This window comes from Hyaena hyaena, unplaced genomic scaffold, assembly GCF_003009895.1.
Source record: "Hyaena hyaena isolate Hyena2069 unplaced genomic scaffold, ASM300989v1 scaffold_36, whole genome shotgun sequence".
NCBI classification, from domain to species: domain Eukaryota; kingdom Metazoa; phylum Chordata; class Mammalia; order Carnivora; family Hyaenidae; genus Hyaena; species Hyaena hyaena.
The window spans coordinates 5,216,399-5,500,538 of NW_024080668.1; the positions used below are offsets into that span (position 1 = coordinate 5,216,399).

Here is a 284,140-nt window from a genome sequence, read left to right on the forward strand (position 1 = left end):
CACCAGGGCCTGGAGGAAGCGGCCGCGGTGGCCCTGGGGCGCGCGCGGAGGCTGGGGCGCCCGGGTCAGGCGCGCACGGGCCCCGCGGGAGAGCGGACACCGCGAGGGGGCGGAGGGGCCCGCTAGCGGTTCAAGGCCTGCGAGCCACACGAAGTCAACTCCACTTTACCAGACTTTTAAAAAGCATCCTAAGGGGCGCCTGGGTGGCGTAGTTGGTTAAGCGTCCGACTTTCGCTCGGGTCATGATCTCGCGGTTCGTGGGTTCGAGCCCCGCGTCGGGCTCTGTGCTGACTGCCAGCTCAGAGCCTGGAGCCTGTTTCAGTCTGTGACTCCCTCTCTCTCTGACCCTCCCCTGCTCACGCTGTCTCTCTCTCCTAGAAATAAATAAAACATTAAAAAAAAAAAAAAAAAAGCATCCTTGGCGAAGACCTCCCAATGCACCCCCACCCCCGCCCGCAGCCAGTGCCTCTGCACCAGGACGGCCCCGCCCGGTCGCTGCCCGCCCTGTGCGCAGGTGGGCGCGCGCTCAACGTGGCACACAGCCTGTCCTGCACCCTGCGGGCCTCCGTCAACCCAGAGGAGAAATATTTTGCCTTTCGTAGGCGGAGCCAGCGTTTGGATTCCAAGGGTTGTTTATTTTGACTCACTGCTGGTTTTGCTGGAGAAGACTAAAGCAGAAAGTTCCTTTACTTTGGCGAAGACGAGGCGCGCACAGCCACACGGAGCCCAAGTTTCAGATGAGCAAATAGAAGTGAACCAACTCTGCATCTCCTTTTATCATCTCCAGGAAGGATAATGTCCAAGGGAAGGGGAGGCTTCCCTGCATTTCGGTGTAAGAGAAACGGACGCTAGGCTATAGTCTGTCTTCTATCGACAATACTTGACCTTAAAAATGAAAAGATGCCTAGGCTTCTCTGTTCCACTCCGGGCTCCTCCTTCTCGCTTCCAGATTCCAGCCCGTGGACACCTTGACACATTGGACACGCGTGCTCCAAGCTCTCTACTAAGTAGCTTTCCCTCAAAACTGCAAGGTGGCTTGGTGGCTGAATGAATTCCTAGCACACAGTAGGTACACAATACACACCTGCCAAACCAAAATGTTTGTGGCCAATCTTGTCTTGAATCTAATTTGAACACAGTTAAAATCAACCCAACACAGATATTTTTTTTCTAGATCCTTTTCTAAGACCTTCCGGTTCTCAACCGTCGAACATTTCCGGGAAATTTGTTTAAAATACCCAGGTTCCTGGGGCCCCTCGGTGGCTTAGCGGGTTAAGTGTTCGACTCTTGATTTCGGCTCGGGTCATGATCTCAAGGTTTGTGGGATCCAGCATGGAATCTGCTTAGGATTCTCTGTCGCTCCCTCTCCCCTGCACTTCCCCTGCTCACGCTCGCTCTCTCTCTCTCTCTCTCTCAAAAATAAATTAACAACAACAACAAAAAAATACAGGTTCCTGAGCCTCACACTCCTAGAAACAGTGATTGGGGAGCTTTCAGGTTGGAGATCAGAAACATGCATTTTCCACTGATGACTCAGGTGATTCTAGAATAGTTGGGGGGTGGGGAGGATGAGGCCTCCCCTCGCCCCCACCCCACAGTTTCTGGCTGGGCTCTTTACCCAGCCTGGGCTTCAGCCTGGCCCAGGGAGGTAGGTCAGGGTGATGACCCCCAGGGCCTGCCGGTGGGAGTGCTGTGAATTGCTCTCTCCCCGGGCAGGGAGGAGTCAGGATTCTTTTCTCCAGCTCCGCCTGGTCTGGTTCACTCCCCACCTCGCAGCTTCCATGTTTCCTTCTGTTCTGCTGCCCCTGTCTTGGCTCCTCTTACCAAGCCCAGCATCTGGGGCAGGGCGAACGTGGCAGGGTCCCGTTCCAGGAGGGGATGATTGCGAGGGGCCCTGGAATTGCACTTGGCGGCTGAACTTGGGGGCCCCTGAGCCTGTGGCTCTGGGTCTCAGCCTGGCCCTCCATGGAATGCAGGGATTTGGGGGAGCCGGAGGGGAGAGGGAGCTGAGGGCCTGGAGGTTAACCAGCAACCTGGTTCTCTTCTGTCCACGACCTGCACTTCCATCAGAACCCTCTTCTTAGCCGCTCGAGAGATGATTATGAGGAAATCTGCAGCCCATTCCCCTTTCTCACAAAGACACTGTCAAAAAGGCCACCACCATGCAGGGAGCCATCTCCATGAGTCCAACTAAGTTGTGGTGGTGGTGGGGAACTATGATAAAAAAAAAAAAAAAAACAGCTACAATTACTGAGCACCTACTACATACACTACAGACACAGACTAGGTACCTTATACATTGTATTAAAAATCATGCCAGTGATGAAATGTAGCCACACATACACATTCTCTCCATTTCACACATGAGATGAGGCTTAAACAATTTGCCCCGGACACAGCTACTAAGTGCCAGAGACAGGATTTCAACTCAGATCTGCCTGGCCAAAACTCCAAATTTCAACATCAAAAACTGAAGAAAGCATAAAGCCTCGTATATCCTGCCCAGGGCTGTTGTATATGGAGGCATTTGAGGCAAAGCATGTAGGGCCGGCAAAGTCTGCAAACACCAGGGGCGCCTGGGTGGCTCAGGTGGTTAAGTGTCTGACTTCAGCTCAGATCATGATCTTCTGGTTCTTGAGTTCAAGCCCCGCATCGGGTTCTGTGCTGACAGCTTGGAGCCTGGAGCCTGCTTTGGATTCTGTCTCCCTCTTTCTGTTCCTCCCCCATTTGCATTCTCTCTCTCTCTCAAAAATAAATAAAGAGTAAAAAGAAAATCTGATAAATAAAGATTAAAAAAAAAAAGTCTGCGAAAACCAGAGCACCAGAAAACATACGGACTCTAAAGTACAGAAAGGAAGTGCCAAAGTATAAATGCGTAGACACATTTACATGACAGCAAAAGTTTATGATGAGCAGTTAACCACAGCTCACATCTTTACTAGATCTTTATGCAAATGATGTATAATTTGCACAATCTGATAAACTGGGGGGATAGCTCCTGAAGGAGGAAGGCTTGTGGGCTACCATCCCCACCCCCCGACTGCTGCCCAAACCTTATCCCCACTACCCATCCATCGCCACTGTCCCCTGCCTAGGCGCCTATGACAGAATCTTGAAGGCTCAAATAAAACCATCTTTGGAAAAAGTGTCAAGTTCCACAGTCTCTCCAAAGAGCCGGGCTTGTAAAGGATGAGAACCTCTCAGAATAAAAGATACAGTCTCCAATCAAAACGAGGAACAGGGGCACCAGGGTGGCTCAGTTGGTTAAGCGTCTGGCTGTGGCTCAGGTCATGATCTTGTGGTTGGTGAGTTCGATCCCCAGGTCGGGCTCTGTGCTGACAGCTCAGAGCCTGGAGGCTGCTTCGGATTCCGTGTCTCCCTCTCTCTGCCCCTCTCCTGATGGCACTCTCTCACTCAAAAATAAATAAACATTAAAAGAATATTTAATGAGGAAAATATAAACCATTCTCTGTGTCTTGTGTTATTCTGTTGTCTCCCAGATCTCACGGGGTTTCAGATTCCCTAAGGAATATTACTAACTTACATAACGCATCGCCTTCTGTATCCAGCTCAGCCGCGCGGGATCCCTTTTCATCTTGTACAGCGGGTAGGAGTCGGCTCCTCACTTCCCTGGCACGGATGCAATTTAACTGAGACACAGACACGGAAAGTGACTTATTCCGGATTTCCTGCATAGTAAGAGCAGAAGTCTGGAAGACCAGTGTGGACACCAGCCCTCTTCATTAGCGCTTTGACCTTGGGCCTCTTTTGTAACTCTTTGAGCCTAAATTTTCGCATTTGCAAATGGGTATAAGAACCGTGTTTAAAAGGGACAGGTAGCAGTCATGCCTGGAAGGTTAAATGAGAAAAAGTATGAAAAATCACTCAGCACAGTTACTCCAGGGCGCCCAGGACTAACTGACTGACTGACTGACTGACCGATTTATTTACTGCTTAGTTGTTCTCACAGCATGCTTCTCTAAGCCTCTCCCAAACCAGCGCAGGCACACACGCATTAGCTTTCTTTCCAGGAATGAAGACCTCAGATCTGAGCTCCTTGGGGAGACCGGGCCAAAATGTCAGCCTGACTTTGGCTTGCTTCTCAAGATCGTGTGGAGACAGAAAAGTGAGACAACAGAGGAAGAAGGAAAACGGATAGATGAGAGCTTAGACAACAAACGGGAGAGAGGAGACCCAGGCAAAAGGCTAGGCTGTGCAGGGCCTGCATCTTAAAGCCACAGGTCCCTCACCCCGGCGGCTTCGGGAGCCTGATGCCAAAGGGCGAAGTCTGCAAATGGGCGCTGGGTGCACAGAGGGGCCGCAGGAGACTTGGGAACGTGATTTCATTTCATTACCAACAACTCGGATCTACACTAAACAGGTTTGTTCAAAGGTTGGAGTCACATCAGCCTGGCTATAAAGTTAGCACCACGCAGACTGAGTACTGAAGGCAACTGTCCCCACATGTACCCCGTTAGTGACAGAAGGGAGGGAGGGGGCCCTGGGAGCCCTCTGCCTGGCACTAACCTCCTAGATCTGGCTACCCCTCTGGCCGCCAGTGGTGGGCCGGTTCAGAGCGGCTTTGCTCCAATTCTTGAGCCATCCTGACCATGGGTGACCTTGGAATTAAACTTTGAAGGGTGCGTGATTCTGGTCCAGACGGACAGGGAAGGCTGCCTCAGACAGAAAGCACAGCCTGTCCAAAGCCATGGTGGCTTGACAAGTTCCCTAAGGCAGAACAGTGCCAACTTGTAAAGGTCTTAAAGGCCATGCCAAGGAGTTTAGGCCTTTTATTATTATTATTTAAAATTTTTTTTAATGTTTATTTATTTTTTTTTTTTGAGAAAGAAAGAGAGAGAGAGGACACAAGCAGGGGAGGGGCAGAGAGAGAGGGACACACAGAATCTGAAGCAGGCTCCAGGCCCCCGAGCTGTCAGCACAGAGCCCGATGCAGGGCTCAAACCCACAAACTGCAAAATAATGACCTGAGCCGAAGCCGGCACTTAACTGAGCCAGGTGCCCCCTTCTTCTTATTTTTTTTAATGTTTATTTATTTTTGAGAGAGAGAAGACACAACATGAGTAAGGGAGGGGCAGAAAAAGAGAGGGAAACACAAAATCTGAAGCAGGCTGTAGGCCTGTCAGCACAGAGCCGGAAGTGGGGCTTGAACCCACGAACCACAAGATCACGACCTGAGCTGAAGCTCGATGCTTCACTGACTGAGCCACCCAGGCATCCCTATTATTTTTTAAAAATATAGACCATGAGAAGAGCCACTAAAGGGTTTCCACTTAGAAGAGTGACAGAATCTGTCCTTTCGAAAAAATAATTCCAGTTGCCTTTTGGAGGAGGCCAAGAAGCGGAAGGAAGGAATGAAAGAAGGAAGGGAGAAAGGGAGGGAGGGAGGAAGCAAAGTGAGACAAATCCTCCCCCAGATACATCTACCCTCTAATTATTCCAACGATATTTCTAGACAAAGGAGTTATCGTATGACGTGATAGAAAAGAACAGAAAACGTGCAGAAGTTCCAACGAGCCGGGCCAGGACTCGGTGGGGCAGGCGTGGTACGTGGGGTGCAGAATGTTCGAGCTTCACTCAGAATTCTGCAGATGCCCCGAGGGCGAGGCCTCCTAGAGCTGCCTTCCTGCCTCAAGCCTGGGTGCTGGCGGTCGTTCGTGGTGTCTCCTAGACCACGCCGGGCTCATCTGTAGAATGTGTACCTGCACAGGCAGGAGCAGCAGCGGCGGGCGGACCTGGACCCAAGCCCCGACTCCTGATGACCTCAGTCAAGTCGTTTGCGTGTATAAAATGGCGACATGATGTGAAGGGACGACTCAAGTCCCAGGCGTGGTCACTCATCTGTCTTCTCCTTGCCTGGCACGCCCTTGGAGAGCGGGGCCCATCATGCTGCTGGAGGAAGTAAAAATAGCTGCAGAGCCATCCGCGTGGCTACCTCGCAGCCTGCGGAAGGACGCACACGCACTCCTCTCACTTCCTTGGCTGTGAATCATTTGGGGCTGAAACCCTCCTTCTCAGGAACGTGTTTGTTTCAAAAGTCTTCCTGGGGGGGGGGGAAAGCAGCAGAGTTCTCGTTTTGTTCTTTCAACTCTTTGACCAGATTATTTATTAGGAGCCCACAGAAGCAAGCATTGTTCTGGTACATTGGATACAACCACCTGAATGGAAGAGCCCAGGCCCTCTCTGCCCTCAGGAAGCTTATATTAGCAAGGGGAGCTCTGGGGAGGCTCCAGGGAGGGGAGCCAGGAAATAAACAAGCAGTCAGTGTAAACAAAGGAAACAATTTCCAGTGGTTACAAGTGCAATGAAAACAATAAAGCAGGGCAGAGGCCCTGAGAGCCTAAGAGGCAGCTCCAGATAATATCGTCACAGGGAGTATTTCTCTAGGGAAGTGGTTTTTGAGTAAAGCTATTAACAGGGAAACCAGTGCATTGTATGACAGGAGGAGAGGTTTGCATGGGGGATGGGGGTGGGAGAGAGGAGAGGGGCTAGACATCAGGTGCAAAGGCCCTGTGGTGGGAAGTAGCAACCTTTAGTTATGCTCTCTGCTTTGAGCTGCCTGTCTAGAGGCTGGGCATGATTTCTAAACAGGTGAGGAACAAATGTGTTTCTGGCCCTGATTCAAAGTAGCATATCTGTATCAGTATCTATATCTGATTTTCCATCCCCCTCTCTGTACCAAGGACACCTTATTTAGGTCACAGCTAAACACTCCCGTAACAACAGCTGCCCTGCCCCCACCCCTCTCCTTCCTCTATGACCTGGCCATGGCTTCACCGCTGATATTTCCTTTCCTTTCTAGAACCACCGAGAGCCATCACTGACAGAAGCACCCTACCATTTCCTGCCCAGGCCAAAGCCCAGCTTGCCGTCTCCCACTTTGCCTGTTGTGGAGGTAGGAGGCTCCCCAACACCTTCCTTCCCTCCTCATGGGAATCAAAGCTATGATAAAGAGGGAACTCTAACTTTAAACACATGCCCATTTATACCTTCTGTCCCTCAGAAGGTGCTGGCACCTAAATTCAGTGAATCCGACAAAGTTCACAGAACGTCATAGAATTTGATAACTAGAGGGGGCTTGGCGAGAAAACCACACTACTATTTTCATGCTATCCTCAAGCAAGTGGAGCCCCAAGGATGGAAAGTCACTTGCTCACGATCAGACAGTAAGTTAGGAAGAGGTCTTATGGCTCATCTCAAAGTACAGGGCAAGCACTTTAAAATGGTCAAGGTGTTTTCCATTTAAGATCCCCATTTTTACAGAAGAGAACACTGAAGCACAGAGAAGTTGAGTGACTCACACAGGGTGGCACAGGAAGTATTTGGCATCGAGGGCCTTGAATCCAAGCCTTCTGATTTCCACTGAATTCCAGTGTTCTTACAATTTTACCATGTTTTATCCAATCTGCCTAGCAAACAAACAAACAAAAATCAATACATAAACATTCCAGAACATTCCAAAGAGATGTGGAGGGAGAAAAAAATGACCGTCTTCCATGATTACTTTTTTTCCCCCTTGTTACTGAAGGCACTCAATAGGTAGTAAACTCAATAGAAGGAAAAGTCTCTTTCTGGGAAAATGGGATATTATTAAGTCTTTGCAAAGAGCTTCCACACAAATATTGGTGCAGTTTATTTGAGGTCTTTCCCTTGAAAGAATATCCCCTCAGATGACTGGGAGCTCGTGTATCTTGGGGCTTTAATAAACCAGAGAAATCCTTGTCTTGCAGTAGATTCTGTAGTCAATTTATAGTCTTTCCTGCTCTTCACCAAATTTCTCTTCCCGGTAGTATTTTTGGCATTTTAATTTTAGACCTGGGTGAGGGAGTGGGAGAGAACTTTGTTTTAAAACTTCAGTCTGACATACATATCACTGGAATCATATCTGCTTTAACCTATTTGCTCCTTTCACACAGAGTTGAAGAGATGGCTTTAAAAAGAAAAGGTTGGGCAAGTTACAGACCTCCCCTCCAGTCTGGACGACCGCCTTCCTCAGAGGGAATAGCCCTCTGCTTCTGTAAGCGTGGGGGATGGGGAGGGGGTGCCCCGAAGCGGGGCAGCGTGGGGAATCTGATAGGCCTACGTTTATGTCCCAGCTCTGCCCCTAACAAACTGTGGGGTCATGGCCAAGTTCATTATCTGCTTTGAGGTAACAGAGACCTCAAGGCTCAAGTTAAGAAATCTGCCAAATTTTATATTGTTACTAAATGACAGGCCTGGGTTTGACACCCACATTAGTCTGATTCCAAAGCCCAGATAGCAGGACATACTGCTTCTTTGTATGACTGTCACCATTACTAACCCCCAAAGGAACACGCTCGTGGACTGTGCCTGTAGGACTCATGACTATGAAGTACCAAGATCAATTTTAAACTACCGTGTGAGAATATGTATGTATGTGTGTGTGTGTGTGTGTGTGTATGTGTGTGTGTATGTGTGTACACATATGCTTGTAAGTATATTTATGTATACCCCCACACATATATAAAGAGATACAGATAGATAATATATCTCCAAATGTATACACATGCTTCCAACTGGCCACACGGGAAAGCTGATATACTTTTTACAACTCTATTGCTATCATTGCTAGGTTATGAGCCACAGGAGAATCTCAGCCTCGTAATCTCCAATCGCTCCAGTTTTGACCTCAAATTTTATTATCCAGCTTCCTCACCCTCTTGTGCTTGTTTTGAAAATCAAATCTTTCCTCTATGGGCAAGATATGCCACAGCTGAAGACTTCCCAAAGCTCCACGCTATGTGTGTGCTCTGCAGGTAGTTCCACAAGATTTCCGAGAAGACCTGGCCGACTTCAGTGACCCCCTCGGGATGGCTCCCAAAGGGCTCTGGTCCCAAGTCCTGGCTCGAAGTGGCCTATAGCTTTGGGAGCACCGTACTGCCTCTCTGTTCCGCCTCCCCTCTGGCCAAATGGGGAGATGAGACTAGATGATGCTGTAAGTCCCTTTCGGTTTGGAGTCTATCAGGCATTTTGAGGAAGGCGACCCTTTCCGGTTGTCGAGCTCCAGTGTGCTCATCGCAAAGTTAACTGCCTTGCCTTCCAGTCATGCCTCATGTACCTCAGGGGGCAGGCACCAGGGCCTGGGGGTCCTTGTATGGCAAGTAATGGAACAGATCTACCAGCCTATCCATTTTTCATATTAATCTACTGCTTCGAGTTTCCCCTTCTACCTAGAGGCCACGAGGTGTGAAAGACCTTGGGATGCCCCGTCTGCTTACAACCAGCACGTTCAGGGTCTTTCCCTCTTTCCAGGACCCGGGCTCACTTCTCACAATTCCTGACATGTTACAGCAGCACTGTGAATATCTTTCCCTAAACTCTGTCACTACAAAGAATGTCCCTCGCTAAAGATTTTCCCCACCATTTCCTCTACTGCTTCCCTAGCGGGTTACGCTGAAAACGTACTTTTTCCTCATTGCTTGTAGGGAACTGTGAAGAAACTCTGGCCACGGGGGAAAGCTTCCTCCCCACTCCCACTCTTGCCCGCTAGCCATTGGATCAAAGTTGGGGCGGTCCTCAGCGTTCAATCCCCAAGAAACAGAGCCCCCGACAGAGCCCAAACCCGAGGGCTTGGATATGAAAGTGTGCGTGTTGGCTGCCCCCCTTCTTAGCTGCGTGGCCAGAGGAAGGTTGCTTTATCTCTCTGCCTCAGTTTCTTTAGCTGTCGTAGGAATAAGGCAGCACCCCTTTCATGGACTTGTCTGGAGGGGGAAATGGCCAGTTCCCTTGAGTAATTCCTCTGTATGTGTTTGTAAGCAGTGAGCAGCATTTGGCACAGGGCATGGCAGAAATAAGTTGGAGGCATGACTTGAATTTTTTAAGCCTATCAAATCAATATCAAGATCAGAGGAAATGGGGAGGTCAGATTTGGGCTTCAGTGATTACTTTGTTATTTTTTATCCCAAGCAGGTTCGGGGGGCGGGGGGGGGGTCGAGGAGGGGACAGGGTGCCTATGAGCCCAAGTGCCTCCCCCTCCTTTTATTTTGGAAAACAAGGAAGCAAAAGTACAGCCCCCACGTGCTCACAACCTACACTTGAGGATTCATTCCAGTCTTGCTTGTTAGATGGTACCCTTCCAAGGGCCGAATTGTGTTTGCTTTGTCTGCATACTTCCCTCTGGGTGCTATGGATGGGAATCCTTGGATTTTTAACAAAGAAGCAACAGAAACACCCCAAGGCGAGGGCGGGGCGGGGGGTTTCCTTCCATCTCTTTCCTTCCCAGAGATTTCAGCGGACGGTCGCCAAGCTGTTGGGAAAATCCAAGCAAGCTGCCTGCACTCAGGGAATGCCATCTCTGCCGATTTCTGATTAGTCAACGAGGAAGCGCTTCCCTGAGGGAAAGAACTAGGGAATGGAAGACAGAGAGCCAGGGGAGGTCAGGATTGGGGATGGAGAGAGCTCGCTGAACACCCCGTCGCAGCCCTGCGGCCCTCTGGGACGCTTGGTACCCAGCACGATTATGATCCGCGTGAACCAGCTGGCAGCTAGGCAGCGGCCGCTGCCCCTGCAAGTTTCAACTGGATCACTTCGCCTCTGGCTCATACATGGCAAAGAGAAATAAATCGCCGCGGACAGATGACTTTTGAGTATCAAGGCACCCAGCTTCCTGCAACTTTTCCAGCTTTCCCAGAAACCCCCTTGCTATTCCCAGCCACACAGAACAGAGGACGCCCAACACTGTGCCCTTCCCCAGCGAGAGGGTCACTCACCCCAGGAAGCAGGTGGACGGGAGCCTCCTTGCAAGGCCAAGGTGAGCACGCGCGCGCGTGTGGACTGGGTGGAGGCGGGCCGGCGGGCGTCTGTGGTCATCGGCCTCGCCCTGGGCTTCTCCTCAGACCCCCTGGTCTTGTGAGCGTAATCCTAAAGGTTAATAATAATCACAACAGGCAGCCCATCATTGCCTCCCTGTCTGGCTGAGAGGTTTACAACTTAAACTCACGGCAGAGGGAGAAATTGGCTCAATCACTTGGAGTAATGGTACATGGAGAGCCAGTTGGGCATGACTGCTATTTAACTCAGGGAAAACCGGCTGCTGCGTTTAACGTGCGTACACACTAATAAACACGTCATGCTACGGGGTGAAGATCGACGCCGCCACCCTGTACACCCCGCCCTGCTCTCCATTTGCCTGTTGTGCCTCACCCCATCCGAAGAAACGGGACAAGCCTGGGAGACCGGGGATGCAGATGGAGGCACGCGGCTATGGTGATGTCAGTACTCACAGGGCACCGAGTGATTTAACGTTTATCTATCACACACTTTACTCCAGTTATAAGAAGGCATTTTGTAGGGGAAGGCCGGAAAGAGGCGTGACCTGACATCATCGTTAGGAAGAGGGAACATTTTCAGATCTTCCTTTCGTTGTGGGCCAGGCGCCCCTTCAGGCTCTTCCTAAGCTGCTCTGGTGAGTATCATCGTGGTCCCAGTTTGCGACTGCAAGTCAGGGAGTTTAAGTAACTGACCTGAGATCACCCGAGAGGTGGGAGGTGGTATTTGAACACAGACTAAGGAGAGTAAGTCAGAGCCCACATTCCCAGGCTCTGTGCTGCCCTGGGGATTCACAGGACGGAGGGGGAAGTGGTGGAGGAGATCATCGACCGGTGGTTCCGTGAGGTCCTGGGCAGGGCCATCCTAGGTTGCCTTCCTATCTGCTTTTCCCCAGCGGCCATGCCGCTTTCCCACCACAAACAGGAACTTGCTTTTACCAGGTGCCAAGGTACAGAAGCAAAACCCAACCACCATCCGCGTTCCCGCAGAGCTGGCAGAGCACGCTTAGCAGAAGAGGCAGTTAAAGGGGCGCCTGGGTAGCTTAGTCGGTTAAGCGTCCGACTTTCGCTTGGGTCATGATCTCACAGTTCGTGGGTTCGAGCCCCGCGTCGGGCTCTGTGCTGACTGCCAGCTCAGAGCCTGGAGCCTATTTCAGAGTCTGTGTCTCCCTCTCTCTCTGACCCTCCCCTGCTCACGCTGTCTCTCTCTCTCTCTCCTAGAAATAAATAAATAAATAAATAAAATGTTTTCTTTATTTCTGAGAGAGAGAGAGAGAGAGAGAGACAGCATGAGCAGGGGAGGGTCAGAGAGAGAGGGAGACACAGACTGAAACAGGCTTCAGGCTCTGAGCTAGCTTTCAGTACAGAGCCCGAAGTGGGGCTCAAACCCACAAACCGTGAGATCATGACCTCAGCCGAATTTGGACGCTTAACCGACTAAGCACCCAGGCGCCCTGTATAAATTTTTAAGATAAAATGAAAGGGCGCCATGGAGCTCTTCGCTGAGAAAAGCTCACTGCCTGTCTTAGGGCTGAGTTGGTGGGCACCCGCGGGGTGCCCGGGGGGCTGGGAGCCAGATGCTTTGACTCAGCCTTCCTTGCCGCAGATTCATGCATCTCTTTGCGAAGTCACTGTTGGCTCTTGATGCGATCTTTGCCACCCCACCCCCGAGTCCGAATTAATCTCTCCCTCCTCCCTAACTCCCTTAGCCCTGTTCGCACACTTATCATAGTACTTACCACCATCTCTGCCTGGTATCTGAGTTACATGCATTCTGACCACCCCGCTCCTCTGTGAGTTTCTGGAAGGCAGGGCCTCAGTCTCCTTCAACCTGGTGCTGCTACTCCCAACTCACAGAGTCCAGCTCGCTGTCAAACAGAACCGAACTCTGCTTGTTGAGTTTGGGTGAATGAACTAATTGAATGAACGCATACATGCATGCATGAATGAATGAATAAATGAATGAATGAATGGATATAGACACCAAGTGTGTTAGGAAATTAGGAGAGGAGGGAGCATCCTATATCCCAGGATTTAGGGCCGAATTCTTTGCAGCTATAGGTTTTTCACCAACCTTTGAAAAAAATCAATGGGATATAGATACGAGTTGAGGGTAGCTGGTGAATTTAATTCTATGCGGCTCCTTGAGGGCATACTGGGTTCTATTTCAATTTATGTCTCCTTCGGGGGCCTAGAATCAAGCGTTTCTCAATATCCTAAGAGCATTAATAAATATTTATTAATTGGCATTGGATTAAAATGAATTGATTTGAATCACACCCGCTCGTTACTCCCGCAGTGGCCTCTCACGCCCAGTCCGGAGAGCCGTTAGTTAGCCAGTCCGGGGCTGAGAGTCCTTCTCCGGACGCCAGTGGGGAGGGGGGGCTGCTTGTGTCAGCCAGCTGAGACACGCGGGCAGCTCAGGCACTCGCGGACGCATGCCAGCTCTCCTCCAGATTTCTTTCTGAGCACACATGGGCTTAACATTTTTCATCTCACCTCGCTGTTCGGTACAGGCCATGTGACCGAGTGTTGGGCAACCAATGGACTGTGAGCAGAAGGGCCACTTCCAGAACGGGCCCATCCAATCTCCCGCGTGGCGGCCCCCGCGCCCCGTCCCTTTCTGCAGCCTGACCCCATGAACACTGAGAGACCTTGGAAGCTGAGTAAGGAAAATGGCAGAGGGAAGCTGGAAGGCGCCTGGATCCTCGAATCACAATGAGGAGGGGAGGCTCCTGCCTCCTAGGAACACCCACTGTGAACTTATATAAGCAAGAAATAAACCTTTATTGTCTTCAGTAGGGATGCCGAATGAAATACACCCAGTTACATTTGAATTTCAGATCAATAATGAATAACTTTTTAGTGTATGTATATCCCAAATATCACACGGAACATAGTTACAGTAAGAAAAGCATCTGAAATTCAAAACCAGGATCTTTCTTTTCCTAACTGGCAACCCCATAGCCCTTCACTGGTTTGGAGTTGACTGCAGCATTACCTGAATTAATATGCCTTGTTATGTTTATCAGAACAGCCAGGTCACAGGGCCAGGGCTGAGATTCTGGCCTGGGAGGAGGGGCGGTCTCCAAGCCCTCTTGACAATTCTTGACACTAAGGCAGGTCCTTCTGGAGACTGGAGGGCTATTTAAAGTTAAGCAGCATAAGAAAATAGTCCATACTTCCCCTCTTCCGGGCCTCCCAGCAATGAAACACCAAAGTGTTACCAAAAAAAAAAAAAAAAGTCCCCGTTTGCGATCAGGACTTGGGGACTAATTTCCAGCATGGTACCCGGGGATTTAGCTGTAAGACTCCCCTTACAAGTAATGGCAGTCATGCTGCTTCAGTTCGCACACACTGTATGGACCGCACCCTTCGCCCTTGGACAGCTACAGAACTTTAGTTTGGAAATCGAGGCCCTTTTTCTCAGAGCAAAGCAGATTTCCAGAAACACCAAAATTACGCAGCACTGGCCCTAGGCCTGTGTGTTGGTGCTTATGCGTATTTGAGAGAGAGAGAAAATGCCTTTCTCCTAAATGCAGGAGCCCCTTTCAAAGAAGACAACGTTAAAACATTAAGCTGGCAGCAGTGGTGGCTACGTCTCGTCCCAGAGCTTTGTCATGACGCCCATAAAACGGGCACATGGTAGTGACGCCCAGTGAAACACTGTGCTTCTTCCGTAATGACCTGAACCCTGCTGCCTGTCATTAAGGGACCTCTCTTATTAAATATCTCTTTTTTAAATGGCTGCCATCATCTGATCCCAGTGTACATTAAATCCCATTATAATTATAGCCACACTTCCCCATAACACCCACTGCAGATTCCATCCACACTGCCTACCCCCTCAGGGCATCTTTGCACTAATAACAACTCAGATTTGCTGTCTGAGTTGACAACATTAGGTCTCAACACCATTTGCAATATGCTGGGGAGAGAGAGAGGGGAGAAAAAGCTTTCTCTTCCTCAGTCAGGAAGATCTTGGGGTCAAGTGACCCAAGGCCTTAGGAGCTAAAAGAAATAATCCTTCTTCTTCTCCCTTTGAAAATCATGCTCTGCCCAGCAGACGAGAGGAAGGCCATACTTAGCACCTGGAGGAGAAGCCCGACTTCGCAAACACCACCAGCCTGGCCTCTGTCAGGGAAAGAGATGAAAATTACTAATTAGAGAAGCTGTCTTCTTACTTGGTTTTCTGCTTTCAACTAACCAGAATCCACAGGTCACCTGATTACCTCCCCCTCTGATTTTTGGAGGGGACATCTAAAAACGTGACATGAGAGAATTTAAAAAACAAAACAAAACAAAACAAAACACGGCAAGGGGCACCTGGGTGGCTCAGTCGGTTAAGCATCCAGACGCCAGCTCAGGTCGCGATCTCATGGTTAGTGAGCTCGAGCCCTGCATCAGGCTCTGTGCTGACAGTGTGGAGCCTGTTTGGGATTCTCTCTCCCCATCACCCTGCTCGTGCGTGCTCTCTCTCAAAATAAATAAATAAACTTTGAAAAAAAAAAAAGATGCACCAAAGAAAACCATCAACATATGCACAGAAGATAAATTTGATTTTGTTTCGTTTTTGACGTCATTTGCATCTACTGCAATTTGCAGTTATGACCTTGAAGCATTATAAGGTCCTTTGTCTCCAGGAAAGGATGCAATAGATCTGCTGTATCTTTCCCCAAGAGTCCCCAGTGGGTCAAAGATCTAAGCGTCCATGTGACAGCTGGCGCATCTTCCATTGGTAACATGGAGTCCTCAATTGCTCAGGAGACTCTTTCCTTTCAGGGGCTTCACTGCAGGTATCCCTCGGCAAAGAGGCTCTCTTTCCGACTCATCTCGAGGTTTTAGTATGCAAAGTGGCTGCTTCTCGCCCAGAGGTAGGAGTCCTTGATTTATTCATCATGATAGGAAAGTCTATCTTTAAATTTTACAACTATTCTCCAGCTGAGGTGTTGAAACAGAATGAATTGCAACATTTCATTAACACGCAATCAGAATACAGAATACTCAAAACACACTATGAGCCTTCTTCAGGGGCAATCTGTTCCTTGATGCTTTATTGTAATTCAAAACTCCCTCCTCAACTTTTGCCTGCGATTTTGAGGAAGGAGGGGGAAGTGATCTAAGTCTGTTTAGAGGGAAAGTCTGTTTACCTGGTGGTCTGACTCAGTGGGGAATGGTGCAGTCTCAAAGTTAAGATCAGGAGCTTTGCAGTCGGAATGGTCTGAGTTGAAGCCTCAGCTCTGACGGTCACCAGCCCTACAGTCTTGGGTAAAGCGGTTCACCTCTTCCAGAGCCTCAGTTTTCTCATCTAAGAAATGGGGAGAATAATAGCACCTGCCTGAATAGAGTTCACACATTTACATCACACGGTATGGGTAATGTGTTAAGATTCACAGTCGGTGCTTACAGCGAGTGATTATTCCCACAGGCTTTTCCCTGTAAGATCCCTTAGACCTACTATATCCCCTTCTTGCACAAACTGAGCTCCGAAAGCCTGCTACCCATGGGAGGTATGAGAATAAAGGAGGAGAGGAGGGAATGACAAGATTTAACGTGGAATTCTATTCAAAGGTCAATTAATCAATTCCCGGGTCTCCAGCATGACCTCCCCACAAGACTGAGGTCTCTCTTATTTTTTAGGCCTGTCCCAACTGATGTCCCAGCTTTCCTTACCACACCAAGAAGTTAAAAAAAAAAAAAAATCGCAACCAATACATGGACATGAGAGAGAGAGGGAGAGAGAGAGAGAGCGCGAGTTTTCTCCTGTAATTTTCCATACTGCTTGTTTTTAAGGTGCCCCGCCATATGAGCTCTCTGAGCTGGGGATTGTATCAGCCTTCGGGGGACCCAAGGACACAGCTCTGGCTATAAATGGTGCTGGTTTTGGTGGAAGAGCTGCTGCTACTTTATCTGGGCCCAAGAAACCTTATCAAACTGCTGCGTTGCCAGCCTCTAGCGCTAAGTGGAACTGCTTGGAGCCCAGTGCTGGCTCTCAGCCCACAGCCTCGTCTGCCTTCCTTCTTTTTGTTACCTTCTCCACCTCTTAAATTCAGGCATTAATCTCTCTTTAACACTCACTAACAAGGGCTGGGCTTTTTAATGGGCAGAGTTTATGAAGCAAGGGAGATTTTCGCATAGAGAGAATGTGGCACGGAGTGGGTGGGGGGGAGGCCAGGGAACCACGCAGGGACGGCTCTCCCTCTCCCATTGTTTCCAGGGCTTCTCCCTTTCTGTGATTTGAGGATTAATAGGAGATTCGGATCAAGGGTTAATTGTGCGCTTCTGCTGCTGCTGCACTCAGGAGGGGCTGGAAGGTGGACGGGGACAGCGAGGCAGCAACCTTGAGCAGGCACCATCTGCGCAAGGGCTCAACAAGTTCGAGGACTTTCTCCTCTTTCCCTGGTGAGGTCTCTCTTCTTCCATCGCTCTCTCTCCGCATGCTCTCCCTGCAGACCAGTTCTTTAACTTTAAGTCTCTTTCCCCTTGCAGACAGTGCAGACGTTAGCTAGAAAAGCAGTCCGGAACAGGGATCATTGCTCTTTATCGTTAATCAGAACGAACACCCAGGGACCATGCTTTTCCAGGGTTGGGCTGGATGTTGCTCTAGTCACTGCTGTCAGAGGGTAATTGGCTGGGTCCCCTCACTTCCAAGTGTGCTTCTCGGCCCTCTCCTCTCCTGACCCCTGCAGGGCTGAGCGCTTTGGCTGCTGGGAGGAGGCAGGAGCACACTTGCTGGGATGGAATTGCCTCAGCCGCTCCGGTTAGCCCCGAGCTCTTCTAGTTCTGGCCTTCAGCTGCCCAGAAGCAGAGTTTTGCCTCTAGTTGGTGTCTGCCACTTTCCATGACCCTATAGTTCTTTGGGCCTGACTCTAGGTCTGGGGCAGTACCAGAGGCAAGCATCGGAGAGTGATTATATTCCAGCGCAAACCTCTGACGCACCAGCGTGTCAGGGGGCAAGTGTGGGGACTGGTCTCCCGAAGCCCCTCGTTCCTAAGACTGACCTCCGGGGCTGACTGTCTGGAGACCCAGGGAGGGCGCCCTCCACCAACACCTTCATTCCAGAGGTCCCAGACTTTACTTGGGCTCCATGGCCGGTGCCCAGAAGAGAGCTTCCCAACCTCTTGCCCCCTACCTTTGCCAAGTTCCTGGGAAATGAAGGGGCGGGGGGGGGGGGGGGGGGAGAAGGATGCTCCAGCGCCCGAGAAAGGGCAGATTTTTTTTCTGGTTGCTCTACCCCGAGATTAGTGATCTCAACGCCACCCTCTAAGTGGAGCGGCCAGCTGAGAGGAAGAGGCACTTTTGGGGGGCTCTAAGCTTTTTCAAGCTTTCACTCGCCCCCTGAAGACTTTGCGCTGAGCAGGGCGCAGCTCTCGGGAACTGTGTCCAATCAGGTTCCCAGGGGGACAAAGCCCAAGGAATGCTCAGGACCGGGAGGGGGAAAAGTTCCTCTCCTCCAGGGATCGTGACGGCTACAATGGGACAGGGGTCTCCCTTGGACGACCGAGCTCCGCGGATCCCCCCGGCACCAGGCTCACCAGGGCCTGGGAACGGCGCCTGGAGACTTCTCGCGATCCAGCTGCCCAACGCCTGGCGACACAGAAGGCCTGGGCTCGGGCTGAGAAAGGGCCCTTCTGCAACTGATGTCGGGGTACAGGGGATGCAGCCCCGAGCCCGCAGAGAAGTGGAAGGCGAGATGACACGCACTGAACCCGGGCGAACACTGGAGCCAGGGACGACACTCCGCGCCCCAGGAAGAACAAAACCCGCGTCCAGAGGAAATTAAAAACCTGGGGTCGAAGGCGGGGGCTGCTCCTCGCCCCTCACCTCCACTGCCCCCACCGAGGATTCCCAGTCGCTGGCACGGCTCTCCGCGCGCTCCTTCTTCCCTCTCGGCTGGGCCGGTGAGCCGCGGCCGCCGGCGCCCCAGCAGCAGCAGCTAGATGTCAGGCGAAGCCCGGAGCGCGGCGCGCCGAGCAGGGAGGGGAGGGGAGGCGGCGGAGCGGAGGGGAGGGGAGGGGAGGGGTGGGGCGGGGAGCGCGCGCGGGCTCGGCCAGTGCGGGGGGGCGGGGTGGGCGGGCTGAGCCCGGGGACGGCGCGGGAGGGGGGAGGGAAGGGGGGCAGCTGTGGGCAGCGAGCCGGGCTCGGCCGCCAGCACTAAAGATGGAGAGGCGCCGGGGCCTCGCAGGGGAGGGGGCTCGGCATTGACGTGGGACGCGGCGGAGGCGCCGCAGCCGGTGGTGATTTGCTAACCTCGCAGCAGAGAGGAGTTGAGGGCGATGAGAGCGGGTACTGCGAACTGCTGGGCGATGCCGCCGCTGCCGCCGTGATACCGAGAGCAACAGTTCCCAGCAACACCCCTCCCCGACACAGGCACACACCCCCAAGAGGCACGCACACCCACCCCGCAGCGCCCGGCTCGGCAGCGGTGAGTGAGGGGCCGGGGAGGGGCGCGCCGCCCAGCCGTAGGCGCGCGCCGGGGCGCCCCGGGGCTGGAGAGGTCCGAGGGGCGCGCTCCCTTCGGCCGCTCGGCCGCCGGGCTGGTCCTTATTTTATTCGGCTTGTTCCTTTCCTGCCGCGGCAGCCGTCGCCACCGCCGGTTGGGGGTCGGCTAGGAGGGGAGCCCCGGCTGTCAGCTTGGGCGCAGCTGCCTCCCCGACCCTTCCGCCCTAGGGCACGGTCGGGGCGAGCGGTGGGGGGCAGAGCGGTCTGCCGGGGCTTGAGGGCGCGAGCGGAGGGCTGGGGAACCGGAGGCATTGTAGCCCCAGCGGCCGGCGGAGGAGCCCGGAGCCGGTGGGTGCTCATATGTATGCGGACCGGTGCGCGGGCGCGATAGGCTTGTGGTTTATTTGTGTTTATTCGCCGGCCGGCTGGGAAGCTAGAATCGGAGGCTCCGAGGAGTGGATCTGGGGGCGTAGGGGAGCAGGACTCGGATTCCCTTGGGTCGTCTTTCTCTTTGAAAAACGTGGTGGGCTCTTTTTTTTCTGGATTGGACTGGACTCCCCACCCGATTTGGGGGGGGGAGGGGCGGCCGTGGCGGAGCCCCGGAGGGTCCCCGGGGCTCCGGGCCGTCCTCGGCTCTCGGCGGGACCGGCCGTGGCACCGGAGCCGGCCGTGCGCTCCCGGCCGCGCTGGGTGGGAGCCCCGGCTCTGCACCTGATGCACTCGGGATGCGTTGCCCAGCCTGGCGCGCCGGCGGCTCGCTCGCGCAGCCCCTCGGACGCTCCCGCGTGCTCTCCAAACGCGCGCCGTCTCGCCCGCCCGCGCACCCCCCGGAACGCACCGACGCGCGGGGCCGCGGCTCGCCCGCCCGCTCCCCGGGGCGCTCGCAGCCTGCCGCGGCCGGGGGTCACGGCCCTGGGGCGGAGGGGGCGGGCCGGCAGACCCCCTCTCGCCTTTCCTTCCACCACCACTCGCTGTCGGGCTTTTGTGCTTCCCCTTCGCGGCGGGGCGGGTCCGCCGCCTCGCGCTCTCGCCCCGGCGTCCAGCCCGCCCGTCGCCCCGGTCTCTTTCGCTTTTCCTCCTTCCTAAGCCGGCTGCTTTCCCCTCCCTCCCCCCCAACCCGCCGTCGGGCTCCCCGGGAAAAGTTGCTTCCCCAAGTTTGCTGAAGTCGCTTCCAAGTCTCCGGGGGGGGGGGGGGGGGGGGGGGGGGCTGGGACGGGGGGCGTGCGAGAGCAGGATCGATCCCCGGAGCTCCGGCGGGTTAGCGCCGGCGTTCCCCCGCGCCGCCGCCGCGCTGGGCGCTGCAGCCGGCGGGTGGGGGGCCGGCTGGCCGAGAGCACCCCGATTTCCCGCAGGCCCTAGGGCCCTTGCTTTGGGGAAGGAAGGAATTCGGGTAGCTCAGCTTCCATTCTTTGGATTGCCCGTCCTAGTTCCCCCAAGCCCCTAGGTCTGAAGGAAGGCGCGCGGTGGCAAGGCGCTCGTGAGTGGCGCTTCCACTCTTGACGGCCTAAGCCCCCACCCCAGGGTGGGCAGCAAAAGTGTCTTGACCAGCCGTCTTGTTAACCCTTTCTGCGTGAGATTTGCGGCTCCGGAGCCAATAGGGCTCCTTCTGGGGGCGGAGGCAAGCAGTGTTGGAAGAGGCAGCCAGAGCCTGTGCTGTGCTTGGCTTCTGGTTCATTTCACTGCAGCGTTGGCCTCGCAAGGCAGAGGCTGGGGGACGCCTGGGTCTGCGTGAGGCCTAACACTTGCAACCGGTTAGGGGGGCCCGGAGCCCTCTAACTGATCCCAAAGGATACTTTGGGAGAGGGCTTTGTCTCCCAGCCTGTACTCTCTTCATACTGGTTGTAACTCACATGGTTGACCCTGGTGCCAGAATCACTTCTGGTGCCTTCACGCAGCGGCCAGCATCGATTGCTGCTCCTGGCACAGGACCTGGGAGCCTGTGGGACTCGCTTGGGAGTTCACGTACTTAGCGCGTGCACTCCTGGCTATAATAGGGGTGCGTGTTTCCTACGATCTCTAGGTATCTTGTGACGCACTCTCCTACAACTTGTAGACCTTCCGTCCACTCGGCACCTGTGGTCAGGGGGTAGATGCAGCACCTCCTATAAGTATGTGCACTCGTGTTCCCTCACTCTCCCTGGCTGCTGTGTGCACACGTGCCCAGGCACACACACAGTCCAGATTTAGGATTGCGTCTCCAGTAGCTCTGAGGCACCTATGAGTGGAAGTCAGCCAGGCTAGCGTGGGCGTTGTGTGTGTGTGTGTTCCTGTCGTGGCCTAAGGAGGGATCAGGGTGGAGGGCGGTCCATCCCTTGCAGCCCTGAGAAGAGAGGAAGGGCAGAGGCCTAGGAGGCGTCGGCCGACCATGAGATGGGCCAGAGGAGAGCCCTGGCTTGCGGATTTGTCGGGGTTGGGCCTGCAGGCTGCCAGCTCCAGGTAGGCCTGTGCATGCTCCTCCCGCTGCCCCAGTGAGGCGGGATTTAGAAAAACTTTGTTTAGAAGATGAGGTTTCCCGCACGGGGTTGAGAGTGCGATGGATCACTTTAGTTGGCTAAAGGAAGGGGTTAACCTCGGACTCCTGTAGAGCGAGTGCCGGGCACTTCCTTGTGATGCACGTTGGCCATGTGCAGGAGCCCCTCACTCTCAGACGCAAAGAAGCGCAGGAGTCCTAGGATTTCACTTCAGTTCATCTAACAGACGTCACAGAGCAGCGAATGAACCAGATGCTGTGACAGAACCTGGTCTTCACCCTCTGTTCCCCGGGCCTTGTCAAGGCAGATGTGCAGAGTTCCAGGAAGCTTCTTCCTCCCCTTCTGTGTCGAGTTCTTGCTTTCAGGGACACTAACTAATCTGTCTGTTATTCTCTCCTCTCTTTCTCCGTGCCTCCCCCCCCACCCCACCCCAATCCCCTCTAGCCCTCTCGGTTGGCCCAGGAGACCCACCCGGCCCGTCACGCAGAGCCAGGAAGGAAAGAGAGCCTCATGCCTGAGCCGAGGGGAGCACCATGGATCTGACAAAGACGGGCATGATCCAGCTGCAGAACCCCAGCCACCCCACGGGGCTCCTGTGCAAGGCCAACCAGATGCGGCTGGCCGGGACGCTGTGCGATGTGGTCATCATGGTGGACAGCCAGGAGTTCCATGCCCACCGGACCGTGCTGGCCTGCACCAGCAAGATGTTTGAGATCCTCTTCCACCGCAACAGCCAGCACTATACTCTGGACTTCCTCTCGCCAAAGACCTTCCAGCAGATTCTGGAGTACGCGTACACGGCCACGCTGCAGGCCAAGGCGGAGGACCTCGACGACCTGCTGTACGCAGCCGAGATCTTAGAGATCGAGTACCTGGAGGAGCAGTGCCTGAAGATCCTGGAGACCATCCAGGCCTCCGACGACAACGACGCGGAGGCCACCATGGCAGACGGCGCGGCCGAGGAGGAGGAGGACCACAAAGCTCGGTACCTCAAGAACATCTTCGTCTCGAAGCATTCCGGCGAGGAGAGCGGGTACGCCAGCATGGCCGCTCGGAGCCTCCCTGGACCCATGGTGGACCAGAGCCCTTCCGTCTCCGCCCCGTTCGGCCTTTCGGCCATGAGTCCCACCAAGGCTGCGGTGGACAGTTTAATGACCATAGGACAGTCTCTCCTGCAGGGAGCTCTTCAGCCCCCCGCGGGGCCCGAGGAGCCGGCCCTGGCCGGGGGCGGGCGGCACGCCGGGGTGGCTGAGGTGAAGACGGAGATGATGCAGGTGGACGAGGTGCCCGGCCAGGACAGCCCCGGGGCCGCCGAGCCCAGCATGGCGGGCACCACGGGGGACAGGGTTGAGGAGCGGGGCAGAGAAGGGCCTGGGACCCCCACTCGCGGCAGCGTCATCACCAGCGCCCGGGAGCTGCACTATGGGCGCGAGGAGGGCGCCGAGCCGCTGCCGCCCCCGGCCGAGGCTGCCCAGGGCCCCCCGGGTCCCCCCGAGCCCCCTGCGCCCCCGGCTGAGAAGCCTCTGGGCATCTATTCTGTGTTGCCCAATCACAAGGCCGACGCCGTGCTGAGCGTGCCGTCTTCAGTGACTCCTGGCCTCCACGTGCAGCCCGCCCTGGCCGTGTCCATGGACTTCAGCACCTACGGGGGGCTGCTGCCCCAGGGCTTCATCCAGAGGGAGCTGTTCAGCAAGCTGGGCGAGCTGGCGGTGGGCATGAAGTCGGAGAGCCGGAGCATCGGGGAGCAGTGCGGCGTGTGTGGGGTGGAGCTTCCGGACAACGAGGCGGTGGAGCAGCACAGGTAGGGCCCTCGCAGCCCCGCGCCCCACAGCCCGGCCCCGGGCTGCTGGCTCCTGACACCCTGCCTCTGCGTCCAGCTACTCCCCGGGGCCCGGCTCCCCTGTCCTCCCTGCTCTTTGTGAACAGACCCTTTTTCTAAGTCCTGGGGCGGGGGTGGGGGGGGCGTGGGGGGGGCGTGGGGGGGAGACACATGTTTCAAATGTGCTGAGAGGGCCTCGGGTGTTTCCTAAGCGCTGGGGACCTCACCGGGCCTGCTTCTTATCACGCTCTTTCCTCTCCTTTTGCCTTCGGGCTTCCTTTTAATTTTTCTGCTGTTGGGTCCTGTCCCCTTTGCGGGAGTGACTGATAAACTGGAGGAAGAGGAGAAGCAGGATTGAGGAAGAAGGTCTCCTGTGGCCCGGATCTGGCCACGTGGCTGAGTTTCAGGCACATAGATCCCCAGGTCCCCAGACAGTGCTCCCCACAGCTCCGGAGCGCAGGGGGTGGGGGTGGGGGGTTGGGGGGGGGGCTGGATGCTGCCTAAACCATGTGAGCCGGTCCTGGTGAACCTTTCTCACCAGGCACGCTGCTCCCTTTCCCTGCTCATTCTCTGCCCTTTGCCAACACGGTTAGAGGGAGTTGATTTAAATTCTAGAGGGAAGGGTGGGTATGGGAGCCTGGGTCATCCCGTCTCTGCTCACGTTGAATGGAATGCGACTTCGGGCCAGCATTGGCTCCCCTCTGGCCCCTGTCTCTTTCTTTGTGAAATGACCATATATTGAGCTCTCAGGACGTGCCTGGTTCACTACTAAGTGCTTTACGCGGAGTCACATTTTTGTCACGGCGGTCCCCTGAGGTGGGGGTGCCCTTCTTTCACGTAGGAAGATGCTAAGCCCTTTTCCCAGGGTCACACAGAGTCAGAGACAGGGTTCAGGTGTGAGCCTCCTTGTACTTCGCTGGCCCTTGGAGACCCTCAGTGCTGAAGAGGGTCATGTCTACAGAACCAGAGGGTTTTGAGAATTGCTCCTAAGTAAATACGGACAGGATCAGAGTGGGTTTGCTTTTCCCTTGCATCTGCTGTGACGATACGCCCGTTCTTTTACCCTCTGGTCCCTGGGTCGGGTGAACGGTGTCAGGAAATCCAATTTTGTTGTCATCCACGGTAACATTTCCTGCACACCCTCTTGGCCACTGTTTTGCCGATCTGGGGTGGATTCTTCACTTGAGCGACCCTCTTTTTCTACCCGCTCCTGTTGCTCATTCAGGTACAAGAGGGGGCATGAGTGAGAGGGTGGGGGGGCAGGGCGGGCACCTAGGGGGTCAGCAGTTACCCCACGCCCAGCCGGAACCTGCTCCCACGCCGCCTGATCCGCTGCTTTGAGACCTACCTTGCGGAAAGTGCCGCTGAGCTAATTGTAGCCGAATTTTTCCGGTGGGTGCGAAAAATAACCGCCGCTGAGGTGTGCCTTCTCGACGCTTGCACCACCCAGAAATAGACTGAGGCTGTGTTTGTTTTTGCTCAAACTTTCCTAGAGAGGAAACCCCCCTCCCCAAACTTGACCAGATAGATTTCTCATCTTCTCCGGATGTGAATTATTTCAGATAGGTGCTATGGGAAATGGGGTCTGGTGGAAAGTACTTTTGCATCTGGCTCTCCTCTGGTCCTGATTGCGTCTTCACCTGGGAGGGCCACGGAAGATCCCACTCTCCCTTAGGGGTCCAGGCTCCCAGTCTGCGGGGCCCTTTGCCCTCCTGGGGAGAGGCGGAGGCCTGGCTGTGTTGCGCTCCGCAGAGCGTGGGCCGTGGACCTAGCCACATCTCACCAGGAGAGCGTGGTATAGTTATGTAACCTTTACGAGTTTTGTTTTACTCTTAAAAATGGAGATGGTCTGCAGAGCGTGGTGCTGCATCAATGAAGGAGCATCCAGAAATCCCTAGAGCAGTGGGCGACACTGTGTGCCGGTGACGGACTGACCCACCGGTCCCCATTTTTGTTCACGTCTCCACATTGCCCCCCTTGGCATCTAGATTTCTAGAGTGTAGTGTCCACAGAGCTGCCTTCCACTGGGGCTGTGCTAGCCATGAGGCGGTGCAGAGAATGTCCCTGTCCCTAGGAGCTTATGACGGCGAGGCGCTGGCCCAGGGATCCTTGGCTATGGGCTGCTGGCATGGGCAAAGCGCTTTTGACCGAGAGTGGAAAGTAAGCTGGTGCAGCCCAAGAAACTGGAGCCGAGGGCAGTGCCCCGCGTGGAAAGCTGTGCGGACTGAAGAAAGCCGGGAGGGGAGAAAATGTTCCTGGGGCTTCTCAGCCCTTGCTCGCCCTGGCCGCCCGTTGGCTCCTGATCAGATGCACTTCGTGGGAGGCTTTTCCTCTCTCCCTCAGAGCTCCTGGGTTAGGGTGCTACTTCCCTAATTCCTGTTTCTCACAACCACTAGTACAAACAAAAGGAGGAGACAAAACAATTAGAAGTCGGGACGCTGTGCAATTAAGTGGAAACATAGCAGTGATGAACGTGGCAAAGTAGCAAGCTACAGGTTTTATTTCGTTTTACTTTTAAGCCATAGACTGAAGTGTCCCTGGAGATTGAGTCCAGGGGAAATTAACTGTTGCCTGTATGGCGTGGGGAGCGGGAAGGCTGGGAAGTGGCGCAGGAGGGAGAGGGCCTGGTACGAATCCCGCGACTGGCATCCCTCGGTCCCAGGCTGCAAGAGCCTGTTGGCGCGACTCACAGACAGAACAGAACAGCGAAGTCGTGGTCTCTGCATTGCTCCTTGGCGAGGCTGTGTGGGCAGCATCCTCTGCAGTCACAGACTGATGGAGAGACCGGACAAAGATACTCCTTCCGTAAATTAGCTGGGGCTCACTTACCTGAAGGGTCCAGAAGGGCAGCAGACCTGAAAGACCAGCAGCATTCTCCAGGCAGATGCAGGAGCAAGGTCTGAATGCCACAACCTTCTCCAGCGTGCTCACATCACAGGGGACAGTATCTGAGGGAGGCAGGGTCACAGCAGGCTTCTGGAAGATTGGCCTCTCCACTGCGTTCATCTCTCGTCTTTCTCTCTGTCTCCAAAAGGCTGGAGCTGTTGTGCGCGTGGGCTTACCTGGATCTGCTCTAGGGACCTGCTCACCTGGGTCAGGTGCACCTTTTCTTTCTCGGAGTTCTGTACACGTGCTGTTAAGATTACAGGGGGCAGTGTTGCTGTCTTAGGTGTGAACAGTCTTCATTCGTAGCCCTCAGCCTCCCTAGGCTCCCACAGCCCGGCCTGAATAGGTTTCTGAGTCAAGTGCTGCAGAATCAGAGAGTGGGGTCAGGTCTGCCAGTTAGACCAGCCACAGGGCGTATCCGGCACACGCACAGTAGGAACTCCGGCCTGGGTCTCGAAGAGATGCTCGGGAAACACAAGGAATGATCTCAGCCAGCTCCCGGGACCCGTGTCTGCAGCCCTTCCCAGAGGCTTCCTGGGGCCAGCTCTAGGGTGCGCGGGCCACACAGTTGAGATGACAGATTCTGCCTGGCTCTTTGCCTTGGTCTGTCTCAGGTGACCAGCTGCTCTGTTTTCAGTGGTTGACCATGTAGAGGGCCAGCAGCTGTTGACCTTGGTTTCGGCCACTTTGGGGAGTTTAGCGGTTGCCCTTACTCTCGGTCGCCTTTCCTTCTTCTGCTGGCTTTAGGTGCCTCTGAGGTCAAACCAAGCTCTGCTCGTGATGCAGCCGTAATATAGCGCTTTTTATCAACTGTAGCACTTTCTTCTTGGCAAAGCACTTTTAATGACTTTCTCAGCCCGACAGCCCCCTCCCCCCCGCCAGTGGGTACAGGTCTGTCATTCCGCATCTGTGAATATAAAGTCTGAGAAGCTCTGAAAGCTGAAAGGTTTTGTGCAACTCATTTAGTGGCAGAACCTGATCTGAACTGATGTGAGGCTATATTTATCCCATCTACTTTGAATATTCATATGTTTTGCTGCAAAAATATTAATGTGTTTGATTACAGAGTGCTCCCCTAGAGTCCCTGGGACTGGCAAATACCATAAGACCCGTGGTACCTTTCTGAAGTCTGAGCAATTGAGATTTCTGGAGCACCTGCGGGTTTTGGATGATCCAGTGGGATCGTGGACCACTTTTAGCCCCAACCTGCAGACGAGGAAACTGAGCTTTGGAGCCAATAAATGACTTGGCCAAGGTCACAGAGCTATAAATGGATAGAGTCAGGAGCCCAACTGGCCTTCTGATTCCCCATCCCGAGCGCTCTGCGCCAGGCCATATAAGCACATGGGCATTGCCATTCTGGGTCAGGTCCATCTGACCTAGTCTCTGGGTGCCAACACCATCCCTAAGATACCACCGTCCGAGGCTGTAGCCATCTTCCTTGACGTCAATCCTAAAGGTCAGGCGGAGCCCGACTTCTCTGAGTAGCTATTTATGGCTGTTCTGTCATTCACAGATTTGCCCAAATCCTTTCTGAATCCATTTCTATTTCCAGGAAGTGGCCTTTTGGGGGGTGATGAATGACTTAACGTTTAAAACCTCCCGGACTCTGGAAGTCTTGCCTTTGGAGGGGTCGTTAGTTGTGAGGTTGGAAGGATGGCGGGAGGTTTCATGGTGGTGCGTGTGGCTGGGGAGTGGGCTGGGCCTCTGGCCTCAGCTCCCGGGATGTGGGGCGCGGGACCACTGTTAGTCTCTTTCTCACCTGGAGCCTCATTCCTTGGTTTGTAGAACTCGGTGGTTGGAGGAGCTCTTTCTGGATTGTTGAGTTCTTAAAGAAGTTCTGCCCCTTGCGTGTGTACTCACTCCCATTCTTATGAAGTCCTTTCAGCTAATTGCATTTTGCTCTGTTTTGGAATCTGGGTTGGCAGTCAGCCAGCAAACACAGGCCGGGCGGGGGGGTCTCTTTGATTTGATCCTGTCCACCCTTTGTTTTTTTAAGACTTTTACTCGCATAGGGTTACGGAGTCCTCTGGGATCTCGACGACACTCTGGGAAATTCTGAAGATGATTTCTTCTATATTTTATTTCCAGTGGAGGGAAGTGGCCAGGTCTTTCATCTCCGTATGAAAAGTCCCATTTACATTTGCTGTCACTGTCGGACGGAGCTGCTAATTGCTGGAAGCAGAGGAAGAATGTTCAGCTCAGCCACACGTTTTCCTCCTGCTTGTTCTAGAATCTTGGTTTATGAATCTTTAAAATCGTGATTATGGGGGCGCCTGGGTGGCTCAGTCAGTTAAGCATCCGATTTTGGCTCAGGTTGTGATTTCACGGTTCGTGGGTTCGAGCCCCGCATCGGGCTCTGTGCTGACAGCCAGCTCAGAGCCTGGAATCTGCTTCAGAGTCTGTGTCTCCCTCTCTCTCTGACTCTCCCCTGCTCTCTCTCTCTCTCAGAAATAAAAATATTTAAAAATAAAATAAAATAGCAATTATCCTAAACTGTTAAAATCAAACTCCATTCACAACTCTCCTTTCAGCTAATTCAGGAGACAAACCTTTCCAATCAGTTTTAATTTTTTTTTTTTAATTAATGACTTTAAAACCAGTCCAACTGACAGCCCGAGGATGAGAGCTCAGAATCTTAATAAATGAATACAGGTGTGTCTCGGCATGCCTGTTGGAGGATTCCAGAACATTCCTCGGTAACAGAAGGTTTTCAAGGTTCTGTTTCAGTGGCATTAGATGAAAGCCCTGACTCAATGGCAGTTATTTTGGTGGAAAGAAAAACTGACCATGGCAACCCCACCTTCCTACCTCCGATGTTTTACTCATAGCACATTAGCAAAGTGGACTTACCTGGGCCACAATCCTGATTTTTTTTTTTACTGCTTACCAAGCTGTGTGACCGTAGTGATGTTACCTAACCTCTCTGTGCTCCCTGATAAAACGGGAATAATGACCGTACGGTCCCACTGGGTTGTTACATGGATTAATCAGCAAATACAGGTCAAATGCAAGGAACGGTAACACGAAGTAAGTGTTCACGCGTGTTTGCTGTTGTGTTTCTATTGCTGTTGTTGTGAAACAGGGCACACTGGCAGAGCAGGGTAGGAAGTGTGTTCGTGTTGGGCCACGTCCTGCTTTCCCCGCAAGGTGTGAGTTCACCGTAAAAACCGTGGCCCAGGCACCATATGGGGCTGGGGCACCGTGAGCACCCGCGTTCCCCCCCCACCCCCCAGAAGCTGATCTCCTCATACCCTGGTGGCCAGGGTACTCTTTGTCCCATTGACCCGAGGCCTGATGAGTCATTCCAGTTCTCATTTAAATTTAGCCGGGCAGCACTCCCCTGGCCTCCGTTCCAGCTGCCAAGCAGGCTCACCCAGTCCTGAGAGCCCGTGCTTGTGGCTGGCCAGGCACATCGCTGTGGTCGAGGCAGAGGAGCACAGACCCCAGCTGACTGACGGCAGTCCGGGGTCGTGGCGGCCGGGCCTTCCAGAGCGCCTTCCGCTCCCCTCCCGCCCCCCCCACCAGTGCAAGATGCTTCTGATGGTGGGTTTGGCAAACAGCATTTTCAGTGCTTGGTACATACCAGGTTCTGTGCTGAGTGCATTCAGAGGCAGACTGACACGCCCTGGCTGCGCTGTAAGGGGGACATTAGTTGTGAATTCCCTGAAGGGCAGAGGGAAGCATGAGAGGTGAACTGACGCGTCCCACCATGGGGCCGGGGCTTGTGCTCAGGGCTTTGGGCTCCACTGTTTTTTCCATAATGCCCTGCTTGGGCCAGCGGCCCCCGATGGAATCAGAAGGGAAGGGGGCATCAGGAAGGACCGGCTCTGTGTTTCCCGCAGTCGGTGACCAGGACGCTCATCGCTCGGTCCCCTCTGGCCTCCCCGTCCCCTCGGGTGGCTCGCGAGGAGGAAGGTAGCACGGGGGCTGCTTACTTCAGGGGGTTCAGGGCTTCCAGAGTCGGGACCACATGAGTCCCAGGAGAACCGTATCTTATCATCTCATACGGACACAGGGAGACCAGCTTCGGGCGATGGGGCCCTTTTTTGCTGACTCAAAAACCAGAAAACGGGAGAGAAAAAGAAACTCACTTACAAAAATAAAAATTCCACACTGTTAATTTCATGCCAGCATAATCAGAAATTCCCCTTTCTACTGTTTCCCCTTAAAAGCCCCAGTGTCCTTATTATGCTGGCTCCGTCTGGAAACACTACGGTTGGGTTTTGCCTACGTGAGGGTTGTGTCTGCAGCTGCTGGCGGGGGACTCGGTACTTTATTGTCAGTATGGAAACTTCAGCTGAAAGCTCGCCGGGACCTGCTCAATTCTAAATGCCTAGCTCGCGGTCGACTCTGACCTCAAGACTTCATTTCCTTCGGCAGGAATGGATTGGACTCAGTTTGCAGCAGGAAGAACCCAAGTTAGCTAGGAGGAAGAACTTTCCCAAAAAGCAGGACATCGCTGGCTGAGTTATGAGAAGTCTCAGTCACAGAAATTTTGATGAAGAGGAGAAATTGTGGGCCAGTTAGAAGTGGTGTTTAGACTTCTCCCCTCTTTGGGGCCATATACTATTTTTAATAATTAAGAAAATGTGTATTAATGTTTATTTGTTTTTGAGAGAAAGAGAGACAGAGCACAAGTCAGGGAGGGGCAGAGAGCAGGAGACACAGAATCCGAAGCAGGCTCCAGTCTCCAAGCTGTCAGCACGGAGCCCAATGCGGGGCTCGAACCCACAAACTGTGATATCATGACCTGAGCCCATGTCAGCTGCTAAACCAACTAAGCCACCCAGGTGCCCCCTATTTTTAATAATTTAAGAAATTTTTGTAAATGTTTATCTGTTTTTGAGAGGGGAGGAGGGGGCAGAGAGAGAGGTAGAGAGAATCCCAAGCAGGCTCTGTGCTTTCAGCATACAGCCCGACGTGGGGCTCGAACTTATGAACACTGAGATCATGACCTGAGCTGAAATCCAGAGTTGGACTCTCTTTAACATTTTTAAAATTTAATTTATTTTTTACATTTACATCCAAGTTAGGTAGCATATAGTGCAGCAATGATTTCAGGAGTAGAATCCTTAAAGCCCCTTAACCATTTAGCCCCCCTCCTTCCCCCAACCCCTCCAGCAACCCTCCGTTTGTTCTCTAGATTTAAGAGTCGAGTCAGCTCCTTAACCGACTGAGCCACCTAGGCTCCCTCGGCCATTTATTAACTTTAAAATATTATTTGTCGGGGGCGCCTGGGTGGCTCAGTTGGCTAAGCGTCTGACTTCTGTTCAGGTCATGATCTCATGGTTCATGGGTTCGTGCCCTGCATTAGGCTCTGTGCTGACAGGTCAAAGCCTGGAGCCTGTTTCAGATTCGGTGTCTCCCTCTCTCTCTGACCCTCCCCTGCTCACGCTGTCTCTCTCTCTCAGAAATAAATTAAAAATAAAACATTAAAAAAATAAAAAATATTATTTATTTATTTATTTTAAGGCTGTTTATTTACTTAAGTAATCTCTACACCCAGCCTGGGACTCAAACTCATGACCCCAGGATCAAGAGTCATACGCTCGTTTTTCCTACTGAGCCATTCGGGCGCCCCTTCAGGGCCGTTTCCATCCCCCATCAGTCGTCAGTAAGGACTTGTACATGTGCACAGGCATGTCAGGAGTGAGAGAGATACACTGCCACTGACCATTGTCTTGGTGGCGGCAAGCTGTGACGTCAGAGAGCCGTGGGTGTGAATGTTGGCACTGCCTTGTGAGCTTGGACAAACGACTTCGCCTGTCAGCCTCTCCTCCTGTGAAGCGAGGTTAGCCCTTTACGTCTCAGTGTGGTTTTAAACATGTTAAACGAGGTACCAGGTGACATAAAGCACACAGCAGGGACTCGCATGTGAGGCCGCCTCCCTGCTTCCCACTTCTTTCGTGACCCCAGCCTGACGGGGGGGTGGGGGGCGGCTCTCTCGCCGAGCCCCCCGCCACCCTCACCCGGTGCGTCCGTCTCTAAGTGGATTAGCTGAGCGTTGTGATCTTAATGCCATTAAGCATGTTGGCACAACTCCCTTTGCCGTAGTGAGAAGCAGATGTGGCTGACCGTAATGGCCCTCGGTGATCCATCAAGGCCTGGAGTCGCCGGTGGGGGGACATTATTAGTGTTAATTCGGGGGAGTCTTTCATGGTAGTTGGGGGAAATGCGGAGGGGTTGTTTGAAATGTATTTACTTCAGCCCTTCCGCAGGTTGGATGCTGTTGGGGTCTACTGTGGCTCAATGCCGCCCCTCTCCCCCACCCTCTCTCGAAATAAGGCCCCCCCCCGCCCCGGCCCTGAAGCCCAGGCCTGATTACTTCCAGAGCCAGAGAGACAACCTCGCAGGCTCTTGTTTCTTGCCGATGCACCTTATTAGTAGCACCTGGCATCATAACCCGCTAATGGGAACCAGCGCTCTCCGCCTGCGTGGCCAGTGACAAGTAGCCCCGTCAGCCGTTGCTCGCCGTGCGAGGAAGTCCCTATTAGCTTTATGGTCCGGAGGACTTGCCCTGTTCAGGAAATGAATGTTGCCGCTAAAGGTCCGCGGCCCTGACCCTGGCTGCGTAACCTGTGCGGCCGGGGAGGCCCCGTCAGGATGCTTGGGATTTCAGCCCCTCTCTGGCTCTTGTCATATGTAAAGAGGGAATCACTGTGGTATGTTGCAGCCTTGAACTTTTGATTTATTCAGTGAGGGCGACTTAACCGTTTCCATGCCTGGAGGGCTGTGCAGGGGCCCCCCTGAGCTGAGCGTGTGCCTTGATGGGCGTGTGGAGCCTGGGGGTGGGCGGGGGAGGGACCGCCATGCGTGGCTGTCCCCCGAGAGTGGGTGTGGGGGGGATTTCAGGGGATGATGATTTGCTGGCTTTTCCACTGCTGTAGTGTCAGAAGTTTCTAGAAGTGTTGGCTGCAGACTGGTGGGCAGCTGGGAAGGAAGCGTTGGGTCTGCAGTTGAAGCTGGGCTTGAATTTATCCTCGGACTCTTAGAAGCTCTGGGGCCGAGATGCCTAACCACCTGCTTCCTCATCTCTGAGAGGAAGTTCTAACGTGGACTTCATCGAGCTGTCCTGATCTTACCCATGGATGGTGCATTTGGATCTACACAGCCCAGGGGCGGGCACGTGGCATGCTCTGTGGCTGTCACTGAAAGGTCTCTTTCTTCCTCGTTGTAATGTTATTTAAGAATTATTTTAATGTTTATTTTTGAGGGAGAGAGAGACAGAGCATGAGCAGGGGAGGGACGGAGAGAGGTAGACACAGAATCCAAAGCCGGCTCCAGGCTCCGAGCTGTCAGCACAGAGGCCGACGCGGGGCTCGAATCCACGAACTGTGAGATCATGACCTGAGCCGGAGTCGGACGCTGAACCGACTGAGCCACCCAGGCGCCCCTGTAACGTTATTTTTTAAAGACTGGAAAGGAAGGCCTAGTACTTTTTCCCGTCTAACCTATAAAGATGTTCCTCCTCATCACAGCCTTGGAACCAAAGAGAAGCTACCTAGTTTTTCCTCCTTTTGCGTGCGAGTCACGGTTGTAAATGTGACGTTTGCGGGCAAGAGCGCGGTTTGACCTGGTTCCCGCGGGAGGCTTTGGCCTCTTTTAGAGGAGATGTTTGTGAGCCGTCTGGCAAATGGATGTGTCACTTCTGCCTCGCCTCTGCTGCTGCTTTAGAGGACCCTGGTGACAGAGGAGCGGACTGCATTGGGGACCACAGCAGCCCGTTGGGTCCGGCCCCGGGAAGACGGGCCTGTGGCGGGGAAGCGGCCGGAGATGGTGCCTCCTTTCGGAACTTTAAAGCAGATCTGTCCCATCTGTCTCTGGCATCGTGGACAGTCACTCCAGGGAAAATCAGCTCTTCTCCAGTTGGTGGGCTGGGTGCAGAGAGAAGGGATGGGAGTGGTCAGTGAATCGAGGCAGCTGAGCAGGGGGGGCGGTTTGGAGATGGGGAGCTGGCCCGTCCCCCTCTGCGTGGAACACTGTGCTCGTCCCAAATAAATAGAGGCTCTCGCCCCTCCTGAGCAGGTGAAAGCTGCCTGGAAGGCGTTCTCGCCGAGTAGGGAGGGGAAGTGGTCCGTGCAGAAGTGAAATCGTGACAGTTGTCCCCTAAATGCTCTGCTAAATTCAGGATCTGCTCACATTTGCGAGTCTACCTCTCTGCAACCCCCCACCCCCACCCCCGTCCCCTTGGCAGAAGGCATAGAGACGGTACCTAAAAACAATGTGAAACGCTGCTAAATTGAGTGACTCTAAAAACATTTTCCTTCCCTTGAAGTTGCGTGTGGGAAACCGGGGCGGGACTCGTGAGCGTGGCAGGCGCGTGTAGGGCCCGCGTGCCTGGCCTCTTCCTCCGTCTCCAGCGCGGTGGTGTTCGCCACCCCTCCCCCCTTCCTCCGTTCACAACTATCCACGATTTTACTTTTTTTGTGTCCTGACAGGTACAAGAGTGGTTTTTGTTTTTGCGAGCTGGGTAGCTGCTCCATAGTCCCCAGCAGCCACATTCGATGGCAGGGGGGCGTGGGGGGTGGGCGGGGGTAGGAGGGGAGGGCGGGTAACGCGGACAGGCCAAACCTTGGCATCCCCTGTTGCAAAAGTGAAAAATATTTCTGTTTGCAGTTAATTGTGGTGGCAAGCAGATCATGTTAACTGGATGTAATTGCTTCCAGATATGGCCGAGGGTTTTGTGTGTTGAGATGAAGGGTCTGGTAAGTGCTCACTTCCTGTGTAAATTAGGCTGTTCCATTCGGTCTTTCATTGTGGCCAGCCCTGGACTCTGTCATTCCCTGGGTTCCCCCTCTCCAGCCTGCAGCCTGGTGTGAGACGCAGATTGCCCTGTCTCTCTCCGTGCAATTCTTTTGTGACTTGGAGCCACTCACCTCTGGGTCCTTGATGTGAGTTTGCCCTTAAAATAATGAGAAGGGTTTCAGAAGATGCCACCTGGACCTGCCTGCTGCCAGGCGGAGACGGGCCGGCAGAGCCCACGGGGAGGGAGTGTCTCCCGGTCGTGTGGATTGTGGCTCGGAGCCCAGAACTCCCGGTTCTCCGTGGAATTTTTTTCCACTCCCACCTTGGAGAATACCTTCTCTCTCTTTCTGAACAAAGCTCGTTGCAGTGGGTCTGAAATCCCGGAGTAATGAAGTGTCTGGTGCAGGAAGGAGAAGCCTATGGTCACAGAAAGGAGATCCTATTAGTTAGACATGAAGCCACTGCTCTTCTTTGCAGAGCGGGTTGGACGGACACACACAGACACACACACCGACACACAGACAGACAGACAGACACACACACACACACACACACACACACACAGCTGCCCCTCCCTACAAGAAAGAGACAGGAGAACCCATCCAGAGAAGCTTCTCCAGGTCCCTGCGATTTCCAGCTTCGGAACCGAGGAGAAGGCATGTTCTCCTAAAGTCTGATTTTTGTCCTGTGGCCAGTCTCCCATTCTTAGTGCTATTTGCATAAGAGGTTGCTGTTTATCTTCCTGTATCAACTGCACTGATAACCCCTGTGGTCTGTTTAACAATATATGAGGAGTAGATTACTCGATAAATGACAGTTTTCCCAATAGGCAAAGATAAACTGTCGGGGTCAGGGTGAGGGGGGTGTGTGTTAGGAAGGAGGGACCGGGTGGGGAGTGAGGACCCTCTTTCAGATCGGGATGGAGATGTGTGAAAACACCTGACGTGGGAAAGCAGGTATCTTATAAAATGCAGCTGCGTGCATCGCTCGGCTTATCAGCTTCCTGCCCTCCCCTACTTTCCTCCGCCTTCATGTGGACACAGAGAGTCTCTGAGAACATTCCAGTGAGTGGGTTGCCCATGCCCGTGTTAATTCAAGAGGGGACAGGATGTAGGTGATTTTTGTTCCTTTGGTTCCTATTTTTTCCTCCCTTAACCCTTTCTCACTTCGGCAGGTTCTCAGCCTGTGAGTCCATTTTCCTTGCCGATGGGGTAAATCTGAAATCTTGACTGGGTGCATTTTCCCCACCCTGCCCCGCAATTCCTTCTTCTAGCCCAGGGCTCCATTCTCGAAGAGCCTAGGTGGAAAGCAAACTTCTGACCCCATCACCTAGTCAATAAGCTGTCTGAGAGTCAAACAAAAGAGTTTGGACTGGCTGCGAAAGCCAGGAACCCAGCTGATAGCTTTGTTTTGATGTCCTTGTAATGTTTGCAGATCACGGAGGGGACTGCTTCGAGCAGGGGGTATCTGCTGGGACAGACATACCGGGAAGTTGAAAACAGCTAGCACAAAGTCCGTGAGGTGCTGAAGATAGTGAGAGAGAGCCCAGGAATTGGGGGGCACAGGGTGAAGTTTCCTTACTCAAGGGACACGGGGAGGGGGGTGTTTGCTAGGGACAGCGTGGAATGGTGAGGGGAGCAGAGTGCGGCAGCCTGGGTGAGAACCCAGGCTGCAGAATTCACCGGGTGCCTCGAACAGGTTACTTAGCCTTGCTGAGCCCCCATTTCCTTGTTCTGTATGAAGCGAGACCAACACCTTTTAGGTGGTTATGTGGATAAAATGTGTCCGGTGCATAGCACAGTGGAGGTGCTTTGTAAATGGGCCGTGTTGTGCTGTGGAACTAGGCCCTGAGACGCCAGCTGTTTGGGCCCGCAGGATGAACTGTGGAGGGAACCAGTGAAATCTTCTGTTTTGGGCACTGCCGAATTGCGGATTGTACTAGCCCCATGTCAGAGCCCGCAGCCCAGATAATAAGTGGATGATGTCGGTGTGTTATGTGTAAAGGTCTCCATTTGTGAGGTGCTGCTGCTGTTCTAAAGAAGCTTCCAGAACTAAGGTTTTTTGTTTTGTTTTTTGTCTGAGAGAGAGAGAGACAGCATGAGCAGGGGAGGGTCAGAGAGAGAGGGAGACACAGAATCTGAAACAGGCTCCAGGCCGTGAGCTAGCTGTCAGCACAGAGCCTGACGCGGGACTCGAACCCATGAACTATGAGATCATGACCCGAGCCGAAGCCAGTTGCTTAACTGACTGAGCCACCCAGGCACCCCAGAAGCTTCCAGATCTAACAAGTAATCACTTAAACCTGGGACGTGGCCACGCTCCAAATGCTCCAAATTCCTTCGGAATCCTTTCCAAGGTCTCTGCCACGTTCTTTTTGCCTTGCCCTTTGGGAGAGTGGATGTGACTTTTGGAAGTGGTCAAAATAATTCGATGACAGATCTGGTGAACGTCGTGAGTGATCCATTGGATGTCTGTGTCGGACTCTGAAGGAAGGTTCTGGAAAACAGTGTGCAGAGAGTGCTTGTGAGCTCAGCCCTGGGACGGATGTCGGTCTCGGTGGGTGAACAAGGCCCAGAGGCTAGTGATTTCCAGCGGCTGCCTCCATTTGCCAGGGCCTGGGGCAGAGTCTTTTTATTGCTGCAGTGTCTCTGCTTTTGTGGTTTGACCTCCTAGGTTTGGGGTCCCGAGAGGCACTTGTGTCAAGAAAATCTACCACCACCAGGAGATGTAGCTTGGGGTCAGGAAGCACACATTGGGTTTTGACTCTCTCAGGGAGTAGGCCTTGGAGGCTGAGGGCCTGCCTGTGTTTGCACGCGATCTCTGTTTCCTGGGAAGGCTCTAGAAGGTTCTAGGGGCTTGCACATTAAATCCCAGCATGGCACCTGGCCCATCCTCAGCACGTGTTAGTCCCCTTCCCTGACAGTCTTCGTGCCCTGAATACCTGGAGAGTGGAGGGAGGCGTTTGCGCCTCTTCCCCATGATGGCCACCCAGGGACTGTCTGTGGGACCTGGGTTTTCCGTGACCTGGCTGTGGAGGGGCCTGCTGTTCAGTCCCTCTGCCTCTCCCTCTCTCCCCCTCTCTCTCTGCATTATTTATAGTAAACCATATTAGAACAGAGTGTTAAAGAGGAAGGATGAGTCATCCCCATTGAAACCATTGACGACATAAATGAAAGCAAAATGCTTACTACGTGTTTTGCACAGTATTTAAGGCCAGGTTGTGCTAATTTGAACAGTCCCGAGCTGGATCTGTGAAAATATACATATGTGGGAAAAAAGTCAGGTTTCACTCGGAGTTATTTATTGACAATCCATTTCAGTGTCTGCTTTCTCCTTTTATTTACTTCAGGTCCATATGCAAATCATGGCCGTCATCCATCCTGATGAGGGAGACTGGCTGATTCACGGGCTAAGGTTTCTTATTGAGGGTTGAGGAGTAGCGCCGGGGGGAATCTACATGTCCCTTTTCATCCTTTTTGCCACCTGTTGAGGAAGGTACTGTCAGCGCTCTACCTGCCGTACAGGTCGTCAAGGTGACCAAGGATCATAGAACGTTAGAGCTGGAAGGGCTTATAAAATCATGTATTATCAACATGCTCATTTAGGGCAGAGTAAGCAGAGGTCCAGATAAGCTCTGTGATTTACCCAAGGCCACACAGCAAGCTAGTGGAAAACCAGGTCTGGAAGCCACGTCTTTCATTCCCGGCCTGCTTCAACTCTGCCTGCACAAATTTGCCTACCACTCGCCAGGTCTGCTCCCTGCTCCCGCCAGGGACGAGGTGAGAAGAGGGTCGAGCAGTTTCAGACCTTTGGGTGTGCGGGGTGCTGGGTGGATTGTGGCATCGTGACTTGTCTTTCACTCCTACCTCTTTGCTCTTCAGCCTGAGTAGATTACTGTACAAGATCATGTCCTTTAGATTTTAAGGGGATGCACTATGTTAGTGGTTTTAAGATGCAAAGATTAATACGACATGGGACTTGCCGTTGAGAAGCTTATAATTGGAGCAGAGGCATTAAAATACTTTACTTTTTTTATTTGTTAAAGTTTATTTATTTTGAGAGAGAGACAGAGCAAAGGAGCCAGGGAGGGACGGAAAGAGAAGGGGGAGAGGAGAGAGAGGGAGAGAGGGAGAGGGGGAGAGAGAATATCCCAAGCAGGCTCCACACCATCAGCACAGAGCCTGCTTGTGGAGTTCAAACCCACAAGCTGTGAGATCTTGACCTGAGCAGAAACCAAGAGTCGGACGCTTAACTGACTGAGCCACCCTGGCGCCCCTGAGGTGTTAAAATACTTTCAATGTGTATGTGTGTGTTGACAACTATGATAGAAAGTACGAAGTGGGAAGATTATATACGTCTATAGAAAACAGCACAAAGAAACTTAGAGATGCAATACCTTCTACCTGGAGGGATTCATTAAAAAAATTTTTTTTAGTTTTATTTATTTTGAGGTGGGGGAGGAGCAGAGAGAAGGGGAGGGAGAGAATCCCAAGCAGACTCCGGATGTGAGTCTTGAACTCAGAGCCGGATGCGGGTCTTGAACCCGCGAACTGTGAGATCATGACCTGAGCTGAAACCAAGAGTCAGACGTTTAACCAACTGACCCACCCAGGCTCCCTGGGACTCACTTTTAATTAAGAAAATTGGTTGAGCACTTCCTGTGTGCTGGACATCAGGCAGGGCCCTGGGAGTTCAGTGCTGAGCAAGATAGACAGGACCTCGGCCTTCGTGGGCTCTCCTGACGGCGGGAGGGGGGGGGGAGGGGGGGGCGGGGGAGAGATCTTCAGTCCTGCGAGAAGCTATGAAATTACAATGTCGTGAGAAGCGCTCAGATTCCCCATGAAGTAACTTCCTTTGGCTGGAACGAGAGCAGTGGTACCAGAAGGGGAGGCGGGGGTCAGAGCGGGTGCCCTCGACGCCAGGCCGTGGGGTGGGGGTGGGCGCGAAGGCAGCAACTGTGACCGGGGTGTTCTCCCTCCCCTCGAGCGGGGCTGTTTTGCGGGATGGCCTGAGGGTTGCAGATAATGCATTTAACATCCTGCGCAGTGCCTGGAACAAGGTAGTTGCTCAATGAACTTGCCTGCGGTTACTTTTTGGACTTCGTACTGGGGCAGTTGGGAGCCTTTGAAGGCGTTTGAGGAGGAGCATGACACGGTGAGAGCGCTTCTCATGGTACCGTCCGCGAAAACCGTATTCTGCTGCCCCTGCTCGCTTCCCGGCCTCCACTGTGCGCCCAGGAAAGGAGTTCAGGGAGTGATCCGTGTGCCCTGTGGCATCTCGCCCCTGGCACCCCCCCCCCCCCAGGACTTGACATGAAATGGACCCATTCCGCCTCTTCTCGGTGGTTGGAGGGCCTGGGAAAGGGAGGCGGACGGCGGGGGGCCTTCAGCTGTCACGGTCAGAGGAAGTGACAGTGTGAAGCTGGCCGGCCGGGCTGTTATCCGTCTCTCTGACCCTCTTTTAAAAGCAGCCCGAACGTGTGAAGTCAGGCTAACCGTCCCGGGCCCCTCCTGCCCCTCCGATAGCAAGCGCGGAGACGGCTATCTCCCGAGGGCCAGTCTCGGCTGTGGTTGTAAGCGCTACGCAATGTCTGCAAACCGACGGTGGCACCGGGAGATAAGGGCTGGCGTTGTGTAACGTGGGCCCGGTCTGTTTGCCCGAGCGGCCCCTGGCCCTGGGTAACTGCTAACCTCAACGGAGCGGCGGGCCCCGGCTTGGACGGGCCGTTCCAGGGCCCCTCGCTGCCTCCACTGATGCCTTTTTGTGGTTGGATAAAGGAAGCTCATGTAGGCCGCCCACAGCGCAGACACGGGCTGGGGCTACGGCTGTTGGGTTGTTTTGTTTTTCTCTTTGTCTTTCTTAAAAAAAAAAAAAGAAGAAGAAGAAGAGGAGCTGAAAGGGGGGCAGTCTAGCTTGGCGCCTGCCCCGTAACCCAAAACAACATAAAACACACAGTTCCTAAACCGAAGTTAAAATTCAGCAGGTGGTAGAGATGTTCTCCTTCCTTGCTCAACACCCACCCCCCCCGGCCCCCGGTCCCCCTTGAGGCCAGCTGTAAGGAATTGGGTCTTGGGGACTCTGGTCTTGCCTGGAAGCTCCTGTCCCGGAATCTTAGCGTCACGCCAGCTTTGCCGATGTCCCAGGTGGTGGCTGGGTGCAGGCAGCAGCGGAGGAGCGGGGCTCTGTTTGCCTTCTTCCTTCAACCTTCCCCAGATGCTCAGTCCCCTTTCAGGACGGATAGGAAAGCCAGCATGCATGCCCCCTGCCCTTAAGGGGTGGCGGAGACCAGGGCCCTGGCTCCGGGTGTTGCCCTGTCCCGGTGGGTGATGGGCCTGAAGGGATCTTTGAGGCCAGCCCCCATTCTGAGGCCGTCAGGTGCTCCGTGCCACCTCGCCTTCTCCCCAGACCCCCCAGGAGAGGGATGCCACTGTTGGCCGAGCAGCTGATTCCATTTCCAGAGCGTGCTTAGCATCCCTGGCTGGTCCTGTTCCCTAGAGTCACCGAGACTCAGAGCCACAGCCCTTGAGGTAGTTGCAAGGTAGCTATAGGCGTTCCCTGTTTACACACTGGCTTTCCCTACCGTGTGATGTCAGTGCGTCCTGACATTCTCACCGCCCTCATTCAGGTACTTCCAGCTTTGTAAGTTTTACATCACTGTTGGATCTTATGACATCGGGGTGATTATGTGCAGTGAACAAACCAGGTGGGTCTGACCAGTCTGGAGAAGAACCAGACTTTCACCTCCATTGTTTGAGATGTTATGCCTCTTTTGATATGTCTTCTGAGTGTCTCCCTTCTGTGTTTCCTTGGTGTGTTCCTGAAGTCGTTTCCCTTGTTCTTGGCTGGCTGATCCCAGAGATTGCAATGATTTGTGTGTGTGGGGTGGGGGAGGGAGGGAATAGGGGGTATCAGGAATCAGGAAGTGGATGGGGGATGATGTCTCTTTGAATATTAGCATGAACGAATGGTCATTTGCAGGCCTGCAGGTTGCTCCATGCCCAGCGCCGGGGTCTGGCTCAGGGGAGGGAAGGTGGTGATTTAAAAGATCCAAAGGTGGTGGCTTCTATTGATTTTAGCTTATCTGACCCATTAGCTAGAGGCCGCCCTTCCCTCCAAGTACCTAACTAACTTAAAGCAACAGGGAAACATGTAGCATTTCTTTCTTTGCATGAATCACGAGTGGCAAATCCATTATTTAGAGGAGGGAGGCTTTGGAACCCATATGGAGTTCTGTGGCCAGACTTCGTGATTCCCGGGTGGTGGGGGCAGGGCAGTTGCTGGTAGCTGAGTGATGCCAGGCTCAGGAAGGTGGCCGGGGAGCGTGCCCCCAGAGCCCTGTGCGGCCACGCCGGGTGCCCTTGTTCCAGAGGAGCCCGAGTTAGCAATTCTGGGAGCAGGCTTCATCAGCCTGGATCTTCTGGGAATGTTGCTTTCTGGGTTTCAAATACAGTGTTTAGATTAACCGCTGCTCCGTCATGTTGTCCGGTCAGTGAGGGGTTAAATCCTCCTTTCCCTTTAGTCCTAAAGCTGGTCACAGACCTGTCTAGGGCCAGCCTGCTCTGCCTTCCCGCCTTGGTAAGCAGAGCCCGGAGGACCTGCTGGAATGATCCATGAGTGAGGACGTTTGTCCAAATGCCACACCCCTACCCTGATGATTCTGTTCTGAAACTGTGCAGGTGGTGGAAGGTGACCCCACCCCCACCCCAGGAATTCTTCAGAAGTTCCGTTTTGGACAAAACCTCCGATAACTTGCCTTTTTATTTGCTGGTTGGTTCTAGAATGGAGGCTGTGGCCCAGGGCACGTACCTCAAACCAAAGGTTCAGTGAACCTTGGTTTTAGCTTTATGTTACGGACTCTGATACTTTCTTTTCTGTTCTATCTTTGTTTCATTTAAAAATGTGAATTAAGGGGCACCTGGGTGGCTTAGTCGATTGAACATCTGACTTCAGCTCAGGTCATGGTCTTGCGATTCTTGGGTTCGAGCCCCGTGTCAGGCTCTGTGCTGACAGCTAGCTCAGAGCCTGGAGTCTGTTTCAGATTCTGTCTCCCTCTCTCTCTGCCCCTCCCCTGCTCATGCTGTCTCTCTCTCTCTCTCTCTCTCTGTCTCTCAAAAATAAATGATCATTAAAACAAAAGGAAAAGAAAATGTTAATCAGGACCCACCACTGGTTTGTCATCTCTAGTTTGCAGAACACCCAGGTATGGTGAGGACTTAGCCATGGGTATTCAAATCGAAAGAACATTTAGTGAGCACCTACTGTGTGCTAGGTGGTTTGCTAAGTGCTGTTGTGGGTGGTACAGAGATACTAATAAATCCCTTTAAAAACTGACAGTGAAATATAAATGACAGGCTTATATGCATTTGGCTATGTGTGTGTGTGTGTGTGTGTGTATTGGTCCTTGTGCTCAATTATTATGTGAGTGATGTGCTGGGGGAGCACAGGAGAGGAATTGAATGATTCTGATGGAAGCTTCCGGAAGGCTTCACGGAGGAGGTAGCATTTGGCCAGTTGCTGGAGGATGGCTAGGCTTTGGACAAGCGGAGACAGGCACTTTCTCTTCTAGCTAGGAGGTGGCCCAGCCTGAGTGGGGACAGGGAGCCCACACCCGGGGTAGCGTGCCAGAGAGGGGGATGGGTGTGGGAAGGGCTGGGAGACCAGGCAAGAAAAGACCGTGGCATCAAAACCGGGTCATGGAGCACTTTGAATGCCACACTAGCAATTCTGGGCATTTGTAAAGCTTTTAAAAGTTGGTTGGAGGTTGGAAAACTGAGATTTTAGTAGAAGACAAACCAGGGGGTGGGAAGGCAGGGTTGGGGTGGGGGGGAGGTGAGGCCGTGCCGTTACTCAGAACACCAGGCTTCTCTGTTCTCAGCCAGCCTCTGAAAGTTGGGGGGTGGGGGAGAGGGTAGGGTGGTCAAGAGCTTTGCAGGCAGCTCGCACCAGGTCCTTGCTCTTTCTCTGAAGTTCTTTCCCGTGGAATCCTGCTCGCACCCCCACTTTGTGGGGAGGGAACCTCCTGCAGAGCCCACCGGCCGGCGGCGTTGAATGGCGACACGTTAGGCTTGGTGCCCACCTGTCTTCCACGTTCACGTTCTACCTACCAGTGCAAACCCTGAGGAGCCCGACGGGAAGTGCACGTGCTCGTTGGCTTTTGCTACAACCTTCACCCCCACTCCCAACCGGGGCTGTCCCTTCCTTTCTCCTGGTCTCCCTGTCCCTGCTTGCCTTCAAGACCTCCTCCAGGCAGACTCCTCCGGGAAGCGTGGCCTCGATCCGGGCACCCTGGCACCCGCCTCGTTTGTCCCCTGTGACCAGGGCTCTGCTGCCTCGTGACCGACCTGCTTGACCTTACGTTTCATCTCTCTAACTAAGCCAACAGCGCAGGTTCCCGGGACACGGTGATGGTGCGCCCACCTTCCCTCCTGCTGCCACGCTGAGCATGTACTAGGTGCTCAGGAAATCATAGCCAAGTGAGCCTTCGCTGCGTGCTGAGCACCCCGGTCGCATAGGCACGCTTCATCCTCACAGCCCCCCCACCGCCGGGAGTAAAAGGAGCACTCAGGGGCTTGCAAACCCCTCTCCCCAGCTTTGGGTTTCAGATTCATTCTTCCCAGGGAGCTCCTTACCCCGCCCATTGCAGTCCTGCGGGGTGACCGTGTTGACATTGCTCTTTCAAAGGTCTCATGTGACCACCTAGTTCTCAAAAGCACGGTACCCTCCTGGACCCGCGCATTGAGCCCCTTGCGCTCCCCTCCCCGGATCTCCTGAAGCTGTCTCCCCAGAGGCAGCGTGATCTGGTCCCGGGAGCCCCGCAGGGTCCGTGTTTGAATGCCGACGTCCACTCCTGCTGAGCGGTGAACGCTTCGGTCCCCACGGTCTGGTTCCTCGCCTGCAAAATGCTGGCAGTTTCTCTTCACCCCTGGATTGTCAGGGTGTTAGCTGATGCTGAACACGATCTTGTCCCGTAATGTAGGTGTTGGCTACGAAGTCGTCGTTGCCGTGCCTCCTCTCTCTCCAGCCTCTTCCTCGGCAGTCTCATGGTGTCCGGGCTCACCTCTCTCAGTGTGACTCCAGCCTTCCACCGCTGTGTTTTTGTTTTTTGTTTTCTGGTCTTTCTCATGTCCCGTGCCTTCCTTTCTAGCTGCCTGCTGTGGCTGTCCGTCCTGCCAGAAATTAGAACTCGGGTGCGCATCGAGCATAGTCCAGCACTGTCCCTCCCAAGCCTTCCTCTGTGTCCTCACGCGCGGCCAGACCACCTGCCCTCTGCTGCAGACCTGGGTGTCCTCTGTGGCTCCCGCCTTCCCTGGCCTCTCCAGCCCCGTCTCCTCACTCCCGCTCAACCAGGTGGCCGTCCTGTCCTAAGCAGCCTTCCTGTGGAACGCCCGTGATGTGGCCGCCATGCTCAGGGACCTTCAGTGGCTCTCTGGTACCTCTTCCAGAGAAGGAGCTGGAGAGTTCCTAGCTTGGCGTTCAGGGCCACCGCAGATCCTGGAATCCAGCCGCATCTCCGCTCCCCCGCCCTTCCGAGGATGGGCGCACCCTCAAGGACAGGGACCATCCCTTGTGTCTACAACTCTTCAGTCCCTTATCCGCACACGGCTCCATACATTTTGCTTCCTTCTTTCCTTCTCTTGCCCTTTCTCTCTCCACGCGTGGCCCCAGGGCCAGAGCTTTCACAGCTGCAGCGTGATGGGCTCTCCTCACGCTTTCTCGATCGGTTCCCCCAATGGGAAAGACCGCGTCGGCCCTCCGTGGGACGCCTGTGCCTGAAGAGGTGTAGACAACACTTGAGCTTCCATTAGTACTTCTTCTGCTGACTTCTTCCCCAAGACACGCTGAGGGTTTGTGGGTAGGACCCGGGTCCTGGGCAGGGACGTGACCATCCACCACGCACTCCTTCCTCCCTGGGGGCCAGCATGGTGCCCGGCACGTGCCAGCTGTGCCATACGTCCTGTTGGCTTCGCGAACCAGAGGTTGTGTGGGCTGCAGTTTCTGTGCAGCGTGGCTCTCGGGGGTTAGCCACCTGAGCAAAGCTGGTGGCAGGAGCGGGGGGTGGGGGGAGTGGGGGTGGGAGCAGGACACAGGCCCGGGCTCAGGTATCAAAGCAGAACTATCTTTGTTTTGTTTTTGTTTTTTTTTTTAATTTTTTTTTTTTTTTTTTTTTAATTTTTTTGAGAGAGAGAGAGAGACAGCAGGAAGTATAGCTTTTGGAGCCCAAGGAAGGTCAGTGTGGCTGGTGGGCAGCACACTGGAAGAAGGACTGGCTTGTTTTTTTTTTGTTTTTTTGGTTTTTTTTTAATTTTTTTTTTTTTTCTAGGAGAGAGAGACAGCATGAACAGGGGAGGGTCAGAGAGAGAGGGAGTCACAGACTGAAACAGGCTCCAGGCTCTGAGCCGGCAGTGAGCACAGAGCCCGACGCGGGGCTCGAACCCACGAACCGCGAGATCATGACCCAAGCGAAAGTCGGATGCTTAACCGACTAAGCCACCCAGGCGCCCCTGAACTATCTTTGTTTTGGAGCCTTTTCTTTTTCAGTCCTTTTTTTTTCTTTTCCTTTTTCTTTTTGATCAGTGGAAAATTTGTCCTAATTGGCATCTTTATGATGGCAGGAACGGGCCAGGCAGGCGTGAAGGGCTGGGGGTTTGGAGCACCGTGTGAAGGGAGGTGGCGGCGCACACAATGCCTGATTGTGCAGGCACGGGCATTAATGTCCCACGCCTGTGTTTACCCACCAGGTGACAACGAGCAGGCCAGCCGGGGCCAAGGACCATGAGCCCCGACACCTGGGTCTTCTTCCCCTTCCCTCGCCCTCCCGCGCTGCTGTCCAGGACCCACCCGATGGGGCCGCATCCCAGCAAGCAGCAGTCTCGGAGGAAGAGCCGTCATCGGGGAGAGCTGTGCTGGGCGGGAGGCACGGCTTGGGGTGGGCCCTTGCTCACTCCGCAGCGGGGCTCTCTGGTGGCTTCGGGGAAGCCGCGAGGACGAGACCTGAGGTCGGGGGGCCCAGCCAAGGCCTCCTCATTGGCCTCTGCGCGCTGGTTGGTGTGGTGATCACATCACTACATTTACTTCCACGCCATCCCTTCAGTAAGCCCTTTGAGGGCAGAGGCCGTGTCTCTTTCTTTTCTTCGTCTCAGTGCCCAACCTGGCAGGTGGCGCAGGCCATGGTCCGCGATGTCTTCGGTGGGTGGGACTGTAGACGGGCTTGTCGGGTACCCAAGACCCAAGGAGGGGGATCTGCCCTCTCCAGGCTCCTAGAAATAGTCGCCTCTCCAGCTTGGGCTTGGACGGGTGGGAGGGAAGAGGTAGGAATCTGCAGAGTGTGCTGGTGGGAGGCAGAGGGGATGGCCTGGAGAGCAGACCTGAGGTCCCGTGTCCTCTGCGGGACTTGTGAGGCCGGTGCAGATCAGAGCCGGGTCTGGAGGTGAGCGGGCAGGGCGGCTCCTCCTCTTTTCCCTCCTCTGCAGTCTGCAGGTGGATCGCGAGATGTTTGCAGTGTAAAGGTCCTGGGGCTTCACGGGCACCCGGATGGCAGGCGCAGGTCTGTAACTCCACTTGGGGCCTCCCTGGGGCCGCGAGCCCGCCTCAGGGTAGGAAGTGGCTGAATCTGGGTCATTGGCTGCTCTGGCTTGCTGCTGAGATTGCTCCTGTGATCAAGATCGTACATCTGGAAGGGACATTGGGAGGTGATCTAGTTCATCTTCCCCTTTTCCGGAAGGAAAGGTGGCAGTATTTTTCTCATGCCCATTTCAGGGACAAGTAACTGAGGCTCAGAGTGACAGGTGGCTCTTCCAAGTCCGTATGCTCTTGTCCTCTGTCTCTGGCGGGTCGTGTTATGGACGGCTGTGGGAGAGATACCGGCCTCTGTGGGGTGAGGCCATTGTCATCACTCGGTGCCCGAAGCCCAAGAGGGGCAGGAAGACTGACCTGCTTTATTCCGAGATGCCTCCTGCAGGGGCTGCTGGGAAGACAGGGTGGCCTCTTGAACTGGGTTTCTCCGAGTTGAGGCCTTGGCCCGGCAGGCTTTGGGCACCGTGGGGAGCAAAGTAGGGATGCCCGGCTTAGCCAGAGAGACTCTGGTCTCCCCTCCGCCAGCCCCACATCACAGAAATGCCTGGACTTTTCGGTGGGGGAGAAGCTAGTGCCTGTGTGGTCGAGACCTTGTCTGGGGCTCGTCCCAGATCTGGGTAAGAGCTTCCCAGTCCGTGGCTTACGGGTCCAGGCGTTTTGTCCCTCCATCCTGACAAACTCATTTTAAAACGTGAAAAGGGACTTTATTCTCTCAGAGGCCGGGTGGGCCGGCCCTGGGCAGCCACGGAGAGAGCGTCTGCTTTCCGGGCCGGTCCAGGCGCGCGCGCCCCGTGGCCACCCGCCCTTGCTCCTGCGCATTCTCAGGTCCTTTCCTGCAGCCCTTATCTCTGTGGGAGGGTCGGGAAAACCGTACGTGGCCTCTTTTGTTTGTGCTTACTCGTTTTCTTCCCCAGGTTCCAGATTTTGTCCTCTCCGACCCTGCCCTGCCCCGCGCGGTTGGTAGCAAGTCGCAGCGGATGTGAGTACATCCCCTCGCAGGCCGCAGAGGCTGAGGCAATGAACTTTTTTTTTTTTAATTTTGTTTTGTTTCTTTTTGAGAGAGTGCGGGCAGGGAACAGGTAGAGAGGGAGGGAGACACAGAATCCGAAGCAGGCTCCAGGCTCGGAGCTGTCAGCACAGAGCCCGACGCGGGGCTCGAACCCATGAACCGTGAGACGGTGACCTGAGCCGAAGTCAGATGCTCAACCAACTGAGCCATCCAGGTCCCCCTGAGGCAATGAACTTTTATAATAAAGAATCTTTCACTGTACTGTCACCATGTCCTCTGCCACCCCCTAAATGTATCCGTGCGCATCAGAGCCATGCGTGCCGGCTTCTGTGAATGCCGGTGCCGAGGGGCTGTGGTGGGTGGCTGAGCCGACCGGGTCTTGGCCTGTGTCCTCTGCAACTGTGAGCTTACTTGCTGCTTCTACCCTTCCTTGTGCGTTTGTTTTCTTTCTCTACATCGTCAGTTCTTTATTTTTTATTTTTTTATTTTTATTTATTTTGAGAGAGAGAGAGGCAGAGTGCGAGCGGGGGAGGAACAGAGAGAGGGAGACACAGAATCTGAACCAGCCTCCAGACTCTGAGCGGTCAGCACAGAGCCCGACGCGGGGGCTTGAACCCACGGACTGTGAGATCATGACCTGAGCCGAAGTCGGACGCTCAGCCGACCGAGCCACCCAAGCGCCCCTTTCTTTATTTTTTTAAAGTGCGTGGTCGCACCTAGTGCGGTACAGTTCTCGGTGCTTCTCTGCCCCCCGGGACAGTGTCCAAAGGCTGCGGTCGAGCGTGGACGCCAGCCTCTGGGCCTGCCCCCCCTTCCCGTTGCTTTCATCCAGCTGGCCGGACAAAGAGAACACCGCCACATGGCCTCCCCGCCCCCCCAGCCCAGCCAAGCGGTGGCATCTGAGAGGAGCTCCCTGTAGCCACTTCACCCAAGGGCTTGAGTGATCCAAAGTCATCAGGACTGGCCAGGCCCCTCCACCCGCTCCCCACCGGCACCCTAAACCAGCCGGGGCTGCCTCCTTTTGTCTCCCTGCCCTGGGGTGGCCGGTGGGCGCGCGCAGTGGCGCTGAGCGGAGCCCCTGGGGCTCTGTGGACCAGCAGCTCGCTCTAGTAGAGTCGGGGGAGGCCTGGGGGCCGGAGGGGCAGGTCAGACAGGCCTCTTTTATTTACAGTGCTCTCTTTCACGGCCCCAGTGAAACAGGAGCCCCGAGAGGCTGCCGTGAAAGGGGACTGTGTTTGTGCATTCAGGCCTTCCAGGGCCTGCTACAAAAGGTGGGGGCGCCCGGAGCACTGAAGGGGCTTTTTGTCATCGACAGTTTGGCTTGGGGTGGGAGAGGGGGCCGGAGAGTGGGGGCCGCGGCCAGGATTGCGAGCGTGTGCGGGTTTCGACGGCTCTCGGCTGCTCCTTAAAACGGAGTTTGTGTCTGGGGTCGGCGGCGGGCAGTTGGTCTTGACCCTCTTCTTTTGTGGGAGCGAACGATTCCTTTCTCCCGAATGTGTCTCCTGATGGCCCAGTGGTCCTCACGTGAGCTGTGTTTGGAGGTAGAGGGGACCCCATCTCCTCCCTCCCACTCCTCTCTCCAGGGAGCAGTTTCATGGACGGCTACCGGCTTCCTTTGATCTTTATAGCTGCCTCTTCCCGATTCCTCCTCTCCCTCTATAATCTCTCTGAGCCTTAGTTTGGCCATCTCTAAAATGGGGGCAGGGATAGCACCTACCCAGTGTATAGGCTTGTTGGAGGGATTAGGCCAGACAACACATGGGAATGGCTTGCACAGACTTCTTCCCTTGCAAACTGACCAGGTCATGGTCCCTTTATGAGTCTGAAGAGCCCAGCTGGGGACCTTACTTTGCGGTTCCTTCAGTCTTGTACCTTCCCCTGGCTCTTGGGAGTCTTTATACCTGTCACCTTCCCATCTGCACCACATGATAAAGAGAAGTTTTCCAGAAGAACATTCAAAGGATTAAGGTTTGTAGAATACTCATGAAAACATACACCTACCACACACCATACACAAAAACTTCCCTTTCAAAGCAGATCAGAGGGGCTCCTGGGGGGCTCAATCGGTTAAGCATCTGACTTCAGCTCAGGTCATGATCTTGCGGTTCGTGGGTTCGAGCCCTGCGTCGGGCTCTGTGCTGACAGCTCAGAGCCTGGGGCCTGCTTCAGATTCTGTGTCTCCCTCTCTCTCTGCGCCTCCATCGCGCACGCTCTCTCTCTCTCAAAAATAAAAATAAACAAAAAATAAATAAATAAAAGCAGGTCAGAAACCATCAGTGCTGGCCCCACCTTGGTAAATTCTGATTAGCCCGGCAGTGCGTTCTTTATAGATGCACTCTCAGGGCAGGTGGTTTTTGCCTCTGCCTTTTAATTATAGCTTTGAGATTTTCTTCTCAGAACCAAAACTGCGGGCCACAGATGGGCAGTAGCCCAGAGTGGTTAGGGTCCAGCCCACACTAGAGAGCCTTGGGCCCCTAGAAGCGCTGGGTGGCCTGCGCTGCGGAGAGGTGGACAACTCCTGGGCGGGGTTGCTGTCCTCAGCTCCAGAGGGGCCATCTTCCTTGCTGACTCTTGTCTCTGGCTCCCCTCTCTTCCTTCCTCACACTTGTCACTGCTGCTCCCACGGGGACACCCCTCTCTCCTTGTTCATGTTCCAGAGAGGCGGTTGATAAACAGCGGGACAAGTAGAAGGGAAAGGACACCTAGAAGGGGGGGAATGAAAGTCCTAAATAAGAATGGTGGAGCGGCGGTGACGGAGTGTTACGGGTCCGGCATTGATGTTGGGGCATTGATGGCCGAGTGTTGGTGGAGTATTGATGGGAGACCATGGGCTTAAAACGTAGAATTAGCTCCTCAGAAAAATCTCCTTACCACGTACTCAGGCCGTTTCTGTGTCCTGTTCCCACAGCTGGAAGCAGCCAGAGCCTATAAACAGATTGGAAGGACCCCGTAAAGGAAGTTTCCTCTTTAGCCATCACTCCTTTGTCTGCTGCTTGGTTTCTCTAAGGGGCTAATCTATACCAAAAAAAAGGAGGGATCTTATTTCTACCGCTTAACTCCTGTCCGTGTTCTAGATGGCTCATTGGAAAGGCATCACGCTAGCGCTTTGGAACAATACATCATCTGCAAGGATTGCTTGGTTCTGGGTGGTTCTTGTGTCGTCAAGGGACACTTTTCCTTTCTGTATTTGTTTGTTTGGAATAGTAATGACACCATTGGTTCAGATTTTGAGCCCCTCTCTGGTTAAACTCTTCAAGGTAGTACCTTAATGGTACTTTGTTTTTGGACTTTTCACTGGAAGGAAGCCAAACCGATCGGCCCACTAACAGTCTGAGATGTCGGTTCATTGACGCGTTGGGATGCTTCGTGGAAAGGGTTCCTCTTCCCATTAGTGAGAACGTGGCCTGCACCACAGATTGCGCTGTTGTGGCTGCTGGGAACCCAGGCCCGGGGGGTCGGTGGGAAACTTGGGCATGTGGACAATAGGAAGGAGGTGTGGCCTCTGGAGAGAGTCATTGCTGCTCCAGAAGTTTCTGTGTGGGCCCCAGCGTGGCTGCTAGGGGTCTACATGGTGCTTTTGTGTGGATTAGAAAAGGCAGGTCTGCCGTTCGGGCAGGGGGGTGCAGCTCCTACCAGGACCCATGCCTTGGTGAACTGGCTGGGGCCAGATTTCAAACCGTCTTCCCATCGGTCAGGTGCACCAGGTGCCTGGTGCTGGGCGGGGGGAGGGGGAGAAGGGAGGGGGCGGAGCTTCCATGGTTGAAGGGGTCCTAAAGCGCAGGCTGTCTGGATGGAGTGCTGTGAGCCATCACCTCACTGAGCGTCTGTGGGGGGAGAGCAAGAGTTGCCAAAGGCCAAGGCCTCCTGGGATCTGTTTCATTGATCCCTTGACCAGCCGGTGTGCCCCCCGGGCACTGCACCTATGGCACCAGGCTCAGTTCCACAGAAACGGGCGAGGGCGCCTATCTGCAAGTCCCGGCATCCCTAAAGCTGCTGGAAATGTCAGGTGGGGTTTCTGGTATCCTTCTAGCTTGACTATCTCTTGGGATCTGGGCCCAGGGAAACAGCACGAAAGGGTAGGAGCAGCAGAGAAGGTGGGCACACCTGCATGCCCTTGGCGCTGAGTGTCCCTGCGTTGCGAGCTTTAAGAATGAGAAAACACACCTCTCACCAGCCAGTTTCTTCCACCTAGAGGGAGAGTGGGGAGATCGACCAGTTAACAAGGCAGCATTCAGCTGTCTGCAAGAAGATCTGATTTTTACTCCCCCCATTCCTTGGAGCTCAGCTCCCCAAGGGTTATTTAAAAGCAACTGCTAGGCATAGGCCTTCGGGAGACAGTACGCCTGAGGTCACTTTAGCCCCAGCGCACTTGGGCACTCTGTGGACAGGGCTCTGAAGTGCGCACGGTAAGTAGACCAGGGCCTGAGAATAATTTCCATTTAACTAATTATTATTCTTACTGCAGTAGATTTGAAATCTCTTTAACTTTTCAGGGTCCCATAGCCTTTTAAATGTTTCGAGTGTATTCTCTCTGATAGTTACCTTTTCTCTCCCTGTAGGCTATAATTAGTGTCCTTTACACCAAATTGGCCGAGAATTGGATGTAGAGAAGATAAGAATCAAATTACCAGTATTTATCTTGTAAATTCCAAAAGATCTACTGAAGACAGTGTATTTAAAAAAAAAAAGGGGGGGGGGTAGTTTGAAAGAAAAGTTTATTCTATGAAAAAGTAAATTTCTCATGGTCTGAGCATCCCAGGGACATTTTAATATTAAAGCTGCAGACTTCTCTTTAAGGAACCTAAAATTGCCTTTTCCTGGTCTCAGTTTTTATTTCCAGGGAAGCTGCTGAAATATGTTGCAGGCTTTGGATGGGGGAGGGCTGATGTGGTGCTGGGTTTCCATTAAAATTTGGAGGGTTTTTGGATTATCTGTGATTTCTGATTTGTGGTAGGAAACCCCTAAATATGCCTGTCTGAAAGCTACACGTGCAATATTTTATCTTGGCATTTTAAGTTATTAAGCTTTGGGGGAGATGAGAGAACAGATCTCTGTGACTTCTGCATGTTTGCGTGTCTCAGAATATCAGCGTGCTTGTTTCCACGGGCTGTCTGGTCCACTAAGTGCCCGGCGGGTTTAAATAAGATTGGCTCAAAAATATGCCTGCGTTTTTAGCACTGTTGGCTCATAAAGGTGCCAGGCAGTAACGCCATGTTCAGATTGTTCATTAAGCTGTTTATCCGCATTGCCTGTACCTGCAAGTCCTTTTTTTTTTTTAAGTTTATTTTATTTATTTTGAGAGCAAGAGAGTAAGTGAGTGAGTGCAAGCCAGACAGAGAGAGAATCGCAAGCAGGCTCCACACTGTCGGCGCAGAGGGGGCCTTGATCCCATGAACTGTGAGATCGTGTCCTCAGTTGAAATCAAGAGTCGACACTCAACTGACTAACCCACTCAGGTGCCCCCCTCAAGTCCTTCTTTTCTAAGGCACACTTCTGGTCTGGAGTCTCGTCTGCATCAGGCGAAGAAGTGGGGGGATTTGGCTGCAGCCCTGGCTACAGGCGGGGTCGGGGTGGGTGGCACTTCGTGGGCACTTTGGTGACCATGTACATACTCTCCATGTGCCTTTTGGCTTCGGCAGTGCTGTTAACCAGTTTTCCACTTCCCATCGTCTCTTTTTTGTTGTTGTGGTTCTGATGAAGGTGTTGGATGCCAAAGCACAAATGATGGGTTTATTTCAAGAACAAAAATGTGTTTTGTGGGGCGCCTGCCTGGTTCTGTTGCAAGAACGTGTGACTCTTGATCTCAGGGTCGTGAGTTTGAGCCCCATGTTGGGTGTAGAGATTACTCAAAGCAAAACAAAACAAAGTAAAAAAAAAAAGTGAGCCATTCCCCTTCTTTTTACATTTTTATTAGCGTTTATTTTTGAGAGAGAGAGAGAGAGAGAGACCGAGACAGAGCATGAATGGAGGGGGGGGGGGAGGGGGCGGGACACAGAATCTGAGGCAGGCTCCAGGCTCTGAGCTGTCAGCATAGAGCCCGACACAGACCTCGAACCCACAAGCCATGAGATCATGACCTGAGTCAAAGTCGGATGCTTAACCAACTGAGCCACCCAGGCGTCCCCAGGCCATTTCCCTTCTGTGTATGTACCCAGGAGAATTGAAACCAGGGCTTAACCAGATAGCCTGTACACCCATGCTCATAGCCGCAGTCCTCACAGTGAAAGCTGGAAAGCAGCCCAGATGCCTATGGGTAGGTGAATGGGTTGATAAAAATGTGGCAGATACACAGAAGGGAGTATTACTCAGCCTTAAGAAGGAATGACGTTCTGACAGACTCATGCTATGTTATGGATGAAGCTTGAGGACATGGTGCTATGTGAAATCAGGTGCAGCTTGGGCTAATTAGCGGATACGTATTATCCTGCTTCTTCGAAGCTGGTTCATAGAGACATAGCAGGACAGAGGTAACCAGGAGCTGAGGAGGAGAGAAATGCAGAGGCTGAGTTTAAGGGGCACAGAGTTTCAGTTTGGGAGGAGGAAACTGTTCTGTGGATGGATGGACGCACAACGCTGTGAATGTGCTTAAAGCCACTGAACCACACACTTAAATAAGGGTTAAAATCGTGCATTTTGTGTTTCTATTTTAACACAGTAAGAGAACGTATTCGATGTTAACTGCCCTACCTGGCCCTGGAGACAAAATTTCTTGGAAAATACTTAGACCATTATACAATTAAAAATACTTTGCAGGGGCGCCTGGGTGGCTCATTGTGTTGAGCGTCTAACTCTTCGGCTCAGGTCACGGTCTCATGGTTTCATAGGTTCGAGCTCTGTGTTGACCGTGAGCCTGCTTGGGATTCTCTCTTCTGCTCTCTCTGCCCTTTCCCTGCTCACACCCTGTCTCTCTCAAAATAAAAAAAGAAACTTGAAGAAAAAAAATCCTTGCTTGAGTAAAAACAACCACACGTTACCTGTATGCGGTCCTGAATATCGGCTGTCAACCTAGCCTTGACCTTCAGTTGTCATCATGGTTATTCTCTGGATAAAGTTATTTTTATCCGATGCCTCCTGTCAGGTGATCGGATTACTGATCGGGGTCCTGTGTTTTTATTACTCCTGTGATTCTAAGCCTCCTCCTTTCTGGCTCCGGAACTTTCTCTAGTTGACTATTTGCCACAGGCGGTTCTGAGGAAAATCTTCCACTCTTGATTTTTTTTCCTACGTAAATAATTTTTAAAAAATGTCTGCTTTCCAACACAGGGAATTTCAGTGAGGAAGGAAATTCATTCCCAGTTTGCAGAATTCCTGAAACTCCCAGAAGAGGGGTTTTGCCTTTTCCAACTGGGTGCCCGTGAGTTTGCCCTCTGGGGCCCTGTGACAGGCTGCACGTGCAGCCAGGGAGTGTATGAGCTGAAGAGCAACTTTTCTGGCCCTTCCTTTCCTCTTAGTTTGATTTTAATTAATTAATTAAAACTTTTTTTAAAAACATTTGCTTCTTTTTGAGAGAGAGACAGAGTGCAAGCGAGGCGAGGGACAGAGAGGGAGACACCCAGGCTCTGAGCTGTCAGCACAGAGCCCGACAGGGGCCTCGAACTCATGAACCGTGAGATCATGCTCTGAGCCGAAGTCGGAGGCTCAACCAACCGAGCCACCCCGGGCACCCCAGTTTGGTTTTAATTTAAATGAACATTTAAATACTCCTAAGGAGATTCAGAGGGAAACTCGGTGCCCAGGTCTGTAGGAATCTCAAAAAGAGTGCAGAAGTTCTGGAAATGGAAGTTTCCTCTACCCGGCGTGGCGTTGCCGCCAGCCGCCTCGCTCTGTGCTTCTGTGGGCTTGATGGCCAGCTCCTGAAGGTATGGGCCGTATATATAGTACCGGGCGTGTGGGCGCGTTGGCGCTGAGCTGCAAAAGCTTAACTTTGGCATTTCTAGGTTTATTTTAAACCTACAACCTTTAACGCCAGACACAGAGCTGCCTTCCCACTTAATGTAGCCATACATTGATTGCTTTTAATTAGTGTTGAATCTTTTTTGGTGTTTTGCAGCTCAGGATATATAAAACGTCTGATTTAAATAAAAAAAAAAAAAAAAGCAAACTTAAGACATAGTCACGGGTACCGCTGAAACCGGCATGGGAAGTTTTGAAATCCTTACCTCCCTGTCCTCTTTATTTTCATCTTGGGTTGGGTGGGCTGAGGACCAAGTGAAAAGCCCACTTTGACCCACGTCTCAGATGGAGGTAATTTTCTTGCAGCGTTGTGGCCGAAATGAAACATCTGTATTTAACATAATGGGGGTGGTAGGGGCGCCTGGGTGGCTCAGTTGGTTGAGCGTCCGACTTTGGCTCAGGTCACGATCTTGTAGGCTGTGAGTTCGAGCCCCGTGTTGGGCTCTGTGCTGACAGCTCAGAACCTGCAGCCTGCTTCAGATTCTGTGTCTCCCTCTCTCTCTCTACCCCTTCCCCACTCACGCTCTGTCTCTCTCTCTCTCAAAAATAAATAAACATGAAAAAAATTATAGAATAACGAGGGTGGTGAGCTGGATTTCTGTCGTGTAAACAGTAGTTGCTGGAGATCAGTAGTACCAGCAGAGTAATGGGCACTGGGCTCAGGCCAAGAGGGGTGGGGTCGGGCCTTGGGGTTCAGCAGCAGGGCAAGGCCAATGCCTCCTATTTTGCTTGCGTGCTGCCACCCCCTGTGGGAGGCCTCCAGGCCACTGTCAAGTTCTCCAGTAAATATTTCAGACATCCCGGGCCCTGCTCCCCTTTGCCTGCAGTAAATTACATATTAAAGTAGCCTGGTAACTGAGCACTGGTTGCTGTGAGATAAGGGCTAGGAAATCAATATGTTTGCCATGTGGCTGCTTGTTTATGACACCTGCTTCTGGAACAGTTGAGCAATGTTCTGTTTGTTAAGGCTGCATTTCAGAAGCTTGTATCCTCCTGAAACAATCATGATCTTACCGAGGAGAGAGAAGTGCTACAGCAGATATTGATTGGACTTTTTCTAAGTGTGGAATTGCACTTCTAAACAGCGATCTCACAGCCTGTGGTCCCCCAGCAGCCCCCCCCACCGGCCTGTTGGAAAGAGGGAGGAGGAGGAGGCACACACTCTGAACATATGTATCATAAATCTATTTTATGACACCTGTGATGTGGTCAGTTAAAAGGAGGAGGGCAACTTATAATTAGGAAATGTAGGTGGTGTTTAGATTTATCTGTTCCGTGACTACCTGGCTCACACCAGTTTCGTTCTCTCCCAACTTCGGATCCTTCCCGATAGGTGCTTTTCCAACAGAAACAAAGGCAACATAGCTCTAGCTGTTGGTAAATAAACATTTTAACCGAAGTCTCCAGGGTGGTTTTATTTTAACTTTAACTAATGGGTGATAACTATTGTCTTATGATCCCGCCTGCTGGTGAGTCAGTGGGTCTTAGGGGCTATGCAGTGTCAACTCAGGCCAGTGAGTGTGTGTGTGGGGTGGGGGGGGTGAGGGTGAGGGAGTGGATGGGGGAGTCAGCTTTGGAGACAGCAGGAAGGCCACCTGGATGCTCTTCATTTGGCCTCCAGTTTTGGAAAAAGAGCATCAGCGATACAACTTCTTTCCTTCCCCTCGGGATGCAGTAGAACGAATAAATTTTCAGGCGCATTTGGTATTGCGTTGGTGCCCTTGGGGGTACCAAGAACACACGCCCTCCCGGTGCTGAGAATTACTCCGCGGTCTCCACCCCGGTTAGCGTTTGTGGCTTGCAGTGGACACGCACAGGAACGGGTCTGCTTTGTCTTGCCAAAAAGTGAGTTAAGGGTTTAAGAAGAAACACGAGCCCCCTTGTCGAGCGCCCCAGAGGCCGCCGCGGCTGGTCTTCTGCCATGTCGCCCGGTACTGGGGAGATGATCTCTTAATAACGCTGATATATTTGGAGACCTGCTTTTCATTTGTGTGTTTTTAAGCCCAGACTGTCAGGTTCTCCTTAATCACTAGTGGCAAAACGTTACTTTCCTTTCTGTTTTCCCCACATGACAGTAAGTAGCTTATCCAGTCATCTCTCCCTGCACTTGTTTAGCCCAGAGAGATGTCAAATTGGGTGGAAGTGGCTGGAAGGAGGGCTTGATGAGCTGAGCTGAACCAATCCCCGTCCAGGGCAGCTGAACCTGGGTCTGCATGGCTGATGGAGAGGCTGGTGACTCTGAATAGTGTGGAGGTGGGGGGGTGCCAACCTTCCCATTCAGTCGAATATCCATAGGGAACTTTTGACTCCCCCCAAACTTAACTACTAATAGCCTGCTATTGACCAGAAGCCTTACTAGTCACATAAAGAGTTGATGAATACACATTTCGTATGTTACGTGTGTTGCATACTGTGTTCTTACGATCAAGTCAGCTAGAGAAGAGAGAATGATAAGGAGATCTTAAGGAGGAGAAAATACCTGGGCCATGCTGTAAAAAAAAAAAAAAAAAATCTGCGTTCAGGGTCAGTGTACAGGAGACATGACAGGTGACTTATTTTGAGGAGGCTGGTATGTACGTATTTGATGTATATTCAGTTTTTGTGGTCCTGGTCTGGCTGGGTGACAAAAATGTCTAAGTTGAAGAGTGCCTGGGTGGCTCAGTCAGTTGAGTGTCCGATTTTGGCTCAGGTCATGATCTCACGGTTGTGGGTTTGAGCCCCACGTCGGGCTCTGTGCTGACAGCTCAGAGCCTGGAGCCTGCTTCGGATTCTGTGTCTCCCTCTCTTTCTGTCCCTCCCCTACTCCCTCGCCCCAAAAAATAAAAAAAATAAAATAAAAAATGTCTAAGTTGAGACTGGTTCAAGTTAGTATTTCATCCTTCTCTTCGGGTGAGTCCCAGAGCAGGGTGCGAATTCTGGGGTGGTGGCGAGCTGGCTTCTCTCCTCCTGAGTTTACTCAGCCACAGATGGAAAGGGGTGAAACGGAACTCAGACTTTTCCAGTTCTTTTAGTTTTCTAGGAGATTTTTAATCACGTAGTGCAGAGAACTTCCGTGAGCCTGACCTTTCTGACAGACTTTCCTGAGAGGGGGCGCAGCTACCTTTACGAAATGACTAACCTTTTATAAGACTGGGATAATTATAAGCTCAGGGCAGACAGTGGCTGTCAAAATCCTGGCTTTGAAAGATCAGGTATTTACTGCTTTCACAAAACGGAAGGCTGGCTTGGGAATCCCGAAGGCCCCCTGGGTTAGCCCCCTAGAGAAGCTGGTAATGAGGAGGTAGCCACAGGAGCTGCCCCCTTGGGCCTAGAGGCGCCCGTGGGGCCAGAGCATTGCAATCTGGTTTATTTTTGTTTATTTTGGACAGTTATCTGCTCCTGTAAAGGGGTTTGGAATAGTCATTTATGTATGATCCATCCCTTCCTATATTCTCCAGTTCCGCATTGGCGGCTTTTGGGCCATACTGGCATGCTTTTGCAGACTGCTTAATTGGTCTGTTTCACTGGTTTCGTTTGAGGGATTCAGTGGAAACTTGAGAGCAACGTGATATGGTGTGGTAGAAAGCGTCCAAGTTCTTGAGTCAAACTAACCTAGATGGAGAGCTCGGGCACTTTGTATTTTCTCTAAATGTTTATTTATTGGGGGAGAGAGACGGGAGGGGGGAAAGGGCAGAGAGAGGAGAGAGAAAGAATGCCAAGCAGGCTCCATGCCGGCCGTGCAGAGCCGGAAGTGGGGCTCAAACTTAAAGACCATGATATCGTGAGGACCTGAGCCGAAATCAGGGATTAGACGCTCAACTGACTGAGCTACCCGGGCGCCCCTTGGGCACTTTATAATTGTGTGTCCTTAGACAGATCACTTAACCCTTTCTGAGGTCCCTGTAAGATGGGTGTGGGGTTACTGTGCGGATCAAAGGAGAAGAAACATATGTAGATGTCTTTCCTACTATTGTGCACAACGAATGTTAGTTCCTTTGTGCTCTTTTCTCCTGGAGGCCAGAGGACCTGCTTTTATTCTTTGTATTTTTCATGTCACTGCACCCAGTGGAGATGCATTCATATATCTGTGGCTCAGTTTTTAAGAAAGTTTATTTATTTTTGAGAGACAGAGTGTGTACGTGGGGGAGTGGGGGAGGGGTGGAGAGAAAGAGACAATCCCAGTCAGGCTCCACACCGTCAGTTTGTATGCTGACGTGGGGCTCGAACCCGCAGACCGTGAGATCATGACCTGAGCTGAAGTCGGACACTGACTGAGCCACCCAGGCGCCCCAGTTTCTCTCCCTTATGAAATCAGGGGCCGCTGGAGGGGAGAGAAATCCTCGACAGAGTCGTATTTTCCCTTGCCTTTTGGCCACAGCATCAGGGACCTCCTTTTGATCCCCCCGTTTGGGTGGGTGGTCCGTGTCCAGCTCTGTTGTGGGTCTCGAGTGGCATGTTGGGGTTTGGCACTGCACACCATCAGCGGTGGCTAGGATGTCCTTCTTCACGGACCCGGGAGGCGCGGGCCTCAGCGGCTTCGCCCTGCGGACTTGCTCTCTGTCGCAATTTCCCTTTCCAGGAAAAAAGAATTCCTTAAAAACTGCTTTGGGAGAGCCTCCTCTTTGTGGCTGTGAGGCCCTGGTGAGCCAGGCGCAGCCCAGCCGAGTTTGGGTATGAAGCTCCCTGGGGCTTGAGGCTGCTGAGCCGCTATTCCTAACATGCTCTTGCCTTTTTATGCATGGGCCGTCCTCGGGATCCTGGGTGAATTTTTCCCCCTGGGGTTTTTAGGAGAAAGATTTGTCATTGGCCATCACGTTCCTCATCCATCAGTGGTTGGAAGGAAAAGGTGGAATCAGTTGTTCAAATTTTTCTTTCTTCTAGGTAAGTAAGTCCCTCCCCCCAACTCCTCACCCCCATCTTTCTGGAAATGAAACCGTTGGGAAATGTTCAGACTGGTGCCCCCGGGGTGATCCTGGCCTACGTAGGAACACGGATGCTTTCTGTCCATAGCCCTGGGATGGTCCTGTACCCCTGAGGTGTGGTTTAGCCAGAGGTGAACGGGCATTTGTTACTTATGGGGTGCCTGGAGAATTCTGTGGGCAGGAGAGCCTGGGGCAATTCCAGTATAAAACAAAAAGGCCGATCCTGGAGCTTTGCTAGCAGCTTCTTTCTTGGGCTTGAAGGCTCTGCTTCCTGACATGGATCATAGCCGTCCCCAGGGCCACTCGAGTGTCAGGTGGGGACAGAAGTGTTAGCTGACGTCCTTCCTCGGCGTGTGCCCGTGTTAACCGATCCGCTCAAACGTGGCCGCCGTTCAGACCATTCTGCCCGGCTCCGCTCAGCTGCTGGGAACATTAAAGGACTTATTTGAAGGCGAGCATTATGGTAGCAACGATGCTGAAACAGAAAGCACTGTTTTACTGCTGTGAAACGGTGCTCGGTTGCGTTGATAATTATTCCCGCTTCGAGCCACAGCGCTGTGATTAGTGAGGTTAAGGCGCAGGGACCGAGAGAGCTTTGAGGTCATCGTGAGCGTTGTCCTGCCTTGAGGCCAGGCCCTGTGTGGAAGGAAGGAGGGAGCGGACTGGATTGTGTGGGGAGGGAAATTAAATAAGGGTTGGAATGCAGAGGGCAGACCCTCGCCCCCAGCCCGGGACACAGCAAAGCGCCCATAACTTGGTGATGGGCACAGAGGGCGGGGACGGCCCAGGGGCTGCGGGTTGGCTGAGCATTCTGCTTAAAACACACTCCCACCTCCCCATTCCCCCCCCCCCCGCCCCGTTTTTTAACATGTGCACCGTCTGTTAGGAACCGAAGAGGTTTGGTGGGTTTTTGTTTTTTGTTTTTTGTTTTTAACCTTGGGACACTGAAGTCTCTGCTTGCATTTGTGTTTCGGTAACCACATGTAACAGCGGGTGGAATCTTTCTTCCCTCTGCTTTCGCTGAACTTTCCAGAGAGTGGGCCCCTATCTCTCGGGGAATTAACTCCTTGCGGCCCCCACGTCGTTGGAACACCCCCACCCTGTGTCAGCATCTCACTCTCTGTACACAGGATGTTTTCTGTAGCCCTTATCAGATGGTTTCGGAGATGCAGGGTGGAGATAGAGGTAACGTTTAACCCATCCTGAATTCCTTTCATGAGCTGGGGCCCAAGGTGAGCTCGGCCGCAGAACAGAGGGAGGGCTTGGCTAGAGCCCCCGATGCTGGGTTCTTGTCTCCAAGGGAGGCGTGGAGGCCTCTGCGGTGGGGCACACAAAGGAGCTTCATTTCGGTGGCTTATTTAACACCCCTCCCTGACACCCGCGTGTGGGTTTGGAGCCCGAGGAATCAAAGAGAAATTGAACAAATGATTCTTTCTTGCGTGTGGGCTGAATAATCGAATTTGTGGGATGTCCACACCAGTTTTCTCCTTCCTTCCTTCCTTCCTTCCCGGGCATTTTGGTCGAGGTGCCGGGTTTGAACACTTGCCGAGGGTGGATTCTAGAAGGGAACTGAGGCCAGCTTGGGCCTCTCTGCAGCAGCCTTTTGCCATAGTGATGCATTTGGATTATGTAGAGGTTTAAACGATTTGGTTTATCCTCAGTTGAACGTGCAGAGACAGCCGGAAACTACCCAGGTTCTACTCTTCGTTCAGCCCCCAGTCAAGTCCCTACTTTCAAGGCAGAAAGGATACAGAACAGGGAGTGGCTTATCACAGCTTTGTGAGTAACCAGCAGACATGTACCCACCTGTACCCAGTGCCTGTTAGCTGGTGAGGGTCACTCAGCACCCCAGATTTGGGTGGCTCTCTTCTAGAAGGCCGGCCATCTCTACTTTGCCTTTTCTTCCATTCTACCCCCTTTTTCCACAGCAGGCAGGGGAAGGAAAGTACCCCAGAACAGCCACGGTCAGCCCTGTCCCCAGAAGGCTCCGTGTGACCAGGGCAGAGGGCGAGTGGGGACAGGAGAGTGGATTGGTGCTATGTGGTTGTGGTTTGCTGAGTGTTCCCCAGATTTCTGTCCGATGACTGTCAAATTCAACGAAGGGATGGACCTTCTGGAAGCCAAGAGGTGGGAACTCTTGTGGCCTGGAAATCAGCAGGCCCGGGCTGTGGGCACAACTCACTGTGGTATTTGGCCCACCCGCTTCCAACACAGGGAATGTCTTTCTGGAGTCCGCGTCACCTGTCTGCTGGAAAACCGCATGCTAAACGGATATGGACTGATTCTTGCTTTTCTTCCGGCTGACGCCAAGGAGAAGGGTCAAGGCTCTTATCATTGGGACATTCTTGTAGGGGCCCCAGAGTCATCTCAACCACTTGGGGTAATGGGACTGAGTCCCTTGGGTATCAGAAGGGGAGTTTGTCATTTGTTTTTTCTCTGAGATCACAGTAGGTTACCCTATTGACAACCATCCTTGCTTTTTTCCCTGACCCGCTTTGCCAGGGGAGCTACCATCTTGACCCGCAGCCATCCGCCCCACCTGGGGAAAGACCCAGTTGTAAAAACTTAGACCACTGGTGTTTTGGCACTTGCCGGGTGGATACAGCAGTACGTTTAGGCACTTCCTCCTGGAGTTCGGTCTTCATTTCTGAACATACCTCTCTGATTCTTGCGACAAGCCTGTGAGCTGGGTCTGGCTGGGCAGCCCAAAGCTCAGAATTAATTCTCTTGGGTAGAACCCTGGGTGTGGCTGTTTTTAGGTGGAGGTGACAAAAAAAAAAAAAAAAAAAAGAGGGGTGGTATGTATTTTGGTTTCATGCTAGCCAGAGAGCTGGCCTCTCTGAGTTCTCTTGTTTGTTTATAAAGTGCGCTTGAATGAGGCTCTTTCCTTCTCGCAGCCTGACAGTCTCCTAGGTAAACTTAGAAGGAAGACAGATACTTCTCAAACTGTCACCATGGGTGCCATAAAAGAGACATTTGGACAGTGGTGCCGGGGAGATCCTTGTCTTTGCTCCATGTTAATACGAAGGGATTGGGGTAGCCCTGAGCACCAGGGGAAGGCGGTTTTTCTTCATTTAGCTTTTAATTGCTTTCTTTCACTTTTATGTATAAAAGATTGTCCATTTAATTAACTCAAGAATGCAATTTCAAAAACACTAATGCTTTACACATGATGGCTTTTAAAATAAAAGTAGCATTCTAATATTGCATAATGTTTTCCTGTTCCCCCACTATCCGCCTCCGCCCACCACCCCTCCAGTCTGTATTAACCTTTAGTGGCCAAGCGTCGTTAGGAGGAAAATGCCGCTCTTTGTGGTGTGGCTGCCTTGCCTTCTCTTTCTACTCTCAACAGTGACAGGGCAGCCACTCCTTTCTGAAATGTCATTTCTGTGAAGAGGAGGTGGCTTTATTTACTCTCTTCTGGGGTCACGGGGCCTCTGGTCATGTTGTTGCCTTAAAAACAATTACGGTGGAGGAGTGCTTGGGTGGCTCAGTCAGTTGAATGTCCATCTCTTGATTTTGGCCAAAGCCATGATCTCGAGGTTTGTGGGATCGAGTCCTGAGTCGGACTCCATGCTGATAGCGCAGAGCCCGCTTGGGTTCCTCTCCCTTTACCTGTCTATGTCTCTGCCTCTCTCTCTCTGAAAAATAAACAAACATTAAAAAAAAAAAAACAATTATGGTGGGTTGGATGGGAAAATGGCAAAGAAAATAAACCCCTGGTGCTTCACTCTGGTTCCATTTGGACATTCACTAGGAGAAGCCTACTTGCATTGGCTCCAGGGTTGATTTTACCACCTTCCCTTTTTGGACCGAAAAGGAGTACAGCCCACCTTACCGCTACCCACGATGTTGCGAATTCCCCTCATCTTAGGTGTGTCTGCTTTTCTGCTGGAGGTTCCTCAGATCCCAGAAGTTGACCCTTCATACCAACCCTCATAGCCCAGTGCCCACAAGATGGATTTTTGAAAAGAACAGTCTTGTTGACAAGTCTTATCTTCACCAGTTGGGCTTGGGGGGAGGGGCAGGAGTCCGCACAGAGGTCCACGCACATCCATCCACATGCCGCTGATTCAGACAGCTCTGTTACATATAGTGATCCCAGCCACCAGGTGGAAGGGGTCCTGAGGATCGCATTGAGTTTGTAGATAAGGGGGTGGAGCCCTGGAGGGGTCAGTGACTTGCCCGTAGTTTCTCTACCACCGAGGGTGATAGCTTGAATGAGACCCACTTACCTGTTCTCCTCATGCCTTCTTGGATTTTCTCTGCTGGATTATGACCCAGGTCCTGGAGGGATCTCGAGAATGATGTGACTCACTAACTTGCCTCAAAGTCTGCTTGTGTCTTCTTGGTTATTGGGTTCTGATGATGTCCAGAGAAGGGCTTTATGGACCGGTAACGTGCTGTAAACTACTTTGCGTTTAGGTCTAATTTAACTCTCAGGTGAACCCTGTTTCCTCCTGCTCTGGCCTCCTTGACAACGAAAGCCCTGGTTGTTTGGAGTGAACAGACCCAGTAGCTCCGCCAGGGGCTTCTCTGGGTATCCGGGCGGGTCACTTTTCAAAGGGATCCTCTCTCCCCTGGCGTCTTTTCTCCAAAGAATATGAGTTTTGAGCCTATCAAAATGATGGTTAAAATTTTCCGCCCCTGAAAAACAGTTGTGTTCTTTTTTTGTTTTTAATGTTTATTTATCTTTTGAGAGAGAGAGACAGAGTATGAACAGGGGAGGGGCAGAGAGAGAGAGGGAGACACAGAATCTGAAGCAGGCCCCAGGCTCTGAGCTGTCAGCACAGAGCCCGACGCGGGGCTCGAACCCACGAACCATGAGATCATGACCTGAGCCGAAGTCGGACTCTTAACTCACTGAGCCACCCAGGTGCCCCCCCCAACAATTGTGTTCTTTATTAGAAGTGACCTAAAGATTGTTCCTCTCCCTGCGGCTGGGTGTGGAACCCTTTTTCTCAACCCTGTGGTGTGGACGTATGCACATGCCTCGTGGGGCAGTTCTGTACTCTTGGTTCTGTAATATGTTGGTGAAGATGACCTTGGAGATAGATGTTTGTCCAGGAGGAGCGGAGCTAGACCGAGAGGGCTGGAGACCGTGTGCAGTACAACAGGGTTTTTGTTTGTTTGTTTCTGTCCTATTTGGGGAGATTTTCCTATTAACCTGGTGTGACTAAAGAACACTGTGGCAGATTGGGGACCAGGTTTTGTTCTGTTGTGTAAGTCTGCCTCGTAATGGGATCCCCTTCCCCCGTCCCACTTTCATTATTATTACTGCTGGCCTGTACTTAGGAAGCATTCATTGTAGAAGGCTCTGGGAGGGTTTTCTGTGGGGGACCGTACGGCTTTATCATTCATTAATTCCTGGGTTCATTCATCGAGCTATTTAAACTTCTGTGTGTAAGACGGCAGCCCAGATGGCCTTTTGGGGCCAGCATCGGCGCAGAGACCCCAGGCCCTGACAAAAGAGGGCCCAGAGAGCAGCTGAGTGTACAAAATATTTGCAGCCGTTAGGAAGTGGCTCACAAGCTAGGACACCTATTATCTCCAGCATCTTAGGAACCGTTTTTCTAGTCCTTTTCCTTTTTAGAAGAAGCCCGGCGTGCCTCAGTGAGCCGGCTTCTGTGTTTGCAGGAGCAGTGACTGTACCTTAGTTTTCGAGTGGAATTGGTGTCCATGTGCCCCTTTGTGGGTCTCCTCAGTCATAGCTGTCTGCTTCCTCGTTCTGGAAGGAGTTCTCTTTAACGTCACTGTGAAACTTGGAGCTGGTCTCCTTCCTTCTCCCTCCCTTTCCCCCTTCTCCTTCCCTCTCCCCCCTTCCCCACTCAACTCTCTACAAGACACCTCAGCTATTAGGAAATTGCCCATAGGGGTTGAGGAGGCTAGAGGTGGCGGCGGCGATGGCTTTAGGTGTCAGGGACCTCCCGGGGGTGACCACCTATGGTGGGGCAGGCTCAGCGTTGGTACACATTACCTCATTCCATCGGGCCTTCGGTGTTACAGATGAGACACCTCCTTTGTACACCAGAGAAATTCAACCATGCATGGTTAGCCCATGCTTTTAAGTTGGGTAACTGGAAATCAAACCCAAGTCTGTCTAGTTGCTTAGCCTGTGTTCCTGCCTTCATGGATTTTCTCTGTGGATATTGGGATAGACTGGCTTTACTGTTGATGGGTAGACAAGGGCTCCTGACCAGAATGGCTTCACCAGACTGTGGTTGGCTTCTTTAGTGGATCCAAGTGGGGGCTTGATGCATTTGCTGTCCTGAGCCAAGGATTCATGGAGGGGAGGCCGTGGGAGGGAGTCAGGAGGAGGAAGGGGAGGGTGTGGGGCACGTCCCCTCTATTGGGATGTCTGTTTCTTCTTCTAGTAAGACTCACTTTGGCCTTGTAGTATCTCTCCAGTTAAATGTGGCAGCATCTAGGGAACTCTGTTTCCATGCTGAACTGGCCTTTTGGAAAGTCCTGATTCCCCCGAAGTACTAACTGGCCTGTGCCGAGTAAGATCAGTTCTTTGTGCTGTGAGGCGGGACACCTTTGACTTAGCCTGAACCTCTTCGCAGCCTTGCCTGGCATCTCCGACCCTGTGCCGAGTAAGATCAGTTCTTTGTGCTGTGAGGCGGGACACCTTTGACTTAGCCTGAACCTCTTCGCAGCCTTGCCTGGCATCTCCGACCCTTGAAGCCACTCCCTGTCCCTCAAGCCCTGGTGCTGCACACGCTTGCAGGGACCTGGAGGTTGATGGAGCTCCCCAAGGCCAGAGTCGGGAGCACAGAAAGGCCCAGATGTTTTGCATAGTTTTTTCCATTGCCCCGATCAGGAATGTGTACCCCGAGGACAGGTTATGGCCTGGAAGTGAGCCTAATGTAAACATCCGAGCAGCAGCCAGCCCCCTTAATCGAATAGAAATGGTTTGGGGATAAGCAGGCTTGGAGGGCTGGGGGAGGGAGGGGAGGCGAGAGGGGGAGGGGAGGGATCAAGCCTCGGAGTTTGGAGAGAAGGCTGTCCTGGGGGTGTTCTGCTGGGGGGTTCCCTGGCAGACGCGGGGCAGGGGCTGGGGAGGTGCAGACAGGGCTGGCGCTCTCCAGGCCTTGGCTCTGGAAGGCGGCTCGACACGTGGAAGGAAAGCATAGGCTCCGTGGTTCAGCTGAACAGCTGGGCAGAGCAGTGAGGCCAGTGGAGCTGTGCTAGAAGAGCCGGGACTGGGGGGAAGGAGCCGGAGGGGCTGTGTGAGGACTTCGGGAGGGAGCCCCGCCATCAAGTACTTGACGGATCTTCAGCGTCCTATGCAAAATCGCACTACTTTCAAATGCTGTGTTTTGAGGGCGCCAGACTCCCAGAGGAAGGGGGATGAAGAGTGTGGGAGAGCAGTGGGTGCACGTGTGAGCTGCAGGGTGCGGAGGGTCCTTGGTGGGGACCCTTGGTGTCCACCCCCTTCCCATTTCTTTCTTATTTGAGGGTCTCAGGCTTTCTGGGAGATTGGGGGTACTTTACCTAGATGCAGAGCGGGGCGAACGGGGAGAAAGCAGTCTTCTGCAGCCCAGACTCCCCCTAAGAAGTAATCTGGGGTCACCAGGAGCAATGAGGTGTTGCCGATCGGACCTCTCTGGAGGGGAGTCTGGGCACAGTTGGGGCAAGATCACAGCGGCTGCTCTTGCCCGGCCAGGAAACCTCGAGGGCCTTCGTGTGAGCTCTCTGGAAAGAGGTGGCAGAAATGCCGAGACTGGCGAGCTGGTTTTGGGGGCCCAGGTCCTAGGAAAAAGGGTCGGGCATCAGGGGAGAGCCCGGGAACAGGGCCTCGGCCTAAACCTTGCTGTTACTCTCACACGTTTGGAATCTCGGTGCTCGAGTGTGCCAAGCAGAGGGAAGATATAAACAATTGAGTTTGCCTTCAGGATGCAGGATCTAATCTAAACATGATTAAGCTGATTTGATTTTATAGATTGGAATTTCTAAGTGATAGAAACTGATGAGGTTAATGTGAAATATTTACTTAATAAAAAGCCTCATTACCTGATGCTAAAGGGTAAGGGGAAAAAAGGTTCTCGGTAACACGTCTGATCTTTTGGAAATGAAGTTGGGTTAAAGTTTTCTTGGTAAAAACTGAATTCTGTGATCTTGTTTTTACACATGCTGTGCTTAAATATTAACACCAATTGAGCAAATTGCCTTTTAACTGCCTTTATTTGCTTTCATTAACAGTATAATTTAAAAGCTCAAGAATTTGCATAGAACCTGTTGTGCATGGGAGGGGGGGGCTATTCATAAATTAATTAATCGTGAGAACATTATCTTTAAGGAAGGTCATGAAACACAAGCGTGGTTTCTGAAGAGCAGGGACGTGTTTTTGCTATTTCTTGGGGACTTGATGTACTTTTGGCTTAGAGATCTGAACGCGTGCGCACGTGTGTGTGTGTGTGTGTGTGCTTGTGTGTGTTTGTATGTGTAATAACTTGGCTGGATCAAGAAAAATTTTAATGACTGGACATGTTTTAAGTTAAGTTGAGTGAACCTAATTACACTGTAGTTTCCAGAGAGCTGAAGGCAATACCACAGGTATTTAAGCATTAGTTTCAAAATTAAAACCAACCTGTATAATTGGCTGTGCTCCTGAAATTGTTCATCTCTCCTGCCCTCCGTCTCTGAGCGCCCCCTCCCTTTCTCTCCCTCTTGCGCTTGCACGTGGACAGGGAGAGGGCGTGACCGGCCGGCGCTGCTGACCGAGAGACTGTTTTTCTAGTGCGTAACATTAACTGCATTGTCCTCGCATGAAATTGCTCTGAATGTGTGAGAAGTTTCCAGAATGGTTTCATTGAAATCAGTCGCTTCCTTCTCTACAGATGTTTTTGTGGTTTAGAACCTCTGCCAAGGCAAACATTATGAATGAGATTACAGAGACCACCGTGTCCTATGAAGGGCTGAAAATTCCTTTGGGAGGTATTTTACACGAGCTATTCTGACACTTTGGTTTTGACAGAGCTTCAGCCTTGCGCTCTCCTTGCGTCTCCCTCGCGCGGTGCTGTGGTTTGTGATGGGTGGTTCTCCTCATTAATTTCATCTATAGTCTAGTCGCTCAGGGACCACAGATGCCAGAATGCTGAATTTATTTATCTCTGGTGTTCCATTGGCTACTGTGGACACACAGTTTGTCTCTTCCCTCTTTTCTCTAACTCCATTCTTTTTTAAGACTCCTAGACTCGCTTCAGGAAAGAAAGAACTTTCTTGCGGGCACTTGTCAGATGTGTTTTCTTGGGTGCGTGTGTGTGGAAGTACACATTTTGAATAATATAATATATATGTTTGAAAAGTTATATACAAAACCCAAAGTATATAAAAGAAAAGGTGGAAAAACTGGACTACTTCCAATATTTGGAATATTTTTCATGTTTTTCTGCTGGTTTGTGGTCTTTTCCTTATACATATATTGATTCTCCTTTTATCCTGGTCAGAAATATAAATCCTTTACCTGTTGAAGAAATAACAGATGTTGGCGAGGATGTGGAGAAAGGGGAACCATCTTGCACTGTTGGTGGTAATGCAAACCGGTACAGCCACTCTGGAAAACAGTGTGGAGGTGCCTCAAAATTGAAATATAGAACTCCCCTACCATCCAGCAATTCTGCTGCTGAGTATTTACCCAAAGAAATTGGAAACACTGATTGGAAAAGATGTGTGGAGCTCTGTGTTTATTGCAGCAATATTTACAATAGCCAAGAGAGGGGGGCAGGCCATGTGTCCATTCACAGATGAATGGATAAAGAAGATGTGGTGTATATGCATGCACACACGCGCACACACACACACACACACACACACACGCTGGAATATTATTCAGCCATAAACGAGAATGAAATCTCGACATTGATAACAGCATGGATGGATCTAGAGGGCATAGTGCTAGGTGAAATAAGTCAGAGAAAAACAAGTACTGTATGATTTAACTCATATGTAGAGTTTAAGAGGCAAAATAAATGAACAAAGAAAAAGACACAGCAGATTCTTTTTTTTTTTTTTTTCCAATGTTTATTATTGTGAGACTAGGTGAGCAGGAGTCGGGGAGGGGCAAAGAGTGAGGGAAAGAAAGAAAATCTCAAGCAGGCTCTGAACTATCAGTACAGAGACCCGCATGGGCTCTATCCCACAAACTGTGAGATTGTGACCTGAGCCCAAATCAAGAATCTAACCAACTGAGCCACCCAGACTTCCCCTAATTCTTTTTTTTTTAATTTTAAAAAATGTTTATTTATTCTTGAGAGAGACAGACAGACAGACAGATAGACAGATAGAACGGAAGCTCAGGGGAGGAGCAGAGAGAGAGGGAGACACAGAATCCAAAGCAGGCTCCAGGCTCTGAGCTGTCAGCACAGAGCCTGACATGGGGCTCGAACTCATTAACTGTGAGATCATGACCTAAGCCGAAGTCAGATGCTTAACTGACTGAGCCACCCAGGTGTCCCCCCAAAAACCAGATTGTTAAATGTAGAGAACAAACTGGTGGTTGTAAGAGGGGAGATGGGGGGGATGGGTGAAATAGGAGAAGGGGATTAAGAGTACACTTACTGTGGTGAACACTGAGTAGTGCGTCGAGTTGTTGAGGGCTGTCTGGGGGGCTCAGTCAGTTAAGCGCCCGCCTTTGGCTCAGGTCATGATCTCACAATTCATGGGTTCGAGCCCCACATGGAGGCCTGTGCTGACAGATCAGAGCTTCCAATTCTATGTCTCCCTCACTCTCTGCCCCTCCCACACTTGCGTGCTGTCTCTTTCTATCAACAATAAATATTTTAAAAATTTACGTAGTATTCTTGAATCATTATATTGTACAATTTTATAATGAACAATTATACAATTATCATTAACACTGTGTGTTAATTATACCTGAATTAAAAACCTAAAAATATTAAAGCATTTTAAGAAAAAAATGCAGAAAAAATCCTTTATCTGTGGGATGCATAGCAGATATTTTTCCCAGTGGATAAATAATGCTATAGTTCCGAATGTGGTTCCTTTTAGCATACGACATCTTAACCATTTATTTAACTTAAAGGTGTCACAATGACATCTATAGAATGGATAGTATAAAGCCTTTGATGGTCACATTTCAGAATTTTCATTTGAGGAGAATATCCAGATACTGAGAAAGAGAGCCAATCACGATGGAGAGAAAGGGGGAGGAAGAGAAGAGAGAATGAACGATGTTAAAAGGTTGATTTTTCTCTGTCGAGAAGTCCGCTGAGGACCCCCTTCTGTCTAAGGCGAACATTGTTCTGGTGCTTTTAGCACATACTTGTAGCACAAAGATTTCCCTTTTCTGGAGATACTCTTCCAAAGAGCTGAGTGTCCATAGAAGGCAGCCTTACCTCATCCTTTCTACTAGTCTGACCCAGATTTGAAGACTTACTTGAAATGAAAATTCTCTAAAACCATCTTTTTCCAGGCCTCTGTTTTTACCTCTCAGAGTCCCTACTGCTCTCTGACATGGCGGAAATACTTCAGTGTATCTCCTCTTCCTTCTTAGAGTTTCACTGGAGAGTGGAGACCCTGTCATTCTGTTTCACGGACTTCAGTTCTGCACTGTCTTAGCCGTTTGTGAATAATAATGATTTATGAATCAGTGATTTCTCAAACAGATCAATGCTCGTCCATTCCTTTCTCCCATACACATTCTGAGACTGGCCCCTCACCCTTCAGAAGACATGTTGGGGGCCTTGAGGTCCACCGTTGCGTGTATTTTTGCATAAACATGGTATTGACTTGGATGTGGACTAGGGTTTTGGGAAGAAGAGAGGGGAGAGGACCAAGAAAGAAGGAATTCCAGAGCTCCTGGCATTGATCTCTGGATGTTCCCGAAGTCCAAGTTGTCGGGGCTACAGGGGCCCGGAAATGAAGAGCTCAGAAGCATGGATTCCTCCCTCCTTTCTCCTTCCTGCTCTCTCCCTGCCTCACTACTTTTCCTTCTTTTGTTGTGGGGGAGGTAGGAGGTTGTGTGCGGATGAAATATTGCTGCAAACCCGCAGATCCCTTTAACCGGTCTACCCTCACCTGAGGAACCAAAGCCTTCTTTATGTTACCGCCTTGGGGAAAGACCTAGAGAAAGGAACCATTGCTTTTGTACGTGAGTGTGACCAGAGCAGGGAGAGTGTGTGTCCTCTAGCACAGTTTAACGTGTTGGTCATGGGGGGTGGGGGGGGGCTGTCTCGTCTCCAGAGGTCAAAGGTGAGACAGACCTTTGTTGGTGTTGTTTTCTTCCTCCTCTTTTTTTTTTTTTAAACTCCCTTGTTATCTCAACTTCCAAACATCAGCTTTGATGTCCATTGTTGGGACTTCAAGAGGACTCTTAGCACATCGGCAGGTGTTGGTTTTAGCGAGAGTCTGCATTCTTCTCGGGGAGAGCTGGGGGTCCCGCACATTCCTTCCTGGGTGCGGGGGCTCCTGGGAGGTGGGGGCGGGAGGGCTCCTGGCCCGAGCGCCTCTTGCGATGGGGCAGCGGGTGTGTGCGGCAGGACTTTCTCCCTTCCTTTGAAAGCCTGTCCGAGGGGATCTGTCTTCCTTCAGAACGGCTGAAGAGGGGCTGTCTAACAGGCGCGTATTAAGCTTTCATTAATCAAAGACACTTCCACTGGCCCTTTACAGAAACACGGCTGCTTTGGCTGTCCTCTGCTGACAGCCCACTAATTTATCTTTCCTGGGGAGTGGGAGGGGGGAGGACACAGAGGCGGGGTGTCCGCAGCTCTGCCGAGGGGCTCGCCACGCGGGCACACGTGTGTTCACATGTTGCGTCCGCTTTGTTGTTCAGAGCGACGGGCTGCAGGCCGAGACTGCCCCCCCCACCCCCGCCGCCACCCTGGTCGCTCCCCAGGGGGTCAGAACCACAGGGCGTAGACCCCGGAGATGGGTCTCCATGGTCCTTTTTTGTTATTTGCCAAGAAAATGTTCACTTCCAACTTCCAGCCCCCAGGTTTGCTAAAATGGGTGGCCGAAAGTATCGGAAGAAAGAAGTAACGTGCTTAATTCAGTGTGTTTAATGGGCACTCTAGGTGAAGTGGGGGGTGTTGGGGACACGAACATCTCGGAGCCACTGAGTAGACATGGTCCAGTCTTCCTTTTCAGCTTGGCAGAACGTCTCATTCTCAGGGTGGAATCTGACCTTCCGTAACCCTCTGCTAGGAGAGAGAGATTTGGGCATTTGGAAACCTCTCAGACCTCCTAAGTAGGTGATTGAGCAGTGTGTGTGTGTGTGTGTGTGTGTGTGTGTGTACGCACGCATGCGCATGCACGTGTGCTCACACTAAAGCTAGGTCTCCACTGCGGAGTAGCTTTGAACTCACTTTATTCAATTCATCAAATATTTACTAAATCCCTACTAGACGTGTTTGGCTCCGTTGGAGAAGTGATGGATAAGCCTACTCCTTAGCCCTTAATTTGCGGTCCCAACTAATACTCAAATGGCTGTAATAAAAGGTAGAGTGAAACCTGATCCCTACGACTGTGAATTAGAAAATGCGTCCGAGGGCTTCAGGAGAGGCATGCACATATCTGATTTACTCATTCAACAAGTATTTATTGAGTCCCACTGTATACCAGAAAATGGATGTACAGATATCCAGAGACTTGGTCCTTGTCCCCAAGCATCTTATCTGCCAGTGGGAGACGAAGACGCACTACGTTATAGTAGAATAAGAGTGGTAATAGGATGAAGTACAAGGTGTAGAGGGAATGGAGGCTTTGGGAAGGCTGCAGACATGACTGCTGGAAGGTGGCATCTGAGGAGGGTTTTGAAAGATGAGAGAGGAGGATCACCAGTGAGACCAGAGAGCGGCATTCCAGGTAGAAGGAACGGCAGGTACGAAGGAGCAGAGCACGGCCGCCATTTGGTTTTGCTGGAGCTGGAGATGTGTAGAAAAGTAGGCAGAGGTGTTGGTTGGAGGCGATGTTGAGCCTGTTAGGAAGGTCTTGCTTGCTCAGCAGAAGGGCCTACATTTCATTTTGTAAGGTGTTGAAAGATTTTATCAGGGGACTGAAATAACAGGAAGTATGTTTTAGAAAGAGCATTCTGAGGAGCGCCTGGCTGGCTCAGTCGGAGGAGCGTGGGACTCTTGCTCTTGAGGTCATGAGTTCGAGCCCCACATTGGGTGCAGAGATTACTCAAATAAAGCTTAAAAAAAAGAAAAAAGGCCCCTGAGTGTGACACTGAGGGCAAACAGGTGGAGTTAGCCTGGAATCAGGGCCCTACTTCAGGGGCCTGTCCTGCGGTTGGGGTGAGAGAGAATGCAGGCTGAATCATGGCGGCAGCCAAGGGGCGGAGCGGGAAGGGCAGGTTGTAGGGGTGAAGTGGATGGGTCTTTTTGATTGGGCGGGAGGGTTACAAAGAGGGAGAGTTGAGAGGGCCCTGAGTTTTTGCTTGGGTAAATGGTCGGAAGTGGGAATATTAAAGAAGTTCTGGGCGGAAGAATGGTTGTATTTTGGACGTGTTGTTTGAGGAGATCTTCTAAAACTTCGGCCACGGGTAGTCTGCATGTTTGCAGTGGGTCTTGAAGGAAAGAAACTTTAATAAGCAGAAGCCTGTGTACTAATTCAGTTGTGTGCTTTGAGTTTTGACGATAGGGTGTGTAAGTATCAGAAATATCTTAATTCTGTGGCAGAAAACAGTATTTCTGGAGTCCCCTGAATAACGAGAATGGTTTTCATCAAAGACCTTTATTGGTGTGTGTGCTGACATCTGGAGAATAGAGATAGAGATTTTCCTTAGGTCTGGGTTCCCGAGCCATGAGCTCTTGGCTCGCTCCTAATTAATACTTTGTAGTTGGTGACTGATGAAATCACGGCTCTCTGAAATTTTCATCCTTGGTTGCAAAGACACAACTGACTTTATCACAGGACCCCAGGTGTGTGTCTGGAATTAGTGTGTTGAATCGAATGCATATTTGATTGTTTTATAAAATCTATAGGATCTGGGGGAAAGAGGCTGGCTGGGGCATGGGGGGAGAATTTTTACGTTTATTTTTGTAGTCTTTTTCTTTTAATGTTTTTTTTTTTTAATTTATTTCTGAGAGAGACAGCATGAGCAGGGGAGGATCAGAGAGAGAGGGAGACATGAATCTGAAGCAGGCTCCAGGCTCTGAGCTAGCTGTGAGCACAGAGGCCGATGCAGGGCTCGAATCCATGAACCGCGAGATCACGACCTGAGCCAAAGTCAGATGCTTAACCGACTGAGCCACTCAGGAGCCCCTATTTTTGTAGTCTTGACTCATTCTCAAATGTGTGTCATGGTGTCTTAGAATTTGGAGAGCACACGGTTATTGTCCCTGAGGCTCTAAGAGGTGAGGTGAACAGAACCTTGGCTTCTGCTATGCGGCCCTTGCAGAACAGGGAGAACAAATTAGTCTCGAGTGAGGGGTTAGGGAGAGAATAATACCTCTGGTAAGAAGAGGTGGGGGCATGTGTCTGTGATGAGACCTTGTTCTAGCTCTCATGTTCTACTCTCAAGGTAACGGACCCTGGATCAGAGCAGCAAAGGGCTAGGGGATGTACATATTGCTCACACAGTGACTTGGAATTGGGGTGATATTCTAGATTGACCATATATATATATATATATATATATATATATATATATATATATATATATATATATATATATATATATATATACATGTTTATTTGTTTTGAGAAAGAGACAGAAAGTAGTGGGGGGGGGGAGAGGTGGAGGGAGAGAGTCTCAGGCAGGCTCCACACTGTCAGTGCAGAGCCAGACTTGGGGCTCGAACCCATGAACCTTGAGCTCATGACCTGAGCTGAAATCAAGAGTTGAAGCGTAACCGGCTGAGCCTCCCAGGCACCACCTAGGTTGACCTTTGTGATGAAGAACTCAGGGGGTGGTATCTGTGAGAGAGAGAGAGAGAGAGAGAAAGAGAGAGAGAGAGAGATCATCCTCCACTACTCCACCTTCCCCTTTGGGAACCCTGGACTCATCTGTAGGATTTCCTTTGAAGGATCCCCGCTAAGGACTTACTCAGTCTGCACCCGCTTCTCTCTTTTTTTTTTTAATGAGATCTATTTTCATTTCCTTTTGTATTTTTTTAAAAAGTTATCTATTTATTTTGAGAGAGAGAGAGAGAGAGGGAGAGAGAGAGCACACGTGAGCAGGGGACAGGTAGAGACAGAGAATCCCAAGCAGGCTCCTTGCTGTCAGCACAGAGCCCGATGCGGGGCTTGAACCCATGAACCATGAGATCATGACCTGAGCTGAAATCAAGAGTCGGAGTTTAACCGACTGAGCCACCCAGGCGCCGCTGCACCCACTGCTCTCCTGAATGGCACCCAGGCCCCTTTGCGGTGAAGCTGGAGCGAGATAGCCCTGACAGGTGCCGTGTCTGTGTGCGGGTGTGGGACCACAGGAGTTTACAGTTGCACAGCGTGGTGGGGGCCTCTGGCCGCCCCTGGATGGGCAGAACACTTGTGTTTGGGTCCGTGCGGTGATGGGGACTGTGGGTCTTCACAGCAACCAGAACACAGCCCTCCTCTTACAAACGCGTGTGGTAGGTCTGTCCTGTGTTCGGTGCTTTAAAAGCCAGATCTTACTGCATCCGCACAACAGGCTTGCAGAGACTATGGTAAAATCAGAGGACAGATAATAAACCGAAGCCCAGAGAGGTGTAGCACCTCGCCCAGCGTCACACAGCTAGGACGTGGCGGAGCTGGGACCTAGCCTGGGACATGGCAGCTGCTCCCAGGGCCATGGGGTGCTGCTGGCGAGGACGGCCCTTCTCATGGCGGGCTGTTCACCCTGGAGCCAGAGGGACCTCTTCAGAGGAGGGGTCTCTGGGGAGGAAGAGAATTATAAGGGGCGGAGTCCCGTGGGCGCGGCTGTGGGTCTCATCTGGGGGCAGAGGAGTGAGCTGGTGGCTCCTGGATGCCCCTGCGGGAGCAGAGGTGGGACACCCCCATCCAGCCTGAGGCCAGCCAGAGTCTTTCTCCACTTTCCCAGCCGCCCCCAGCCCCCCTCCCCCCCTGGCTCTCTCAGGACTGAGGAGCCAGCACCTCTAGGTGGGGACACGCCCGGGGACAAGATGCAGAGCACAGGCTGGCCCTTCCCCCGGGCTTCGGCTGGGCTCCCTCCGACCTCCTCCTTCTTCCTTCCCTCCACTGTCTTCTCTTCCTCGGTCTGTGCAGCAGCTCACCCTGTAAAACTGAATTCTTTTCCTACCTGCAAGTTGCTCTGATACGGGAGAGAGTTTCTCGTTGGATCTGGCCCATTATCTCCGCTCCTCTCCCTGTTGCTGCCAGCCCCATGCTCCGTCACCCCCGTCCCCGGAACCCTGGGTTTGAGTTACCCCGCGCCCCTTCTCTGCATTGCTTTGGATGCCTTACTTGTTTGGTGGCAGTGTTGTGTAAGGGGCCAAGCGGGGGTCTTCCCCGGGGCCTGAGGGCCTTTGCCAGGGTGTGTGCTTGCGGTGAAGGTTGGCCTGGAGCGGGGTGGGGTTGGGGGGTAGGAGGTGAACAAGAAAAACGAGAACCAGAAGGGCCAGATGGACCTTCAGCTTCCTGTTTCCTCCCTCGCTTCCAAATCGTCGGCTGTCCGAACCTTCTGGACTCTTCTTTCCCTCTTCTCTCCAAGATGGCACTGCCTATGGCAGGGGCTTGTCGGCCAGCCAGTCTCCATCGTTTAATGGCCGGAAAAGAACCCAGAGGGCCAATTGGAGCTGCTCAGTTGTCTTCCTGGGTCTTGTGACGTCCTGCTGACCCATGTTCAGAAAAACCTCAGGGTCGCCCCGACTCCTAGGTACTGAATGTTTTTCTGATCCCCCTTTGCTGGTGAGGTGGCTCTCCCACTGACGTGCTGGGACTTGTCTAAGCAGTTCTGGAAAAAAGCACCCGATTTGTGGCATTTACCGATTTGCATGATGTAAATGCTCCCACCACGGCTGACTTCAGGTCACCGAAGGCGGAGTTTGGAAGAGGTTGAGAGCCGTCTGCAGAGCACCAGGGCACCCGAGTGGGAGCACCGAAATCCCGGTGACCCTCATCAGGCTCCAGAGCACAAATCTGACCCCACGGTTGGGCTTCCAGTGAGAGGAGAAGCTTGTTTCCTCTCCAGATGGACACACGAAATCCATAGCTCTGTTCTCTGCTGTCCTTGAGTCTGGTTCTTGATCCTGTCTAGTGCCATGGGCATTTAGTAAAACTACTGTGGACGTTGCTGCCATAGGTTCAGTACTTATGTATATTATCTCATTTAATAATTGCAATAGTCCCACGAAATAGGGACTGTTGTTATCTTCATTTTATAGACGAGGAAAGAGACACAGAGTGGGAAGGAGCCACAGTCTGAAACCAGAACCGTCTGGCCCCAGACCCCCTCTACGACACTGCCAGTTTTATAGCATTTCACAGATGCCTCCACATTGTGAATGCTCCCAAGGGAGGGACCCCTGGCATGACTTGCGCTCTGGTTGGCAGCTCTTCACTTTGGATTGTGAAGACAGGTTCTCTGAGATGTGAGGTGTCACGACCCCATCTTAGGTCAGTTTGGCCGCAAGGTGCTGGCTGTCCTCTAAGACCCGTCCTGAGCCCCAGGCCCACAGATTTTGCTGAGAACTGAGATGGCTGCATTCTTCCCAGACACTGGGTTTGCCTGTTCCAAAAATGGTGATTTCTATAGCAACCATTTATTCTAGCAGATGTGTGCCTGGTATGGTTGGCAGAGGGTGGGATCAGAAATGGAAACGGCCTTTTATTCTTCACTTGCTGAATGCATCCCCGGTATGTGAGGCAAATAAGAGAGGAAAAACATGGTATCCTTAGAATCTGTGTAAAATCTATGGCCCGGCAAAGAGGTGATTGTTACTTAAGGGTGATTTTTGCCGGGAGCTTGACTTGGTCTGTATTGTGTTTCTGGTTCTTTGAGGAGCATTTTTCGGCACGCGCTGGTTGTTGGTTCAATTCTATGGGCGGTTGTCGTTTTGGTTTCTGTAGAATGTGAACACTTACCATTGGGGCAGGGCTGTTAAATAAACACGAAGGACACCATCTTGACTTTTAAGGATCTCAAAGTCGTCATTCATATATATCACTTTAGGACTCTTTTGATTGTAGGTAAAACAACCCCCCACAACCTCCCCCCCCCCGCCCCAATTTGTGTTGGCTTAAGCCAAACCAGATTTGTCATAGTGATCTGGGAGTGTTTGATGGCGCCCAAGGGCACGGATATGGCCCCACCTTTGAAGGCAGGTGAATGGAACTAAGCGAAGTGTCAGAAACTCGGGCTGTGTTCTCTTCCTTTTAGTCACCCTTGCTTCAGTCGGTGCGTCTAGTTTCATTTTTATCTCTCTGCAGACCAGAGCAGGTCTAAAAATTATACTCCCAGGACTCTCCCCGGTTTATGGGTGACAAGGCCTAATTGAATTTTCCCTGTCTGTAGCCCAGACTGTAGAAGAGGGGGCATCTGCCTGACGTTGTTTGGGTGGGTGTCCGCCCTTGGCTAGTCACTCACTGAAGGCTTTGGGGGAGGGCTTTTTGCTTGGGGTGCTGTAGCAGACACCACAGGCTGGTGGCTCCAGCAACAGGATTTATTTTCCTCACAGCTCTGGGGGTTGGAAAGGCCAAGAGCAAGGTCCAGCACAGTTGGGATCTGGGGACGGCTCTTCCTGGTTTGCAGATGGCTACCTCCTCACTGTGTCCTCAGAGAGAGAGAGAGAGAGAGAGAGAGAATGAGAGTGGGCAACCTTTCTGGTTTCTTCTCATGAGGACACTAATCCTTTCCAATCAGGGGCCCATCCTTATGACCTCATTTAACCTCAGTTATCTCTTCATAGGTCCTATTGCTAAATATAATCGCACTGGCAATCAGGGTTTTGACATATGAATTTTGGGGATACTTAGTACAGCCACATGCAATAGTACTTAAGTAGCATCACATGGCTGCTAGGATCTACCATTGGGCCTGTGGATTGGAAGGAGGCTTATTGGGGCCCCCAGAAGGAGACTACTATAGACGGGAAGGCTGAACATGATGCCAAGACAATACTGATGCCAGATGAGCTTCTGAACCTGATTGTTAATGTACTACATCTGGGGTGAATGGCTTCATACATCTATAAATGTGTGTGTGTGTGTGTAAAGCTGAGAGAGGACTTTATGGAGAAAGAACGAAGGAATGCGTGAGGATCGCCTCGGGTCCTGTGGGCTGTTGCCACAGATGGGTGTGAGCCACTCTCCACGTTGGTGCACGTGTGGATTTCAGATGAAGTGTGAATTCCCATTTCTCATGCTCATGGGTTCTCTGTCCTGAGGAAATCGTCAGGAGTGAGCTCAATGTACAGCTGGCCAGTCTCTTAGCTCTTCTGTCCAGAGGAAGTAAGGCTCTTGTTGACAATGGCCTTAAAATAGGGTTTTTAATAAAATAACAAGAGGTGGCGTGAGGCCAGTCACTCCTGTCATCTATGGCTACATGGCTGTTTGGGCACCAGGCCCGTGCAGAGAATCTTCCGTGGTTCCTGTCCCCGAGCCGGTAGGATATACGCTACTACAGAGACCAGATGAGGAATCTATTTTTAAACTTGGAACCGATGAACCACTTATTATTTCTGAATTAGGAATCAAAACATATGAATAATCTCAACGGGGTTTCGGCAGATGTATTCTGTTTTTAAGGTCACTTTGCTTTGGCGAGATGGTCAGGGGTGACGGGGAGCAAGGTCCAGCTTGATTCTGTGACTCGTAGGACATCCGTGTCATGTCAGCTCAATTTGCCAGCCACCGTGCGTGCTACACGAGGCACATCGCTGCAGGGTCAGGGTAACTCATGGAAGCAAACAGCCTTCTTTATTTTTTAATACATCAGTGTCACAGTGCTTTACAGCAGAGGCTGTGAGAAGAAGACAGGCTCTGGTGGCCACGTCTTCATGACCGTGGTGACAGAAAAGGTGGCGCTGGCCGCAGGCTTCTCAGTTCTGTCCCAAATGCTTCCTCCCCCCCCCCCCCCCCCCCGTCCCTTTGCATGTCTCCCTTCATCTTGGCCCCCAGCCTCCTACTGAACAAGGTCCGGAACTGAGGTGTTCTGGAATTCCACCCTTACTAAGCTCTGGGATTAGGGCCGCTCATTTGGAAAGGGAACTGTGAGGCTGAAAAACATACCCAAACATTAACCCTTTGGGCCCGTAGTCACGAGAGCCCTCAGCATTTCGGCCATTGGCAGATTGGCGTCTCTTGGCCACATCCCTGAAGACTGAGCTTTGTGCACCAGAAGGAGACAGTTAAGCCCACGCCAGGCTGATGAGAATCTCCGTCCTTAGTGACTCGGCCCGTGCACCTGTTGTAGCCTCTCACTCATTGTGGCTCTTGGACACAGGTATTGAATGACCACCGAGTGCAGAGTGCAGTTTGGAGCCTTGGAGGAAGAGGGTTCAAGGGCAAGATGGAGTCAGCCTGTTGTCCCCAGGGAGCTTGCACGTGACCGGGGCATGACCATCCACAAGCTTGCTCAGCCCTAAGGGGGCAGCCAGGGAGGTGTGGGCAGGAGGCCACTAACCCTTAACTCGTCTCTCTGTGTCAGGCACACATGTCCATCTTCTTGTTTTCCTTTAAAACTTTGTTGTGGTTACGAGCGCGCGCGCGCGCGCACACACACACACACACACACACACACACACACACCCCTCCCCCCAGCAACACATACACTCATTTTAAGAAATGAAGCAATAAAGGACACCGGGTTGGCTCAGTCAGTTAAGCCTCTGACTTCAGCTCAGGTCATTATCTCATGGTTTGTGGGTTCAAGCCCCGCATCGGGCTGTGTGCTAACAGCTGAAGCCTGGAGTCTGCTTTAGATTCTTTGTCTCTCTGTCGCCCCTCTCCTGCTTATGTTCTCTCTCTTTCTCAAACATAGATAAATAAACATTTAAAAAATGAAGCAATATAAAGATATGTAAAGAGTTAATATTAACCTCCCCATTTCAACGCGCTCTAAGGAAATTAATATGGGTTTTATTTTTATGAATTAATTTTATCTTACAGAAAACTTTCAAGAATAATATGGATAAATCTCACACATTACTTTGGCCGATTTGGGGCTTACCAGTTTTTAACATTTTGCCCACTGGGTTTCTTTCCTGATCTAGTATGACCACACAGCAGCCTTTTGTGGTAGGAGGTAGGTAATATTATCCATTTTCTGTTTATTATTTATTCTGAGAGAGAGAGAGTGATTAGGGGCAGAGAGAGAGGGGTAGAGAAAGTCCCAAGCTCACAGTGCGGAGCCTGAGGTGGGGCTTGAACCCACAAACTGTGAGATCGTGACCTGTGCCGAAATCAAGAGCTGACTGAGCTACCCAGGCATACCTGTCCATTTCCATTTTTAAAAAATTATTAATGTGTATTTAATTTTTGAGGGACAGGGAGAGAGAGACAGAGACAGGGAATGAGCAGGGGACGGGCAGAGAGAGAGGGAGACACAGAATCCAAAGCAGGCTCCAGGCTCCGATCTGTCAGCACAGAGCCCGACACGAGGCTTGAACTCAGGAACTGTGAGATCGTGACCTGAGCCGAAGTTGGAGGCTTAACCAACTGAGCCACCCAGGGGCCCTCATCCATTTCCATTTTAGATGTGAGGATCCGTGGCCCAAAGTTGTCGAGCAGTGTGCCCAAGGTCACATAACTATCAAAAGGCACGGCCAGGATTCCCACACGATTCCCCTATGACTTCACTCTTATTTTCATTTCCGCCCAGGGCTTCCTATTCTGTCAGGACTGCAGACAGTTCATCCTTTTCCTTCACAAGGAGGAAAGTAGAAGGTGGAAATCCTCCTCCCCGTGTCCTCCCAGACCGGTGGCCCCTCCCCTCCCCCACTTTGGTTTTTCCTTGGGGACAGGTGGGCTCGCCCTTGTGGGGCCAGGGTGCAGCTGCTTGTGGGAGTGACACTTCCTTTAGACCCATTTTGCTTCGGACAGCACGATGAGCCCTCGTAGGGTCAGACGCACCCCCGTCAAGGAAGCTCGGTCCTCAGATGCACCTGTTTTTCCGCAAAGAGGCCACAGAGAACGCCCCCTCCCCCTCCCCCCCACCCCAGAGGCCCTTCAGGGAGAGGGGCAGTTACCGCCATCTGGGTTTGCACACCCCTGCTCTTGGAGCCGCTGTGTCCACTTTGCAGAAGGAGAGGCCTGGAGTGTGTGGGCGTCCTGCCCTCAGTTACACCCGCGGCCTCTGCTTCTGCCGAATGTGTGCTCTTGGACCGAAGGGCTGGGGCAGGCGGCCTTGGAGGCTCTGCCACCGAAGGCTCTTTCTGGCTCTGAACCTTTCGCTTCTAAGCTCTGTCACTGGAATCCATCCCTTCTGCCCAGGCACGGATAATGCTTTCATCTAATGCCAGCTCTGCCCCATCTGCTCTTAAAACGAGGTGAATCTGCTACTTGTACCAAAATATCTAGACGGGAACCACGAAACAAGCGCCCCGTGATCGCCTTCTCCCTGTTTCATTACCCGTGTGCGGCTTTCCTGGCGGCCGCTGCACCTTCTAGCCTCGATTCTCCCTCGGGAACATGACCAGTCACTGGGGTGGTAGTGGCCCTCGGTGTGACGTCAGTGTGGATGAGCCTGGGCTTGGTCCTGTCCGCTTAGACACCTGGGTTGCAGGCACAGCGGTAATGTAAGAGCTGGGGCAGTGCTCAGACATACTGCCTCCTGAGGAAGGTTCTGGAAGCTGATGCCCCAGACTGGCATAAACTAGAGTGAGATCTTGTGTGTGTTCCTGACCGAAGCCAGAGACCCAGGTCGTCTGGCTTTGGGAGGGGCTGCCCTGAGCATCCGCTCCATAGCGTCACACGCACTTTGGGACTCCTGTGGTGTTCCCTCCTGTGTCATAGCCTCATCTCCCCGCAGATCGGAAGCATCCTGAAGACTGAGACCTGTCCTTTCTTTTTCCGGTTGGGCAGAGGCAGGGAGTGCTGGCTCCTGGCTGTGGGCTGCGGGCTGTGCTACCTTTTCTTACCTGCTCTCCTCCCTGCCCCTCCCCTGCACAAGGAATTTAGGCCACGCCCTGGGCTCACAGAGCCTGTGACAGCAGTGTCCTGAAGGACACTTTCTATCTCAGGATGAAGCTGGGAGGGGAAATATATGCATATTTTAAAAGCCCTTTCATGCATGAAGTGCCTCCTTGTTGTCTCCTCTCCTGAAAATCCCTACCCTGGGTGGGTCCCTTCCACAGCAGCCACAGATCCAGGGCTTCTCCAAGTGACCTGCTGACCCACCTGCACCGGAACCCACAGGGTACAGGTGAACGTCCCTCGGCCCGCAGGTGTGGCTGCAGTCCGAACCTTGACGCGGGAACAGAAATGTGTCTTAAATAAGCTCCCAGGTCATTCTGACTGGCACTCAAATTAGGGAACCACTGCGATGCTCTGAGCTCCCTCTGGTCCCCCTCCCAAATGCGTGCACACACACACACACAGCCCAAGTATGGGGGTGCACGGGCTCCATATTAGGACTGGTGTCGCGGAGGTCAGCACGGGGAAGGACAGCGGGGCATCTCAGAATGGGCTGCCTGTGGGGCTGCGGGGGAGGCCGAGGGGCTGGGGGGAGGGGTCTGCTCCCCCGCCGGCAAAGCTAAAGCTGCTGCCCACGTGGCAGCCCGTGGCCCTGCACGGCTCCGACTCTCTCCTCAGCTGTCACAGGTGCTCCCCCGGCTTGGGGAGGGGTTCTGGGATTCGTCTCGCGCCCTGGGGAGCTCTGCCCAGCGCGGGTCGGCAGACAGGGCTGCGGAGTCTCCGTGGATCTCCTCCCCGAGGCCTGGAGGCCGGCGCCGTGTGCAGGGTACGCCTCGGGACCACATCACTGTGACGGGAGGCCGGCTCATCAGGATCTGATGGGAAGGGAAGAGGTGTCAGAGTCAGGCCAGCCCGGCCCCGGCCTCCTCACTTAGTTTTGACAGGACGTTAGGAGCGCTCTCTCCCGCCCTGGGAGCCCAGTCTTCCTGGCCGCTGGCTTTAGTGCAGCATCTGCGACCACGAGGAGGAGGGAGAAGCCGTTAGAGCCATGTGGCCTCCTGAGTAGGGCCTGGGGGAATCCCAGGTGTTAGCGATTTGGGGACGCGATGCACCTGAGTGACCCGGTGTCTGCTCACCTACGTGCCTGCCACACGCTGGCACCAAAATCCAGAGGCACCTCTGGGGTCCCCTCCCCAGCCACAGAGGGGCAGTCAGCAGTGTTCTTGCTATATCAGGGGTGGCATCCCAGGCTTTTCACCAGAGGCTGAGCCACAGTTCTGGAGAAGAGGGGTGCCCTCCACACGGGCGTGGGATGGTGGTGAAGATCTCAGCCTCAGCAGTCAGTTCTAGGTTTGAATCCTGACTTCAGCACTTTGTAGCTGTAGAGTCTTGGGCAAATAACTTAAGCGTCTGGCTGTTAGTTTTCCCACCTGTGAAACGGGCGATAAAAAGAGTAGCCAGGGGCGCCTGGGTGGCTCAGTTGGTTAAGCATCAGACTTTGGCCCAGGTCATGATCTCACGGTTCGTGAGTTCGAGCCCCGCATCAGTCTCTGTGCTGACAGCTCAGAGCCTGGAGCCTCCTTCAGATTCTATGTCTCCCTCTCCCTCTGCCCCTCCCCAGCTTACACTCGCACATGTTCTCTCTCTGTCAAAAATAAAATAAACACTTAAAAAATTAAAAAAAAAAAAAAAAAAAAGAGTAGCCAGCCCCTAAGATGTGTTACGAGGTTGTGGTGCCTTCCATTAAACCTCTCCTGGCGCCTGGCCCACAGTGAGCATGCGTGAGGTCTGCAAGCGGTGGGCATCCTGGGAGTGTTAGACTCCTGATTGTGTAAAGGGAAGCTCAGGCCCGCGAAGATCAGTGGTGTCTGGTTTGGGGTTGTGGCTGGTGCAATGCTTGGCCCGTTTGTAAGGGTGGGTGCAGTTCGCCCTCCCCAGAGGTGGGCACGTGTGCCTGGCATCTGCCCCCTCATGTGCCATGCGTCCTACTCAAGGTCCCTTCTTTGGGGCACTGGAGCAGCCAAGGGAGGCTGACACCCGGCACTGGGGTTAAATAGCCTTCAGACACCGGAGGCAGGGAGGCACGGGGGGCCAGGCCCCGATGTGGGCACCCGGTGGGCGAGGTGGAGAGCCAGGTCCCGGCCTGCATCCAGGTGCCCGGAACCTTGGTTTTGGCCTTGGGTCTGGATGGGAGGCGGCGTGGGGGTGGTGTGGGGGCCCATTGGGACCGGCTCCACACAGTTCACTCTTCCACTCCAAGGGGTACTTCTCTCTCCTTTTCTTCGCTTTGAAGAGAGTCAGCAAAATCCTTATTTCCATAAGCATTTTTTCCTGGCTGTAAAAAGCTGAATCCCAAACCTGTTATTATAGCTGTTCATGCTATTTTAATCTGCTCTGTTTAGAGGTAAGAGGGTAGCAATGACTCTGCAATTACGGAGTACATTTGATCCATGGCATAGCTACCCGAGCCGGTGGAGGGCCTCAGAGTGGGATGGTATCATGTGTGGCAAATCACTTTTGAATTTACTAAAAATATGCCCCTTTGCAGCCATGCAGATATCATAATTTTCCTTCCTGAAGTTTGTTGCAATTCCCGTTTGCTTCCTGCCGAAGGCTGGCTTCCTGAGCGCACCCTCTGGTCCCCATGCCCGTGTCCCTTTCGTTCTTTTGTCCTGGTCCTCCTCTTAGCCAGGTTCTGTCTGGTCTCTCTCACCCCCAGCCCCCCCCCCCACCTAGATCTGCCCCCCACCCCCACCCCTCTTCTTGCTCAAGTATTTTATATTCTACTGACCGGCATGCCCGTGAAACCATTTTTCATTTGCCACAGTCACAGGAAAGATACTTCGAATTCTAAATCTACCGACTATTTCACATTTAAACAAGCTGGACGGACGCTGTGCCTCCCCCACACCGTAACTGTCGCCTCCCCAGGCTCTGTTCTGTATCTCTGCTCCTACTTCATTCACTTTTCTATTTGCAGCCAGCGCAGAATCCGGGCTTCTCCCCCTCCCGCCCTCCCGCAGACTGCTCTCTATCTAGTGACCTTGGCTTCCCCGAGTGCCGCACTGTAAATGAAATGTGGCATTGCCACATGTATCTTGATAAAATATATCAGTGGATGAATTGATTTTCATATTGATTTCCTTGGACGACCAAGGTGTGTGTGGAAATCCCGAGCCTCTTAATGATAGTCCTAGAGAGGCAGGGTGCCTGGGGGAAGAGAGGGCTTTGTTTTTCTTCCACGTAGGAAAAGTTTCTGCTGGTTAGCTTCAGAGAGAGGCATCTTGGCTTTGTCGGCTCACCCTCCTTGCGGAAGGAAAGAGCAAATGTCACCCAGGGTGTAACCCGACCGCAGCCAGGGCTGTGCCAACTCAGTGACCGCGTGGGTCTTTGGGGGAGCCTGCATTTGGGTACCCCCAGCTACTTTGTCCTTGAAGAGAGCAGAGGAAACCTCAAGCTGTATTGGAGGCCCGGTTGTATGGGGGTGGTGGGGGTCGCGGGGTCCTGGATGGGAAGATGTATTTGCACGTGACCTTCATACCATCCACCTGGCCACTCTCCACGTTTGTTTGTCGGGTCAGTTGAGATGTGGTGCTTGTGAATCCAGGACGCGTGCCCTGACCTCGAAGAGCCACAGGGATGTGCTCGACCAGGTGTTATTCATAGGTGTCCACATCAGCGGACGAGCATGTGTCTGCACGTGTGCTTGCGAGTGCACGCGTATGAGGCTTTGTATGAGCCGTGGGTGTGGGCTGAGTGTAGATGCGGGTGGACAGTAATCTCCAGGCTGGCCGTGGCTTTTATTAGCCAGCTCTGAGCAAGCGAAAGGACAGTATCCAGCAAGGTGATCAAAACTTCATTTTCTCTCCTCTGCAATTGCTTTCCCAATTCCCTTCTCCCAACTGCTCCTAAATAAAAGAGATGCTTTCAGCATCTATTCGATCCAAGAAGCGAGCTGATAGTTGAATCTTTTTATGAGGCTAAATAAGCAGAGCTTAAGGTGATACTGTACCTCTGTGTGTATGCTTACATGATAAAACACGGTTAACTAGAATCCTGGGGATGGAGCGAAGGTAATTCATTACCTCTTCTGGCTAACTAAGGCTTAACTGGGAAATCCCTTTGGTTATGAGCTCTGCCGAAATGCTTTGCAAAACCAATCGGCACATTTTCCTGCTTTTGTGAGTACCACACAGTTAGGTCATTGAATTCTTTGACATTTTGTGATCTTGTGGCTCACGACAGCTGATATTCTGGTTATCCCTTATGATTGTGCAGGTCACGTGGAAGGTGCAAACCCCTGGCTTGGATTAATGTGTACCCTAAGAAGGGGGTCATTAACCAGGGCCAATTTTGTCCCCCAGAGCATGTTTGGCAATATATGGAGACATTTTTGGTTGTCACAACTGACAGGGACCTTGGACAATTTGCTTGGCCCTCTGTGTTGAACCTGGTAGTGACAATAGCACCCGCCCTGACCCCCTGGGCAGGCTTGTTGTGAGCAGAGGCCACAGATGCTTCTAAACTTCTTACAATGATCAGGACACGCCCCCTCCCCACCCTGCTCACACTACAAATTATTGGTCTAAAATGAAAACAGTGCCAAGATTGAGAAACTCTCATTTAGGACATACTTTGAAAATTTTTTGGAAAAAAGCTGTCACTAAATTCTTGCACACAAAAATATTTTGTTTTCGCTGATCTGGTTTTCCGTAAGAGTCAGGTGCTGGAAATGTTCTAAATAATTGAAGCTTCTAATTCATTGACATGTATTGTTCCACGGAACAAGTAGGGAAACCTGCCAGTTTGCAGATCGGCAGGCCTGTCCCCAGATGTCTCGCCAGTGAATGCCCAGATTCATTGAATCATTTAGGGCCACTAAAAACCATTAGGGCCACACTAGCTTTAAATGGAACTAAGCAGAATAAAGAATCCCGGAGGGGGCCATAATTTACCCTTTTCTCTTTGTCTTTGTAACCCAGACTGAATTCTCAGAGACTTCCAGCAGAACTTTCTGGTGATCCAAGGTTTATTCCACTGACCACAGGTCAGAGACAATCTGGCCCTGACATACTTAAAATAGTAGATGTGGCCATTGGTTTTTGAACGGCCCAAAGTGAACCGTTGGTGGAATCCATCTGGGTTTGGTGTGACGGGTGTACGCAAGGGCAAACGGGGAGATTTTGCACACACTGCTGCGTCTTTGACTCACTGTCTTTGGAGACATTGTTGGAAGTGAATGAACTCACATACTAAGAAAGTCTTTTAAGGAGAATCTAACTGATTTTGGAAAGTCAGGAAGACGGAAGAGCCCCCTTTATTAAAGTAAAGGAAAAGCCTTTCCTGTGAACTTAACCTCAACTGGAACTTCAGCGGCAAGTACTCTGGAACGGTCACAAGTCATTGTATTAACCTCAACCCTTTCCGCCTAGAATGCTGTAAGCGGGTCCAGTGAAATGAGGTCTGCACGTCCATGTGTCTGGTGAGTGCGTGTGAGTAGTTAGAGAACATTCAACGCTTGGTTTAATGTGCAATTTACCAATCCCTGGTCACCTCTGGCAGGGGGTTCATTATTTCATGTAAACCAAAGAGGAAAGAGCTGCCCTTGAAGAACTGACTGAGTTCCACATCGGTCACAGACGTGCAGCCGGGCAGCCAAAGCCTGGCTCACCTCTCCCGCTGCCGCAGGGAGAGCCCGGGAGGTGGACTCGGACAGCCTAGGTTCTCAGCCTGGTCGTGCTGCCTTCTAGCTGTGTGACCTTGAACAAGTCACCTGACGTCTCTGACCCTTGTAGTGACCACAGCCCCCCCATCCCCTCCACCCCCTGTGCAGGCCTGTGTTGGGTACCAGTGGATGGGAAAGCGTTCTGTGACTTGCCCAGCATGGAGTACAGATCGGGCACGCTGGACCCGGTTCCATTGTGAAGTAGGAGAATAGCCTGTGTAGACCAGGTTTTGAGCGCATCCCGCGCATTGTTTGCGAGAGGAACCCGAGCTTCTCCGCGTGCACTTTTTTGAGAACTGGTGTCACGATCGCTCCATCTGCTGGAGTAGCTGAAATGCTAAGTGGAGTCGTGGGCGTAGCTGGGGTCTCTCTCTGTACAGTGCAGTCTCTGAGCTGGGGGCTAGATACATCGCCCCTCCTTTGACTTACACAGAGGTGTATTTATAGCCTGGTATAAATACAATCAGAAGGTTCCTATAAAACTCTGTTATTACTGCAGTACAAAGTTAGAAGTGCTTGAGGTTTTGGCTTCTTGGCTCTTCCATGCAGCAATGAATATTTTATGGGAAAGGAAATACTTAGTGTCTGACTCTTTTTATAGTGCAGCTACTCACAGGGCTGGTAACCTTCCAGATCTCTCCAAAATCAAAACCATTGCCCATCATCTCTCCACTCCCTTCTTCACAAATGCATTGGTGCCCTGCCTTGCCGAGGTGTCCATGTTCTCTTGGTGAGTGGGGCCGTTTGACGAAATGTGTGGGGTACAGTTTCCAGTCCTAATTAAGGCCTTACACCAGGGCAGCTGGCCGCTTAGGTTCATCCCAGCCCATCTGGCACCTCGTGGTGCTGGTCAGCCCCGGTCTGAGAGGCGTGCTGGCAGGATGCCCACCGGGGGCTCCAACTTGAAGGCCTCCACCCGCGTTTTCTGCCATGTGCTGGGTGCCCACTGTCCTTGGAATTAAAAAACCAGTCGGTGAATCTGAGGTCCCACGGAGCCCAAGGCACCTTTCCCTTCGAAGGCCTGACCCTGAGTAGCCATCTTGATGAGGTTTCCCTGTCAGGTTCTTAACTGTGGTCCCTTCAGCGACCCCACAAGTCAGGCAGAAAGTGGCGGCTCAGCGGTCTCGGCCCGTGGCTCGCTTGGCACAAGATCTTAAGTAGAGGAAAGGGGACTCCTGGCATCTGCCTCTCCGGAAACGGCTCCCCGGGCAGCACGAGGCTGTCTTGGTGTGGCGTTCAGCGAGGCGGGCCTGGCCGTCCTCAGAAATCTGTTAGGACGACGGCAATAGGACTGATTGGGTTGATGGCACGGTGATGGCTGTCCGAGAACACCGGGCCTCGGGTGCCCAGCCCGGACGGCTCTTTGGAGACCCTCATGGGCTGGCAGAATACTCCAGATTCCTGTGGATGTGGGCTTGGTGGCCTGGGGCTGTTGGGTGGGTAAGAAACGTGGCTTGTTGGAGGCGCACAGGAGCGAGCTGGTCGTGCCTTGGCGCTGGGTCAGGCCAGTTTTTTCTTAGCAAGGGCGGATCTGTGAAAAATGCTTCATGTCATCTGAATATGGGCTCCACACTTACTCAGTGGGACTCTGGGAGCTCACCAGTCTCACTGTATTTGCCCTCTGCTGTTCCTGACCTTGCTGCTGCTCTGGGCGCCAGCCTCGGTACCGGGGAAAAGTGATTCGCAAGCCGCAGGCAGCTTTGGTTTGATCTCTCAGCTCTGGTTGTGTTACTGCCAAAGAGACTGGTGTTTCCTCACTACAGCTTTGTATTGAGCCTTGGCCCAGTCTCTTTTCCCTCTTCCTTTCCTACTTTTCAGTCTTCAAGTTTTGTGTGGCACAAGGCAGGGTAGGGAGTACAAGACTTTGGGTCCTGTAGGCCTATGGCCTCAGCCGTGTCTCCAGTGGTAAAGGGGTGTTCATTATTATTTTTTAAAGTTTATTTATTTGAGAGAGAGAGAGAGAGAGAGAGAACACAAGCTGGGGAGGGGCAGAGAGCAAGAGAGACAGAATCCCAAGCAGGCTCCACGACATCAGCATAGAGCTCGACGCAGGGCTCAAACTTACAAACTACATGATCAGAACCCGAAGCAAGATTGGGAACCAGACACTTAACCGACTGAGCCACCCAGGCACCCCTACTTATTATTTTTAATAAACTGAAAGGGGATCAGCCAATGGCCTTTTAGAGAAATCGAGCACAGCCTGTGATTCCCAGGACTGACTGTACAGATAGGATATTGAACAGGTGACATTTAGGGCTCCTGTGACCACCAAGTTGATGGGTGGGGTATAGGTAAGGCTTAAAGGATTGAAAATCCTCACATGTTCCAAAAGCTTCACTCGTATGTTAGCTCACCTTCCTCATCAGTGAAGTAAACAATGAACACAGATAAAAGAAATGTAACCAGAGAGAGAAGAAAGAGGCAAAATTTTTATTTATTCCTTTATTTTTAAATAAAAATTTTAAAAACTTTAGTTAATTTATCTTGAGAGGGAGCTAGAGAGAGAGAGAGAGAGAGAGAGCACATGTGCATGGGCAGAGAGAGAGAGAGAGAGAGAGAGAATCCTAAGCAGGCTCCACACCATCAACACAGAGCCTGATGTGGGGCTCAAACCCACCAACCATGGGAGTGTGACCTGAGCCAAAACCAAGAGTTAGATGCTTAGCTGACTGAGCCACTCGGGTGCCCCAAAAGAGAAAATTTTTATTTAGTTTCTGTGGTCTAATAGACACTGCCATGTGCTTTAAATAAATAGCTTTCATTTGAATTCCAAAGCCAAGATTCGGCAATTCACTCATTTTGGGACCTGGATAATTCATACATGGGATTATCCCATGTACAAGGGTTCCAGGAGCAGATAAGCCACCGGTATTGAGTGTCCAGAGCCTTCAGTGTCCAGAGCTGTGCCACATCTCATGCAAGATCCAAGGACATAGATGCTGTAATTCCTTCTCTCAGGGATTGAGAGCACACACACCGTCCACCCATGTGCATGTGCACACACATGTATATACACAGGGGTGGATACAGCTGGTGGGTCATGTGGGAGCCCTGCATTCTGGTGCTCCAGCAACTCACAGAGCACTATGCCCCGGATATTGGGAGGGTGAGGGGAGACACTGCCGGCTTAGCAAAGCCTTGTGGGCTGCCACAATGGAAAGTGTGGGCAGCCCCAGGGTATTGGGCCAATTAGAATAAGAAACCCTGCTCCTCAAGATGTATGGTTAGTGAGTTTGGTAGAAAGGACGGTGCCCCCGCCCTGAGATGTCCACATCCCAATCCCTGGAACCCGTGAATGTGTTAGGTTATTGGCAAAAAGGAAAGAAGATTGCTAATGGGCTGGCTTAAAATTAGAGAAATCATCCTTGATTATTCCAGGTGGGTCCAGAGTAGCCACTGTGCCCGCTACAGCCCTTAAATGCAGAAGAGGGAGGGGGCCAGAAGAGTCAGTGTCAGAGTCCAAGAAGACGTGGGGACGGAAGCTGAGACCAGAGGGGGCAGCCTGGGAGAAACTCAGCCTGAGGTCCATGGCTTTGAGGATGATGAAGAGGCCACAGCTTCTAGAAGCTCTCCTAGACCACTCCAAGGGCACGCGGGCCTCCCGGCTCCTTGATTTTAGCCCAGGAGACTGATTTTAAACTTATTGTCCACAGAACTATGAGCTCATACGTTTGTATTGTTGTAAGCTGCTAGATCTAGGGTTGTTTGTTACAGCAGCCAAAAGAAACTAATACAGCAAGGTGGAAGAAGATTGGCTGGCTGGTCCTCAGGGCCATTGGGTGCTGGTGCCCTTCTATCTACTGTTCTCAAAAGCTCCTGCAGCAAGAAGTGCCCTTTCTCACCCCTCCCTGGGAAGCCAAGCAGGACTGATTCTTACCCTGCCCAGCTTCTTGTGCAGCTCCGAGGAGAGCACCCTACTCTTTCCCTGTGCCTCAGTCCTTCTTGTGGGATGGCTCCCCTCTGCAGAGCCGTGAATCCACTCTGTGGGGTTGGAACGTCATGGTGGGGCTCTGACTAAATAAGGGAGGTAGGTGGCATGGAATTCAGTTGAAATCCTTTCGCCTTGGGAGACAGCCATGGGCTTGGACCCTGACGGCAGTGATGTGTGGACTTCTGACGTCATTCGCTGCCTTCCCTCGCTCAGGTCCTTCTTTTAACTGGTCTTCCTTGTATGAACAACCTGGTGGATGTTTTAAAAATAAGTAGATTCTCCCAGGAAGGGCTAAAAATAGCATTAGCCTTCTGTCTTGGCATTTTGTGGTGGTTATTTACCACTGGTTGGAGAGGGACGGTGCTCTGTGTAAGGCCACCCAGGAGCAGCTATAGACATGGGGTCTCTTGCCTCCATAAAGGGAGGGGCTCATGAGCTCATAGATCACAGATCTGTCCATAGGCTGTCAGAGTCAGAAAGACCATCCTCGTTTGACACATGGGGAAACGGGCTTCGGGAACTCATGTGGTCTGTGCAAGATCTCACGAGTTTGTGACCCTCCGAGAGCTTTTCTCCCTAGTGGCTTTGGAACGGGCCAAGATTCTTGTCTTTCTCGTATTGTCAGCATGGGGGCTGGGGGTGAATTGTGTGGTAGTTACAGAGATCAGAGTTCCAGGGTTAGAGATGAATGAAACTAATCATCAGGTAGAACGTTGCCAGTTCACAGGTTTGGTTTGGGGCGTTTTACTCCCAGTCATGGGTCTCCTAAGGATGCCTTTGTCTTAGGCGTCTTTAGTTTTATTTTTAAGATTCAAGTGTAGATTTAACTGAAGGGCATCAGTCTCCTTGAAGGTCGGGCTGGTGAGTCTCTGGGCTTTATGACAGCTCTTAACTGTCCTCTCTCCTGCTCCCCAGATCTCCACAATTGCCCCATGTCCTATGTGGCATTTCTTCTCTGGAAGTCTTTACACATTTCTAGGCGATCTGTCTGTAATGCTTGAATACGTTTATTCCTGGATGCATAGAAGGCCCAGGGACCTCCCAGACCTTCGGCCTCTTAGAAGGTTAAACTGTTATGGAGACAGACACTGCACCTGGATCTTCTTTATTTCTTATGTGCTGGGGTGACCTTTGGGGTACATTGTTCAGGAGACCAACCATTATCTACCATTTGAAGTCTGCTGCTCTCATCTCTCTACCAAAAGAGAAATGAAACCTCATTGTCATGATTAAGGTCACAGCCACCAGCCTGTTAAAGAAGCCCTTGCAGCCCACTCCCTGCTCCTCTTCTCCCCCGTTGTCCTGTCCTCTCCAAGATGCAGGTGTCTTGGGAAGGAAAGAGAGCTTGAGTAAGCGAGAAAAGTGGGCAGGCTGCCCGTAGAACTTTCCATCTCTCAGCCTCACCGGAGAAGGGACTTGGCCACATGGGTACACTGAATGTGGATACACACGGGTACACACACAATGTGGATGTTCAGATAGCAATGAAGTATTGATATGACTAGATCTGAGGATTTCCAGGCCATGACATGTCCAGATCCTTCCAGGCCCCAGCCTGGTAGAAAGAGGCCTGGAGATTTCTGGCAGGACAGTTAGCATGTGAGTTAGACTGTGTCTTCTGGAAGGGCTGCGGAGTACCCTGTCCACCCTGTTATAGTTTATCTCATTAAGGTGGACCGTGTCCTTGTCTTTGGGCAGAGAGAAGGGTGGAGTCTGTGGAGGAAACAGTGTAGTGGTGCCGATGGAGAACTAGTCCATTGGAAGTTCTGAGACCACGATGGAGTGCCCTTCCTCCTTCAGTGGATGGTGCAGAGTTGGGGGAAGGGCCCGCCTGGCGGCTCTGAGCACTTTCCGCTGTTTTGGTGATGAGCGTGGCCAGTCCCATGCTCTGCATTGGCGAGAGGTCGGCTGGGGATGGCTCGGGTGAGCACTGCTCTCCTGGGAGCTCTTAAAGCCGGCATCGGGCAGGGCATCCTGGTGGCTCGGTCGGTTACTCATCCAACCCTTGGTTTTGGCTTGGGTCATGATCTCACAGTTGGTGAGACTGAGCCCCATGTTGGGCTCTGCGCCAAGAGCACAGAGCCTGCTTGGGATTCTCTCTCTCCCTCTCTCTCTGGCTCTCCCTTGCTCATGCTCTCTCTCAAAATAAATAAACGTAAAAAGGAAAGGGAAGAAGACAGCGAACGAGGAAGTGGCCTGTTGGGTGGCTTGGGGAGTGGCCTGTCAGGGACCGGGAGGTATTGATAGGCCGGCCCACCTGTGGCCCTCTTTCCCAGATGGAAAGGAAAGCAGGTGGCATGGGAGAGCAGGGGATGGCTCTTAGACCACTGGGTTTTAACCGGAGGGTTTCCATTTTAGAGGAAAGCCGGCCATGTGATTGAAGAGTACGTAGGCTTAGCGTTTCTAGTTTGACAGACTTAGATGTTTGCGGTAAAGCAGGAGGGGATGTAAGAGCTGCAGGAGGGACACGTGGGGGCTTGCTGTCCCAGACAGCAATAAACCTTGGATGGAGAAGGGGCTATTTTCTGCTTTGTTGCTTGGAGCCCACATTCGCAACTTCCAGCATCTTCAGCTGGCACTTAGCCCTTCCTCTCCCCCGTTCCTGTCGTGTGTTACTGGCTTGCGCTGGTTTTTCATCTTTTACATGCATACGTGTTGGGTTTCCTACTAGGTTTTAAGGTCCTTGAGGGTACAGCCTGTGTATTACATTTCTTTGCACCTTTCCACGGTGGCTGACACCATGCCTTGCATTTAGTAGGCAATAAATATTTGTCAGCTCGAATGAATGGAACCGCGGCTCCCTGTTTCCTTCCTCTTAGGGGAGCTCCTTGCTCATACCCCCACTGTCTTATTCCTCACCTGTCTTTTCCGCCCAGTTTTCTGTCTCAAATCAAGGTGGAGCCAACCTCTTCCTCCTCCATAGGTGGTTCTGTGAGGATTTATAAGATGAAAAGCATGGAGCACAAGTGACATGTGGGAATGAGGCCCTAGAATATGGAGGCCACACGTCTACTTCTTCTAGGCTGTTTCTTTGATCTGTGGACCTCCCAATGCTCACTGGTCAAGCTGTTCCCGGGGAAGGGGGCCTCCCTGCGACCCCCGGGCTCCTCACAACTGCCTGCGTGTCTCCAGTTACTATTTTTATCGCCCTTCCCGGCCCGCTCCAAGGATCCTCTGTGAGCCAGCTCTGCCTGCCTCTTCTGTACGATTGTTTCAGCTTTATTTGGAAGCTGGAAGCCTCGTTTTACTGTAATAGTTCCTGAAAGATTTTCTAAATGGAACTTGCACATTTTCGTCTGCCCTCCAACTTTTCAGATATTAGACAAATCTCTCTAAGAGATTTCCCCTGTTTTTCCTTTTTTTGGCCCCCCTCCCTTCTTTCTCACCAGACACCAGCCGTTCGCTCAGCCAGATGGTGAGAGAAGGGGTGTGCTGTGGGTCCACTGCCTGGTCGTCCACGTGCGTGAAGTAAGGGATTCTTAGAGAGGGTGGCACTTCCTGGCCGGCCTCTTCTTGCTTTGTTGACATTCAGCTATGGAGCAAGACCGAGCACCCTGGCAAGTGACCAGACACAGAGTGGGTGGCAGGAAGGCGCCGTCACCCTGCTGTCCCTGCGTGGAATCCACTTGTCTGTGAATGGGAGGCTGTGGGGGAAGTCAGGGAGGGTCTGGCCAGTGTCCAAGGCCAGATGTCCTTCGGTGCCGTATGTCATGAAGAAAGGACGGTCCTCGCCGGCTTCTGGAGTGTGGCCGACCTCTGCTCTGGAGCCACCACTGTCTTTATGTCCCCTACCCCCACCCCACCCCCGCTGGGGACCTGTGACGGCTCTCTGTGTGCCTGCTCTGGACCCCACCTTCTCCCGTCCTAGTGCTAACTCCTAACTGGGCTAAACTCCTTTCATGGACTCCACAGTACCCAGCTCAGCTCCCACTCACCCGTCCCTAGCCCGGCCCCCTACCCCACCATGTGCAGGAACGATGCTTTTCTAGTGCCTGTTACACCCTCATCTGAAGTGCCTTTTCCTCTGCCTGCTTGATTCTTGGTGTCTTTTTTTTTTTTTTTTTTAGTTTTTATTAAAATTATTTATTTATTTATTTAGAAAGAGACGGGGGAGGGCCAGAGGGAGAGAGGGAGAATCCTAAGCAGGCTCCATGCTGTCAGCGCAGAGCCCGATGCGAGGCTCGAACCCACGAACCATGAGATCATGACCTGAGTCGAAATCAAGAGTCAGACGCTTAACCGACTGAGCCACCCAGACGCCCTGATCCTTGGTGTCTTCGGAGCCCAGCCTCGAACCCACTTTCTCAGGGAGGCCTCTGGGTCTCTGATTCCCATGGACTCAGCGTGTGGCGATCATAGTCAGGACCTACCACTTGTGTGCGCGGGTTAAGAACTAGTTTATGTTCTGTTGTGTATCATCTGTTCTCTTTAGGTGGTAAGTTTTCAGGGGCAGGTTATTGTCCTGTGCTGCTCTGGTATCACCCACTGGGCCAAGCAAACACCAAACTGATTTTCAACCTGTCTCGGCTCCTGAGGGAGAAAGGGGACCTGCGTGTTCTTGCCCCCCTCTGACCGCGTTGCGTTGGTGACCTGCTCAGGGTGACAAAGGGAAAGAAGGAACGCTGTGGCTCCTCCACAGTGCATCGTTTTTTCCATCAGCATCCTCGTGAGTAGACGTTGGCCTCTTGAATCGGGGAGACGTGGCTGCCGGTAGCAGACAGAGGCAGCGGCTCGCTTGAGCTCCTTCATGGTCACGTGTACTCCACAGAGCCAGGCACCGGGGCTGGTCAATAGATTCAGGCACTTTGCTCTGACTTCTCTCTGCCTGGACTCTCTTGGGAGCACAGAAGTGTGCACAGGGGTGTTGGCATTTTGTTTCGGAAGGCTGGCCCAACCACCGTCTCTGGACAGCTCTTCGTTCTCTGTGTGGTACTTGTACACTTGCCTCTGTCCCTCCTTTTCCACGGTCCTCAGGTGCCCTGAGCCTTCCGTTCCCAGCTGGCCCCACGGTACCAAGGAGGGGGTCTGGCGGCTGCTTAATGACCGCGGTGAGGCCGGCCTGTGTCTCAGGGCTCTGCACAACCCAGACCGCTGCGTGAGCCTGCAGCTCACCCCGCACGCTCCTCCACCTGACCTCTGGAGAGGACTGCGCCGGGCTCCCGCGGGCTGGCCCGGCACGGCTGGTTCCTGATGGCAGGTCTTAGCGCGTGCGGTGCCCCCATTACACGGAAATCCCTCTCCTCCGAGGCCTCTCCGTCTTCAGTATTCCCTGACATGGGTAGATAGAGCCCCCCAGAGCCCGCAAAGTCCCAAGGGACCAGCCAGTCTCACCATGTCCTCAGGCCGCCGCCAGCCACACCGCCCGCTTCTGACTCACTCTCTTCTGTGCACTTGCACTTGACTGCTTGTTGCCGCGTTGGCCCATCCCTACATCCTCCTTTCAAGATTCTTCCTCTGTCTCTTCCTCACCAGCCTGGTCGTGAACTGGCCAGGCGGCGACAGGGTTCGTCTTTCTTGTTCAGCCTTACGCTAGCTGATACTGGTTTAAGACACTGTGTTCTTAAGGCTGTGTTTAGTCTTTTACGTGCACAATGTCATTTTCCTGCCCTCTGAGGTAACAATTTTATCACCCCCCCCCCGCCCCGACAGATGAGGAAACTGAGGCTTACAGAGCCCCAGTGTCTTAAAGCTACTGAGGGGTAAAGCTGGAATTTGCAGTCAGGATCGGCGTCAGCATCTGAGTTGTTAAACTTTTGGGCTCTATGAACTTGGTTTATGTCAGGCTCTGCCTCTTACAAGCTTTATGGCTTCTGGCAGGTTGTTTACTTCTTTGTGCCTCCGTTTCTCCTTTTTTAAAGAAAATCTTTTAATGTTTATTTTAGAGAGAGACAGAGACAGAGGTGAGCAGGGGAGGGGCAGAGAGAGAGGGAGACACAGAATCCAAAGCAGGCTCCAGGCTCTGAGCTGTCAGCACAGAGCCTGACGTGGGACTGGAACTCACAAACGGGAAGATCGTGTCCTGAGCCGAAGTCGGACGCTTAACTGACTGAGCCACTCAAGTGCCCCAGTTTCTTCTTTTTTTAAAAAATATTTTTATTCTACATGGCCCAACTAGGTTAGAGACATGCTCGCTCGCTCTTCCTTCCTTCCTTCCTTCCTTCCTTCCTTCCTTCCTTCCTTCCTTCCTTCCTTCCTTCCTTCCTTCTTTCTTTTCTTTTCTTTTCTTTTCTTTTCTTTTCTTTTCTTTTCTTTTCTTTTCTTTTCTTTTCTTTTCTTTTCTTTTCTTTTCTTTTCTTTTCTTTCTGAGTGTGGGCTGGGGAGAAGGGGAGAGGGGCAGAGGAAGAGAGAGAGAGTATCTCAAGCAGGCTCCATGCTCAGCACAGAGCCCAACACAGGGCTCGATCCCACGACTCTGGGATCATGACCTGAGCCAAAATCAAGAGTTGAATGCTTAGCTGACTGAGCCACCCTGGCACCCCCATGCCTCAGTTTCTGTCTCAGCAAAACAGAATAAAAATAAAGGCCTCCTAGGGTTGTTCTGAGGACTGGATGAAGTGATGCATCAAAATGCATAGTGCCTCAGATAGGTCTAGGAGTCTTCTAACGCTTTTGCATTAATCGACATCATTTTAATATTGTCTTTGGCATTACTGTTACTAATTCTCGTGTCTCCAGCATCATCTTAGCACCCAAGACAATGTTGTGCCCATGGCTCGTGTCCAGGAAACTCTCCGCCAACGAATGAGAAGGTGCTTGACATCCAGAACCAACTCGGTGACAGTCCTCGGTGTGAGGTTGTCTTTGTGGCAGATGCGATTGTGAGGTCGCCTTGGCTAGGGTGCCGTGTTGGCCGGTCCTCGCCATGGTGGCCAGGGGATGAGGCGGTGTGGGGTGGCTGGGGTGAATCAGCAGCCTAGAACCTTCCTGTTGCCTAAAAACTTTTTTCCTTCCCACCCCCTTCCCTAGAAGCTCTGAGCCCTGCCAAGCCTGTGCACAAGCCTTGAAATGACAAAGTACCCTTTAGTTAATTGCACAACGGATTGCCTAGAGTTAAAAGTTCTGATTTATATGACTATAGCTCTAACTGCTCAATAACACAGGCCTGTAATCTACTTTCATTTCAAACAGAACGGTGATTTATAGGGCAGCATGCCGCTTTAGCTCAGAAATGAGGTGTTCAACATATGCTCTGTTGACATAAATTTGGAATTTATCGCTGTTGTCAAAACTGCCTGTTGGACAAAGGTGGGTATTAAGGCAATAAATGACTCAGAATAGTTTTCTGTCACATTTCCTAACCATTGTATTCAGTCTATTTGAGGGAAAAATATATACTTAAAAGTAATCAAATGTCCAAAATCCATGCATCTTGTTTTGAATGGTGAGAAGGGGGGATGCGGAGTGGGGGATGTAGGGACATGAGGGGGTGGGGGTGGGGTGGCGTGGATGTGGGGGGGAGTGTTGGTGAGGAGAAAGCTTTTCATGAAGTTATGGCCCATTTTAAAAAGATTCCACTTTGTTTCCTCTCCCCCATCCCCATTAGGAGGGGGGCTTTCCTTTCTCATTTACGAAGAGGGGGAGGAAAATGAAAGCTCATTAAATAAAAATAGTAAAGGACGTTTTTATGTGTGGGCTTAAAGCCAGCAATGTCAGAGAGGAGTTAGTGAGTGGCGCTGTGAGGGAGGCAGAGCGGGATCTGGTTTATGGGGAAATAAAGCCCCTGGCTGGTGTTGGCCCTGTGCTGCCTCGGTGAGCACGGGGGCGCGTCCACCTTCCCTCCACGGGCTCCCATGGCCACGTGCATGCTCGGCCGGCTGGGGACAGCGAGGAGCAGTTGGGTGCCAGGCTGGCCGGACGCGGGACGCTGGACGCTGTTTGTGCAGGTCCTGACCCATGCATGACCTGCAGCGTGGCCAAGATGCACACGCCCACCCACTGGCCCAAAACCTGCCTTGAGCGCCCACCAGTGCTATGCCTTTGCTGGCCTTGACAGTGCAGAGAGATGAGGCCAGGCTTGCTTTTGGGTACTTGTGCATGTACTCCGAGAGACGGACACGCAAGCAGGTGCAGCCTGAGTGCCGTTGGTGCAGCAGTAGACACAGGTCAAAAGATAGGGGTAACGTGGACCAGCTTTGGGGGCCGAAGGGCCATGGGGGTTCCCATGCCTGGTGAGATGTCTCTTTGAGGTGATCAGGGCTCTGGAGGGAAAATACAGGCAAAAAAATGCACCAGCGACAGGCCTTTTAAAAAAGATGTACAGTGCTGTGGTCAGGTGATTACCACCGTGCGTGTCAGCCTGGCTTTCTGTGTTGGAAGAGGGAGCCCAGAGTCCCCGTGCATGGAGGTTGCCACCCCTGTGGTGCGTGTGGTCGTAGCATTGTATGAGCCCAGGGCACCGGGCAGGTAGCACAGAAGATCCAGCAGGTGCGGTCAGGGTCAGGTTCCAGAATCTCCCTTCTCCATCCTCTTGTAAGACAGCGTAGCCTACGGTAAGCGTGCATCTCGGCCAGGTGGAAAGGACACACGCACGTCCAGAGAGCCGACCGCACCCTGGCCATCGTTGGGCCCGGGGTGGCTGGCATTCGGCATTTCCCGCACGCCGTGCCCGGCTCGGCTCCCAAATCAGGAGCCCGCGGAGCCGCCTGCGAATCCTCCCCGTGACGAGAAGGCCCAGCAGGGGAGAGGATACGTGTCTGTTGCTTTTATTTTATTTTGCCCTTTATCTCCATGCCCACACGCTCGGAGCGTCTCGGCATTGATAAATGTGTGCTCTCACACATACGCACGCACACCGCCCCCTCTCTCTTGCTCACGTGCGTGCCACACACACACACACACACTCCCTCCCTCGCACACTGGGTGCGGACACCAGTTGTCAGCCTCCTCTGTGTGGCTCGCCTCCCTTTGCCACCAAACCCTGTCCTTTTCACACAAAGCTCCCTGTTGGGAAAACTCATAATTTTTACACCACACGGTCTTGACTGGCCATTGCTGGAATTACTGTCTCTTTGAAGTGCTTTCTGCTGGGGCATTTACAGGCCGTTTTAATTACCTGCAGCTTGCGAAGGGCCTTGCTCTGTCCCGGCCTTTGTTTGTTTGTTCTTTGCAAGGAGTCTGTGCAGAAAGGAATACGGCTGCCTTCTTTTTACAAAGGAAGGCAAGGGGGGAAGAGAAGTTTGGGGAGCCCTTAACAAAATTTGTCCCCGAAGCCTGCTCCAGGACCCTGCCCCCCATCCCCCAGCAAGCTCAGGAAGGGAAGCCAGCGCTTGCTCTCGGCTTGCCCATGTTCTTAGTTGTTTCCAGCTCTGTGGGTCTCCCTCCTGGGTTTACCTGCAACATTTTTGTTAGTGTGTGTGTGTGTGTGTGTGTGTGTGTGTGTGTGTGTGTTTTGGTTTTCAGTATTATTAAATACATTTCCAAGCTTCTTGTCACAGACAGCAGGGCTGTCAAATAGAGCTCCCCTCGCTGTCGACCAAATCAAAGTCAGCTGCTGCTGAGCTGGGATCCTGCTCCTAGTTTTTCATCTAAATCTGTTTAAGAAGCGCGTGTTATTAAATTTTTGAGCCCGGACACGGGGTGGAGGCTAGGGGCTGAAATCACATGCGAAGGCCGAAGGTAGTGCCCGCTTGGAGCTGTGTGGTGCTTTCCTTTCCTTGTCTTAATTTTTCATTCGATTCTCTCTCCCTGGAATGAGCTAAATATAAATAGCCTTCTTTAGGATTTCTGTTCAACACAAGTGTGGCATGTCACGTCTGCAGATGAAGATGCCAGTTTACCAGAGGAGCCTTGGAAGTTTATTCCCTTCTCTGCTGGCTTCGACAGCAGAAGGAATCCTCATTCATTGATTCCTTTAGTCCAAAAATGCACTGAGAAATCAGAACCTTCGTACATTGCCGAGGGGAATGTAAAATCGCGTGGCTGCCTTAGAAGACAGTCTGGCAGTTAAAGGGTTAAAAACAGAGGTACCAGATGACCCAACAGTTCCATTGCAGGCAGGTGAAGTGAAGGTGGAAACCTACCTCCAAATATAAAACTTGGAAGCAAATAAGCCACGTTATTCATAGTAGCCAAAAGGCAGAAACAATGTCTATTGACCAATGAATGGACATATTAAATGTGGTATTCTGTGCAGTGGAATGTTATTTTGCGATAAAGAGGAAGGAAGCGCTGATAAATGTTACTACATGGATGAATCTTGAAAATATCACGCTAAGTGAATTCTTTCGGACATGAAAGGCCAGCCACATACTGTGTGGTTCTGTTTATATGAAATGTTCAGAATAAGCAAATCCATAGAGGGAGATAGTAGATTAGTGGTTGCCAGAGACGGGGGCGGGGGGAACAGTGAGGGGCAATGGGGAGTGACCGCTAATAGGTACAGGGTTTCTTTCTGGGGTGATGAAAATGTTCTGGAAGTAGATAGTGGTGAGTCGCACGGTTCAGTGAATGGACTAAAACCATCAAATGGTGTACTTTAAAAGAGTGAATTTTATGGCATGTGGATAATATCTCAAAAAAGCTGGTTCTGGAAAACAGATGCATTGAAGGCCTTCGTTGTACCAGGCATGGTGCCAGACGTTGAGGACGCCGTGGATGGTGGTCTCTCCTCGCAGGTGGTACGCAGTCCAGGAGAGGCGAGGGGCACTGGTAGAAAACCCAGTATGTACCTGAAAGTTGTGTGAAGTTCTGGAAAGGAAAGCAGTCAAGTGCAGCAATGCAGGGGAGTGTTGACGATTAGCCCACCTCGATGGGGCACCATTCAAGCGCGGTCCTACTTTTCCAGAATTGGTCACACACAGTAGGTTATTAACAGATGGAGAGTAAGCTAGCGAGCATCAAGGGATGAGGGCGGTGTGCCTTCCCTGCGTTCTTCTCTGTAGGAAGTTATAGAGTTGTTTTGAGACCCCGCCCCTCTGTGGACCCTGGGTGCCATCGTTTGGCCTCTCTTCTTGCTTCCCTCTGACTAGGGTCTGGTGAATCTCAGTGTGCTCTTAGGGTCTCCTTTCTTGCTGGTGGTTTTCCTGTGCCTTTCACCTGGAGGCTCTGCGAGAACGTTCTGGGCAGGATGGATAGACTCTCTGCAGGTGGGTAAATGTGAATGTCGATCCTGAGGTCAGAAGTCTGGAGACATCCCCCTGCTCCCATGTGGGAGAGTAAGTCACTTGGCCTCAGTTTCCTCATCCACAAATTGGGCGGCACCTTCTTCTTCAGTCACAGGATGGTTCAAATGACCCTCAGCATCCCTTTCAAAGTCAGATGCGATCTACAAATGCATTAGTGTTATTCTTAGGAAACCTCAAGTGACTAGGTTCGTTTTTACATTTTTCTGGAAGAAAAAGGAATCCGCCAAAGAGGTGGATATCTATGTGTGTTTTTGGTTTTGTTGGCCGCTTCCACCATTAAAAGGACAGTGACTTCCGCAATGTGATTTGGTGTCCGTACAGGTTCCTCTGCCCAATGTCTTACCTAGTGTTCATAACCGATGTTGAGAATGGCAGCTCTAACAGCTCAGAACGCTCATAGAGAAGTAATTTGATTTTCAGTGTACTAAAGCAGAAAGAATGAGGCAATATACATTAAGGAGGTTTTCAGAGGGCTTTAATTCAGAAGGAACTTTCTTAGGCCCTTAATAAGCCTCGGTTAATTTCCACAGTCTCTGAGGGTCTGTGGCTGGTCTGTGGGATGTGAAGGTAGCATTTTGGCTTCATGGCTGAAGTGAGAGTGTGTTAAAATGAGCCTAGATTACCAGGAGACAACGCTGCCTCCCCACACCCAGGAGATAGAGGAAGATAAGGGAGGAATTTGTAGCTGTTTGAAAACAGTTTTCCGAGAAATTGGCTCTTCGTGCTGGTTAAGATGAAAGCCTCTGATGGGTATGAGAGAGGAAAACACAAAGCGCCTGCCCGTCCAGAACCATGGTTCATTTCCCTTCTAGGGCCTTTTAGGATACGGAGAGAATATTTGGGATTTATTTTTGTTTTCCTTGGGCTGACGTCACCAAGCGTGCATCCTGGTGCCCTGTTTGGGGTTTGGAAAAAGCTCTAAAAAGCTGTAAATCTCAAGGCATTCTAGTATTTTTCCTCTTCCCTTTTCAAAAAGCACAACTTTTCAGGTTTCTTTCAGAAAGAAAGAAAGAAAACTACAAAAGTGTGTATTGATTCGTTTCCCTCAGATCTTAACTGCCGAGGCTGTAATACCTTGCTTACACCTGCCAGGTTTTTGTGCAGTTTTGCAACATCTCCTTAATCCAGTGCGCATAAATAGAACATTTCAATCATATTTGGCTACCAGGGACTCCGCAGATAAGCACGCTAAGACCTTGTTGAATAAGACCGTGTTGAAAGAGACTGTATGAGATTGTGTGTGATAAGATCATCCTGTAGCCCGGCGCACAAATGAAAAACTTTTGTTCTTGGCGAAATTTGTTGGTGAAGATATTTCACGTAAATGACTTCCGAGGACTCAGTCTTCTAAAACAAAGGCCCGCGTTACGTAACGGCCTGAAGCTCAGGCCTCCTGGTGCTCAGCCTTCAACGAGCATTTGCTGCAGGGAGATTAGCATGCCCCTTTGTCATTTCTGACATGGTATTTTAACACCCGCACGGGCAGCCTTATCAGAAAGCACTGTACTCGGTGTGGTTATGGCCGTGGGGAACGCCGTTCTCCTTCCCTTCGTTTCCCAGGCTCAGAACAGCTCCTTCCACGTTTTAGTGCACTCCGTGCACAACGCATGGTCTTCTAAGAACCCCACGGAGGCCTTCTCTTTTGGACAATAGAGACAGCTGTTCGTGTGTGTGTGTGTGTGTGTGTGGAAAGTGTTTTGTGTCTTTTTTGTTGGTGTTGTTACCTCTTTTTCTTCTTGAATTACCCTTCATGTTGGTTTGTTCATTCATTCAAACCAAAAATGTCGTGTCCTTCCTGTGTTCTGGGCTCAATGATGGAGGCTGGGGGATGAATTGGGGATGGGTGCTTCATGAAGGTGGTTATGATTTGGTGAGCATAGGCCCCTGTCGGCCCGTGGCCTTTCAGTGCGTCAGCCTGATTAGAAAGGACCTAAGAAATCCTCTAACTCAACCGTTGCGTTATCGCAGAGGGCGTAAAGCGGAATCTGCAGAGGCTGAGTGGTTTGACTGAGGTCATTTGATGGTTCCCAGCAGAGCAGGAGTGAACACTGGGTCTCCTACCCCCTCCACCCCGAACAGTGTTTCAGCCAGTGTGTTACTCTTTTATTCTAGATCCTTGAGAAAACATGCCTTCTTTGCTATTGTCTCCCTCTCCCTTTAAAAAGCCCCAAAGCAGCCAAATGGCCGCCATTTTCCAGAGCTCCCCTGGCCCGGGTTCCCAGGAGAGGGCACGCTCTGTGGGTCCTGTACCCTCTCATCCTGTGGCGCGGAAGGCGTTAACTAGCCCTCTGTTCATTCTGGGTTGTTTTTTTTAATCTGTTGCTTGGAATCCTTGCCTTTTATTGGTATATTTACTTTATGGCATACATAAAGAGCTATATTAAAAAATAAATTGTGTTGTAAAAGCATTCGGTAATGTTTATTAATATTGACTAGTCAGGGAGCAAGGAACTCTATTGCTACAAGGATAATTTGTGGTAATACCAGCTACCCATTCACAGCTTGTCAAATGACTGTCTAATCTCAACATTAAAAAAAAAGTGGGTAAAAGGATAATTTCCCTCATGCCTTGAGAAAATGAAAGTGACCGACTCCCCCGTCAAGACGAGAACCATTCTTTCTCCCCCACCCCCAGCCCGGGACCCACAGGCCTCCTCTGTGACTCCAGGCAGTCCCAGGGCTGGGTTTCAGTGGTCAGGTATCCCTTTGTCTGGTTGGTGCCTGCTTCCCTAGCAGTAGCTTCATAGATACCTGTGTCCTGTCCTCAGAGAGCTTCTAGCTTTGACGAACTTCGACATGGCTTGTTCCCTAAGGAGAATGATACTGGATGTGACTATTGACCCACTCGGACGGAGTGTGTCACTGATGGTCGCAGTAAGAGACATTCCCTTGGGACAAGATGATGTTAGCCTTAGAAGAACATTCCCTGAGCATCCCAGTTATGGGTTAGGGTGGAGGCCTTCAGTAGAGCAGGCTCTGTTCACAGCACCCCTTCCCCACAGAAGGACATGTATAGAAAGTTCAGGAGATTGGACTGAATATGGAAACACCTTGAAATCTCCCCGGAAGTTGCTTTTGGGAGTAAATTCCTGATAGCCTGATAACTCTTCACTCACGCCTTCTTAAAATCGGAGCCCAGAATGCTTTGGCTGTTTGGTCTTCCTCTTGCCATTTGAATTAAAGGTCAGTGGACATTGGAGGTGTGTTTTGAACTTAAGAGTCTTAGAGAAAGAAACAGGCCTGTTGCCAAAGTATATAAGCTCTTTCCTCTTCCTTCCCTTTGTTCTGTTTCTTCTTGGAGAGGTGAGTAAGACCAGGGTGAGGTTCTTGGACCACGGGGCTTAGGACTCATTTGTTGCTTTTGAGACTGAGAGCCTTGGCAGAGCTCTGTGAAGGGACCCGCCTTGACCCTTGCCCATGTGGGGACAGGGGTCCCCATGACTTGCCCGCTGGCCAAGTCCTGCTCAGGGAGAAGAAGGAGCGGGAGTTTTGGTGGTGGCTGGGTTCCCATGATCAGAAGAGGATCTTGGAGAATATTGGTTCCCATGTGGGCAGCAGGCTTTGAGAGAAGAGGCTCATTTAGGATCTGACTCTCAGAATCTCCTGTCTCATCCTTGCCTGTCTTGAGTACCCCTTAGAAGCACTGAATAGGTCAAGTTGATGGTCATGGGATCAGAAAGCAAAAGCCCCAGGCTTCAGGGTGGCTTCTGCATGTGGAACCGCTCAGACCAAGGAGAGGGTGAGTTGTTGGAAAGACCGTGAGGGCCACACTGGCCAGAGCTGAGTGTTGTTCAGGACATGGGATCACTTAAACTGAGAACAAGAAAAGCGTGACCTTAAAAAAGTCCTTATAGGATGGATTCCCCACCTTCTTTTCCAAATATGGGCAGTTCCTTCCCATTCACTTTCCCCACGGACAAGCTCAAGTTCTCACTGCCGTTCTACCCAGCAAAACTCACAGCTCAGGCACTTACACATCCTCAGGAGGAGAGGGAGGGAGGGAGGGAGGGAGTGTAGCTCCTGGGTTATGGCAACTGAATGCCCTCTCTAAACCTTCCTGTTGGTCTGCTTTGACTGCTTCTGTCTCTGGCCAAAGGAACTTGGGAAGAAATGGAACGTGGGCATTGCTGAGCTTGGAGCCTCCCTTCAGGCCCTCTCCTTGCAGTCTTCCTGTGACCCTTGGCTCTGTCACATAGGGATGGGCTGAGCTCTTCCTGCAGAGAGTAGACGCAGAAGGTGCTCTTAGGGAGCACTGTACAGTCAGCTGTGTGTGGAGGGGAGGATGGAGTGTGGAATGGGTCTCCTTGCTGCCACTCATTCTGCTCTTGTGTTCTAGGTATACAGGGGAGATGAAGGCTCATCTTGAGAATAAAGGGTTGCTCTGAAGCTCAGGCTTTGTGTGGCTGTGAAATAGGCATTGGCCTTCCTTGTGTGGACTTTGGGAGCCACAGGAGAGTTCAGCCCTGGGTTGGAGGTGTCCACGAAGCTCTTGGGCTTGGAATACTGTTAAAGATGAGAGGAGGGATGCCTTGACCCCATCTTAGATGGAGGAACTTCTTTAGCAGCATTGAGCAAACTCCTCCTAAAACTAGAGTTGAGCAGTCGGTTGAGCATCCGACTTCAACCCAGGTCATGATCTCACTGCTTGTAAGTTCAAGCCCCACGTCAGGCTCTGTGCTGACAGCTCAGAGCCCGGAACCTGCTTCAGATTCTGTGTCCATCTCTCTGTACCTCCCCTGCTCACTCTCTGTCTCTGTCTCTCTCTCAAATATAAAATAAAAAAACATTAAAAAAAAATTAAAAATAAAACTAGACCCTTTGGAGAAAAGGAAAAATCAATATGGCTTCTACTGTTATGTAGCTTATAATCCAAAGCAGACAAAATCTGTGACTTGTCAGGCTTCCAATAGCACAGAGATGGCTCGATGTACCTCACTAGCTTGGTTTGAGTGGCGAGGGTTATGTGGTTGAGAATCAGTGAGAAGGAATGGGCCTTTCTCTCTAGTTACTTGTTAAAAGATTCAGATTTGCTTAGCTCTAATTTCTCATAATGATTCAGCTCTCTTGAGAAAACAGCTAGAAACCTGCCAAAGGTTAATTTTTTCGTTGTCTTTTTGGACATAATTGAAAATCTGTTACATTCAAGATGGGTTTGCCCAGTGGGCCAATTGTGGGCCGCGCTGGGACAGCACTACCGCTGGGGGGGGCCGGGGAGGGCGTGGCGGGGGCCTGAAGCGTGACGGGGAGATGGGTCCTCCAGCAAGCATGGAATAGAGGTGTTGGGGCCATGCTGAAACTGGGTTGCTTTCAAATCCGTGTTCAGCGGTGTTGCCGCTTCTCAAGGAGGTACCGTGAAACCGAAGGACAATGCAGACTCAAAGATGTCCCCAGCTGTCCTTCCTTCCTGTGCTGTGGTGGAGGCTGGTGACCTCAGATGGCCGTGAGCAGTTAGACCTTGTGAAAAGACAAGACCAGGCTGGGAAAATATGCACGTGTGGTGAAGAAGAGGGAGGTGGACAGAATTTCCATTTTCATCAGAATCACTTGCATAGTATGGTGGGGGCTGGGGAGGGTTGTGGTCTGCAGAGTGAGAGACTATGGGTTCATACAGATTTGCACTTGTGCTCAGAAGCCAGCTGGAATTCTATTTCCTCCGTGGTCATTCTGCAGACGGTACAGAGAGTCTGTCGGTAGCCAAGTCTCTTGAACACAGTCAGATTCTTCTCTGCCATTTCCTTTTTCAGTGGGTTGGAAGGGTTCGCCTTTCCCATTCCACATCCTTCCCTTGGTGTTCTGAACAGTAATGAAAGATAGGAGCAAACCAGTGCTGGGCTCCACTCAACTCCTAGGCTTGTAAAGTGCTCCCTTGTTCTCTTCTGAACGTTGTGTGCTTTGCCCTTGTCTCTCTGGCAGTGGGGCAGGACCTTTGTCCTTGTACTATGTGTGGATCACATGGATGCCACGTTCGCCTAGGGTAACCTGTGTGGGGCACTGAGTTAGTGGGTCAAGTACAGGGCAGTGTTCTTACCCCAAGGATCGGACAGGGTAGGACATCTGTGTCTCTGAAGGCCGAGAAATGCGTGGCAGCACAATGTTTCCAAAGAAAGGCTGCTGATGGGTTCCAGAAGTTTCTTTCACCGAAAAATAGACCACAAGTGAATAAAGGAAGAAACTCAGGTCATCTGGATTAGATGGTCTTAAAATGAGTAGATTTGGAAGTCGGGGGCTGATTTTTGCTTAGGCCCTCCCAGCCTTGACTGCCTAGGTATCATGGGGCATCACACAGTAGAGTGTGGTTGAGAGAATAGTAATAATGCCCCTTGGGGAAATTCCTTGGAAACTAGGTAAAATGATAGGAGTAAGATCTTTTTAATAATGTTTATTTATTTTGAGAGAGTGTGTGCACATGTGTGTGCTCTCTTGCATGCAAGCGGGAGAGGGGCACAGAAAATCCCAAACGGGCTTCTACTGTCAACGCAGAGCCCAACGTGGGGCTTGATCTCATGAACCACGAGATCATGACCTGAGCCAAAATCAAGAGTCAGACCCTTCACCGATTGAGCCACCTAGGCGCCCCATGAGTAAGATTTTTGAATGACAAAACTTTGGTTCCATAAGGGACGAAAGCCTTAGAAGTCCCCCCATCATTTCACAGGTGAAACAAATGCAGAGAGATTGGTATAGCATGATTTGTCCAAGGTCATAAAGCAAGTTGATGGCCGAGTCAGCCTGAGGAGCCAGGCCTTCTGGCTGCTGGCCTGGTGTCCTTCCTTACCCCTTGCTGCTATCTCTTCAGTAAAGGGCAAGAGCATACCACCTTTCACCATGCCAATCCAGTGGCCCAAGAAAGCCACTTTCGCCAGTTGCCAGGCAAATCCATTCATATTCAGAAATAAGGCAGTGGGGTTACCCAGAAGTGTTCATTGGGGTCGGAGGTTTGGTCTGGAACGTGTAGGAAGAAGAGGTGGGTCGGGATGCTTACTCTGATGGCGGCTGCTAATACCGGAAGACTGGTCACGCCAGTGTCCTTTTGGGAAACGTATCTAAATGGGTGCTGGCCCTCTGGTTAGCGCCCCCTGAGAGGTGGGCGGGCCCTCCTGGAAGGTGAGAAATCACGAGTGAAGACAAAGATGGAAATAAATGAGATGGAAACCCACGCCCTGCCCTCCATCACACATGACCACGAACGTGTGCAAGAGGTTCACTGACTGACCCATTTGTGAATGGGGCTTTTGCAGCTCCACAGAACACCTCTTAGAAAAGCAGACATTTGCCATGCCTGGGTGAGTGACAGGAATACTGTCTGTCATGTGTGTACATGCACACATACACGCTCAGCTGCCTGGGCACATGTTTAAAAACATGGTTGGCCCAGAATACCCTCAGGACATGTCCCAGTGTCCGGCATTGTGAAATCTATTTGGAGTTAAGAATGTTCAGTTAAAATGTTCTGTACTGTTACTATTTCTCAATTGGGGTGGATCGGCATGGCCAGGAGTAAAATAATATGGGGGTGGGGCGCACTACAGTATCAGGGATGAGGGTGTGTGTGTGTGTGTGTGTGCGTGTGTGCGTGCGTGTGATTGAGAAATTGTTTGTTGCTCTTGGCAAGGGAGTAAAGGGAAAGCGAGCAAACAAAACAGCATGATTGAGAAAGAGTTCTCTGAAGGGGACTGGGCGTGTGGACACACATGCCGTCTTCAAGCCACTGTGGCCCGTAGGCTGTGGCACTCGGGGGGCTCACCTGGGGGCCTGTGTGGTTTTGACCTTAACCACTGAGTTCTCGTTATGGGATTTGGAAGGTGGTGGCAGTGGGTGGCTCAGTTTACTGATCGTGATCTAGGCTCTGAGGCTCCGATCTGGGTGCTACTGACTTGGGTGTGTGATACTTCCCCTCCGCGCCTACGGTTTTGGGAGCATCAGTACCAGCAGTACTGGTGGCACTTTTTTACTGTGCCACTTTGATCACAGCTTTTATTGTGATGCCAGCCCATCACATCTGATGCAATAGGTTGTTGGCCCTAAGAGACCTGTATGCTCTACTCTCTGCCCCACCGCCATCAGCTCCTGCCTCTGGCTGCCATTCCCTGCTCTGTTCCGTAGGGCATGAAGGCTCAGAGATAGGGGTGGAGGTGGATCCCAGATCTGGCAGCAGCAAGTAAGGGCCTGAGAACAGGAGTGTGGGTGGGAAGAAAGTCAATGTTCGGGCCAGATGGCCCGCACACCAGCCAACAGCTCGGATCCTCGCCGGCCTGCGGCACATAGACCTTCCTCCCTGCGCTCAGCTCTTTGCTAGCATGCTCGCCCCCCTGCATCTTACCCTGCTCCACTGCTGGCCTCTGACAGAGGCAGAGGGGGCTCGGGAGAAAGGTCCAGGTTGGGATCGGGGCTCTGTTGCAGGTCGGGCCTCTGTCCGGTTGTTACCGGGACCTCTGTCTTCTCGGGGGTGATCCTTTGTGTCAGACCGACTCACAGAATGGCAATGTTGGTAAAATGAGGTGAGATGTGTGAATGCACCTGGAAAACCCAAATGGCCATTCCTCTCTGCACCATTCTACATTTGTAGGATGACCTGGTTTCTTGAACTCTTTCTGTTGGGGCTCAGCCTCTGGCCAAAAGAGAGAGAGGGAAGGCATCTTCTAAGCTGGGCCGTAGGGGAAGGACATGCACATTCAAGGCCTGTACACGTAGTTCTGAGAACAGCCAGATGCCCCAAGAGAGAGGTAGCTTTACTGTGTCCATGAAGCCATCAACTCGTGAATAAGCTTATTCAGAGCCCACTATGGGCCAGTCGCCGTAGCGGGAGCGGGGGTGGGGGAGAGAAAGGGTACAGATGCACCCCTCCTGAGCTCACGGTGTCGTGGGGGAGCCCGGCACGTGCACAACTGCAGCGCTGTGGGGGGCTGACATGATCGAGGTGAGCAGAGGCCCGGGGGCCTCCCAGGGAGCCCAGTGCTGGTCCAACAGTGAGCATTGTGTCTGACCGGCTGTCCGTGCTTCTTCCTTCTCACCCTGAAATTGGATCTGATTTTTCCCCCTTGGTCTGTATGCTGGTGGGTAAAGCAGTAGAAGTGCCCTGTTCTCTAGCTCTCGGACAAGATCAGGAATAGATTTCTTCCTCGGCAGTGGTCCCTGGGAAGAGGGGCGCGTGTGAGGCCGTCTGAGCACAGGGATATCTCCATCAGTGCCCATCTGTAGCACCCGTGCCTTCCATCTCCTCTCCCTGCTGCTCACCTCCTGGAGGGGTGTCCGCAGAGCCCCCAGGTGAGCGTGGGCCTCCTTCTGTCCAGCCAGAGCAGCCACAACCTATGTTTTCCTTTCCCTACAGGAAGCTGCACAGTGGGATGAAGACGTACGGGTGTGAACTCTGCGGAAAGCGGTTCCTGGATAGTTTGCGACTAAGAATGCACTTACTGGCTCATTCAGGTAGGCGACGCTGCCCTGATCGGCCCGTTCAAACACAGGCTACTGCCCCCGCTGTCTGCCTTCACCCTCCACTTAGAGCACGGATGTCCCCACTGCCAGCCGGAGCCTGTGGTCCACCGTGTCCGGGTTCAGGGAGCAGAGGGTCCGTCCTGACACAGTGACCGTCCGCACGAACCCGTGCTCTCTCGGGTTTCCTAGGGCGTGTTGTGTGTGTGTTCTCCCTTCCAAAGTCACACAACAGTCCGATTAGCACAACAGTTGTGGCGTTCGGTTCTCCTGACCGTTGGGTCCACGTTCCGCGGGAGCCTTTCGTTGAACGGATTAGGAACATAGTGCTGCTTGCATCGTGCTGTCTTTTGCACGTTAATTTTACCCAGTTCTAGCAGGGCTGGCTCTGTGGCTGTGGGGGGTTTTACCCGTGTTTAGGGCAAAGCTACTCTGTCCCCTGAAGCATGGAAACGGACTGGTGGCTGCTGTGCAGCGTTCCTGGCTCTGCTTGGTGGAGGGAAGGATATACCAGGTCTGATGGTGTTGCTTTGAGGCCAGGGTGGGAGGGGGGGTGCCCGGGTTCCGTTGCAGAGGCCTCCGGACTTCCCCGCCAGGGCCAGTGCTCTCTTCCTTGCCTTCCAACCTTAGGGTCACATTTTGGGGGAGAGGTGAGGCCACCTTCTTACTGTCAAGTGCAAGTGTGGACGTCGGCTCTCCTTGTCCCACATTGAGCCCAGCACCCAGCCCTGCAGCATTTGTGACATGAGCATGGGCTTTACAGTTAGGCAGATGTTCAGACCTCGTCTATACGGTGTGCCATGTGACCTGGGGCAGTTCTGTCTTCTGACCCCTGTTTTCTGCATCTGTAAAGTGCAGGTGTTGCCTAAGTCGTATTGTTGTCTTAAGGAATTGTGGGACAGAGTGTAGGTTGAAGGCATCTGTAGTAGGTGCCCTGGCACGTACGTGGTGTGTGGTAAATGCCAATTTTCCATGGCCCCGTCCTTTTTCCCACTTCGCCCCTGAAGCGTGTTCCCATCACCTTACCCCAGAAGCTCCTGGTCTGGCTGGCGGTTTGCAGTCTGTCCTCCCATGGCCCGGGTGGTCATATAAATGCTACTTGGTGCTTTTTATGCCTCAACTCGCCACAGTCTCTGCAGAGCCCGCGCGGCTCGGTGCCCATGGGATGTTATCTCCCTGGCCCTGAAGTCCCCTCCTAAAGTGCCCCAACCCCTTCTTGCTTTCCATTCTTCTCCCTTCTAGATCCAGCATGTCTATCTCAGCATGCGCCCTCCGTCCGCACATCTGTGTGTGCGCCGTTCTTCTCCCTGTGGGCTCGCCCACCCTCACCCCTTGCTGCACGGAACCATCCTCGCCCTGCCCACCCCCCCACACCTTGGCCTGGAATCCGGAGCCCACATACCCGTGTGTCTAGCAGCTGCTCGGCACTCGTGGGCCCTTTTTGTTCTGCTTTGTAAATTGCACCTTGTATCTTTTTGCCTCCCTTCAGTTGAGTAGGTTGTTTAGGGTTCAGTGTGGAGTTTCAAAGCCGTCTGCCAACCGGCTTGGCCACCCCCCAAGTGCAGAGTGTGGGTCTTCTGTTTTATGTGCTCCCCGCCGCGGGCCCCTGTGTGGTCTCCCAACAGCGCGGTGCTGGACACTTGCACGCGGGCGATACACGCTTCAGCCTGTGGTTACAGCTTCCTCGCCCACTCCGGAACTTGGCCCAGCGAGCATCCTTCCTCCCTACCCTTCCTTGAGTCCGGCGCGCTAGCCAGAGCCGGCTAGTTGTGGTTTGCTCTCTGTGCGCACTGACACAGCTTGCTCTCCGAGCCCTGCAGCTTTGTTCACCCTGTTCCCTGTGCTTGGAATAACCCTTCCCTGGCCTTGCCAGATCTTCTGAGGTCCCTTACGCAATGCCGTCCCCCACGCTTCCCCACCTTCAGCCAGGAGCAGTCCTGCCTTCTTCTGGATGCCTGCATTCCTTCATCTGAAGCTCTCTGGGCACAGCCTTCCTTCTTTGTGCTGTGGTCATTTATGGACTTGCCTTATCCCCCCTCCTTGGGAGTTCGAGACAGAAATTTGGAAACCTACCTCCTACCCATGTGATCGTGGGCAAGAAATGTGAGGTATTGGAGCCTCTGTATCCTCAACTGTGAGATGAGAGCACTTGACCCTGCCTTGGAGAAATTGGGAGGCTCACATCAGACCCTTAGCACTAGGTCTGACCCGGGATAGGCTCTCCATAAATACAGTTTCCCTCTCCCTTAGGTCTTCCGCTGGGCTGTGAGCTACTGGGGACGAGGTGTCCCCATGATGTGCAGACATTGGCTGGCACGTTACTGGAGTCAGTAGACGCTGGACGGATGCAAGAGTGCGGCCTGGGAGGCCGAAGAGTATGTCAGGGAAACTCCAGGTTCTGGGTCCGTCCTACAAAGCAGTGGTTTAGACTGTGACCCAGGGGTTCACCGGGGGGGCAGCCAGGAGCCCACCGGCCCGTATTAGCTGAATGCGGGCGAGCTAGTCTCTTCCGTGCTGGTGGCTCCAGTGGGAGCGGCAGAGAGGACAGGCACTGATCGTGCACTTGCTGCTGGGCCCGGAGCTCCCAGTTCAGACACAACGAGTGGCTTTGCACCACCCCCTCCCGGGCCAGCCGCTGCCTAGAGGTGGGCTCTCCTGTCCTCCCTGAGATGCCACTTTGGGTGGCAGATGTCCTGGCAGCTTTGGGAGCTGGGTCCTGTCTTCCCAGGCTTTCTTCTCCCTTCCCATCTTCCTCCACACCGCAGTCTGTGCCGAAGGACTTCTCTGAAACGCGCTTGCCAGTGCCCTTGGAAAAGGATCTGGTCGGGGGGCAGGGTAAGGGTCAAAGTAGTGCTTTCATTCACCTTTGCAGATAGCGCCTGGCCGGCTTAGATACTTCTCTGCTGCTCCTGTCCGTTGTCCCGCATACCTCCCCCCCTGCCCCCCCCAGTGCCAGGAGGTCTTGAAAATAAATAACAAGGGCTGAGAGAGGCTAGACCACTTCCTGAATCGTTCACACCCCCCGTGAAGCAGTGAAGGCCCCAGAGGAGGGGTGTGGAGGGCTGGGCCGGTGGTGCCAGGCCTCCTGTTGGCTCCCAGGGGCCCCGGCCGGGTTTTGCACGTTCTGATTCCTCTCCCCGTTGCACGATCACAAAACCCTGGGATGGTCTAGAGGAGACCTTGCTTAGAGGACTCGAGATTTTTCTTGCCGCCTGGTTTTGCAGGCTCCCTGTGGGGAGCCGACAGCGAGCACGGCCCCTGAGGGTTTGCAGTGCAGACCCACTTTACGGACCATCCCCGAGGGCTGGAGCCATACTGCAGAGCCTAGCAGAACAATAGATGCTCCCAGGCATTGGGGACCATTCCGAGGGGCAGGCCACCGAGAAGCCAGTCTGGGATCCAGGTGCGGGTCCCGTGCCCCCGCCTTGCCCTAAATGTGGTCGCTGCCCTCGGACCAGGCACATTCCTGCTGTTTTCTTGTGCTCAGCCGAGCCGAACGGTGCTCCTCGCTCACTTCCTTGCTGGGCGCGCTCGCTGCCCCCACCCCCTCTTGGCTAGCGTGGCCTGTGTTTGTTATTGTCGTTCTGGCAGCGGGCCAGGCCTGGCTGTGAGCCAGCCTTGTGGGTACAGTGTGTACAGTGAGTGCCGAGCCAAGTTTGTCATCATCCACGATTAATTTTTTTTTTTCTAATCTGGTAGGGGTGGGGCGAAGGAGGACGCAAGACAAAAGCTTCTCCGATGCTTGCGAGCAGGCCACACGGAATTCTGCGGAGATGTTATTTATGAAAGAATTCAACGCTCTTGCTTGCCCTTCCTTCTCGGCTCTTCCCCCTTCCTCACGTTGTCTTCCTCTCCTCTGCATTTCCCTATCTGCGGAAATCAGCCTGTAGGAGACCGACAACATGAGGTTTTATTTTCAGTGACTAGAATACTAAATTTACACTCCTAAATCAGTTTTCATTGTGTTGAAATCGACAATTTGTTTAATTAGAAGTTTGCCCTGTAGGAGGCTCTTGGAGAACTTCTCTCCCTCTCTCTGTCTCTCTCTCTCTTTCTCGTTTTTTTCCCCTTTCTTAAGACCCTAAATGGTAGTAGTGAATGTTCAGTTTCATTGAAGTTTTTATTTCGATTTGAATGCGTTAACTAATCAAGTGTTTATGAGATCTACCTGATGATAACGATAAGTTTAAATTAACAAACAGCCTAACTCATTAACTAATGAGGGTAGATCTGGCCACACCCTGCGTTCCCAGAGGTGGGCTTGGGGGAAAAGACAAAGCTGGGTGGGAGGCATGACCACCGGGGATGCTTTACAAAGCTGCTCCTTCTGGGACGGGACCGTGGGTGTAGCATTGTGACAGTGAGCAGGGCAGCAGTGCGAGCCCCGCTGTGTCCTGGGTGCGCTCCCTCCCCACCCTCCGCTCTGGGGATCGGCCTGCTGTCTCCGTGCCACTCCTTGCTCTCACTGAAGATGTGATTTCCTGGCCCTGGGAGGTGGATGCAGGGACCGCAGACCCAGGCGGTGACTCGGGCTGCTTCTGGGATTTGCTGGTGTAAGGTTTCCCATTGGGTAGGACTTGCCTGAGCTCGGCTGCGGTGCTGGTGGATTGTAAGTGAGCACACCCAGAACTCCTTGCTCTTGTTGACTTGACTGCCTGCTATTTAGGGGGTTGCAGGTTTCTGTGGCCGCCCCTGTCCTGGGAGCGTCCTTTGTTTTTGCAGCCAGCGGACATTGACTAAGCACCCCTGGAGAGAGCCTTCCAGCATCCCTGCCCTCAAGGAGTTTACGCCCAGTAGGAGAGATGTCTGACTCAAGTGATCAAAGAAGGTGGTGGGCGCAGAGCCTCAGGAGAGAATTCTAGGAGGAGCACGTGGAGGAGAGTGTCCCTTCTGGAGGGTGGGAAAACCTAAAATGGCTGGTGGGAATAATGGAATGTTGGAAGGAACTGATAGGGAAGGTCTAAGCCGCCGTGGTGACGCGCGGTGTAGCCGGGATGTGCGGGGCATGTCAGGGTCAGTGGGGGAGAGGGTGGGCTTTGGAAGGGAGCAATGAGGTGAGATTGTGGGGGTCTTGACTAGCAAAACAATGTGTGCTCTACCTGCAGCACTGGAGAGCCACTGGGAGATCGAATAAGGGAGTGACACCTTTTTTTTTTTTTTTTTCCTGGAAAGAAAGGACTGTAGGCTTTTTGATGTAGACTAGCTTGGAGTATAGGATTTATAAGACCCCTTGGAGAAATGGCATGCCTGACAATCTTGGGGTGTGGTTGGAGGCCAGATAGGCCTGTGCCTCTGGCCCCAGCTGGGGGTGGCCTTTCTTGGGGAGTCCACTTCTGCCACGGGTCAGTTAGTCCCCTGTCCTCGGTCCTCTGGCCCTTTACTGGGCACTGTGAGCCACAGATGTTGAGAAATCTCCCCCAGTAGCAGCCTCTTCCCATAGTCGGAGCCACTGGGAAGGAATATGGCCTTTGGCTGATGGGTTTTCTGATTCTAGCCGCAGAGGGGGAGAGGCCAGAGCATGTCACCGGGGGCCCGGCTCATCTCTCTGGCAGAAAAAGGCCTGGCGGGGCTGGGACCAGAAACTAGCCGGGTTCCCTCATTCTCTCCCTTGTGCTGGTCCAGTGGAAGGGGGAGAGACTACAGATGTCAAAGATCTATGGATTGTACTTCCTTTTTTTTTTTTCTTTTTGGAACACCGAGCTTTGGAGTCCAGGGTCTTCCCAAAGACAGGGAAAGTAGGGTGGGGGGCCTGGCGGCTGGATGGTTCCCTGCGGTGGTGAGGTACGGTCCCCGTGCTGAGGACTGATGAGGCGTCTTGGGGTTCCAAGGTGGCCTCTCAGGACCTGCATCTCGCTGGTCTCTCACCCGTCTTTCCAAATAGGTGTCTGCTAAGAGCAAGACATGGGTGTTACCAGGCGGGTCTGACCTGTGGTCAGTTCACCTCCTTTCTGCCTCCCCTCCGGCGAATGTTACCATCTGTTCCTCAGGGTAGCTTTCTGTCATGGGGCTAAACCAGAAACTTCCTCGGGTCCTTTACCGCCCTCGGCCTGCCTTCAGAGGCAGGCACCGTGGAGGTTTGGGTGAAGAGCACAGAGAGGGGCAGACGGGAGAGGCTCAGAAGCCCGCTGCCTTCCCTTCGGTCCGTGGCGGCGATGAGGTGCAGGGCCAGGCAGAGGGAGGAAAACAGCCACTCTCGCCGGCTCTCGCTCGAACACGCTGCTCTCCCTCCCCCCCCACCCCCCCTGCTCTGAACTTGGCCTGCGTCCCGAACTTTTTCCCAGAGCGGTGTCGTCACTGGCCTGCCGCAGGTCTGGATGTTCTGCCAGCATTCCAGAGAGTTTATGATCGCTTGCAGATGTGCCTCCGAGAACACACTGTACCCAAAGCAGAAATTAATGCAGGCTTGACTGCTGTCCAAGCCCATACACGGGAGAGAGGAAAAAGAAAACAAAAACTGTTTAATGCTGTTTATAAATTATACACTGGCTGATGAAAAATACATTTCTTCCCCCCTCTGCCCCCTTCCTCACCGCCCCCCCCACCCCCGCCCCTTCTCCCTCTTTGCCTCAAGAGCCTTAAACTGAGACCAGAAGAATACGGTTTGCTTTTTAGCTCCTGTTTTGGCGAGGATCCGAAACCCAGCTGCTGATTCACAGCCAGAGTATTTTTCCCCTTTACCTGATGAAATATACTGATTTTTCCAGCCCAGATGGGGTGCTTTTGGATTTGTTTGTGTTTTGTTGGTTTTTTTTTTAACTTTTTTTTTTTTTTTGAGAGGCGGCTAGGGATTGTGTTTACAGCAAGTGACAGGTCCTGTGATAGCAGTGGGTATGATGCTGGCCCCCGGGGCAGGTAGAGCCCCATGTCCGTCCACCCCCGAGGGGTGTGTGTGCCCCGAAGATTGTACATCGGGCCAGCCGAGCAGGGGAAGTTCGCAAAGTTCATGGCAGGTCATTGTATTAAACAGCATTCTCCCACTTCTCTCCCACCCGTCACCTCCAGCCCCTGGGTGGAGAGGGGTTCGCATGTTCCTCCCCCCAAATACACATGTCTCTCTCTCCATATGGTGCCTTAGCAGGGGTTTGGGAAGCTCGTTGCCTCTACCCCTCTGGATCCCAGCCTCTCCCCCTACGCTCCGGTCCCCCATCCCAATTTATTCTATAAATTCGCTTCCACATTATGTCTATCCATTTACATGGCTTTTGTGTTTTTTTAATACTGCTAATGTTTATCATTTGCCCAACAGGCTCGACAGATTTTGCTTCCTGTAGAGCACTGAGGCTTTAGAGCCCCCTCGTTGCTAAGTAGCAGTCTCCCTGTACTGTAATGGGCTGATTTTGTATTCCGTTCAGCGCGGTATCTTATTTTTGTATGCAAGACAAAGTGTTTTGATGGGGGACGATTGCGGCAGTGTCTGGAGGCTGTTTGGAGTTTTATGGGCTGTACAGTACACTGTGTGCTCTCCGAACAGAACACAGGCTGTTGAATTTTGGATTGGATTTGTCATTTTTCCCCCCTCAGAGAGGAGCTTGTCAGATAGAACATTACTTTAAGGGTGGAGGAAAGAAAGTAGAAATTATGTAATAACCTTCTCTCTCTTTCTCTCTTTGTGTGTGTGTGTGTGTGTGTGTGTGTGTCTTTCTTTCTCTTTCTGTGTTTATCTCTGATTTTTTCAACCCCAAAGTAGGGTGGTCTCTTCCCCACGCACCCCCTCCCAGCACCATAAGATTCTGTAGAGCTGGGTGATGATATTCCTATGGGGAAATGAATGCCCCCAGAGAGATGAATGCCAGGACATCTGTCTGTCTGGTGTTTATTCTCACATTCTCTCCCTTTCTCTCCCTGGCTCCTTCTGTCCTTCCTTAGTTCTGGGCTCTTTCGCTGGCCCTTGCTTTGGTCTGAGGATGAGTAGGTGACGGGGTTGTAGGTAGGGGTAGGGTGCTAGTGTAGGCTCTGACCACAGGCAGTGCCATTTTCCTATTTTCAGGGCCCTTTCACCGGCCTTTTGCTTCCTAGATGTGCCCCCCTCCCCCGTTGCCAGGATCCTGGGACCATCATCCAGTGGTCTCCTCCTTGGCCCTCTCGTCCGGCCCCCCCAGCGGCTGTGCCTGGGCCCCGTTTGCCGGTGGGGGTGGGGGATGTCCTTAGCGCCCCCTTCTGGGCTCTCTGTGGGAGCAGGCGGCTGTCGTTCAGGGGCGCTCTTTTTCTCCCTGTCCATCATTTCCCCCTGTCTCCTCCCACTCCGTCTCTTTGTCCCTGTCCTGGCATCTGTATCGGCCTCAGCCCTGTCTTGATGCTCCTCAGTATGTTCGGTCTTCTTTCTTGGGTCTTCCTCTGACTTTGTCTCCACCCCTCTTGGTTGATCTTCTGTCTCTCTCTCTTACTCCTCAGAGCTTCTTAGCTTGGAAGTCGGGCGGGGCTGGGGTGGGGGAACAAGATAGCCCTCTGGCGCCCAGAAGGCCTGGGGAGGACTCCTGAGTGAGTGCCCAGAGAGTGCTCCCAGGGCCTGGGCCCTAGTGTGCTCCTGCCCTGCCTCTCGGGGACCAGCGTGGGCCTCCTCTGGCTCTGCTTCTGCTTTTCCCGGGTCCCTGGATGTTTTCTCCACCTGAGCTGAGCATGGGCACATGGGTGCGCGGGTTAGGTTTTGCAAGGTCCATATTGGACTTTGCTACGAAAAAGCCCATCTTGCTGGCCCTGTGCTCACGGGGGTGTGTGTTGGGCGCCTGCTGGGCACCCATGGTTTGCGCACCCTCGGCATGTGCCTGGCATACAGAAGCATCTCGATAAGTAGTTGTGGAGTCAGTGAACCCCTGTTACTACAGCGATCGTGTTTCTGGGGCAGACCTAGGTGTGCCGGGGCCTCAGGCTTACACAGTTCGGGGGGCCATCTCTCAGGAGAAGATTATGAATGTAAAGCATCAGAACGCTTCCTTGAGGAATGGGCTGGTGCGGGGGAGGGGACAGTGGCCTTCCAGCTTTATTTGAATATACGCGCTGCTGGGAGGCGGGCACCCAGCTCTTTTCACTTCAGGGAGACCCAGCTTCATTGATGGGCTGTGAGGAGCTGCTGGTAGAGGCTCCCACCATGGGAGCGAGCAGGTAGGGAGATTCAGAGCTAAGGACAGGATGGTGACATCTGCTCAGTTCTAGGGTCCCCTGAAACATGGCGGCCGTGGTCACGGGCCTCGGGTTGGCATTTCACAAGGATCCAGAGAGCTCCTTCTGCCTTCGGTAAACTGCCTCTGGTCCCAGTGGACGTGGAGGCCTCTTTGTATTTCGTGCTCTCTTCCCCGCGAGGCTGGTTAGTAGGACAGACACTGTGTCCCGCTCACCCAGTGCCCCCAGAGAGATGGGCACACGTGGTAGCATCCTGGCCTCCAAGCCGACCTTCAGTGACTGTCAGTGAAATGAGATGACAACCAGCCTTTTCCTTGGTGCCCCGTCTGCTGGGGTCTCTGGTTTTGATTCTCCTGCTGGGCAGCACGCTGGTTCTGGGGTGTGTGTGTGTGTGTGTGTGTGTGTGTGTGTGTGTGTGTGTGTGGTGTCTTGGAAGGGGCCATGTGGGTGAGGGGTCCAGGAGGTGATGCCAATGTACATAAAGGTCTGGGAGTCCATTCGGTGGAGCTTCCAGACTCCTCAGTTAATTATGGTCCATGGAGAAAGTAGAGCCGGTCGGTCCTTCGAGAAGGACACTATTTACTCCGTGGATGGTGTGCAAAGGCTACAGTTAGCTTCCCAGAAACGAGGGGCAGCTGTGTGTACGTGTGCACGCACACGTGCGTGTGCATGTATGAGAAAAAGAGATTGAGAAGAAACGTTGACATGAAATACTCAAAATTGTTCCTTTGCTGTAATGGCCCCGCACAGACCATTACCTTGCAGATTTAAAAACTAAATGAGCTCATCATATCTAGTGACTTCCGCCGACATTCATGCTTGACTGCAAAGCCTGCGTTACCTTTGAATCTCAACTTCGTTGTTTGTTATGAATTCCTGAATGTTGGCGGTGTGTTTCCCCCTCTCGGATTCAACCAGAGGCATGATTTGATTTTGTGTGATGGACGGGAATGTTTCTCAACAGGACCCCACTGAAGACCCTTTTCATTTAAAAAAAAAAAAACAAAAAACCGAAACAAAAAAATCCCCTGTGACCTCTAGGGTTGAGTCTGGAGTTTTGGAGTGTGCCGATGTGGGACGTGGGCTGCCTTTGGAGGGGGCTAATGCTTTGCATTTTTTTAATCTAATAATTTGAGTTTCGTGTGAATGATTCTGCGTGCCGTGCAATGCTCTGCATTTTCTTAACTGTCTCTTCCACTTTGGGTAAAGGGAAGGAGAGAAGAAGTACCAGCAGCAGCATTCTGTGGGCAGAGGAAGAAAACAAGAGAATGGGGCAGAGAACGGGCTAAATTTAAAATTGTAATTGGCTGACTTCCACTGGCTTGCGGGTGTTTTAATGACTCATAATAACTTCATTTAAAACCAGCTGAGCAGAAAATAGATTGGAGAGGAGCCTCGGGCCATTATGGATTTGTTTTTTTTGACAAGCTTGGTTTTGAGCAGCCAGGAAGGCTCTCAGAGAAGGCTTGGCTGTGTTCTCTCTGTCTCTGTCTCTGTCTCTCTCCCTCTCTGTCTCTGTCTCTCTCTCTTTCTCTTTCTCTTTCTCTTTCTCTCTGTCTCTCTGTCTCTCTCTCTCTCTCTCTCCCTCTCCCTTTCCCTCTGTCTCTCCCTCTCTAAGGGCTGGTGGTCTGCTGGGAGATATTGTATAGAAACCAGGGCTGGGTATTTTTTTCACACCCCCCCCACCTTTTTTTTTAACTGATTAAAAATAGATGCCTTGAGGTATTATTTTAGCATCAGTAGGATTTTTTTCTTACTTTTGATGTGGTAAATGGAACATAAATAAAATTGTTTTTGAAATTACTGAATTAATTAGGTAGTAAAGCAACTGCAATGCATAAATTTCTTTGCTGGTTGCCCCGATCCATATTTGGGGGGGCGGTCGCCCTCTCTCCCCCATCCCCTCCTTCTCTTCCCCCCAACCACCATCCAGCCCCACCTCCCACCGGTCCCGGTGTGGACCCTCCCTTTGAATGGCAAGCGTCTTTCATCATCCTGGCAACAGCTAAATGATTTTGTTTTAAAAAAAAAGATCTGTAGGATTTTTGACATGATTGGTTCTGTCCAGCTACCTGGTCGGCTCGAGGAAGCACGAGCTTTGGGAATTGCCAGAAAAGGCTCTAACCTGCCTCTACCCCTTTTAAATAGATCTTGCCGGTCTCCCGTGCTAGGAACCGGGCCAGCCGGCGAGTGCTCCATTTCTCTTCTCTTTTCAGAGTCAGCCGGCTCAGCCATAGGATGTGTCTTTCTGGGCAGGAAAGAGGCATCCCCCCCATCTGATTGCTCATAGCCATTTATCTACCCCCTCTTATGGCACCTGTCACCTTCTTTGTGTCACAGCTATTTATTTGCTTGTCCTTTTTTGCCTGCTCGACTCTGAGCTTCTCAGAACATGTGATTTATTTCCACGTCCCCCGTACTACCTAGCAGAGTAACCTGCATGGGGGTTGTAACTCAGCCGGTTTTTGAATAAATGAGCGGGTGAGTGGGTGAGTGGGTGGATGGGCGTCTGGTAGGGAGTAGCCCCGAAGCCCCCTCCTTCTAACTTCCGGGCCTGGGACTCAGCAGTCCGGACGGCAAGACCAGGGATGGAAGACCTCCGTTGCATCCCCGCGGTCAAGCACCATAATAGGCTCTCAGCAAATATCTGCTCAGTAAATCCCAGCTCCGGACGGTAAGGATGAGGGCAGGAGAGAAAGGCGCTGTCTGTGGGTTGAATGCCTACTGTGTTTCAGGCACGGTGCTTGGCGCTGTGTGTGTCTGAACCCAGGTGTCCTGCGTTGACTCTGGAGGGTAGATACGCTGATTCCATTTTGCAGGTGAGGACCTGAAGGCTCGCTCACAAAGAAGTCACTCGCGGAAGGTCCGACAGCCAGGAAGTGGCAGGGGTGGGTGGGGAGCCAGGGCCGTCTCCCCACCCACCCCACCCCCATACTCCTTTTCTGGTATATCCTCCTGCTGTACCTGTTCCAGCTTCCTTTTCTGTCTGTGGGGACAGCCGGTGTCTCAGAGACTGTGCAGCTGAGATGGGAAGAGCCCGGAAGGCCTTGTCCCTAGGGATCCTGGGGGTCCGGTGGGCGGGCCCAGTGATTGGCTACTGCTCAGGGCCTTGCACCTGGGCCACCAGGAGCAGGTGGGTGGCTCTTAGCCCCTTCCTGCTCGGCCGGAGCCCCCTTTCACTTGTGGCTGCCCTGGTGACCATTCGCTCCTCTCCTGCCGTTTGGGGCTGGGGGTGGGCCGGTGCTGAGAGCGCTGCGGCAGGCCCCGGGGGTCAGGATTTGGCCCTCCCACCCAGGCGACAGCTTGATCCTGGCACTTTCCTGACGCCGTCCCACGCAGAGAAGAGGGACAGGACCAGAGAGCTGCCTGTGGCTCCTCTGCGGGGAGCTGTGCTCCTAGGGGAGGCCTCTGTGATGCTGGGTCAGGAGCGGAGGGGTCAGCTGACCGGTGCCGCATCCCAGAGATGTCCGAGCCGTGACGACGTGGGCTGCCGCTAGCCCCGGAGACGTCCAGCGCCTTGCAATGGGCCACATCAGGGACACTGTGGCCTCGCTCGCCTTTCGGATTCCATCCAGTGAAACTGGACCACTTGGCATGAAGCTTCTCGTATCTGCTCTCCAACAACCTCATCTTCCCCAGCACGACTGTGGGTGCCGGAGCCTTCTCTGGGGACCACAAGGTCAGCCAGATGGGAGCCAGGTGCTGAAGGCTGGGCAGCAGAGAAGCCCCTGTGGCCATTCTGGGTTCTTTTGGGCAGAAGTCACTCATGAATGGGTTCATTACGTAGCGATTGGCCACTGAAGGCTAGTGGCACGTGGACCCTGGCGGAAGAGGCTGAGGGGCTGCAGCCAGGCTCCCTGCAGGGGCTCAGGGGCGGAGGTGAGCCCTCAGCGGGCCTGGGTATGCTTGCCGTCCGCACAAGGGGGACGAACAAGAGGGAGAATCTCTCAAAGACCAGGGAGATGAGGAAGGGCTTTGGGAGGGAGGGCTGTGGGGTTTTGGGTTCCTGTTGGAGTCTTCCAGATGGCGCTGCGTGGTGGGCGAGGGGCCTGTGGTTCTGGACAAGACAAAGCAAGGACTTCTGTGCATCAGAGCCAGCCAGGCAGGGGTGCCTCTCCCTCCTCCTCCCCTTCCTCCTCCTCCTCTGTCCACACAGTTTTGAGGAGGTTTAGAGCCCAGCTTCCTGTACTGGAGAATCCTCAGGGTTCTAAGGATGTGATGACTGTCCTTGGCCTGCAGGTTGAGAAATCTCGCACTGAGAATGATAAGCCGGCCCTTCAAGTGGTCCCGCCATGCTGAGGCAGCCACCAAACAAACACAAATGTGCACGTGACGTTCAGATTAGACACAGATCCAGAGTATTCTAGATTTCTCACCAAGTCTAGTAGAACCCCGAAGTAGGCTGTGAGCAGCCAGAACTCCACGAAGCCCTAGTTGAGAACATAGCAACCAGAAGGGCTGTGCTTTGGTCAGAAGCTTGGCTGCCCTGGAGGGAAGGGGAGGGACACGGAGGGCCGGCGCCCTGGCCCCCTATAGGCCTTGTGTGAAGGTGGAGGGGTTCTCCTCATAGATGGGAAACCAGTGGGGGGGAGAGAGAGGTGGGTGCTCTGTATGTAGGTTCTCCTTTTTTGGAGCCTCTCCAGGATTCAACCTGACAGAGGGGTCTCCTCTAGGCCTTTCTCCTGTAGTTAACATGTTCCCTCCTCCTCTGCCTCCCCCCGCAATCGTGCCATTCTGATTGAAATTCTTTCACTTGCCAGGAAAAGGTGGAAAAAAAGTGAGTTCTAAGCTTTCCATTAGGTAGTTGGGATAAGAAGTCTTCTGGGGCAGTAGGATTCAAACCCGGCAGTTCCCTCACTGACTATTACAAGCTAATTGAGCACCAGGAGCTCGTTGGCTGCTGCAATGAGCATTTTGTTGGGGTAATTATGCAAGGGCACTCCGGGTGAGGAGAGAACTCCCCAGAACTGTAGATGTGCTGGCGTCTTCTCAGTTGCCTTCCCTAACATGCGCCGAGGGCAGACCAAGGCCAGACCAGATCGTCCAGGAGGCCCCTGTCCATCTGGGACCTCCACCCACATGGCCTGGGTCCCATGGTCCCTTTGCCGTGGCCTGAGGGGAGCAAGCCAGTACGTGGGGGGAGAGCCCTGCCGGGCCAGTTTTGCATCGATTGAGATTTTGGGGGGCCAGAGTCAGATGCCCTGAAATACAGGATGGTAAGGGACAGAGGCTGGCTTTGGTCTGGGGACAGCTGACCAGATGCTAGGAACTCACAGGCCAGTGTCTTTATCAGTGACCTGTGTTCTGAGAGCAAGACCTGACGCCAAGTAAGAAGCCCCGAATCGTACTGTGTGTGTGTGTGTGTGTGGTGTGTGTGTGGTCTGTGTGTGTGTGTGTGTGTGTGTGTGTGTGCAACGGGTGGGTGAGGTGTGGGCCTGCGTAAATGGGGCCACTACAACTCCTGGGGGTCTTTCTTAACCCAGGAGGTTCTTTATGATGGGACATTCCTACACACGCTGGCTCCATCGGGACATAGGGGTCTGGTCCTGCTGTCCCCAAGGCCTGGGCCCAGTGGGCTGGGACAGGACTCTCGGGTCCCACAGGGGAGCAGGGGCCTGGCCAAGCTGAGCGCGACCTCTGGGTGTCCCCACTGAGCCTCTGGCCCGCTGCTTCCATCAGCCCTGAATCCTGCCCCTCAGAGGACAGCGTGTAACCCTGCCTCCTGGGGTGACTGGGGCGGGGGTGGGGGGCGCACGAAGAGTCACGGTCAGCAGAGTACACATCTTTCTGACACACGGGCCCCACATGGCTTTCTTCCCTCCCTTCTCAGCCCCAAACAGCCTAGAATTCTGGAACATCCACAGAACTGTTGGGTTTTTTTTTAAGTATATGTATATAAATATATACTTTAAAAAATATGTAGGTTTTCTGTTTTCTTCTCTTTTCCACCTTCCCCTTTAGTTTTCAAGGCTCTGCCTGCCCAGCCTCTGTCCTGGGCCACCTCTTTCCTCTGTCTCACAGCTATAAACGTCGGTCACAGGCAGAGGCTGGCTGCATCAAGGCAGGAATGTGGCATTTGGTTAAATTGTAAAATTAGCTAGGGACGTTAATGAGGCATCCCGCCTCTGCCTTCTCAAGAGCAAGAAGTTTATAAAGGGGCTCCGAACACCTTGCCTATGAAGGGGAGAGGGGGAGGGAGGGAGGAAGGAGGGGCTGGATGGAGAGGTGGAAGTGCCACCCCTGGGTGAGTTTGGAGGCCTGGGACCCAGCCGGAGGGGGGCCCGAGAGGTCGTGTGGCCTCTCAGAGCTTCTGCTTTGGGACAGCCTCCGTCAGCCACTTTGAGTCCCTGGAGCTCCTTACCAAGCCTCGTCCACAGACCCCCCGAGATCGCACACAAGCAGCCATGACTAGCCTTTCGAGCCTCAGATTCCCATTTTGTGGTGTGCAAAGCAGCAGAGACCGGGACTAAACCCTCTGGCTTAGAAGGTGCCCACAGCAGAACGGAGAAGACCAGAGACGATCCCGGCGGCGTCTCAGGTTTACTCAGGGCCGGCAGGGGCCGGCACTTTGCCTCACGATCTTGCTGCCTCCCCAGCAGCCCCCTCTGAGGTTGGTGCCATTCAGATTCCATTTGATGGGGGCGACACTGAGTTGACTTGCTCAAGATCACCCTGCAAATAAGAGGCAGAGTTGGGCTGTAAACACAGGTTGGCCTGGCCCCGAGGCCACGGGTCTTAGCCTCGGAGGCCAAGGTGTTTACATTCCTTTTCCAGGCCGCACCCCCCTCCCCCAGCACCTAGTTCACAAGGCATAGACGGCACACTGGCAGACGTCATCCCAATGCTTTGGAAGTCACAGTCTCACAGGTGTGTGCAAAAGGCTGCCAACAGTCTATTTTCCGCGCACACCAGATTCTCGGGTCCTCTAATTACACCAAACAAACCTGCCTGTTCCCCAGCCGCCATCCGATGTCATCTTAGTGGCCCCATGCGCTTTAATAACGGTCGGTGTGCCGGGTAGGCAGCCCGCCCGCGTCCTGTGCGTGAGGTCAGCCGGAAGAGGCGAGCTGCGTTTCCTTGCTCTGGGCCGGGTGGGGGGGCTGGGCGGGGGTCCATGCTAAGAATGGGCACGAAAGTGTGACGGGCCATATTTCTGTTTGGAAAAGTGTGGAGCCTGAAGGCTTCTGAATTTTGAGCCTGCAGACGTCAGTGCCGGAATTGTAATGTAACACCTCAATTATGGTGCAGGGGGTAAGAAAGAGAGACTCGGAAGCCTGCAAGCTTCTTTAGATCCACAGCCTGGGCCTCAATTACGGGTTCAGAAACACCAAAGGCAAGCCAATGAGTGTCATTTTTAACCAGTTTGAACATTTTACTACTTCCTAACATCAGAAGCACCCGGGCTGGAGAGCCAGCTTCTTGTCCTCAATAAAGTGATTAAGCCGAATGGGTGTTGGGGGGTATTATTAGGCTGAGAAGGGCTAAAAATAGAAATGCTCTGTTTTCTGAAAGCCACAGCAGGCCTGGAGAGACTGGCAGCCGCGACGTGCCACCAAGGGGACTGCGGAAGGGGGAGGGAGGGTGGCAGTCCCCCGGGCTCGGCCTGAGATGGGGCGGTGGGTGTTGTGACAGGCGAGCCAGGTGACGGGCCTCCTTCCCAGCTGTCATCAGGAATAGAGTAACACTGGGAGCCGTGGATGGGTTGCTGCTGCCCTGGTGTTCGCTAGTGCATGCGTGCGTGCGTGCGTGTGTGTGTGTGTGTGTGTGAATGTGAATGAATTTATAGCAACTGGTAACTCTGGAATCTAGGATGGACACCTCAGCCTAAAATTTACACATTTGGCCCCAAACGAATTGGATTTATTTACTGTTCTTGGGGGAAGGGGTCTGATTTGGGCTGTGAGTAAAGGGCAGGTTATAAGGGGCACATGCAGAGAGGGTGGGGGAGGGGGGAGACCTTTGGAGCCAAGAGTGAGCATCTGTTCTGTAAAGCCTTGATTAGCTGGCTACACTGCCCAAGGAGAAGGGGATAGAGAGACTTTTTGGTTAAGTGAAGGTCAAGCAAGAAAAACCTGGTCTATTTCAGTCACTCTAGTTTGCTGTCATTCATCAATGTGAGAGTTTATTTTTCTACTTTGAAGACAATTGATTTTTTTGTTCTTTTTTTAAAGTTTATTCATTTATTTTGAGAGAGAGAGAGACAGAGAGAGAGAGAAAGTGTGTGCAAGCGGGGGAAGGGCAGAGAGAGAGAGGGAGAGAGAGAATCCCAAGCAGACTCCACACTGTCAGCCCAGAGCCTGCCATGGGGCTCGAGCTCACAGACCGTGAGATACGAACTGAGCTGAGATCAAGAGTCAGACACTTAATCAACTGAGCCCCCCAGGTGCCCCTGATGGTTTTCTATGATAGACTATCTTGCTTGCTTAGAAATCAAACGGAGGATGCCAAGGATGAGTGTCAGTCATGGAAGGGTATTCCTAATCCGGGGTTTTACTGTAAGTCAACCCTGAGGGTCAGTGGTACCCTATGTGTTTTCATGGCCTTGACCCTGTTCCCCTCCATGCGGGCAGCAGGCGGCAGGGTGGGGCTGTTTTACCGATGGAGAAACGGAGGCCAGGTAACCAGGATTCTAAAATATGCCCACATGCTCACCAGAGCCAGATCTAGACCCTGGTGCTGCTGGCCTCTCGTCCGGACTCCAATGGACAGTAATGCCACGTCTCCGCGCCGAGGAGGAGGAGCTATTCTTAGCCGGGAAAATGCTCAGAGGAGAGCATTTGGCTGCAGGAGGATGGCCTCAGAGCTTGTGGGAACGACCCCACCAGCTCCAGGGTGTGGAGGGTGACAGAGGACTTGGGCTCCTGCCTTTGGGATCTGTTCCCCTGCCCTTAATAGGAACATTTTATTCTTTAACCCTTGATGTCGTCCAAGGCCTCTAGTTAGGTGGGCTGTCCACGTGGCCACCCCAGTTTTGTTCTTTTTCTTTGGTGCTCACTGGCTTTGAGACCTTGGCTAAGCAAACTAAGTTTTTCTTTCTTTTTTCTTTTTAGTTTATTTCTTTATTTTGAGAAAGAGAGCACAGGAGGGGCGGGGGGGGGGGGGCAGAGAAAGAAAATCTCAAGCAGGCTTCGCAGCGCCAGTGCAGAGCCCGACCCGGGGGTCGAACCCATGAACCCGTAAGATCATGACCTGAGCCAGAACCAAGAGTCGACACTCAACTGACTGAGCCACCCAGGCGCCCCCTGAACTAAGTTTTTCAAGCTTCAATTTTCATATCTATAAAATGGGGATAATCTTAGAACTGATGGGAGAATTGAATGGTACCTGGCATGTTACGTAGTTAGTATGGTGCCTATTCCACAGTATTCAGTAGGTGTTAGTTATTTGTGTTCTCGTTGTTACTGTCAGTGCTATGGAGCAGCATCAGAATGCAGTTAGGGCCGAGGGAGGCTGCCTTGGCTTCCCTCTAAAGATGACTCAAGTGAGCATTTAATCGGAGGGAGTGTCAGGGAATTTTGGGGGCCGGGGTGGTGGCAGACCTCCGCTTGACATTTTGTGGGCAGAGAGGGCTTTGATCTTGGCCATTGCCCTTGGAGTGGCTGGTTTTGCTTTTCTCCATTGTCCAGTCAGTACTCCTGACTCTTACCCCAGGGAGGTGGGGCGGGGCGGGAGCGGCCCCATGCCGGATTTCGGGTGAAGGCCTGTGACAGGGGACTCCAAAGGTGCTTCAGCAGAAAGGAGCAGGGTAATTGAGGTTGAGAGGGGGAGGCCAGAAGGTCAGGCAACCGACAGAGCTTTGACGCTGTAGAAACCCTTCTTTACATTCTGAGCCTCTCACCTGAGAATGTCCAAGTCCAGTCCAGCGGGGAAGGCAATTGTTGGTATCCAAAGGTTGAGGGACTATCCCATAAAATCATGGCAGAAATCCCCACTGACCTTTTTACCTAGTCTCTCACAAATGCCAAGGCGGCGGTGTTATCTTTCTTAAACAAAGGGCCGTGAGCACCTGAAAGGCTCCGTGTTCCCTGGAACCCAGGGGTCAGCCTTCCCCTTGGCCTCATTGGCTCGGCCCGGCTCTGCCTGGCTAATGATTCTCCCAGTGTCTGGACTGTCTGTTCCACTTTGCCTGCCTGATAGAGCAAGGTATTTCCTTGACAAGGAATCCCCTGGTTGAACCCAAGAACCCAACCCCAGCTGGATTTAGCCAGTGCCTCCCCATTGCCAAGGAGTGTACACGTAGGAGCTCTCTTTTACAGCCACCATGTGCTTCCAGATTCCTCTCACACAACACCCGTTCATCTTTTCTTCGCCCTTAGAGGTGTCCCGGTTTAAAACTTGTCATTTACAGATGGAGAGATGAGGTGGCTCACCCAAGGCTATACCGCTCAGGCAGGGGGCAGTTGGGGCTCTGAATCCATTTCTCATTATGATGCTTCTAGAGAGCATGGACGCTTTTAGCCAGCAGGGTCCCTCTTGGGCCCGTTGTCTACCTGCCTCATCAGGGATGCCCCTCTGTCATCCCAAACAGCTGCCTGCCACGTGTGGGAGAGCCCCGGGAATGCAAGGTGTCCTCTCTCCTGGGGCACTCATTGTAGGTGACCTGCCCCGGGAACTGTGGGGCTGGAACGTTATGGACTGGGGTTCTAGAAGGCTCAGGCCAGAGGCTGGCCTCGCAGAGCTCAACAACTTGATAAAGTGAAGGTAACTCTGTAATCCTCATAGCTATTCAGGCACCTGCCGTGTGCCCCGTATTTCATAGGGTTATTGTGTGAGGGTTTTATTTTGTTTATTTATTTTTTAATATTTGTTTTTGAGAAAGAGGGAGAGAGAGGGAGAGACAGTGCATGAGTAGGGGAGAGTCAGAGAGAGAGGGAGACACAGAATCTGAAGCAGGCTCCAGGCTCTGAGCTGTCAGCACGGAGCCTGACGTGGGGCTTGAGCCCACAAACCACGAGATTATGACCTGAGCCGAAGTCAGCCACTAAACCAACTGAGCCACCCAGGTGCCCCATAACCCAATCTTAAAGAGAGAGAAGTAAGGCTACACGGTTGGTCCCAGGACCATATGGCCAGTGAGGAGAACTCCAGAGCCAGGTCTGGCCAGTAGCCCCTGGGGGCTTCACCTTGGGGAGCTGTCTGGGTTGGTGCAGTGTGTCTGGAAGGAATGGTCCAGCCCCTCAGAGCAGGGACTGACATTCTCATAACAAGAGAGGCTTTTGTGTCATTGCATTGATCACCACCATACCTTGATTAGCCAGTCACGGAAATTGCCTAGGGAAGAAATGGGTTAAAGGCAGCGCTAAGGTGACCCCCTAAGTCACTTAGACTTTAGGAGAGTTCCATGTTGTTTTCTCAGTGACAGATTTATCCTCCTCTTTGTATTTTATTTAAAATAATTCACCTTAACTAGGTTTGCACTCATTTCAGTAGGAGATGACAGTGCTGTCAAAACTTGGCCATGACTATTGAGGGCCGACTGGGAAGGTGCCATTTCTTTGACCTTCTCCCAGGGACGCATGATCGGGCCCTGCCTTTTCATACACATTGTTGGTTTGTAGAGAGGATGCACGATTGATAGTGTCTGCTGCCTTCTTTTATCTTCCGCTTCCCAAAGAAAGTCTGATGAAGACTTGTCCAGGGTAAAAATTTTTTCTCCCTCTTTTAAGGTAATTTTTTTTTTATTAAAAAAAATTTTTTTGAGAGAAAGAAAGCCAAGTGCATGAGCAGGAGAGGGGCAGGGGGAAAGGGAAAGAGAGGATCTTAAGCAGGCTCCATGCCCAGCTCAGAGCCTACTGGGGAGCTCGATCTCACAACCATGAAATCATGACCTGAGCCGAAATCAAGAGTCGGACGCTTAATGAACTGAGCCACCCAGGTGCCCCCTCCCTTTTTTGTGTTCTTTGTAGTTTGGCTCAGGTGCTAAGAATACTTTATAAATGTTATGATATGCTTATTGCATGCATCTGATGTGTGTGGGGGGCCCCCAGACATTGACAGTAGGGGAGAAAGTAATGGCAGTGGCCAGAATGTTCGTGACAACTAGCATTTATTGAGCAGCTCCTGGGGGGTCAGGCATGGTGTTGCAGGCATTATATACACTACTTAAATTAATCGTCACCCTATGAGACGGCTGCTCTGTGCCGTTTTACAGGTGAAGAAATAGGCCCGGAGAGGAGCATTCACTTGCCCAGGATGGTAGCTAGAAATGATGGAACCGAGATTTGAACCTGTTTGCTTGACCCCCGAGCAAGGGACCTTCACTTCGGTGCAAAGCTGTATACCGAGCATACGTGTTTGTACTGCCCAGGGGATGAGTTTCTAACCTGATCCGGTTCCTGCTGGTGCTGAAAGGGGTGACAGAGGAGCTTGCCGAGGCTGAGAACTGAGTTACAGGGATAAGGGATAAGGTGGACCTGTGTGCTGTGTGGGACATGAGCTGAGGACTGACTGCGGATCCTCGTGACAGCCAAGGGCATCATGGGGACATCCTAATAGCCCGAGGTCTATGGGGTGGGGTAGGAAATGCCCTCTGACTACAGAAGCCTCAGCATTTCCTTTTGACCCATTCCACGGCCTCCTGTCGTACAGAGTGGACATTTAGTCCCATGGGAGGGGTCCAGCCACATAGCAGGTTATTGAGGGGAAATTGACATCTCGGGATCTGAACACCTGCCATTTGTGGTCCCCGGTCATCCCCCGTCTCTGTTGCACGGCTTGCACACTGCCTGGTGGCTTCCTCGGCCCTACCTTTGACTGGGGCCCATACTCTTAGTCCATTCAGCCCCCTGTCCCGTAGTGGATGCCCTTCTCCACCTCCTTGTTGGGTAGAACTGCCCTCGATCATATCCTGAGCCAGTCGGCAGGGCTGGTCATCTTCTGATCAACCCACATCTGCCCCCCACTGCTTCCCCCCTTCCCCTCTCCCCCGAATGAGCGCCCCAGAGATTCTGGTTCTGGATCAGCTTTCGTTTTGTTGATAAAGGAGAAATGGTGAGCGAGAAAGAGAGCAGGCAAGCTCGCCTTCCAGCCCCTCTCGGCGAGAGAACGCATCTCCCTGAGCGAAAGAACACGCAGTGCTGGTCTTTGGAATTGGCAGCCAGTGTAGTTCTCTGTCTGATAAGAGGTACTGTAAATAAAACTGTACACCATGGCCCGCTGTAAAATGCCCCGTGTCTGTACTCATTGTTCTGACAGCTTATGCTTTTTTTGGGTCTGCTGTTTTGGTACACTCTGTACTTCCTTATGTAAGCAGGCATGCATATCTCATCAGAACATTCAAGATGTTTATTTTAAAATCTCAAGGAATTAAAAGAAAAAGGACACAGTACTCAACGTTAGATGCTGGCAAATGTTAAGTGTTTTTTCAGCGGCTCCCCCACCCCTTTCCCGCCTTATTAGCATGGAGGGGTGGGGGGAGAGGGAGGGATTTGGAAATCTTTTTTTCTTCTTTCATTGGCTTCTGCCTTATTTACTTCAGAGAGACACCAGCCCATAGCTGATGGTGCTCAGTATCTCTGCTCCCTTTCCTGAAGGCTTGAGACCCCCGACCCTGTTTCTGGCCGGGAAGGGGGGCTGGAGGGAAGGCTGAGTACTTTGTCAGGGGAGGTGCCCAAGGTTGGGGGGGTGGTGTAGGACAGCTGCGGGGAGCCTGTGGAGCGAGCTGCTGCGGGATTTCAGCTCTGCTGTCATTGGAATGCTAGGCGTTTATAGAAAGCTTTATGGTTTTGCAAGTGCCTTCCTGGCCCGTGTCTCCTTCGATTCCCACAAGTCGGGCGATCCTTCGTGCTGAGGGAAAGTGGCCCCCACACATGGAGGCCTTAGACCATCCGCAGCCTCCTTGAGGGCTGTGGTTACTGCCTCCTTTCTTTTCGCCCAACCTGAACCTGCTTTGAACCCTCCTCCTTCCGAGAGCCCCGTCTGACCTCCTGGAGGCATCGAGAAGCCAGGGAGAAAGAGGAGAGGGCAGCAGCCCGGGATATTCCGAGTGGTCAGGCGCTCTCGTCTCCCCCAGCGTAGCACATACGGCACCCTTGAGCCCTCATCTGCAGGATCCCTGGGAGACGGGCAGGGCAAGGATGTCTGTCTGTCTGTCTGTCTTTTTGCCACTGAATCTCAGATAAGCTCAGTGCCTGGGCTGGGGGGCGGGGGGGGTCTGCCGGTCGAGGGTCCACTCTGGCCATCGGAGGCCTCCTTGGACAGGTGGCTCCTGAGTGTACTGGGGGAGGGATTGCCTGTCTTCTTGCAGGGGTAGGAGTCCTGGGCAGCCGGCTGGGTAACAAAGGGCTGGTGGGGAGGAGGAGATTCTTTTCCAGGGCAAGCAGACAACCCCACTCCCGACCTTTCCCTTCTCCGCCCCCAACTGCCTGAGTGCCAGCCAACACCGTGTCCTTGAGTTTTAAAAAGGGGCAGTAGAGAACCCAGAGTCTGTAGAATAAAGACTCTGTCACCCCCTAGGGGACAGCCTGGCAGTGCCCTGAATGGCCACTGCCCTCTTCCCAGGCCAGTTCTGTGCCCGGGAGCCACCGGAGAGTTTCTTCGTTTATCAAGTCTCTAGGGCCACACAGCTGCAGGGCCGGCGGAGAGCGGGGCGCTGGGTCGAGCAGGGAACGAGACGCACGTCCAGCCCTGCTTGCATGGAGCTTACAGTCTGCCGGGGAGGACGAGCCGAGCCGGGCAGCACAGGACGCTTGAGTGGGGCTCCCGGGGCTCGTGCGGGGAGGCCTCAATAGCCGGGTTGGTGAATAGCTGCCAGTGCTGACATGTTGGTGCTTTGACAGATTTTCCTGCTCCCCTCAACAAGGCAGCCACTCGCCTTTAAATTAGAGGGATGAGGTGTGTGTGTGTGTGTGTGTGTGTGTGTGTGTGTGTGCGCGCACGCGCACGCGCGCGCTTGAGAGAGAAAGCGAGTGAGTGAGAGGTGAAATATGTCTTTATAAATGTGAGGCTCACTTTACACAAGATAAATGGTCTCCAAATAACTGTACATCGAACTTCAGTAAAATCAATCATATTTTGCGCCGGGAGTTCTTTAAAGGAATTGTAATCCTGAGCTGACAGGTGGCCATGATAGCTACTCCTTACCGGGTGTGTAAATCCTCCCCGGATAGAGGTCCGAGCCCTTTTCCCACCTTGTCCCATCCTCTGAGGGACTTATTCTTGTTCTCATTTTACAGAGGAGGTGGCAGACCTACTGAGATCTGGCAACTTTGTGGGGTCAGGGTCACAGCTCATGACTGGCCTGGCTGGGATTTGAACTCTGATCTGTCTGACCAGAATCCTGAGCTCTTAAGCATGCTCTACTGCCTCCTGGGGTATAAATAACATCAGTGAGCTCCTGTATCTGCAGAATGCTTGGTCATTGGCAAGGAGCACGTGTTCACTAATGTCCGTCTTCCCCTTTGATGCTCACTGCACAGATAGGGCCATCTTTGTTTCCCAGCTCAGGAAGGAGGGTCACTCTGGTGGCCGGGCAGGCCCGGGGGACCCAGTTCTCCCTACTCTAAATGGCGCTGTTCACGCAGCTCTGTAGTCGCTAGGGAGGGTGGCAGTGGTCCAGCCCACACCATCTTCTGGCTATTCTCCCTCTTAGCTGTGAATTCCGGTCCCTGCGGTCCACCTTCCTGCTCCCTATCTCTCCCTCTGTTCATACTGACTCCATTCCAGCCCACCGGCCTCCTCGCTCCTCCTCTGTCTGGAATGGGCTTCCTTAGACGGGGCTGTTTCTTCTTTCCCCTTTCAGCTTCTGCGCTCAGAGCCCAGCTCATCAGAGAGGTCTTCCCTGCCTACCCCATATAAAATGGTGGCCCCTGGCCCTCTCTGTCCCTCTTCACTTCATTTATTTCTCTTTTTATCACTTAATCACCGCCTAGTTTGTATTTACTGGGTTTTTTTAAAATGTGCGTTTCCTTCTAGAATGTAAGCTTCCTGAGGACAGGGATTCTCTTTTGTTCACTCGCCATAACCCACCTTTGGGCACTGACTGGCACCTTTGGGCACTGATTCTGACTGGACATCCAAAAAACATCCTTGTGCGTGGGAAAGATCTGATGAGGCGTGGTCATCCCTGAGCTGTGGCGTGGCCTTCTCCCCACTCCAGGAGGAGCCCCAGGAAATTCTGGGGTAAAGGCTGATCTATCCACGTGCACCCATTGTGTTCAACTGGCATGGCCTCCTTCCTCCCCCCATCCCTCCCTCTCACTGATGCTTTATAAATGTATTAGTGGCTGAATGATGTCACCGTAATGCGTTTTGGGAATAGCCATGTGGTTTATAAACACTTGAATTGCTTTGAATGCAAACCCGACATCCTACTGAAGGCAGCAGCGAACAACATATGCACAGTAAACAGGCAGAGACTGTCTTATTGATTAACAGATGAGGCCTCTATTATTGATCAAGGCTTGGCGAGGAAATTTATCACTTTTAATTTCAGGGCTGCCAAATATTTCTGCCTCTGAGCCAGCCATTACAGAGACAATTTAAAGGCACATGCCTCCTTGGGAAGAGGGGGATTCTGCCCTGGAACTGCCTGTCTTTGCCGCGGGGCTCGCCCTGGGGAGTTGGGGAGAGTCTCAGTGGGTGAGGGGAAGTACTAAGGCTTTGCGCGTGGGGCCCAAAGTGGGGCCCAAAGTGGGAGCCAACCTTTGCGGTGTCCCTGTGTGCCGAGGGTCCTGACCGGTCTGGGTGCGTCAGACTACACTGAGGAGGCCAAGGAACTTTCACCCGCTCGGCTCGGTTTTGTGATTTCAGCAGGGCAGGGGTGGAGAGGGGAAGGCTCTGAGGGTAACCAGATGTGGTCAGGCTTGGGCCGAGCCGGCAGCCTTGACTAGATCACAGGTGCTAATCTGTTTTCATCTTCATCTGAACTTGGCTGATGGTACACACATCCGGCCCTTTTTTTCCTACCCGGCCTCCTTCCTTTCTCTCTGCTCCCCGGTCATTAAAACAGATGCTACTATGGCCGCGTTGATGGCTGCGTTCTAAGAACCCTCCCTACCACATCCCTTCGAGGCGGCGGCGTAGAGGTTCCTCACCTGGGTGCAGGGCTCCCGCATGAGGCTGAGCCCACAGGGCTTCCCAGTCCCTGCTTCCCTCCTCGGGCCTCCCCATCCGCTTGCTTCTTTAGGGAGCCGTGAGAACTGTTCAGGACCCAAGAAAGAAGTGCAGTTAAAGCCCGATCCCTTACAAATCACAGAAAATCGTTGCTGACTAATGATTCAGGACTGGGGAGAATTCCTCACTGCCAGAAGGCTGTGACTTCATCCACCCCCCCCACCCCCCACCCCCCACACACCCCGGTCCATGTGCTCTTTGAGGTCCTGGCTGCATATCCAGAATAAATGGATGGAAAGTGGTCCGGCTGCCACCTGAGTGAGCCCGCACTGTGACTATCTTACCATCAAGTTTCTTCAAAAGCTCTTTCTTAAAGCTTCAGAATCCACATACGGGTCCTGGGCCCAAGGATACCCTGAGGCTTGAAGAGACAACCTGGAAGTGATCAAGACCTCCCTGTCTCCAGGCAAAATTCAGCTCCAGCCACCTAATACAAATGGCAGTATTTATATTTAACGCTCTTAAGGAAACATGACTCCGTATCTTCCCTAAGGGCACTTTATCATTCAGTCACTCAGTCAACTCCTATTTATTGAGCACCTAGCAGAGGGTACATTTTGCTCATCATTTGGAATATAGACAAGGTCGGTGCTCTTGCAGGGTCTACCTTCTACCTTTCCTTCTACCCTGCCCTTCGCTGGCAAGGACTGGTTATTGCTGTTTAATTTAATTAAGCCTATATGGTGCAAATTGTATTCTGAGTTCTGGTCTTTATAGTAGCGCTATTACTCGAAGGCAGAGGTTTTTAAAACTTATTAAAAAGTAGTGGAATCATTTCTCCAGCTAGAATTTTACACACAACTTTGATGTATACACAGGGTGTATTAGAATGTTTTTTTTGAGTTGGGGGAAGGAAGCCCGTACCTCACCTTCTTATCCATGAAGCATCTTTGCAGAGAGAGCCCTAGAGTACAGAGATTAAGAGCAAAGGCTTCTGAAGTCAGGCTCCCTGTGTTTGAATCCACTTCTGGTACCCACTGTGTGACACCGATCTAGCTACTTAATCTCTCTGAGGTTGGGTTTTCTCATCTACTAAATGGGGTAATAGCAATATGATCCTTTAAAAAAATTTTTTTTTAATGTTTTTATTTATTTCTGAGAGAGAGAGAGAGAGAGAGAGAGACAGCGTGAGCAGGGGAGGGTCAGAGAGAGAGGGAGATACAGAATCTGAAGCAGGCTCCAGGCTCTGAGCTAGCTGTCAGCACAGAGCCCAATGCAGGGCTCTAATCCACGAACCGCGAGATCTTGACCTGAGCCAAAGTCAGGCGTTTAACCGACTGAGCCACCCAGGTGCCCCAATAGGATCCTTTTTTAAAAATTTATTTTGAGATAGGGAGAGCACCAGTGGGGGAAAGGCCGAGAGAGGGAGAAAGAGACAGTCGCAAGCAGGCTCTACACTGTCCGCGCAGAGCCTGATGCAGGGCTTGAACTCACGAGCTGTGAGACCGTGACCTGAGCCAAAGTGGGAAATAACCCACTGAGCCACCCAGGCGCTCCAGCAGTTTGTGGACTTTTAAAGGTTGTTAAGATCAAAGGAAACGATACACCTTAAACCCTTGGCATCGTGCCTGGTATATGGTAAAGTCTCAGGAAATCTGAGATGGTTGGGAAGCAGCCCTAATTTTCTACTATAAATATGAGTAAGAAGTTCTGCCTCTTACAAGACTCTAATGTGAAAGTAACACACAGGCACACTCGAGGCAGCGCTAAGATGCATAGAAGGGAGCAAAGTGCAGGGCATGCCGGAGAGGTCAGGGCAGAGGGGAGCCGGTGTGCTCCGTGCGTGCACACCCGGTCCTGAGAATGGAATGGGGCAGGAACAGACCGAGACCTGGGCCCCGGCTGTGCTCAAACTCAGGGAGGGGTGAGTGGCTCCATTGAGGGCCGGTGAAGACAGCGCCCATGGAGCTGGGTGGCTGATGGCTGGGGCCTCAGTGCCATGTGGAGGAACTCAGAGTCAGTGTAAATTTTGAGCCGTGTAACTTCTCAAGCGACAAGTGTGACGGAAGCAAGTGGGCTTTTAAGGCACGGGCATCTACTGGGTGAGTCCAAGGACACCTGGTGGTAGGCAGCCATCCTTGGGCCCCACCGAGCAAGGGCCTGGGTAGGGGCAGTGACCATCAGTACACAGGGGAGGAGATGCATCTAGAAGGTATTTTTTTAAGAGGGGCATACATGTCCCCCCATTTTTATATTTATTCTTGAGAGATGGAGAGCACGAGCAGGGGAGGGGCAGAGAGAGAGGGAGACCCAGAATCCCAAGCAGGCTTCAGTCTCCGAGCTATCAGCACAGAGCCTGACGCAGGGGCTCCGACTCACAAACCTTGAGATCGTGACCTGAGTCAAAGTCGGACGCTCTACTGACTGCGCCACCCAGGCGCCCCTATAAACACTTTGAATGAAAACTTCCAAGGCTTGTGACAGGTGCCCTGTGGATGAAATAACATATTAGAGCCTTGCAGACTGTTAGCGACTGGGAAAAGGTCCTGTTTGTCATGACCCTGTGGCATTGTCGCTCTGAGCCTTGTAAATAATGGTTCTTCAAAAGTTTATCAATTTGATTCGCACTGAATATGACCAATAATAGGCTCCCGCTGGGTGTCGGGCAGATGGGGCTGTGCATGGAGTGAGCCCATAAGAGGAGCCAGAGGATGTGCAAGGTCTCTCAGTGAGGGACCCAGGCTGCCTGAGCGGGACTGGAGACCAGGCAGCAAGAGTGGGAGTGAGAGATGAAGCAGGAAAGATGAGCACGTCAAGAAGTCCTTTGTGCGTCTTGGCAAGGAGTTTGGATTTCATCCTGAAGACACAGGGGAGTCGTTCAGGGATTTTAAGTGGTCAAGTGCAGGGGGTGGATGGGACAGACCGTCTAGTTTGGGACATACTGAGTTAGTAGAGGTAGGTCAGCAATTCCTACCTTCCCATAAGGTGTAGTCTAAGCAAAGGGGCCCATTTCCCCTCATTGTATTCTCTTTTTTTTAAATGTTTATATATTTCTGAGAGGAGGGAGGCACAGAGACAGAGAGAGAGAGAGAGAGAGAGAGAGAGAATCTCAAGCAGGCTCTACACTGTTCAGCTCAGAGCCCAACACGGGGCTCGAACTCTCGGACTGTGAGATCATGACCTGAACCGAAATCAAGAGTCAGACGCTTAACTGACTGAACCACCCAGACGCCCCTCCCCTCATTATATTCTTTACGCCTTTGCATTCCTCACGTAGAGCCAGCCCCCCAGAATCCGGCTTCTTGGGGCATCCCATCCGGACCCCGTCTCTGCTTATGTTGGTTATTCTGGTTTTGTTCCCTCTTTTGTCCCGGAGACCCCTGGATGACGGCATCTGGAGCTCAGCTGGGTGGGTGGTCACATCCCGGAGGAGGGACCGGGCTGGCTGCCAGGGCCAAGGTCTGTCCTTGACTCAGCTCTCTGCGGGGGTCCAGCCGCCTCACGTGGGGGTCCACCTGCACAATTCTGGCCCAGGACCCCTTGCCGGCAAATGGAATATCGCTCTCGAGTAACTGCCTCCCCTTTCTTGCAGCGGGTGCCAAAGCCTTTGTCTGTGACCAGTGCGGAGCCCAGTTTGCAAAGGAGGATGCCTTGGAGACGCACAGGCAGACCCATACCGGTGAGTTGGCGGATTCCCGTCCTTCAAGTCCTCCAGCGTGCCAGCGCACGCATGCCAGGGAGCTCGGCGGCACCCTCTCTTAGCGACGTGAGCTCCAGCCCTGTCCTGGGGAGCTGTGGGTGGGGATGGCTTGTGCCACGTTCAGCTACTCTCGTGTGTGGGGCCGGGTGGCAGGAATGTCCAAGTGTGACCTTGCCCCGTGAAAACATCTACCCTGCACGACGCCCAGGGCTCCTGTGTCTAACAGGCCACTGAGATCCCATCTTCACAGGCCCTCTAGCACATTCTCGTTGAAGTCTTAGAAGGTCCGTGATGTTATCTCGTGTCCCCTTCCCTTGGTGAACATTCAGGAAACCTCTCGCACTCCACCTGAATACCTCTGAAACCCTCAGTGGCTACAGTGGGCTGGTCTGCCCGCTGTGAGTCGAGCCATTGTCTAAAAGAGAGCAGTGTGTACACACGATGCGTTTGAACCATTTAGCCGACGATGTCGCCGTGTTTGTTGACAGAGCACTGATGGCATGGCATCCGTGCCACCACCACCGTGCTCCATCTTCTTTGCTGTGGCTCAGTGCTGTACTTGACCTCACCAGGCCAGTCTTTCAGTAACTCCGTAAAGCAGGAGGCTACTCCCTGCCCTAGAGAGGACCCCGCGGCTTAGAGCAAGGTCCGTGACTTGCCCAAGTTAATAGTGGGGCGAGGAGCAGCACGGCTTAGACGGCCTGGGTTTCGCCTTGGCTCCGCCCTTCCTGTGTGTGAGATCACAGGTCCGTTATCGGATTTTTGTTAAGATGTGTTCATTTTTGAGGGAGAGAGAGAGACAGAGCATGAGCATAGAGAGAGGGAGACACAGAACTCGAAGCAGGCTCCGAGCTGTGAGCACAGAACCCGATAGGGGGCTCGAACTCACAAACTGTGAGATCATGACCTGAGCCCGAAGTCAGATGCTCAAGCGACTGAGCCCCCAGTCACCCCAGTAGGTCCATTATTTCCACTCTCTTACTGTGGGTCATTTTGTCTGTTAAAAAAGTGGAGTCCTGATAGTACCTACCTCCGTAGCATAGTATTGTCGTGGGGATAAAGTAAGATACTTTATTTGAAGTGCTTTGCAGAGTGGTTGGCTCATAGTACGCATTTATTAAATAGGGATAGATGTATTTAAAATTTAATAAATATTTATTGATTTCCCACCACGTGCCCGGCATGCTTGTTGTGTTTAGGGTATAGTAACGTACAGAACAGATAGCATCCCTGTGCCCTCATGGCACTGAGATTCTAATAGGAGGCAGTTTAGGCAAATAAGTGTGTAATACAATGTCAGGTGATAGTCACTGCTAGGAGGAAAATAAAGCCGGCTGAGGGGAAAGAGCGTGATAGGGAGAAAAGCGGTATTTTAGATCGAATGGCCTGTCCTCCCTGAGAAGGTGACATCTGGGCAGAGTCCTGAGGGGAGGGAGTGAGCCACCCAGAGGGGCAGGTGCTTGCGGAAGCCCTGAGGCTGGGCTGAACCTGACCGTCTGGAGGACCAGCAAGAGCGGAAGGAGCACTGTGGCGGGGGAGGGGGAGGGGGAGGGGGGAGAGGGGGGCACCAGGGGTCAAAACCAGGTGGGTCTCTCAACCCTACTAAGGAATTTAGATTTTATTCTGCATGCGCTAAAAGTCCACTGGAGGGAGATAAAACATTTGCAAATCCTGTACCCAATGAGGGACTTCTCGTTAGAAAATATAAAGACTGCTTACAACTCCATAATAAAAATACAAATAACCGAAATTTAAAAATGGGCAGAAGAGCTGCGCGGACATTTCTCCAAAAACAGGCAAACAGTCCATGAGCGCATGAAAAGATGCTCAGCGCCATTAGGCCATCGCAAGGGAAATGCAAATCCAAGTGATAATGAAGTAGTTGGTTTTTTTTTTAATGTTTTATTCATTTCTAGGAGAGAGAGAGAGAGAGAGACAGCATGAGCAGGGGAGGGTCAGAGAGAGAGGGAGTCACAGACTGAAACAGGCTCCAGGCTCTGAGCTGGCTGTCAGCACAGAGCCCGACGCGGGGCTCGAACCCACGAACCGCGAGACCATGACCTGAGCGAAAGTCGGACGCTTAACCGACTAAGCCACCCAGGCGCCCCTGAAGTAGTTTTTTATACTTAGCAGGATGTGGCTACAATACAAAATACAGGCAGTAGGAGGTGTTGGTGAGGATGTGGAGAAATCAGAAAGCTCATACAGTGCTGGTCGGCAGGTGAGAAGGTACAGCTGCATCGGACAGCTGTCTGGCTGTCTATAGCAGTTCTACTCCGAGGTGTCTATCAAGAGACATTGAAAACCTGAATCCTCGCGAAAATTTGCACATAACTTAATAGAAGCATTATTGGTAAAAGCCAAAGGTAGGGAAAACCCAGTGTCCACGGATGGAGGGATGAACAAAATGTCATTTATGTGCAGAATGGAATATTCTTTGGCTCTCGAAAGGGGCGGAGTTCTGATACACTCCACACCATAGGTGCATCTTACCTACCCGATACTCAGTGACAGGATCCAGCCACAGACAGCCGCGTGTTGTGTGATTCCATTTATAGGAAACAGCCAGAATGGGCAAATCTATAGACAGAAAATAAATTAGCAGGTGCAGAGGCTGGGGGAGCTGAGGGGACACGGATAGTGACTGCTAATGAGTATGGGGCCTCCTTTGGGGGTGATGTCATTGTTCTAAAATTGATGGTGGTAATGGATGCACAATTCCCAATATATTGTGTAGTTTATTTTTATATTTATTTCAAGATTTTTATTTTTAAGTAATCTCTACACCCAACATGGGACTCGAACTTACAACCCTGAGATCAAGAGTTGCCTGCTCTACCGACTGAGCCAGAGGGCTTCCCAAACTGTACAGTTGAAATGCTCGGATTATGTGTTCTGTGGTATATAAGTGAAATGAGTAAATCTGCACACACCCCACATGCACCACACACTCCGCACACAAGTGCGTGTGCATAGACATTTGTAGAGAAAAGGAAATAACAGTCCCTTGGAGGGTTTTGAGTGGGAGAATGACATGACTTGATTTATGTGTTTAAAAGGACAGCCTGGCTCCTGTGTTGGGAATTGACCACGGGGAGGGTGTTCGTTAGTAATTGCTGTGTAATGAACTACCTCGGCACTAGATTAAAACAACAAAGTGTTCTTCTCTCTGACAGTTCTGTGAGTGGACTGGGCTCAGTTGGGTGGTTTTCGCTTGGGGTCTCTCATGAGATGGCAGTCGGGCGATGTCTCGGTCTGGAGTCATCTGCAGGCTCAACGGGGCTGGACTTCTGGGATGGCTTCCGCACTCATGTCGGTGACTCTCGGTGCCCCGCTATGTGGCCTTCTTTTACAGCAGAGTGGCCTGGACTTCTCGCGTGACAGCTCGGGGCCTCAAGAATCTGGAAGCCTAATCCGTCGGCTCTGTTAAAAACCAGGCTAGAGACCTATGGCTTCACTTCTGCCATGTGCTAGCGGCCAGAGCGGGCACAGGCCAGCCCCAGACTGAAGGGTGGGAGACTCGACTCCCCTTCTCAAGGGGGAGTGACAAACACATATCACTCTCCGTCATCTTGGGAGACTGGCTGCCAACTAGCACAGGGGACTAGCGTGGAAGAAGGAAGACCCGCGAGCTACTGCTGCTGGTGCCATTACTGTCAGCCGTATTCCCTTGTCCTGTGATCTCACAGAATCTGCCTTTCCTGAGTGGACAATTGCCCTGGCCTGGCGACTAGAAGAGAGCGTTCTAGGCGAGCCTCTCCCTGGCTTGGTTCTAGAGAAGGCCTCTTGGCCAGGTGACTTTGCCCAGGGTCCCAGAGCTGGTTCTCCTGAAAGCCAGGGGAAGACCCAGGTGACCCCAGGTCCCAGCCAGCCTCCTCATGCTAGGGCATGCGGGACGGAGACTCACTCTGAGAATTCTGATCTGGGGCCTGTGGAGACTGAGAGGTGAGCCAGCTTTGCCAAGCAGCTTAATCTGTCCACGCAGATTAAATCAGCGGTAGAGAGCAAGCCGCCTCTCAGCCAGAATCAGAGGAGGCGGCCGGGCCGAGTTCCTGAGGGCTGAGCAGATGGGGGAGGTTGTTTGCAAACAGACTTCATGCACTTCTTGAGCACCTTCTGTGTGCCTGACACCCACTGCGGATACAGCAATGATCCATACAGACATGCTCTCTGTTTTCTTTCCAACCCATTTTATTGAGATATAATTCACATACCATACAGTTCACCTGTGAAAAGTATACAGTTCAATGATTTCTGGTATATTACACTATTTTTAGAATTGTGATAAAATATCTATCACATAGAATTTGCCAATTAATAATCATTTTTAAGCATGATCTGGGCTGCTTCAGCTTTGAAAGTTAGGAGCCGTCTTAGGCCCAGTGCTTTTCTTTTTTTTTTTTTTCCTTTTTTTAAATGTTTTATTTATTTCTAGGAGAGAGAGAGAGAGACAGCGTGAGCAGGGGAGGCTCAGAGAGAGAGGGAGTCACAGACTGAAACAGGCTCCAGGCTCTGAGCTGGCAGCCAGCACAGAGCCCGACGCGGGGCTCGAACCCACGAACTGCGAGACCATGACCTAAGCGAAAGTCGGACGCTTAACCGACTAAGCCACCCAGGCGCCCCAGGCCCAGTACTTTTCGAGGATTTATTAAGTCTGAGGGTTTGAAAGGGGCCAACACCTTCCAGAAAAGGATATTTGATTCCGTGGTTGGAAAGAGTCTGGTTTGAGTGAGAAGCCTGGGATGGGGCTCTGGTAGGTGGTTGACCATGACTTGTTCCTCTTCCTTTTCTTCCTTCCCTGGAGGTCGCCTCTCATGCCAAAGGAAAATAGCGCCATCCTTCCTACCACTGGGGCGGGCCCGGCCCGGCCCGCCTCACCTCCACTTTTTTCCAGGTTGACTCAGTGGAGTTTTTGAAAGGGGTGAGAAATGGAGAAGAAGAATCCACATTAGGAATGAGAGATGAAGGTGGAAACTTCAGGAAAAGCTCCCTCCCCACCTGGGCATGAGCGGTGGGCCAGCCCCCCAGGGGCTGGGAGCACCGGGCCACTGGCTGGTGCAGGCGGGCAGCCTGCCTTGTCCTTTGGCAAGGAGGTGGCTCTTGCGGGCACCTGGTAGAGCTCATTTATAGTTCTGTTGCCTGCAGAATTCAGGCCTCCTCTAAGAATCCACGCAAGGACACGGATTACGATCTGTCTTCCATCTCAGTTCTAAGAAAGGGGGCCCACAAAGTAGAGAGAGGCCTAAGTATAAGGAACACTGATGGTAGCAGTGAAGTGACTGGACTCGGGAAAGCTGACTGGGATGCCAGGGGCCCTTGGAGAGCCGCCAGCAGAGCAGAGAGAGCTCTGAAGAGAAAAAGGATTGTGGAGACCCTGGGGACAGGGAAAATCTGGTAATGCTGCTTCGTGCTTCCGATAACCTTAGTTGATAAAACCCATTTCTGTATAATGCCCAATTGAGAGATGAGAAAGTGGAGGCCTAGAAGCTACCCGCCCTAGTGGAGAGCTGGCACTTGACCCAACTCCAACTTCAGTGCTCTTTCAGTGCCCCCCAGCCACCTCCACAGTGACTTAACTCTCGTCCACGAGTGTGTGGCTGAACGGTTAGGGAGCACCCTGTTCAGAGATCATTTTGCTCAGGGCCCCGTCTGGGCAGAGCTTTTTTGGATCCTTGTGACCCGTTTACCTAAGAATCCTCAACACCCTAATTCTGCCTCTCAACCTCCTGGGATGGGATAGATCTTCCCTGAAACGAATGGAGTCTGAGAGTTCCATGCCCAAGGCCGCCATGCTGAGGACTGACAGCTACCCTATAATAGTGCATCAATGGGTGCCCATTGTATCTTTGGGGGGGTGTTCTTGAAACTGAAAAATGAGTTTTGTAGAAAGTAGTTTTCACTCCATTTTATCCAAGTGAATGGCATTTTCCCGTCACCCTCTTGACCCCACTTACCCTGGATTCTCTCCTGGGGTGTGTGCGACTTCTCCTACATCCCTCCCCCCGAGATCCTGGTGGGGGGGCTCAAGCTGGCGCTCTGGGAGGCCATGCTTCTGGTTGGGCTGGGCTGGGGCTTTGTTGTCATACTTCACTTTTCTGTTTTGGTACAGCGAAGACTTTGAGGAGATAAACAGAGATCACTTTACACCTTTTATATTATGACAAATACATATTGCAAAACACTGCTGCTTCCAAAATGTTTGGGTTGCAGAGCAGCGAGGAATTAACAGCTACGCGGCTCCCCGAGATGCCTGTTCTTCATTTACACGTCAGATTTTTTTTAACTGTTCAGTAAAATAAAAAGTGAGAAAACACGCACACACGCGTGCGTGCATGTACACACTTGCGTGCACACCCAGCATACCACATAGGTTCTATATCGGGAATGTCTTAAATTAGCAAGGAGTTCTTTAAGTCCAGATAAACTGATAAATACCATTAATGGCTTAATTTATACTCTGGGTTTGAAATTTGACACATGGACACTATCTTGGCTCAGGAAACACAAGTGGTTTTGTGCCAGAGGTTTTAATGACCGATCAGTAATATAAATTGCTGCATCACTGAACAGAAATAGCTTCGCCGTGTCATTTGATCTGGAAACTTCTCCGGCCAGGCAGCAGTTAATAAATTTAAAAATAATTACCCTCTTTATTCAAAGTCAAACTAATTAGGAGTGGGTTTTACAAATCATAATGTTGTTCAAGCCACTGTACATCCCCATTTGGGACCTGAACAGGCCTGGGGGCAGCAGACGGGATCGGGTGGTGTTAATTGGAGGGCAGGGGAGGTACCGTGGCTGCTGAGCTCAAGGCAAGGGGGTTGAGATAGTCTGAGCATGCGTGGGAAGGGAGAGGTCTCAGTGAGAGGCCTTGGGGGTGACCTGGAGGAACTTTCAGCCTTTTCATTCATATGTGGGGAACTCTGCACAAGCACTTGGCTATGCCCTGAGCATGGGGAAGACGGGGCCCATGCTGGTCTGTGGGGGTCAGGCCGGAGAGACTATGAGAACCCAAGAAGCAGGAAAGGTGGACATCCATGGCTGGTTGGGGAGGTTGAAAGGACGACCTCTTAGAGGACTTTACTCATGAGGCAAGTTTGGTTGACTCAGGTCTGTCTTACAGACTTTAGGGAAGGAGGTGCCCCTTTGGGGCCTGAAGCCAAAAGTATGAAGTTCAGGGTATTCTATGCATAGTGATGCCCAGCACTTGGGATCTGGTATCAGACTGTCTAGATTCCAGTACTAGTGCCGTCCATGGCTTCCTAGTTTTATGATCTTGGGCAGGTTGCTTAAGTTCTGCAAGCCTCAGTTTCCTCCTTCATAACACGAGGGCAGTGATGGCATCTGTCGTATATGGGGTGTTGCGAGGATTTAATTTGATAATCCGTGTGAGGCACTCAGCACAGGCCTTGCATAGAGAAGGTCTCAGGAAACGGTGGCGCTGGTTACGGCCACTGTGTCATGGGGATGTTCATCGGAGGCCTCGGAGGGCACCCGCTCCCCACACGGGGTAGGTGAGAAGGAAGGGGCCATGTTGGTGGCAGTGGCCACGGGGGAATAGTAGCAGCATATGGCTGCCTTGCCAACGTGGAGCTGGGATCTTCCAGGATCACACAGGCTTGTCCTTTGGCCAAGAGGACATTTCCAGTGTGCCCAGAGAGCTCACAGCCACTGGAGCTAAGTGCATTTGGGAGAGGCGAGGGCAGCATGGAGTTCTCCATGTTGAAGAATCCCACAGAGCAGATTTGGTAGGTCTTATTTAAGGCCGGGGTACCTGGTGAATGCTCAAAGCTGCCCAGGGGGACTGTTCCCTCCCAATATCTAAACAGATGACATCGAAGCCTAGACCAGACAAGTGCAGAGCTGGGGATGGCACTTGAGTAGATACTTGACCCCTCAGGGGCACCAGGAGCGTGCCCTGCCACATCTTGGAGGAGGCCTCCTTGGTTGGTACCCTTGAAGGTTCAAGAACTTTGAGTCTCCTGCTGGTATCCTGGCCCATGTCTGTTACCATCAGGAGTCTGGGAAGTCTGGGTCCTTACCTTCTTCAGGTAAGACTTTCTGTGTCTTCCCACCTTAGCCCCTCCCAGTGCCTTGGGGAGGAAAGGAGACAGACGTAAGTAGGCTATAGTCATTGCCAGGATCAGGAATTCTAGGACTAAGAAGTTTAAGGGACGCCTGGGAGGCCCAGGGCATTGGGTTGAACTAGATCACTCGACTTGCCCCAAACACATTCAGCTCTGTCCTCCAGCCCCCAGTCTGCCCCAGCAGATCCGCCTGGTTAGTGACTTGAGTTTGCTGCAAATCAGAGTAGCCTGTGAAGCTGGTTGGTCTCATCATTCCTTCATTCCACTTATTCCCTAAGTTGTAAAGTGCCTACTATGTGCAGGGGGGGCTTTGTGGACCCAGTACCTGATGGTGGGCAAAACTCGGTCCCTGCTTTCCTGAAGATTACAGTGTCATAAAGTACGTGAACCAGTAAGGTCCATTTGCTTTGGGTGCAGATAATACAGTAGCCCTGCTCTGTTGGATACTTCGGAGTTCTACTTTTATGAAGTCTTGACCGGTCCTGACACACATTGTTCTTCCCTATTTTTTGCTAGAGAAAACTTAGCCCCAGAGAGATTACGGAAGGCCAGTCCAGGGTGCAGCGGGACTGTGTGCCTGGGCTTCTGCACCCGGAAGCCCATGTTTCAGGGCTGTCAGCCCCCCTCCCAATGGGATTGGACATCCAACCTCGCGTACAGACCACTGGTCAGCTCTGCCTGTTCAACAGCCTCTAAAATCAGGGGTCAGAAGCCCGTATTTGTAAAAGGGGAGTCAATTAAGAACAAAGAAGCCCAGGGGCGCCAGGGTGGCTCAGTCAGTTAAGCATCCAACTTCAGCTCAGGTCACGATCTCACGGTTTGTGGGTTCGAGCCCCGCATCGGGCTCTGTGCTGACAGCTCAGAGCCTGGAGCCTGTTTCAGATTCTGTATCTCCCTCACTCTCTGACTCTCCCCTGCTCATGCTGTCTTTCTCTCTCTCTCAGAAATAAATAAAACATTAAAAAAAAAAAAAAAAAGAACAAAGAAGCCCAACTAGAATTAGAACACACAAGTTTTTCCACTCCAAACTTCTCTCTACTCTGACTACAATATAAAGGCTTTCTTTGGTCCGTTTCCACATTCCTGGGTCACAGAGGAAGCCACTGGGGCAGGTGCAAATGTTGACATGCTGGTTCTCATCGTCTTGGCATTGGCTGCAAGAGGGTCCTGCGGCCCAGAAACCACTAACTTACTTGGTGGCCAGAGGCAGCTGGGTGACCACCCCCTCCCCTTCGGAGAAGCAAAGCTGCACCCCACCTCTGTGTCGTAAGCTACCTGCTTGCACTGGCCCCTCCCGGACTCCTCCTGTGTTAATGGTGCTTGGGAAAAGCTACAGGGACAGTCTCTGGCCCTGAACTTCAGAGCGGAAAATGAAGTCCTTATCTGGAGGACGTTCTGCGGCGAGTGAGCGAGCAGGGGACAGCCGGGGTAGCAGGCGGGGCAGAGGATTGAAAAGGGGGAGCAGCCAAATTCCGTCCCTCAGGATGGCTGCCCGCCTTGCCCCTCTCCTGCCCCAGATCTGGCACCAGGGCAGCGCTGGGCACTGGGGAGCCGCGTCAAGGGTGCTGGCTCCTGTCCCACAGCAGTCGGAAAACCAGCGACTGATCTGGCTCCTCCTCCCAAGGGCAGCCACCAGGTGCCAGCCTGGTGGGGGAGGGAGCGGCGGGAGAAAGGCCCGACGGGGGCAGACAACTTCATCAACCTAAAACTTTGGTGGACAAAAAGGCAGAGTGAGCCTCAAACCCCTGCCCGAGCTGGAGGCCCACGGGGGAGGATGGGGCGGGAGGTCATCAGAGGAACACGTGGATTCCATGCAAGTTGGCCCGACGTCCCCATTGAAAACATAATAGCATTTGACTTTTATAAATATCAGGGGTGATCTGTATAGCGTTTCACGTGGCGTGCCAAGGAATTGAACATGAGAAAGCCCAAGCTCGGGAACGGCCACGGAACATCATAGGCACTTGGGGAGGGAGAGTCATATGCTGCTATTTGTACAGTCAGTGCCCCGGCATAGACTTACTCTGGACTTCATTTCATGCTGTTACTATAAAGGCACGTTTGATGCCTAATATAGTTTTATTTTCCAAGCACAGGGCTCTTGGCTTTGTTGGAGTTGCTTGCTGTGGAGTAGAGGGAAGAAGAACTCGGCTTCTGCCATCCCAGACAAGCCATCCTTTACCCTGGTGGCTCTTGGGCCCCTCTGGCCACCTTCTGGAGGGACCCCCAATGCTTTATAAGAAAATTAATAAACCTTATATTTTTAAAATTAATTTTAGAAATACATTTTTAATAATATATTAAAGATGAATATGTATATTAAGGTTTATTTATTTTGAGAGAGACAGAAAGAGCACACAGGGGAGGGACAGAGAAGGAGGGAGACTCAAGCTGGCTCCACGCTGTCAGCCCAGCAACCAACATGGTTCTCGAACCCCTGAACCGTGAGGTCACGACCTGAACAGAAGCCAAGAGTTGGACACTTAACCGACTGAGCCATTCAGGTGCCCCAGTAAACTTTACATTTTAGAGCAATTTTAGGTTTCCAGCAAAATTAAGTGGAAGGTACACAGTTCCCATATGCCTTCTGCCTCCATGCGTGTACAGCGCCCCCTACTGTCAGTGTCCCCTGCCAGAGTGGGGACAGGTCCCTCTGTTAGGACCCGTGAACACTACACTGACATACTGTAAGCACCCAAAGTCTACAGTTTACATTAGAGTTTGTTCTAGGCGTTATGTGACCCATGGCTTTGGACAAATGAATGATGACCTTAACCTACCAGAGTTGCGTCACGTGGAATAATTTCACTGCCCTAAAAACCCTCCATGTTCTGCCCACCCGTCACTGCAGTATTTTTATGTAAAGTATTGCTGCTTTGAACAGTACTCAAAGGGGGCTGGTGGTATTCGGTCATCTTAGGGTTGGGGAGGAAAGTTCACCCAAGGCAGATCTGGGTTGGAAAAAGTTGAAGATCATTCACTCCATAGATAGCCTTCTTGAGTATCTGCTTTGTGCCAGACATTTATACTGGGCTCTGGGACAGGAAGACAGCAATGAGTGGGACTCCTACGGTCCCTGCCTTCACCCACCTCCCATTGTCACAGAACGATGGTGACCATCACTGTCGTGTTGAAGGCAGTAGCCTAGTAAATGGACATGATGATGAGTTACAAGAGGAGAACTGAGTTCCTATCCTGGCTCTGACACAGGCTTGCTTTGTGACATGGGACAAATCGCTTTGTTTCTCTTTGTCTCTCAAATATTGGGTGTGTGAATTGGGCAAGAAAAATTGCTGGTTGGGGGGATTATGTGGTTTCAAGCACAGCCTAAGATGTTGACCTTGATAGCCTACATTTTTCTCAACCTTAGTTTTCACCTTTGCAAGCCATGAGTAAAGAATACATGGTTGTTTTAAGGACTGAATAAAATACTACATGTAAAGGGCTTAACTCGGCACCTGAGTGTCACGTACACCGTCAGTGGTGGCTTCTCACGAAGACGAGTTTTAGATGTCTACGGGTTCTGTCCCTCATCAGAAGACACGGGTTTCCTTGACTTTGTTTAGAATAAAAATTTAAGTGTATGCTGTGTCTGAAGAAGGGGTTAAAGATGAGGCTCTTTTGCCTTTTATTAGTTTTTCTTTCTTTTTAAATTTTATTTTTATTTAAGAGAGCGAGAATGTGAGTAAGCATGAGTCGGGGAGGAGCAGAGAGAGGGGGAGAGAGGGAATCCCAAGCAGGCTGAGCCCAACATGGGGCTCGAACCCACAAACTGTGAGATCATGACCTGAGCCGAAACCGGGAGTTGGAGGCTCAACCGACTGAGCCACCCAGGCACCCCAAAGCTCTTTTGCCTTTTAAAAATGATTCCAGAAACTTGGCGGGGAATGATAGAATTTGGTAGAGGACCGCCGCTCAAGAGCTCGGGCTGCGCCCAGCACCTCTGCTCGCTGTGGATGGTCTAACCTCGTGTACCATCATCACAGCAGCACCAGCAGGCATGCTCACTGCCTGGATCACTGATGAGGAGCCCGGGCTCTGCGAGGTTGAACCAGTATGTCCCGTGCAGTGGAAGGCCTGGGATTCAAGTCAAGGGGTGCTGGTGGGGAGTCAGATGGGCTTTTGGGACCCCTGTAGTCCCACTGTTCAGAGCGGCTCCATGCCTCTCAATGTTGAGTCCCGACGGTCGGCCTCAGCCCCTACTCCGACTCCGGTCCCCCTCCCGTCTGCGTTCCGGTTCTTGGCCCTGAGTGCTTCCCCTTTATCCCTCGGACTCCTCTCCGGGCCCCCGCCCTTTCCTCTCCGACTGCTCTGCTGTTTCCCTCGTGACACCGCCGCTGCCCGATGACAGAAAGGAGTTAATAAAACCCAATGTGTAACTGAAACTTGAAAAGCCATAAATCGCCTTGTTTTTTCTAGGATGTTGGTAGCATTTTGATTTAATAGTTGGACAAACACAAGGGCCTATTTTATTCAGAGTTTACAGGCCTCAAGGCTGTTATTCCTCCAAATTTAATAGCATTGAAATTGCAGGGTTTGCTATAATTTGCCGATCGCTTTCTGCTCCACCATTGATGTTTATTGTCAGCGGGATGGAATCTCAATCCGGCTCACTTAGATAACATGTCTGTTAAACATTTAGATAATTGTACCATCATTAACTTGTCACATTATTTTAGAGATTCAAAACAGAAGCAGGGTAAGTAGAGGTAGTGGAGGTGGAGGAGGTATAGGAGGAGGAGGAGGAAGGGAAATGCTCTCCTGAGTTAAACGACCAGGAGATGAGAGTTGATTTGACACTCTTGGCATTTTGCGGGGGGTGCGTAGGTTAAGGAGGTGTGTCCTGCCGAACCAGGTTGCCTGTGCGCCGGGCCGGCCAAGCCCTGGGACCATGCAGCACATGCTCAGAGACCGCAGTAGCTGTGTCATCCCCAGCTTTGGCCTCCAATGTACCAAAGGTCAGTTTTTGAGCTTCCCTTACGGATACTGATTTCCAACATCATCTGCAGTTACAAAGCGTTGAGAGTGACCTCAATGTCCGAAGGTAAGGAATCTGTTCATTGCAGGACCTGATGTGGACGGGTGCCTCTGGTGGTTTGTGTGATAGAAGCTGGTTGGGGAAAACAGGTGTAGAGTGTGATGCCGTTTACTGCCGAGCATAGCGGCCCTTCTGGAAGACTCTATAAGGCTCTAACTCCTAACAGTATCTTTGGAGAATGGGATTATAGAGCAAAGAAGGTTTTACTTCCTGCTGTTATCTGTTCCTGTTATCTGTTTCTGAATAATAATTAGCATCTATAGGCGTGTATCATTTTTAAACCTTTAAAAACGAAGGCCCAGGGGTACCTGGGTGGCTCAGCCGGTTAAGTGTCTGACTCTTGATCTAGGGTCAGATCATGATCTCACAGTTTCTAACAGAACCTGCTTGGGATTCTCTCTCTCTCTATCTCTCGCTCTCTCTCTCTCTCTCTTTCTGCCCCTCCCCTGCTCATGCTCTAAATAAGTAAGTTAATTAATTAAAGAACAAATTTTTTAAAAAACCAACTCAGGTCACATGGTAAGAAAGAAAAAAAGCACCTTTAAAAAGGAGGACTTCTTTTTAAAAGCATGGTTAAGTAAATGGAATTTAAGAGCGATGCGGGATGTGAGTGTCTCAGCCACCCGAGCAGGTGACTCAGTTCCCCATCTCAGGTCACAGCTGCTGCCCTGCTCAGCAAGGGCCTTGACAGTGTAAGTAGGTTAGCAAGAGAGATTTTCACTACACCTGAGTGACAACTGAAGTCGCATCCAGAGGGGTGACTGAGGCTGGGGATAAATGGGGGATTCTGGGAACAGCGAGATGCCAACAGTAATGGAGCATGAGCTTGGCATCTAAAACCACCCCCCCCCAGAAGTTCTAAGGTGCATGTCCCCTGATCCTGCACAGGTGACAGGTGGGGCTGTGGTTCTAACTGTCTGGCTTGGACCCCGTTAGGTCCCACACCCCCAGGGCCTGCTCTGCGACTTGGGCAGGAAGACTCACTCTTGCCCTCAGTGGTTACTCACCCGGTGACTCAGTGGAATAGGGGGAAATGTGTGGGTCAGAAAACAAGGGCTACTGTGTCCCTGATTGTACTGTAAATAATGCAGCTGTTTGGGGGTGGGAGGGACAAACAGTGTAAATATTTTATAGACTGTAGGGTAAAGAATATATATATTTAGAAAAGCAGCTTAAATATTTTATATGCCGTAGCACAGATTTCTGCTGAGGGGATGGACTGGTGGGGAGGCCCGTGGGTGAGGAGGGGACTCTGGTGGCCGGGGGTGGACACATGGAGGACTTGCAGTCAGCGACAAGGGGCAGCTGTCAGACACTCACAACCCAAGTAGCTGCAAGTATCAGATTTAAAAAAAAAAAAAAAAAAATCCTTTAAAGGGGCACCTGGGTGGCTCAGTTGGTTAAGCATCTGACTTTGGCTCAGGTCATGATCTCATAGTTCATGAGTTCGAGCTCTGCATTGGGCTCTGTGCTGACCGTGCAGGGCCCACTTCAGATCCTCTGTCGCTCTTGCTCTCTGCCCCTTCCACACTTGTGCACATGCTTTCTCTCTCTCTCTCTCTCAAAGAAAAGTAAACCATCCTTTAAATATCCTGTCTGCTCTGTCTTTTCTTCCTCTTCTCTTTTCCTTTAATGTGGGAGAGAGACAAATGACAACCTCAAAACACAAATTTATTTTTAAGAAGCAACTTCCAGCCCAAGAGAATTGAAAACCTACGTCCACACAAAAACTTGTACGTGAATGTTCGCGGCACCATTATCCACAGTGACCAAAAAGTAGAGACGACCCGGTCATTCTCAACCGATGGCCCCACAAAGTGTGGTGTAGCCATGCCACGGAGTATTATTCAACCCTGAAGAGGAGTGGAGTACTGGCAACGTGCTATATGTGACGTGCATGAGTGTAGAAACCCACATGAAAGAAGCCAGGCACAAAGGCTGTATGTCGTATGACACCATTTAAGCAAAGTGTTCAGAAAACGCAAATCGGTACCAATCCGTAGAGACAGAGCAGGTTAGTAGTTGCCAGCGGCTGTGGGGAGAATTGGGAATGCCATCTCATGGGTGTGGAGCTTCTTTCTGGGTGATGAAGATGTTCTGGAATTGATAGTGTTGGAGAGGGCTGTGTCGCTCTGTGAGTACATTCAGAACCATTGAGTTGTATACTTTAAAAGGTAGTACTTTAGGGTTTGTGAGTAAGGTTTATGTCAACTAAAAAAAGGACTTTTCAGGTATGTCGTTGGTTTGCACAGACTCCTCCCAGCCCCCTCTACCTGCTACATCACAGGGCTTTCTAGATCGGTAGCAGCGTGCATCACGGCCACCATTCAGACAGCCCCTGCATTGTCCACAGAAGGCGCCAAGGCACCCCAGCCCTCCCGGGCTCAGGGCCACCTCCTCCCCTCCTCATTCTTCCATCTTCAGAATTGGCCAGGTAGCAGGAAAGAATCCGGTCCAGACCCTCCATGCAAGAAGGATGTGAGTCTGACATCTGCATTCTGGGACACCGGGGAGCTGCCTTCTGGGTAGTTCTCTAGAAGAACAGCTAGTCTTTACCTTGCCAGGGAGGAGGCAGTCTTGTCAAAGGCAGGTCATGATTGATGTAGACCCAGGGAGCCTGTTTTAAGAAAAGAATCCTATGTGCTTGGTGTGGGGAAATTAGAAAATACGTGTAAACAAAAACGCCCCATCTTTTTGTTTTCAACAAAAACAGGGCGATGGTTTGCACCGCAGGGTGTTTAGTAGTCTGTTACTTGCCTGCCAACAGACCTGTGTCGTGGTGATCGTTTTAGTGGTCTCCTCGTTTTCTCCCCTACGCCCATTCATTTTCCCGAGGGGCCTGCCTTGTGCAGCAGGACGCCCCTTTTGCCTTCCATGCTTTGGTTGGGGGACCGGGCCCTGCGCCTGAAGGACCTTCCGGGGACCGCAGGCAGAAGTGACTAACAGAGAAGCAGCGAATTATCACCTCTTACCTATCGCTCCTGCTGTCAACAAGATAAACTGGGCTGGCCGGGCACGCTTGCCGCAGCTGTCTGCCTGGCCGTTCCAGGCCAGCTTGAGATGCTGGGAACATATCCAGTCCTCACATTTGATCTTCTTAAAACCTGTGTTTTCCTTCGGTTTTCTCCAGCCTTGCAAATGGCCACTCGCCCTGGGCGGGATCTGGGCAGGTAATTTACCTCCTCTGCTAAGTTAATGAATGGCACCGCCCAGGGCCTAGGCAGACCAAGGAAAATAGAGGCATCCATTTATTTGCCAAGTTAAAACCCAGAGTCAAGTAGCAAGTTAAGCATCTCCATATGTTAAGTGTCCCAGAGCCAACTAGGGAAGATGCCCTGCAGGAGCGGGGGCCGCAGACAGGTATTCGGAGAAAAGGCTTTACTGTTGGAATTTCCTCCTGTGAACATTAGGAAAAGTTACTGAGCAGCAGGATTGCGGGTTTGGGTCAGACGGAAGGTTCCCTGCCCCCACTAGGAGAAGATCCATTACAGATTGGAAATGACTTTGCCTCTAAGTGCTCATTGTCAGATGGGACACACATTCCCCTCAACCAAACAAATATAAAATGCTTCCAGCCTCTGCCTCGGATTTTCTATTACTGTTTCACAGGACTCCAGAGAGTTTTAAGATAGCAATTTGATTAAGCTTATGGGGAAGATCCCATCAGATAACATTCTTTTTCTGCAGGTAGAGATAATGTGTTCAAGTATTAAGTATGTTTTAAAGGTAATTATCTTTTCCATATTCATTTTAGTTACAGGAATGGAAAAGGGGGAGACTTTGCATCTGAAAGCTGCTCCCTCGGGCCCTGGAGTCGCTCTGACTCCCCTCCTCTGGGAAACACACTTGAGGTTTTTGACAAATGAACGAGCACCAAGTGTTTTTCTGTTCCGAAATGACTTGGGATCCCTATCTCCAGAGAGGTGGTCCAGAAGGGTGGGGGGTGGGTGTTGGCCACTGCCCTTGGCTGCCTGCCTTGGGTTCCCATTCTAGAATGCTTCTGGGCTCCCCATCTTAGGTGCCTGGATACCAGGAAGAGGCAGGCCTGGCTTCTACTCAGAGAGAGGACTTGGCCTCATCCAACGGTGAGGACGGAGCCTCACCCCCTCCTCGCAGAAGCAGACCCTGTGATGACCATTTCCATGTACAAGGCCCTGTGTCAGGATGTGTTCGGATCAGGAGAGGCTAATTTGAGGTGTAGGATTCAAACATTTGTAGACTCCTAGACCTCAGACGTAGAGCGAGAGGCGTGGCAGAGGATGGTCCTGGGTCTCAGAGAGGGTCAGTGATTTGCCTAGGATCACACAGCAAGTTAGAGACACGCGCTGTGGGCTGGAACTAAGCAGGGGAAGGCGGTTCCCTCTTTTGGTCTTTGGTATGTGGACATAGCCCCTTACAGTGCTTGGCCCCCTTGCTGCCCCAGGTGCTAGAAGTGACGCCTGAGGCCTCCTGAATCCCCGCTCCTGAGCTGCGTCAGAACAAGGGCTCACGCTGTAAATACTTACACGGTCAGCTTCGTAAGGGAGCTTCCTGGTGAGAAGCAGAGAGGGGACTCGGCCCTTGTCTGAATTCAGACGTTTTTACTCTTCATTTCCCAGCTGTATGTCCTTGGAGAAGTCACTCAACCTTTGTAATCTCAGGTTCCTTATCTGAAAAATGAAAGCCCCATCTCCTTGCCCTGTGGACCCCAGAGGTGAATGTGAGGACCACAATGATGCTGGTGAAAAGCACAATTTATATTTCAGGCATTGCTATAATTATAACATTTCTCCATACCTTTGGGGGCTCTGGCTTCGGGGTGCCCCCCCCCCACGGCCTCCCAGCTCATCCACCCACTTTCCCTCTTTTGGCTTCTTCTGTCGCACCTGCCGTGCCCTCCCCTGCACATACGGGGATGCTCTGTGGGATCAAGTCCACCACTGTTCTAACGCAGTCACACCTCGGATTGCGAGTAACTTGTTCTGCAAGTATGTTCTGCAGGACGAGCAAACATTTCTAATGAATTTTAACTTGATAAACAAGCGATGTCTTGCAATATGAGTAGTCCGTGATGCCCAACGTCACATGATCGCAATCTGAGCCCATGGTTCTTGAAATTCGCTTGGATATACAAGTGCTTTGGATTACAAGCATGTTTCCGGAGTGAAGTATGCTCCCAAAGCAAGGTCTTACTGATACATTTTGATTTATGGAGAAAATTATGAGGGAGGCGGCTTTGGTCCGTTTGGTAATTAAGATTCAGTGTCACGTGGTGCATGGAAACCGGGAGGCGTGGTATCCTAGGGTTTTGATGGAATATGATCCAGCTGGGTCAGTGAGAAAGATCCCACATACAAGCCATTCCCGATCCATAACCTGTAGTGTGGAGAGAGCCTCCGAAGGGAGAGACTCCCGGACTCTGTCACCCCTCCCTCATTCATTAATGGTGATTTGAACACCAGCCGCGGCCATCGGTGCCAGCATCCAAAGATCGCGTGCCTCGCCTGCCCACTGGAGGCTTGCAGGGCTGCGACAGAGGCATGCCCTCACAGCACGCGACAGCAGCAGGTGCCCGGCCCGGATGGGGGCAGTGGGCGGGAGGGCTTGGAGGCAGGAAGAGAGGCTCACACCGAATTTTCTTCTCAGGCTTGTCTCTCCGGTTGTAGAATAAACTTATTTTGTGGGGGCTGACGAGTGATTGGCTCACTATGCCCAGTAGAATAAACCTTTGTGTGTATGCATGGGTACGGAGGCTGTTCCTAATCCCCTTCCTTTCTTGGCCTCCTGTTTCTAAGGCTAGTGGTGTCTGGGATTTGCGGAGGGAGGAAAGATATAAAAGGGCAAGACAGGAGACCCCGGTGCCTGGATTCAGAGCCTCTGCATTCCGGAGACCCCCCAGAGGCCCCTCTCCCTGGACCCTTCAGCTCGAGAAAGCCATTGTGCTCTGTCCTGGCCTTTGACCCCAAGACTCTGGGAAGCAGCAGGTTGTTGACACTCGGACAATCATTTCTTGCAAGGCCACTGCCTCCCTTGGGAGCTCCCCTCTCCGCCTTGGGGTGGTGACTGTGCCCCCGACCGGGGGGGGGGGCAGTGAAGAAGGAGGGAAATTAGCTCTCCATCAGAGCGAGAGGCGAGGAGGGGGCTCCTGGATTTGAGCCCACCCCCCCACCGCCTCCCCCCTCCACTCCCAGTCAGCTCCACAGTTCACCCCTCTCACCTGCCGGCTCAGAGGCGCCCACCCCCTCCCCTGGGCTGAGCTTCAGCATAGTCAGTCCAGGAGACGTGTTTCTGGCCTTCTGCCCTTTTGGGGGGTCTCCTGCTTGTCGAGGAGACTCCTGTGTCTTCGTGGAGGATGTCGATCTGTCCGTCTCCCGTGGTCGCAGGCACAAAGGATATTCCTAGTCCTGGGCTGCCACTTACCAGGAGCAAGGCTGTGGGCAAGTCACTTGCCCTTTTAGTAGTTAGTTTTCCTCGTTGGTAGAATGGGGTCCAAGCCCCCCCCCACCCCCCAGCCCACTTAACCTGCCGGGCCTCTGTGAAGCTCAGATGAAAGCCCGCATGTGCACGCACTTTGGACTCCGTGAAGCGGATGTTCGGTTTGGTAATGACAGTTTCCCTCAAAGCCAAGGCTGGCGTTGTGTTGGAGTGATTCTTCTGGTTTCTGAGTGTGAGGCTCCCAAGCATTTTCTCCTCCTTTTTCCTTTCTAGAAGCATTTCGGAAAGCATTTCAGTGGAGTGGGACAGAGGCCCCGGGACCATTTTTAAGTGCCCCTCGGCAGCCCTTTCACCTCCGTCCCCACCGACAGTAACTCCTCGCGTGCGGCCAGGAGCTGAGCTGCTCTGTCCAGGGAAAAGCGAGAGCCTGTCTCCAGCAGCCGGCCAGCCCCGCTCAGTGGCCTTGCACGGTGCCATTTCTCCAGCAAGGAGAAAAAGCCCTCTTGCTAAGCTGTAGAAAAATCGCCCTTGTGCTTGAATTCTGGAAGAAGCAGATTAGCGTGGCCATATTTAACCTTTGACCCTGACACAAAAGCATTATCAAAACTAGTTACCGAGAGGCTCTGTCCTCCTCCTCCCTGCTCCCATGGCCCTGTTTGCAGGGGCTGGTTTAGGAGCTTGGTGTAAACTCCTTCAGAGCAAGAGCAGCCGTTCAGAACGTCCTTGCCTTAGAGAGGCCGGGCCTGGCACTCTGCTGGAGCGCAGGGGTCCAAGATGGGATGAAGGCCAGAGATGGGGTGGAGGTCAGAACTTGTGGGCTGGGTTTAAAGTTCTTTCTCTTCTGAAGCCAGCCTCGTCTTGGCCGCCTGGGAAATTCGACTCCATTCGGGTGATAACGTTGATGTTTAGACCCACGCCCGTCAGAACTTTCTTGAATGCCTCCTTCTACCCAGACCTAAAGCCACATGACCTAAAGATACTGGTCAATCTGAAGGATTAATTTCCATCATCTTCGCCTTCCAGACAGAAATCCATAGACTCGGGGAACACGGTGGGGATACATCTGGACGAGGATCATCTCACTGAGCTTTATGTCCTGTGCTCTGTGCCGTTTAGTCATTGTGGCCTTGGGCAAGTTACTTGAACTCTGAGCCCCTCATCTATAAAACAGGCAGAGCAGTAATAGTGCCGGCCTCCCAGAGTTATTTTTGAGGATAGATAGTAAGACTCTCGTGAGGTGCTTAGAATGGTGTGTGGCCCCTCCGAAGCATTCAGCAACTCCCAGCTACTGTTATTGCTGTCATCCGCATCATCCTTATTGATCTCAGGTCCTGGCCGCTCCTGCCACCACACCCCGTGTGAGTCCCCGACACATGGGGGTTTTACGGGCACCCTGGCCCATGTCCTCTCCTTCAGCTCTCTGGCTTTGCTGGCAGTCTTGTTAAGAGTCCCCTCTTGGATCGGGGTGGGGGCAGGGGAGGGTTGGCTTCATTTCGTACCAGAAGTCTGGCTTGCAGGGGGAGCGTAGCGGGGGAAAGCTCTTTATAAGCTCCTACTGAAAGCCATGGTGCGAGATGGCCAAGGATCTGGCCGGGCCTGGCTGGGGATTACGGCCGGCCCCATGGAATGCCGAGGGGGCCTCTCTTAAGAAGCCAGTGTCTATTTACAGTGTATCTCTCATAAACCCCAACGCCGGGGCGAGGGCAGGGGGACTCGGCCTCCTGGCATGTGATTGATTATCTGGTATTTATGCCATTGAGGACTTGTCAGCGGTTTGGGGTCAAAGGGTCATCTCATGTGTCTTGCTGCCCATCCACCTCCTTTTGTACAGTGCGGACCGGGCGAGCCGTGCACAAAACAGCTTTTTCTTTACCTTGGGAAAAGGGGGAGGGGTGGGGGGAGTGTCAATGAAAATTTTTTTTTCCAGCCTTTTCTGAATAGTGTCTTTTAATTCTAAAGAACTTTTAATTAAAAGTAGCAGGAAAATTCATCTTGAGAAGGTTTAACTTACCTTAACAGATACTTTTGTGTCCCGAGAAGCTGGGAGTGACTTTCAGAAAAAGAAAGTGAGGGCGGGTTTTTGTGGAGCCTCTCCCCGCCCTCCCCAGCATCTTCACAGTCCCTTGGGGTCCCCTTGCACTCCCCAAGTGTGGCCCCCGCCTGGGAAGCAAGAAGGAGATGTTAACATGGCCAGGAAATTTAGGAAGGGTCCACAGTCCCTCTGGTCCAGCTTTGTCCTGTTCTGGGTGCAAAAGCTGAGTCCCTGCAGATTGAAAGGCTTGCCCACAGTCACATAGCTAGCCGGTTCCAGAGTCCGGAACCAGGGTCCGCTCTTCTGACCCCCTTCACCAGCTGTTCTTAGCACAACCAGTCATTCCCCAAAGTTTAGGACGCCAAGTGAGCATCACTATGATGTTGCTATTGCTGTTGTGTTTACATCCTATGTATCTGAGACATGGGAGCCACTCGTGAGGGACCTCCCTGCCTCGAGGCAGCCAGCCTGTACCCTGGCGTCCTGTGGGAGTCACTCCGTGCCCCCTTTCTAAAAACCTGCAGAGAAAGAGGCTCCGCGTCCTCTGCTTGATAGAAAATCATGGTGCTCCTCCTCCAAATCCTCGTCACTCTGGCCATCAGGATGTCCTTCCGAACAGGTGACTCCGTTTTGTCCTGCCGGAGCTCAGGAGGGGCCTGAGTGGGAGCTCTCTGTCCACCCGCACGCCCACTGCGCACCTTGCAGAGCTGGGACGGGAGGGCACCTCACTCTGCTCGGCGCCGTGACCTCGCTGCTACAGGGAATCCTAAGCCCTCTAAAATCTCACCCAGGCCCCTCGCCTGGTCACTGCCCCGGATACTCCAGTGAGACCTTGGTGGGACACTGCCCATGGCTGTCGTCTCAGCGAACAATGGTGGAAACCCGGACACAGAGATTATTTGCCCGGAGTTAGTTTTGTGGGAGTCATGGGAAACTCACTTCCCTATATTCCTCGTTTTGTCTTGCTCGCCCCCCCCCACTTTAAAAAATGCAATACAAAGAATCGTCTTCCAAAGAATAGCTTTAGAAATCCTAATTCCTTTCTATTCCCTCCATTCCCATTCAAGTTAAATTAGTGAATGCTAATTTGGACTGATGGGGCACCACTGTGAGGAAGATACTAAAATGGTATAAGATCTGATTCTTGCTCCTGAGAAGAGAATCCAGCATTAATGGAGCTCTAAAGAATTTACTGAGTGTCTTGTGCTGTGCTAGTGCTTACTCGGTCCTTAGATCATCTTTTTAAGGTGAACATTCTTGTTTCCAGGATGAGGAAGATGAGAACAGCTTTTCCTGGGGTATATCGCTGATAACCATTATAGCTAATATTTACTGAACATTTGCTTTGTGCAAGGTAGTGTTAATCTCTTTGAGTCCACATAAAATCTCTGTGAGATGCGTATTGTTACTACTCGGGTTTCACAAAGGATGAAATAGGCACAGAGGAGTTAGGTAACTTGCCTGAGGTCACACAGCTGTAGTAAGTGGCTGAAGTTCACGGTTAACCTGCTTTATCAGTCTGCCTCTGTAGGTTTCAGAACCGGGTTGGAACTCCAAGCTCCCTCCCTCCCTTCCTTCCTTTGAGAGAGAGGCAGAGAGAGAGTGAGCAGGGAAGAGGCAAAGAGAGGGAGAGACAGAATCCCAAGCAGTCTTCACACTTTGAGCACAGAGCCCACTGCAGAAGTCAAACCCACAAACCGCAAGATCACAAACCGAGCCAAGATTAAGGGCTGGACGCTTAACTGACTGAGCCACCCAGGCGCCCCAGGAACTCAGAGCTTTCTGATGCCAGTGCCCATGTGGTCTTTTCCCACTATCCTAATGTGAATTTGCTGGGGGACAGTAGGTCTGGACATATATAAATCATCCAGAGACCAGCAAAAGGTCACTGTGTAATCAGAGGGCAGCCTACCTGGTGCATGGAGAGGAATTCAGAGGCTGGATATGCTAATGAGGAAGTACTGAGTCCCATCTGTGTGAGCCCACAGTAAGCCACAGCACTTCATTCTTCTCTCCATCCCCAGGACGTAACCCGGGGCCTGAGGCACATCAGTGTTCCATAGAAGCTGGTTCAACTACTAGGAAGACTTGACAGGGGACGTGGGATTCAACCGAATTTACCTTTTAGGACAGTGATGTTGGGACCTTGCTTTTACTGTGTGCTGAGCAGGTGCCAAGGTCCTGGGCTAGGTGTCTTATTTATGCTGCACTTAATGCTTTACAACAGCCCTATGGCCATTATTATCTCCAGAGTAAACTGAGGCCCAAGAGACACTCTATATCTTGTTGCCCAGGGACTTGAAAACTTATTTTTTCTTCCTGATTTCAAAATCCATTTTCTTTCTGTTTTTTTTTCCTTAATTTTTGAGTTTATTTGCGAGAGAGAGAGAGAGAGAGAGAGAAAGCATGAGCTTAGGAGGAGCAGAGAACAGGAGGGAGACACAGAATCCAACGCAGGCTGCAGGCTCCAAACTGTCAGCACAGAGCCCGATGCGGAACTCGAACACACAAACTGTGAGATCGTGACCTGAGCTGGAGTCAGATGCTCAACCAACAGAGCCACCCAGGCACCCCTCCATTTCCTTTCCTAACACAGAGCCAGAGTCACTAGCGAAGGGGAGAAGGGTGAACTGAGCAGGGACTGTAGAGAGCTGCCCGGTCGGCTCAGGGACTGGACTATCATCGTGGAGGAGCGAGTCCACTGTTTGTTTGTTGTTTTGGGGTTGTTTTTTGTTTGTTTGTTTGTTTTTGCTTGTGGCTGGGAGTTACCTCGTTGATATAAGGATTTCTGGATCTATGAACTTCACTGTGTCCAGTTAATTGAATTTATAATTCAGCACCAAAATGCTGAAAAGAATGCTCTTTTATGTCCCTTAATGAGTGCTATAAAAACAAGTGGTGAATCTAATTTTATGAATGATTCTTTATGACTTACCTGATAACTAGTAGTTGTGCAACACAAAGGACTCATAACTCAGCGTGGACCGCAACTGGCTGTCTGCAGTGGAAGGACTTGTTTTAAAGTTCCCATCTTGCTCCTGCTGAGTGATCCTGGGGTTCAGTTTTTCCCGTCTCCACTAGCCCCTTCTGGTAGAGGACACGGCTCATTCTGGGGGACCGTGGTGAAGAGTCACTTGGCCCATCAGCTCAGGATGACCCAAAACTCGCACCTCTTGGAATTGACTCTTACCAAGAAGAGGAATGGAAAAACATGGCGGCTCATTCTAATCTCTCTCTGGTGTAGGATATCGATTCCACCTAGGCATTGCCAGCTGTGTTAGGGAAGAGATTAGAAACAGAGAAAAAGATACACAAGGGATAGAAGAAAGAATTCCTTTTATCTTTACCCTACAATAAGAGGCAATGGGCTTAGGGGAAAAAAATGGTAGAAGGTGAAGAGAAGCTTAGGTCAGATGTTGGTAAGAATTCCTGAGTTGAAAAGATGTTCCTAAGAAAGACAGACTGAGGAACCTCCATCTCTAGACTGCTTCTGTTGAGTATGTGCACATACATGTTTAGATTTTTACAGTTTTTTGGTCATTTTTATGACCATTTGAAAGGTGAATGATGTTGTAATTACAAATCATATTAATAATAGGCGTTGGCCATATGATCCAGCATCATCCATGAATATGGTTTAAGAAAGGTTGGTTACTCCCATCTGGGAAACCAGAGGCAGGGGGCTAGACTCAATGGCTGGTACCTGCCCATGGTGCCAACCCAGAAGTGGGATGCCCTTTGACATAGGGAAGCCCTTGAACGTGACCGTCAGGTTGGGGGTGTGGGAGCATAGATGAAGGATGGCCAAGATAATGCCGTGGTTTCCACTTGTCATCACCTTTCCTGCTTTATCTCAGGTAAGAACAGGCCCTCGGGCCCTGAGCAAACCTTTTCAGGAGGCTGCTGATCTGTGAAGAGAACACCCCGTCCCTCTCCCTCGTTCGTACACACTGTACGTGTAAAGCCTGAAGCCTTGGCATATTAGGTGGGTGGGGAAAATGCAAAAATGTCTCTGATCCTAGTGCTGATTACTTTCTAACAGAAGCAGGGGTGGGCTGGAACATTTGTTGCCCATGATTTGAGTCTTGCCTCAGCTTGTGCCAGACTGGCTGGTAGACCTTCCTCTCCCTTGCCCCACTGTCCCCAAGCTGATGAATTGCTGTTAAGGGCTCTGACTTGGCTGTGATCTATGGTCAGAAGGAGGCTGGGTGACAAGAACAGAGAGAAGCACTACTGATGATCTTTTGCAGGGAAATGCCCACCCATCTAGTGGGGAGAAACCTGTTTGGTCCCCCAAAGAAACCTGACAAAGCTTGGTGCTATCAGCTTACAAACCTCTACATTGACGGTCAGCCTGTAGTACCCACGTGTTCCTTCGAATTATGAAGGGCTGGTGACAGGAAAATAGGAAGTACCCCCAACCCCTCACCCACCCACTCTGGATTCTCCCTGAGTTGGCCCATCACAAAATGATCCCCCACTCCTGTTATTTTCAGAGGAACCAAAACAACTGGCCATTCATTCATTCATTCATGCAACATTCATTGCATGGCTACCGTGTGCTTAAACGCTGGGGACACCAGGATGAATAAATCCTGGTGTCTCGATTTGGGGAAACAGAGGTGGGAAGACAGACACATCAGCCGGTAATTACAGTGTACCGCGTTGGGTGGGTGCAGTGGTGGAGACAGTGTACCGCGTTGGGTGGGTGCAGTGGTGGAGATGTCTGCACACAAGGAAGGTGCTGTGGGGGCTTCAAGGAGGAGTGTGCTGTGGATGCCCAGGGGATGGGCAAGACTTCCTGGAGGAGAAGACCTCATAAGGGTTTAAAGAAATGGGACTCTGCCAAGACAGAGGGACAGCTGGCAGAGAGGCTGAACCATGTGTGTCTGGACACAGTGCTATGGCTTAAGCATCCCATTCGAGATGGGGTGGGGGGGATTGAAGGGGCATCAGGCCCAGATCATAGGCGTCTTGCTGGGCCGTCTTATGGAGCCTAGATTTCGTCCATCAGTGACAGAGAAATCTTGGGATCACTAGATTCAATCAGCTTGTGGTAGGCCTCTGCGGTGGTTGTGTGGGGAGAAGATCTGAGGCAGATGAGCCCCCTGTAGGAATCCTGGGGAGGGATGCCGGTGGCTTGGATGAGGCAGTGCCTTTCAGGGATGAGAAGGGAGGGACACGCATAGGAAGTTCGTAGGTAACAAAAAATTGGCTGGACTGGGACACGTGGGGAAGGAAGACAAGACACCTTGGGATCACAGCCAACCATCTAGCATGGGTGACAGAGTAGATGTTAGCGGGGCCACCTGAGACCGAGCTCCAGGAAAGGGAGCTGATTTGGGGGCAGAAGACATGGGCTTTTGGTTTGGACGCGTTGAGGGTGCCTGTGGAATGTCCAAGGAACGCGTGGATTTATGGAGTTTGCATTCAGAAGAGAAGTCGGGGCTGGAGGCGTGGTGATCAGCCTCAGATGGTCACCGACACCGTGCGAGTCGAGATCACCTGGGACGGATGGGGTGGGCAGGAGGCGCAGTGCGCAGAACACGGGGTCAACGGCCCTGTTCAACAGAGAAGGGCCTCGGCCCCAACCAACTCCTCAGGCTCCACAGACAGGAGCACAGAGCTCCGGGGATGGAAGGCTTTCCCTCTGGAGGAACCTCCAGACGTGGCCCAGGGCTGGGGTTCCCACAGACCGACGCGGCTCTGCGGCCAGGAGTCCCTGCCCTGGCCCAGCCCCTGGCCCGGAGTGGGAGGAAAGAGGCAGCGGGCTGACCCGGTAATCTCAGAACCGCTGGGCATTACGGGGTTAGGGTCCACCCTCCCGCTTCTGAGGGGGTGGCGGTCAGTCCTCCGGGTGCAATTCCAGGTGAGTTGTTGAGACAGACCTGCAGTGACCCAGGGACCTCCCTGGAAACCCGGCGCAGGTGTCTCCTTGCCGGCCCCGTGGCCCCGCACTTCTCCGTTTGCTCAGTACCTCTTTTCTGAGCCTTCCTATGCTTGGTTCTGTCTCATTTTCGGGAGGGAATAAAAGTGCCCCGATGGCTTCCCAAAGAAGCAGTGAGCATTTGGGTTTTGCTTTCCCTAAAGCCCCTTTACCCGCCTCCCCTCTCCCACACAGTCCCCTAAATGACAGTTCATTTGGGCCGTGTGTCCCACTCTCCTCGATGCCTTCCTCCCCGGGCTGGGCACTCTGGGACCAGCTGCCAGAGTGATTGACATAAAGCCAATCTATAAATAAAGTCTTTTTCTTTTCTCGTAAAGACTTTGTGGTGGAGTTTGCCTTCAAGGTCAAGGCCAGACCTTTCTAAATAAACACATATCAAAGGATCATTAGCAAAGCAGCACTGTTAAATTGAGATATTAACTTCTGTCAACTGCTTGTTTCTTTTTTGTTCTGTAACTCATGACTGCAGTAGGTTTTTATTATTTTGTCCTTAGGCAGTAGCATCTGGCTTCTGTAGAGACTGTAAAAATTAAAAAGCAACACAAATCATTGCGAGAGAAAAGCAGTAAATTCAATGATAAGAATTTAAAATTAAAATGTTTCAGCGCTTTTATATTCCGCAGAACATGAAATGAATGAGTTTGCTGCCTGTTGCCATAAACCTAACCCAGCTAATCGTCCGCTTGACTTTTTTTTTTCCCCGTCTCCTTCGCTCATCACCATCAATTCTGTCTTGGCACCAGGCAAGGCAGAAAGTGAAAGCCTCACACGCACATGCGTGTGAGTGTGTACGTTGTGCATATGTGCGTGTGTGGTGCAGGTGAGTGTGCATTGTGCACATGTGAGTATGTGCAGGTGAGTGTGAAGTGGGAATGCTTGAACACCCACCTTGTTTGCACAGAGAAGAACAACATCGGGGTCATCTAGTGGGAGCCAGGGTGGGGAAGGGAGGGGTATGGGAGCAGCACATCCCCTTGGATCGGAACTCTCTTTTCTCTTCATTCTTTCTAGTTAAGCACCAGAAACCAAAACACAACAACACAACAACCACAAAACCTGCAGGTCACAAACATGCCCAGCAACCGGTAGCATCCAAGTGAAATCATAAAAAGCAATTTCCCAGGGAAGGTGTAAGATGATGGATTGGGGCTGAGCTGGTCCTGGCTCCTTCCCATCCCGGACAGACCCAGGCCTTTGGGTAGAGCACCAGGGATGAAGCAGCATTTTAAATTTGTTTTTTAATGTTTATTTAGTTTTGGGAGAGAGAGACAGACAGAACATGAGCAGAGAGAGAGGGAGACACAGAATGGGAAGCAGGCTCCAGGCTCTGAGCTGTCAGCACAGAGCCCAATGTGGGGCTCGAACCTATAAACCGTGAGATCATGACCTGAGCTGAAGGTGGACTGACTGATCCACACAGGCGCCCCTGAAGCAGCATTTTAAACTCTACTCTGGGCAGAAGAGTCAGGGCTTGTTGGGGTCGTTCAGGGCTGGTTGGAGCTAGCTGTGTGCTAGGCTGTGAGGGAGAAAAAGTACAAGATCCTCCTCCTCCCCTGCTCCTGGAAGGACCGAGAAAGTAGATGTGCCGCTGCCCGTGTGAAGCAGCCAGCGGACAGGTGAAGGAGGCGGTGGTGTGTTCCGGGCGGAAGCACCGGGCAGCACGTGGTTATTAGAGTGCCGTGTGGCCAGTTCACGGACAGCTCTTAGGACATGCGTTGCCTTGAGCTCATTTTTGAGTCCATCTGGCTTGGGTCCTGGATGCCCTGGGCAGCCTGGGGAAGCATTGTTTGGGGAGTTTATCCCCATGTCCAAACGGGGCAGTGGGGGGCAAGGGAGTGGTGGTGGGGGGGCAAGGGAGTGGTGGAGGGAGAGGGCTGCAGATCCCTTTTCGTACAGCCTGGCCTGACCTGACTCCCGGACCCACAGGCGTGAAGGCAGAGGTCTTTGTCCCAGATGGACTTCTCTGGCCTCGGGAGAGGTAAGAAAAGGGAGCCAGTCCTTGGCCTCCATCAAAGGGAGTGGAGGAGAGTGAAGATTAGGGACGGAGGGGTCGAGTTAAGAGGGTATGACTAATACGGCCGGTCATTCACATAGGAGAGCACATTGTTCTCTGCGCCCAGATGGTCCTTGGAATAAATCAGCTCAGGCAGAAGCAGACTTCCAGTACAAGCAAGTTTGGGCCGCGGCTTGCCTGCTATTCTGTAAGGACACAACCCAGGTCCCAGCCCTGAATGACAGCCATTCAGGTCTCTGCCGTGGGTGCCGGAGTGGGAGCGTGCGTGCACACACTCGTGTGTACGTGTGCATGTGTCAATTCGTCCTCTCATAGCCTCTGACAGAAGAGCGTATGAGTTTCTGTTGTGAGAGGCAGTTGCAGGGAGACTTTTAACTTGGATCCCGATGGCTGCTCACCTTCAGATCCCAACCTGAGAGTTTTATAAGCTGGGCACTTAAGTTTGTCTCCTTCGGTAGAGGGGACGCTCTTTGAGGGCAGGGACTGCATCTGTCTGAGGCGTCTGCACATCCCCAGGCCCCATGTAGCACAGCGGCCAGTTCACGCAAAGCGCCGAGTCCTGTAAGCAGGAGGAAAGAAAGCTCTAGCAGCATTCTTACCTTGCTCTGTTGCCTCATGGTAACCACCCATTAATTAATCAAGCTAATAATTAGTACATAAGTAAGTCACTCCGTAATCCAGCCCTTTGTCACATGGTTCCCATCCAGGGACAGGTATGACGACTGAGACGGGATAGGGACACCCACCACAGCAGTCACTGAGAAAGTTCTGGAAGGTACAGGACCTTGTCATAAACATTGCCCAGGTAGACATCTTCCCAGTTTGCCTGGCTGAAGATTTGCAGGGATGCACAGGACGCAGAGTCTCTATGGGCGTCACTGTGCCCATACGCAACAGAGAACCAACTCTCTGCCCTTGTTTGTCCCCTAGTCTCCATCCAAAGGCTGCACTGTTTCCTCCTCCTTCGCAGAATCCATTTAGGCTCCTTAGGAGTGAGGGGAGGCAATAACCACGCAGCAGAATCACTGAGTAAATAAGAATAATCAAACAGATACTCCCTGGAGAGAGTTTCCTTTCTATGAAGATGTTAATTAATACGAGCGCCCTGGCCTCGCGTTCCGAGGCAGCCTTTCTGTGCCGACTGTGCTCACCCAGCCCTGAGTGAATGGTAGTTTTGGGGTCTTCGTTCTTTGGAGAATGAGCCTCTTTGGGGGAAGCCTCCCTGTTCGGAGATTACGTAAGTGGCTTCGTCAGAAATTTAGCTCCTATTAAATGGCAGCAGAAGTATAGATGCCTTACGCCTGGATGCGCAGAGGTGGAAAACGTTTCAGGCACCACACTGCCTTCTCTCGGGCCATCCTGATTTCTACCACCTTCACTGCATTTAGAGGAGCCGATGCCCACGAGCTGCCAGGATCATCGCTAGGAGATGTTGCGGGTTGGTGGGGGAAGATGGTGGTGGCTTCTCTCCCCTCCGTTTCCTGAGTGCTTTATTCTCCGGGCCCCTCAGATAAAGAGGTGGCCTTCAGTATTCTCCTACTGTGTGCTGTTACTAGGACACTCCAGTCTTCTCTCAATAAGCCACTGTTTTCAGAAAAACACCTGCATCTGAGTGCCACAGGGAAGAGGAAGGAAGGGGAAGGCGGGGTGGGGTAAGTGGCCCGGGAAGTGTTCGGAGAACCTTCGGAAGGGCCAAGGATGGATAAGATGTTGGTAAGTGCCGAGGAGAGTGGATTTGACCACAAGATGTTCCCTGCATGGAGAGAACGTTCATGAAACAGTACAGGCCTCGGTGAGGGCCAGTAGGGAAACGTTCTTAGTGTAGACATCTTTGGCAGCATAGGGTCTTTCTTCCTTGCCTTTGCTGCTGATTCCGGAGGCTTAAAGAATTCCACAGTGCTTTCATCAGAGCTCAAAGGGGAATGTTTTAAAGATGGCCCCCTCCTTTCAATGACTTTGACCAAAATCTTCGAAACCCGCAGTGACTCACCTGAATGAACAGAAAGTGCCATCAATGAAACCGTGAGGAAAGAGGCATAAAGACGATTGAGTAAACAAACACTGCTCATTTTTCTCATTTTTAGGGGTTCTTTGGAGTTGAGAGGTAGGGAATCAAGTAGAAGTGAGCTCGGTGTCAGGACAAAAGAAAGGACCTGAGCTAGACAGGGCCAGGGCACCTCTGTCCAGGAGCTAGTGAGTCCTGGGGCCACCTGTGCTGTCCCATTTGCTTACAAGGACACCTGCACTCACCACTGACAAGTCCTCCATCCCTAGATCCACAAGAAAGAGGGTTTGGGGCCAGAGCCAAGAGGGACACTGTACCCAAATCTGATAAGAGTCAGTTCAACTCTTTAAGAAAAACAATCTTTATTTTCCTAGCAGGATGGCCTTGGAGGTCATAGCTTATGTGCATGTTAGTGACATGGCTTTTGCCATTTCCATTAGCAACCCTATTTTAGGAGTTTTGCTGTAGAACTTGGATCTCTGAATAGTATATTATACACAGTCACCATCTGAAAGAGGTTGAACCCCCTCCCCGGCAGGAGTGTGATTTTGAGGAGCCCATTGCCCAGGTGGAGAGGGCTCTGACACTGGGGCTAGCCTGTGGCGGGGGGAAGGAGGGGGCGGCTTGAAGTGGGCCCTCTGGGGAAGCTGGGGGCCTCCTAGGGAGGAAGTGTGCACCGGGGACACCTGCAGCCTTGGGTCCATGTTCTGCCAGGGGTCAAAGAGGTGCCAGGTTTGATGTTAGGTCCTGAACTGTGGGAACTTATTGGCTGCCAACTCACAGCTGTGGCCACTCCATTCTGTAGTCTTTCTACTGAAAGATCTGGATCCTCCACTCAGGTGAGTGACTGCCCATATTTTTGTAAATGTTTATTTATTTTTAGAGAGAGAGAATGTGCGTGTGTGAAAGCAGGGGAGTGGCAGAGAGAGGGAGAGAGAATCCCAAGCAGGCTCTGCACCATCAGCACAAAGCTCGACTTGGGGCTCAAACTCACAAACCGATCGTGACGCGAGCTGAGGTCAAGAGTCAGATGCTTAACCAACAGACACCCAGGCGCCCCGACTGACTTTCCATCTTGAGGAGACCGCTCAGTTGTTCTGTACTGGGTACCATGTGAATGATTACTGCCAGGTGCGGGGAGACGCCACGCCCAGGGGAGCCCATGCTCTGGTTCTAAAGCACATGGGTGTGAGTGCACACCTAACAGTCATACCTGGTGGAGGTATAGGAGCATACAGGCCCAGAAGCCTGTGACTGGGGATCTGGGCTGGTAGTGGGGTGGCTGGAGAGGGAAAGGAGATGTGTTTTCTTGAAGTTGGTAAGAGTCAAATATGAATGGCTTGGGCTCAAGAAATCATAATCTGTCAAGGACAGTGGCCCAAGCGCACAGAGGTATTAATAGGTGACATTTGTTTTTTATTTATTTATTTTGAGAGAGAGCAGGGAAGGGGCTGTGAAACAGAAGGAGGGAGAGAATCTCAAGTAGGGTCCACACTGTCAGTTGCAGAGCCTGATGTGGGGCTCAAACTCCCAAACCATGAGATCATGACCTGAGCTGAAATCAAGAGTCAGATGCCTAACCGACTGAGCCACCAAGCACTCCTGTAGGTGACATTTTAATGTATTCATTTATTTACCAATTTATCCATTCAGTAAATATTTACCAAGCACCCAATATGTATCTAATAATACATTAGGTTCTGGGAACACAGTGGTGAGCAGAACAGAATCCCTGTGCTCATGAAGCTCATGCCTTATGGGGAGACAGATGAGTAAGTATACAAATCACGTACAGGATAAATACGGTTATGGTGGAGCTGTAAGGTGTCATGAGGGCACACGTGAAGGTCCCCAACTGGGGAGGTGGTATCATTAAAGTTTTTAAGTAAAGAAGATGAAGCAAATGGAGGAGAAAGGGAAGAATGCCAGGCTAGGTTCAGCATGGGTTCACGTCCAGAGCTGGGAGAGGATCAGGCAAGTTCACGGAACTGAAAACAGGGTGGGGAAGAGGGCAAAGACCAGAGACTGTAGAGGTACGTGGGAATGAAACATGAGCACCCCTGAAAACCACTTTAAGTAGTTCTGCCATTTTCCTGAGGGCCATAGGGAGCCATTAAAAGATCTTAGAGGAGTAACATCAGATTATGGTTCAGAAAAACGATGGACACTATACGGTTGTGAATACATGGGAGACGGGGAGATTAGTTAGGACGATATTGCCATAATCTGGCCAAGAACGTATGGTAGCTTCAACCAGTGTAGTTGCAGTGGGGTGGATAAGAAGGGGGAAGATCAAGAAATGTAGAAGACCAAGGAAATACAGTAATTGGTTTATTGCGAGAGGAAAAAAAAAATCAAAGATGGTGGCCCCTCTTCTTGCTCAGGTGGTTGTGTGATGGCAGTTGAGCTCTTTACTGAACGGGGACTGCCGGAAAAGTAGCAGAGCATTTTTGTTGTCGCTGTCTTTCAGATAATGAACAGTTTTGATATTACAACAGTGACATGTCCAGTGGGGAGCTTTCTGGAAGGCATTTGGATATATAGTTATGTTGGGAATTCAGAAGAGAGAGACTCTCTGGACAGGTGTATTTGGGAGTCATCAGCATGTGAAAGGATCTTTGAAGAGTTTATCAAACCAGAGTGTATAGAAAGAGAAGAGAGCTTAAAACAGAATCCGGAGGAACCTCCCTCCATCCCCGCCGCCATTCTGCCTCTCTAGAACAATTGAAACCCACGTGGAGATTGAAAAGGAATCACTAGAAGGAATGGGAGGGAGCCCAGGAGAGTGTGGTGGTAAAGAAGAGGTTTCAGAAAGGGAAAAGTGGTCATCAATCTTAATGCTGCTGAGACGTCCCCTGAGGGGAAGACGAGAAAACGTCTGTTGAATTGAGCGATACGTGGGGGTCATTGGTTATGAGAAGTAAACGGTTTTGGTCTTGGTGACCCAGTGGAAGCACGAGAAGATCATGGTGGGTTGAGGGGTCAATGAGCCTTGGGAAGTAGACGCAGTCCGTGCGGGCAGCCCTAGGAGTGAGGAAGGGAGGGGGTGACCAACCCCAACCTTGGCTGGGTTGGGATTGGCAGGGAGAGAACAGAGGAAGGATTTTGGGGAGGGAACTTCGGGAATTGGCAAAGAGGCAGCTGGTAATTGAACTGTGGGTCTGGAAAGATGGGCCGAATGGCCTTAGAAGTAAGGACAGGAAGGGCTGCCAGGGAATGTCTGGAGATCAAGTGGATGGAAGACCTTGAAGGGTGGGAGGCAGGTTTAAATTGAACACTTCGGAAGAAAAGCTCTGGTTGGTGATGGAAGGCCCGGAATGCTGTCTGTAAGCACCTCCTGCTGTGCTGGAGTCCATGGTACGTAGGCCAGCACCCCCGTCCGCTTTCTCACATACCTGTCTCCATGACCCTCATCCCGCCCCCTAGATCAGCCTTCTAAGCAGCTCCCAGGTCTCAGTTCCACCTGGCACTGCGGCGGGCACTTGTGCATTATCTCAAGTCCCCCCAGCACCCTTGAACTTGGGTATTAGCACTCTAATACAGATGAAGGAACCAAGTGCTTTTTGCAGAGCACTTTTTAGACTGTAAGCGACTTGGTGGCGAGCAGTATCTTGGCATGACGGCCTTGGGCTTTGATGCCTGCACAGAATGGGAACTCCAAAAAGGCTAGATGCAGGAGCGAGTGAGAAAATGCCTGAGCAGTGTCAAAAGTGGCTCTCCGTGCTGTGTCCCGGGGGAGTAGAAGTAAGACCACCTCAAGAGAGAAGTGAGGACGGTCAGAAGGCGGGAGACCAGTACGGGAGGATGTGGTGATCCAGCAGTGCTACTGTTCGATAGAGGAGTCTCTTCCGGCCTCTGCGTTTATGACCCAGGTGCTGGACGCCTGGCTGTGGCATGAGCATCAGCCATAAGGTCTCCCATCTGTCCTGGGCCCCTCCTCGGGCCCCGGTCCTACCAGGGAGTGGCCCAGAAGCTCCAGAGGAGGAACTGAAAGGGGAGGTACCTAGAAACAATTTACGCGGGAGGAAAGAAGAACCCCAAACCACTAAGTGACATTTAACTTTGCATTTCCTTTTTAGAATCTGAGCTGGTTTCTCTCCAGACCTCTTTTCAGGCATCACGGGTGTGCATGCGGGCGCATGTGTGGCGGGGGAGGGTGGACCAGGTTGCCCACCCATTGTCCAGGGCACACACACACACACACCATCTGACGTGGCCTTGAGGCCCAGGCATGCGCCTGCTGGACACTCCACCTCCTCTGCCTGGGTTAGATGTAGTGAGTCAGGAACACAGCCTACTTACAGGGAGGGTGGCTCCGGATTTGGGGGAAGTGGCAAAGTCTGGTGGACGGTGTTTTGTTTTTCTTTATGAGCATAATCAAATTCCTCCCCCTCCCTCCCTGAATAGCAAAAAAGAATTATCTCCTTCTTCCAGGCATTCAGAGCCACTGTGAGTGGCCGCCTGATGCCACTAGGAGCCGCCTCCTCAGGCCCCCATGGCTCCTTCTCATTGTTCAGCCAGCCTATGAATTCACCGTCCTCCCTCTGAGCACCATCATTACTAGCCCGATTCTTCCTTGGGTGGCAGGGCATGAGGTCTAGTGGGCCAGTGTGGGGTCATCCTCAGGCATGAAAGTCCTGGGGCCTGAGGACAGTGGACACCTGTGGGCAGTGGACACACCGTCCCCCACCTGTGCGCGCGCGCCTCCCCCACCTGTGCGCACGCGAGTTCCCCCTCTTATGCAGGTGTGCCATCTGTATGCACGCACCACCCCCACCTATGCATTCACGCCACCCTCACCTGTGCGCACGCGCATCCCCCCACTTGTGCGGGTGTGCCATCTGTACGCATGCGCCACCCCCACCTATGCGTGCGCTCCACCCTCACCTGTGCGCACACGCGTTCCCCCACTTGTGCGAATGTGCCATCTGTATGCATGCGCCACCGCCACCTGTGCGCATGCGCGCCACCCCCACCTGTGCGCACACGCGTTCCCCCACTTGTGCGAATGTGCCATCTGTATGCATGCGCCACCGCCACCTGTGCGCATGCGCGCCACCCCCACCTGTGCACACACGCGTACCCCCACTTGTGCGGGTGTGCCATCTGTATGCAGGCGCCACCCCCACCTGTGCGTGCGCGCCACCCTCACCTGTGTGCACATGCGTCCCCCCAACCTGTGCGCGCGCGCCCCCCGCCACTCGCCTCGGAGGGCTGCACGCTGGAGTGTGTGTGTGAACAGTGGCTAGAGGAGCGTGAGAGCAGATGGAACCCCTTTGGATGGTAGGAGCTTTAAAGGATCACGGAGCCTGACCTCTTTATATCAGGGATGAGATTGAGGTCCAGAGAGAAAATTCATTAGTTTAATCCCACATGCACCCATTTGTCCTTCCCAGTAAATACTCCTGAAACACCTGGCGGGCCAAGAGCTAACAGCCGTGAGTGAGAGAAAGGAGGCCCTGCTCTTAGGCGGCTTTCATTCTGATGGGGTGAGGGAGACAGTAGCCCTTGAACTTGAAGCCACCCGCCCAAGGCTGGTTGGTGTCAAAGCTAAGAAGTCTGGCTCCTGCAGCGTTCTTTCCAAGGGCCCACAAATGGTCCTTCCCCTTCCTGGGAGCCATCCTGTTCAGTTCTTCGCTGCAAATGGAGACGCTGAGAAGGAGCAAAGCTGAGTTTTAGTCTGGGTACATTATGAGCAGCAAAGGGGCTGTGCTGCTGTACAAGTAACTTTTGACTAGTCGAGATTCTTTGTATTTTGGTAAAATATGTATATAGCACGGGCTTTACCATTGTAACCGTTTTTAAGCGTACAGTTCAGTGGCGTTAAGTACATTCACAGGCTGTGCAGCCGTCACACCGTCCATCCCCAGAACCGTTTGATCCTCCCAAACGGAAGCTCTGTGCTTATTACACAGTAGCTCTTCCCACCCCCAGGACAAGGCATTCTCAGCATTTTGTGCGGCAGGGCCCCGGGGCAGTCTGGTGAAATCCATGAACTCTTAAGATGATGTCTCTAAATGCATCAAGTACAATCCACGAGATTACAAATGGAAACTTCAAACACAGATATAAAAAAGTATTCTTAAAAAATCATTTGTAACACGCATGTGTGGTTCTTTGTTGTCCTGTTAAGCTCACAAAGTGGTTGAACCTCCGCCATATTTTTGCAGGAGTGGTTTGCATAAAGGCTTGGATATATGCACAGCTCTTTCTGTGTGGTAGCGGGATCCCAGTGTCTACCCTGTCCGTGACCAAGCCACAGGCACAGCTAACACGGCTGGGTTTTTTCACTTTCATTCCCCACTGAAGGAGCTGCCGAATTTCAGGTAGAGGTTGGTAAAAATAAAGATGCAATTTTTTTCTTCTTCTCCGAGCTCACCAGCCTCCCGAATTCTGTCCCTGGACAGCTTGGGAGTGTCGTGGCCTCTAGGGTAAGATGCCAAGACAGAGTTTTAGTCTAGTCTGCTCTGCCTACAAGGGCAGTGCCCCGGGCCAGGAGCCTGCTCATGGGCAGGTGACAGACACCCTCCCTGTGCATGCGCCCTGGAGGGAGGGAAGGCGGGAGCGGCACAGGCACCCAGCCAACGGGGAAAAGGTGCCCCCATTCTCCCAGAGCCGCCAGCCTGCTGTCTGCGGTGGGCGGGGCCAGTGCCCCCTGGAAGTGTGCCTTCTGGCAGCTTCCCCGCCCCCCTTCCACCCCCTTGTCCAAAGGCTCAATGCAGAAGGGAGCCATATGGTCCTTTGTGGACACATTTTCCCCAGTACAGTATCGTCCTGGTGTGAATGCAGGGCCTGGCTCTCCAGTGTCAGCTGTCCCTCCCCTGCGGCCCCATCCCCCCGCGCCCCTGCAGGCAGCCCCAAGAGTAGCAGGTTGTGGGGGGGCGAGCTCACCAAGTCGGGGAGCTCTGCAGAGTCGGGGTGAGTGAGGAGTCTTTCGGTAACACCACACACACACTCACACAGAAAACTGTTGAAGTGAAGTCAAATGTCTCAAAGTCAGATCCCTTTTTAGTATGAATTTGCTGTGTCTCATTCTGAGCACTAATTCCAATTTAATTGCAAGTGGCCTGAAGCCTCTTCAATAGGAGTAACAAATGGTTTGATTTTGTAAACTTCATCAGACTGCATTTTAAATGCGACACAGTAGCCCAGCTCGAATGCCAATGAAGCACTGGAGTAGCTCTCTGTTTACTAATTATCCGTTTTTACTCCAAGCCACGCTGGCTGGCTTGTCTGATTAAATCGGATTTGTGGGATAGAGAACAGCTAGCAGAGTTTTCTCTATAGTAAACGAGATTGAAACTATGGGCCGCCTGGCTGCACACTGTAAATTATATTTCCTTTTAAAGGGGACGTGTCTCTTTTATTTCTCTGTCGCCCCCTCCTGCATATTAAACTTTACGGTACAGAAACGGACCCGGCTCATCCTCCGGAACCAGCTCGCTTCTGTGACTTCCCATGTTGCTCTCGGAAGAACCGGAGAGGAAAACGGGTAGCGACATCTCCTGCTCCTCCACTCGCCTCTGTCTCTTTTTCAATCCTTTCTTTTCTCCCTTTTATCCAGGGGGGGGCGAGTTTCCATTGTCCCATTATTCTGAAAGGTACCTGAGATGATGTGGCTTCTCAGAGTCCATTCTGAGTAGCCCAAACAACGGTTCTGGCAAGAAAAAAATATATGGGGACCCAACCCAGAGGGGTTTTAGCCTTTCAGAAAGAAGTGAGTATTATTGGGTGGTATCAGGCTTGGAGGGGCAGGGGTGGGCATGAATCGGTGGGGAGAGAAGGGAGGTCAGTTTCGGAAAAATTGCATTTGTTCTTTTGCTTCGCTCCGGAATGATACCCTTTCCTCCGAGCAGAGTGAAATGAAGATCACCGGCTTCCTCTCTATGGTGCAACAGAGTGCTAAAGGGCTAGATGTCGGTGGACCAGTGCCCGTGGGTGAAGCTCAGGTTGAAGGAGCTGGTGTGTCTGCCCTTCACTCCCTGGGACCTGGGGTCTGGCCCGGAGCTGCTGGGTCCTTTTAATTGTTTATTCCTCTCTATCTAGGAAAGCCACCTCCACCCTTAATCCTTTCCATGAAACACTCTTCTCTGTGTCTCTGTAAAACGAAGGCAGGGAAGCCTTGAATAAGGTGTAATCAGGCTGTGCTTAAACTCTGCCGTTGCTAAGACTTTAATTCCAAGAGCCTGACCTGTCCTGCCCTCACTCTTGGTATCTACCTTTGTGCGGGAGCCTTTTATATTTTAATTTGCTTCTGAATGTCCTGCAAAATTAACGGTGTACTCACTCTTCCCTTTTTGACCATTGTGTGCGGTACAGTACGGGAAGCCTGGCGGTGCCTCTGATAGCCTGGTTACCGTGGGAATGAATGGCCACCACACTCTCAGGCTCCCAGCCCTCCTTTTAATTGTTGACAGTAAAAAGCATTTAAATGCTGCTTAATTTGTAATCATCTTCTGGGGGGGAAAGGAGAAGAACCATTAAAATGTCAGTAAAATGAATACGTCCCCTCTCTCTCTCTCTCTCTCTCTCTCTCTCTCTCTGGTTGGGTTTTGTTTATTTATACAGGGTTGCCTTTCTTTTCAATGCCTGATGTTTGTCCGATGTTGAAATGGCTCTGAAACAATTAGCATTTCACTTTTTTTGAATATCTGCCCCACCCCAACGCCTGCTCTCCTCCCCAGCCCATACGGTCTCTCTGGGTCTTTGTCTGGCCTCTGTCTCTCCTTGTCTGTCCCAGCGCTTCTCTCTGGATCTCCTCCTACCTCCACCTCACTGTCTCTGGAATACATCGGGCCTTAGAGGGCGTGTTAAAGAAGACCTGAGCTGAGTTGCTTCTTCCCAGAGAACCCTCTGCTGGGCCCTGGCTCCTCCCCCAGGGGCCTCAAGATGACTTAGGGGATGCCTGCAACCAGAGAGGTTGACTCTCTAGAAAATGTCCTGTCCACTTGATGGACAGAAGAGATGAACGAGAGCTGGTAAGAACTTACTGCACAAATAAGGACATCGGGTCTCATCATCAGGCGGAACCGCCATGCTCGGTCCTGAAGTTCTGGACTAGACCCGCCACTCAGAATTGTAGTGCCTGGGGCTCCCAGTGGCTCAGTCTGGTTAAGCGTCTGACCCTTGATTTCTGCTCAGGTCGTGGTCTCGCAGTTCGTGAGTTTGAGCCCTGCATCAGGCTCCGCACTCTCAGTGCTTGGGATTCTCTCTCTTTCTCTCTCTCTCTCCCTGCCCCTAATCGCCCCCCACTTGTCTCTCTCTCTCTGAAATGAAATAAATAAACTTAAAAAAAAAGCACAGTGCCTGCCATGTGGGGGCACAGGGCCCTAGGGAAATGAGACCACTGGCCTCAGAGGGTCTGGTTTTCTCGTTCATCGTCTCTGAGGGTCACTCATGGCTTTTCTGTCACAGCAGTGCCGGGGGCATGGAAGAGAAAGCTTGCTCCCCTCCCTCCCACCCCATCAGCCAAAGCCCCACCCACCACAGAGGCTTGGAGGTACCCTCAGACCCAGCAACTCCAGAATTCCCCTTTTGATTGTATGGCCAGTTCTGGAAGGAACTCAGCATGTAACTGGTGGTCACTGGAGAGAAAGGACCTAGCATGTTCTTTCACATCTTGCTTTTCTCACCTTCCCAAAATTCCCTGTGTCACAGGGCTCGAGAAGGACTTAGGGGTGATCCGCCTGGATTGGCCCCTAGCAATCCCTATGGGTCTTGTCTTTGTCTCAGCGGTGACTGTCCCTCTGTGAGCCTAAGACGGTGGTTTCCAGTGAAGCCTCGAGATTCTCTTTAAACGAGAAGGCGGTCTAATCAAGACTCGGAGAAATGCCTGCACTGCATCTCAGTGGGAGAAGGATCTTTCAGTCTTCCAGCACACTCTTGCATAGGCCTAGAATGATTGACTGTTAGAGTAGGAGGGAAGGCTTTCAAGAGTCATTTATTTCCACCTTCACTTTTCCAGCGAGGAAACAGAGACCCAGAGACATCTAGTAACCAACCCAAGAGTGCACAGCATGTTAGCCACTGAGCCAGGACTGGAGGACTGGCGTTCCGGCTGAAGACCCCAGTTCTTTCCATGCTTCAGCCTCTTCAGTTGGGAGTCTTTGGTGAAAAGTCCTAGGGAAGCGTAGGGCAGGGGACAGTGGCTTGCTTGGCCTGTCCTTTCCCACAGCACACGCTTTAGGAGCTCTTTTCCCAGAAGCCACCAGGACCAGAGGAGTTAGAGACTGGGTGACCCTAGCTTCTTACAGTCCAGCTCATACAGCCTACGGAGAGCTGGGGGCACAGAGCTGAATGTGTGCCCCCTGGACTGCAGGAGGATCCCAGAGGGTAGACAAGCGCCTCTCTCCCTTGAGCGTTATCCCTGTAGATCAGACAGTGTAGACAAAGGCAGCTCTCTCCCTTGGGTGGAGAGGCCGCACCAGGGTCCTTCAAGACAGCACTCCATTCACCTGCCCCATCCGTCCCCCAATCCATCTCCTCCCAGACTGGCCCCCGTTTCAGAGGCACCTCTCCTCTCCCAGATGGGCAGGACCTGGGAGCAGCTTCTGATCCCCAGGGCCGGGCAACCGCAAGCTGCCCCTTCCCTCTCAGGGCTGTTGAAGTTGGTCCAATTTTTCAATCGTGGGCCAATTAGTTTCACAAATGGGGGCCCCCGTGGTGCCAGGGCACATTTGTTCCGGGCCTGCGCACTGGCCGGGCCCCATTGTCCTGCCTCCTGCCCCCGTGTGGGCCCATTGTCCTCGCCCCCAGCGGGGGCTGCTTACCGCTGATTTATACGGGCAGGCGTCCTGCGGGCTCCGGGCTGCACCGCCACAGCTGGCGGAGGTGCTTAAGGCCGCGGACCCGGTGACCTTTGCCCCAGTCCTGCTGTCATTTTGAAAGTTACAGACCGGAGGGCTGCATACCTCTCCGGATTTACTTCCCACCCCAAGCCCACCCCCTGTTCTCTCTCTCCCTCTCTTTCTCTCCCCCCCCCCCTTCCTTCTTCCTCCTCTTGCTCTTGTGGATGGAAGTTTGGATCCACTCTGGAGCGTCTGGAAGGGTTCAGGAACATGACTGGGAAGTGGCTGCAGGTGTAGGTGGGAAGAGGAGAGACGCATCTGGTGTGGACGCCGCTGCTGCTTCCTCTAGGGTGGCTTTTAATCCTGGGCTCCGTTCCCTACTTCCGCATCAGATGCTGGGGTGGGGGTCATGAAGGAGAAGGTTCCCATCGGTGTGGCATCGCGCGGTTGAGTTTGCCCTTGGCGCCTTGGCTGCTAGGGGCCGCGCACCCTGCGAAGCGTGGCCCACCACGAGGCCGCGCCAACCGGGAGGCGGTCACCTAACGGGGCAGCACAGCCCAGCTCGGGCCGGGTCCCGTTTTAACCTGTTGACTCTGCTGCCAACCAAACTCCACTTTCCTCCTCCGTTTTACTTCCTTTCCTTCCTCTTCCACCCCTTTTTCTTGTGCCCCTCCTGCGGTCTCTCCTTCTCTCAGGCTTGTTTGTTGGAGTGATTGACAAAATTAGTAAATCCATTCATGTTACTTTTATTGTGCAGGTCTCAGTAAATCCCCTGTGTCCGGGGTGCACCTTAATGAGCTAGTGAGCTGACAAATTTGTTTACTGTAGCTGGAGGTGCCGAGTAATGAAATGCACTTGTGTCTGCAGCTCGCTGCTAAACAAATACATGGCTTTCTGGGAGCCAGCGTTGCTAGCTGCTGCCTGAGGATGCGGCCACATTCCCCCAGAGACCGCGAGGGTGTGCGCGTGCGTGCACAGGGGTGTGTGCTTTGTGACATGGAATCACTCACCCGTCCGCGGCTCAGTTTTAACACAAATTTGAGTCAGTTGTTCCGGCTCCTCCCCTTTTTGGTTATTCATTGAGAACTCTCTGTTCCCTGAGCTGATGATAGGAACCCATAACCGTCCCCCTTTCTGTTGCGGAAATGGAAGCTTATGTAGACTGCCTTCCAGGAGTCAAGAGAGAAAGGGAAAGGGGGTGGGGCGCCCTGGATAAGGGGACTGGAATCGCCCAGAAGACTAGAAGCTAAGGGTTTTAGCTCCCGGCTTGGTTTGCGAAGGTGTAACTGAACAGGTGATCAAAGGTGTCCCAGCAGCAGGTGACTCTAGATGTCGGAGACAAGCACCCAGGCACAGACTTGCGGCTAATCTGGCTTGAGGTGGGCCTTCCGAGGTGTTTTCTTAGCCTCCTCTACCTGTCCTGGACAGAGAGGCCGACGGCAGTGACGGAAACAGTAGGGCTCGTCTCCCACGCTTGGAAGCTGTCTTTTCTCGAGGTCAGTGGGCGGACACTCTCTCGGGCTGGGCAGACCGGGCCCTCATTGTGCTCACAGCCAGCCTTCTGAAGAAGCCCGGGAATTCAGGAGCTCAGCCTCAGTGATCTGCAACCTATGCCCAAGAGAGATAGCGAGGGAGCGCTTGACCCGTTCTCCAGTAGATCCCTTGAAAAGAAGCCAAACCCTAAATGATGGTATGGCAGTGGGCGGGAAGGGAGGCCCCCCTGCCGATGTCATGGCTGGGCATTCACTTCCTTTCTGTGTGCTCTGTGTCCCTGCCCCCTCCACACCTGTAGCCTTCTCCATCTTGAGATGCAGACAGAGCCTTCCCGCCTTCGGTGTGAGTCAGCCTTGGACCGCTTATCTGCGTCTTTTTCTCACGCACAGTGGATGATGCCGTTCTACCATGCTCTTTACCAGTGACGGGGGTGAGAGGGGGAGGGAGAGAGATGAGGAAGGGGAAAAGGCAGCACTCTCACTGACACGGTAGGATGGGTGGCTATCAGGGTCGCCTGTGACCAGCAATGGCATCCAGGAGATCAGAGCGAGTATAGAAAGACCTGTCTGAAGGATTTGGGGGTCAGACTGGGGGGTGGAGGGTAGGAGACAGATCCAGTTTAAACCAAGGTTTTCACAGCCCCCTAAAGTTGATACTGTCTTCCTCCGGGGAGAAAAAACAAACCCTGCTGGCGGCCGCAGGAGAAGCAGCTCCCTTGGCTTGCCGAGGTGGGGTTGGACACGACGAGCCCATCTGTGGGCCATGTGCGTGCACACACGCACACAGCGTGCACACAGTCCAGCACACGCACACGTGGCAGTCATAGCTCACTTACCAAAAAAAGCCAGAGTATATTTAGAGCCCTCTGCTCTTTTGATTAAGAAACTGCTTGTGCTGGAGATAATAAGAGCCTTGTTCTAGGAAGGTGTGGCACCTGAGTGCCTCCTCCAGCTGTGTACCCCTCTGCTCCCGTCCCTTCCTTTCTGTTAAAGAGCTAATTGGTATGGAAATGGCACAGGTGTAAACATGAGGGTTTTTGTGGCTCATAATTTCAGACCCAGCCATCACCTGGGTGAAATAAATATCCTGGATCTATGTCACCCCCCCGCCTCCTGTTCCACCCTGGCCTTGGCTTTCTCCCATTTTTTGGCTATAATTAAACTTGCTTTAAACTGAGAGTCTGTGAGTCGTACGTGCCCTGCAGCCAAAATGGGCCGTGCTGCCCTTGGGGGTGGAGGGTGGCTGAGGTGTGGGTCACCGTCTCCAGAGACAGAAGTGAGGTAGATGGAAACCCAGATATTCGCGTGGGCTCTGCCCACAGTACCTAGAACCATGCTGTTCATTCAAGAGGTGATTTCATTCCGTAACCTCTTCTTATCGGCAGTTATAAGCCGTTTCAGGCAGACAGCCTTGGAACACAGCCCAAGACTGAGCTCCAGTCAGTCTGCAGAAGAGCAGAGGAAGTACTGTTCTTTGACCTGATAAATTATTTCCTGGGACCAAGGCTAATTTATGTACCTGATTTACATTTGAAATGTACAGATTGATAGAAAGCAATACATTTTGTAGAATTTACGTACTCAGAAACATTTGTCGTTTGCCTCATCACAGCACTGGGAAGTTGGGTGTCGGAAAGGGCAGGTGAGTTAGGAATGCTGTTTCCTAGAGAAAGAAATGAGGCCAAGGGCAGCAGCTCCTTGGCCCGGGGTCACAAAGCCAGGAAGCCTGTGCCTCTGGGCCAGAACGGAGGTCTTCTGCCTGCTTCGCTGCGTGATGTGGAGAAACTGGTCCCTTCTGTGGTCTCAGTCTTTGCTTCTGAGCAACGGAGCTCAGACACCGAGTAGAACTGGGGAGTCCTGTCCAGCCCACCCGACAGACACGCGAGGCCCCAGACAAGGTCAGATGCCTGAGTCTCACTGGAAGTGGTCAGGAATGGCTGCATTTGGTCTGAGCTCGCTTTAGCTCCAGCTGTCTGGCTCCCTGTACTGGGACTGCCCCCCACACCCCTGCCCCTTGTGATTTGTCCCACAGCTCCTTACTTATTCTTCTATGATGCCCCATGCAACTACTGTGTGCCTGCTCTGTGCCCAGGCCCGCACTCTGAGTGGGAGAATATAGAGATTGAGAGAAGAGGTCCTGCTTTGGAGGGCTTACAATCTACTAGGCAGAACTGAGTGTCAAAAACAAACGTATCAAAGGGTTTTATGTGCTATAGTCACGAAGGCTTAGAGGAAGGAGGTGTTCTTGGCATGGAGTCCTAAGTGGTGTAACTCATCCACTATGCCATTCTCTAGAGAGTCCACTCCTGGGAGAAGCAGCCCCGAGTCGACTGAACGACTTAGGCGCGTATGTCGTGTGGGGCCGCGGTGATCCCCATGCAGGTCGCCTGCTGCCCAGCTGAGGGGGGCACGTGGAGGCTGGAATGCAGCCTCTTTGCTCGTGAGAGCTGTGCGCCAGGTGCCCAGAGGAGGACGCGTGACGTTCTGATTCAGACGGGGGCATCGTCCGGGCCGGTAGTGGCTCTTGCTACCACTTTATAGTTCGACAGCTTCCCTCGCATGGGCATCTCACCTGTCACCCTCAGCAACTACAGGCGGTGTGGCAAAGGATGAGCAAAGTCCGGTCCAGAGGAGTTCAGTGACTTGCTCAGGATCACAATGGGAGTGAGGGGAGCCCAAGACCTCTGTGCTGCTTTCGTCTTCCTCGCGTCTGGCTGGCCGTAGGGTTCCTGAAGGCTCTCTGCCATCAGCGGAGGCTGCTCCCATCTCCCCAGGGTGGTATCAGGCATGAAATCTCTCTGGAGCATTGGAAGAAGCACCAAGATCTCTGGAGTGCAGGCGTCGAGAGGAGCCAAGCGTTTGAGCACTGCCTGGCCCTCTGGCCCGGCTGCACACCTCACTGCAGCTAATGAATTTGCTAATACAATTTTCTAGATAATTTTATTTCCATAGTCCCACATTTTAATGTGTTTCCAAAAGCTAGCATTTATTTGCTTAATCTCCCAGTGTAATAGAATCTGCCTTGACTCATCATACATGCGAACAATCAGCTAGGCAGAAACTACAGCAAATTGTTTAATAACTCAAATCTAGTCTCTAGGTTTTTAGCTTCCATGCACCAGCGGCTTCTCTTGGGGCTCCTCCGCCCCCCGCCCCCACCCACGCCACCTCTTCCCTTTTTTTTTCTTTTTAAATTGTTTTCCATCTTCTCAGCTGTCGGTCTCTAAACAGAAGGAAGGGGAGAGTGGATATGGGCACTTGAGGCCCCTTCTCTTCCCCTCTGCACTCCGGCCAGTGTTACCAGCGGGCCAAGGAGAGCCCTGAGCCTTGTGAGATGTCCCAGGAGGGGGAGAGGGACCGTTGCAGGGACACTGCAGCCTTTCCTTCCCAAGAGGTGATTATGGAACTTGGAACCTGCCAGAGCTGGCCGTCCGGGACTGCAGGTGTGCACCACGCTTCCCAACTCGAGCCCGTAGCCCAGTCAGGTCCCCACCTGCTTCCAGTGGTGCCCAAAAAGCCATCAGCTCTTTCCCAGCTTCCAGTCACTGGCCGCTGCTCTTGGGCCCCACGCGACCCTAGGGGCATTGTCCTCGCATACAGGTTGGGTCACGCTGGCACCCCACCCCCATCCTTCCCTGGCCTCACACAGCCTGTAGCATGACGTGTGGTCTGTCCCACCGGGCGATGTGGCCCCAGTGATCTGACCCCCCACTAACGTCCCCTGCTCGTCTCCATCCTCAGGGTCTCCTGTGTCTCTGCCTGATCTGAAATTTGCTTGCGGGGTTTCCTTACTGAGCCTGCCCCCTGTACCCCTTCTCCCACTCCTTGGCTTCTTCATGCCCTTCGTTTCTCACAGCCAAGGTTTTCATGGGGTCTCCCTGTCTTGTCCCCTAGTGGGCCATCGACCTGTCTGGGAACTAGTCTGGGGCCCTATTCATGTGGTTAAACTCAGCGTTCCCCTCATCACCTAGCACAGTGCCTATGCTTAGTACTGTGCATGGAGTGTGCCGGCACTCAGGGGGTTCAGACCATCCTGAGAAGTATGGATGGCCTAGCTCTGAGGAGCCTGCAGAAGACCAAGGGGCAGAGAGCTGCGGTGTCCTCAGTCAGCTCTGCGAGGTGGTACCAGCCCTTGGGACTCCTCTGGGCCTGGCTTTTCGGGCTGGGGGTGTTCTACTGGGTGGGAATGTCACGGTCCCTCTGCCCCAGGCACTTTCCACAACCAGGGATTTCAGGGGGTGCTGGAGAAGTATGGGCCGCTGAGGGCATGGCTTGCCCTCGAGCCCTGCTCCAGCTGACCAGTTTCAGGTAGCTGTTTGACATCTGGCTTAAGTGGGGCTGATGCTGGGGGCCCTGGGGACGAATCAGCCAGGGAAGCTGTGTCACCGCACACACTGCGGATGGACTGCCCTCCCCCCAAACCCCGGGCGAGTTCACCTGCTGGGTGGACACCGGGTGCTCGCTGTCACCTTCTGCCCCGAAGAGCCCGCCCACAAGGCCAGTGTTGCCAAGCACCCCAGCACCTCCTGGGAGGTCGGAGGCTTCAGAGAGCTGGACCTGTGATTCAGCTTGCCATCCCCTCCCGCTGGCCCGGGTTTCCTCACCATTGCCGAGGCGGGTCCCGCATGCCCGGGGGCTCCTGGACCAAGCTGGGTTAGAGCTGGCATGCTGGCATCTCCACTGTCACCTTCCCAGAGAAGCCCGGACACACAGATGGCATGCCCAGAAGGCACAGGCCCAGCCCTGCGCTTTCTAAACTCAGACGGACCTAGGTGCTTTCACATCCCAGCTCTGCCTCTTCGGACTACATGACCCTAGGCCAGTTATTTAACTGCTCTGTTTTCCCATTTGTAAAAAAAAAAAGAGGGAGGGGAACACCTGCCTGGTGGGGTTCGTTGCAGGTTGTCAATGAGATAGCAGCGTGGGTCCACGGCCGGCACAAGGCCTGCGTTCGTTCCTTTCCCTGTGCGCACTGAGGCCAGGAGCGAACCCGCACTCCTGCGTTGTGCTCAGCCATCCCTGGACGTGGATGCAGGCAGCGGCTGCGCGCCTCTGCAGGGGTGGCTGCGAAGGGAGGGAGGGTCTGGCCTTCCCGCTAGTTCTTCTTAAACCCAACCACGAATGGGACTGAGGCGGTGAGAACAGACCCCCTCTTTGCTGTCTCGGGGGATCCGGGAGGCAGCAAGGTCCTCATGCTGTCCTTCTCGTCACCCCCGTTTCTACCTGGAGCTCCCCCTCCTCCCCTCTGGGCAGGGTTGACGGACGCTAGGCCTGTCTACCTTTTCCCATTGTGTCCTTCGCAGAGGGCAGGGTGATGCAGGGCTGTGCAGGGGGGGTATCACCCAGATGCCAGCGAGAGGGGAGAGATGCGCTTCCCGGGGGAGCTGATGTGCTTAGGGAAACCAGATCCAAGATGGTGGGCAGGGCGCCGCCGGTTAGGATTCAGATGGGGGGGTCTAGATGCTTCCTCATGGGCTGCTGGACCTAGAACGGCTACGGCTCAGAGCAGGTTGATCAGAAAGTGGGCCGATAACAAATGGAAAAAGGGAGCCTGTTGTGCAGGGTGCCATAACTCACGTGTGCTTCTGATCAGTGCAGGGAATGACCAGACAGAATGAAATGAAAATCTCAGGCCACTCATTAGCATAAAGTCCTTCGACAGCTGCCCATTGGTCTTGGGATGTGGTTTAAACATCTTCACATGGTTTTCAAGACCCCACGTGACCTGCACCCTGCCTGCTTGTGTGGCCTCCCACCCTGCACTGTCTCCCCATCTCCCCAGCTGTGCCGTTCGTCACTCTGATCCTCCGATCAGCTACGTTTCTTTCCAGGCCGGCGTGTTCAGGGATGCTCTCCCCTGCTGGCCCAGTGTGCTTGGGTGCCATTGCCAATGACAGCAGAGACTTTGACTAGTTTTCCATGGTTACTCCCCAGTGCCCAAAAGAGAGTCCTCCTTATAGAAGGTACTAGAGTAATATTTGTTGAATGAATGGACTCTCAAGAAATGAAGGGAAGAGAGAGCTGGGTAAAAGAATAGGGTCTGTAGCTATTCTCCAGAGAGGATTCAGACCCAGGCAGCCCATGTTTGAACTATATCTCTGCAGCTTCTGAACCCTGGCGGGGCCTTCGGACTAGTTGCTTGGTCTCCCTCTGTGCCTCATTTGCCTTGTCTGAAGGGTGAGGTGGTAGAGATGTGACTGTAAACCAGTTAACATTCGAGCAGTGGCTTGGGCACCTGCTGTCTTCATTACTGTGATTCCTCACAGAGGCCACCCTGCCTTTGACACCGCGCCCCCCCATAGCCGCTGACTCACATTTGTTGTAGCAACGCATCTGATCCTCTCCTTCTCCCACTAGACTCTATGTTCCGTGAGGGGAGTGGTACCTTGATGTCGTCTGAGTTGGAGCCACACACTGGGCGCCCCACCAATGCTGGGCTTGCCCTTGGGTTTGCCGCTGAGCTTGGGGGATCGGAGGCACTGGCCCTGACCCTGGCCCTTGCTCTCGTCTGGACGAGTGAAGAGTGAATGGCCTGGCACTCCACGCCCTGAGGCTCTCCCCGCTCCTGTCTCCCACAGGCACGGACATGGCCGTCTTCTGTCTGCTGTGCGGGAAGCGTTTCCAGGCGCAGAGCGCGCTCCAGCAGCACATGGAGGTGCACGCGGGTGTTCGCAGCTACATCTGCAGCGAGTGCAACCGCACCTTCCCCAGCCACACGGCCCTCAAACGCCACCTGCGCTCACACACAGGTAGGCCCTTCCAGGCAGTGGGTGGATGATCGGGGTCTCCGGGAATACAGGTCTGCATTTACCTCCCAAACTGTAGAGTGGAGACATGCGGCTGAGGCGGTCCTCGGCCCTTCTTGGTTCAAGGTGAGCAGTGCAGGGGCTTCCGCAGGGCAGGTGAATGCTGTTCATTCTTCTCCCCATCCCACTTGTGGGTCTGTGGGTCCCAGTCTCTCTGTGCTCCACGCAGCAGGTACTCATTTGAGATGTGGGCTCTTGGGTCCCCACCCTCGGGAACTTGGATCCACGACTCCGCATCTTTAATACATATTCTCAAAAGACTGATGCAGATGGTCCCAAAACGTGTTTTGAGGAAAAAACAAAAAACAAAACAAAACAAAACTGCTTGGTCTCAATGTCTGCCACAGCCACCACCCCATGGACACACACTCCCTGAAGTCTGCCTCGGGCTCCCCAGGGATTGTTACAAAAGTGGCCCTGCTGGCTCTAAGACAACAAGCAAATTTTCTATACTTGACTCTTAACCTTGTGTCCTGGAGACAAGGAGGGTTTATAAACAATGAGCCAGATGACGGGAGAGGAAAGTAGCTGTGAGTCGGGGGCTGGGCCGTGTGCCCCACCCTCTTGAGGGCCAAGGGGTGGGTTGATCCCCCAACAAGCTAATGGGTGACATAAATTCATTCCTTCCTCCGTGACAAAATTGGGTCCTTCCTGACTGTCCGTGGATAAAGGAGTGTCCCTATCTGAGTCGGCACGCATCTCTGCTTGCATGTGCTCTGTCCTGGGTTTGGACGGGAGTGGGGGATAGGGTGGGGCCCAGGAGACAGGCTCTATATCGGGGTGTATAACGGGGTGTATGGTCACGTCTGTTGGAGGCATAGAAAAAGCTATGTGCTTCAAGACAGGAACGTAGGACCCTCTCTCTCCTCATTCTTGGGTCTTGTCGCAGCTCTGGGCTTAAGTATGCAGGCCAGGCCTCTCGTGGGCGGGTGGCGGGCTCTGCTGAATGAGGGAGGGGCTTTACTTGTTCTGGACGGAGCAGGCCCATCCTGCCGGGAGTATGCATCCTCATCAAAGAGCCCCCAGCCCGCGCTTTTTGATGCCATTCACTTCAGAAGAGCGTACTGTTTTAACGTCACTTGATTTGCTTCCAACTACTCAGGTTTGTTGGCGTAGGACAGGAAGGTAGGTGCCCGCAAGGAGTGCCAAGGGGGAGGGAATATCAACGAGGACTTTCTCTAGTGACTGCATAAGCATCCCCTGGGGTATAGGCACCAGCCTGTCCACACCTCCCCCACTGGGTCCCCAAGCTCAGCCTAAATTCACAAAGTGGCCAGTTCCCTCTCAACCACTTCAAAGCATGCTGCTGGGTCAAACCAGTGTGGGCTTCATGGGGCTTGGACGGTCCCAGCCCTTTCAAGTCCCACCCAGGATGTGCCCCGCTCTGCCCGCGCTCCTTCTGAGAGTGCAGACATCAGAATGTCACCTGCGCCTGTGTCCATCAGGCACAGATCTGGGGGGAGGGGCCACCCCAGACAGTTTGGGGGAAGTAACTTGCTTAATCTAGGAAGCATGGGGCATGTATGCTGCCCACGCCTGCACGCGCACACGCAGACACCCATCCATCTTCACACCAGCGAGGCCCTGTGCACACAGGCCGTGTGTACACAGGCCGAATACACCCCCCCCCCACACACACACAATGCCTCATTAATATTCCGTTGTTCTTGGCCTCGTTGCTGCTGGGGCCGGGTGTTTAGCATCGGCAGCTGTGTTTGGTAGGTTAGTCCAGCCGCGCTCTTGGCATTGATGGATCCCTGATTCACACGGCTCATCATGTAATAAACTCTCAGCTGTGCTGAAGGGAGGGGCCGCCAGGGAGGGCCCGAAGGAGCCGCTGGGATGGGGCCGGGCCCGTGCCAGTGAAGCCACTAGGTAAGGACAGGCCGCTGGGGTCACAGATGCACCAGGCAGGCCAGAGGGGCTCTAATTAGTCTCGTTTGTCCTGCACTTAATGTCAAGCTCATTAAAGAGGCTACAGAGTTAATCAACGTACCACAAATTGGATTTTGAGTTCTGCAGCCAGTTTTGTGTACATTATGGCAACACTGACACCACTAACTCTCAGGGTGAGGATTTCAGGCCAGGTGCTCGCCATGCTTCAGAGTGTGCGTACGTGTGTGTGCGCGTGCACACGTGTGCCTTTTTCCTTCTAAGTTCCTCTCCACTCCTTTCCCTGGAAATTTCAGAGACTCTGACTCTGGAGATTTCCTATTTAAACTCATTTAACATGTGATCCACTTCATAATTAAATTCATAAAAATCTGATCAAACAAACGTCTCTGCCTTAACCCTTTGTTTTTTAAACTCTCAGGGTCCCCCTCTGGAGGGGAAGGCACAGACGGCGGCTCCCCCCTCCTCCCCCGGCCGGGTGGCTGCCGATGTACGTTTTAATTACCGGCTCTCGCTGAAGTCTCACGTGGCCCTTGCTTTATTTATTTATTTATATCTTAATGAGGATACTGAATCCTTGATTAAAGTCGTTATCGTTGCCAATTCGGCAGGGAGGGGGAGTCGGATGTCAGACGGCGGGGGGTGGCTGTGTGTGCAGACGTCTGCACGGGGAGAGAGGCAGGCGGGCCTGGCCCTGCACAGACCAACCCTCATCCCGACAGACACGCAACCAATTAGGACCGGGGTGCGCACGGACCTCTGCTCCCCTTGGCTTTGGTGGGGCTGGTGGCTGGGGACCGGGTGGTCTGCACAAGCCTGGCGGCCAGAGGGCGGGCAGGTGCCCAGAACCCCAGGAATCGGCCCATGCCCAGATCTGCGCGCACCCCTGAGCCGGGCCCAGGCCCTGCGGATTGGGAAGCACCAGTGTCGAGGGCTGGCTCCGCTCCTGCGCCTTCTCCCGTCCGACGCCTCGTGGGAGCGCCCCCACCCTCCCCCTCGACGACTTCTTGTAGGGAAAGAGCCTGCTGTGAGCAGACCCCAGCATCCACTCCCCACAGAGCCCTAAAAACCCTTCAGAGCCATCAGACGAGATGAGAATTTATGTGGGCGCGGGGGCCGGTGTTAGAGAGGGGCGGGGGGTTGGTTAGCGGCCTGAGGAAGAAAGAGACAAGAGAGTAAAATATCATTTTAAAGAGGAAGTGAAGGCACAGGCATGCAAGTCTATAACGAGGAGGGCAATTTATGCCCAGGCACGAGTGCGGTTTGACATGGGGATAATGAAAAAACGTAGGTCATTGTGGATGACTTAAACCTTCAGCAGCTGAAGAAAATGTATGAAATGCGGAGGACATTACACGGTTGGCAGCCTCCCGCATCTGCAGAGGGACAAGTGAAATACAGTGGGCCATTCTTTACCATAAACTGTGGTTGTTGGCGATGCAGCCCAGAGAAATTGTAATTACAGTGACAAGACGAATCAGCGATATTTAAATATTCATGAACAAAGTCTGGGGTGATCAATCTATCTTTATTGTCTGTGCCTTCACTCCTGTAATAAATAAGTAGCTGAAGTCCTCACCTTTCAGCCCCCGGAGCCCCCACTTCGGGTGGTACGGGGGCGAAAGATGGTGCATCCCCACGCCCCGGCCTCTCGGCCTCCAGGGGACTGAGGAGTGGAAAGTCCAGGAAAGGAGGCTGATTGGGTACGGATTCGAGGCCGAGGATGGCAGATTTCCCCGCCGGGTGGAGAGAGCTGGTTCAGCTTCACCTACCCACCATCTCCCGAGCGTCCGTCGTCAGCTCGGGGAGTCCCAGGTCTGCGTCCCGAGGCAACAGGGATGCCCCAGACTCCCTTCTTACTCTGGAAGGGATTCCGTCCCCAAGGTGCCGGCGGCATCACGAGAGATCCAGTGCAGCATGTCACTTAGCGGTCCGATGAGTGTCGCGGGTCCACACTCTTGGAACCAGGTCTGGATCCCAGACTCAGCCTCTCACAAGCTGTCTGGCCTCAGAGACCATCCATCTCCCAGCCTCCCATTCTTCTCTGTCCAGTGAAAATCCTGTGTCTCTTGTCAGGTTATTGCAGTGGTGACATGATACCAGGCGTGTGATGTTCTTAGCACGGGAGTGAGCCCTTCACAGATCGGACCGTTTCGGTTAGAAAGCGCCATAAAAATTGTACCGCTGCTAAAATAACAAAGTGCTAGACATTTCTTCTCTTTTGGGGATAGAAGAAGGTGACTCAGTTTGCCTGGAGGGGGATAGCTGCAGGGAATCTTCCATACCATGGTGATGCATGAGCTGGGCTTTGAAGGATGACGAGGAGTTTGCTGGGGAGAAAAGAGGAAATCAAACAGAGTATAGGTGCTGAGACTGAGGAGGAGGGAGACAGCAGAAAGCATTTTGGTTGGGGGTGGGGGGACAATGTGACCTAGCTGTTCCTCAAATTGGAGGGATTTTTTTTTTTTTTTTTGAGGAGAAGGGAGTCAGTCGGGCTAAAATGGCTCTTGCCCCTGACCTATATAGGAAAGGAAGAGAAGGGAACATGAGGAGCATTTCAAAGCCCACAAGTCTGCTTCCCCTTTGTGGGGGCCTGCCTTCTGAACTGCCTTCTGATGATTGCTGTTCATCCCTGGACCAAACGGGCTCTCTCTTCCTGAGACTGGCCCCTGACCAATGGGCAGCCGAGGGGCCACAGTAAAGTACGGATATGTGTGAACACACTGTTCACATTGGGGGCCGGAGGGGGCCACGGGTGCTTCCGCGGTCTTCGGAGAATGCTGGTGAATGCAGGCAGTCTCCCTGGTGCACTGAACGTGGCATGTCAACTCCTAAAGAGAGGGCAGAAAGAGGCAGGGCCCTGATCCAGCCCCTTGTCCCCACAGGCGACCACCCCTACGAGTGTGAGTTCTGTGGCAGCTGCTTCCGGGATGAGAGCACGCTCAAGAGCCACAAACGCATCCACACGGGCGAGAAGCCCTACGAGTGCAATGGCTGCGGCAAGAAGTTCAGCCTCAAGCACCAGCTGGAGACGCACTATAGGGTGCACACAGGTACCGAAGACGGGTGAGGGCACCTGAGCTGGGGCAGGGACCCGGGGGACAGGGAGGGGGCAGGTGGCTGTCCAGGGCAGCTGGGTGAGGATGGTCCGAGGCTTACCCCAAGACTGGAACGTGGCTCTGGTGAAGGTTAGCACGGTGGCCCAGGCGCCAGTGCCTGGGTCAAGGCCGAGGCAGACGTCACTAGTCGATCACAGCACGCTCTCCAGGGGCCCAGACTGGCCTTCCAGGCAGCAGTACCAACGGCTTGCGGATGCCGTGCAAGATGGCGTCTGTTTGTGAGGCCTGATTTGGGGCCCAGTTGGCCTGCTTACTGGAAAGTAGAGGCTGGGATGGTTTCTTGTTACTGGGGGGTGGGGCACTGAGTCTGGTTAGGATGAGGGCTGGGTCACTGTTGGATTGAGTTCCTCTCAGAGATCAGAGGGTATTTACCAACCCCTCTTCATGTAAAACGTTTTAACATCTCGCAGGGCCTTCATGTTCCTTTTTACGTAACAATCAGAGGTGGGGTCTGAGGACAGAATGAGTGGACATGGCCCTGGGGTCCAGAATTGCCAGATTTGGGGGCAGTGGAAGGCTGGAGCTGACCTGCACCAGCCCGTGAAAGCCCATCTTGCACATCTGTTCCCAAGTGCAGTGACATTACCTCGGGTGCTTATAAGCAGCCGGGGTTGGAGTGGTCCCAACATGGCCATGGGCAGTCGCTACAAAGTCGAGGCTTTTAGCAGAGCCGATTGTTAGCCGTTGACCAGCAGCACACTGCAGGCTGAGGGGAAGGTGGATATTTCGAAGGACTTCCCATGAGGATACAAGGTAGTGGAAGGTGGTGGAATCTGGTAAACTTGGAAGCCTCTTTTGATCAGGGGAAGCAGCCGTCCTGACTGGAAGACAGGGCAGAGGTGACTGCAGACAGGGCGTGCTGGCCAAGGGGAGAGTATGCTTCTGTGGGTGGGGCACGGGAGAAAGGAGGCGACAAGGAGAGGACACGTGCTGTCATAGCCGTGCGTTCTCACCTCCAGCCTGGGCCACAGGGAGAGCCTCAGGTGGGGTGCTTGCTGCTGACAGTTCGAGTCCCTCCCAGCATTTTCCAGAGCCCTGGGGCTTCCTTAGCCCCCTGCTGAGGATGTGACCTGGTGAGCGGATCATTAAATGCATTGGTGGTGACTATTGTAAATAGCAGGTCGATAGTTAGATCACTTTGGCTGTTCATTACTTCATTATTTGCTGGGGCCTCTGCACAGAGGAGTATCGATAGTGAGATGGCTGGTCAGTTAATTACTGTATCGAAACAGGGTTCCCTCACACCCTCTGCTCAGCTCCAGGGGACTCTAATCGGGAGGAGGCTGGGCAGCAGCTAGGGCACTCCCAGGCTCTCTGTCCCTCCGACCGCTCTAGCCCCACTGGGAAGGCAGGGTCCAGGGCATCTGCTTGGAGCCTTAGAGGAGTGGGCGTCCCAAATGGAGCACATTTGAAGGACAGGATTCCCTCACTTTCATCCCCCTCCCCCCTACCAACTATAGCCTCGAAAGGACTCTACTACCTTGTTCCCCTGGAAGGAACATCCCCAAGGACTTTGAGGGCCTCACTGCTCCTTCTCTAGACCTCCATGCCCTTTCTTCGGAAGGGAAGATTCTGGGCCTTTGGGAGGGCTAAGCAGAATAAGGCGGCACTAAGGGTGTGCTTAGCAACAGAGCAGCCCCTCGCTACATGTGGCTGGTGAACTGAGCAACCGTGGAGTCCCTCTGAGCCACTGAGCATGCAGTTCTAGAGGCACTAGCCATGCTTCAGGTGCTCAGTAGCTCTCTGTGGCCAGTGGCTACCATATTGGATGGTGTATCCACACTTCAGGTGCTCAGTAGCTCTCTGTGGCCAATGGCTAACATATTGAATGATGGATCCATGCTTCAGGTGCTCAGTAGTTCCTTGTGGCCAATGGCTACCATATTGGATGGTGTATCTGTCATCGCAGAAAGTTCTAGTGGGAGGTGCTAAGCTAGAGGGGCCAAAGTCTCCAGAAAGCCTGGCTGTGGAGCGAGGGCCCAGAGCAGCCCTGTGGAGACCCTCACGGCCCTTTCCCTGTGTCCCGGCTCTCTCCCGCCCTCCCCCCACAGGTGAGAAGCCCTTCGAGTGTAAGCTGTGTCACCAGCGCTCCCGGGACTACTCGGCCATGATTAAGCACCTGCGCACGCACAACGGCGCCTCCCCCTACCAGTGCACCATCTGCACGGAGTACTGCCCCAGCCTCTCCTCTATGCAGAAGCACATGAAGGGCCACAAGCCTGAGGAGATCCCGCCCGACTGGAGGATAGAGAAGACGTACCTCTACCTGTGTTACGTGTGAAGCGAGACCGCGGCAGTGGCGGGGGAGCGGGCAGCCGGGAGAGAAGTTAGAGCAGGATGAAGTCGAGGAAGGACTGTGGAAAAAAAAAAAAAAAAAGAAAAAAAAGGAAATAGAAAAAAAGGAAAAAAAAAGGGAGAGAGAGAAGAAAAAGGAAACCTGGTGGCTGTCTGGCCTCGGACTCTCTCTGGGGGCCCAAGTGACCTGGATGCCCGGACACCACCCCTCCCCGGGGGCCTCTGTCCCTCCTCCCTGGCTGGAGGTCGGCTTCATTTTCTTGGGTTGGGTTGGGCATGGTTTGTTTAGCTCACTTGGTGGTTATTTTTCTCTTCCCTCCACCCAGACCCTCCTTTTGCATCCAGAAGTGGAGGCTAGGGAGGGAGTGAGGGGTCCTGCGGTCAGAGGCAAACAATCTTTGCCTGCTGCCCACCTCAGAGGGAGGGGGCCCGCAGGTGGTGAGGCTGGGCCGGGTCACGGTCACTAGTCGATGGTCACATGGCAGCTCGGGTTTGCTGGGGGCACAGTGGGGTGGGAGGGGCTCCCTTTCCCTCCCCACCACTCAGTTCATCTGTTGCCTCCCCCACAGCTCTGCCACACGGGGTGTCCCCTCGCGGTATTCAGTAGCCTCATGGCTCTTGCCCCTCCCCCAGCTCCTTGTTCCCTGCCTCCGAGAGGCCCCTCCCAAGTGCAGGGGTGCCCAGCCCCTCATGCATCAGGTGGCGCCTTCCTCCTGGCTTAGCTCCCTAGCTGGGAAGCTGCATTGGATTCCAGAGCCCCCGCCCCACCCCACCCTCCGCTTTCTGAGAACACAAAATAAATGGAGAGCCCCACCGTCGTCAAGCCCCGTCATGAGCGAGGTTCCTGCTGAGCTGCTTTCGCTTCCAAAATGGGAAAACATAACTAACCATATACTTACTGTCCCACCAAGCAAACCCACACCGGTCCCGGCCACCCGTTTCAGTCCCTAGGAGAAGGCGTCCATGAAAGGGCTCGTTGTCCGAGGGAAGGATGTGCCCAGATGTGCCCTATGCCTGGAGAAGGGGACGTCCTGCCCAGGGGTCGGGCCAGCTGGCTGGGGGGTGAGGACCCCAGTCCTGGTGCAGAGAGCAGCACAGAGTTCCTGGCTCTCAGGGCAACCCCCCCACCCATAGTCCACAGGGAGGAGGAAAGAGAGGAGGAAGAGGAGTTGAAAGCGCTTTGGCCCTTGTGTTAATGTTTTACTTCTTTTCTATGTCCCCTGTTCCCTTGTTAGCACATTGTACTTGAATTACCTCAGTTTTTTGTGACCTCATGAGCTTTTTTAACCCCTGTATCTTTTTTTGGCTGGGGGTTGGAGGAATGGGGAGGACATTTCTTTTCTGTTTCTTGTATGAATTAATAGTTGGTTTAATAGACTTCAGCTGGCCACGGCTCTTTGCCATCCCAGCTGGACGGAGCTGGACGGACGGAGCGAAGTACTCAGGATCTGAACGTGAGAGCCGGGGTCGGCGGAAGGTGGGCGGACGGGAGGGTGTGTCGGGGGCACTCTGGAGTCACCGTTGGCTCTGCCCAGGGCCCCCGGAGTCCTCTGCGCCCAGCAAGGCTTTAGCCTACAGCACTCTGGAGACGATCCTACCTTTAGAATTTGCTGGCTCCTTTGGGTCTGGGGGCCCATCTTATTCAGATCCCTGCAACCGTGTGGCCCCACCTCTGTGTGCGTTACCGTTGCCAAAATGGGTCTCTTTTGCAGGGCTGGTGTGGGGACGAGCCAGCCTCCGTTCTGTTGCGTTAGGGTAGGGGTGTTGTTTTTCTAAAAGCTACCTCTTATGTTCTTCTGGTTCTTCTTCTGTTCCCTTCCTGCCTCCCTTTCTGCTGCTCTGTTTGCCTCCTTCCCCCCAGCTGCCCCACCCTGAATTCTGGAAAGCACGTTTGCAATATTTGGTTCGCTTTGGGATGGGCCCTCCGTTTCATCTCACGCTTTATTTGTAAGAGTTTTGTTTCTTTTTTTCTTTCCTTTCTCTCCGAGAAAGTTGTGGCTGCGTTTTTATCTTAGGGTTTTAAAAGTGATTTCGGGGAAGCGGTTTTGGGGAGAAGAGTTGTGAGGGCGATGGGGAAGTCCGAGGGATGGGTGCTGCTGTGACCACCCCCCCTCCCTCGGGCCCCATCCTTCCTCGCCCTCCCCTGCAATCTCGCCCGCCAAATCTGAAGGCCTTAAAAATTGTGTGTTGGGGGTTCTGAACTTGGGGGGACTGTGTCACTGGACTGTCGGTCGGGGATGATAAGGTAGGAGGATGCTGTTTTGCAATTGTAATAATGACCTAGTGCTTTGGAAAGGACAAAAGGTAAACTTGAACTATGTGACTAGAGAAGTTGTGTTGATAATGTGAAAAGAGGGGCATCAGCTGGGGGAGGGACGGTCTGTAAGAAATGTGTATGCACTATGCTTCCTCCCCTAGCCTGGGAAGAAGGGGCGCTGCGGCCCTCAGGGGGTCTCTAAACCCCCAAAACGGTATTTTAACAGTGAGCTCTCACGCAACTTCAGTGGGGAAGGAAAAAAAAAAAAACTATTCCATAGACCTAGCTGACACCTCTCACTGGCGCCCACCCTTCCCACGCAGCCTGGGTCTCCTGCCCTGTTCATAAACGCTGAGAGGGTTGAGCTAATATTTACAAATTGTAATATTTTTGTAATGTTTGTTAGTTCCTTCGTCAGTTCTACAGGACCTTGCCCTTTCCTTTTGTAATGTGAATAGGAAAGAAAAAAGACAAAAAAAAAAAAAAATCCACCACCACCACCACCAAAATATCCCTCTGTGTGTGTGTGTGCTTGTGTGTGTGTGCGTGTGCTTTTTGTGTGTGCTTGTGTGTTCAATCATGCAGTATTGTAATCTGGTGTTGCAGCATCGGACGGTACTAAGTGAGCACCTGTCTTCCCCTGCCGTCCCTGAGGGACCCTAGTGGGGAAGTGAGGAAGGGGGGGGGGTTCTGAAGGATACTGAGTGGAGACGCCCATGTTGACTTTGCTCTCCCCACCCCCACGAAGCCTCGACACCCGAATAGAGGCCAACATGCCTCTCTGCTAGGTTCCTACTCACAAAGACGAAATAATTCTGACCTTGCCAAGGCGAAGGTCAAAAATTATCTGGAGTCTTTAGATGTGTAAAGGGGGCTGGGGAGACCGGGACGGCAGAGGGTGCCATCTCCCCAGGTGAGAGCTGAGTGCTCGCTCTTCCCCCTTTCATTCTGCCATCTGGCCCCTTGGCCACCTGCTGCCTTTCGCTGTGATACCGCTGATGACCGTCCTGCTACTGCCTTACCCAGCATAGCGAAACTTCCAGCCGGGAAAGTCCGAGCTGCTTCACGGTCCCTTCCTAGTGTTCAGCTCCTACAGGCGTGTCCCTTAGTGCTTTTGGTGACATTTACCCATCATGTGCTCTTTCCCTATTCACTCCTTCACTCATTCAAAGCATTAAAATCCTATGTGTATATAGGATAGACAAATATATAGATATATATATATATAGCCAGAGAGAGATATAAAATAGTAAATATCATTGCTGCTTTGGGCTGCTTTGGAGGAGGCCACGGATATGGGGAAGGTAGATCCGGGGTGCAGGGGTGGGTAGGGAGGCTGGGGGCCCCAGTGATTCAGTACAATCCAGGGATGCAATGCAGGCTTGTGTAGTCTTTGTGCCTGAACGTTTCTCCATGTGTAGAAAAAACACAATATTTGCTGCAATTTTTCACAAGTGTATGGTACCCTTCTGGAGGCTGTTGGGACAGCCGGTCGCAAGGGTGTTAAGGCCCTGGAGAAGGGGGCCGTTTGGCTTATACCTCCTTACAGTGGAGTGAGCAGTGGTGGGACGGCCTCTGGACTTCGTCCATGGGGGTGGCGGGGCAGGAGGAGATTTGCGGAGAGTCCCCTGCAAGTCCCGTAAGAGTGAAAGCTGGGGCGCCACGTGTTAGGAAAGCAGAGGAAAGATCGGACGCCGTCCATTGTTCCTAGGCCTGTGTTCGGTCTTTTTCCACTTCCATCTGGTTTCCTCCTTCCCGGGGCTTCATGGCGGCACTTACCTGGATGGGTCAGTAGGAGGGAAGAAGGCCAGACTGGCCCTGCTCAGCGGCGCTCACGGGCGGAGGAGAAGGCAGAGCCAGCCGGGAGAGGGGTGCAAGACCAGGGAGGTTGGGTCAGGGGAGGAGGGTGGGGAGAGAGGGGTGAGGCCCCGAAGGCCTGTTGGAGGGCAGCCCTGCCTCCCTGGGTCCTCGGCAGCCCCGCTTTGCAGACAGGGTACCAGCCTCCTGGTGTGTGTCGTAGACTTTGTCCGCGTAGTGTGATGCATGAACTTTGTGAGGTTAAGCCGTGGTGGTGTGCCAGGACATCCGACCCATATATATAAAGATAAATATATATATATATGTATGTAAATTATAGCACTGGGGGCCCGCGCTGCCCTGCTGGACCAAGCAAAAGTAAGCCTTTTGGTTTGGGTATTATGTTTCGTTTCGTTACTTGTTTGTTTTTGTGGCTTGTCTTCTGTGGTGACAGCGCAAGTGCCAGTCCTGTTGCTCTGTATTACAGAATCTGTGTTTTTAATTAATTGACGTTCTAGTTCATGTCTACCTCAGCACCTCCTCTTAGCCTAATTTTAGGAGGCTGCCCAATTTTGTTTCTTCAATTTTACCGGTTACTTTTTTTTTTTTTTTTTTTGTACAAATCTCTCTCTCCCCCACCGCCCTCCCCTTCCCTTCTCGGCCCCCCACCCCCGTCCCCTTCCCCCGCTCCCCTGCCCCCGCCCAGCCCCAGCCCTGCTTGCCAGCCCCTACGTGGTCTAGTCCCCGTTCACCCAATGTCAGTGCGGTCCTGGTCGCAGCTTTCCGCATCTGCCTTCGTTCCGTGTAGATCGATGCGTTTCTTTGTAATTTCAGTGTTTCTGACAAGACTTAAAAAGGAAAAAAAGAAAAAGAAAAAAATGAATTTACTGCTGCAGGTTTTTTTCTCTCTCCATGTGTCACTAAGTGAAGTTTGTGCCTTCTATAGCAAAGAGAATATTTTTTACATCCTACTAACAGTAGATTTTTTTGTAGTGAACATTTTTTGTATTTTTATTTATAAGTCTCATAAGAAAAATAGCAATGTTCAGTTGTATACCTTGAATCTGCAGTTAGAAGAGAATAAAGTTAATTCAGTTGTCTCTGGCTTGAAGCGTGCCCTTTTTAAAAAAAAAAAAAAAACAAGAAAGCTGCTTTGTTTTTTCTGACTTTCCTGGGGTGGTTGACACCAGAGGACCTGGGATTTCTGGCTGGGGCTGGGGGAAGAGAAAGTTTTGGTGGATTGCTGTGGCCTTTTATGCCATAATTTCAAGGCACATAACCCACTTTGCAACGTATTTTTCTAATACTTTTTATTTTAAAAATAGCATTAAATTCACTATCATTTGATCCTTGGAACAGTGTATGGAGTCCGCACTTGTCCATTTATTTCTTCAACGTAGACAGTCGTGCAGTAGCTCGGATCAGTTACTGCTGTGAGCTCAGGTGATACAGTGGGGACAGGACGGAGCCCCTGTCCTCGGGGAGCGGACACCCCTGAGCCACAGCGCCCGGATCCATTAGCTGCTGTTCGAACCCGCTCGGGTGGCGCAGCTGCAAAGTGCGGGGGGCAGAACTTGCATCCAGATCTCCTGATGCTGAGAGTCAAGTTTGCTTTCTCCCAGGACTCCACAGGCAGGGGGCTCCCTCCTGTCCGGTCTTCCTAACAGCCATTGTCAACTTCTCCCCGACATTTCTCAAAAAGCTCCCACGCCGTCGGAGGTGGCTGGGTGTGTGGCGGCCACGTGGCGTGGAGAAGGGACATGGGAACGGGGGGAGCAGGTGGGAGGGAGCTGGGGTGCGAGCCCGACATCACCACTAACAGAATGACGCGTTCCCACGAAACTCGATGGACATGACTGCCTCCCACGCCCTCGCCCTGTCCTTGGCCCGAGGCGGCTTCTACATGTTTTCCTTCCCTCCTCTCCCTGGGGACGGCAGCACTGCCGCCTAGAGTTCTTCCACCGGCCCCACTGACTCCTAGATGCGCTGGCCTAGCACCCCTGTGGAGGCCGGCCTACCTGTCCGGCTCCAGCCAAAATCCTCTGTCCCCTCGCCTAGACGTAGGGACACAGTGGCCCCACACAGGGGCCAACCGAGGGGCCGCCTGACCCCTCCCCACACCACACCCTGCCCGGAAGGCCTGGATCTCTGCCTAACCTGCCTGCCCTGGGCCTGGACTGGAAGCGGCACCTTTCTTTTTTTCTTTTTTTTTTTTTTTTTAATATTTTTATTTCTAGGAGAGAGAGAGACAGCGTGAGCAGGGGAGGGTCAGAGAGAGAGGGAGACACAGACTCCGAAACAGGCTCCAGGCTCCGAGCTGGCAGTCAGCACAGAGCCCGACGCGGGGCTCGAACCCACGAACCGCGAGATCATGACCTAAGCGAAAGTCGGACGCTCAACCGACTAAGCCACCCAGGCGCCCCAGGAAGGGGCACCTTTCAACTCCGCGAGGCCCCAGGTCTACCAGCAGAGACCCACCGGGAACCACACTTACCTGGGACGGCCCGGTGACCCCGGAGGAGGAAGGGACACAGGAGGGCACGCTCCCCGCCTTTACTACTTGGCTCCTCTACTTTCTTCTCTCCTTTTCTCTCTGCTCTGCCCCCTCATTGTTCTTTCCCATCCTCTCTCTATTCCTCTAACCTTGTCTTCTCGCATTACTCCTGTTTTTTTGAGGTTTCTCCTGGCCTTCGTGTCTCTGGCTCCCACATTCTCTCTCGTCTCCCCATATCGCTCATCTTGGAAACCGGCCCTTGGCCAAAACTCTATTTGGTTTGATTTTGAGCCTCTGCCCCCCGTTCCTCAGCATGCGTCCCTTTCTGCTCTGGGTCCCCTCTCCGAGGTCCCCCAGGCCTCCCGCCCTTCCCCCACACCCCTCCCCCTCGGGCCTCAGCTTTCTCTTGACAGATGGGAGGGCAGCGAGCACTCCCTCTTTAAAACAACATTTAATGCCGTTTTCTGTTCTTGGACATCAAAGCTGGGGCTTAGGCGCTGCGCTGGGGTCGCTGTGGTGTGGGCTCTGGGGGAGAGGAGGTAAGTGAATAGGGCTGGGCTGAATGGGCTTTGTGTGGCCGCTGGGGTCTGCCTGCTTTACATGCTCTTTGACCCAGATATGATCTCATGGAGAGAAAGGGGCCCTGGCCCGGCCAGCCTGAGAACGCTCTGGGGCCTGACTCGGTCCCCACCCTCCCGCCCCCGCCAGCCCAGCCCTGCTGCCCTCTGCCCCGGCCTGCAGCAGTGGGCCGCCTCCTCCAGGAAGGCGCTGGCCGCGGGGGCGCTCTGCTGGGGTCAGAAGAGGGGCCGGGCTACGTCCCTCCCGAACGTGCTTCCGAGGACATGAGTTGGAGCCCCCGATGCACATGCAGTGTCCCTCCCCGGCCGAGGCCACTCCGGCTCAGGTGGGCACGTGGGTCACATGCTCTCCGCCTCTAACAGCTGTCTTTCCAGCTCTGAGGGGCAAAGGTGGGAGAGCGGAGGCCCAGAGCCGGGAGACTTGCTGAAGACTCAGGCACATTGTGGCGGGAGAGAGAGGCAGATGGCGGGCCAAGTGTGAAGCCAGGCCGTCTGTGTCCAGCTCTCCCCACCCGGCTGCCTGGGGAGCCCTTCGCTCCTCCCACCAGGAAGGGGAGAGGGCAGAGGGGGACCGACCCCAGGTGCCCTGCCTCCCTCTGCTCCATCCTTTGTGCTGATGTGTGGCAGCCCAGAGGGATTTTCCAAAGATGCAGATAGCATCATGTCCTCCCTTTGATTCAAGTCCCTGGTGGGGACTCCTAGGGTGGAATTCAAACTCCCTAACAAGGCTTAAGAGACCCTCCGTGACAGAGCTCCTGTGCTCACCACCCCAGCCTTGTCTCAGGGGGGACCCCCACATTCTGCAGCTGCTCCCACTCTATGCTCCAGACACCTGGACCCCAAGCGGTTCCTGGAAGACACTAAGCTGCGTTCCCCTGTGGGCCTTTGCACGTGCTGCTTCCTCTTCGGTGCGGTGCTGATGCAGGCTCCCCTCACCTCACTGTCTCATTTTCACGCCTCAGCTCAAACCCAGCCTCGAGCAAACCTTCCCTGGTCCCACTCCAGGGGATCTTTCGTTGTAGTGCACTCTAATCACCTGCTTTCTTTTTTTATGTTTATTTTGAGAGAGAGTGTAAGGGAGGGACAGAAAAAGGGAGGGGGGAGGGAGAGAGAGAGAGAGAGAGAGAGAGAGAATCCCAAGCAGGCTCTGCATTGTCAGCACACAGTCCAACACGGGGCTCGAACTCACCAACCATGATATCACGACCTAAGCCGAAATCCAGACTCGGAGGCTTAACTGAGCCACCAGGCGCCCCTGTAATCCCCAGCTTTGTTTACTGTCAGAGCCCGACACTGGCTGGCACGCGGTGGGCACCCATGCATCGTGGTTGGAGAAATGGATGAGAGACCGAAGGAAGGGAGGAGAGAGGCAGTTAGCATCCAGGACTGAGGTTGCAGCTGCCAGGGTCCCTGAAACTGGAAAGTAGGTGCGCAGCCTGTGTCCGCGCAGGCACCCCCCGGCGGGCACCCCCCGCGGGCCTGCCTGCCACGGGCGCCCAGAGGCCTCAGCATAGAGGCTCCCGCTTCCTCTCACAGCCGCCCACCTCAACTGTTTGCCACGGGCCGTGTGCATGTCAGCACAGGACAGCGGCGCAGGACGCAGGGACAGCGGCGCAGGACGCACAGGCACAGGACAGCACGGGCGCAGGACGCACAGGCGCAGGACAGCACGGGCGCAGGACAGCACAGGCGCAGGACACAGGACAGCGGCGCAGGACGCACGGGCGCAGGACGCACAGGCACAGGACAGCACGGGCGCAGGACGCACAGGCGCAGGACACAGGACAGCGGCGCAGGACGCACAGGCGCAGGACCGCACGGGCGCAGGACCGCACGGGCGCAGGACCGCACGGGCGCAGGACGCACAGGCACAGGACAGCACGGGCGCAGGACGCACAGGCACAGGACAGCACGGGCGCAGGACGCACAGGCGCAGGACACAGGACAGCGGCGCAGGACGCACAGGCGCAGGACCGCACGGGCGCAGGACCGCACAGGCGCAGGACCGCACGGGCGCAGGACGCACGGGCGCAGGACAGCACGGGCGCAGGACAGCACGGGCGCAGGACCGCACGGGCGCAGGACCGCACAGGCGCAGGACGCACGGGCGCAGGACAGCACGGGCGCAGGACAGCACGGGCGCAGGACGCACGGGCGCAGGATACAGGACAGCGGCGCAGGACACACAGGCGCAGGACACAGGACAGCGGCGCAGGACACAGGACAGCGGCGCAGGACCGCACGGGCGCAGGACAGCACGGGCGCAGGACGCACGGGCGCAGGACAGCACGGGCACAGGACGCACGGGCGCAGGACAGCGGCCCAGGACGCGGGACAGCGGCGCCTCACAGCAGAAAGCTGCCCGGGCCCCGCTGGATGTGTGTGCGCACGTAGACACCTGCTCCCCGGCCAAGATGGGGGTGGTGGGGGGCACCCCAGCTCGTTCTTGCCGTGCTGCGGGGTCCGGCCCGCCATCAGCACGCCCAGCCCCTGCCCGCTGCGGGCTGGCGGGAGGGCGGGCTCCGCTCTGGGCTGCGTTCTCTGCTCTCCAGGGGGTGCCTCAGAGAAAGTGAACTCACTCATTTAAACCTGACTCTGCAGCCCCGCCACCCCCTGCAGGGCTAATTACCCTGTAGCTCTAAACTGATTGCTGTACACTAAGCTTAAGCCCTCCTTTATTTATTTACCGACTACATTAATAGCAAAGCCGCTGCTCTCGGCCGCTCCCAACTGTACGCCGGCTGGCGGCACCCCGTTTCTCTGCGTCCCCCTCGGCGAGGCAGGGTGCGGAGTTGCAGCCTGGCACGGAGCCCCCGAATCTGCCACCCTCTCGGCGTCCCCGAGCCCAGACAACCGTGAGAACAATTGCCTTTGTCCATGCGCCCTCCCAGGCCCAAGGGAGGGGTTCCTTCTCTGGTTCTGACTCCTCTATGGAGACCAGCACGCATCACAGCCCAGCTCTCCCTGCACAAGGATCTTCTTCCGTGTCTAGGCCTCTCCGGAGCTCCCCTTGGGCTTTCACAACTCCCACGAGGTGCTGAGCACTGGCTGCATTGAGCAGATGGGTAAACTGAGGCTGTGACTCCAGCTGTCAGTGGTGAAGGTGGGGCTTGAAGCCAAGACTTGTCATTCCAACAGCCTTGTTCTTACTCCTCCGAGATGCTGCTTGTCAAGATGCCCCCCCATCAGATGTCACCCCCAACACTCCCACTGCCCCCCCCCACTCCCACAGTCTGACATTTCCCTTTACCTGCCGGGCTCCTGGCCTCCACTGTTTGCCATGTGGAAAGAAGCCCATTGAATCAAAACCTCTGTCTCCCAGCCTTGTCTGCCTTATTCACCTGCTCGCCCAGAATTTGCTGGAAACATAGGCACTAGAGCCTTTCCTTCATTCTTAGTGGCCTCTCCCAGGGCAGACCTTAGCCACCACACCCCTACCCCCGCTTCCTCTAGGCCTCACATGGGGCAACTCTGGGGAGCACAGGCCAGCTGTGGGCTTCCGGGTAGCGCCTCCCCGATCTCTTGCTCTGGAGGACAGCCATGCCCGGGGCCGAGCTGCCTGTGTCTCTGCCTGTGTCTCTGCGTGCCCTCACGTCCCGTGAGGCAGATCCGGGCCCTGGCCCTGGGGCATGGCGGGGTTCTGCAGGCCAGATGGGCAGCGTACGGACCCGTGGATTCAAGCACCCAGGCTCAACTTTGATTTGAAATAGCAAGGTGGCTGGTGTGCTGGACACGCAACACCCCCTCCCCCCCCGCAGGAAGAGGGGCGGTGGGGCTCTGGCAGAATGAACAGGGGGCTCAGAGTCAGGAGGCCCTGGGTCTGAGGCCAGCTCTGCCGTTCACTCTTTGACCTTGACTGCAGTTGAGAACTGCTCTAAGGTCCATCTTGTAAAGTGGGGAACAGTAACGTGTGACCCTTCGACCCTCAGGACAGTCATCGGCTGGAAGAAGTCATGTGAATCAGCTTTCTCAAAACCATGGTGCTCTCTAAAAATCAAAGCTATAAATGGAGGGGGGGCACGCTTAGGGCTGGCACAGGAGGGGAGCTGCTGGCCTAGATGGTCCTTCCCGAGGCAGGAACCCTCATGGCCAGGACCCCGGAGTGGAGGAGTCCTCTGCTGGCATTGCTGGGACTCTGTCGCCACCTAGTGGGTACGGGCTGCAGGCACGTCTGACCATTTGGAAGGTCTGGAAAGGGATTGGGAAGGAAGGGGTGTCCTCTTCTGAGCGGCTTTGGTTCTTTGGGTCCCCGCTATACCAGGTTGGGCTGGATAAAGGGAGAATGTGGTCCAGACTCATACCAGAGAAAGAACGGTTTAACTTGGGAGGAAGTTCAAGTGGACTTTCCAGAAGTTCTCCTGAGTCAATTTTTCAATCCCGACCATTTTCCTCCTACCTTTTCCCGCACTGGCCAACTGGTCATGCCTATCCCTACCCTCCCATCCCCAAGAGGCTGGATTGGAAGCTTCTGTCAGCTCGTCCAAACCCCAGGTGCCCACGGAGCCTCGTCTCCCCTGAGGGAAGGTCAACCTCTGTCGGAATCCAGCTCCTCAAAATCTTTGCTACTGGGAGAAGCAGGCGGGCCAGGGAAGGGTTGCACCAGGAGCTGAGAGCCCAGATCTGGCTCATGGAGGACCTGGGAGACGGCAGCAGGAGGCTGTGTCTTGGCACCTCCGGCCATCCAAGGGATGCAACTAAATGCGTTGTAAAACCCTTCCCAACACTAGATTTCTGACTCTTTGACTCTGCAGCTGTAAAATCCTCAGAGCAAAGGATACATCTCATTTCAATCACAGCTTAGCACTTCTTCCAAAAGCAGCATTTTCACTGGGAGTTTCTCCCACCACCCAAGATGCGGTTTTGGCTTAAGTGAGCTTCTAGTGACACTAGGTGGTGACAACGGGGAAATGCATGCATGAAGGTTAGTCTGATCAAGGTAAGGATTTTTCCCTAATAAATCCCCATTTGAGAAGGGAGGGAGTCACAGAATGGGGGGGGGGAGGGGAGGGCATGGGGTTGGACCTCCCTAGTTTGACCTAATATTCACTTTATCCTCAGAAATCTCTTGCCAATTAGCATTCCTCCTTAATACCCTATCCCAAGCAGCAGTACTTGACCTTTCCCTTAATTCCCCACAGCACAGCCGAGACCAGGCTGGAATATTTAAATTAGATTTCTTGAAAGTCTCAAGGACAACAAAAGAAAATAAGCACCAAGAACAACATAACATTAGTCCAGCTCTCTGCCCGCCTGCCTTCAGGAGCCTGGCGCCATCTTTGGAGAAGCCTAACAGAGACAAACCCCTCTGTCAGAGACAGACAGAGAGAAGAGTCCTCCTGTGGAAGGTCAGCTCCTCCCCTTGGGCTCTGGGTCAGTCTTTCCAAAATCTGCACCTTCTTTCCGCTTCTCTCTGCTGCATCCATTTCTCCCTCTGCACCAGATTGTTCCCATCAGCTTACAAACATCTCCCAGCGTAACATGACTCCATGTCCCCTTGGGTTGCCATCCAAACCCCCCTCCTCCAAACAACAAAATTCTAGAGAGAGCTGCGTACCGACACCCTCTTCATTTTTCTTACAGCTTTTGCTCTGAGTTTGTCTCTGCTACTCCATGGATGTTGTCGTCTCAAGCCCGTCAGTGGCTCCGTCTTCTAAAATACGACTACTTGGCTGCCTTTATCCTATTTGCTTTCTCGGCTTTCTACGTAACTGGCTTCTTTTGGGAACACTCTTCTGGTTTTTCCCGACCTCACCAGCTGCTGCTCCTCAGTGTCATTGGCTAGCTCCTTCTTCTTCCTCTGCTGGAACGTGGGGTGTTCCATTCGGCTCTCTCTAAAGGCTTCCTCGAACCTCTTAACTTTGTCAATCTACTTCTATCGCTTTTAGTATGTGCGAATGACTCCCCAGTTTTTATCTACAGTCTTGAGTTTTCCACTGAGTTCTCTACGTCTTCTGGTTCTGCTTTCTCTCAAAACCTTGTCACCTTCCTTGTCTATCCAGAAGGAAGGGGAGAGAGAGTCTGAAGAGAGCTTAATGACTTTTCCCAGAAATGTGTACGTATATGGATCTCTCCTGCTCTCACCCCACCGGATTGCCCTCAGTCACGTGGCCACACCCAACTCAAGGGAGACTGGAAAATGTAGTCCAGTTCTGTCCAACGGACAGACAGATTGATTTTCAGGGAAGAGCAAGCACTTTCTGCCACAATCTGGCTGTCACCAAATATCTGTTTACCCTCCTCTTCCCACTCAAAGAACATACTCACCCCCAAAGAGAAACGGTGGAAAATTCATCCTGTTGTTTGGATCTGTTTCAAAATTCGGGATCTCTGGGCGATATGCAGTCTTCACCGTGAGCTCTGTGAACATAGAACAGGGTATCTGTATAAGTTTATGGCTAAAATTAATGACAATAGTCTATTCTATGCGATATGAAAATATTTAGTGACCTGTGCTTTCTGTGGCCATCAGTTTTCTCTCTTTCCCCCGGTGTAAATTAAAGACTGTATTTCCCTTGTACTTCGGGGTGGCCAGGTGACTGAGGGCCAGCAGTCAGTGTGAATAGGAGTCGTTTGTGCCATTGCTAGACAGAGGCTTATTTTTTTTTTTTTTTTTTTTTTTAGTTTATTTTGAGGGATACCATGTTGGGAGAGGGGACAGAGAGGGAGAGAGTGAGAAAGAGGATCCCAAGCAGGCGCCCCATGGTCAGTGCTGTGCAGAGCCTGATGCCAGGCTCAAACCCATTAAATGCTGAGATCATGACCGGAGCGGAGGTCAAGAGTGGGACACTAAACCCGCTGAGCCGCTCAAGCGCCCCTGGACAGAGGCCTTTAAAGGGCAGGACACTCTGCGTTAGACTCCTAAGGCTGGCATAAGAAATTTCTGCAACTTGGTGGCTTAAACCAACACAAGTTTATTCTCCCACAGTTGTGGGAACCAGAAGCCTGAAAGCAGGATGTCGGTAGAGACTCATTGTTTCTGAAGATTCTAGGGGAGAATTTTTCTCGTCTAGCTCCTGCTGGCTCCTGCGTCCCCTGGCCTGTGCAGCAGCCCCACCTCTGTGGGGGTCTCTGTGTGGTTTACTGTCTCAGTGCATTTAGGGCCCACCTCATCCAGTACAATCGCCTCTCTGTCCTCACCTTCGTCACGTCAGCAAAGGCCCCATTTCTATGTAAGGTCATATTCTCTCTTTTTTTTTTTTAAGTTTATTTATTTATTTTGAGAGAGAGAGAGAGAGAGAGCGTGCACCCGTGCATTAGCAGGGGAGGGGCAGAGAGAGCCGGAGAGTCCCAAGCAGGCTCTGCACCGTCAGCACAGAGCCGGACACATGGCTCTGTCCCATGAACGGTGAGATCATGACCTGAGCTTAAATTGCGCTGAACGCTTAACCGACTGAGCCGCTCAGGCGTCCCTCAGTAAGGTCATGTTTTGAGCTTAGAGTGGACATGAGTTTTTGGGAGATGGTGTCCAATCCCCTTGTGCCCTTTACAGCAAAAATGCCCTTTGGCCACGAAAAGAACGGAGCGCATACACGTCCCTGTTCCAGAGCTGATGGAGCCCAGCACACAGGCATCTGTGAAGGTTCCCTGCCCCAGTAGTGGAAAAAGTTCTTTAATTAGACCTTGGATCTCCTCTCTTGGAAAAGTACCCTCGTCACTGGCGGAAGTTCTTGGGTCCAGCCTGTGGGAGAGCATCTCTTGACTACTATCTGCCCTGGCCACATCCAAAGTGGGTCCTTGAACTTGGGCCTCCCTTGGGACTATAGTTTCACCACCAGCCCAATTCCCACTTGTATAAATTGGGGGAACGAGTGTGGTTCAAGGCATTATTAGGCTGGGTTCATGGATATTTGGCAACTCTGTTTCTTTAAAACCAGGCTTCGGACCTCTGCTTCCAGTCCATCCCTCAAGCTGGTAATCACCCCTGCAGGGCTTCTCTAGCTGTCGAACACTCTTTTATTATTATTATTACTACTAATTGTTTTCTCCCTCAAATCTGAGCCTCCTTGTCAGCTTCCCGTTGGCTACCTTGGGGCCATCTGGAAAGGTGACACTTTTTTTTTCTTTAAGTGTATATTTATTTATTTGAGAGAAAGGGAGGGAGAGAGCACACGAGCAAGGGAGGGGCAGAGAGAGAGGGAGAGAGAGAATCCCAAGCAGGCTCTGTGCTGCCAGCATAGAGCCCGCCATGGGGCTCGAACCCGTGAACCCGTGAGATCATGACCTGAGCCGAGACCAAGAGTCAGAAGTTTAACTGCCTGAGCCACCCAGGCGCCCTGAAAAGGCAACTCTCTTTTATTAAAAAAAGAAAAACTAATGTTTATTTTTGAGAGAGAGAGAGACAGGGTGCAAGAAGACAAGGGGCAGAGAGAGAGGGAGACACAGAATCTGAAGCAGGCTCCAGGCTCTGAGCTGTCAGCACAGAGCCCAACACGGGGCTCGAACTCCAGAACAGTGAGATCATGAGCTGAGCCAAAGTTGATTGCTTAACCGACTGAGCCACCCGGGCGCCCCAAGGCAACACTCTTAATTTGATGTTTGCCACAGAACCAGATCCCTTTGTAAGAGAGTTTTAAATAATGAGCCTTTATTGCCTGAAAGCTTGTCCAGTCTTATTTCTTGTAATTCAGCGCATAGAAGCAGTGAGCTTACATCTATCCAAGAAAACACAAATTTCTGGATTTCCCCTATGTTCCTTCATTTCTTCTTGGAAACTTGCCATTTCTTTCCTGAACTGATCCCTTGCTAAGAATATCTTGCTGCAAAGCTGGACAGCAACTTGTTTCCACTAACATCTGCTTCTTTCCTCACTCTGTGCTCGGAAGACACTTGGTCTGCCTCCAGGGTTATTGCAGGCAGGAATTTCCCCAAATGTACTGTTCCGGCCTAGCAAAGGCCTTCCAGTTTTTCTAGCTACGCTCTCCTTGCTGCTGCTGAAGGTCCTAAATAACCTGACCAGGTCTACCTCTCTGACCTCTCACTTCCCTTCTACCACTCCCCAGCCTCACTGTCTTCCGTCCGCCCTCAGACAGGGCAGACGTTTGCAGATGCTGTTCCCTCTGCCGAGAGCCCTCTCTTCCTTTTGTCTTTCCTGCCTGCCTCCTTCTGGTGTAATTCAGGTCTCAGCCCAAATATTGCCTCTTAATGGGGTCTTCCCTGACCATGCCATCTATAGGTTGATTGTCATCACGGCCTCCTTCTGGTGTAATTCAGGTCTCAGCCCAAATATTGCCTCTTAATGGGGTCTTCCCTGACCATGCCATCTATAGGTTGATTTTCATCACGTTTATCACCATCTACATTCTCTTCTTTATTTATACTCATCCAGAGGAGCCTCTGTGAGAGCCAGGGTCCCGTCGGCCTCTGCCACCACATCCCTGAGTTTCAGAATGGCGCTTGCCACGCCGTTGTTATGAGAACACACGCTTACGGAACACCGTGTGCCAGACACAATTTGCGATCTTTGTCGAAAACTTGTTTTGCTGACAAGTTTCGAAGATACACAAAAAGTAGGATAATATTGAACCCCTCAGAAAACCTGTCACCCAGATCCAACACTATCAGGATTTTACCCGCTCGCTTTACCTGTCCTCAGTTTCCTTTCTTTTTCTTTCATTTTCTCTTCTTTGTTTCTGCTGAAGTATTTTAAAGAAAATCCCAGGCATCCTGCCGCTTCCTCCCACCTGCTTACTTCAATCTATGCATTTTTTTAAGTTTATTTATTTTGAGGTAAAGCTAAAGCAGGGGAGGAGCAGAGAGAGAAGAAGTGAGAGAATCCCAAGCAGGCTCCATGCTGTCAGTGCATAGCCTCACATCGGGCTTAAACTCACGAACCACGAGATCATGACCTGAGCCGAAATTAAGAGTCGGATGCTTAACTGACTGAGCCACCCAGGCGCCCCCAATGTATGCATTTTTAAATGAATGTTTCTTGCATTTCTTTAATGGCATTATATGCCTTCAAAAATTAGCAGTGATTTCTTAGTACCATCGCTCGGTCCATGTTCAGATTTTCCTGATTGCCCCAAAAATGACTTTTGAGAGTCAATCTGTTTGTATTAGGAGCCATGCTAGGACCACACACTGCATCTGTCTGTTGTTCGTTTCAGATCCACGCCCGCCCATGTTGTTGACTTGTTGAGAAAAGGGGTAATTACAGTTGACCCTCGTACAACACGGGTTTGAACTACACGGGTCCATTATACGTGACTTTTTTCAATAACTACAGAATGGTGCTGTAAATATATTTCCTCTTCCTTATGATTTTCTTCATTACATTTTCTTTTCTCCAGCTTGCATCATTGTAAGAACACAGTGTATTATACACATAACATACAAAATATGGGTTAATGAATGCCCTATTTACACTTACGGTAAAGCTTCTGGTCAACAGTAAGCTATCAGTAGGTAACTTTTGGGGGGAGTCAAAGGTTATACACAGATTTTATGTCTCTGTCATCACGTTTATGGGCTCTGACTTCTGCCAATTTCCAATCTGCTGTTAAAGCCACCAGTGGTTTCCTCACTTCGGAAATGGTATATTCCAGTCTAGAATTTCTTTACAAAACAGAAGTTTCATTTCTCTTTTGAGATTCCCTGTTTGCTGTTCATTAAGACTGTATTTTTCTTTAACTCCTTGGACACATTCTGCATAACTGCCTTAAGGTCCTGGTCCATTCATCATACAGATGATCTCAGAGTCTGTTTCCATGGATAGCTTTTATTTTTATGGGTAACCTCTTCCTGGTTCCTGGAATATCTAGGAGGTTTTTACTGTAGGCTAGATATTGTGGGTGATCTATTGGAAAGAGTCCGGATTATTTTGTTTTCCTTTAAAGAGTGTTGTGTTTTGTTTTGGCAAGTGATTAATCTCTTAGAGGCGTTCCTTGCACCTGTCAAGGGGGTTGTTAGGGTAAATCTAAAGTAGCCTTTATTCTAGAGCACGATCCTTCTTCCCAAAGCATAACGTTTCTGGTCTGGCAGCTGAATGGGGCAATGGGAAGCTCTCTCTACTCTGGCTGAAACGATGACTCCCAGCACTCTGTGACTGCTAGTGTTTCCATTCTGCACTCGACTCCTCAGCTACACAGTCTCTTATGAAGTCTCAGTTTGTGCCTGTGCAGCCCAGTTCTTGACAGAAACTGACAGGGAGTCCCTGGTCTGGGTTAAATTGCGTTCCCCCGAAAAGATACATTGAAGCCCAATCCCCCAGTACTCTAGAATATGACCTTTATTTGGAAATGGGGTTGTCACAGAGGTCGTTAAATTAAAATGAAGACTTTAGGGTGGGTCTTCATCCAGTATAACCAGTGTCCTTCTAAAAAGGGGAACTGGACACAGAGAGAAAGCCATGGGAAGATGAAGGGAGAGATCCAGGTGATGCACCTACAAGCCAAGGAATGTCCAAGATTGATGGCAACCACCAGACACCAGGGGAGAGGCATGGAACAGATTCTCATTCACGGCCCTCAAAACACACTAACGCTGCTAGACGCCTTGATCCAGACTTCCAGCCTCCAGAACTGTGAGAGAGTAAGCTTCTGTTGGCTAAGCCGCCCAGTTTGTGGTATTTTGTTTTAGCAACTCTAGCAAAAGAATGCACACCCACATGGACTTTGGGCCCCCACCCACATGACTCCCTCCTCCTTGGCTCCAGCCCCACGCAGTCCCGACTAGCAGCTCCAGATTCTGATCTTGGCCTTCTCGGCTCGGCAAGACTACTGGGCTCTTCTTGGATTTCGCCGTCTCAGGAGAGTGTCCCCAGGCAGAGAGCTGGTAAAAGCTCAGGCTCACTTCATGGGACTGCGGTTCTGTGCTGTCTGTTAGCCAATCCCTGAAAGCAGCAGGGTCACACATTCGGTTCAGTTTGGTAGTTTTTATGGTGAAAGGCAATTCCAGTATCTGTTACTCTGGCGTGGCCAGAAGTGACATTGCTGTTCCAAATTCTTGGAGTTATTTATGTTGAGTAAATTATTTATTTGAACTCATTTACTGCTCTCAACACTTCTGTGAGGTAGGCTGTTAACATCATGAACTCCAGATAAAAGGGGAGGGGACAAAAAAATAGATTAAATCACTCATCCAAGGATGTATCGTATAAATAGTGGAGGTAGATTTTGAATCTAGGCAGTTTAGCTCCAGAGTCTGCGCTCTTCAATATTAGCCTATTATATTATGTAATAGGTGCTCGATGAATGTGTTTTGAATGAATGAATAGGCAGATGGCTGTCCCTCGACTTTGTTGCCCATTCACCTTACATCCCACTTGCCCAGGAAAATCCCAATGTGACCTCAACCTTGTGTCTTTGCTTCTCCCCTACCCAGACTTTTCAGATTTTCTGGAGGAAAAATCACACCGAACTACCAAGACCGAATTTGTACTGAGTCATCTAGGCCTTTGAAAATACCTAACAATTCTGTCTTTCCCTCGTCTTTGCCTTCCACGGACTGTTGGTGCTGCCTCGAACCTCACACACATGTACTTTCCTTCTCATTTTCAGCAAAAACACAATTTCCAGCTGTGAACTCTCCGATTTCCACTCATTTCTCTAAATTTGACTTGCATTGGCCCCTATCCTTGCCTTTTGCTCTACTGCCAAAATATGTAGTGTTTTTCGCTCTGGCTGAGGCTATGCACGTGTGGCTGGTGGCTGGTGCCTTTCTTCCCTTTCCGAACCAAGTGTTTGGAACTGTCACTTACCTTCCCGGTGTTCCTCGCTGCCTCCCGCCTCCAGCTCCCTCCCTCCCTCCAGTTTGGCTTCTGTGCTCCTTACCTGTCCATGTATTCATGTTGGCTTTTCTTCTTATTCATTTTATCCTTATGCTTTCTTTAAATGTGTTTGTTATCCTTTTAAAGTCTGGATGTAGTTCCCAAATTTATTATTTTTTTTTCTGTTCTTTAATATAAATATTTAAGATCATAAATTCCCCACTGTTGTGTATCTTATAGCTTTTCATCTATGTGATTGTTTTCTCTATATATTTAAAAATGTTTGTTTGCCTTTTCTCATCGATCCAAGAATGTTTCAGAGAAAATTTAAACATTTCTGTGTGGTAGAGGGGCACCTGGGGGGCTCAATCAATTAAGTGTTTGACGCTTGGTTTCAGTTCAGGTCATGGTCTCACCATTTGTGGGTCTGAGCCCCAAAACAGGCTCCACGCTGGCAGTGCAAAGCCTGCTTGGGATTTTTTCTCCCTCTCTCTGCTCCTCCCCCACTCTCTCTCTCTGTCTCCCGCTCTCTCAAAATAAGTAAATAAATAAACCTTAAGAATTTTCTGGGGGTACCTAGGTAGCTCAGCCGGCTGAACATCCAACTCTTGGTTTCAGTCCACGTCATGATCTCACAGTTTCATGGGTCTGTGTCCTACGTCAGCCTCTGCACTCTGTGTGGAGCCTGCTTGGGATTCTCTGTCTCCCTCTTTCTTTGTCCTTACCAAAATAAATAAATAAACTTTAAAAAATAAAAAATAGGGGTCCATGGGTGGCTCAGTCAATTGAGTGGCCAACTCTTGGTTTTGGCTCAGGTCATGATCTTGCATTTTGTGAGTTTGAACCCCCCCACCAGCCTCTGCCCTGACAGTGCAGAGCCTGCTTGGAATTCTCTGTCTCTCTCTCTCTCTCTCTGCCCCTCCCATGCTTGTGCTCTCTCTCTCAAAATAAATAAACTAAAAAAATTTTTTTAATAAAAAATAAATAATAAGTAAAAACATTTTTGTGTGTGGTACAGTATCTTATCTTCTTCTTCTGGTTTTGTAATGAATATCTGTTTTATTGCATTTTGATCTGAGTATTTTATTTTATAGTATTTCTACTTTGGAGAAGTTTTATAATTTCTCTGTTGTCTCATATACAGAAAATTCCTGAATATTCCATGGACAGCTTTCACAAAGGGTATATACTTTCTGTGTTCAGACTGCAGAGCTCAATATGTAAATCAATCAGATTTGTGTTACTAATTACATTTTGGTATCTCCTCTATCCTTATTTGTTGAAGAAAATGTGAACAAAGGAGGCCTATGCCCTTTCCCGGAGTAGAGGCTAAGGAAGTGTTGAAACCCGAGACTCTCAATATGGTACCAGAGCAGAAGAAATGTTACTGCGGTTACTTCACAGCCCGGAGCATCCTGTGGGAGTGGCAGAGTGACCTCCTTTGCTTCGGAGTGGGAAATGGAAATAGGGTGGAGGGAGAGACAGGGGCATGGAGGTTCCCAAAAGGGAATGTTGCAACCCTTGTTAATCAGCAGTCTGAGACGGGTTATGCAATGGAATATTAGTAGATGTCAGCAGCGTGGACAAATGCCAGCTGTCCTTGCCCAGCACCACATGAATTCCCTCTCCCTGGGGCCTGGGGCCTGGGGAAGGAAGCCTCTAAGTGATTGAGATATAATGTCTGCCACCCAGTTGAATGGGACTTGACGAAGAAATTCCGTTCAGTTATAGAATAAGTAGTTTTTGTGTGTTCATTCCACATCGGTAGCTCCAGCTCAGATCTCTCTGTCGTTCCAGACTTGGATCCAGGTTAGGTTAGGTTTTTCAGCCCCAACCTGAGTGTCTCAAAACTAAACCCATCTCTGGTCATTATCTTCTCCTCCTCACCCCTCAGCTAAAACTTGCTCCTCTTAGCTTCTCTACTTTCTAGGTATTGTCCACATCCAATAAGTTGTCTGGGGCCGAAACCAGGCATTGTGGGAGTGGGCGTAGTCCAGAAAACGCTAAAGACTGGGGCACCTGCGTGGCTCAGTCGGTTAAGCGTCAGGTCATGATCTCGCAGTCCATGAGTTCAAGCCCCGCATCAGGCTCTGTGCTGACAGCTCAGAGCCTGAAGCCTGCTTCGGATTCTGTGTCTCCCTCTCCCTCTGCCCCTCACCTGCTCATACACTCTTTCTCACTCTCTCTCTCTCAAAAATAAATAAACATTAAAAATTAAAAAAAAAAAAAAGAAAACACTAAAGATCAAAAAACAACTAAGACGTATCCTTCCTCAGAATAGCCATAGATACTGGCGGTCACAGGGGAGACGATTAAAAACTCTACGTGCTTTTCTCATAGTTTGAAAACCCACTGTAGAGCACGATGCAATACTGTGGAGCAGAAGGGCCTAGGGATCCTGCCACACGAGCCAAATGCACTGACAAGGCTGGAGACTGGGGTGGGGGCGAGGAGGGGCCCACTACTTGCAGAGGGAACTGGAGAACAGGACAGGAGTTGCCAAGTGTGACAGAGGCTAATGGCTGAAGGGGGGAGGGCTCACGGAATGCTTTCATTGGCTGTTCTGGTCTTCACCCAAGTATTTGAGGCCAGGCAGAGTGACCGAGTCTGAATTCCACTAGGAAGGCCCCCGTGCATCAGGCTGCCTGCTCCTTCCCAGACAAAACTCAGGATTCTCTATGGCTCTCCAGGAATCCACGACGCCAGATATCTACCAGACGTATTTTGAACCCACAGTCTACCTGAACTACTTCAAGATGGGCCAGAGCCCTGTGGGTGATGAATGCCTCAATTTCCTACTAAAACACTACCACTCCATTTTTAAATCAGGTACTAGTTTCCTTGAACCCTGGAGGAGGTTTGTGGGGGGGAAGGGTAGGGATGCAAATTTAAAAATCAGATGCTGGTCTTCTTCAACCCCAGGGCGAGTTCCAGGGTGGGAGTGGGGCTAGGGGTGGGGAGAGAGGGTGGCTAGACAACTGACTGGAACTTTGGACCTGGAGACGTTGTAGACCCGCTCTATGGGATGAGTGTAGACGTACTTGATGTATAGCACGTGGTGGGATGCCCCAAACCGCTCTGAGGTCTCTGGGCAAGCTTTTCTCTTCCCATGAGGTTGAGGAGCTGTGACCTTTCATGGTCCTGAATAGTCCTGTCTTCTAACAAAAGAAGTCCCTAGCCAAAGAAGCTGCGCGGGGCATCAGAAAGCCCAGAAAGCCTCTTTCCAAATTCAGCATAGGAAGCGTTCACTCGCTCTTCTGTGTGATTACCACTGCGGCTCGTGGAGACATCGTGGGTGGGTGGCTCTCAGACTTGCCCCTTTGGGGAGAAAGGTGCTCGGCAGCCTGGACCACTAAAATCAAATAATGGGGATCTTTTCATGATTCACATGAGAAGGAAACATAACCCAATAGGTAGAATTCCCCCAATTAACAATCTCCTGCTATCAGATTTTCTTAAACCCTTGATGCTTGCCTCGGGTGAGCCTCCAAGGTAACACGAATGAAGGGGAAACAAGCAACACGTAGCAGCAGAATCCAGGAACAAAGGAGCAGGCCTAGCTCAGGGGTCAGGATCCCTCAGTCTAGCTGGTTTTTGGTCCTTGCTGCCTTGTTGTTTATCTTGGAAGCCCCTTGCCAGATTCCAAATGCTGCTGCTGTTTTGTGCTAACCCAGCCCCTCCCTGGCTGGAGAGAAGGGGAGGCCAAAGGCCCTGTGGGCAGGTCCGTATTCTCCTTCCACTTCTCACACTGCTAAGAGAGTTCCTAGGAATACAGTTGGTGCCCAATAAATGTCTGCTGATTGATCTTTGGAATGTTATAGATGGTCTCAGTGGGGCCATAGGACCCTTCAGTGAAGAGTGCTTGGAATGTGGAAGCCAGTGTCCCTGGGAATGTGACCAGATTCCTTCTCTGAACACTTATTTACAGTGGTAAATTGGCAGTTGAAATGACAAAGCTGGTCCTCTAGTAATAGTTCCCCCCTCACCCACCCCAGATAGGCTCTCCTGCTGCTCACTCTCCCCTCCTTCCTCCGTCTCCACGCCCAGTGCTGGCAGTGTGTGCGGTACCTAAGGCTGTCCGGGCAGGCAGTACCCCGAATGCTGGAGTTTACGGTCCCAAATGATTGACTCCTACAGCCTCTCCAAGTGAGAAAGAGAGAGAGGAGCCTTTGGGAGGCCCTCAGAGCGGTGCTTTGGTGCTGACGGCTTAGAACGTGTCTGTTCTGTAACAGGTGGGCTGAAAGGAAAGCTCCTGATTGACATTGGCTCTGGGCCCAGCATTTACCAGCTCCTCTCCGCCTGCGAGTGTTTCGAGGAGATCATTGCCACTGACTACACGGACAAGAACCGCCTGGAGCTGGAAAAGTGGCTGAAGAAGATTCCAGGGGCATTTGACTGGTCCCCAGTGGTGAAACATGCGTGTGAGCTTGAGGGGGACAGGTAAGGGGTTTGTGGTTTGCTTCGGGGTCGCCAGGACGCGAGCTGCACTTAGCTCTCCGAATCGAGAACTTATCACGGGCCTCGTGTGGAAATGGCAAGGCAGGTGGGGACTAAGAAGGAAGGAAGTTAGCGGGGCCCCAAGAAGAAGAATGGAGGAAGAGGGTGACGTGAATCCAGTAAAGAACGAAAGAGGGAACAGAAACAGATGGTTATAGACAGACCCAGAGCCAAAAGGGAATTGTCATGAGTGCCTACCGAGAATGCCAAGGCGTGACCCAAGGCTGATGTGGACCTACAGGGTGGCAGCCAGCTGGTGGTTGAGGGCAGACAGCCGTTCTGATTGGCCAATGGCCTGCTGTTCCAATTACAACCTGCAGGTGGCTCCAGACTCATGGAATCTTTCTGTAGATCGCAAGAGGCGGGCCTAAAATTAAGACCTTGAATAATTTCAGGGCACCAGGAAGGTCCACCATGGCACCTCCACTCCCCGAATAACATTCTCCCCAGTTAGGTAAGATGGTTGCAGACATACATTGATCATGATTCCTTTTGCCTAGACTGTGACTTTTTAAAAATATAGAACTGTAAAGAGTAAACCTTTAAGTGCCAGTCCTCATTGTACCTCAATATGAATGGGTCCTGTGTGCAGAGAAGAGGTGTAGGTAAGAAGAGAATGTATAAAGTGATGAGGAGGTTGAGTGGGGTGGCCAGGAGACACGGGGAGACCCCGGAGGCCCCCAGCAAAGGCGGCCAAGCTGGCTCTGTAGCTCTGCTCAGCTGACTTGAGGCTGACTTTCCATTTCTTGTTGCACTTACCAGGGTCATTTAAACATGGGCCTAGTGGAGAGAGAAAAGCCATGTGCCAGGCATGCATTGCTCAGTGAGGGCCTACAGGTGGAAAGGTCGGGGTTTCCAGGTCCTCGGCTTTGACTTTGTCCACAGCTGCCTTCATGACTGTACCCCTTTCTGGGACTCAGTTTCCTGGTCTGTAAGTCTGGTGACTTGATATTCTGGGAATCCGTGTGAAAGGCAGAGAATGGCGAGTGTGATGTACGCCTCTTGCACGATGAGGCTGACCCAGCTGGCCACCCTTCCCTCTTCCCTCCACCCAGAGACAAGTGGGCTGAGAAGGAGGAGCGGCTCAGGAGAACCGTGCGACAGGTGCTCAAGTGCGACGTTCATAAAGAGCAGCCCCTGGAACCCGCAGTGCTGCCCCTGGCGGACTGCGTCCTCTCCTCCCTGTGTCTGGAGGCTGCCTGCCTCACCGAGGAGGCCTTCCGGGCTGCCCTGCGTCACCTCAGGACCCTGCTCCGGCCCAGGGGCCATCTGGTGCTGGGCGGGACCTTTGGCAGCAACTTCTTCATGGTAGGGGACAAGAAGTTCCCCTGTCTTCCCCTGAAGGAGAAATTGGTGTGTGAAGCTCTGCTGGCATCCGGCTTCACCATCGAGAAGCTGGAGACAACGACGCGGATGGCCGAGACCCTGTCGGATAAGGATTCAAACTACACGGGGTTGTTTGTCTTTGTGGCCCAGAGAAACGACTAACGTAGCCGACTCGGAAGGGGTGTGAGCGTGCAGGGTCCTTCGGCCACACCATTTGCTTTCCTCTGTGCTCAGTCGGCATTTTTTAGAACCCTTCCCAGCAAATGCTTTTAGAGTCTTATTATACATGATCGCCAGATAATTAGGGCTGTTCATCTCAAGCAGAGAACTTTATAATATCCTCTGCCGAAGTCCCAGGGTTGGGGAAGAATTGGGCCAGAGAAATAAAGCTTTGCCTCCCCTAGTTTTGAGGGCACCTCAGGGTTGCATGGGTGCGAAGAGGGTAGAGTCCCCACGCTCTTGTACATGAAGCATCTGTGGACTTCTCGCCTTCGGAGCTCATTCCTCATCCGCATCTTCACCCCCGCCGATGAGACCACTGTCCCGTCCAACAAAATGAAAAGAACACAGGCTTTGGCACAAGAAGACATGGATTTTGGTACTTGGCTCTTGTGATGATAGGTAGGCCATTAATATCTCAGAGCCCCAGTTTCCCCATATCTGAAATGGAAATATTAAGACCCTTCCCCAGACTTATTGTGACTCCCCAAATATATAACATGAACACACCTGGTAAATAACTATGTATGCGATGTCGTACTTGTTTTCACCGACCTTCCATGTGCGTGGAATAAGCAGTTCTAAAGGGAGTTGGAGAAGTTCTCCTTTGTCCAGTGCGACCCACCTAAGCCAGCTGGGGACAGGCATGGGGCACTTGGAAAAGACTTTTGAAGGAAGTAGCAACAGAGCAGTGAGATGTGAGGGGTGCGTGGGGAGTGAGCCAAGTAAAAGAATGGGGCAGGAATAGTCTACGAAGAGCAGTAGTGTGTGCTGAGACCAAGAAGAAATAACATAGTGCGTTTGGTGAACTTCAGGAAGAACTGACACCCGGGTACAAAATTGGTGGCACTGTCCCTGGAGGTCCCTGATAAAACACCCTGGGCTCTGGCGTAGTAGCTCAGACCAGCACTTCAAGTGGGCAGAGCATTTGCCCAAGCGGGGACGGTTAGTGGGAGGTGGGAAGTGGGTAAGCAAGTGATTTATTCATCCAACAAATATTTGTTGAGTGCCTGCGCAAAGCCAGGCACTGTGCGAGGAAAGTGTCAGAAAGTTTGCCAAGGGCTGGTCCTCACAGTAAACACAGTTGCAATATCTGAGGCCTTGATCACATTCTACCCCATGTCTGTGTATCTGTGTATATTCTTGTGTGTATATGTGGGCGTGTGTGTGTGTGCATGCATGAGCGATAGGAGAAGTTGACTCTCAAAGCCTAGGATCAGATTGGGAGTTAGCCACCAGTAGATGCACCCAGAGGCTGAGCGTGGGCACCTCCTCCAGGGAGAGCTCCGGGTGTACCCCGGAGTGTGCAGGCAGAGAGCTGGGCTGGGCTGGGAAAGCATAAAGCAAAGAGCAAGGGGGGGATGGGCATACAGGGAGGGTGTCGGGGGCAGCTGGTCTCGGCCTGACTGACTTGCCCAGGGCTCCACCTCACTGCTTCAAGTGTGGACATGCCTCCAGGGTGTGTTCTCCTGGGGCCCTGGGGTTCTGCTGTTAGTTACATGGGCGGTCCCTCAAGGAACTAAGGACTCCCTTTCATGATATTCAAGTTACCACTTATACCTTGTGGACTGAGTGAGTGGACACTGTGTTTGGCTTTCCGGGAGGTAGTCACTAGGGTAACAAGAAACACACTTCTGTTGAGGGCATGCTGAGTAGGCCTGGGACTCCCCTGCAAGGCAGGCTTTGCGTGGGAGACGGGTGGTGACGGGAAGCACACCACGGGGCAGGACTCATTCCTGCTCAGGGACTGAGGAAGGTGTCTCAGAGCAAGTGGTAGCCAAGATGAGTTCTAAGAGAGGGTGGTGGTTGGAAAGGTGCTCCCACCAGAAGAAATGCTACTGCTAAGAAACATGGCCTTAGGAGGACACCAGGCGATAGACGTGACGTTTTCTTTGCCTGTGGGATCCCTGTGAGAGAACACGGCGGGGGGGGGGGGGGGGCAAGGAAGGCTAGGAAGGTAGCTCAGGGCCATTGGCCTCCGTGAGCCTCTCCAGGGGGTAATCAGCGCTCCTCATTACTCATTTAGAATCTGCCATTTGTCAGGCCCTCAGAAGGTGAAAAATAAATATGACATATTCCTTGCCCTTGCTGGGCTCATTCACAGACAGTATGACAGCAGTGTTAGGAGGGAAGGGCACACGGAAGGTCATTCTTAATCTGGGGGAGATAAGGGAGGCCTCACAAAGAGGTGATGTTTCTTTTTAACATTTATTTATTTATTTTGAGTGAAAAGGCCAGTGGGAGAGGGGTGGAGAGAAGGAGAGAGAATCCCAAGCAAGCTCCGTGCTGTGAGCACAGAGCCCGATGTGGGGCTCAATCCCACAAACCGTGAGATCATGACCTTACCGAAATCTAGAGTTGGACGCTCAACCGACTGAACCACACAGGTGCACCACGAAGAGGTAATGTTTAAAGTGAGTCTTGAACTCACAGTAAGTACCCAATTGCCAGGCAAACAGACAGTGGGGCGGGGAGGTGGTCTGGGGTGTTGAAAGCATATCTGGTGGAAGAAGCAGCCCGGCCAAAGTGGGAGCCGAGGGGAGGACATCAGGCATGTTTGGGGGACCTAAGTCAGGAAACATAGAATAAGTGGCCATTCTATGCCTGTCCCTGTTTTGTATTCTGGAGGTAGAGTGAATGAGCCTTGCTGGGATGCACAGACCTAGACTGAGGTCTCGAACCTCTGGACAGCGCTGTGGGGGTGGGGCACCTAGGGGAGGGCCACCAAGCCCAGCAGTGTCCCCTCTCTGTAACAGAGCCCTCCACTGCTGCAGGGGAGGACACCTCTGGGTGCAGAGTCTACAAGCCGATGGAGCTGCCCCCTGCCTGTCCCCATCCTGTCTGCAAGCCTCCCCTGGAGAAATCCCCTTTACAGTGTTCAAGCCCTTTTCTGTTTTGCCTTCCAGTGGACGCCCCAGGCACTCAGATCTCCAGGGGAAAGAGCAGGCAGCGAGGGGGTGGCTGGCACACCCCTGGAAGACGAGGCAGGCCATCCACCTGACCATATGTGTCTGTACATGAGTGTGTCCTTCAGGGGAAGGAAGCAGGACAGCAGCATGGCTCCCTGGGGACCAGTCCTAAACCTGGTTTGGATTGTTTCCCTTGTCCTTCATGCTCTGGACACAAGGGGGCAGCGGAGCCTCGAGCTTGGTGCATTGCAAGGTCCATGGGGCAGATGACCGACTTCCCTCAACCTTGCTTGTCTGAGGCCTGCTCTCCTGTCCAACCTGATCTCTGAATGTGGGAATCAGGGAGAGGAGGGCCACAGCCCACCCAGAGGACTCTGATTTTCACTGACCTTCACTCAACCATGTGTAAGATGCCCTGCCCCCTCCCCTTCCGCAACATAAACTAAAGCCCAGGACCAGCTGACCCAGATCCTCAGGCTGAAGGATGAACCCATAAAGAGCTTGCATGACAGAGCAAGGGAGAGGCACCCTAGCTGGCTGCTGGAGTGGAATTCTTCTGGGCCCTCTCTAGCGTAGTGTAAATCTCCCCAAAGTTCATGAAGCAGGGGCAGGATGGCCAAGTGCAGTGGAGAGAGCCTGGCAAGTCCATCAGATCCACTCGACAGCTACTGATGCCAACGCATGTGTCAGGTCCCGTCGGTGCTAAGACTATGAGGGAGAATTGGCTTCAGCTCTTCCAAAAAGTTCACAGTCAGATGGGCAAATGGCCACTGCAGTGTGGTGTGGAATGTTCAGCACAAGAGAAAGCAGGACGGGGACTGGGGAACACAGAGGAGGTGAGTTAACCTAGATGTGGGGTGGGCTGAGGGAGGTCACAGAAGGCTGCCTGGAAGTAAAGCCCAGGTCGAGTCTTAAGGAAAAGTAGGTTTAGCCAAGCAATGGTAGACAGGGCTTTCCAGGCCAGGGGAAAATATGAGCAAGAGATCAAAGTCAAGAAACAACATGGGAGGGACATTAAAAGGCATTCCAGTGTCTGAAAACTTTCCAACATCACACCCTTTAAGATTGCAACCATTTTAATGGCACACGCCCTGCGCTCTGGCTCTTGCCCAAGTCTCCAGCCAGTTAAAATGGATTTCTGAACAGTTCTGTGCATTCCTACAGAAGCTTCGGAGAACTGACTTTTTCCAGGTTAGGACCTATAGAATTGTAACAAACTGTATGCTAGAGAAAAGACTGGAAGCTTGCAATTAAGTTTCTGGGTGGGGTCTATTCCTTCAGGACTTTCTACTACACAGTGCCTTATCAAGGGAGGAGGCACGTTTCAGAGGAATTCAGAGGTTAAGACTGTGAGCGATAATAAACTCAATTTTAAAAACAAAAACCATAAGGCTACATATTGATTAAGTAGGTTATGTAAAAATTAGATTGCTGATTGATGATAGGCCTGTAGCCAGTGAACAGGCAGACAGATTGGAAGAAAGAGTTGCAATGGATAAAACCAACAAGGAACCAATACCTTCTAGAATACACAAAAAGTAGCCAAGTCAAAATATGCAAATTTGGACTAGGAGGAAGTCCAAAGAAAAACAGGAGCAAGGATGTGATTAGGAAATTTATAGAAGAGGAATCTCCAAAAGTGAGCAACATTTTGCGGTGGATTGTGCAACTCTTCACTGATTTCTGTGTCTTCTCTTGTCTGGATTCCATTTCTTGGGTCCTTTGCCTCAGGCCATGGCATGGGTTCTGGCCCCAGGAATGTGAATGTATCTCTTGCCTACTCCAAGGGCTGAATGCGGAGAACTCAGTGGAGGCTTCTGGAAATGACAGGGCTGCACTGTAGAAGTCTGACTGCCTGGAGCCGTATCCCTCCCCGGACCCCTTCCACACTGGACTGTGAAGTGAACAGAGATATATAAGCATTTACTTTGTTCAGCCACTGAGATGTGGGAGTTGTTACATCAACTAGCTTACCTCACTGATGTGCACACTTAGAGGTGCTCCAACTGATCAGAGAAAGGTGGAATGTTAAAGAACTATAGGGGCACCTGGCTGGCTCAGTGGTAGAGCATGTAACTCTTGATCTCAGGGTGGTACGTTCAAGCCCCCCCATTAGGCATGGAACCTACTTTTTTTTTTTTAATGTTTTATTTATTTCTAGGAGAGAGAGGGAGACAGCGTGAACAGGAGAGGGTCAGAGAGAGAGGGAGTCACAGACTGAAACAGGCTCCAGGCTCTGAGCTGGCAGTCAGCACAGAGCCCGACGCGGGGCTCAAACCCACGAACCGAGAGATCATGACCTAAGCGAAAGTCGGACGCTTAACCGACTAAGCCACCCAGGCGCCCCAGGCATGGAACCTACTTTTAAAAAATCATGTAACTTCACGGATTTTCAGTAGACTGGTAAAAACCGGCAAGGTAGATCATTCCAAGAATTTTGGCCGTGGTTGGAGGTGTGTATGGGTGTGTTGGTGATTATAGGAACTCCCAGGTACCGCTGGTGGGGATATAGACTGGTATAGGCTTGGCAGGAGGGACCCTGGTGGGTCTCACTAAAGTTACATATTTAACTGGCATGTGTCTCAGCATTTCTCCTCCTGGGAATATACTCGATGGAAATTCCCACACAGGTGCTCGCTTCGGCAGCACATATACTAAAAATTGGAATGAAATTCCCACACAGGTCTGCACAGAGGGGACGCAGACATCTAGAGACATGTTGTGCTGGGGAATTAGAGGCAATCTGGGTGTCCATCCCTGGGGGAGTAGATATGTAAATGGGGGGGATGCAAGTCACGGATCAGCAAAAGTTACAGCCACATGTACACAGAGCCATGTGCACGGGCCTTAAGGGCCTGGTGAAAATGATGTAAGTGAAGATACATACATATGAAACAACAGGACTTATTTCACAGAAGTACACCTAAAGGAAAGAACACACTCCAAGCCTCTTAGAAAATCTGGGGGGATGGGGCGCCTGGGTGGCTTAGTCGGTTATGTCCTAAGCATTCCCTCTTAATTCCCTCTTAATCGCCTGACCTCAGGGTTTCTCAAAAACAAAACAAGAGATGGTGCAAGAACAACAGAATTCAAGATCAAGTCTCAGTCTAGCTTTTTTACATACGACTTAGGACTAGTGCTTTTTCACATCTGTATTAAGCACAGGGGGAAAGAGTGAAATGCCTTATTAGCCTGGCAGGACAGGTGTTCCAAATATTTGTATTACACCGTGAATGGTAATTAGCAGGAAGCAAGGGGGGGAAAGCTCAGTGGAACAAAGATAGACCTAAATCAAACGGTAGCAAGTATGGTAAGTAAGTGCAGGATGAAGGGACATCACTCCAAGGAGAGGCAAAGCAGAATCATCTGTTTAGCCAGGAAGCCACCCCAGTTCTCGGCTTTTGCCAGGTGGATGCTGTAGAAGCCCCACCCTGATTTTCAGCCTCATGAACTTGGCCACTACCGCCGGCCACATGCTGACCTCCAGCAAGCCGGGCACCTGCCGCCACGAGGGCGCCGGTCCCTGGCTCTGCCAAAAGCCCCCCAAAGCCATCTCGCTGAGGTTCACAAGCCGTGCAGTGGGAGTGAGTTGGGGCTGGGACCTCTTTGCTGGGTTATGGAACTGGCCCCAGCTGAGGCTAAGGAATCTCCTCTTCCCTCAACTGCCCCCACCCCGGGTCTCTCTGTTCTCCTCCAGGAAGAGCTCGCATCCTGCGTGCGGCCTTCCTCTCCTTCGCCTCCCTGGCATCCTTCTCAAAGCTTCCTGCAACCCAGGCAGTGGGTTCAGCGCTCAGTTTACAATCTGGAGACTTGGGGCGCCTGGGTGGCTCAGTCGGGTAAGCATCCGACTGCAGCTCAGGTCATGATCTCGCTGTTCGTGGGTTCGAGCCACGTGTCAGGCTCTGTGCTGACAGCTTCGGATTCCGTGTCTCCCTCTCTTTCTCTGTCCCTCTCCCACTTGCACTGTGTCTCTCAAAAATAAATAAACATAAAAAGGAAATCTGGAAATTTTGAGTATAGATAAGCAGAGAACTGGAGTTTTTGGCTGCACCAATAGCTACGTGGCTTTGGGTTAAAAACCCAAAGCTTCACAAGAGGGTGCACTGTTTCTTAGAACCCTAAGAAATGCACACACAGGCCCCCTTGCGTTCTGACGGAACAGCCTTCTTTCCTCCCCACAGGGAGCTATGACTCTAACAGGAGAGGGGAGCCGAGACGTGGTGGACTCCAGGAAAGGGCTCCCTGCAATTAAGGCCCGTATTAATCATCCCCGGACTCACCATCCGTATTCATTAAAACCTAAAGCAGGCCCTGTGGGTCCACATCAAATTTGATGAGTTATCCTTTCACTTGTAATTTTGTTTATTTATTATTAATTACCAAGCACATGAAAGGCTCCAAATTGCTGGTTCCTCTGACTCTGGGAGCTGCTCAGTTTGGCTTGGATTCCGACCTCAGGCCTCACACCTGGCCTCAGGTCTGGTCTGAGCAGAGACCCAGGAAGAGGCTCGGTGGAGGCCCTTCTCTGCAGCTGGAACGACCCGCCCCCAGGCAGCAGGCGCAGGCTCCCAATTGCTGGGTGCACCTAGGGGTGCGGCTCTTTCTTGAAGATAAGCAGACGCCACAGAGGGTAAAAGGAGAGATCACTGCCGATGGGAGACCGAATCATTTCTGGTGCATCCCGGGCCTCCGATCTAAAGGAGGCGTTGACCTCTGAAGCACAGAAGGATTTTTTCAAACGTTGGAGATGGGAAGCTTGAGTGGTAGTTTCTGTTACGTTCCTTGCCCTTCTTGCCTCATTTTTGTTGAAACGGTCATTTAGCCCTCGCTGCCCTTGAGTGCTGTAACCCCATTGGGGGAAATGGAATAAAAGGAGCCTCTCCGGGGCACGCCTCACGGAGGAAACTTGGGAACACCTATATGATCGAGGACCCTTCATCTCTACCTCTGTGCTCATTTCAAAAGCAATCCTGCATCTAGACATGCAGGATTTTTTTTAATTGTGAGCTTGATCATATATAGAAATGTTCATAAAACGTTTACATACAGTCTGAAGATTAATATAAAATGAACACCAGGTAACTGCCCCCCAAATTGAGAAATAGAACACTGCAGGGTCTTAGTAGCACTCCCTCCTCCCGCCGCAGGGGGCGCCACCTCCTTCCCCTCCAGAGCCAACCAGCACCCCGACGTCTAAGGTAATGACTGTTTTTCTCTATAGTCCGCCACTCCTTTATGCATCACTAGATAAGATGGTTTCCTGTTGCCTGTTTTGAGCTTCCTTCTCTCCCTCTCCATCTTCGGAGAACCATCCGTGTGGATGCCGATAGCTATAACTGGTGCAGTTTCATCACTGTATGCTCCGATTTATTTATTCTTCTCTTGCCGGACGCTTAGGTTGTTTCTAGCTGGGGGCTATTCCAAACAATGCTGCTAAGAACAGTCACGTGCCCACGTGTGAGCCTGGGTGTGCAATTGGTGGGCACAGAGTGTGCCCAACTCAAGCCTCCTAGTTCATGCGAGCCTGTTTTCCAGAATGGTGCACCAATTTATTTGCCCGCTAGAAATACATGAGAACATCTGTGATCTAGGTCCTTGGTGCCGGCAGATGTTATTTTTGCCAATCTGATGGCTGTGTAGTAGTATCTCATTGTGAATTCATTTGCATTTCATTGATGAGATTAAGCATCTTCATAGGTTTGCGGGCCCTTTGGATTTCCTTTCTTATAAAAGAGGGTCTGTTCAAGTTTTCTGGGTTGTTCTTTATCTTCATTTTGGTTCACAGAAGTTCTTTATAAATTCTGGATCCTGGTCCTTTGTCAGTTTTATGCGTTGGGGGATCTTCTCCCACTCTGTGGCATGTCTCTTTACTCTCTTAATATGTCTTTGGTTGAACAGATGTTCTGCATTGTAATATACTCAAATTTACAAAATCTCAAATTTCCGACGAATGGTTTCTTGTATCCAGTACAAGAAATCCTTCTCTACCCCTCAGGTCATGAAGATCTTATATATCACCTTCTAAATCCTTAGAGCTTTACCCTTCACCTATGGTTTTTAATCCACCTGAATTGATTTTTGCGTCTAGTGTACAGAGAAGGTCTGATTCCATCTTCTCCCCTTCTCGATGACCCCGGCACTATTTATTGAAAAGTCTGTCTTTTCCCCCACCGATCCCGAATATGACCTCTGCTGTACACCAAATGTTGATAAAGTTATGGGTCTGTTTATGGGCTGTCTACTATTTCATTAGTCTACTTGTCGATCCTTATACCGATGCCATATGGTCTTCATTACTATAGCATTATAATAAGTATTATGTCTGGGAAAGCCAGCTCTCCTACCTTATTTTTCTTCTTCAAGAGTAGCTACTCTTGGTCCTTGGCACTGTCATATAAATTTTAGAGCTGGCTTGTCAAGTTCCAACAAAAACCTATTGGGATTTTAATTGGGATTTTACTGAGTCTATAAATCAATTTGGAGAGAAATGACATCTTTACAATGTTGAGTCCTTCAATCCGTGAAGTGGTCTATTTCTCCATTTATTTAGGTCTTCTTTAATGTCTTTTAATAAAATTTTATAATTTTCTCCATTAATGTCTTGTACATATTTTGTTGGATTTATTCCTAGGTACTTCTCATTTTTTAATGCCATTGTGCACAAAGTCTGTTTTAAATTTTATTTTATAACCGTTGCTGGTTAGACATGAATTTGATTTTTTATATTCACTTTGTATCCAGAAATTTTGCTGGACTCCTGAATTCTAGTAGTTTCTTTGTAGATTATTTAAAATTTTCTCTATATATTATCATTATCTGTTTTTAATAATAATTTTATCTTTTTCATTTCCAATGTTTATACCTTTTATTTCTTTTTCTTACCTGCAGTGCTGTCCAAGATCCCTTGTAGAATGTTGAATAAAGTTGGTAATCGTTAAGATAAAAGAAAGAAAAATCGGTAATTGTGAAAGAAAAATCGGTAATTGTTAGCATTCTTGTCTCTGTCCTCAAGGCAGAGGGAAAGCTTTTAAATGTGTCATCATGAAGTATGATGTTTGGTGAAGTTTTTGTAGATAATCCTTTTCACATAAAGGAAGTTCTGTCCTACTGTCCATTTGTCAAGAGGTTTTTACTGTTGCTGTTGTGAACGGATATGGATTTTGAGATATTTTCCCCCCATATATCTATTGAATGATCAGAAAGCCTTTCTCCTTAAATATGTAAATATGTTCACCTTAATTGATTTTTTAAGTTTGTTTATTTCTTTTGAGAGACAGATAGCATGAGGTGGGGGAGGGGCAAAGAGAGAGGGAGACACAGAACCCCAAGCAGCCTCTGCCTTATCAGTGCAGAGCCCGATATGGGGCTCGATCTCGAAAACCGTGAGATCATGACCTGAGCCGAAATCAAGAGTCTGATGCCTGACCAACTGAACCACTCAGGCGCCTTTACATTAATTGATTTTTGAATGTTAAATTGCCTTGTAATCCTGCAATAAACTCACCTTGGCCATCGTGTAAGTGCTAAATGAAGAGGCTGTCCCATCAGACTATTGTAGGTCTGAACTCCAGCTATACAACTACCTAGCAGTGTGCCCTGGACAGGGTACTAAACCTCTCTGTGCCTTATATGCTGAAATGAGGATAATAGTACCTAACTCACAGAAGTATTGGAAGGTTTAGTAACTTGTCCAAAACGCTTAAACCAGTGTCTACACCTAGGAAGCACCATATAAGTGTTTGTGATTTTGTGGAGTAAACAAGAATTTGTTTAGGGTTTTCATAGTTGTGTTCATGAGTGATTTGAAGCTTGTAATTTTTCTTTCTCATAAATAACCTTAGCATTAGTGTTTTGCTAAACTTATAAAATTGGTTGAGGGGTCTTCTCTCCTTTTCTACTCTCTGAAAGAGTTTGTGTAAGATTAAAATTGCTGATTCCTTGACTATACGCTAGAAATCACCTGTGAAGCTATCTGCCGTGGGGGTGTCATATGGGAACAATGTTCAACTTAAGTTCTCTGATGGTTACAGGTCAGTTCAGGCTTTGCATGTGTTGTAAATTTACGTGGGAACTTCTCCAATATTCAGTAGATTGGCATAATATTATTCACGATAACTAACAGCCATCTTTGAAACATCTTTGAAATGTCTGCAGGAAGTTTCCATTTTCACCCTTGACATTGGGTGTATGTGCCTTTTCCTTTTTTTTCCCCCCTTGATCACTACAAACAGAAAATCACTAGTTATATTAGTCTTTTCAGACAATTTTTGAGCCTTGCTAATCTTCCCTATTGTATTTTAGCTTTTTGTTTCATTAGTTTCTTCTCTATGGTATTATTTACTTTCTATTCACGTCTGTTTGCTGTTCTTTTCCTAACTCCACAACCCCATTTATGTTACTAGGATATACATTTGAGGATTAGAGTTCCCTTTGAATACTCTTTTGGCTTCAACCCTTGAATTTTGATATGTAGTACTTCCATTACTACTGAGTTCAAACTATTTTATAATTTTCACCATGATTCCTTTCTGGGGGCCACAAGTTGTGTATTGGTACATTTCTTAACTTCCAAACAAATAAAGATGTTCTAGTTATCTTTTTGGTTTTTTGACTTTTAACTTCAACACGTTAGTCAAAGAATATACTCTGTAGCATTTCAGTCTTGAAATATGTGGAGGCTTGCTTTGTAAGCTACTGCAGGGTAATTTTTAATGCACTCTGTATTCCTAAAACACACGTGTAGGTGTTGCATGCAGTATATTGCATACATCCATTGAATCTAGTTGTGGAATCCTGCTGCTCATGTATTACATATTTTTACCGATGTTTTTATCCATCTTTTACTCTCCATCGATTACCTTCTTATGTTATGTTTTATATCTGTCCTGATGGGTCTATGTTTTTGTTTTTTGGGGTTGTTTTTCCTCTTTCCCTTGGTTCTTGCCTCCTCCCAAATTGATTTTTTTTTTTTTTTTTAGTCATTCCATTTCTTCTCCTCTACTAATTTGATTGTGTTATTTTTGTGGTGCCTAAAATTGGAGTATAGGTATTTTACCTTGGATCCCACAAAGCACTGGTGAGGGTGTGGGGATGTGAGACAGAGAAAGAAAGGAAGGCAATCAGGCCCCATTCATGAAGCAGTTCAGGCTGTGGGCAACCGGGGCTCACTCCTGCCGGGGACCTCTGCGAGAGCACATAGAACCTGTCTGGGCATTCCTATCCCGGAACCAAGGAAGCCCACATCATCATTCAGCAACCCTCCTCTGTCACTGGGGGAGGGCGTGAGGGCTGCTCCCCAGCTTTTCTGACCTACTCTGTGTAGGGGCCAAACATACTCCTACAACCGGGGAACGTTCCCAGGCTCGGCAAGTATGGGCAGTTGTATAATCATCTTCCGGGAATTACAATATGTATAATCTACTCAGCAAAGTCTAAAGATAATCAATACTTTTATCCTTCCTGGACAATGCAAAGATCTAGAACACTTCGACCCAATGTATTTACCCTCCCCTGAAATTTATAGACTGTTGTGTTTGTGTATTTTAATTCTATCTTGCTTGCTTTTAACCACACATGACATTATTTTTATACGTCCATTAATATCACCCACAAGGTAGTGTCCTTACGTGTTCTTCATTCTTTTTTTCATCTCAGACCTTGATCTTTTGCACATGAGTATTGCAGAACTCTTTTCTCATAAGGTCGTGACCTGAGGTAACGAAGCAAATGTTTTATCAGCTGACCACATGGGAAGAGCAGCAGACCAAGCTCCCAGGCTACCTGGGAGTGACGCGCTTTCCTGAGTCCCTCCATCTCTCCTTTCTTCCTTCCCTCCGTTTCACTCTCCCGGCCTCGCTTCCTCCCCTCCTATTTCCTTCTTGTTCTTGGTTCCTTCCAGAGGCTATTGATTTTGGAACTATGTCTTCACTGCATTTTGTCCACATGAGAGAATTGCCTTTCCAAGCCAATGCACAAGGCATTATAAATTTCTTTGCTCACTGAAGCCTGTGGGAATTTCCCCGGAATCTAGTTCCAGTGGAAGGCCAGTGGACAAGCGAATGTGCCCTTCAATGCCCATGAGGGTACTGTTGCAACTCTGCTCAAGGGCTGGTCCTGTGTTCGCCATCAGGATATTGAATTGTTCCTGAATTCGTATCCAAAAGGAAAATAAGACTTCCGGAGACTCCAAATAATCAGGATAAAGTAGGAAGCATTTCATTTACACATCTTTCTTAGGCATGGGATATGAAGTTCTAGTTTTTTTGAAGCAGCTGCTAAGGAAAGGATTTGGGGTTTCAGTTTAATTGCTTCTGAGAAAAATTCCATAGTGGGCCATTTAGAAAGAAAAAGGAAAAAATTCAGGGTGGGATAATGAATTCAACCACACGTTTAAATTTTTGTTTGAACTGTTCAGGATCTGATTTAAAAACCTGGCTTTTGTTTTATATGATTAAACAGTTTGTTTTCATAGAGTATATGTTAATCCTAAAAAAGAAAAGAAATCTTTCCTTCCAAAACAGCTTCCAGAGGCTGTTGATTTTGGAACTACGTCTTCACCACGTGTGTATTTATATATTCATACGTTCATAATTATAAGAGACATTCATGGAACAGTGGTCAGCAGGCCAACATGAGGAACAGGTTTCTATCTATAGTGAAATATGATTCTGACCATCAATCTTGGTAGCTTCTGAAAAGGGTAGGGAAAAATAAATGACGGGATGAGGGGGCGAGAGGTACTACAGTATCAAGGCCACGTATAAGCTACATAACCACTATTTTTAAAGTTCCCTGTTAAACGGACCCCTGGGTGGAAAGAGGGACACTTTCCAAGGTAAGGAATCAGTGTAAAGGAAATGGTGAATTAAGTTTCTCAATACTTTGAATAGAGAACACTGAACAGAATAGATACTATTGAAGAAGACCGAAATATATCACCCCAAAACATGTCACTTTGGCATTTGATTATTTTGAATTAAAGGCATTTTAAAAACAGTAGGTATAGGAAGGATGCTCTGATCCTTCTTTTTCTTCCTGAAAGCAGGTGATGAAAGTCTCATATGAAAGGTACCCTCCCTGTACTAGGAAGAAGGAAGACATTCTTATCACCAGAGACAGGAAATGTGGGGCTGAGAAATTGGTACAAACCTTGTTAAGCCAATCTTTCCTTTCTTAGTTACTTATTTATCATTTACTACCCCAAGGCCAAACCCCTTTGTCTTGCAGTTCTTTACAAATTAAATGTTACCTTGTCTAAAGATATAAAAGTGTCTCACTCTGGTCACATCTTGAGGTCTCCATTCTCTTGTGAAGCGTCCCATGTAAATTACGAAGCTTCACATGCGTTTCTCCTATTAATCTGTCTCATGTCAGTTTAATTCTTAGGCCCAGACAGAGACCCCAAGATGGCAAAGAAGAAATTTTCTCTTCTCCTATATTATTATCCCTATTTTACATACCAAAACTGGGGCTTCGGGATCTCAAAAGTTAGTTTTTCTAACAGCCCATTGTCATACAAACTGTTGGTGGCCGATCAGGTTGGCAATTTGTGTCTCTTGACTTTGAGTTCTGGATGCTTCTTGGTGGTTGTACTCCACAACCAGGGCAGTTGGGAGAAGCAGGAAGTAATCAGCATTGCAGCAGTGGGGGCTCTGAGCACTCACAAGGATGCCATGTATCGATTCTATATCCTCCCAGTCTGTGATTTGACTTTTGAAGGACCAACAGTTGCACTAATCTCAGACAATTTGTCTGTTCCATCTAAGTCTCTGTGACGGGCAGTCTTAATATCCCACAGGTACCTTTTACTACCCCAACACTTACTGGGAAGCATCAATGACTGACCCATACTGGACCAGACAGATTCTCCCTCTAAGGTCTCTGGATTTGGACCATGCAGACCTAGGTAGCCAGCTGCAAAGAGATGGGTTAGAAGATTCCGTAAGGTCAGGTGCAGAGACCACCGTTTGGAATAGTCAGAATGGAGCAGCGAGTAGTAGATGAGCAAGAGAAGCCTGTTTGCAGAGAATCAAGGCCACTAGACCTCCAAAGAGAGACAGAAAAGAGAGAAGGAGGGAGAGAAAGAGAGAGAGAGAAAGATAGAAATTAGCTGTCTAATGATTTTTTTCAGTTGATGAGACCCAGTGAGATCCCCTGCAATGTTTTTCCTTTTTTTTTTTTAATATTTATTTTTGAGAAAGAGAAAAAGTGTGAGCAAGGGAGGAGCAGGAAGAGAAAGAGACACAGATCTGGAAGCAGGCTCTAGGCGCTGAGCTGTCAGCATAGAGCCCAATGTGGGGCTCAAACTCACAAACTGTGAGATCATGACCTGAGCCAAAGACAGGTGCTCAACTGACTGAGCCACCCAGGCACCCCAATGTGTTTCCATTATATTCTATTAATCATTCCCTTCTTACCTGAACTTCTTTGAGCAAGTTTCTCTGCTTTGTAGCCAGATGGGCCCTTACTAAGTCATCACCCATGGAATATAGAGCACTGACTGCGATTGCATTTGCAGCAACGTGACAATAGTCAACTCATCAACCAGTGTTTTGAACACCTACTATGTAGATGTGATAGGCAAGGGGCAAAAAGAGAACTGAGCCTTGGTCCTTGACCTAAAGGAGCTGGCGGCTTAGTGCGTCATTCATGTAAAAAAATAGTTTGGGAAGAAGGATTGACACAGACATAACCAAAAAAATTCGTGACATGACAAAATCAAGGGCTTGGGTGGGTAAGCGAATTCTAAGGGCAATGTGAGTTTCAGAAAAGGAAATATAAGGAATTCTTAAAAGAAGTAGAGCACTTACATTTCACTTTGAAAGTACCATCAGGATTTCAATGGATTGAAATGAATGGGGAGGCTTGGGGAAGAGTTCTCAGTTGCCAGTTGCTGAGAACTGGTAGCTTTGGGACTCTGCAGATGTACAGGGAGGGGAAGGAGGGGTGTGAGAGCGTCAGGAGAGGATCACAGGATTGTGGCTTGCCTAGACATTGGAAGAAGACTCATCCAGATTTAAAAATTGCTTTTTTACCCTCTTTCCAAATTTCCTCCGTGATTCCTTCTTTAGCCAATATTTCTTAGGCCTTAAAGACATTTCCTAATCCTCCTCTTTCCCTCTTTTCTTTCTTAAGACCCTTAAATTTAAACCACTCTTTGGGCTCTCTTTTGGGAGAATCATTACGGGAAGAACTGATGGTGCTCTGGGGACATGACACACCTCTCTAACCTTAGTGGTTCTTCTACGAGTTAAATGACTTCCCTAATGAGCCCAGATGCTACCTCCTGCAGTTGAACTTCACCCCTTGGCCAAGAATTGCTTACAGCTCATGGCCCTCCCCTTCCCACACCCACTTCTCCTAAGTTCCCTTACCCAAAAATTTCATCACTTCCCAGAACAGCCAGAACATTCTTGGATGTTACTGTCAGTTAGTGTTTAACCAAATATCTGTCTCTAAGGGGTAGGTTGGACTAACGGAAGAAGGATTGAAGCCTGAGACATAAAAGGACAACTTCTTCAGGGTGCCTCCCCAGGTTCTGGAAGAGAGGGAGAAAGAGAAGGCAGTGGACACAGGAGCAAGAAAGAATGGAATCGAGCTTCACCTCCAAGGACACTTATCTGAGCCATTTCAACCCTCGGGATTACCTAGAAAAATATTACAACTTTGGGTCAAGACACTCGGCGGAAAATGAGATTCTTAGGCATCTTCTGAAAAATCTTTTCAAGATATTCTGCCTCGGTAAGTTTGTGTGTTATCCCTATGTCTCCCTACCAATATGTGAGTCATATAAATAGAATCTCAGGGAACTGCTGGGTTGGTGTCTAGGCATCGCTATGTGACAGCCCTTTTGACATCACTCATTTATTTAACGAGGGTAAAAACTAATGTTGATCCAGAGATATTACAATTTACAAAGTGCCTTTTTATGCATTATCTCATTTGGTTGTGCAAAATGGAAACCAAAACGCAGGCATTCTGTCCTTGATTTTATATCAATTTGCTAGGTGGCCAGAGCCAGCCATTTAACCATGACTGGCCGCTTAAGAAATGGAGGTTCTAATATTTATTCCGTTTCTAACTCACAGGAATGTTGTACATGTGCATGAGACAAAGACCTCCCAATACATGAAGAATTGGATGCTTTTTGGAGAGAGACATAAAAACTCAATTAAAAAAAAAATTAACTTTCAGCCCCCCCCGCCCCAAAATCAAAGCCAAAACCAAAACCAAAATTTTAACTTTCCCGAAATATTTCTTAATAGTTTTTACGTTCTCTGTGTAGCAGTCTTTCTGGATTAAAGGTCTGTACACGAGATGTCGATCTTTTCTTTTTTCTCCTGCGACTAAAAATATTCCAACAACATGCTTCCAGCTTGGATTGGACCATGGAAAATGCAATCATGTAAAAAAAAAAAAAAAAAGACGTTGAGGGAAGAGGAGTGAGTAGAGAGATGGTCTATCTTTGGGCCTTTCTAGCACAGTCTCAGTGAAAACAGTACATACCAGCTCTGTCCGCTGCTGTATGAGGCCTCATCCTCTCTCCTTGTTCCTTCTTCTAAACCAGATGGTGTGAAGGGGGACCTCCTGATCGACATTGGCTCCGGCCCCACCATCTACCAGCTCCTCTCTGCTTGTGAATCCTTCAAGGAGATCATTGCCACCGACTACACTGAACAAAATCTGCAGGAGTTGCAGAAGTGGCTAAAGAAGGAGCCAGGGGCCTTCGACTGGTCCCCAGTGGTGACCTACGTGTGCGAGCTCGAAGGGAACAGGTAGAGAAACTGGGGTCTGCTTCCTGGCTTTCTGACGGCCCCTGAGTGACTCCCTAGAGCCCAAGTTACAAAGCAAAGGGAATAGAGAGAGGCCAAAGAGAAATCCAGATGGAGAAGAAGAGGTAGAGAGAGAATGAGACAGAGGGACATGTGTGTGTACACACCAGAATAGCAGAAGACACAGAATAGAATTGAAGAAATGGCCACTGAGCCAAAAGGAGGCAAAACCTTCCCAGACCAGTGTGGAGGTGCAGCATGCGGGTCAGGTGCCATGAGATAATGACATTTATGACAAGTTCAAGAATGAGGGGAAACTATCTCTTCAACTAGCAGCTTTTGGGTGTCCCCCAGGACCACCCTGCTGCTAACTACCCAAGTGCTTAGGGCTCTGCTGTGGGGGTGGCTAATGCTGGCACCACCAGAGACAACAAAAAGCTGTTTTTAAACTGGGATTCGCAGCATAAAGGAAGTCTCTGAAAAGAATCTGTTCCTCTCCATCCACAAAATCAGAGCTTTATGTACTCACGACTAATGGTCAACATCTCAGGCGACTCTGTCTACAAGTCAGTTTATGCAGCCGAGCCTTGTTTAAATGATTAATTTCTCTCCACATGAGAAATTGTCAATAGCTTACGAGCCAGGAGGGACCAGGTCTGCGTTTCATTTTCTCTCTCCCTTGTCCTGATGTGCCTCTGTCCCCTGGCAGTGGTCCTGCAGTGACTCAGCCCAGTTCCACTGTTCTGCCCACCTGACTGTTGCTCCAGCAGCAAAGTGTGTTTGCTGTTATAAGCACGTTGCTGAGTCCCACAGGCTTCTTTGCAAACTGTCTAAAAAGACCACTTCGGTATACCTCCCAGGATCCTACTAACCCCGTCCACTACTTCTTACATGCTCAGTTATTTTTACATTTCTTTTTTTTCTCCCTGCTCTTACTGTATGTTTTTTGTACATTTCCTCTGTCTTTCCGCACTTTCTTGCCCATGATTTAATTTTTGCATAACTCCCTTCCTTCCCCAATCCACTTCTTCCCGTATTTGCATCCCCACCCTTGCTCATGTGCTTCACTCTTTGTGTGCTGCATGGCACATCATCGTCTGTCTTTCCTTTTCTTGGCTTTTCATCCACAAGGGAAAGCATACATGTTTTTAATTAACATATCCCATTCTTTGGTCAGAAAAGGGCTCTGACTTCTCAGCAAGACAATCTCCTTCAAGAAATGGGTGCTAACACTTTTTGGTTCTTGGTTAAAGGAACTAGTGTTCGTTCATTCAATGAACCCATATTGGACATGTGGGATGTGCCACACAGTCTCACCTACTGGGATAGACTGTTGGGCAAGATGGAGGAAGTCCCTTGTCTCCTAGACCTCATATCAGGGAAGGCAGCCACATGTCAGATCACTTAGGGCTTTGAGGGCAGGCTAAAGATCCTGTACTTCAAGTGTGATGAGAAGGCATTAGAGGTGTAACCCAGAAAGTGATATGACCCATTTACATTCCTAACATCTCTCTGGCTGTTGTGTGGAGAATGGATTAGAGGGTTTAGAGGAGAATGAGAGGTGCAGAAAGGAGACACTTTAATCCAGGTAAGAGACGATGGTGGCTTGGACTAATGGATTGGTCAGTGATGGAGAGAGGAAGAGGACTTTAAGATGAATTTTTGAGATAGAATGGATAAGAGTTGGTAACGATTGGTCATGGGAAATAATGAGAGGTAAGTTATCAGGTATGACTCCCATGTTTCTGAACTTGAGTGAAGTAATATTCTGGAATCCCAGGGATAAATATAAAATCATGTGGTCCTAACATGTCCCCAAGGAGTATGCCTACCTCCATACTTTACCTCTGGAGTTATGGTCCACTCATTTTTCTATATGTGCACTTAAATTTGCTTCTCATCACTTTACCAAATTTATTTATTCCTGAGTCAGGTTCTCTTCTGAAACTAACTCTACAGTCTGCTTCTATTTCTTTAATCCTTTCATTTTTTTTAATAGTCTGCTGAATTCTAGCTTAGTAGGAGTATTCTGTACTTTGTTTTCTTACATATTGTTACTATACTGTCTAATTGATAGTCAACGTGGATTGTCAGATGTAAGTTATCAAGGTGACTCACTGCTTGTACAATTCCTTTTAATATAGTGATATAAACAAACTAGGAGTTTTCTGTTTTATTTCCCAATTAATGTTTTTGCTGCATGTAGAGTCACTAAACTTCCACTGGGTCTTTTATCTTTTTTACCAGGAAAAGTAAGTCCTGAAGTCAGGTAGTGTAAATCCTCCAGCTCTGTTCTTTTTCAAAATTATTTTTGGCAATTTTAGTATATATATATGTAGTATATATATTTTTCAATTGAAGTATAATTAACATACAGTGTTATATTAATTTCAGATGCACGATATAGTGATTCACCAATTCTATACATTACTTAGTGCTCATCATCAGTGTGCTCTTAATCCCATTTTCCTTTTTCCCCTATACCCCTCCCACCACCATCCTGAAAACCACTAGTTTGTTCTTTGTATTTAAGGGTCTGTTTCTTTCTTTGTCTCCATCTTTCTTTGTTTGTTTTGTTTCTTAAATTTTGCATACGGTGGAATTTTAAAAATATGGAATTCTAGGGTATTTGTCTTTCTCTGTCTGACTTATTTCACCTAGTATTATACCTTCTGAGTCCATCCATGTTGTTGCAAATGGTAAGATATCATTTTTTATGGCTGAGTAATATTCCATTGGAGATCTATCTATCCATCTATCTATCTATCTATCTATCTACCTACCTACCTAGATATCACATATCATTACCTCTTCATCTATGGATGGATACTTAGGTTGCTTCTATAACTTGGCTATTGTAAATAATGCTGCAATAAATATGGGGATACATATATCTTTTCAAATTAGTGTTTTTGTTTTCTTTGGATAAATACTCAGTAGTAGAATTAATGGATCATATGGTGATTCTATTTTTTTTTTTGAGGTAACTTCATACTGTTTTCCACAGTGGCTGCACCAACCATGCTTGAGGGTTCCTTTTTCTCCACATTCTCACAAACTCTTGTTATTTCTTATCTTTTTTATTTTGACCATTCTGGTAGGTGTGAGGTGATATCTCATTGTGGTTTTGATTTGCATTTCCCTGATGATGAGTGATGTTGAGAATCTGTTCATGTATCTGTTGGCCATTTGTATATCTTCTTAGGAAAAATGTCTGTTCAGGTCCTCTGCCCATTTTAATTGGATTATTTGTTTCTTTGGTGTTAGGTTGTATAAGCTCTTTATACACTTTGGATTTTAACCCCTTATCAAGTATGTCATTTGCAAATAGCTTCTCCTATTCAGTAGTCTGTCTTGTTGTCTGTTGATGATTTCCTTCACTGTGCAAAAGCATTTTTAGTGCATTAAATTTTGATATAAATTTTAGAATAAACTTGTCAATCTCTTCCAAAAAGGCTGCTGAGATTTCGATTGTGATCTTTGAATTTACAAATCAATTTAGGAAAATGGACATAGGGAATCTGTAGCCCATAAACATAGTTTATCACTCTATTTATTTAGGACTTCTTTATTTAGGGCACCTGGGTATCTCAGTCATTTGAGTGCCCAGCTCTTGATTTTGGCTCAGGTCAAGATCTCATGGTTCCTGGGTTCAAGCCCCAACATTGGACTCTGTGCTGACAGTTTGGAGCCTGCTTGGGATTCTCTCTCTCTACCCCTCCCCAGCTTGCACACACATGCTCTCACGCTCGCGCTCTCTCTCTCTCTCTCTTTCAAAATAAATAAATAAACATTAAAAGAGTTCCTGTGTTTTATGTTTTTTTTAATGTTATTGTTAATTTTCCAGGATATACTTTGTTGAATTGAACACTATTGTCTCTTAAATACTTGCACTAAAAAGTGCACCACAAGGCCAGAGACTATTTTACAATATTTTTTTCTTTACAATACATTCTGAAGTGCATTTGCCCTCTTTAGGAAGCGAACTATCAATTCATTGATTAATGTTCACTTATACATTCCTGTATAGGAATTACAATTTTGTCATTATAGTAGTAAAATGATATTCCTTGTGAAAAAAATATAAAAAATAAAAATGTGTTAGTATATAGAAATACAATGGATTTTTATATATTGAGCTTGTGTCCTGCAATCTTGCTGACTTCATTAATTAGGTCTAATAGTGCTTTTTTGTAGATTGCAAAGTTTTTTCTATATATACTCCTTTATCATCTGCAAATAAAAATAGTTTTACTTCTTCTATTCCAGCTATATGCCTTTTATTTATTTTTCTGGCCTATTATAGGACTTCCAAAACAATATTAAATAGAAAGGTTGGAAGTCAGCATATGTGCCTTTTAGCATATCATAAGAAAAAAATGTCCAATTTTAATGTCCATCATGAAGTATAATGTTAGCTAGATTTTTCACAGATATTCTTTAACTAAATTTCTTTAAATTTTAATTTCTTGGGAGTTATAACTCAAGTGTTGAATTTTGTCAATATTTTCAGAATTCATTGAAATGGCCATATGATTTTTCTTCTTTATTCCAAAAATGTGAATTATATGGGAAGATTTTTGAATGTTTAAATCTAACTGGCATGCACCCATTGGTCATGAAGTAGTATCCTTTTTATGTATGACTGGATGTAATTTGCTAGTATTTTGTTAGGGATTTTTGCATCTATAAATATGATCAATATTAAGCTGTAGTATTCTTTTCTAATAACATGCTTGGCAGATTTTTGTATCAGTATGATGCTGGATTCATATAAGTTGAAGATGTTTCTTCCTCCTCTGTTTTTTGAAGGAGTTTGTGTATTATTAGTATTATTTCTTCCTTAAATGATTGATAGGATTCACTATCAAAGCTACCTATACCTGAAGGGTCGTTTCATGTGTATGAAGTTTTTAAAATTAAGAATAATATTTTTCAATGGCTATTTGGATTTTCCATTTCTTCTTTGTCTGTTTTGATAAACAGTATCTTTCAACGAATTTATCCTATTCATCTTGGTTGTCAATTTTATTGTCACAGATTTTTTAACAATATATCTTTATTACTCTTTAACATTTTTTTAATGTTTATTTATTCTGAGAGAGAGAGATACATACTGAGTGCAGGTGGGGGAGGGGCAGAGAGAGAGAGGCAGACACAGAATCTGAAGCAGGCTCCAGGCTCCGAGCTGTCAGCACAAAGCCCGACGTGGGGCTCAAACCCATGAACCATGAAATCATGACCCTTCATGGTCTTCCTTCTTTCATTCCTGATATTGACAATATGTCTTTTAAAAAATATCTTGATCAGTCTTGCTAGAGATTGATCAATTTTATTAATGTTTTCAAAGAACCAACTTTTGGTGTTGCTGATTTTTTTCTATTGTCTTTCCTTTTTCAATTGTGTTGATCTCTGCTCTTATTTTTCTAATTTCCTCTCTTCCATTTACTTTAGTCTTTATATGCTCTTCTTTTTCCTGCTTCTTAAGATAGAAGCTTAGATCATTGATTTCACGTATTTCTTTCTTCTAATGTAGCCATTTAAAGCTCTAAATTTCCTTCAGAACTGTTCTAGTGCTGCTCGTGATTTGTGATATGTCATATTTTTATTAATATCCACTTTGGCAGATTTTCTAATTTCCTTTGTGATTTCTTCTTTGCCCATGAGTTATTTAGAATTGTGTTGCTCAACTTCCAAAAATTTCAGGATTTTCTAGATATTTTTATTGGTTTCTATTTAAATTTTGGTGTAGTCAGAGATTTATTTTACGGTCAGCCTGAGGTCTATGTTGGTGAATAATCTATGTGCTTTCTACTGAAAAAAATGTATATCATCCTGTTGTAGTTATAGTTTGTTTAAATATCAATGAAGTCAGGTAGATTGATAGCATTTTTCAAATTTTCTACAGGAGTTTTTGTTTCTCAATTACTGAGAGAAATGTATTAAAATCTCAAACTATGATTTGGATATATTTCTTCATCCCCATCATTATATCAACATTTGCTTCATGCATTTTGAAGCCTTGTTACTATCTGCATATATTTTTAGGATTGTTATGTCTTCTCATTTTATCGACCATTTTGTCATTAAGAAATATCTCCCTTTACTGCCAGTCATACACTTTGTCTTGAAGTCTAGTTTGATATCGATATGACCACATTAGCCTTCTTATACTTGGTGTTTACATGGAGTGTTAGCCTCTAAGAGGGTCCCAGTAATCTTCACCTCAAATACTCATCTCTTGTTTAATTGGTTTCCCTTGGGTGTCTGTTGGATTTAGTGACTGGATTCTTACAAATATATGCAGCAGAGTATCGGCACATGGATTCTGAGAGATTAGGTTACAGAAAGACTATGGCTTCCCTGTTGGGTATTCCTTCTCACTCGCTTGTCTGGAGGGAGCTTGGAAGCAAATTTCCCCCAGTCGAACCTTCAGAGGAGACTGAAGACATAGCCAACACTCTGCCTCATGAGGGACCTTGCAGCAGAGGTACTCAGCTAATTGGTGCCCAGATATCTGACCCACAGAAACTGTGAGATAAATGTTTGTCTCTTTTAAATTGCTATGTTTTGGGGTAATTTATAACACAGCAATAGATAACTAATAGACATGGTATATCTCTTCCACCCTTTTGTTTTCAAGCTGTCTGTGTTTTTATACTTAAAATGTTTCTGTTGCCGGTAGTATGAAGTGGGTCCCGCTTGCCAACCCAATGTGAGGATTTCTGTTATGTAACTGGATTTGTAGTTCACTTACATTTAAGGTAATTACTGATATTGTATGGTTAAATCTCAATCAAACATCCTGGTATGTATTTTCTATTTGTCCCATTTGTTTTGTTTTTCATTTGTGCCTTTGATCGTGCTCCTCCTCAGTGAATGGAATAATGTTTGGTATTCCATTTAATATAAATATATGCATTTTTAGTATTCCTTTTCATCTTCTATTGACTATTTTCTGTTGACCACTTTTGTGTTTTGTGTGAGTGTATATATGTATGTGCATGTGTAATTTGTCTAGAAATTACAGTACATATATCTCTTTTAAGTTTTTAATGTTTACTTTTGTGAGAGACAGAGCATGAGCAGGGGAGGGACAGAGAGAGAGGGAGATACAGAATCCGAAGCAGGTTCCAGGCTCTGAGGTGTCAGCACAGAGCCTGACACGGGGCTTGAACTCACAAACCAGTGACACTGTGACCCGGGTGCTTAACCAACTGAGCCACCCAGATGCTCCTATATTTTTAACATATGGTTAACATTTTACCTCATGAACCAAGTAAGATGCTACAACAGCTTAATTCCTTTGCCCGCTCTTGCCCCTTATGCACTTGTCATATATTTTACTCTATTTCTACTATAATACTATGATACATTGTTAGTATCTTTGCTTTAAAAAGTCAGTGGTGCTTTTATTTATTCTATTTTATTTTTTATTGTGGTTAAAAAAACACATACCATAAGATTTAGCGTCTGAACTATTTTTTTTAATGTTTATTATTTGAGAGAGAGAAAGAAACAGAATACAGGCTTGTGAGCAGAGGAGAGGCAAAGAGAAAGGAAGACAGGATCCAAAGTGGGCCCTGTACTGACAGCAGAGAGCCCTATGCAGGACTCGAACTCACAAACCACAAGATCATGACCTGAGCCAAAGTCGGATGCTTAGCTGACTAAGCCACTCAGGCACCCCTGAACTATTTTTGTTTATTTAAAAAATTTTTTTAATAATTTTTGTAAATGTTTGTTTACTTTTGAGAGAGAGAAACAGTGTGAGCGGGGAAGGAGCAGAGAGAGAGGGAGACATAGAATCAGAGGCAGGCTCCAGGCTCGGAGCTGTCAGCACAGAGCCCGATGCAGGGCTCGAACTCTGGAACAGCTAGATCATCATGAGCTGAGCCAAAGTCAGATGCTTAACTGAATAAGCCACCCAGGCACCCCTGAACTGTTTTTAAATAGATAATTCAGTAGTTTAAGTATATGCACACTAGTCAGTAGTATTTTGAACAAACATTTATAAAGCCTTTTATTTTTATCTATGTATCTGTCCTGTATCATCTTCCTAATTTCTTTCTACAGATCTAAGCTTCTCTCTGGCATCATTTCCCTTCACCTGAAGAACTTTTTTTAGATTTCTTAAAATGCAGGCCTGCTGGAAACAAATTATCTCAGTTTATCAATGCCAGGTAGAATCAGTAACTTTTTTTCTTCCTCATAATATGAGGAATTTAATATTTTTTGACCCCCTAAGTACTTCTGGCATCTCTCTTTCCAGTGTTTGTTGTTAAAACTGGAGACTTTAAATCGAAATACAGTAATTTAAAGCATTATTTTCTTTAAAAATTTTTTCTTTAATGTTTATTTATTTTTGAGAGAGAGAGAGCAGAGGGAAGGGCAGAGAGAGAGGGAGACACAGAATCTGAAGCAGGCTCCAGGCTCCAAGCTGTCAGCACAGACCCCGATGTGGGGCTCGAACCCCATGAGATCATGACCTGAAGCAAAGTCAGATGCTTAACTGACTGAGCCACTCAGGCACCCCTAACACATTATTTTCATATTTCCTTTCAAGGATCAATTTGGATATTTACTATCAGTTTGTAATCATATTTGCAGTTATATGAACATTTAATTTTACTTTATGTTCATTTAATGTGATGTTTTCTAGTTTTTAAGTTTTTAATTCTGATTCATCTTTTAGTCTGTTGAATGGGTCTTCAAATAATGTTTTCAAGAAAAACACATAAGTGACATTTTCTAAGCCCGTGTATATCGGGAATATATTTGTGTAGCCTTTACAAGTGAACAACAACACAAAATTGTTTAATATTGCTGAATATTTCTCTATTTTTTTCCTGGCAAGAAGCTGAGAGAAACTATTTTCAAATGCCATTTTAACCCTAGAAACTCCTCACTTAGAATTGTATGCCAGCAATAGTCTTCAAACTGCAGATACGTTCTTCAAAATAAATGTAATTTCAAGCTTCTTTTTTTTTTCTATTGCCTATCTAATTCCACAGAATGAAACTGGTATTAACTAGAAAAAAAAAAAAAACCTTGTAGCTCTGAGGATTCAGACAATATTTCTAAATTCTTAAATAAATAAGGGATTTCCCAGGATTTATAGAATTTCAGGGAAAGTTTATAAAAGAGTTTTCGATCAGTCAGACAATGTGCCTTTCCGAAGTCCAAATCATATGTCAAGAAGGCTTTTAGAACTTTCTTCTCAATTTCCCTAGCTATCACAAGCCTTTCCATCTCATTCAGAAGGAAACCCTTAAAATCTAGCAGGGTACTAAAAGCATTGCTTATCTCCTGCCAGAATCGTCAGCTCGTAACAATTGGCTCCTGAGAAAGTGTCCCTTCCCCATCGCTGTGAGAGGAAGGAACTATGTTTTTGGCAGTAAAATTCTGCATTCTTCGTCTTATCCTTGTGCTAGATCCTGTGGCTTCAACTATTTTGAGAACGATAGCGATCCCTTTCACCTTACGTCTTTCTTGCACTTTCTTGCATCTTACAGTACCTCTATCAGCTCACAACCTATTTCCTTTGAGATTATTTCTTCTTTATCTGAAGCTATTTCTTGTGCTGAGTGTCCTGCCAAAGACAATTTGAGCTGTCTCCTGGTCCTCTGCCTTTGGAGTGTGACTCATACGTTTAGAATACGACTCCTTTTTAAAACCATCGGAAAACAGTTGTAAGACATTGGGACCCAATTCCTGCTTCGCCTTATTTATTTATCAGGTCAGAAAGTCAAATGCGAAGATAGAAATGACTACTCAAGCCTGTTTTACCTTAAGAGATCCAAGAAATGGCACTGATTAACCTCTGGCTCTGAGAGCTTGGAGCACAATCCTGCCTTGGGGCCCTCAGGCTAAGCAGTTTCCATAGCACCCGGGAGCCTATTAGGAATGCAGGGTCTCAGGCCTCCTTCCTTCCCAACAGAACCAGAATCTGCATTTCAATAAGATCTGCAGGGGGTGGTATGCATTTTACGGTTTGAGAAATACTGGCGTCCGGAACAGAGCTTTCCAACCGGATGCCAGAACACACTCGAGAGTGGGAATGAGCTATAGGTTCCTCTGCAAATTGTCCCCAGCCCTCAGGGCTGCCTGGAGGGGCCTGGGGAAGCTGGGCCCCTCCCTGGTGCCTCTACCAGAGCTGAAGCTCCTCCTAACCTCCTGTGCCCAACAGAAGGAAGCCTGAGCACCAGTAGAGGTGAAGTAAATGCTCTCTGCACAAAGATTCTCCCTTCTATTTAATCAAATGTTTGTCTGCTCCAAATAGACATACTTGTGCCAAATCTGTCCCGTGAAGCTATTAAACTTGCTGTTCCGAAGCATCACTGTATTTTCATGTCTTATGAAAGGGTGATGTTTCTTCTCAAAATCAGGCTCTCCGTGGTCGCCATGATCGTTTCAGCCACACCTAGGAAAAGTTTCTCTCTTTTAAAAGCATGCTTTTCTCTTAGACGTTCTCCTGCATTCTTGGTCCGGGACAATGAAAAGGGCAGACTGAGGAAACATCACTTGGCCATTTATTTCCTTCAAACTGTAAATATTTCTACTCATGTGTCTGAAAGTGTCCCAAATCGAGCTATGGTCTTCCAGGTTTGCTCTCTTTCTGGTATGCTTACCTCCTTGGGTATTGTCAAATAATTAATTAAGGAAGCCAGAAGGCTGGAAGCCAATCTCGCCTTCTCCCTCTCAGTCATATTCTATAATCAATACCAAGTTCTGTCCATTTTATTTTAAGTAGGTCTCACGCCCAGTGCGGAGCCCAACAGAGCTTGAATTCAGACCCTGAGATCAAGACCTGCTTTGAGATCAAAAGTCGGACATTCAGCTGACTGAGCCACCCCAGTGCCCCAAACTCTGTCCATTTCTGAGTTTCTCTCAAACCAGTCTGTGTCTTCCAGTATCTTCCATCCAGGCTATTTTCCTGGTGCAAGCCACCATCCTCTCCTTCCTCCGTGGTCTTCCACTCCACTCTCGTCCCAAAGTGATCGCCTCCAAATGTAGATCCAATTGCACCTTCCCTTCCTTAGCATCTTTTCGTAACTTCCTATGGCTTTGAGGATAAAAAAAAAAACCCACAAATCTTAACATGGTCCCCAAAGCCCTGTCTAGTCTGGCACCTGCTGACCCCTGCAGCCTCAAGTTCTACCATGCTATGCTTTGTTTTCTGAGATCCAGCCTCGTCGGCCTTCTCTCCATATTTCCTCCCACCATATGGCCACTGCACAGGCTGCTGGCCCTGGCTGGAACATCCTCTCCTTCCTACTCTCCTTGGCCTGGTGAACGCTTATTTATTTACCTCTGACATCTCTGCCTACCTGACTCCATTTTGGAGGAGCCCTCCTTGATACTCCAGACCAAGTCAAGCTCCCAACATTCCTCTGTTGAGGCCATGTCCCTCTCATTCCTAGCATTAATTTGTCATTTTCATGGATGATGATTGGGCAAATTCTTTTTCCCCACTGCCCCGTACTGGAATCCTTATGAAGATAGGATCTGTTTTCTCATTTATTCCATCTTGGGCCCCCATTGCCCACCCCTTTTCTGCAACATCACAGAAGTTTTAAAAAAATGTAAAATAAATGACCACGTGCATTTTGTTTTCCAGCCTCTCCCTCCTGAAATATCTGTCTTTCACCTGATTCAGTGGTCACCTGTACCAGAGGTTTTACTGGGCTCATACAGTTCTTACAATGACATCCAAGTGTGTGCAGCTCTTTACGTCCTTTGTACATTCTGCTGGTTCTCCCGCAGAAGGGCCTCCTAGAACGTCTGGGGACAGGGCATGGGAGGAGGCGCTGAGTATCATCAAAAGATCTCACCCAGGGGCGCCTGGGTGGGTCAATCGGTTTAGCGTCTGATTCGGCTCAGGTCATGATCTCACAGTTCGTGGGTTCGAGCCCCGCGTCGGGCTCTGTGCTGACAGCTAGCCCAGAGCCCGGAGACTGCTTCAGATTCTGTAACTCTCTCTCTCTCTGACCCTCCCCTGCTCATGCTGTGTATGTCTCTCTCTCTCAGAAATAAATAAAAACATTAAAAAAAAAAAATCTCACCTCTCACCCAGGGGCTTCTGGGTCACCACCCACCTTGCAGAGATTGGGCAGGAGGAGCCTCTCTAAACGCAGGGTAATTTCTTGGGGTGTGGGAATACATTCTCACAAAGCACTCTCCCTGGGAGCCCTACTCTTTATCCCTTCTCTCGCCAGTTTCTGTGAGTCAAATATTTACAGAAGGAATAGCTGCCCTCTTTTTGCATTGTGAGTCATTTGAAAGACTAGATCTTTAGAACTACAGAAAAGGCCACACTGCCACTAGTTTCCTGTAGAACTGCCAAACCCTTTTCTGGTGTGTGTTTGTTTATTCGTTACCCCTGGAGCTGAATGTGAAGTTGAGTGGTAATTGCCTGTGTCTCCGGGCGAGTCCATTTCCCTGGCGCTGAGACGCCCTGAGATGTAAACTTTACACAGCCTCCTTGGCAGCCAAGTTCACGGTGTTTGCTATATGCCCAAGGACAGGCCGGTCTCCACAACAGTGGGCTTTTCTAGCCAACTTGCCTTTCAAATTGACACATGCTCCATGAGCTTTCTAGACTTCTCAGCCCATCTTCCAGTTTGGGAACAATCTCCATCGTAAACTGACTGGCAAGTACTAGTTCTGCGGTAACTGGCATCTTTCCATAGCTTCATATACAATAGGGCCCAGAGGTCCCACCTGCTTCTGACATAATCACTTAAATACACATGCCTGCAGTGTTCCCAACGTAGAAGATCATCTTCAAACACATTCCAACAACCTGCCATTTTGTCACTTCTTCAGCTTTTTGTACATTTTTGTACTCAGGCTATCCATATGTGTAGATAGATTATTTGACGGTTTCTATTCTAGATTCACTTTACCTAGTGAATCACAGACTCCCATAAGGCTGAATTATTATTTCTTATTCTTAAAAAGTTCGGTCACATCATCCCTGTTCAATCAGGCTGAATGGCAGCTCTCTAACTGATTTCCCTGCTTTTAGAATGACTGACCTTCCCTGTTTTCCCAGAACTGAGAGGGGTTCCCAGCATGTGGGAATCTTCAGTGGGAAAAGTGGCAAAGTCCAGACCACTCGGGACAAACTGGTTACCCTGCTACCATTTCTACCCTTGATAGGGGAGTAGGTCGACCCAACCAAAGGTAATTACTATTCCCGGTGTAGACCACTTTAATGGCTGGCCGGACTTCCCTCAAAGCAATGCCTTGCTATGTTCCAGCTCCCCCTCTTTAGGGTAACAGCTTTCCTGAGATAAAACCAACATAACATATGACTCACCCACTTAAAGTATGAGATTTGATAGTTCCCAGTCTATTCATGTAGTTGTGTAGTCTTTACCCAGTTTTAGAACGTTTTCATAACTCTCCAAACAAGCCCTCCCCGCACTGGCAGCCATTCTCACGTCTCAGATCCTCTTGGCCGCTGGAACCCACTGGAATGCTTTTGGTCTCTAGAGCTTTGCCTTTTACGGGTATTTCATTTAATGGAGTCATACAATGTGTCGCCTTTTGTGTCTGGTTTCCTTCACTTAGTATAATGTTTTCAAGGTTCTTCCATGTTGTAGCATGAATCAGTACCTCATTCCTTTTTATGACTGAGAGTTAGTACAGTGCATTACTGCAATTAATCCCTCCGTAAGTTGATGGACTTGGGGATTATCTCCATCTTTTGGCTATTACCGGCAAAGCTATGCTGAAAAATCTTCACAAAATAATACTATATTGAATTACTGCTATCTGGGATTTTGTTTTCTGGTTTATTCTATATTGGTTTTCCAAATGTTTCTTGATTAATTTAAATTTTTAACGTTTATTTATTTTTGAGAGAGAGAGACAGACGGACAGACAGAGCACAAGCTGGGGGGGGCAGAAAGTGAGGGAGACAGAGAATCCAAAGCAGGCTCCAAGCTCAGCTGTCAGCACAGATCCCGACATGGGGCTCAAACCCACAAACCGTGAGATCATGACCTGAGCCAAAGTCAGATGCTTAACCGACTGAACCACCCACGTGCCCCATGTTTATTGATTAATTTTATGAGACACGAATGAATGGCAAATTGCAGTTAGAAAGATATTGGTGTAATGGACTCCATCTGGCTCCAACTCCCATTTTCAGTCATTTATCTTACATTTTTCTAAAACCTCTGTGATGTGGCTGGAAAGGGGTAGGCGATGGGGACCCAAGATGAAGCAAATGGGAAACAGATCCTATCCTCAAGGGGATTGCAGTACGTGGCAGAGGGGTATGGAGAGGAAGGATTAATCCTCAACACTATGTGTTCAACTTTTGTGGAACTTCCAGTACTTTCTCCAAAGTAGCTGGACCGTTTTGCATTCTCACCAGCAGTGTGTGGAGGGCCCCGATTCCCCACATCCTTGCCAACACTTGTTATTTTCTGTTTGTGTATTCCAGTTATCCTAGTGGGTGTGAAGCACTATCTCATGGTTCGATGTGCGTTTTTCTGATGGCCAAGAATGTTGAGAAGTTATTTCGTATGCTTATTGCTAAACTTAAATGGACAATTATAACATAAAGGATGTTTATAAATAGCCGAGTATATGCACAGGGCTTAGGATTTTAACTAAATATTAAAAAAATAAGAGGTCCACAATGAATTGCTATTGTCTCAGATCATCCTATGTGGAGGTAAATCTCCAAGTTTTGTTTGAACCATTGACTTCTCCTCGTGACCGCAAGTGGCCCCGGCTGTATCCCTCTCTCATCTGCTCTGATGTTGGGCCATCCTCTGTTGTCTCCGTCAAGCCTTGCTGCCGGAGAGGCTGTTTTCTTCTGCAGCAAACGGACGGTGTGTTTCCTGAATGTAAGGCTAGATTTGCACCCCTGGGGCCCTGTTGATGGATTTCCTCAAAGTGCTAAATATCCAGTCATCGCTCCCATTATTTGGGCTCTGGGGCCTATGGGACACTTTAAACACTGGTTCTTGCTTTTCTCTTACCTCTCTGATTTTCTGCTACTTACTTTTCCTTTCCTTTCTTCTCCAGCTTCTCCTGGGCACTCGACATGTTTATTTCATTTGGTTCCTCTGTCAGCCTCTTCCTTCACGCCTCCCCTAACAAATTCCAGAAGGATCCAAGACACTCTAGTTCATCCCCAGCTCTCACCTTCTCTGCCTCTTTCGTGAACTGGTTTTCTCTCAGGAAACCCCTCTGATTTTGCCGAAAAGGAAAGTGTTTTGAGCAAAGCTACCAAGAAAACGATCCCCTTCATAAAACACACTCTCTGCAGTATGTTTTGTGGCTGGAGAACGGCAGCTGGCGGTTCTCTTCTTTCTAGAGGGGCCCTGGCCACAGCTGTGTCCTGCTTATCAAGAGTTTCTATAAATGTCTGCGGACGACCCCACTCCCCCACCCTGATCAGCAGCTACACAAAAATTCCGTTTCCACATTTTAAAGCCGTTATTACCGGATATGGATCAGTCAAATGATCACTATGTGGCAGCTTGGCAGAGGAGACAGTGTGATAATTAATAAACAAACACAAAAATAGGTAATAATAATAATTAATGATAATAATAATAAAGGAGCCAGGCACTATTCTAAATAGTGGAGGAAGAAAAACTGCAATGGTAGTAGTGGGCAGCAAGGTACTTTTATTATCCTTCCATGTTATTACTCACTTTATAAAGAGATGTAATCCGGCACAGGGTACTGTAGTCACATCCACGTGCTAAAGCATCCTTCATTTCTTCTTCCTCCATTTTTTCATCAGGGATGGCCCTAAGGACGTAACATTTGCGACAACATTGCCATTTTCAGCCCCGACCAGAGAGATCCGGATGCATGACATTCTCATGGGTACAGGGTGGCGAGTGGTGTTTGTTGGCTTGTGTATTTCAGAGTCAAGAGGCTGGAGAAGGAGGAGAAGTTGAGGCGTGTGGTCAGGCAGGTGCTGAAGTGCGACGTGACCCAGAGCCAGCCTCTGGGCAGCGTCCCCCTGCCCCTGGCCGACTGCTTGCTCAGCACGCTGTGCCTGGACGCCGCCTGCCCAGACCTCCCTGCCTACTGCACGGCCCTCAGGAACCTCAGCAGCCTGCTAAAGCCGGGGGGCTTCCTGGTGGTGGTGGATGCCCTGAAGAGCAGCTACTACATGATTGGCGAGCAGAAGTTCTCCAGCCTCTGCCTGGGCCAGGAGGCAATAGAAGCTGCCGTGAGAGAGGCTGGCTTCTCAGTCGAGCAATTCGAGGTGATCTCCCGAAAGTATTCTTCCACCATGTGCGACAACGAAGGGCTTTTCTCCCTGGTGGGGCGGAAGCTGAGCAAGTCTGTATGACACCTGTGATCGCAAATAAAGCAGTTAACTTCTCGGTTCTAATTGCCTGGTCGTTGTGCTGAGTTGAATCCCATGGCAGGGGCTCCCCGGCTCGTTTAGGGCGGGATCGACGTGGTCAGTCAGTGGGGGACCAACTGGTCGACCAGCCACTCTGTGCTTCCTCTGTGTGTCCAGACGAGCAACCAGCACAGCCGGTCTTCACTGCGCATGGTTAGAAAGTGTCCTAATCATGGTGGCTCATGCCCACGCAGGCCTACAGAGCGCTGTGTGCGGAGATGGGCTCTCTTTCCTAGGGGCCCACTGCTTCCTTCTCTCTCAAGAACACGCTTCTCTGGTTCCTCAACAACTGCCTTCTCTGGGGACCCCATCCTCTGCTGGGGTCCACTGGTGTCACCACCACCTCTGGGGTCAGATTCCCTTTGCTCCTGGGTCCCACAGGTAAGGCAGGCCCTTCTCGTGCTTCCTTTAGGACACTAGGCCAAGGCCGTGCTGACAGCTCGGAGCCTGGAGCTGCTTCAGGTTCTATCTCCTTCTCTCTCTGCCCCTCCCCACTTGCACTCAGTTCTCCTCTCTCTCTCTCTCTCTCTCTCTCAAACATAAATAAACATTTAAAAATTTAAAAAAGAGTCCGACACCCCGCCACCTGAGCCACTCAGGTGCCCCGATTGCTCTCTTCATCTTTGATACTAGTTGCCAAACCTACAGAGAAAAGGTGTCCTGACCTCTACGTGGGAGAAGGAATGGAAACCACCCTGGGCCGCCGGCCTGCAGGCTCTTTGCTGGTACCGCCTGCCGGAGGGGCTCTGATAACACTCAGTTTGTATGCCGCTTGCCTTTCCTTTCTCATTTAAGCCATACATTTATTTACTATTTATGTAGAGCCAGGCAGTGGGCATGCCAGTGAAGCCCCCGGTGCCAGCTGGCTCAAGGGTCCCCATCTTTACGGTCACAACAAAAATACCCCAAGTGTTCCCAGATACTTCCAAAGGCAGTACCGCAACCTGCAGCAGCGGTCCACACGCGGAATCCACTGGGTCAGCGTCTCCTGCTCGGGATCTGCTGCTGGTGCACATCCCGGCCTCGGGGTGCTGGGGGAGGGATGACATGGTCTGTCTGGAGAAGGAAGCTGCCCTCTGGACGTCTCAAAGCCAGGCTGCTTTCCTCACAGAGACGTGGGGGCACTTTCTGTCTATACCAAAGGGGGGCAAACTTGTCCCTCAAAGGGCCAAACAGTACATACGTGTCATGCTGTCTTGATCCCAACTACCCAGATCTAGAGTTGTAGCAAAAGCGGCTGTGATCAATATGCATATGAACGGGCAAGGCTGTGTTCCAATAAATCTTGATTTATAAAAACAGGTGGATGGGTGGATTTGGCCCAAAGGTTGTAGTTTACTCATTCCTGATCTAGAACCCTGAAGTAGCCTTGTTTGTGTCCAAAGTTTTGTAACATTATAGTAGGTTTTTTTTAATGTTTATTTATTTTTGAGAGAGAGAGAGAGAGACAGAGTGCGAGTGGGGGAGGGGCAGAGAGAGAGGGAGACACAGAATCCGAAGCAGGCTCCAGGCTCTGAGCTGTCAGCACAGAGCCCAACATGGGGCTAGAACTCACAAACCGTGAGATCAGGGCCTGGGATAAGTCAGACACTTAACCAACTGAGCCACCCAGGTGCCCCCACATTCTAGTGGTTTCTAACACTCAGTCCTACAAATAGGAGCTCAAACCCAGACCAAGGGACTGAAAAGGGAATTGGAAAAACATTGTTTTCTCCATATTTGGTCCATGCTTATTTCTCTCTTCCCTGTTGCATCCCCAGGTCAGAACCCCTACCTCCTCCCCCCATCAGAAGTCATCCCGTAGCTGTAGACAGAAAATTCAGCTGGGGCCAGATGAAGTCAATTGCACCAATATTTTTCAAACTGCAGATTGTCATTCATTCCTGTGTCATAAAATGAGTCAACAAACATTTAAAAACATAATGGAGAAAAAAACAGAAAACAAAATCCCAGATAGTAGCAACTCAGTATAGTATTATTTTGTGAAGTATTTTCAGTTTTGTAAAACTGTGTACATATAACCATAAATATTTGTTACCGCATTAGGATATAAGATGAATTTGTTACTGTAGGTTGTGATCAAAAAAGTTTGGAAGCCACTGACTGTACTCTGGGCTCCTGGGACTCCTCTCTGGAGCTGAGACTTGTGTTTCATACAGAGATGAAAGATGTGGCCTCTGTTCTTATAGGACTCCTAGTCATGGGGGAAATTGACGTGAAAATGGTTAAAATTCAGTGCGATAAGAGCTCTGAGATGAATGAGCGCAGGGCGCTTTGGAGGGGGGATGTCAAGAAAGGTGGCATTTGCTCTGGGTCTTGCGGCTGAACAGGGGTGTATTTGGCAGCCAGAAAGGGAAAGGCGATCTGAGGAACACCGAGTACAAAGGCATGAAATGAGTTGCTGCTATCATGTTCCTCATAGGTTTGTTCTCCAGGTGAAGTCAGGACCTAAGCAAACATTGGCTACTGGGTTTTGTTTGCTTTCCCTGAAATCAAACAGACCAACCAAGTCACTAACAAACACTGAGCTGGTGTCACTCTGGTGCTAACTTATAAATCTCTTTGACCACTGACCCAGCACAAGTTTTTTTGGTCCACTTTCTGGGAAGTGTTCAACGGTCTCGCCCTGAGCCAACTTTTATGATGCAGGAAGACGCAAGTCTGTGTGTAATGTCCTGGTCAATGACCGGGGAAGAGAAAGCTATTAAAAGGGTTGTTCATCCATTTGGTGTCATGCAGCCTGACCAGCCCCTTTGTAATTCCCATCATCTGGCTGTCAAGAGTAATAAGAGGAGATGCCCATGATATGACTTACTGGGCTGATCTTTAAAAGCTGTGACTGTCCCGTCTAATTTTAGCCTCAGCCACACCGAGAATACAGGGGGACCATTAAATCTTATAGAGCTTAGGAGGAGGTGGAACGGTTCAGAGCTGGGAGACAGAGAACCTGGGTGAATCTTAGCTTATCATTTGATTGCTGTGAAAGCATCATTCCACCTTTCTGGGGCTCAGGGCCCTTCTGTAAAATAGGGGTGATAATCATTTCTCAGGGCTGTTGAGAGCAAATGAGATACTCGTGAAGATGCTTTGTAACCTGTTAAGGGATATAGAGCTGCTAGATTAACTTTGATACTCCTTCTAGGAAAGCTGCTGCTAAGGCACATGTTGCTAAGTTCATTAAGTTTCCCTTCATGGACTCAGTGAGTACGGCCTTCAAAAGCTCTTTATAAAGCTCTTCAAAAGCTCTTCATCGCGTCATAGAGAGGCTCCATTATGACTGGGGAAACCTGTCTGGCATACGCATTGTATAAAAGTCACCACCACGGGCACCTCGAATCCAGAGTCCTCTTTGTAGCTGTCCGTCCATCCAGTAGACACTGATTGTGTCCCTGTTGTATACCAGGCACTGGGCTTGGGTGCTGTGGACGCTATGCTGAAGGTCATACAGACTCTGGCCCCATGGGACTTACATCCCTTTGAAGGAGACCAGAAAGTAACACACTCTCACAGAACCTTCGGGTAAATACTAGATATTCCGGGTCTTTAAGGAATACTGTCACAGAGAAAAACACCACCATGAGCGAAATCACTGAGGCTTTCCACCTGACATTTTCCAGTGGGAGCAGTGACTTGCTCTTCCGGAACGTCTCCACCATTGTCTCTTCTCTCTTGTTAGGCAAGTTTTGCACTGAACGGAGATGCTTTCCTCGGCTGTGTGGTCGCCAGCAGAGGGCGCACATGGCCCTTTTTGGAGACCTTCCTTTCTGAATTTGCTCACTCATACTGCAAGGAATTTAAATTGAGTTAAATCTTCCAAAACAGGAAGCCTCTCCACAGTTATTTCCTTTTGTGCCCTCTACTTATAATGCTGCCCGGGAAAGGGGAAGGGAGCAGTCAACCTATTTTTCTCTAACAAAAAATATGTATAATTATTTTTAGAGATACATACATTTAAAACTTTCCTTTTTAGGCCTATACACAACATGCAAATTTTAATAAAACCGTGCAGAGGGTTTTGACGAGATTAGCATAAGAAATGTTACATATTAGATTATGCAGTTAACTCACCATCACCTTCTATTTCCTGTTTATTCAAAAAAGGAAAAAGAAGGTTTTTTGTGCTTTTTCAAAACTCAGGGATTTTTTTTTTTTTTTTTTTTTTTAGTATTTAAAAGTGAAGAAACCTTTCTACAATTGCCGGCCAAACTCCAGTACTTAAAACTTTAATTTTTACGTGAGTAGTGTCTGATGAATTCAGGGGACCAGTGAGAGTTGAATTTCAAACCCTCCCCAAATAATTGGGAGTTAGTATTGCCTTTGTTCTGACCTCAGGAAATAGTTATTATAAAGGTCTTTCTCTATTTGGAGAAAAGCTTTGTATCTTCTTTTTTCTGCAAAAAGCTATACTGTTTCCATGTAGTTGATGGCTTGGGCAGGGCTAAACAGCTGCCTAGGGGCTGCGGGGAAAGCCTCAGGCAGAAGCCCCCGTACCAGGGGGTGTAGAAGGGCCCCTCAAAAGCCGTGGGCTCCGGAGACTGTTAGGGGCTGGAGGGTGAGCCCCTAGAATCGACGCTGCGCAGCCTCGTCCCCGGAGCTCAGGCAGGTGCACCCCATCTTCTTGATGAGTTTCACCTGCTCCTCTAGGACACGGTTCTCGGGCAAGTCCGAGAATGCGCGGGCAGAGCCCAGGGCTTGCAGATCCCGAAGCGCCTGCCTCAGGTTCTTCTCCTGGGCGGGGGTGCTTCCATGGAATTCAGGGTTTTGCCCCGTCGGCTCTGGGAGGCTTCGGCTCCTCCTGGAAGAGGGCGCGGCCGCGGCGCGGGTTTTGCATCAAGGGACTCAGTGCCTTGGCCCTGGTCCTCAGCCCAGTCTCACGGAGGAAATGCCACACTGCAGCGGTGGGAACAGAGGCCCAGAGGGACGTAGGGTAGAAGCCCGCAGACGCAGGTGGGCCAGGCAGCTGGACTCCGCCTCCCCTGGGTGCAATGATTCTGCAAATCTGGGAGCTCATAGCTGGTCGGCAAGAGGGGCGCAGCTCCGAAGCGGGTGGGGGGGGGGGGTACGGGAGGCAGGGGGCGGTGAGGACGGTGGGGAAGCTTGTCCCTGCAGAGGAGGTTGGAGGGTGGTCGGGGGCTGGAAGAAGGGGTCTCCCTGGGTGTGTTCCGTCCAAACACTGTTGCAGCAAGAGAGAGGCCCAGGGGACCCCTGGGCGCACTGACCAGAGAAGAGCTTTCAAATATTTAGAAAAGAAGAGGCATTGGGAACTGTCAAAGGCAGGTTTCGCTGGAGAAAGATCAGCAGTTCCGGGACCGACTCCCTGTGAAGCGTAAGGCGGGATGACTGATCTTTTCCTTAAGAGCAGGGATGGTGAGTGCCTGTGTGCCACAGGAAGATGTTTCCAGAAGGAGGGTATGTCTGTCCCCTTCTCACGGCCCTTTAATATTAGTTAAATGCTAAGGAAATTCCACTCGCTTGATGTGACCTTGACCCTCACGGAATTTGTAACCTCACTTGTGAGTTGAGGTTTACAAAAGTAAAAGTCAAAGGTCCTGTTTTAGGGGTGACAGAATTATGCCGGTGACCAGGGGCAAGGGGCTTCATCTCCCCATGGCTCCGTCTCTGCGGTACAACGAGAGGTTGAATTAAGTAGCTGTGAGGTCCAACATTGTCTGATCTCTGCATCGGAGAATAATACTTATTAAAATAGAATTCCAATACCTACCTTTATCCCTTTCTTAAAGACTCAAGGGAAATCGGCTCAAACCCCTGTCCTTCACACAATCCGATTCCTCTACAGGGGCCTTGGGGGGACAGTGACCCGTGTTTCTTCAGGCGACCCCTGAGTCTGCGTGCCTGTTGGCACTGGGTTCCAGGATGTGCTGATCCATTTCTGTACCATGAGCTCCCCTGACCAGACCCCTCTCTCTGGAATTCCACGGCACTTAAACATAGACAAATAACAGACTTTATTGAGGCTTCCAGACAAGGGGAGGAGTTTACATGTAGGAGGGCGGCAGCTTAAAATACAGACACTGTTGCTCTTAACCTGATGGGGAGTCACCCCAGTGGCTCACTTCCTCTAGCTGCCTCCCACCAGGTGGTTTTGCTGCCCCTTTTCCCTTCTCCGGTCTCCGACCCCCTCCTCCCTGGCTTCTGGCCCCCCACCTTCCAAATACCTGTACCCATCTCTTCATTTCACTTGGCGGCTTCAGGTCTAGACCACACCCCTGCGCCTCTACTTCCCTCAAAACTTCGGGGTGGTTTTCCTTGAAAGGAACTTTAGTGGCCATGTTGAGAAATAGAAAATTTGTCCCCTTTGCTCCATCAGGGGTTTGTGTGCTGAGCTTCCTAGCACCCAAAGCAAAGAGGGAAAGTGTCAGTTACAAGGTTCACTGTGCTTGTCAATTCAAAAACAAACCAGCTGTTGCCCCACTGTTCACGACAATGGAACATAGTGTATAAGTCACTCTTGATGTGGGAAACAAAGGCAGAAAGAAATGTAGATAAAATTAAATTTCCTTATAATCTGCAGCCCATTGACAGGTACTTGAGACAGGCCAAGAATGACCTGTTTCTTCCAGAAACTGCCAACTCTCTCACTGCATTTTTAGAGGGAAAAAGAACCTTAGCTTGACAATAGCTAAGCCTCCAGGATCCTGTGCGTCTTCCTGAGCATATGAAAATCTTTTGGGAAAATTCCCCTTGTCCTTCCTTCCCCCAACTCCTCACGATCCCAGTCCAGCTCAGGGGTCCTGTCCCTGTGCTTTAATAAGACCATGTGTTTGCACCAAAGATGTCTCAGGAATTCTTTCTTGGCCATTAGATCCAAACCCCAACACTTCAAGCCACATCAACTCTCACCCACCTGCCTTTATTGTGGTGGACCCTGTGAGAAGTAAGGGAGATGATTTATTTTCAGAAATACCAAATAAAAGCTGTGCTGTCTAGTTTAACTGTAGGTTTACAGTCTCTTATAAATATGTACAAACTTCCCCCTTCCCCAGTGGAGTCCCAAGTCCTTAGACACTTCACTCCCTGGCTCTTCCTCCCCTCTGTTTTGCCGGCTTATTTTTGCAGGCTTTGCAATGAGCATGCACCAAAGAATAAAGGGAGAGGGGACTGAAAGCCTCTGCATCACCAGGGAATGTACATTTGTTCCAATCATACTACTTTTTGCCTTACGTGGGCATGGGTGACTTCTGGGTAAGACTGTAATCTCTGTAGTACTCAGCCAATGAGGAACCAGGGGAGGGTCTTACCTCTGTAGTGGTCAGCCAATGAGGAACCAGGGGAGGGACTTGAGTGCTAGGAGATAAATTGTCTGCTGTAACTGCCCAGAGTGTGCCTGTCCCTCAGACACTGGCTTTTTCAAGAACGTTGACTAAAGCCTCACTTCACTGTCTGTGCTCAGTCTCCACATCCCTCCTTTGATTGGGTCAATGGGCTTATTTCTAACAAATTGCAACTTTGTTTTTTCCAAATTAAAGGCTATTATTAATTCCTATACCTAAAAAGCATTTACTAAGTACCAAGAAGGGCTCTAAGTGTTGGATAGAGAGGAACATAGATCAGACATGGTGCCTGACCTCCCAGAACTTACAGTCAAGTGAGCATGGGCAAGCAGGGTGTCAGCTTTAATATGTCGTGTGGTGTAGATGGGAAAGCAGAAGAGAATCTAGACTAGTCTTGAAGGGTTGGCAAGGGCTTCCTGGAGGAGGTGATGTGTAAGATGAGGCTTAAAGGGGAAATAAGATTTATCTGAGAAGAAGGGAGGAAAACAAATTCCTGGCAGAGAGAAGAACAGTACAAACTGTCTGGAGATGAGAGGGATAATCCATAGGGTAACTGACTGTAGTTGATGCTGCAGTGCCCCTCCCAGACCCCTCCGGGTCAGCAGCCCAGCCCCCAGCTGCTGTGAATGTTGGCTGCTACTAGGAGATCACAGCTCAGCTACTCCCTTCTTGGGAGAGTTGCTCTCCATTAATTACGTGTTCCCAAATCCCTGACATGGGCTCTGCTTCCAGGGAAACTGAGCTAAGACAGTGACAAAAGGAAAATTGTTGAGACTGAAATCTTCATATGCACCCGGTTCAATTTGAGCCCCCCTTAACCATTAGCAGGTTAAGGCTTCGCTGACATAAGTTACTAGTGTTTTCCATAAAAATTCACATGTGATCTATCCATTTAAGATTCCTGATTGTTAGGATCACAGTTCATAAAGCTTTGCTCTCTGCTTTATCAGGGTACAGCCAGAATAAAACACACCTCAAAGACATCTAATGTCCTTTGACCTGGGATATGGGAATGGTAATGCCCATAGCTCACAATGACCAACTCTGGCAATGCACACTCCTCTCACCGAGTGAAAACGGTCAGCTTTCTGGTTACGACTCCACCTCTTAGAAGTCTGATTACTGTGAATCGATGACCACAGCAGCCATGGATGCAGTGACAAATTACGTTTCAGAACCTAGAAGACCAGACACTGAATTAAGTTAACTGGAGACTAACCCCAAAGTGTTCCATGCTTTCCTCTCTCCTCTTATCCCGTAGATATCAAGGTGAATGGCTTACCGTAGTGGAGCAGGATGGCAGCCGGCCATTGAAGGGTGAGTAGAAAGAACGACAAAACTCACTGTGAATCAAAGCAGCGGAACACTTCCCCACCACTGCAATGTGCTTTTTTGTTTCTTGCTCCCAGGCAATAAGTATAATCCATGAATTAAAGATAATTAGTGTCCTTATAGAAAATGCAATTGTAATTATAGACATTTAAGCGCATTTAGTGCATTGGAGAAGAATCAATTGTTGCACCATTCACAGAGGGTCCTGCTGCCTGGGGGGCAAGCTCTATACTCTCAGCGACTCGATAATCATTAGAATCTGGGGTCTAAGGAAGCCTGGATCCTGGGGGACCGTGCAATCCCTGTAGTACAGAATGAAACAGTCAACCTTCAATGTGATGGAAAACCTCCAGTTCATAGACTAGGTGAGCTGGGGGCCCAAGTCCCCTGGGTAAACCTCTTCTTTCCCTGCCTCAGGAAAGGCTCACACGCACCTTTGAGGTACTAGGCACTTGGTACCAGGAATATAGACAGTAAGTCTAACCCTGCGGTCCTGCCTTCTCAGATCTTATGGTCTATGTGGCAGGGGTGGGCCATACATCAAGCCAAGCAACACAGCACGGAAAGTGTCCTGTAGGGAACGTGCTTGGGTGTGGCTCCCTGCAGAAAGTGACTTTTAATCCGAGACTGGATGGTGGTGAGGGCACTCAAAGTGTATGTTTCAGGCAGAGGGCTGGGGTGAGGAGCTCCATACTCCAGACCAAACACAGCCAAGACCTAAGGCAGGAGAAAGCATGGCTCACCGAGGAACTGAGAGACAAATTCCCAGTGGCCGGTGTGCAGGGATGAAGTGCGAAAGCCGTAAGAGAGGCTGTGAGATGCAGCCGAGGCAGTTAGGCTGGAGGCAGCTATATTTAATTTAGATGAGAGCCCCCTCAAAGGTGTTAGTAAGAAATAACAAAACCTGATCTCGAGAAATATAGATTCTTCTACTGTCCTTCAACATTTCTGGGGAAGGAAATGTCGTAGCTTCTTTGGGTTACTTAATCTACTCTGTAACTACAAGACTACGTTTGATTTTACCTAAGCCTTTTGCACTATGGCTGCACTGGGTCACTCTATACTTCTGTCTAAGTTCCTTTGTTGATCTCCAATCGCTCATGGATTAATTCCACACCCCTCAGCATGGCGTCTAGGATCTTTCTCAATGGCCCCACCTAGCTCTGCCCCCACTCTCAGCCCCCATCCATGCCTGCCTGGCTCAGGATGTTTGGTAGTTATCTGTTAAATGAAAGAAGGATGGGTTGCCTTTGGACTTCTATCTCGGCAGTTTACAGATTTGCCTCCAGGCCATCGTGCTTTGTGTGTGTTGACCCACCTCCCTCAACTGCACTGGCCCCTGATCCACCACGAGGCTCTCTGTTTCCCTTTGTCAAGTCCGCTCAGAAGTCCCTCCTCTGAGAATTCTTCCCTTGGCAGGGCTGACTGATCCTCCTCTGGGTTCTCGGGGCTCTTTCTACCTACAGTTGATTCTTGTTATTCTTGGTGATCGCAGTCTATATGGTCATCTAGTCATCATGAACACTGAGCACATGCTGAGCCACTGCTCCTGGGGAAGCACATGGTAAGTGTCCTGAGAGCCTCTAGTTCTAACATCTATGCCAACCAATCAATATGCAACCTTGTTTTATGGGTGTTTCTATTTAAAGATGTCTTATTTCATATATATTGCTGGTTCATACACTGAACTCACGGCCAACAGCACTGTAACTCGTGCCCAAATGAAGCTTATATAACGTGTATTTTCCCCGTAAGGCACATCGCAGTCTCTTTGCTTAGTGACAATAGACTTCAGTACTTCAGCACTATGCTTTGGGACCATTTGAAACAGTGAAATCACCAACAAAAGCACAAAAATGCGAAAAACACAGCACTAAATAGACCACGAAAAGGACCCTCACTTAAGTAGGATCGCTGAAATAAGACAGAGTACTGGCTTGTTCAGCTTCAGCTGGGGACATGCACCCCGGGCAACACAAATGTCTCACTACTTTGTGCATGTCCAAGAATGACCCCTAATACGAAGACACTCCAAGTATTGATTTTAGGGTTATAAATACATTTTAGTGAGTAGGAAGATCCATAAACATAGAATCTGCGAATAATGAGAATCGAATGTGTTTTCATTATAGCATTTATTACTCCAAATTGAAGTTCATAACTTATGTGTCTGTTTGTTCTGCTGGAGTCCATGACCAACTGTGAGCGCCTCAAGTAGTGAGCGTGCAGTCAAAAATAAGGACGACCAAACAGGGAGATCTTTCTGTGAGGCACTACATCTGCATCTTCGCACAGCTCTCTGAATTGTGTAATATTATCATCCCCACTTTACAGACGGGGAAACCGAGGCCTAGTGGCGATTGTAATTCTTGCCCAGAGTAACATAGGAAGTAGTGGAGGAGGCAAGATTTGCACACAGAGCTCTCTGACTCGAGCCCACGGGCTTACGTGGTGGGCTATCCCGCCTGTGAATTTAAGCCCTTGTGGAGAAATGTCTGGAAAGGAACTAGAAGAGCTTCAGCAGAAGCCGCCAGGGGGCCTCTGAGAGTGTCCGGAGACCCCCCTGGAGAGAGGGAAGGAGGAGCCACTCGAGGAGGCAGCCAGGCTGATGGCCAGAGCTCTGTGTGTGGCCGCAGGACAAGTGAGTTCACTCACTGGCTGGAGAGGCACACGGCCAAGACTATTACTGTCTGAAAGGAAGGGTCTTCTGCATATGGGGAAGACAAGAAAGGTCTGTTCTCCGTGGTGGCAGGTGACTTGTCTGAACTACTTGCCCTGCAGGGACCTTGGTGGGGACTCAACAGCACTCAAACAACAAGGCTGGTACCCAGACAGCAAAGTGTGGGGCCCAGAAGGGGCAGGACCCTGGGACGTGCTCTACACCTGGTCATGTGAGAAGCGGAGAGGCCATGCTTTGGCTACCCAGGCTCTAGAAGACCACGTGTAGCGCGAGGGAAGCCCCCACAGGGAAGACGCCTCAGTAATCATCCCCCACACTCTCCGGGGTCTGAGTGGGGGCCTCGGACCAGGCCAGGGCCCTGGCTGTTGACCATCTGCCGTTCTCTGCTGAGCCTTGAGGAACTGGATATAAAAAGAAGTTATCTCCTTGGGGACAGGGACAGCGTAACTCCTCCGGCCAGAGGGGAGCTGAGACTCAAAGCCCTACTTGTGGCCTGGATGTTCTGATGCTGAACGTAAGTTCACTCCATTCCCAAAAACACTGTCACCATTCACACCATGAGCTTCTCACAACCTTCCTTTGAGTCCTTCCAGTGATCACGGGGGATGAGGGGAGCCAGCTTGGAATGTTTGTGGCTGGAAGGAGACTCTGGAATGTCTCCAAGGAGACCAATTTCCACATGTCAGAGCAAGTTGTCAGATCTTTTCAGGAACCGAAAGGCCAGGATCTCTCGAGAAGGGGCGGCCACTGCATACGCACATTTCCATATTGCTTCCTGCCGGAGGGAGTGCTTGGCATTTGTCTCTGTTCCCCCCCCACCACCAACATAAGACGAATACAGGACCCGCGTTTCCCTCACAGGCCACCTGCCTGGGCTGCTCTGATGAGTCCAACCTGAGGAGGAACCCTCCCCCCGCCCCCCACTCCCAGAGCTTCTAAAGTAACTGACCCTCTCTGAGGCCACCGTCCCACTCCCCCCCTCATTCTGAGAGCAGTGTCACACCTGAGAGCAGTGACAGCCGCAGCCTGGCTCTGTGGGCAACATTTTCACCTTTAAGAAATTCTTCCTTGACTATACTTTCTATTATTCAGATCCAATCTAATTTCTCCAAGGCCTCGGCCTATGGAACTTGGGATCACTTGTACAGCGAGAACAGATCTGGTCAAAATGACAAAGTGGATGACATTTGTTTCCTTTGACCCACACCACCCAGCTCTCTTTCTTCTCTAGAAACTTCCTGCCTGTGAGAGGCTGCTGACTGCCTCTTCTCTGTCTCTTAGGCAGCAACAGATTCTTTTGACCATGATGGGCACTGCATCCTTGGGACTTTCACTATGAAGACACAGTGTATGAATATGTCACCCAAATAAAACAATGTCATCTGAAAATTAAAAAAAAACAGAAACAAAAACAAAAACACCTGAGTCCAGAAGCATTGAAAAGTAACACAGGTCTGGGGCGCCTGTCGGTTAAGTGTCTGAATTTGCCTCAGGTCGTGATCTCATGGTTCATGGGTTCGAGCCCCACATCAGGCTTTGTGCTGACAGTTCAGAGCCTGGAGCCTGCTTCAGATTCTGTGTCTCCTTCTTTCTCTGCACCTCCTCCACTCAGGCTCCGTCTCTCTCTTACACACGGAAAAATTTGAAAAAAAAAAAAAGAACACAGATCTTTTGTGAGGCATCCTAGAAATTCTACTCTGTAGTCCTATAGCAACTTTCTCCTTTCTTCCTTTCTGTCCCTTAAACTTTTCTGCCCTGAGCACTTGGCTGTCACTTATGCCTCATGGCCTAGCCGCCCCACTGATACCCCCTTTTCCTGCTTCCTGGACCTTCTTCCCTCTGCGGCCCCATACTCTGACCCATTTTCTGGGCTTCTTCAGTTTTCCATGTTTACCTGTTCCCCCACTTGTCACAACGAAAGCCTGGTGGTACAGTTACAGAAAGAAGAGTTCTGAGGTGGTAAAGAAGGCCCTGTGTCACAAATAAGGGGACCGGGTCACAGCAGTGGTATTGCCTGGCTCAGACGCGCTGCTCTTGTGGGAACTCTGGGATACGCAGGATGTGTGGTCCCGGTCAAGGTCCATGGCTGCCTTGAGTGGCGCTGGCCTTGCAGGTAGGTGAGTGGGGCAGGGGTATTTTAGGAAAACCTTTTACTGTTCTTAAAATCATCCCAGAAGCACATTCTTTCTGTGGCTTCTAGCTGTTTTGCAAACGTGTAAGTTCACAATCAGGCTCCTGACTACTGTTCTGGTATTACCTCTAGCTACCTGCCCACATGTTTGCTTTACTCGAGCCTTACCTAATCACTAGCATCTTTTTATTTCTTTTTAAACTTTATTTTGAGAGAGAGAGAGAGAAAGGAGCATGAGCAGGGGAGGGGCAGAGAGAGAGAGGGAGAGAGAGAATTCCAAGCAGGCTCCGCAAATATAGTGAACTGTGAGATCAGGACCTGAGCTGAAATCAAGAGTCAGATGCTTCACCAGCTGAGCCACCCAGGTGCCCCAGCATCTTTTTTTAAATTTTTATTATTTTTTTAAAGTTTATCTACTTATTATGAGAGAGAGCACACCCACATGTGGGCATGAGCGGGGGAGGGGCAGAAATTGGGGGGAAGGGAGAGACTCCCAAGCAGGCTCCTCCCGGCCAGCACGGAGCCTGACTTGAGGCTCAAACTCACGAACGGTGAGATCATGACCTGAGCCGAAATCAAGAGTTGGATGCTCAACCAACTGAGCCACCCAGGCACCCCTAAAAGTATTGTGTCATTTTATGCCCAAATGCCCTCACGCCCTCTCTTCTCTATAGTGTGTCCTGTATAGTAATCGCCAGCTACTTCTCTGAATTCCCACTAGATTATACAATCCCAGTTCCTTACAAGGAACCTGACAGATAATGGGCTCTGTATTTCTGACAAAGTCTCAGTTGAGTATCTCTTGTAGTATTTTCTCTCCTCCATGTGAACAATTCTTGTTACCTGGAACATGTATGTTTCATATTATGCATATGAAAGAACTTCCTGGTCTCTCCTCTATACCTTTATTTTCATTTTTCTATGGTTTTATTGCATTCAGAGTGATTTGCTGCATATCTAGGTCAGCCTATGCTGTGCCGTACAACAAAAAAAACTCAGAAAGCAGATCAAAGATTTAGTTCTTGAAACACCTGGGTAGCTCTGTCAGTTAAGCGCCCGACTCTCAACTTCGGCTCAGGTCATGATCTCACAGTTCACGAGATTGAGCCCCATCTCAGGCTCCACACTGGAAGCACAGAGCCTGCTTGGGATTCTCTCTCTGTCCCTCCCACGCTTGTGGTGTCTCTCTCTTTCTCACAAAATAAACAAACAACACTTAAAAAGTTTTATGTCTTGCCCATGTAACAGTTTGAGGCAGGATGGGGGGTTCTTTTGACAGGTGTCCTCCAATGTGTGACCTATATCTTGCGATGCCGCCACCATCACAACGATTATCCAGGGTGTTTTGAGGTCAGGCCTAGGAGTGATAAACTTTGCTTTCACCCCTGTTCCAATCACATGGCTCTGGTGTCACGGCACTTTATCTACTCTATCATATCAACGAAGTTTTTTTCTCAGTTTTCGAATTTTCAGTAATTTTTGGTTCATATTCATATATGTGTTTCTAATTTAATAACCTGTTCTTATTTTAAGTATGCTATTTCTTTATCTCTTTGAGGATTCTAAACTAACTTGCTTTAAACACCTTGGCGAGTTGCACCATTATTTATTTCCTTAGGCATGATTTGCCCTGTTTTGAGGTCTGCTAATCAGCTCTTGTTATTACATGTGTCATTATGTGCTTTGTAATTTTTGTATGAAAGCTGAGGGTGCATGGGAAGTTTTTCTCATGTTTGCTCCTCCCTGTTGAATGATTTCATTATTTGCTTAGCCTGGTCTTCTGAAATGCACACAGTTGGACATTTGATCCATTGTATATCATGGATCCACTTGATCCAGTATTTGGTCCTTTCCATTTTTGGATACCATACATAGGCCCAATTCCTGTTTTTACACAGGAATCCCTGCTTCCTGTCATTCCAATGGGAATGGTTCTAAAACTTTAGTTGAAACTATCTTAGTCCCAGTTCACCAGCGGATGGCTCTGGGTTGGTCCCAGGCTTCCGGCAGGGAGCTGGATTCTGAGTCCCACCCACTTCTGGAACACTCTCGGGCACTTTTCTCATGCAGTGATCGAACACCTGGCCTCCACATCTTCTGTCTGGCCTGTCCTTTGCTTAGACTGCATGGCTTTAGTTCCTGGCTATCTTTTTATAAAGCCTCCTCCTGTCTTTTCAAACAGAATGAATTGTGCACTCCTTTGTGTTACCCAGCACCTACTCTGTTGTGGTTCATTTGCAGAGCTAGACTGTAAGCACTTTGAGGACAGGGATTACACCCTATTTATTTTGCTGCCCTCACCCCTAGGATAAGGGTTGCAGATTAGAGGTACTCAATATTGGTGACACTGAATCTGATATGTTTTAGGGCCTCTGGAGAAACCCAGTTTTTTGTAACCCAGATATGAGTCTTCGGTGATATAACATGATGTTTGTGGAAGATAATTTACAGACGTAACCAAAAGGCATGTATTTGGACTCAGTAAATGATGTTCTGATCTGCCTGTGTGTGTGCTAACTTGTGCAAGGCCTTTTATTTGCTCTCATTTCGTTCCTTTGAAGATATAATTGCTTCTTGGTTCCATATTTCTATTGCTCATTACGCTGTTCCATACCATTTCATTCTGAAAATAAAACAAAATAGGATATTTAAAATTAATGATGTGGGGCACAGCTTTTTGCTTTCCCTCTACCTCTAGGCAGAATCAGCAAATGGCTTGAACACCGGCCATTCCTTTCGTCGGAAGCATCTGGGTTTCATTAGAGTAAGAAAAATTGCTGATTGCGAAGGGAGAGGACCCGGACCTCCCGTAGAAAGGATCACTGGCATGTTTATCCAGTCTTGCTGCCTCTTTCCCAACCTGGAAGGTTTTTAGCGGCCACTTCCGGCCCAAAGCAAGTTGAAGACTCATCATCATTGTTTTTTGAATTTGGAGAGTCCTAGTCAGTATCCTTACTGGCTTCATCTTCAAAGATTAAGAACACGAGCCGTCCCTGGGATAGCACAAGATACGACGTGGCGGGGTTCTGGATCTTTTACAGAAACTATAGCACGGGTGGGGTCTAGTGGTCAGGTTTCCTAACATGTGAGAGTAGCTCAAAGTTTGCCTTGCCCCACCGGCGGCAGAACTAGGTTAAAATGGAATTTATGGAATTGGAGCCACCGTTGCAGGGAATAGAATATTCTCTTGGGGGTGTTACAAAGGTAGTAATTTTCATAACATTAGCATTTGATTTTGCTTGTGAGCTCATGTACTAGGCTTTATTTCATTTGAATTTGTGTTGGAGGAATGTTGTTAAAGATCTTTGTGTTTTGTTATGCTTGGTACCCTCTTCCTTCCCGTTTGGCTGATAGAGGAAAATTTTACTTCCAACTCTGGCAATCATCCTATCCTTGGAAAACTCTAGCAGGAATCCGGGAAACAGTGGGACGGGCTCCCGAAACTCATATGCCTTTGCATTGCAGTACATGTTAATTACACAGTTACTGAAAACGCCAACTCAACATGCATTGAACACTAGAGGGAAATTATCGGTTCACACGTCTGAAAAGAGTAGAAATACCAGGCCTTGGGCAAGGCTTTCTCCAGCGGCTTGGCGTTCACCCCAAGACCCGGCTGGTTTTTCTTCGGGTCTTTGCCTTCCAACACATGCACTTCCCCGAGTGGCCACTAGATGGCTGCAAGTAGCTTTGAGGGCTGAGTACTGCCTCGTTCACATCCAAAGGAAAGAAAATGTCCCTCAAGTCGTTTCTAAGGAAAAGTGAAGTCGTTTTCTCGAGAATCCTCTAGGAAATGTTCTTGCCTTTGTTTTGTTGTTGTGTGTCTGTCCTTGACCCACGTTACGTTGTATGGCCATCCCGGTGCCAGTCATGGTGATGGGGGAGGGGCGGGACCTACTGATGGCCTTCAAAGAGTCCAGGTCCATCCTTGGGATTGAGTGTGCTTGCCTTTAAATACATAAGCTATGGGGGGAGGGTGGACACCTGGATGGAAACCAGGGTGCTGAGTCGGAGGGGCCAGATGGTATGTGCTCCAAAACAGCATATTTCCTCGGGAGAGAAGTGTCTTTACTTTCCCTTCTCTGCTCTGGGAAGGGGAAAGATGGGCGCTCAGTGCAGACAGGGATGAGGCCCCTCTGTCATTAGGGAAGAATGGCAGCGTGGAATAAGCCATCTTCTATTATAGCCCTGGGGTTGAAGACACAAATAGGCTCACAGGCATCGTCCCAGCTCGCCTGTTCAGAAGACCAGACTGGGAGCAAGACCGTGTGCCTCAGCCGGCATTCCAAGTCTAGGTGCGCTTTGGGAATCCCACAGAGCAGCTGTGGTGGGAAGCTGATGAGCTGGTAGTGTTACAGGAGCCGGGAAGTCAGGACCTGCCTGTCTTCTCGCCCTTTAGCATCAGCATCAGGAAACCAAGATGAATACTTACCAGCTGCATGATAATAACTCAGTCATTTCATTTTCCTGTTCCTTCATTTCGTCATCTGTAAAATGGGTACAATAGGATCGTAATAACTTCGTTGCCTGTTTTGTGAAGAGAGAGGGAACGTTTCTGTTCTTTGTTTCATGTTTTGGTCTTGGCCTGTAAAAGTGGGCCCTCCCAACCTGATTTCCACCCACTCTGCACTCACCTTCCCAAAAGGAAGGAGGAATTACCGATTTGATCTGTGGGTCATGTATCCTTCCCGAAGGTACACTGGAGAGTGGGGTTATGTGTGAAAGCACTAGAGGTCAGTGCTCAGACCAACACAACTCCTGCACCTTCTTCCTTCCCCATTGCTGTGAGCAGGACCGACAGGATCTGTCTTGTACATGCAAGCGTCCTTCCGCATCACCTCTTGTCGTGAAATTGGTAAACAGACCCCTTGTGGGGTCTGGTCAACCCTGCAGCTACAGGTACCCCTGAGAATGCAGCTCTGAAATTTGGATAGGAGTTTGGAGAGAGGAGACCCCGCTTTGACTTGGCCTTACCCTTCCCAGTTCAGCTTTCCAGACCTTACCTTAGAATACTGGGCTCTTAGCCTGCCAACTTGAATAACTAGTGACCTTTCCAGATGGCTGCCGACCATTGTGTATGGGCTCCTTCGGCAGAAACCTTGGTAAGGACTTGAGGCAGGAGTGAGGAGGAAAGAAGGAAGAGACAGGCACTAACCTCTGCGTTGTGAAGATGAAATGAAATGGTGTATATGAGTCTCTGAGAAGAGGAAGGTGGACACCCACGTAAGGCAGTACCAGTCTCCAACTCGGGAAGGTGAGGTGTGGTGCTCTTTCCTGGGAACTGGCCTTGTGCAGATGTCCATTCTCTAAGGAACATTCACACTCCAGACACCAGAACCTACATTGTTAGCTGGGAGATTTTCTCCTCCGAGATGTGGCTAGAATTAGTGTGTAATGGCGTAAGACGAGTCAACTGCTCGCAGGTTGGCTGATATTCCCAGCTTGGAGGAGGAGTTAGTAGTAAATCCTCTCTTTTACCTCCTCTCCAAGAAACCCATCTTCTTGCTAAGTCTGTTTCCTTGTGATGTGCTTTGAATTTCAGAGTCTCCGGGGACACTGATCTCTCCACAAAGGGCTCCTCTACCTTGAAAGAGATCTTGTCTTAACTCTGCTCTTCCCTTGAGCTACTGCTCACTCTTCTTATTTCCCATTCCTGTCGAACCACAGAAGGATTTTCCTGCCCATGGCTGAACAAAGTTGCTCTCTCTAAGCAACATCTCTCTCAATGATGGTGTAACTATTGTGTTCAGAGTCAAAGGTCTATTCTTGGTTCTCACCTTCCTTGATGTCTTTGTCATTGTTGTCGACCATTTCTTTTATGTACTATTTCAATAGCTTGCTTTTAAAGCCACATCTCCAATTTCTCCATATTGCAGTTAGTTGCATGTCTATCTTTTTTTTTTATCTCTTCTAGACTTTAGCTATATTTATAGTTTTTTTAAAAAAAGTATTGGAAACAATGTACAAAGAATTGTTGTTCTTTTACTTAATATTATAGCCAAAGCATATAAGAGTAGAGATGCAAAAGGCCTGGTGATATATATTCCCTGTGTTTTACAGATGAGAAAACTAAGGTTCGTTAGACATACGTAGAGAAAAGCAGTGGCTGAGACAACCCGGTCCTGAATCCCAGTCAGCCCTCTGCCTTGCCAGTGGGGACCACAGAAGGATTTCTCCACCTATGGAGAAAGTACCTGGGGTGTTTGTGAAAAATGTAATTTCCAGGACCCCACCGCATCACTGAATCAGACTCTCTGGTGATGCAGCATATGTATTTGCAACTTTAAGAATTACCTAGGTGACTTTTAAGTATATTAAAAGTCAAGAATGGCTGTTTTAGAGACGGTCATAGACACACAGGCAAAAGCAGCACTCCCACCAAGCAGGGCTTTGGAGCTAAGCTAGACTATCACAGACTTTGCCAAGACTAGAAGTTGGACAGGCAGCCAGATCCTTATCTAAGCCGGTAATACCTTCTGGCCTGTAGAAGCAGTGGGTGCATTTGATCATGGGACTTTTTCTAAGTCATGTGGTTTCTGAGATTTGAGTTATGGGAGAGAAGAGGGAAGGAAGAAATAGCCTAAGAAAGTTTTAAGATAGCTGTTAATACCACCTGAGAAACAAGTTACCCAGTTGCATGAAAAGCCTCTATTCCTCCTGGTACATACGCCCTTATACCTAGTGAGATATAAAATTTGCATGCTTACTATAGTTACTGCCATCTACCTGCTCTGCTTTGGCCATGACCTTTCATAGAGCTTTCTTTGGGTGTATTGTGTATGCGTGTGTGTGGTCGCAGGAGGGTGCGGATGTTGGAGAGAGAGGTGGAGGAGAGATGGCAGTAAACTCTGAACGCTCCGCTAAATTAGACTGATGTTTTACGAACTGCTGGTTGTGATATATTAGTGGGTTTGAAATCGATTTAGTGACCAGCATTTTAAAATGGAATGGAAAGGAATGAAATTGGAGAACAGTACAGAATAGACCACCATGTGTTACCATTAGTGTGTGTGTGTGTGTGTGTGTGTGTCTGTGTCTGTGTCTGTGTTTGTGTGTGTCTAGTGGATGGGAATATACATTTTTAAAATTTTGAAAGTGGGCAAAATGTTTGAAAACTGCTGGGCTAGAGCAGAACTGCATTGGTAGAAAACTAGCTTTG

The 284,140-nt window shown here is 50.8% G+C and overlaps 3 protein-coding genes across 3 annotated transcripts; all 3 read left to right on the forward strand.

The window, feature by feature from the left end:
* The first annotated feature begins 19,158 nt into the window (after positions 1-19,158).
* ZBTB16 (zinc finger and BTB domain containing 16) lies at positions 19,159-203,663 on the forward strand. The gene is made up of 7 exons (XM_039229242.1): positions 19,159-19,230; positions 22,163-23,519; positions 115,697-115,794; positions 145,562-145,648; positions 196,065-196,235; positions 201,071-201,238; positions 203,356-203,663. The coding sequence occupies exons 2-7, from the start codon at positions 22,252-22,254 to the stop codon at positions 203,583-203,585; spliced, it is 2,022 nt and encodes a 673-aa protein (XP_039085173.1). The 5' UTR covers positions 19,159-19,230; positions 22,163-22,251; the 3' UTR covers positions 203,586-203,663.
* Positions 203,664-226,066: 22,403 nt separating this feature from the next.
* LOC120229900 (nicotinamide N-methyltransferase-like) lies at positions 226,067-229,981 on the forward strand. Its single transcript, XM_039229221.1, has 3 exons — positions 226,067-226,260; positions 227,664-227,871; positions 228,984-229,981. Exons 1-3 carry the CDS (start codon positions 226,110-226,112, stop codon positions 229,414-229,416), a joined length of 792 nt encoding a protein of 263 aa, XP_039085152.1. The 5' UTR covers positions 226,067-226,109; the 3' UTR covers positions 229,417-229,981.
* A 7,528-nt stretch (positions 229,982-237,509) lies between these two features.
* LOC120229857 (nicotinamide N-methyltransferase) lies at positions 237,510-263,534 on the forward strand. Its single transcript, XM_039229130.1, has 4 exons — positions 237,510-237,580; positions 245,842-246,122; positions 246,949-247,156; positions 263,057-263,534. Exons 2-4 carry the CDS (start codon positions 245,969-245,971, stop codon positions 263,487-263,489), a joined length of 795 nt encoding a protein of 264 aa, XP_039085061.1. The 5' UTR covers positions 237,510-237,580; positions 245,842-245,968; the 3' UTR covers positions 263,490-263,534.
* Positions 263,535-284,140: the final 20,606 nt, after the last annotated feature.

Coding starts and splice junctions, on each gene's coding strand:
- ZBTB16 (XM_039229242.1), top strand. CDS start 22,252: ATGGATCTGACAAAGACGGGCATGATCCAGCTGCAGAACCCCAGCCAC. Junction 23,520..115,696: donor GAGGCGGTGGAGCAGCACAG/GTAGGGCCCTCG, acceptor CTTTCCCTACAG/GAAGCTGCACAGTGGGATGA. Junction 115,795..145,561: donor GCACTTACTGGCTCATTCAG/GTAGGCGACGCT, acceptor CCTTTCTTGCAG/CGGGTGCCAAAGCCTTTGTC.
- LOC120229900 (XM_039229221.1), top strand. CDS start 226,110: ATGGCTCTCCAGGAATCCACGACGCCAGATATCTACCAGACGTATTTT. Junction 226,261..227,663: donor CCACTCCATTTTTAAATCAG/GTACTAGTTTCC, acceptor GTTCTGTAACAG/GTGGGCTGAAAGGAAAGCTC. Junction 227,872..228,983: donor TGTGAGCTTGAGGGGGACAG/GTAAGGGGTTTG, acceptor CCCTCCACCCAG/AGACAAGTGGGCTGAGAAGG.
- LOC120229857 (XM_039229130.1), top strand. CDS start 245,969: ATGGAATCGAGCTTCACCTCCAAGGACACTTATCTGAGCCATTTCAAC. Junction 246,123..246,948: donor TTTCAAGATATTCTGCCTCG/GTAAGTTTGTGT, acceptor CTTCTAAACCAG/ATGGTGTGAAGGGGGACCTC. Junction 247,157..263,056: donor TGCGAGCTCGAAGGGAACAG/GTAGAGAAACTG, acceptor TGTGTATTTCAG/AGTCAAGAGGCTGGAGAAGG.